This window comes from Mesoplodon bidens (genome assembly GCF_964165515.1).
Source record: "Mesoplodon bidens genome assembly, chromosome: 4".
In the NCBI taxonomy this organism is placed as follows: Eukaryota; Metazoa; Chordata; class Mammalia; order Artiodactyla; family Ziphiidae; genus Mesoplodon; species Mesoplodon bidens.
Window position 1 is genome coordinate 103836734 of NC_138160.1, and position 246013 is coordinate 104082746.

Here is a 246013-nt window from a genome sequence, read left to right on the forward strand (position 1 = left end):
CGCCAGGACCAGCGCCCTTTAGAGACCCTAGGTCTCACGCCTCCCAGCTCGCAAAGCCTGCCTCCTCCGCCGCCGACTGAGGGTTTCATTCCAGCGCGCGCCTCGCCCCGCCCCCGACTCCCCCTTCACCCCCACCTCCGCCAAGATTTATGTGAGAGATTGCGTGGAGGGCTAGTCGACTCAGGCACCCAGCAGTACTCCTGGTAAAACGGAGCACGGGAAAAGCGCAAACCCGCTACGGGGACTCGGTCCTCTCGCCTGGCCGCGCTCGCCCGCCCGGATGCGGACACCCGAGCGCGTGCCGAGATGCGTTCCGGTTTCCGCGTTTCCACTGCTTTCAGGACCAGGGCGGTGAGCCGGCACCTAGAAAAGACATATCATGGGCAGAAAGAGACAACAGGCGAACGGGAGACGTCACGCCAAAAAAAAAGTGGGGGGTGGGAGGGAGGAGGAGGTTTTTGTGCAGGAGAGGCGCACGAGCTGTGTGTGGATACAGCCGAGTTAGAACTTCCTTCTCCCCTCTCCCCTCCCCTCCGTTCTTCTGGCCTGCCTCCCGCCTCCCCCCACCCCCACCTCCATCGCTCTCTCGCGCGCGCTGTCTCTCTCTCTCTCACACACACACACACACACACACACTCACACACACTCTCTCTCACACACACACACACAGAGTCTTGTATTTTGTGCTGTCGTAAAACCCACGTGTCCAGCGGGGAGGCTGCCAGAGCGTGGAGCGGAGGAGCCGGGACGCGGCAGCGGCCGAGCGCAGCAGCCCGCCGCGGCTCCGGCGCCCGGGTCCGCCCGCACTCCCGCGTTCAGCGTAACTGTTCTCACGCCCTCCGCAGGCCTCCACATCCCTGGCTTGCGGCCCCGGAGGGTCCCGGGCGGGCGGATCTCTAGGGCTCTGCTCCCGCGCTGCCCAGGGGCATGTAGCGTAGCCGGGGCGCACACTCTCCCGCACGCTCACCGAGACACACGCACGCACGCACCCGCCGGCGGCTCCGAGTTTTCAGGTAAGCGTGGCTTGTCTGGGGCTGAGGGTCTTGGACCCGGGGAATAGGAGGCTGGAGGTCCTGCGCTGGGGGCGGGGGGCGAGACTGTCCCGCCTCCTGGCGCCGGAGGCCAGCGCGGCTCAGGCGCTGCGCCACTCCAGTTCGGGTCGGCTCCGGGCGGGGGCAGAGGGTGGGGGCTGCGTCCTGCCGCCGAGTTCTGCTGGGAAGCGCCCTCTCTCCGGGCTTCAACAGTGCCGGGTGGGCGCTGGGCGCCTCGGGCTGGGAGGCAAGGCAGGGTGCACACAGCTCCCCCCGCGCGGCGCTGCGGCTTCAGAGTAAACTTTGCGCCCCAGCCGAATTGGGAGGAGGGAGCCTCCGAACCGGGTTGCCGCCGGCGGAGGCAAAGACTCAAAACTCTCGCTCCAGGGTCTTGGCGGCGGTCCTCCCCGCCCCTCTCGCACCAGGCCCTGAGTCCGGCTCACGCGCACCCTCCTCTTTGCCCTCTGCCCCCAGCTTGAAGCGTCTGACATGCTGAAGCCCGGAGACCCCGGCGGCTCGGCATTCCTCAAAGTGGACCCAGCTTATCTGCAGCACTGGCAGCAACTCTTCCCGCACGGCGGCGGCGGCCCGCTCAAGGGCGGCGGTGCCGCGGGTCCCCTGGGCGCACCGCAGCCTCTCCAGCCGCCGCCCCTCCCGGAGCGCACTGAGCCCCAGCCGGACAGCCTGCGCCCGCGGCCCGCCTCGCTCTCCTCCGCCTCCTCCACTCCGGCTTCCTCCTCCACCTCGGCCTCCTCTGCCTCCTCCTGCGCCGCTGCCGCCGCGGCCGCCGCTGCCGCCGCGCTGGCCGGTCTCTCGGCCCTGCCCGTGGCGCAGCTACCAGTGTTCGCGCCTCTGGCCGCCGCCGCCGTCGCCGCGGAGCCGCTGCCCCCCAAGGACCTGTGCCTCGGCGCCGCCTCGGGCCCGGGGCCCTCCAAGTGCGGAGGCGGCGGCTGCGGCGGCGGCGGCGTCGGGGATGTCCGGGGCGCCCCGCGCTTCCGCTGCAGCGCGGAGGAGCTGGACTATTACCTGTACGGCCAGCAGCGCATGGAGATCATCCCGCTCAACCAGCACACCAGCGACCCCAACAACCGTACGTAGCAGCAGACCGCACGCTCTCTTTCGGGGCGCTGGCTCCGTCGAGCGCGGGCGCCGGTCCGGGAGGCAGGTCGGATGAGGGGGACACCGGCTTGTGGGCTTTCCAGGCCGCGGGCCCGCACCTCTCAGACCACTGTAGCCAAAGTTTTCTGGGTTAGAGAAGGAAGGAGAACGGTTGGGACGGCCGGGTGACACCTCTGGGTTACCTCTTCCCCCTCCTCCCATTCCCTGCGTCCCAGCTCCGAATCTTTTAAGACCCGAGTTGCTCGCGGACCGAGGAGTACAGATCACAGCCCTCCCGCGGGATACTGCGCCTCGCGCGGGGCGGGTACTAGCGGCGCGCGATGGGAGTGTCCGGGGACCGGCCCGGCCTGGCCTTAGAGGGGACAGGGCAGGGACTGTCAGCGGTCCTGGGGAGAGTGGATTCCAGAGCTAATTTCTCCTCCTCGCTATCTTACCTCTGGGGTTAACTGCGTCAGCTCATTTTCGGTCCGCGGGGCTGTCGGGGAACCGGCCGGGAGCTGCTTGCTGGCCCGGCCTCGCTGGAGTAGGAGTTTTGGATGACACTGGGTCAGTCTTTCCCTGCAGGCAGGCATTATTCTTAGGTTTACTATTTATTTTAGAGAAGAAGGAAAAGAAAAAGAATGCCAGTTGCTTAGTGAGAAACCATTTCCGACTTCAGGGCAGGGTCGTTCCCTGCGGATCCCGCATTCTCCGTGCACCCTGGACCCTGCAAACGTTTACAGTCCGTAGCCACGCTTGTCGGCTTACGTATTTTTTTTAATGAGGGTAACAGTAATTTAGTATAAGAAGCTTGCTCTTTTCCCGAAATAAATGACAAAATGCCTAAATTAACATCAATTTTCTTCTAGCTTCGTTCCTGTATTCACAATTTCAAACTCTTGATCCCAAGCGTAGTTCCATTTTCAGGTTTTGAACCAAAACTCTAAATGAAGATCAAGGATGTGTTATTTATTTTTTATATCAAATTCTTTTTGGTAATTTCAGGAGTTATGCTATGTTTACACTTAATGTGTTGAGATAAATGCTAAGTATACTCCCAGAGACCCCAGGAGAGAACATTAAAGCAGGTCAAGAGTTAGGTTGAAAGCAATACGGGATTTGAAACAGTGCTCAGCTTCTTTCTTCGTCTCATTCCTTCATCTAGCTTCTGCATGAGGAAAGTTAATTGTAAATGTATATGATCATTCTATTTTGAACAAGTCCCTTCTTGCAGAATGTCTACTAATCCGTGAGCTTCTTAATTCGTTGTAAAAGCAAAATAACTACAGGTTGTAGTTATTTAGAGGACTCCCAAATTTATTACTTTGATTAAAAACACTGAGCATGACCCTAGTGATTGAGGTGTATTAATCTTTTCATAATGGTTGGAGATAATTGTTCTAATGGAGGTAATTATTATTAATAAAAGAGTAGTTGTATTTACTTTTTTACTTTCTAGAGTCTGAGGGTAAAGTATTTGGTTTAAAATGAGGGTTTCAACTCAGATTTGCTCTGCAGTTAAGAAAATTCCTATATTTCAGAGTTCCAGAAAATTTTATAAAACTATGTTGTCTTAATGGATTTCAAAAAGTACTTATCTCCTACTGAATTTCTTGATTGTGTTGTTTTCAAAGCAGTTCTTTAAAAATGTAAAATAAAAAGATAAGAAATGCTTTCGTAAAAGGTATTTCTTACCCCTAAGTGAAATATAGTCCCTGTGGACTGAGAGTGCTTCATCAAACTTGCAGTCTTTCTTCTGAATTAAATTAGTGCTGGAAAAGACACCAGCAGTGCACCCCAAAGCCCTGGCTGTGCGCTGAGCTCCATGTGTTGTTTACAGTGCAATCTTGAGGTTCAATACATTTTCACCAGAGAAAAACCTAGACTAATCAGAGAAAGAATTGGGACAGATTCCTAATTAATATGTGGCTATTGAACTAGTTTATTGTCTAGGTACCCTTTTTCGTGGCTGGAGGAAATGAATTATGATTTATTCAAATTATTCCTATTGTGTTAATCTTCTGATATCTCCTTTTGCGTCGACTGGACTGCTTCAGTGTGCAAAGTGCAGGGGCAAGGACAGGAGAGAAAGGAAGTCAGATTGTCTCATTAGAGTTACACTTCACATTGCTGTCTAATTAAAGGGCAACTGAGAAAGAAAATAGAAGGCTGAGGTAGCTCTCTATGTAATGCTGGGAGACTATGTCTGCCATGCTTCCAGGAACTTCTCTGGGCAAGAGTAGGCACTCATTTGAAACCATGAGATGTGTTTTACAAAGATGAAGTGAGAAGAGATTGAGTTTAATCTAACTAGGGGATCAGAACAACTCAGAAATGCAAACAGTGCGAAACTGGTTTTTCCCTTGGCAGGGAAAGTTGATATATCACTTGAAAGATGGTGAATAACAGCTTCTCTCCATTCCCAGGTTGTATGTGGGTCGGGGGTGGGGTGAGAGGCGGGCAGAAGGGAAGCACCTATTAATTTATCAGGCACAGATCATCCTAGTTTTCCTTTTAGTCTATTGCCCTTTCCCTTAAAAAGAATTCTGTGAAGTGACCACTGAGCATTGCTTCGTTTTATTACTTTGTATTTTAAAACGTATTGAGTCGTATTCTCTTTTTCTTACAAGGCAAAGAAAGGGGCCTCTGTACTTCTCCTTTTAGAAGAGTAACTTTTTGCCTGGGATCAGCAACCTAGTAACACCTGTGAATCAGTATCACCTTCACCTTGAAACTTTATTGCCACCTATGGCAAATGCCATAGTGAAGGGTGTTGTAGCTCTCTTTCACACATAAAAAGATTTAAAACCAGCAGAAACTATACAAGCTGGCCCGGGTGAGCTCTTCCAGTATATATCTAACTCCGTGTATGAAGTTATTCTATGATTGAAGTACACTTTCCACTGAGGCTCTCAATTCTTGCTTAGTTGCCTCTTCTTTCATCTCTAAAGTCAGGTGGAGCTTGTGTAATGTAAATGGGGGATGGGGACCTTTCTTCCTCCTGTATTACTGCCCTCATTTGCTGCCGGTTTGCCTGAAGCCATTGATTCCGTCAGGCTCCGTTGCGGTGGCCTCTTCTCGGGTTCTGGGAGCTGGTGCGTTGTTTGAGACCCTGTCACTACGCTTGGAAGGTATTGAGCAGCGGCCAAGGGGAGCGCCGGACGTTTGTGTTTGTTCGGAGACAGCCGGCCGAGCCAGTTAGCTTTTCATCACCCCCACCTTTTTTTTTTTTTTTTTTTTTTGGTTAAGACATTCCTCCCTCGTACCTGGGAGAGAGCAGGGGACTAATCCCACCTGGGGTCTCTCTGCGGAGAATTGAGTCGGGGCAGTCCGCAACTTCCCCAGCTGGAGGTCTCTATCTCCTCCGTATTTCGGGGAGCCCTGCTGCGCAGGGAACAGCAACGGCGTGTGCGCAGGTGTTGGAGTTGGGCCCGAGGCTCCCCTGTTGGTAGCGCCATCCTTTCCAAGGGTTTGAGGAGAGATACTGGGGAGAGAAGGAAATCTGGGGTTTGTTTGGTTGAGAGGTCAGGGAAAGAGGGAAAAGGAGGGCCAGTGTTTACTGACCCTCCCTAATCTCTTCCCACCCAGTTGGAAAACGCAGGTCCTGTTTGGGAAGCTCCCGAGCCCAGTAACCCACCAGTGGGATTCTCCTGACGCCAAGGCACACTCGCTGCGCTACTCCCCGCTGTCAATGGCCAGCAAGCGACTTAGATTTCAGACCTGGTCTCCGGTGGGAGGGAGGCTCGGCGTCACTGTGTGGACTTTTGTGTTGTTCTCTTTTTCTTTTTCTCTTTGCTCTCTTTTTGTGTGCACACCCAGCCCCATCCCGTAACACACATAATTTAGCTATTTTACATCATTCGTTATCTAGCGCCCTGAAACTGAACATAGAGCCATATATTAGATTGAGGTTAGAAGAGGTGGTGACTGTTTATTTAAGGTGATAAAACGGTTCATCAGCAGTAATCTCCATCGATATGTGCCACCAGAAGATGAAGGATGAGGGGACAAGCCACAATTAATTGCCCTATAGTTTTGTAGGAGAGAGTGGAGCCAGCCCAGACCCGCTTCGATCTCCTCTCGCGCCTCCTATTCATCATCTCCACAATGTATATGGCGGCCTCGCAGGGGCAGGGGCCGGCGAGGTTTATCTCGGCGCAATATTCTCTCACCCTCACACACTGGCGCTGTCATTTAATTTATTAATACAGTCATCAGGAGACAAATAAAACCCACATTTCCTCCCTCTTTCTTTCCCTCCCCCTTTTGTCTCTCCCTCTTGGTCCCAGGGCCAAGCCGGCAGCCAGGCCGAGCAGGGAAAGCCTAGCGCGTAGGCAATTCGTAGGGAAGCCTTAAACTCGCCTAGAGAGAGGCTCCCAGAAGGTTCCTGGGAGCTGGGCCGCCCCGCGGGAGCGAGACCACAATCAGTTCCCCTAGCGGGCCTGCCTCGCCTCTGGATCTGCTCCTAGACCCGCTCCCGGGAGCCTAGAAGACCCCTTCCCGCTGGCAGGAAAGGGGCAAGGCCTTCAACATACAGCTTAAGTGCTGGGGGGCCTGGCGCCCACCCCGTGCACGGCCCACCGCCATCCCAGCCAGCCAGTGGCTTGGCGCGGGGAGGGCTAAGCAGGGAGTGCGGGCTGCAGGGGGACGTGGAACTCTGGTGCGAGAGACTCCCAGCCACAGCGCTCCGCCTGCCCTCGGCCCCGTCGGCCAGCGCCCTCGGCGACCCCAAGGCCCAGTGCCCCCGCCACGAAGCAAGCGGAGCTGCCAGCAGGCGGCACTCCCGGGGCCGCGTCGCCGTCACCGGGCGGCGATCGATGGGCGCCGGCCCCCACCCGGCTCGGCCTGTGGGACAGAGGGCCGCGACCTCGGCGGCGGTCGCAGAGAATTTATAGCCGGGCGGTTACCGCCGCCCAGGCGGGGAGACAGGCTTTTCAGCTGCTTCTCGCTTGTCTTTCCGGAGGATACGTGAGGGCAGGAGAAAGCGGCGGAGAGGCTCTGGGGAGCGAAGATCCAGGGCGGCAGGCGCGTCCCGAGGGTCCCCGCTCCGCCTGCGCCCGCGCGCTCCTGCCCACCTCTCCAGAAGGCGAAAGAGCCCTGAGACGTTTTATATTTCGCCTTTCCTAGAACGAGAAATGAGATACCAGAGAACTCCGGCTTGCTTTGCCTCTTTTACCTTAAAATAGATCCATTTTCAATTACACAAGTTGCACGTGCCCTTGTAAAAACATTCGAACAATACAGAAGGATAAGGAGGGAAGAGTGAAAGTCTGGTCTTCACTCCACTTGGCCTGGCCTCCTGAAGCCAGTGGGTGAACTAGTCTATAACTTAATGATACCTCCTTCTCTTACTCAGAGACCCATAAACAAGAGTATTAACAGATCTATTCAAGAGAGAGGAGAGAGCATGATCTCTTACATTCCCTAATGCTAAAATGGCATTTTGAAGTATCTTGCTTGGGGAATATAATATCTCTCACAGATACAGACAACATTTTATGAATAATAAGTATGAAGTTGTGAAAAAACTTACCCTGATTTTAAGAGAAAATAGGAACATTTATTTGTCTCTTCTTTAAGAATACAAATAGATGTACTATGTATTGTTTGGCCTGGAATGCTGTATCATGTATATAATACATATGTATTTTTTATGTGTAGTGTAGGCATCTAGCCCACTTTTTTCCTCAAATCTTTTCATGTAGGTGTTAGTGGCTTGCTGTCTAGAAAACACTCTGCTAGAATGTTTGTCCACTTGGGCCACATTTGTCAACCCCAGCTAATCAGTTACTTGTTTTAGTCATCCTCAGGCTCCTTTGGGACTCCAAGACATAAGTCAGAAGCCACATGTTTTCAGTGGCAGAAGTTTTGTGTATTAAGAAACAGTAACGTTAGGATATAACATGTATTTTGACATAGCCTTTCAGGTAGAGTATTTTGAAATAGCATGAAATGGTTTATAAATGAAGAAAACTTATACTGGATGAACTAATGATGGTGGGTTGGCCTTGCCTACCCTGCAGGTGTTCTTCTACATATTGGGAGAGCCTCAGCTTGTCACTCTGCAGAATGCTGCTATTAAATATTTCAACACTTCATGGAGACAAATGAAATTTAATAAGTTGAAGAAGTACTTTAGAGGACTTCTTAGAGAAAGGACTAGCCATACTCTATCATGCATAACAAATAACAGGAGTGTGCTTGTTGTCTGTGTGGGTGGTGGCCGGAGTTGGCACCTTTCCTCCTTATTTTATTGTTGATGTAGTGGGTGTGATGTTACAGGTTGTGGAGATCTTGTAAGTTGACAGAATCTCTGGTATGGACTGTTAGGGAGGAAATACCAAATGCTCTTTCTTCTCACCCTTTGTTTCACTGAGCCAACCAGAAAGGGAAAGTCTGTTAACTCCCTGGGGTGATTTATTTTTATTTTTATGGGCATATTGCCTTTGCTTATTGTCATTTGTTTTTAAGCTATTTTTGCTAAGGTGCTGAAAGCTCATTTCTGAAGTTAGGCACTAAAATTCAAAATTATGGACATTATCTTCTTACTTTTCAAATCATACTCTTACGTTAACCTCCCCAAACCCAAGAGTGTGGGAAAAAGAGAGAAATCTCTTTAGTTCAATCATCCTACAACAGTTTTGCAGCCCCAAAATAGTGACTTCAGTGAAATATTTCAATTATATTGATTGAGTTATGAGTTTGGATATAAAATTCTCCTAGTTTTCATTAACCTTAGATCTCTAGGTTTGGAGGCTTTGGAGTCAGGCAGACCTGATTGTGAATCCTTCTCAGCCACTTTCTAGTTTCTGGTCCTTGGTCAAGTTACATTGCTCATGAAGTCTCAGTTGCCTCATCTGCAAAATGGAAATTGTGATATTTAGATAATATGGTGGTTGTTTGGTTGAAGGTAGGTGTCTGGCACATAGTAGGCACTTGGTAATTGTGAGTTTTTATTGTCTTTCCTTCTATCCCCCCTTTATCTTAAGGTTTTTATTTTCACAATCAGAAGCTTGAGAGGGTGTGTGAAGTGTCTGCATTCTGGAGGAGTTGACTTACGGGTAAGGGTGAGACTACCTCCCTCCATCTAGCCCTAGGGTCAAAAGCAGAGCCTGGCACAGTTTTGACATTAGTTTGTGTTGCTGAAAGAGGGGTCCTTTGTGTGATGGAGGTCCAGGAGGCATGGCCACTTCACTACCTGCAGAAACAGGTTGCTACTTTTCACTTGAGAGGCCTGGGGACACCCTCAAGAAGCTGAGGTCAAAGGTCCCCTCATTCCCTGGGCTCTTTTGGGGGAAGTGGAGGAGTAGCTGCCGGAGGGGAAGGCGCCGTGGGCTGGAGCCCTTCTTCACTGAAATAGGATACTCACCTAGTCAACCTTCGGTTCGCGGTGAAGCGAATGGCAAAATGGTATTGCACACCATGCTGGGTTGCGATTAGGTGTTCCTCGAAGGTTCCTCAGTGACTCACTTTTCACAAGTTCTTTGGGCATTTCAATTGTTCAAGCACGGATAGGGCACACCCAGGGCGATCCACCAGGACTGGCTGTGACCAAGGCTGGGCGCAGGAGCCCAGAGGGCGACCCGCCGCCTAGCGCTGGTTCCTCCGCTGGCGCCCAGCTCTTGCCATCTCCGCCAGTCGGGGCTCGCCCGATATCAGGCCCAGTACCACAGGGCTCTGTTGCGCAGGGGCGCCGTGGCTCCCCAGGGAAGCTGGGCCAGGGAGGCTGGTTTCGCCGGCGGGCGCCGAGGCCGCCTCCCAGAGGCAGGTCCGCCAGGCCAGGGCGCAGACACGGCGGCTCCGCCAGGCCCATTAATAACCCGGAGGGCGCTGCGATCCGACAGCATGGTCGCCGCAGGCCTGCTTCCCGCGGCTGCTTGACCTGTTCCTGCCCAGTTTGAGTCGAAGGACACTGGGGGTCCACGGCCGGCCGCCCCAGAGGGTGGGGGTCCCCTCGCGCGCCGGCTGCTCTGAGGAACATAGGAAAGAGTAGGCTTTACTACAGCTCTCACTTAATTTATAACGCAAAATAATTGCATTTAGCCTCGGGCTCAACCGTCTGGGCAGGATTTGGGGCCCTCTCCATTGAACCTTTATCCTCATCATTAAAGACCCATTATCTTGATCGTTAAATTTGCTGTTGGTTTTTTGGGGGGCGGGCTTCAGGAAAGAGCTTGCACGCAAGCATAGGGCACCCCAAACCCGACAGAACAGCCCCGCCCTTTCCCTACCCGTCCCCACCTAGCTGGAGTGCCCGGAGCGGGCGCTGCCGGGGCGCTCGAGAGACCCTAGCGCCAGTGCGCCCTCTGTGGCCGGGGTCTAGAACTGGGGCTCCGCGGGGCCAAGGCCGGCTCCGCCCACTCGCGTGGACGTTCTCGCGAGAGGGAGCCGTGGGTCGAGGAGTGGGGAATGGCGTGCAGCGCTAGACCGGTCGGCCACCTACGCTGGTGATTTTGAAAGTCTCTTCTATAACTGTAAAGAAAGGAAAACCAGACATACCCTGGCGATCAAGGTAGAATGTCTCCCGAGATATCAGAATGGTCGAGAGACCGCCTTTTCTCTTGGTACAACGATAAATACACTTTGAAACGCCACTGAGAGAGAGAACCTGAGGGAACAGGGGAGAGGGTCAGAGGGAGCTAGAGGCAGAAGGGAAGAGGGAGAGAAAGGGGCAGAGGCCGGGGAGAAAAGCCGAGAGCCGTCGGTTCCTTGGAGACGACAACGCCGTCCGCACCCAACTCAGGAGGCTTTTGGAGGCGCCCGGGGCCTCGACCCTGTGCCAGGTGGATTTGGGTGCGACGAATTCCAAGGGAGCACGTCGGGTCACCTCTCCCCCTGCTCCCAGTGGCCTCGGCGCCCTCCGGCGTCACCTCCCTCGCAGGTGGCTCACCCGGGCGGGGATGCTGTTGGCGCGGGGTTTACCCGGGGTTAACCCTCTCCCTTTCCTCCCTCCCTCTCGCGTGTCTCCGGCAGGTTGCGACATGTGTGCGGACAACCGCAACGGCGAGTGCCCCATGCACGGGCCGCTGCACTCGCTGCGTCGGCTCGTGGGTACCAGCAGCGCCGCGGCCGCCGCGCCCCCTCCGGAGCTGCCCGAGTGGCTTCGGGACCTGCCACGGGAGGTGTGTCTGTGCACCAGCACCGTGCCCGGTCTGGCCTACGGCATCTGCGCGGCGCAGAGGATTCAGCAGGGCACCTGGATTGGGCCCTTCCAGGGCGTGCTCCTGCCCCCGGAGAAGGTGCAGGCCGGCACCGTGAGGAACACGCAGCATCTCTGGGAGGTAAGTCGGCCGCCACCGAGAACCTTGCCACCCAGCCGGAGCTTTGGCCGGCAAAGAGCCTCCCTTGTTCCCCAGAGGGTAGTGGAGGCTCGATTTCTCTGGTCACGCAGATGCCTGGTATTTTCAGCACCTGCAGTGAAGAGGTGCAGAGCCAGGCCCAGCACTACAGCAACCCAGCCAGGAAGACAGGGCTTACAGGTTTCTGAAGAGGGAATCACCATAACAAGCTTCCATTCCAGGTGTGATAGATTTGACTGTTGTCTCCCTTGATCTTGAGAAAAAGAGAAAACACCTGAGGAGGTAGAACAGAGGAGGCTGGGCATTGGGATGTGAGCTAGGTGAATTTTGTGTTCTATTTTAAGCTCTTCCAACATGTTGTTTTTGTTTTTGCCCACTGGGCAAGAAGGAACATAAGCATAAACAGCAGGAAGGAGAGTCAGGTTCATTTTCTCAGATGAAAACAATTTGGTAAACGCTGAATGTGAGAGACTGTAACATGTTTCACAACTTTCAAAGTGCCCAAAGTAAAGCAAAATCGTACTGTGAATCAGATACCACAAATTCTGCTTCTCTGACAAAGTATAGTTATTCAGTCTTCAACAAGGTACTGTAGGAAAACTCTGGGCAGTTTGGTATAACCCAATTGATAGTACTTCAATGGTACAATCTTACCTGATGCTATTACTTAAAAGTCAACAACGTATTTGAAAACTGTTAACCTGAGATTTGTCTCAAAGCTTCATGGTTGATTATTGAGGTCCATTCCGGAAGAGACAGACCCTTAATGTAGGTTTCTCCCACACCAATTTTAGATACTCCCACCATGGAGAGTTATTTATGAAAATAAGGTGCCAGAAGTCTTACTCTTAAGCAGTATGTACATCTGACTGAGGCCAGGCAATATAATGGAGTGGGATTTGCCAGAAGACAAACTTTTTTAAATGCCAGAGGCCAAGTTGGCATGGACCTTAAGGCTCCATTAATGGCTCATTTCTGCAACAGCTTGCCCCCCACTTTTGGCTCAGTAGCCTGCAAGATGATCATTTTTCACTGCAAGTTGCCTTATAGTCACTAACTAAACTCATACGATTCAATAATCCACTCAGATTTTGCTGAGCACCCACTCTGGCCAGCACTATGACTTGGTCTCCAGGACGCTTGTATGACTATTGGCAGTGGGTACTAAGGCCTGTGTCTGCAGAGCTGCCTTTGATTAAAGGGGAGGAACTAAATCTATGAGCTCATAGCCAAGCAGCCCAAGATGACCACATGGTGGCCACTGGGCTGTGTACCCTACAGTTATCCACTGGTGCACTGCACTGTGCCCAGGCTCCCAGGTTCCATTTCACACCTAAACTATTGTGAAATTATTACTGGAAAACAATTATACATTTTTAATCTTTCAGAATAGAATTCTTGAATGAGGAAAAAAAGAGGCATATTTATGTTGCCAAATAGTGCTTTCTTTCTTTTTTTTTAAACAAATTTTATATAGGGGAATGGGGCAGGAGAAAATGGTCAGTACATTGAGTCAAGTTAGACTTTAGAGCTTTTGGATAGGAAAAACTGACATGTGGGAAATAAAGCATCTGGTTTTGAAATATTTTCTAGTTGGTTTTTGTTTTTGACTAATTAGTTGTTACCCCCACTGTGGTTTCAAGTTTATAAAACAATTCCAGTCACTTTTCGTGTTCCAGTGGTATTGTTAGGAACTGTATACCATACAGTTAAAGATCTGCCAATACTTTTCTGAGGAAATCGTAAAGCAATTGCTTAGTGGTACAGATTTGTTCTATCTGAAAATGTTAAAACTGAGCACTATTACATTGCCCTCTGATGCCTTGGGTTTAGTGCCCGTCTGTTTTTAGAGTGCCGGGGACAAAGCCACAAATATGAAAAAAATCCCATAGCTTATTGTGGTTGTTGGTTTTTGTTTTCCTGAAAGGCTTTGAATGATTGGGATGTTGGCAGGAGACCACTATACAGATAGAATATGATGATATATATCAATACTGAAAACTATGGAGCCTTTTTTCTGCACCTTTACTTGTACTTGATGAAGTTAAAATTCTGTTGTAGCAAAGAGACTGGGGAATTTAATTAGTTTGTTGTTGTTGATGATACTTCGGTGGATATAAAGTGAGTTTTACCTGTTGTTTAGGGTATGTGAGTTGAGTGTGTTGTGGGGTGGTACATAGACTTGGTTCTGTGTTACAAAAAAAGACTTGCTGAGTTTATGCTTGAATGATCTACTTCTAAAAAGGACATAATCTATTTATTTTTATCATCTGTAAGAATAGTTACAATAACATGCATTTAGGGGATGTAAGGGATATTAAAACTGAGGCCATGTAATACGTATCAGACTCCTGGGAGATCATATAAATGCGACCGACCAGGGTTACGTAACTGAGTGCCAATGTCCATGTGTAAGATAAAATACTTATTTAATAGGTTTCAGAGTTTTACTAGTATAATTATTTTTAAGATATGAAGTGTACGTTTATTTTAATTTTTAAGCATTATAATTTATTATTTTTATAAAATGTGACTATTTGAATTGTTACATTTATAACAGAAAATTCTAAATGTGGGATTGTTCCTCAGATTTTAGTCTTTCCTTTCAAATCTAAATTTTATTGTGAAAAAGTTTTAATTATTATATTTTTTATATTAGAAAGAATCAGTAATTGGAATACACTGTAGGTCTATAAGAAACTTTTGGCAATAATTGTTTAATGATTCATGTAATAATTATCCATTTTGAAAACATACTTTTAAAGATATCTTCCAGACTACCAGATCGACATAAAGCAGATCTTGAAAAAATTAAAAGCAATCGATCATTACTATTTCATTTTAAAAGTCAACTGGAATCGTTTCTCTTTCTCACATGTTTTTCAAGTCACTTGCAGGTAAAGAAATGTCTTTATATTTAGAGTTCAATACTCAGGTCCTGATGGATCTTACCAAGGTTACTTATCTTTATTTCAGTACAATAAATGGATTGCTAATCCCGTCACTGTTTCCAAGTAGATGATGGATTTTTGTTTCAGTTTACAGTTCATTGTTTTTAGTAAGGTTGTACTTTATTATACACATGAAGGCTTATTACAGAAACAATCAGATTCACTTTAGTTACTCCTTTTGTTGAATCATTAAAAGCTCTTTTTTTTTGTAGAAAAATGACTTTTAAAATATTTAACATATATCATTTACGGAGAGCTTGTTTGATTGGTTTGTAAGTGTGCTATCATCTTTTAGTTAATATTTTCTTTATGTATAATCCTGGTTCATAAAAATACAATTTAAAGAAAGTTAAATATCATGCCACTATCTTCATTATGTTTTGACTCTTTTGGGTATTTGTAGTTTAAGGAGGTTAACAAGCTAAAAGCCAAATTATTAGTCCTTTTTTGGGCCAATTTCTTTTAGAATCAGAATTTTAATGTGTTTTACAAAAAATAATAAGTTCAGATACTTTAAAACAGAAATATTACAGGATGGATTAAACAATCACTTGCCTTGCTTATATACCTGTATTCCAGCAAGACTTGGATGCATGATATATTTCTAGCTATTTGGCCATAACAGGAAAGATCTTTCTGAATGTTTTGCAAAGAAAGCATAGTCTTTCTCAGCAATTAGGTCTTATTGATGCGAGTGAGATAATTTTGTCCTAATGTGTTTTCTAATAAAGAAGTGAAAGGGCACATTTGATTCCAACATTTATGAAAACATTATCTCAATTATTAATGTGCCCCTTTTCCCTTGAGATAAATTAATCTAGTCGTACATGGTTTCCCCTTTCTGCTTAACATCAGAATTTAATACGACTGGACCTGAGGAATGTACATGGTGTATACTTTAAATTCTACCTGAAGAAAATACGGAAATTTAAAATTAAGTTACAGTGTAAGATAGCCTAGAATTACTCAAGCCTTTCAACTCAAAGTCTGATTTGACAAGAAATTTTACCAACATTGACAAAATAAATTGCACTTATTTTCACCCCAGAAAAGTTTTTCTGTTAATTGAAATAATGCAGTAACTTGTTAGGATTACAGTCAAGGTACTAATTTTACAGAATTTCTCTTTGCCTGAGTAAAATTTGAGTGTCTCATTTTCAACTGCACTACGTAGAAAGCTTCATTATTTTTCTTCAGAAAATCAAGGGGTATAACATAATGTGGTCCTTTTTGTGGTTTGATTTTGTGCCATAATATTTTAGATTTAATAAGAGTTTTACTTTGAAGCAAATGGTCTATTTTTCATCATTACTATTTAGCTTAGGTCAAAAGACATTCATGAAAACCAATTTTAAAAATGTATTACATGCTGCTAAATGTTTATATTTCAAAGCCATCACAAGTAATTGGTACTAGAAGGAAATGAATTGATTTCATATTTTAAGTGTATTATGTATGTTTCCGTAAGCGACCCAACTCCATCTATAGTACTGTACCCATTTGTATATATTTAGATGTTGAAAAAAATCACTTGAAACTATTAATTTTAAATTCAATAAAAATCATTTTTAAATTCAATTAAAATCACTTAAAAATTGTTCCAGTGATAGTGCTGTAACTGTATACTCCATATTTTGCTTTATAGACCTGGGCTCATTTTGGCCTTATTCACCAAAACACCAGGGGACAGAATTATGTGGCTGTCACAGCTATATTGAAGTAAAAATTGTGTTTCTTAGCAATTTATCATTTAATATAGCAGAGTGCTTGTCATTTTAGTTTTTAATATATCAACTCCATGAAATCCAAATAATGTCTCCTTCAAAATAAACCATAGTCATGTTACTATTATGTTTTTAATTATGCAGAGTAACAGCTGGTGCATCTCTTTGGCTTTGCCTCATTTGATTTGAAGATATCTTTTATAGTGGTGCCCATTTGATCGAGTGTGAGCATTTTGTAGTTTTACATAAACTGTAAAACCATCTGCCGCCTCTTGAAATGGTTTCCAGAATTGTGTTAAAAATCAAAACTTAGTACTTAAAGTTGGCTTTGAAAAGGTCCATTTAAAGTCCTGGTCCTCTTGGTTTATGTACCAAATGCCACCCTTGGTTTTCTAAGTCCAAAAATGACTCTGCTTTAAAAAAAATTATAACAGCCATTTGGAAATTCTCATGTTAGTGAAGTTTAATCCAAATATGCATGTGGCACTAGAGTGTTTTAGTTGCAAATACTTTATAAAGAATGATGTGTTCTGTATCTGCAGAACTATTTTTCTCATTGGTCAGTTCAGTTTATCTATTGTTTACAGATTGCTTCTTTTGATAGCATTTTGTCCATGTGAAGAAAGTAATTCACAAGTATTTCTTGGTCTATAACTGCACATTTTCTTACATTGTATAATTTTTTTTTCCTTTTTCCACACTGCCTTAAAAATAGGGTATGGAAATTAAAATCAGAATTGCAGAGGTTACAGGACAGATGAAATCTGCTGTCTCCAATCACTGCGTGGCAGCAAGTGATCTGATGAAAATGTGATTTTGGTAACACTGGGTCAGAGAAACCTGCAGGGGAGCCTTTTAATTTCACTGTCAATTAAGGCAGTTTTAACTATTCAAGGAAATCTACCGCATTACCCAGAAACCACTTGTAGTTGTCGTATAATGTTATGAGTTTAAACGTTTTTGGTTGAATACGGAAAACTGCCTATTACTCAGCTGAGGAATCATGTCCACAGTACCAAAATCCTCATTTCTCAGAGGGTGGATGTGATACATTGGTGTTTGGCTTTTCTAAAAAGTGCTGTGCATGGGACCACTGTGAGACTGCCTTGCTCTCCTTTTTTCTTTTTCTTTTTTGGAATCATATGTAATCCACAATTTCATGAGTTGAGACATTCCTTGTGTATTTACACAAGAAATACAGACTCCGGTATAACTACTTAGCATAAAAGCTAGAGCAGCCAGAACAGCGTATACTTTTCCTTGTAAGCATTTGCCACCTCGCTCAGATAAGTTACAGAATTCCATTATCCAAATTGTTACACATGTGTGACAGAGGTTGACCTTTCGTCATGTCAATCCTTTTTGTGTAGGCCCCAGGCTCCAGCCTAATGGCTCAAACCCTGATTTACTCACTGTAATAAGGGCAGGAGGTCGAGCAATTGTCAGGCTGCCTGTTCGTACTCTTCTTGGAGCCTGGTTGAAGGCTGTTAACACAAAGCTTTTCAAAGTGAATTTACAACCAGCACCACTGACAGAGGCCAATCAGTGCACCATAAATGTCAGGTTAGTGAGATTGAGCAGTAAGTAAAGTACTGACAGCACACTATTGGCTGGAATCAATTGGCCAAGGTTTAACTGAGAAGAGCAATCTCTGTGTGGTGGGCTTAGGGAAAGAGCTAAGTGTGCAGTCTGGGTTTCCAGGTGGAGTCTGTAGATGTACCTGTGAGGGTTGGGATGTCACCCATTTGCTGCGGTGCATCCAGCATCGTCGTGTCGATATGCTTGACGATCTGGGGGTTCAGAGCGGCAGAGCCTGCTGATTCTGAGTTGGGTGGTAAAAAATGCCCCTAGCATTAGACAGGAGAGAGAGAGAAAAAAACTATTAAAATATGGGGCTGTCAGAACTGGGAGACACATCCAGTGTGTTACAGTTCAGTGAAAGGTAATTTGTTTAAGTTGCAAAACTGTAACAGGGCTTTCCACCAAGGCAGAGAGACAGATAAGCCCATTCTTTTGCTCTTCCTGGGGCTCAGCAGGGTGAAACTTTCATGGAAGTCACTAATGACTGATTATGGGTTGAGGGTCTGAATATCCATGAAATGTGGTTTCCCCACCAGACAAATGTTTTTATCATTTTTTGTAATGACAGCCTGGACAACAATTCATTTAACTCTGAAGGCATCAGCATTAAAATGGAGGAATCCATTAAAATGCTGTATGCAAGGATTTATAAATTAGGCAATTTCCTTGATTATTGCAGTCATTTACAAAATTGATTGTTCCAGTATGGTATAGACAGATTTCAGCAGCGATCATTGACAACAAGCACATTCTGATATCTGTAGCTACTGGTCACTAAACCAGGTCAGTATTCCTCACCCCCCTTCTGTTCTTGGTCTCAAGGTCAGGCAGACTGATTTCAAAGAAGCTTATAATTATGAAGTTTCATTTGTCTTCAGAGGAGACTCACCTAGGCTGTGAGGGTAGGTGTGGGTTGCTCTTAAAGGTTGTAGCATTCTATTTACAATAGCCAGGACATGGAAGCAACCTAAGTGTCCATCGACAGATGAATGGATAAAGAAGATGTGGCACATATATACAATGGAATATTACTCAGCCATAAAAAGAAACGAAATTGAGTTATTGGTAGTGAGGTGGATGGACCTAGAGACTGTCATACAGAGTGAAGTAAGTCAGAAAGAGAGAAACAAATACCGTATGCTAACACATATATATGGAATCTAAAAAAAAAAAATCATGAAGAACCTAGGGGCAAGACGGGAATAAAGACACAGACCTACTAGAGAATGGACTTGAGGACACGGGGAGGGAGAGGGGTAAGCGGGGACAAAGTGAGAGAGTGATAGTGTATACATGGACATATATACACTACCAAATGTAAAAGAGATAGCTAGTGGGAAGCAGCCGCATAGCACAGGGAGATCAGCTCGGTGCTTTGTGACCACCTAGAGGGGTGGGATAGGGAGGGTGGGAGGGAGGGAGATGCAAGAGGGAAGAGATATGGGGATATATGTATATGTATAACTGATTCACTTTATTATAAAGCAGAAACTAACACACCATTGTAAAGCAATTATACTCCAATAAAAATGTTAAGGAAAAAAAAAGGTTGGAGCATTGTTTTTATATTTTAATCATACTTTGTGGGAGGGTATTGATGATCCCGATATGCTTCAGATCAGTAGCACAGATTTTGAGATGTTTCCAACTTAAAAGGAAATAATTTTTGCAAATTGCATCTATAAATATTTGTTTGATTGAAGATCTAAAAGTCAATAATGTGTTTTATTTGTTGGTCCTTAGAGTTCTAATTACCCAATCAGAGAGTCACTGGATTTTAGGTCAATTAATTCTGGAAAGCCTAATAAAGACATTGTTGCAAGTGTGAAATGCTCAAAATGCTGCAGATTTTCCTATATAAGAATGCACACAAGTTCACTTGGTGTTTAATCATTAACCACAAACCACAAAGTTGTCTTTATTTCTGAAATATCAGAGATGGGCATGCCAGATGTGTCTGCAGAGCTCTATCCAATGAAAGCTGGCTGTGCAGTTTATGCTTAGTACAGAATAACTAACTTTAGACATTTGTTTTCAATCATCATTTTGTTTTTAATCATAATTTTCCCTTTTTGGAACTCTAACACAAACTGGGGCTTGTAAAACAATAACACTTTAGAAAATTGTTTAACACTGTTGGGAAGGCAAAAAATTTTCAGTTTGTCCTGATTTGAATATCTAATAATTTGATCTCAAGGTAGTTCTTTGTTTTAAATTGAAGATGTATGTTTTGGGAAGTCCTGTGGCTTGGGGGCACTTTGTACTTATTTGGCTACTGTTACTTAATACTCTAAGTCAGAAGTTCATTTTCATTTTTAATTAGTTGTAAAATTCACTGCTTAAAAATTGAGTAAAAAAGGCAGTGTTTCAGTTCAGTGTCTTGATGTGATCTCCATTTTTATTTAAATTTTTTTTTTACACAGTATTCTGGTTTCTGTTAAGACTTAAAAGCCGTGGGACTAGATCTGTCTCCGGGGAGCTCTGAACGAAGCACTCAGTTTTATAGGTGTTCTTGCCAATCCCCTTGTAAATTTATTTAATAAACCAACACCTACAGCATGCAATTGTGAAATAATGATATGGGATTAAGCCCATTTTATTAAAATGAACAGTGTTTTTCACTCTCTGTGATCATTTTAAATTAAGCCTGCCTCCGATAATGAAGTGTCTGTAGAAACATTCGGTGTAATCTAATTCAGTAGAAAGTTCTTAAGTTCTTTTTATAATTGGAATTAAATTAAATATGATCAAGTCATGTTTTCAGTATCTTGTAAAGCACCAGGGCCTCAAGTGTTGTTAGCACACGTGGGAATATTAATGTTTATCGCAAAAGCAACAGTACTAAATTCCTAGATATCCTTGCAAACTCCAAAATGGTAGATAACCTGTAAATAAATTCTAGGTTAGAATATAATGTTTTTAGAACCTGTTGTGTTTGTCCCACACTAATATTAAAATTTATTTTTGATATACAAAATGCACAAATAGTTCCTGGGAGAGAGAGTCCTGAAAAATATTGGTCTACTGAGGAAAACACTTAATTTCAATTTATTGCAATTAATTGCAATTTAAAATTTGACCTGGATAATCTACAAAGTAGAAAATCAAATTGCTAAACTTTAAAATGGTAGAAATGAACTTTTCTATTAAAAATAATTCTTATCATAAGAAATTTAAACTGTATGAAAGTATAAACCAGTGGTAACCATTATTGACAATTTTTATAATGGTCTTTTGAGAGATGACTATGTAATGTAATATACATTTGTTTGTATATGCATTGTATATACATTGAATCACAGTTTTGCTAAAAGATACTTGTGCTATCTCCTTGAATCTGCAAAACACATTTTAAAAGCAGCAACTAATGACACTGTTTTCATAGGATCTCCTGCAGATGTTTAAATTTGGCTCACCCATGAATAGATTTTGATTTTGTGTCTAGTCCCATCCTCCGCTCTCTGTATCTTCCCTGGTGGGAAATTTCATTAACAGTCTGCAGATCCTACTGATACTATAGAAGCATTTCTACTGATATTTTCATGTTTTATAGCACATCTTTAATAAGACCAGAGCCTTTCTGAGATCTGTAGGGAGATTTTAATAGTCCTCAGGGAGGAAGGAAAAAATTTTTGTGTTTCTTTTAATACATCAAGGTGTTAACAAAAAATAATCAAATCTCTTTGAAATGCTTTTCTAAGTAAGAAGACTCCTTGATTTATGTAGCTGTGTGTGAGACTTGAGGGAAACTACTTAATTTCTTTGTACCTCTCGTTTCTCCATATGTAAAAGAGAGCCATATTGTACTATTACACAAATTAGAGTGACAATATTTATGATGCTTGTTTAATAAAAGAGATTTTCCCTTTTTCAATTGGGGTTTTAATAATAATTTTTAAGTCTGTAGTGGACTTGCATATAGTAATAAAGAATCTCATTATTTGTCTGTGGAAACAAAAGATTGTACATGGTAGCCCATGATACACAGTTTGGATTTAATTACTTTCTATAAAATCAGGCTTAATATTTAAATGCAAATTTATTTAGCACTGCTTACAAGTAAGAAAGGATTATGTATTAAGGGGATACCATACAACATGGATGTACAAAAAATCATCGCTGGCTTTAATTTTTAAAAGAACATTTCTAATGGATGGCAACAGGGTAACTACAAATATTAGACACATAAAGAACATTTCCTAGAGGTACATGATTTCAGTAAGTGAAATGGTCATTCATAATCCTCACAACAGAGAACTGACTTGCAATATGAACATGCAAGGGGAAAAACTTAGTAAAATCACCAAGCAGCCCTAAATCTGAAGGTCTTTTGACCATGGACCTTGAATCAGGAGCAATTCAATAGGTAGCTTTGACCCTGGATATTGAATTCTGAATAGAAAAACATCTCAATGCCCAGCATATCGTGACTTGTCAATAAATATTAAATGACAACAAATCAACATAGTGGCACTTTTGCCACTGTCCATAAAAATGTGTGTGCAGCTATGTGTGTACCAGTGAATACCTACATAATAGTACATTATACAACTTAAGAATATGTGTCAGTGTTGATTCCAAGTGACAGAAAATTTTAAGTGAAAAAATAAACATAAATACCAAAACTTGTCATAGAGAACAAAAATTAAACTGAAATTAATATTTTTCTAATATATATTTATTGAATATTAACCATATCTCTTATGTTATCTGGAGTTTTTACTTTGATGATAATCTAATCAGGGGTGATAGTCAAAATATCTGACAACCAGTCCAGCTTAGACCCTGCCTCATAAACCTGGATGCCTACAGTTGTATCTGTGCTCCATGGGCTACATATCAGCTCCAAAGCTAGGATAGTTAGCAGAGCTTTAGCAAAGCCATTAAACAAATAGTCTGTAATGGGTATAAGTTTCAGTTTTACAAGATGAAGAAGTTCTGGAGATTGATTGTACAATATTGTGGATATTCTTATCAGTACTAAACTATATGGTAACTTTAATGTGTATTTTACCACAATAAGAAAAGAATAATAACTATATTTTCGGTGATTTTTCTTCTAGCTCAGTGATTCTTAAACTCTCACATCCTGGAGACAAGAATCTCCAGGTGCAGGGAGCCCAGGAAAATTCAATCTGGGGACCTGCCCCCAAAAGATTCTGATTCAGTGGTCCTGCATTGGGACCCAGGAATCAATTTTCTGAACCAGTGTCCCACGTGGTGCTGGAACTACAGTTTGGGGAACGAAATGCCAAGCTCCCCCTTTCTCGGCCTTACTCCTGAGGTTGTTAACTTCCCTTCGTGCTTCTTCCCTTGTCTTGGCTGCTCTTGAGCAAACCTGGCATATCTTCGGTTTCCCTTCTATATCTGGTCTCATCTGTTCCTATGTTAATTCTAGTCTCATCCCTTGCTTTCATTCCTGCTACACCTTGCTAATGTCTAGGCATTTCCAAACTCCTCCCTTACCACCCACACCCCAAGATGGGTAAATAGACAGATAAAAATAGATATAAATATTAAAGAACTACTAACAGCAAAATGGACTTGCCTGACTTTCATATTTTCTGTCTTTCTGAAGTCCTTCTGGCCAGGTATAAGGAAGCAGCCAAAAAGGCAGAAAGCTTTCCACTTCATGTCAGCTGCAGTGTGTAATTAGCCCCTTAGCAATCAAGGTGTGCTTCAGGAGGAGGTGGCCCTCTGGAAGGCATTTGGTGGCATTCACAGGGCCTGAGTTCCAGCCCTCACTGGGTGTGAGCTGTGTGACTGCAAGCAGATACCTTCACTCCCTCGGCTCTTACCAGCACTACATCTGACGGCACTGTCCTTTCCATGTCTCCTGCCAGCCCCTTCTGTGCAGCCCTATATTGTAGAGAGGCCATATACTCCTTGCATGATATTTGTGATTTGCGGTCTGTAAATTTTCCATATGCTAACTTTATCTGCAAATGTGCTGGTTGTTTTCTGTCTTCCTCTTCGGGTTCCCATTTCTGCCCGTTGAGGGGGCATGCAGCCTGTATTCTGATCACAGCATACCGTACCTGCTCTTACTGTTTCAGTTGTTCCCTGTGAGAGGTGGCTCTCAGACTCCGTTTCCCACACTGGGTCTGAGATCCTCTATCCTCACTTGTCTGTGGGACATCTCCATTTAGGTATCCTGACATTGTTTCAAATTGAGTTCACTAACGGTGGCCACCTCACACCTCCTCAAATAGGAATCCACATTCTCCTTTTTGGCCTATGAGCCTCGCATTTTTGGAGTTACTGTAATGGCTTTTTAAAATATTTGTATTTCTGGCAACTAACAGAGTATCTAGCACACAAAAAGCACTTAATAAACACTGTTGATCTCTTTTTTTTTAGAGTTGGAGTTGTTATATGAACAAATTTGGAAAAAAATTGGAGGATCACTCAAATAAAAGTTCATAGTGCATATAAATTATTTTGTAAAAAAAAATAAAGTCCAAATATGAATCCTAAACTGCATCCTTGCTTCTGTCCAGAAGTATCCATTACTGAAAGGCAAATATCCTCTGTTGCTAATAAAAAATAAAAGATTTCTTTTTATTCCTGAAATTTGAGACCTCATTTGACATTACTAAAGATGTCTAAAGAAATCTTATCTGTGACGCTTTTTATAAACAAGGTATTAAAAATTGCAGTGGGACATCTTAGACACAAGCTGCAGTTGGTGCTAAGATCCACTTTCAGAGCCTACTTCTGTAAAAAGTAAGGAGGTGGTGATCTGACACTGGAAACGCTGTTGATCTGACAGCAGTATTAACAACTGATACATTTAAGCTGAGACTTTGTGCCAGGCATTCTGCTGAGAGCTTTATAGGAATTATCATAGTTCACCCTCAACATAACCCAATAAGGTAAAGACTACCACAGTATTTTTCAAATGAAGCAAGTTTTCGGATGAAGGCAGAGAGAAGTTAAGTAACTTGCCCAAGGTTGTAGGTAGTAAAGGTAGGATTTCCACCGAGTTGTGTGAGCTGCAGAGTTTTTGCTCTGAACCCATCTGTTGCTGTGCTGCCTGCCCTTTGCACTCTCAGACCTGAACTCCCATCATATTACAGGGCTGCAGTCTCTGCCACAGACTTCTCTGTGCATCCAACCTGGTCTCTGGACCTGGCTGGGAACACTCCCTCCTTGGTGGGCACTGCTTTGGTTTCTCAGACACAGCCCAGCCAGCTTCACAGAGACCCCATAGCTCAGGCCCTTGAGATGAGTCCACCTTGTGTTCCAGGATCATGGGCTCCACATTTATCATCCCAGAAAATGTAAACTCCTCAGCATTCAGGGAAGCACATTTATGGAGAAAGTACTGTGCATGAGGTGTTGTGCATGTCACAGAGGTGGGCAAGACCAACTCTGCCCTCAAGTACTGTAGAATAGTAGGATTGCAAGTAATTCCAGTTGAAAACAGTGTCCAGAAAGTGCTTTTTGAGGTGCACAGAGGGGAGAGGTTCCTGCTGAGATCAGGGAAGGAGGAGAAATTTGACCTCGGGACATAGATAGTTAATACTCAGAGAGTCAGGGATTGGGAGGAAAGATGCTCCTAGGGGAAGCTCAGCTCCTTCATTCTAAGTGAACTGCTTCCTGTTCTTTGTCAACGTCTTGTTAATTTCCACTGCTGTGCTTTTGCCTAAGCTATTACTTCACCTAGCAGGTTTTTGCTTCTTATTCTGGTCAACCTATATCTTTTACTTTTTTAGAGTCATATCTTCCAAGAATTCATTGGGGGTTAACCCCAGGTCTCCACCGCCCTTTCCACATTCTCTTTCCTTCAACCCTGTCCTTGACAGGGTTAAAGTTTTTCTCTTTCGCCTGATATTGCTTGCAGCCTCGGTTTGGTAAGCTCATTTTGGGGACATACTTTGACTAAAAAATTGCTTGTTCTTTGTCTGTGATTCAGCTTTGACTGAGTGTCCTGTATTTTTATGTGTGAAATGTACAGTCCTATTAAGGTTACGTTGAGGAGAGACCTGATGAAAAAAGAAATGAACTGTCAGGGAGGCCAGTGTGCTGGTAGCCCAGTGAGTTCAGAGGAGCTTTGTGGGAGAGAACGTCAGAGGTATCTGGGATCAGGTAAATTAGACCATGAGAAAGACTGCATTTTATCCTGAGCGAAGTAGATCTTGAGAGAGGAGTAGCACAGGCCAACTTATGTTGTTGTTATTGTTTTAAAATAAATTTATTTATTTTTGGCTGCGTTGGGTCTTCATTGCTGTGTGCAGGCTTTCTTTAGTTACAGTGAGCGGGGGCTACTCTGTTGTGGTGCGCAGGCTTCTCATTGTGGCGGCTTCTCTTGTTGCGGAGCGTGGGCTCTAGGTGTGTGGGCTTTAGTAGTTGCAGCATGTGGGCTCAATAGTTGTGGCTCGTGGCTCTAGAGCACAGGCTCAGCAGTTGCAGTGCATGGCCTCAGCTGCTCCGCGGCATGTGGGATCTTCCCGGACCAGGGCTCGAACCCTGGTATTGGCAGGCGGATTCTTAACCACTGCACCACCAGGGAAGTCCCAACCTCTGTTTTAAAAGGATCACTCTGGGGTGCTGTGTGGAGAACAAGTCTGTTGCGGGACAAGGGTGGATGCTGGTAGGAGGAACTCAGAGGACAGGATGTGACTGGAGAAATAAATAGAAGTTGTGAGCATTTGGCTGTTATTTAAATCTATAGGACTACGTGAGGTCAGCTGGGCAGTGTGGGTAGGCAGAGCTTTGACTAGAGGAGAGCTACGATGTCTCTCGTTCTAGAAACCTCTGTGAATTGGATCTCCAGGTTGAATGTGGATGAAGGACCATGTAGTTTTAAACAAGGTATTAAACAAGTTAGGTATAGCTGTGGATGCCTCACCTCATTTCCCTCCTGCGCCAGTAATGGGGACTGTCCTTACTTTTGCCTCTGGTAGAATGGCAGTGAGGCAGTAATACAGCGACTTAGAATGATGCTGCTGCTCTGAAATGTGTTGGCATCTGTGAACCATGAAGCCATTATATGTCCTAGATGCGGTCTATATTAGGATCCTTCCCCAAGGAGAGGATGCTTAATCTGACTCACCTACATGTTCTGTGGAAAATCTCATGTATGTCCTCTATTCGTAGTGAGTCATCCCCGCGTCCTCTTGCAGTTTTCATCATGCTTCTTGTGAGGTCTTTATTTTATTTTATTTTTTTACGATTATAAGTGCTAAACATATTTATGAAAGGGAATTTGGAAAATGCAGAAAAATATTTTTAAAAGAAAAGAAAAATGAGCTGTAATTAATTTGGTGTCATTCTTTCTTATTGCAGTTAGTTTTTTTCATTTACTATACAGATGAAAGCATGCTGTTTGCCTTTTATCATAAAATCAATAAGCATTTTCCGCATTTTGAAAATTCTTTGAGTATATAGCCAGTGATGTTGATTGGCTATATACTCTTAATATGGTTGAATCCAATTGTTGAATACTTGTGTTGGCCCTCCCTCACTCCCTCCCTCCTCCCCTACCTCCTTTCCTCCCTTCCTTCCTTCCACCCTCTCTCCTTACTTTGAAAGTGTTACTAATCATTTGATATCCTGAGTGTATTGGATCATGCTTGCCAAAATACATGCAGGAAAAAACACACACAGAAAAACTCTGTTTATACTAACAAAAATAACATTAAGAACAACAGGAGACATTTGTCCTGCACTTTCTAATTTATTCGAGATTTCACAACCGGCTCACTGATTTTGTTGCTGCTGCAGCCTCTCAAATGCAGGGAGTGCTCTGTGCTGCCTGGTACGAGTGAGATGGGGAAGCTGGGTCCTGGGGGCTGCCCGCTCTGCTCTTCAGAAGGCCTGGCGGGTGGAGCTGGCTCTTTTGACCCGACTGCTCCAGGGGAGCTTTCCATCTGTCCAAATGTTAGCCTGGAACTAAACGCCTCCATACAGTGATGAAATCCCTAACAAATGTAGTGACAACACTGAACATAAGGGCTTCATTTTTTTCAAATTGCTTGCATTTACTGTTAATTCAGTTTGAATTATAAGTCACCTCCACGTGAATGACTCACGCACTCATTATTGTGAGATTTGTTTTTGAAAATGTACAAAACAGGAGAAGCTGGTTTGCAAACTCTGCATTGCCGAGATAGTACTGAACTGGTTTCCAACTGAGAAAATTGTTTTACGTCTTTGTACATCTTGTATTCCAGGCCTGGAGTTCTACAAGAAAACAGCAATATATTTTATTTTTTAATTTAATTTAATTTTTTTAACATCTTTATTGGAGTATAATTGCTTTACAATGTTGTGTTAGTTTCTGCTGTATAACAAAGTGAATCAGCTATATGTATACATATGTCCCCATATCCCGTCCAGAAATATCTTTTAAAAGCACACTTGGATCACTGTCCACAGTGGCTCTTGGAGGGGATAAATATGCAAATCAAACTTAACTGTGTAGCAAAATGAAAAAAAATTTTCTTCTATTTCAGGACATTTCGTTTCAGGCCAGTTGAAACCCTTTTCCAAGTCTGGACCTTCTGGGATCTAGAGGGGTGGATAGATTAGGCCTTATAGGTTGTGACGAAAGTGGGGAAATGGTTTCAAAAGCAAATCACTTTTACACTGTATAAAAGACTGGAGAGAAACAGTAAGGATATATTCAGAAAACAGCCATATAAATAGGTAATTGCTGAAATATTTGGATAATTTTGAGAATAAATGCAGGCTAACATTTTTGGACAGTGAAATCAGCTTTTCATAATAACTCTGCCTCCCAGCCAGTAATTTCCTTGTTCTCCCTAATTTACTTCACTTTTCTGTAGCTGACAAATTCCTGTACCTCAAGTTCTGTACCTCACATAAACCGACTTTCCAGCTACCAAGTTCTGTTGTGAGACTCTTGTGTTACCTCCTGCTTTTATGCACAAACTGGTTCCCGCCACCCTGCCAGGGAGCTCTGGAGCCCTGGAGCCCTGAAAGCTCTGGGCTTTCTGATGACTTTCCCCATGGGGCTTCCAAGGATGCCCAGTATCCCAACAGTTCATTTAATTTTGGACTGAGGTCCAGAGTAATTCTAGAGTTATGCAACTTTTAACAGTCTTAGGGCTCCTAATAAGGGGTGTGGGTACTGGGAGAGGGCAGTGAACACACCCAGCAGTCTCTGCTAGGGGGCTTATGGCTAAGTGATCACAGCCAAGATTGGACTGCCCTAGAAGGCAGTGGGTCATTTGAGGTACCTTGGGTTTTTGGCTTTTTTTTCCTGGCCAAGGAAGAGGAACGGTAGTGACTTCTGAAAACTGTTTAGTAGCCTGGCATGATGGAAATTTTCACGCTCTTAACTTTGGATCACAGCAAGTTTGTGTCTGGAAAGTTTAAAATGGCTGTTTTAGGAACACATTCTAAAGGACTAGGTAACCAGTAGGAAATAAGGTGGGTTTCATTTTGGTGTCTTATCACCTCTCCTGTTTGGCTAGAGTCACCGCTGAGTTTTGCTCAGATTTACCCCACTGGCATAAGATGTCTAATGATGGAAGTTCTATTTAAATCTTGCTGAAGTTACCAGAGCAGAGAGCATCACTCAAAGCAACTGTAGAGAGTGTCACATAGGAATGAATGTAAAATCCAAGTAGCATTTGCTTTGCATGCATGATGACTAGCACGCTGAAAACTGGAGCAGAAGTTGTGGAGATGTGTAAAGTGTTAACAGAGGCAGTCCCAGATCTGGAAGAGTTCACACTGTGACCGAGGAGAGCCGCTCAACCAGTCAGCCTGTATACTGGGGCTGCCCAAAAATGTTTGTTCATTTTCTTCCGTAAGATGGCTCTAGTAGCGCTTAGTTGCCTTTAACTTCATTTGAAATAATTTTGTTAGGTTGTGTTGTGACAGCTGTCATATCAGCGTGGAAGTAAAAAAAAACCATCAAAATCGGTGAATTTTTGTGCAGCCATTTTAATATTGAAGATGGAAGGAAAAATGCAACATTTTTGGCATATTATGCTTTACTATTTCAAGAAAGGTAATGCAACTGAAACGCAAAAATGATTTGTGCAGTATATGGAGAAAGTGTTGTGACTGATTGAACGTGTCAAAAGTGGTTTGCGGGGCTTCCCTGGTGGCACAGTGGTTGAGAGTCCGCCTGCCGATGCAGGGGACACGGGTTCGTGCCCCGGTCTGGGAAGATTCCACATGCCGCGGAGCGGCTGGGCCTGTGAGCCATGGCCGCTGAGCCTGCGCGTCCGGAGCCTGTGCTCCGCAACGGGAGACGCCACAACAGTGAGAGGCCTGCGTATCGCAAAAAAAATAAAAAGTGGTTTGCGAAGTTTTGTGCTGGAGACTTCTTGTTGGGCAATGCTCCACGGCTGGGTGGACCAGTTGTAGTTGATAGCGACCAAATCGAGACATTAATTGAGAACAATCAGCATTATACCACCTGGGAGATAGCCGACATACTCCAAATATCCAAATCAAGAGTTGAAAATCATTTGCACCAGCTTGGTTATGTTCATCACTCTGATGTTTGGGTTCTACACAAGTTAAGCAGAAAAGAAACCTTCTTGATCGTATTTCTGCATGTGATTCTCTACTTAAACGTAATGAAAATGTTCTGTTTTTAAAACAAATTGTGACGGGTGATGAAAAGCGGATACTGTACAATAATGTGGAACGGAAGCGATTGTGGAGCAAATGAAATGAACCACCACCAACCACACCAAAGGCCGGTCTTCATCCAAAGAAGGTGATGTTGTGTATATGGTGCAATTGGAAGGGAGTCCTCTATTATGAGCTCCTTCTGGAAAGCCGAATGATTAATTCCAACAAGTACTGTTCCCAGTTAGACCAACTGAAAGCAGCACTTGACGAAAAGCGTCCGGAATTAGTCAACAGAAAACACATAATCTTCCATTAGGATAACACAAGAGCACATGTTTCTTTGATGACCAGGCAGAAACAGTTATAGCTTGGCTATAACTGCTCCTCTCCACTCCTGCTACAGTGACCGGCAGCTTCTGCCCGTGATGCCTAGCCCTGCCCCCTCTTGGAATTAGAGGAATGCATCTGTTTGTGGGCTGGAGATTAGAGTTTCGGGTGGGGGACTACAAGGAAAGCTGTCTTTTTGGGTGGCCTCACAAGACATGCTTCAGACCCGAAGCTGATACTTCTAAACTTCCTTCTCTGATAATCTATAATTTTCTGTTTTTAGAACTACATTGTCAGCGATGTCAGAGACCCTTCTCAGATGATTCATCCATTTAAGACTAGCAGTAATATCTCTTGTTTGGAAATTAAGCAACAGAAATGACTTCAAGGGGGCAAGCTAAATAAAGACATTTAAAATTAATATATGTCTCTGCTTATACTACCAAGTTAAGTCAGGTCAGTTTTATTCCAGAGCTTTAAACAAGGTTGAAAAATTATATTTTAATTTATATTTTTAAATTTCTTTAATCTGAACATTTTAAGTTAAGAATTATTTTTACAGGTTTTTCCTTCATCGTGTCTTCTACGGTGCCCAGTATATATTAGCTATTTTGTAAAGAGTTATTGCTTAGTTTTTAACATCTTTCATTTTTTCAAGGTGTTTATTTATTCTCATTTTACCGTGTTCCAAATAGATTTAAAATGGCCCTTAGAGAGTCTGCATTTAGAGACTGATAAATATTTTAGGGATATGAAAATGGAAAATAGCAACCAATGTGCATAGCTTAAAAATATTCTAGGTAGGCTTCCCTGGTGGCGCAGTGGTTGAGAGTCCGCCTGCTGATGCAGGGGACACGGGTTCGTGCCCCGGTCCGGGAGGATCCCACATGCCGTGGAGTGGCTGGGCCCGTGAGCCATGGCTGCTGAGCCTGCACGTCCGGAGCCTGTGCAAAAAAAAAAAAAAAAAAAAAAAAAATTCTAGGTATTGTTTTGGTGCTAGAACATGTTATATCCAAATAGTGTTGTCTTGACATGGTTACCTGATTTACTCCCCCTCCAGGTGTTCTGTTGTTTATTTGCTTGTAGAATGTGTATGATGCTACCATCATCTGGAGGCAACAGAGCGACACATGCAGAGTTGGGCAGGCTGAAATCTGTCTGTGGGGTGTAGCTGACTGTAGCTGTGCAATGCTGTGTTTCTTTATTGTTTTTTTTTTGCTTATAAAATGAGTAATTGATGTTTATTATCAAAAATTTAAAAAAAACAGAAAAAAATTAAATTCTCATAGTCCACCACCTGGCAACAAACTCTAAATTTTATTTTATTTTATTTTACAAACTCTAAATTTTAAATGTATTTTTAAAGAAAGATATATATATATATATGTGTGTGTGTATTATGTTGAAAAAAATTTTACTTAAAATTATTGCCTAAGCGTGTTGGAGTATAATTAATATTCTTGTAATCACTTTATTTAATATATTGTCCAGCAAATGGGTGAGTCAGAATTAGCTTAACTGTTTTCTTATTGTTAGATATTTAACATCTGTGTTGTTTACAGGTTTTCATTATTTTTATGAACATATTTAGACATGTTACTTACCATGCTTTTGACCTCTGTATATTGGGAATTATTTCTCTCTTACAGGTTATTGATAATAATGAATAAGGTAATATATGACAAATAGTAGGTTCTTATTAAATATGGGCCCCCATTTTCTTTACCTTTGGCCTGAATAGGACTGTCTTAAGATCTTTGAGTTGATGTTTATAAACATTAACTGACTGATATTTTGAAAATGATAATTACAAAAATGTAAAATTCCTAACTTTATACAAGAGAGAAAAGTTGCTTTAGGTTCAGTTTTGCAAACTGAATATTTTTAAATCACTAGGGCAGTGGTTCCCAAGCCACTGGGAAGCTTTTTCCCTAACTTTCTATAGGAATTTAAAATCTACCCAAAGGAAGGGAGAGCTAGTACCAAGTCCTCTTGTACCCAGCATCTGTTTTGAATAATTTTTCTTTCCATTCTCTTCCTTCTGTTCTATCCTGCCATTTTTTTTGCTTTGTTTTAATTTTGTTTTGTATTTTTTGTTATTGTTTGAATATTTTAAAGTAAATCCCAGGCACCATAGTATCTTACCTACAGATACTTCCTCTAAAAGATACAGATTTTAAAAACCCACATAACCATAATGCCATTATCACACTCAGCAGTATTAACAATAATTTCTTAATATTATCTAATTTCCATATTCCCTCATTTCCTCCCAAGTATCGTTTTTACAGTTGGTTTGTTTGAATAATCAAAACAAGATCATCACATTGCACTTTGTTGAAATTTCTCTTAGGTCTCTTTTAATCTATAACTGTTGAATAGTTGTGGAGCTTTTTTTTTTTCTTTTCTTTTATGAGAGTTCTTGAGTCTTCCCCTCTAACCTATTGAATCAGGATCATCAGGGAGGTAGTCTGACGGTCTGCGTTTCGTAGAAGCTCTAGCAGTGATTCTGATGGAGAAACAGAGAATCTCTATCAATGAGCATACTTAAGACACCTTTGGAGTGAATTTTTTAGTAGAGGAGTAAACTTTTTGAAATACTAAAATAATCACCCCCTAATTCCCTGCTTTATTTATTTTATAAATGTGAACCCTTTATTTATTGGATTTTCCCAAAATGAGAATTACTTCTTGTATGGGTGATGATTGAGGTGATTTATGGTTTCTTTTCACAATAACTTCTTTTTCTCTTGATGATTGTTCCCCCTGATAGGTGTTTTTACTGTTTCCTGTTAAGAAATCAGTACTAAAATTTCTCAGTCTATTTGTATCATATATGTAGTTATCTATCTTTGTAAAAAATTTTTAAAATGAGGATATGTAGGGAAATAAGAAAAAAATAAAAATTATCTATACTCTCTGTTTAGAGGTAATCACTGATAGTATTTTCTCTGTATTTCATTCTAGTCTTTTCCTATGGCAGTCAACTTTTTAAAAAAATAAAGTTTTAAGTTCTATTATGAGCATTTTGGTAACTTTCTAACATGATATATTGTAAATGTTTTTTTTCAGCGACTAAACATTCTTTACTATAAATTTAATGGCTGCCTAGTATCCCAGCATATGGGTATGGTCTAATGTTGGGTATTTGTCTTGTTAATTTTTTTTCCCTGGTATGGATAATACTCTAATAGAATCAGTATAGATTTTTTTACATATGTATGATTGTTTTCCTGGTTTAACTTTTTATATTTCTAAGCTAAAATGTTTTTACACTTTAAAGGCTTTTAATCTTGCCTAATTTGCCTTCGGAAGGGTTGTATCAGTTTACATTCTTCTGAGTGGATGAGAAACTATTTATTTCCCTGACCCCATATCTACATTGTGCTCTTTTTCTATTATAAACCAGTTATTTGTCATTCCCTCTTTCATATTAGTGGTTTTAAATATAGGATCTCACTTACACTCAGTTATGCTTTCTGAAGCACATGATACCTGATGATTCAGTATTTGATCTTTTTGACTCTTGGAGTATTAGGAGACACACTTCGGAGGTCAGGGATTCCACCTGTGGTCAGTTCAAAGCCCTCAGCTCTCATTACAGGGATAAAGGATGGTAGAATCATGTAGCTGCTATTGAGTTTTTTTGTGTAGTTTGATCATTTTAAATATTGCATTGTGGCATAGATAATGAAATGTCCTAGTTCTAGAGGTAGCTGCATTTTGTGGATAAGCAAAATGAATCCAAAATAAATGAACTTTGTCAATTATCTTTAGTAGAGGCCAAATTTGCAGACAAAATATTTTACAGTTGGTTGTATAGTTTCCATTTTTATTGCCCTTCATTCTTTTTGACATTTATACTGATGCCATAATAGGCATATGTTTTCTCTCTCCTCCCATGCAAACTCTGATACCACTCTGATACAGTTTGAAACTTTAACCCTGGGTGACATAGACCCTTAATGTACCTGATTTCTTATCTAGCTTTTCTGGCTCCCCTTTAGTCCAGTCTCTTGTGTCAGATGGGAGCTCTAAGGGCTGTCATTACAGGGTGACTGAAAAAGGAACACCATGGAAAGACAGCTAAGGTTTGGATGGGGAAAGGGAGACCTGGGGTTTTTGAATATTTTTTAAAAACTGTTGAAAACCATGGTTTGGAGTAGATGACAGTCCTTAAACAAAGCTCATCAGAGTGGAATGAGCAAAGTCAGGGAAGACAGGATCCCTTGTAAGTTTCAACTTGGCCCAGGGTGGGCCAACCTTGGAGCCTGACCAGACAGGCTGAGCTGCTGTTACTTTTGTGTTGAAGTCAAGTTGGTTGTGCATCTCTGTTGTGTGCGGCAACTGTCCTGAGCAACCACACCAAAATACTTTGCGTTTGTGACTTTTTATGCAGCACAACAGGAAGAGTCAATCTGGTGATTTTCTGAATAATTATTTCAGTCTAGATGGCTAGCAGGATAACTGAGACTCCAATGGAAATGATTTTATCTTATATTGTCCAGTGTCGCCACTCACATTGGTACAATGAATGTTGCCAAATTTTAGCTTACTTTCGTGCTGTTTATACACACTTCATATGGTGCTTTGTTTTAAAAGACCTCAAAGTATTTTTATGGAAGTATTTACAGGAAGTTTGGTTCTCAAGGGCTAAGGCAAAAATATTATTACTTCATTGGTAAATGTATTTATCCACATCTGCTTTTTAAGACAATAGCCTAACATAGAGCTGGCATTAAATGGAATGATTCTGGTCTTTCAAAGATACAGTGTCTAATTCAGAAACTCTGCTGTTGTTGGCAATCACACTGCCTTGATTTAGGTGGGACAGGGATCAGGGAATAAAATGACTCCACCCAGGAGCAAAGTGGACAAGTTTGACAGCAGTGAAAACTAAGACATTGCCACATCCGGAATACTTATGGTTAAGACCAGGGACGTCTGGAAAGTTAGACAGCTCTGTCATTTATTAATTTATTAGCCTTTGCATCATGCTTTACTTTAGAAGACTGATCTGGGCCTCTGAAAGGATATGTCTTCTACCTCTGTATTTTTTCTCTTCATATAAAATAAAGATACTCTACTTACAGTTTTCTAAAAAAGTAAAATAAAGGAAAAAACCATCCATGCTTTTGCATCCAGATCTGTGAAAAAACTGCTTTCTCTGTAGTCACATATTGTGTACCCCAAAGATTTGATGCTAGAAACTCATCATTACAGATATTTCCCTGGAGACGTAGTGTGGGCAACTTATAAAACATTTTTTTTTGAAACCTTGTGTTGCGTTTTCCTGAAAACTCTCCCAGTACCCTGCTCAGTGCACATAAACACACACACACGGACTCTTCAGCTGTGGGTGCCTTTCGTGCTGCTAACCCAGCTAGGCTTGTAGTACATTTTAAGTCTGGTGACTCACAGTCTGTTTGGTTTTATTTTTGCCTCATTTAAATTGCGGTATCATAAATAACTCCATTTTTTAAAAATCATTTGAGTAGCAGACACCCCAAAGCATTAAAATTAAACAATGTTAATGGGGATTTACTTTGGCTGCTATTGTTTTAATATGACAAATGGCCATGCATCAAGCTGCGTAGCACAGTTTATTTATGCAGACATAATTGGGCCTTTGAAATGAAATATGCAGTGAGCCACTTGCCAGAAATTCAAAGTCGACTTGACGTGGTCCCTCCTCCAATCTTACTCCTTCTGTGTGCTTGATAAGTTTACAGCAAAATGTAAGCTAGATGAATACTCTTGGGTGGGGGACATTGTAATTAGGCTTAGGAAAGAAGCTACCTAATATTCAAAATGGAACACTTCCTCCTGCATTTCTTTGGCGTTTTTTGGTGACTTCTAGTGGGAGAGACTTGAAAGTTAGAAAAAAATATATTTTTGGTTTCAGATGTCTGAAAAAGAGGCAGTTTCCCAAAGTGTTCTCACTGAAGAGTCTTGTGGTCTGAAGGACACTGAGCCCTAACATGCAGGCTTTTGGAGAGAAACCATAGAATGTCCTTTCTCAGAGATCATGGGGAACAGTGTACACGCCATTTCCAAGTCCTTGTCAAGCCCATCTAGGGTCCTGTCCTTCTCTCTCTACGTTCATTCTGTTGTGCTTATGTGAATGGAGGGAGGGATAGAGATATAGTCGTTGATTTACGGCTGGACAGATGTTACTTTAAGGTTGTAATTACTTCCTTTTTAACAGTTAGGAAGTAGGGACTAAGTTGGCACAGCAGATAAGTTCTGGGAATGAGAAACCAACCTGCCAGGAATTCTCCCCAATTCATTTCAGCTTCTCACTCTTGTTCATGCGTAACTAGGCCCAATCCCTCATTAATCTGAGAGGGTATTGGGTCGTATCAATAAAGGCAAAGAGAAGGGAGCAGGAGTCCATGAGTTATGTCACATTCGTGACAATCACTATATCTCATGCTTGGAATGAAATGTCAAAGGACACCTCCTTTGTCCTTAGGTGACTGCTTTGAAGTCTGAAAGAGGGATTGTTTTTTTTTGTTAACATCTTTATTGGAGTATAATTGCTTTACAATTGTGTGTTTGTTTCTGCTTTATAACAAAGTGAATCAGCTATACATATACTATATTCTCATTTCTCCTCCTTCTTGCATCTCCCTCCCACCGTCCCTATCCCACCCCTCTAGGTGGTCAAAGCACCTGGTGATCTCCCTGTGCTGTGTAGCTGCTTCCCACTAGCTATCTATTTTACATTTGGTAGTGTGTATATGTCAGTGTTACTCTCTCACTTCGTCCCAGCTTACCCTTCCCCCCCGCCCCGTGTCCTCAAGTCCATTCTCTACCTCTGCGTCTTTATTCCTGTCCTGCCCCTACGTTCTTCAGAACCTTTTTTTTTTTAGATTCCATATATATGTGTTAGCATACGGTATTTGTTTTCTCTTTCTGACTTACTTCACTCTGTATGACAGACTCTAGGTCCAGCAGGGATTGTTGACTATAATTGATGATGATTTTCGTAGTGAAGTTTTGAATGTAGCTTCTCTATAGTGGATCTCTGTAGATCTGAGACCCCTGGCAGTGACCAGTGAACTAGTTCTGTTTGGGAAGAGCATTTTCTCTGGGCTTAGCTAATTAGTTATGGAAATGGTCTCATACCAGCCACCACCATACCCGGGTTCTGAAACATTCTCAGAACCGGTCCAGTTCTTTTTAAGGCATTACCGATTTCTTAGATTCTGTTTTAACAAAGTTTTGTTTGTTTAAGCAAGATATATTTCCTAGACAACAGGTCATATATATTCCTACATTTTCTTAGAATGTAGGAGATAAGATTAATTTTAAGGAGAATATTCCTTGCCAATGACAGGAATATCCAAAGGTTTTACACAAAAGAAACCTTCCAGATACTCACCTGATCCTAGTCTCCAAAGATTTTTTTATCATCATCATAATTATTAATAAGATTTTTTGTCTTATAATGTGATACAAAGTGGTTTCTTTTGTTGGTGTAAGGAAAGTTGATAAATGTTTATTGTTTTTGTTGTTTTGATACAAACGACTTAGCAGTAAATTTAACTGAAAAGCCAGACTCGCAAAACTTAGACAAAGACGGCACCCCACTCCCAACACTTACTTACTTTTACTCCTATTAATCAGAAGCACTGGGAAAATCTGACAGTTGAGGTGGAAGGGAAAAAAAATCAAGAGGTTGGGAAAAAGTTCTTATTTCTAATCCTTAGAATTTTAAGTTTGAGGGTAAAAGATGTGGTCTCTGTATGCAGCACCATTGAGAGAAGTAAATGGAGAAGTGACTACATATTTGGGATTGAAAAAGATGAAAACACTGTTAGTAATGAGTCTTAACCCTTTTCAAGGTTTGTTAACTTTTAAATCCATGCCTTGGAAAGATCTGTGGATGAAAATAAAGCAAAGGATTTTGATCCTAAAACAGAACTTTTAGAGGAATGATATTCTAAGGGATTTCTTGATAATATGTTAGTATTTTGAAGTCATTTAAGATTATATGGAATTCAGGACTTAGTGTATGGATTATTATTAACAAACAACATCTCCAAAATCTAAGCATAGTAAGAAACTCCTGAGGTGTTTATTAAGCTTTAGTTCTACCCTGAATATACTAATTCAAAGTGTCTGAAAAACACTTTGCATTGTAAACAAGCACAACACCACTTGAGGATGTTAAGTAAAGGTTGTTGTGTGATCTTCCCAAGCATCTTCCTTCCTTCCAGTGCTGTATGAAGAATGAGCCTTTATGTGAAAGGAGCTACGTGGGGTGATGTAACGAATAAGGCCTTGGTAATTATGCAGGTTGTTCAAACCCTGACTCCACTTCATGTGATTTGGGACAAGTCACTTTTAACTTTTCCTAGCCTCAGGTTTCTCATTTGTCAAATGAGGAATACCAGTCTCATCTAACTTTGATAAGAATTAAATACAACTAAGTTATATAAATGAAGCATGCTGCTTGTCACATAGTCAGTTCTCAGTAAATGTTTCCTTCCCTTCACTGCATTTTCAAAAAAAATCTAGAGTATGAAGTTCTGCTCCATTTAACATCTAAGCCAGAGAGAATCAGCAAATCTACTATGTCAGACCTAAGCAATTCCTGTTTATAAAAATAGCGTCTGAAAGGGCTAGCACCCTTTCTTCCTCCCTCCCTCCCTCCTTCCCTCTTTCCTTCCTCCCTCCCTTTCTCCCTCCCTCCTTCCTTTCTTCCCTTCCTTCCCTTCTCGTCCTTCTCGTCCCTTCTCTTTTTATCTTTTTCTCCACAGTGGTTAGCCCTGAAACACATCTTGAAGAATCAGGAAATCTTCAACCATGGGGAATAACTCATTTCTTAATACATGCAACAATGCATGTATATCTTTGGATTAGAATCAGGCACAGAAGATCTCTTTTGTAATGACTTTATTTAAATACTCTCATTTATTTAGGGATTTTTTTTACATGATAAAGTCCATGCATTCCATTAAAGTGTTTCCAGTATTAAGAGATTAAAAATTGCATTTGAGCCAAATGATAGTCAATAAGCAGTTATGAATTCTCTCAAGAGATGGTCTGAGAAGTTAATACAGCTGCAATTCCACTTGTATTCCTGACAGCACACAGTATTCCAGGCTACTACATTCTGTTCATTATGTTAAAAGTTATCGTTATTACTATTAACAGCATTTACCATGTGCCAGGCATTGTTCTGTGCACTTTGCACACGTTATCCATCTTAATCCTTGAATCATCCCTCTGAGGGTGGTTTAATTATGCCCATTTTATACATCAAGAACTGAGGTCTTGGGAAGCTATATCTATCATAACATCATGGTGCATTGTAGTCATAAAGTTTAATATCTGTATTTCTCAGTAGACTGAATAAAAGTAACTTGAAGTCAAAGGTCATGTCTGACTCAAGTGTCCAGCTGACTCTTGAACATCGCGGGGTGTTAGGGGTGCCAACCCTCTGCCCAGTTGAAAATCCACATATAACTTCCATTCGCTCCTCTGTATCTGTGGTTCCTCCTCATCGCGGTTCTGCACAGAGATTTCAACCAACCTCAGATCTGTGGTACTATAGTATTTACTATCGAACAAATTTGTGTATAATGGAGACCTGCTCAGTTCAAATCAATGTTGTTCAAGGGTCAACTGTATATTTTCAGTTTTGATAAATATTTGGTGGATGAACAATGATGATAAGAGTTATCATTTTGAGTACTTACTCTGTGCCCAGATGTTTTGCATCTAGAATGATCTAGGTTTGTGTCTCAACTTAGTCCTCTAATAGGAGTGTGTCCTTGGGTAGGTTGCTTAGCCTTTCTGTGCCTCAGGTGCATCAAAGGCAAACTGGGCATAATAATAGTATCTTTTCTGTAATGCAGCTTGCGGAGTGAATGAGTTAACATATAAAGCTTTTAGTGCCTGGAACAGAGCAAGCAGCCTGTAAATATTAACGGTCATTATTATTTCTAACCCGGGCATGTCTCATTCCAAAGTATGTGCTCTTTTTATAAAAACACCTGTATTTGTTTTTAAAAAACTAGTTGCATATCTTTAACTAAAAATCATGTATATGTAAGGTGACAGCTTGAGGATTTTGAGATATATATATATATATATATATAGTGAAATGATTACATAGTCAAGCTAATTAACAAATCATCTCGCATAGTTACTGTTTTTTGGTATGTGATCATTCACTTGAAATCTATATTTTAGCATATTTCTACTGTTCAGTATGGTGTTATTAAGTATAGTTATCATGACTGTACATTAGCTTTCTTGCTGTTACGCTTAGAAATGTTCATGTAGAGAGATCCAGACTTCTGTTGTCTATTACTCAAGCTAAATTCCTACATTGTGGTCTTTTCAGCACTGAGAAGCCCATCCATTAACACACAGGATACATAAATGTGGAGAAACACCTCAGGCCTTTCAAAATTAGAATTATTGCTGGCTCAACCTTCACATAAGCGGGATAAACACATTCCTCTGTCCAAGTAACAACGAGTTATGCGGGGTTTTTTGTTTCCTCTTCCTAACTTATCAAAGAGAAGTTTCCAAATCCTGGATGTTCTGTAAGTACTTTCTAATGGGTTTCCTTGTTTAGTTTTCCACAAGAGCAGGTATAACATCCCCATATCTCTGGTGGAGCACTCTTAAAGTGTGTTGACATTTCAGGAAGCTTTGAATGTTTCTAAATGCATCTGTGTTTTGGGCTGAGTGGTTGGCCCAGACCCAGAGAAATGTGCCTACACAAGATAGTTTCCAAGATGATTTCTAACATGGTAGAATTTTGGTTGTACACACATATGTATTATACAGGTTGATATCTCTTCCAGACCACTGCCTTTCTCTTATCGTCATTATTTTAGAGGTTTTAATTATTTATTAAACATTTACTCTCTCAGATGTGTTAGGTTTTGTTAATTTTATTCTATTTTTCCAGCATGTAGATATTTTATCTTTACAGTTGAACTTTGATAAACTCTTACATATTATCTTTGGCAAATATTATCTAGAAGGCTATTTTCTGACGAACAGGACATATTGTCCATCGAATTCTCCAAGCCCTGGAAACGTACAGTATCTCCTAGTGAAGGGCCTTGTAAGGAGAAAGGACACGTTGATATTGATAACACATTTTAAGTTTTGGAAAGAAGATACAGAGTCAGCGACACCTAGTGTGAGATGGCTATAAATATGGAAGTAAAAAGAAAAGAATGACTTGATTGCAGAAATAGTGTTAATTACCTTTGTTATAATCTCCTTTTCCATTTAAAACAAAGTATTCTTATTATCACAGGTTATGCATTTGACAAACTGAGGAGAGAGTAGGAATCTCATATAAATTCTTCCTGTTCAAACATGTATGTTCCTCCTATAACTGAGAGAAATAACCACCTTTGATAGTACTGGTAGTTTTCTCCTTTTGAAGTGGAATCAGAGTCAAAGCTTCCGTCATAGAAAAGAACAACAAAAAAAAGAAAGTTCTGGTAGCTTATTACACCTTCTTAAAAAGAAAAAAAAAAGACAAAAGAACAAAACACAACCAAAATATCTTTTTTCATTAAAAGTCATAATTAGCATTGCAGATACAAGCCAGAACTTCAGCGCTGTCACATAGGGTGAACCTTTTGATAAATTGAATCTTGATATTTACAGAATCTATTAAAACACAACCAATAGTATGTTTGTTTATATGTTGACAAGATGATATACACCCTGAAGGTCAAGGGTGATGTGAACTGTTATGGTGTTCTTGTCAAAGTAGCTAAGAAAGGGGGGCTATTTAAAGAGTTTTGATGGAATAATGGCTTCACCAGAAGTGTGACAGCAAATACAAGGATCATCCTGAAGAAGTTCAATTGATTTGAAACAAAAATCTGTGATTTTATCAATCAAAAAAATAAAAGGGAAAGTTTCTTTTCCTTCTGTAGCATGTTAAAAAATTGGCAGCTCAAATGGAAAAACAAATAGTGAAATTAAACAGAAAAGCATTGATTTAACTTCTTGGGTGGTTTATCAAATGCCACACCGAACTTTTCATTCTGTCTTGTCATTTATTAATTACCCTCTTTTAATCAAACCAGTTAAGGATCACTTTATAAACTTTTGGGTTACTTCTGTATAAATAGTTCCAGCAACTCAGAGTCACTTTGTCTTTTTACAAAGAGCTTTCTCTAATTGTCAGCCAAGTTGTAGTTCTTTTCCCCTTGTAAAAAAACTCAGAATGTATCTGAAAAATAAATGTGAGGTTTACATAATATTTTCCTAGCGTGATTTTACCACTGCATTTGGGTTCCTTGTTTTCTTTTTCTTAACAGTTGTAATGGCTTTAATTATTGGAAACTAACTCTAAAATGTAACACCAAAAAGAATGCGGATGCATTCAAAATCAGTAAGTTTTTAAAGAGATCTTATTTTGGTACTTCAAATGAGCATCTAGAAGAAATGTAGTAAAAATTGTACATGTTAATTTCAAAGTAATAGATTAAGCTAACTTTAATGAAGAGGGTTGGTACAGTCTGTTAACAAAATATGAATCGGTATAAGGAAATAGATTTAGATGTTCTATAACCTCCATCTATTTAGAAAGCTTTTTAATTTGTATGTCTTTTAAATTATTGTAGCACACAGAAAGCTAATTTACGGGCATATTTTAATTTATTTTTGGAAGGACCTGAACTAGTTCATGTGTTTGTCATAAAATGGAGTCATTAAATGAAATTAAGACAGAATAACTGTAAACAGACATATAAAAATTATTAACCTCACATTTCCACCAATCATTTTCAGTTAAGATTTCTGCTAAACAGTCTATGTGGTTTAGCTTGCAGGAATTAGTTCTTTGAGTACATTTCAATAGACTGGTTCATCTCCAGTTACTGCTCAGCATGCAGAGATGTGTAATAGAACGTTAGAGAAGATGTCAGTGTTTTAAGAAACTGATCACTTTGCAGTGCAGGAATGTTTAACCTGCAATGGTTGACACATTCAGCCTCTGCAGGATATGAGGACACCCAGATCATACCAAATAAATGCATAAAAAGAGGCAAAATATTCTTTAAGAAAAGCTTATGGATCCCTGTTCTCCTTAAGTAATTAGAAACTTTTGCTGAAAATCAATCTCCATGGCTGTCTTGATTTAAAAGATCATGGTCATCCCAGAATTAGCAATTATTGGATGGTTTACACACGCTGCAAACTATAGTGAGGTAAAATGTATGAGTGTGTTTTGAGAACACTAAAGTTCTACACAAATGCACCGTGATGTCAGATAAACTTCGATGAAACTATAAGCATTGAAAACGTTTTACTCATCCTAATGGAGGGAGGGTTAGAAGTCAGCAGTTCAGATAAAAGTGTTTGTGGAACATCTTTAAGGTAATGTAGGATTGTGAAACTCACCACACTGAAAAAGGTAAGGCCATTCCCCCAAACAAAACACAACAAACCAGAAAGCCATCCCTGGCTCCAAGAGTGAATGCAGGAGTTCCTCCACTGATGTGGCTCCACACTGTGTTCATGTCTGAAGGCTGTATTTCAGCTTTGTATTAAAGACCTGTGGATTAATAAAACTTGAGGGTGTGTCCTTGAAGGGTCGCTATAGATAAGATGTTGGTAATGCAACATTACCCCAAATCACCCTCATCTTCCTAGCCCAGAGCCCCAGGAACTATATCTAAGCCACTAAACTATTATTAAAGCTGATTAATCACCCCTGACTGCTTTGAAATAAGACAAATGATTTAAGAATTAAAGTTTCTGTAGCCTATTATCAAACTCATTAAGTCATCTCAAACTTCTGGATTTTGGATGAATTTCTGAATTCCTTAGAATCTATTCATGCACCATCACCCCCCAACACACACACACACACACACACACACACGCATATTTATCCATGTTACACAAATATTAAAATAACCAGACCAATCTATTTGGACAGCAGAGTACAACATAATTATTTAAGAATTTCATTAGTTTGTTTTGTTAACTGTCACATTGCCCTGGGATATTTTTTTCAATTTTTTATTACTTTTTCACTCTCACTAAGTGAAGGAACGTATTAAAATTATATTTGCAGATGGTCTAAGATCTTACAATAAAAATGAAACTTTCTTGTTAGGCCAAGTCTCGCTGTTCTGCTGACATTCATGGGTTTTCAGAGGTCTCTGTGACTTGAGAGCGACCAGGTTTCTTATGAGAACTTTTGGGGAAGAGTTAAATTATAAGGCTATATTTTAAGCCTCATCCTACTATGAAGTCAGACCTTTATCTCCTTTTGGAAATTGTTCCATTTAAGTTTCAGGGCTGTGATCATATGACTGCAACTCTGAATGTATTCTGTGGCATGTTGCACGGTGTAATGTGAACTATGTAGGCCTAAGACGAGCCACACTATTTCTATTTTATTTCTGCTCTAATTGTTTTAATGTGTTTATAGGGTACGTGTTGGCCAAGAATGGCAGTGAGATATATGACGTTATTTGCCCAATACAGTAGACTGTTTCACAGACTAAATACCCAAGAGGCCAAAGTGTTTCCAATCGTTATTATTTTCTGCTTTTTTGTAGAAAGAATTAACATGTAAAAAGAAAAAAATAACCTAATAGCAAATTATTTAATCAGCCAGTAAATCTAAGAGACTGCAAGTACATTTTAGGCCACAATTTTTCTTTTTAATATGAATCCTTTTGTGGGGGCGGGGCAGGGAGATGCTGGGTATGGATTATTTGGGTTTTTAATTTTTCAGTTGATTGTAGTGCTATTAAAAGGTTTAATGTTACTGATGGCATTTAAGCTAAATTTAGTCTAAAGAATATATGTTGCAGTGTATTTCTTTTCAGTTTCCTTTTCATTTTCCAGCTGTCATTCGCTTTCCATATTTTTGGTTCTCTCCCTGCCTCTCCTACTGCTCTCCTCACATCCTCAGAGTTGTGTCAGCACAGTGTACATGGGAACCTAAAAGTCCACACTGCCGGCAGGCTTCTGGGGCTCCAGTTCCCAGCTACATCACCTCCTACCTAACCCTATAATCTTGTGCAAGTTCCTTCTCTTCATGCCTCAGTTTCCTATCTGTGAAATAGGCTAAAGAATGGTTGTGAGGATTAAGTGAGATAATATATGGTGCATCCATGGCACCATCCCTGAGACAAGGTAAGCACTAGGTAGATGTTTGCTGTCATTTCCCAATATGCTCATTTCCAAGCCACTTGCAAATTTGTGTGCAAGGTAGGATGAGGATGAAGGAGCACTAAATTGGGAGTCAAGAAACCCGAGGTCTGGATCTAGTTCTGCTCTGGCTTTCTGTGTGCGATGACGGTGCAGATCATTCTAGGAGTCCTGAGATCATCACATTTTAGAATTTAGAAGAGACTTAAGGTTACCCTGACATTACTTATGGCTGAGCAAACCAGGAGATCCACAGAGCCTGTAATTACTCCCTGCGTGCCACATATAACTAGGGCAGAGCTGGACTTGGAAGCCAATGCAGCGTTCTTATTTCTTAAGTCAGTGTTTGCCAAAGTGTGTATGTTGTTGTAGTTAAAATAATTTTAGGTAGCATACAGAAAAATGTTTTCAATACTACCGTATTAGTGGTATTAAAGTAGTATTAAACTTACTACAGGATTAGTAGTATTAAAGTAGTAGCATTAGTAGTATACAGCAAACTCACAATTTTATAAAGTGTTGATTACGTCAAGGCTAATTTATGTGAACAAATTGAATTAAAGTCATTTAAAAAAGGACATTGGGGCCTCCCTGGTGGCGCAGTGGTTGGGAGTCTGCCTGCTGATGCGGGGGACACGGGTTCGAGCCTTGGTCCGGGAGGATCCCGCATGCCGTGGAGCGACTGAGCCCATGAGCCACAGCTGAAGCCCGCGCACCTACAGCCCATGCTTCGCCACCGGGGAGGCCACTGCAGTGGGAGGCCCGTGAACCTCAACGAGGAGCGGCCCCCGCTCGCCGCAACTAGGGAAAGCCCGTGCGCAGCAACGAGGACCCAATGCAGCCAAAAATAAATAAATAAATAAATTTAAAAAAAAAAAAAAAAAAAAAGGACATCAAGTAGGTAATGGTATAGATAGTGTAAAGATAAAGCAAAAATCATTCATGCCGACGCTGAGGTATGGGAAATCCTGCTATTCCAGGTTCACCCCTGTCCCTTCAGATACTGACAGAGGCCAGAACTATGTGACAGCCCGCACGGTTTTCTATGATTTAAGGTCTTTTTTTAATTCATGATTATATGCCCAAAGAGACTTCCTTGGCCCGAGGAGTTTTTCCTGTTCTAGTAACTTAAAAAATGGATAAATGGATATTGGTTAACCGTATGACATCCTGTTCTAGAATCCTAAGTGCAAAGGGAAGCAGTAGTTGTTGGCACTGGCACCGAGCTGAGGGAAGTGTGAGATGCACTTTAGAGGGAAAAGGCAGATATGAAAACCCACATGTCAGGAATGGTTCTGATAGTGGGTTATCTTATCACACGCAGATGCATATTTACCCATTCACGTTCCACAAAGATTGTGAAGCGCCCATATCATCCCTTCTCTGTAGCTGTATGTGCACACACAGGTAAACCCTCTTTCAAACAGTAGCTATATTTTTGAAATGTTATAAATACTTTGAATTTGTTTTATTTGGGTTATCCCTTAGGGTTCTGCAGAAGTCGAATATTCTAAGGAAAACTAGTAAAGCTTTTTGTCAAACAAAATCACCCCTTTACCGTATAAATTTGGATATTTATACATCACATTTTTTTCAAGCAAAGCAGACATAATTAGAATGTTCAAGATTTGAGCATATTAGGTAACAAATACTTGGTTTTGTTTCAGTTATTTGTCCTGTTTGTTGATTGTTTTTGAAGACATGGAGGGAAGCCCTTGGAAATGTCAGCCAGGTTCATGGAGAGGAGTGACAGGGCTCTCACCCACCCTTTTTTTTTTTTTAACTTTTTATTTGACATTGGAGTACAGTTGATTAACAATGTTGTGATAGTTCAGGTGATGTTATACATATATATGTATCTATTCTTTTTCAAATTCTTTTCCCATTTAGGTTGTTACAATATTGAGCAGAGTTCCCTGTGCTATACAGTAGGTCCTGGTTGGTTATCTATTTTAAATATAGCAGTGTGTCTACGTCAATCCCAAACTCCCTAACTATCCCTCTCCCCCTGGTAACCATAAGTGTGTTCTCTAAGTCTGTGAGTCTGTTCATGTTTTATAAATAAGTTCATTTATATAATTTTTTTTAAGATTCTGCATATAAGCCATATCATACGATATTTCTTTCTCTGTCTGACTTACTTTACTCGGTATGACAATTTCTAGCTCCATCCATGTTGTTTCACCCACCCTTGTTAAGCACCATTTCTCTATCTCTCCCTCCGGGAAAGTGCACTAGGTCATTTTTAAAATGAATGAAATTCTAATATTAAATTGGTTGTTCTTTGACAAATAAGAAAAAGGAGAAATTGCTTATTATCCCTCTAACTAGGGAGCTAGCCTGGCTCAAATCAGCTTTAAAGTATAACTTGGAATCTTGGTAGATTCTGAAAGCCAGTTCTTTTTTAGGTGGTTTGTGAACTAATCTCCTCATGTGCATGATTCAGAAGCACAGCTGGTCATTTACAGATAATATTTAGTGAAAGTTAGGTCTTGCTGTTGTGTTAAAATTAGCACCCATTTTTTTGGTAATTTCTTTTGTGTGTAGTTTGGGATAGTGCGCTTGAGAGAGAGGAGGATACAGGACAGTGTGGGCCACAGGGTCTTTGCCATTCTTGAAGGGATCTTTGGAGAGTCATTTCCGTACTGGTATATGCTGAGCCCATTCTTGAGGTCAGTCTTCCCTTGGTGTGTGCAGGCTGTGCTGGACCCTGGTGCCTTATTTCTATAAAGTCACTGCACCTACTGTTTTGATTCCATTGACTGATCCAACCAATGCTTAAAATATGGGAATTTGGGGACTTTGGGTTTATTACAGAGGCGGAGTTGAATTGAAAGAGGGCAGAACTTCTTGCTCATTGAGTTGAACTAAATAGGAGAGAGAGGAGTACGAAGCTTGGGCTGAGTGATGGGGGAGGATGATCAGGAACAGGGAAGGATGGGTGGCAAAAAGGATGCTGCAGGGATGACCTCTATTTGATGCAAATATTTTTGTAATTTGTTTGTTAAAAGATGTTGACATAATTGTATAATTTATTTCAAACCGTAGTAAGCCCGGCATTTGATTTTTTTTAAAAAAAAGAGCTGTGTATTTGATAGTCACAGTTTGTATCAAACCATTCAAAAAATACGCTAAGCACAACTGCAAGGTCATAGATTTTCTAAGTGACATCATCATTTCAGATCATAATTATATCATAATTACCATGCTTATGAGTTACCATGCTAAGTTCTAAGATATAAGAACATCTTTAATCTGAAATTATCCGTGCTTGGCCAAATCAGCTTGCCTGTATTTTCTTTCACAAAACATTTGGTCTCAATTGTAGATTTCTTTCTTTAAAAAAAAAAAGGTCAGAAAAAGTTCAAAATGACATGATGAAATATGTATTTGTTTGGAAAAATGATCTGGTTATTGCCATGGCAGCTATATTAAATTTTTAGGGTTATGTGATATAGTTCTTATATTAATACCATCTTTGAAATTTATTTATATGATGTAACAGCTCCAATGGTCACATTACATCCTTGAAAGCAAAAATGTACAAACTAGTCAAGATTTATGCAGCTTCTTAGCAGGACAAAATTATTCAACTTAAAGGAAAATGTATATTTGTTGGATTTTAATTATGCCATTTAGAATTTGACATGTATTTAATTTATGACAAAAGAAATGTAAAGACAGTTATAGGAAAAAAAGTCGATTAAATAATGACTTGGTAAGACTATATAATTTAACGTATCTTGGTAAGACTATATTATTTTGCTTTCTAATGAAAGCAGAGGTCTGAGAAATAGGTGTTATGAATGAGAGAATCTTTGTATTCAGTCTTCCCTCTGGTGTGTGAAATTGTTATACATATTTACTCTTGCTGCTGGTTTCTAAATGGTTTACTGATCAAGAGAAGGTAAGTTGTTAATTCTTAAATAAATTATAGGTATTATTGTTTTTAACTATTTTTATTGACCTGTATTTCATCAGCCATGTCCTCCCATTTAAATTGAACCTCAGGTTCTAAGGTAAAAAATTTTTTTTAATGAAGTCAGTTATTTTTTAGGGTTAAATTATGGTAGTTGTTGCAAGGGTGATAGTAGAAACTAAATATTTCTATTGAGATAGAGAAAAATACAATTTTTTAAAAAATTAATTTTTATTGGAGTATAGTTGTTTTACAATGTTGTGTTAGTTTCTACCATACAACAAAGTGAATCAGCTATACGTACAAATATATCCCCTCTCTTTTGGATTTCCTTCCCATTTAGTTCACCACAGAGAAATATAAATTCTATGAAGCTTCTTGTGATTATACTTCCTTGGTTTTATAACCCAGTTTTGAGTAATTATATCCCAAGCTCAGAATTGTTCTGTAAAATAAATATATCAAGTTCTGATTCTTTTGAGGACATACAAGTAGTATTATTTTCCCCCTCTAAACTATTATTTTAACCTAAAAAGAAATACGATGTGTTACAATGAAATGAGATAAAACTGAAATGACGTGGAAATTTATTTTCAAGTTGGAATGTGCCTCAGTTAATATTTTAAACACTGAGTACCATGGCATTTATGTTTTTAATTAAAAATAATTGTATAGAGTTTTTTTCAGAATTTGTTATTATTTGGCTCTCTTAGTATTTAAGATAATGGGGCCACTGAACTACAGAAAAAATTTTTAATTTTTCTAGTAATTCTTTTTTGTAGCTGTGTGTCTGCCACTATTCTCAGCCTTTGTTATGTGCCTTATTTTTCTCAATCCTAGCACAGCCTATTATTCTCTTTTTACACATGAAAAAATGAACTTGGAAATATTAAGCAATTTGCTCAAAGTCACCCACAACTCAAATTCACACAGCTGAGATTTGATTCCTATTCTGCCCAATTCCATTGAACACACAACACCCAAGGGATGAAAATTCTCTGTCATTTTCTTCTGTACTTAGTTTTTCAGAAATATTGAAGTAAAGAGAAATTTGTTTTGGAAAGGAAAACTCAAACCCACCAGTAAAAAGCAAGGATAATTGGTGCTATTTATTGAGCACTTACTATGTATCAGGCACTTATATGGATCATCTCATTCAGCCTAACAAAACCCTTTTGAAGTTGCACTATCATCTTCCTCATCTTACAAATGAGATAAGTGTTTTGCCCAAAATGACACAGCTCCTAATTGCTGAATCCAAGATTCAGACTCAGGCTGTCTGATTCTATTCCATGACTGTGTCTACTTTTCACTGAAATCTGAATGTATCCATTACATATTTGCATAATTGAATTCACTTTCAATTACATGGAATTTAAAAATATATAACTGTTGAAGAGTTTATTTTTGACTTAGGTATACTCTACAGCTTGGAAGGTGTGAATTATAATTAAATTGGCACAGATCTAATGAAAAAGTATGTGACTTAAGGTTGTTATTCTACCCCCCCTTACTGGACATCAAAATATTTTTATATGTACTTGAAATGGTTGTTATAGCCTTTATCCTTCTGAGTTCCAGCAACCAAGTACTTATATTTAAGACATATTTACATAGTTATCAACTCACAGGATCATGGAAGTTGAGCTGGAGGATCCCGAAAGTCATCTAATTTAACATCCATACTTCACATTGGAGGACTTGAAAAGTCAGGTTAAGTGACTTTCTACATCACAGAGTTACTACTGGCCAAGTCAGAATTAGAACCCAAGATTCCTATTTTGTAGCTCATCTACCAATGAATTAATTAGGAAATATAAAGGCATAACGCTGAAGAAGGTAAATAATGCCTTAATTTAGAAAAACTTTACAATTTACAAAGCAAGTGGTTCTATTGGGTGGGCTGATATAGTGTGACTATATACTTTCTTTTTAGTAGGAAAAAATGGTGGCATCAAAGGGTTTGATCAAAGCTGAAAGGGAATGCTTTGGAGTATTAATAACCATTGACTCACTAAATCCAGAATGCTTAATGTCCACCGAGCTGAAACACTGAGCCATCCAGTGTAATCTGGCCCACTCACATGATCTCTAAGCTGAAGATATGTCTTATGAAATAAACCAACCAAAGGTTTACTATTCCAGTTTACTTTTCTAATGGTCATGAAAATGTGGTCAGAGTTTTAGGCAAAACCAGTACAACAAAACACAATTGTAATCAAATACAAAATGATCCAGTAAAGGGATCACGGAAAGCTCAGGGTCCCTAGCTTCAGAGAAGAGGAAATGAGAATGAGATCAGATAATTCAGAGGCCCAAAGAAGCTTATCAGTCCTTAAAGAGAACCTCACCAAAAGTACATAAAACACTTCAAGGATTCTAGCTCATCCACAGATGGTTTCATTTCCATTTCTTCATTCAGTACTTTCTCCTATCTGAATGTGTAGAATCTGGCAGTAGTTTCGTGTGTGTGTGTGTGTGTGTGTGTGTGTGTGTGTGTGTAAACACACCCCCTTTGAGAATCCACTAACTCTACAGAACTTCTTCCCAGAAGATTACCTATATGCACAGATGTCATTTTCTTGAGATTCAAGGTATTTGTAGCCTTACCTGAAACCTCGCTATGGACCCCGGTGTGAGAGATTTCTTTCCATTCTTTCCTTTCAGCCCACAGATGCTTCCTGTGGAAAGAAAGGAATCCTAAGTCTTGTCTAAAAGTTAGGAAGCATGCATGTTCTAACAATGTGATAACTAGGTGTTGGTTTTCTTTGGGTGTTGACATTAGTCACACCTCCGCTAGCCAGAGATTTGCAAACCTTGTGCCTCAGACGTTCAGGTTTACTACTTTTTTTTTATTATTATTAGTTTCTGCTTTATAACAAAGTGAATCAGTCATACATATACTTTTCTTGGTTGGATTTCTAAGGAATCATGCCTTGAGGACTTGACTGTGGATCCAGGAACACAGGACTGTCTCTCTGTGGGAAAATATCATGTCGGCTACACACTGGCCAGCCCTCTGGCCTGACTGTGTAAAAGGAGCTTTATTAACAAGCCCTAACCAGGGCTGTTTAGAGACCTGGGCAGCTTCCATTTTTTGAGGTCCTTGATATATGGAGAAATGAAAAACTGCCGAAACAGGGTTACAAAAACAGTGGTATACTTTAAATGTTTATCTTTAACAACTTAATGCTTTTAATACCAGAAACATATAATTGTGCTATTCATAAGTTAATTACAGGATTTATAAAAATGTTAATTTATGGTTTACTTCAGGCAGTGTGGTCTGGTCAAAGGACCCAAGTTCAGAGTTTGCAAAGGCTGCCTTCTTTTAATCCTGTCTGTCTGTCTCCTGATTGTATGTATAACCTCATTTGGAAATGACTTCAAAGGTCTAAATTTGAGGCTCTTTATGTAAGTGAGGCTGAGTGGCACTGCCGGCACACCCTGGAGAGGATCTGCAGAAAACGCTTCTGCAGGAGGAGCTGGGGTTGCCCAGAGTCCCTGACCTTCTCCTCCAGGCCTCCCACTCTTCCGAAGCTACCTGTGCCCTTGACCTGGAGCTGTAGCAGCACAGTCAGCGGTCTCACCCTGCATCTCTACTGAGGACCAAAATGGACCATCTATCTGTGCAATAGAAGGGTCCCAGGGATGGTCATTTTGTCCTCCCCAGGATGACTTCAACCCTTATTATGGTACTTCAAATTCCTTTCAAAAGGCAGACCCCCTTTCAAGCCTCACTTGAAGATAAAGCTCTAAATGCAAATATTCTTTCCAGGAGCAGCATGTTGACCTACACTCAAAACTGGGTGTAAGTCTCAGTTACTGGGAGCCTGATGAGGGCAAGCACTGGGCCCAGAAGAGAGGGCTGGAAGGATGATGGAAGGTAGAAAATGAGCCACCTAAAGAGAAGACTAGGGATAGTAACAGTGACCCACAGCAGGGGGCAAATTTGGCGGGGCAGTGGTGGGGGGGCATGAGAGGGGACAACTGCAGAGAGGCAGGTATGTGCCAGGCTCTGGCCTTGCCGTTGACTGAAGTCTCCATCCAGCTGCTTTGCAGTGACCTCTGCTCTGCAGAGACAACTGAACATTTTTAAAGGAACTTAAATATTCGTACCAAAAAAAAAAAAAAAAAAACAGATAAGTCTGTAAAGTGATGGATGTGTTAAGTAACTAGAAGGGGAGGAAATCCTTTTACAGTGTATATCAAATTACCACCATGTACACTTTAAATGTCTTACAATTTTATTTGTCAGTTATACTTCAGTAAAACTGAAATTTAAAAAAGAAACAAAGAACTAGGGGAAAAATAATAAAAGTACTGTTAATTTTAATTAGTAAGGAAAAGTACACTTTTTCGGCAATGTTGCATTCCTTAAAATTTTCCCAGTTCGATATTCAATTCTGCCTTAGATGTGTTGGCCTGCCCAAAGGGCAGAGAGACATGGTCCAGCCTTTAGTGCTTGGGTACCTAGAAAGCACCTTATCCTATCACCTGTATCCTTCTGACTCTCCATTCATTCATCTGTGTACTCAGCCACCCTCCCACCCACCCACCCACCCATCCATCCATCCATCCATCCACCCTCCCACCCACCCACCCACCCACCCACCCATCCACCCATCCACCCTTCCATCCACCCACCCACCCATCCACCCTCCCATCCACCCACCCACCCTCCCATCCTCCTACCCATCCACCCACCCACCCATCCATCCACCCTCCCACCCTCCCAACCACCCACCCACCCATCCACCCTCCCAACCACCCATCCACCCATCCACCCTCCCATCCACCCATCCACCCTCCCATCCACCCTCCCACCCTCCCATCCACCCTCCCATCCACCCATCCACCCTCGGATCCACCCCCCATCCACCCACCTCCCATCCACCCACCCACCCTCCCATCCACCCACCCACCCTTCCACCCTCTCATCCACCCATCCACCCTCCCATCCACCCTCCGACCCAACCCCATCCACCCATCCACCCACCCTTCTATCCACCCGCCCGCCCACCCTCCCATCCATCCACCTATCCACCCTCCCATCCACCCACCCATCCACCCACCCCCGCATCCACCCACCCATCCACCCATCCACCCTCCCATCCACCCTCCCATCCATCCATCCACACATCCACCCATCCATCCTCCCATCCACCCATCCACCCTCCCATCCTCCCATCCACTCATCCACCCATCCACCCTCCCATCCACCCATCCACCCATCCATCCATCCTCCCATCCTCCCATCCTCCCATCCACCCATCCACTCATCCACCCTCCCATCCACCCATTCACCCATCCACTCATCCACCCACTAAACCAACTAACCAACAGATATTTATTGAACACCAAGCACTATAGTATGCTGAGCTCTCTGTTAACCGTTAGGGAAACTATAGCAAACAAGACATTTTATCTTTGCCCTCATTGAGGTTATAGTCTGGCAGATTTTAATTAAATGTTTGTTTAATGCTGCCTTCACAGTCTACAATTTGTTTAAATAGCTAGCTTTAACTCTTTAAATCCTGATGTTCTTTTTACAGAATTGTAATGGATTACCCTTCCTACACCTAGGAACCCCATTCTAGACAAATGTTCAAAGATTGGATGGGAAAATCTACAGATGGTCATGCCAGAATAAATGTCTTCTGATTTGTTTAAGTGTGTATCTCTCCTGTTGAACTGTAAATTGCTTGAGGGTAGGGACCAGGTCTTAAGTTTTGCATGCCCTGCACTAAGCACAGTGGCTGGCACATAGTAGCTGCTTTCTAAATGTTTGTTGAAAGAATGCTGTCTGGGAAGTCAGAAGTCTCCATTCAGGGCTCACCATTACTGCCATGACCTTCTGTCCTTGCTGCCTCATCTCCTGGATCTTGATGGGGAGGAGACCTATGGCAAACCAATGTGTTCATTCAGTCCTCTGCACAACTGTGCAAACCTTCCTTCAAGAAGAATGGTTCTGAGAAGCCAAATTTCATCCCTCTCCCATGTTTCTTGCTCCAGGACAAACTTGGAATTTCACTTGGTTTTGCCTGTAAGCAGTTATCTTGGGAGGACAGCAAGCTCAGGGGGCTCTCCCTTGAGACCACCTGGTTTAGGCCTGCTTTAGCCTCCACACTCTCACTTTCTTGAGCACCCTGAATCTAGGATTTATTTTGTTTCTTCCATTCTCCTGTGATCCAGGGCATGATGGTGTAAATTGGGAATTGAGGGCATGCTTGGTACTGTCCCAACTTGACGTAAGGAATGTCTCCTAAATTATTTAAGGTCTGAAAATATGTTTTCTACGCTCGACAGATGGTCACTTTCCCCTTAATAAAGCGTGTCTGACAATCACACTTTATTGGTGTGGTTAGGAAAAGAATGTTGTAGACTTGAGAAAACATAATAATTTAGAGAGTGACACACTGCAGTGAAGAAATAAAGCTGAAAAGAAGTAAACCATAGGAAACCATGATTTCATTGGAACAAACGTTCTGTGTCTTCAGAAAGTTCTTACTAAAAAAAGGAGGGTGACCTCTAGGGCATGGTGTGTGTGTGTCTACACGTACATGGAAGTAGCCTCGCTCTGATTTTTTAGGGACATTCTCTTTGCAAACATTCCCCACTTAGTACCTTGTAAGTTTTTTAATATTATCACTAACATAGCAGTTTGCACCTAGGCTTTGGTCCAAGCTGCTTCTTGGAAATCATAGCTATCATGCTGAAGTATAAAATCACTTATCATTTTCATCAAGGTCTAAAGGTCTGTATAGTATCATACCCCATGGAATTTATAAACAAGTAATTTCCACTACAGTAAGGGTTAAATAGTACCCCATGAGATACAGTGCATGAACCATATGGAGAATTCAAGTGCTTACCACAATGCACTCACTTTTGTGTTCTTTTGTGGCTTTCAAGTGTAGAACTGTTTGGTACACTGTCATAGATAATGTGCAAATCCCAGCAGTTCACACTGGTAATATTTCTAGGATTATTTTAACAAAATAATGGTCCCCTTTCCTATTTGGTAGAAAACTAAGGCTTTGTTTTTCCAACTGTAGGAGTATGTTCATTCAAATTTCCCTGTGGTTTAATTTTCCAAAATTGATGCTTTCTCACAAGGAGCACGTTGTTTATTTTTTTCAAAACCCACCTCTCACTGATTTGAGAAAGGATGGAGAGTAGCTGTGCGTGTTCACTAGTCAGAGTCTGAGATCAGTCATAAGGCAGGATTCTCTGATGCTCAGTGCTGAGATCTGGTTCCATGGATCCCTTTGCACCTCAGCAAAAGTGAAAATGAGAAGATCAAGAAGGGCCAGAATGGGAGGGTAGCTGGAAGCTGTGGTGTTTTGCTCGTTCATCTCAGTAGATAGAGAAAAACGTGGTAATACTGTGAGTTGTCCTTTGTTTATAATACATACAGTTCGTGGCAGCAGTCTTTATAAGCCCCAGTGGCATTTAACAAATATGAGAAGATACAGGCTTCCTTGATTACTTAGATCTGAATGTTTATTCAAGCTTTCGTGAGAGTTTTTCTTCATTTACACAGAGCTCTCTCCACTGAACAAATGTCCATTTTTAAGTGTGGACCCAGTACATATGAAACAAGTTTTTCACAGGATTCAAATTCATTTCATTTGGTCAGGACTTCTTGCTGGTTACTTTAATTAAAACTGGATTTTTTAAAAAAAGAGTAAAAGCAATCTTTAAATGGGTGGCTTACATCAAAGATTTTACAGTTTGTGAAAAACATTAGTGCTGACACAAAAAAAAGAAAAAAAGGAAAGAAATGAAAGATAAATTGCTGCATGAAAATATTTCCAAGGCTGTTCTTAGCAATATAGGATTAGCGGTATTTTCCTTTTCAGTGTAGATGTTGTATGGATACTGGAGACAGTTGTGCACTGTGGGTATTACTGCTGTGACAGAGGAGAGGGGAAAAGATAGGTTTGCAGCCGAGCCTGCGGATGGCACCAAGCCAGTGCCCTGAAAAATGGCAAACGTGTCACAGCTAACAGCTGGATGCAGAAATATTTCTCTTTAATTTGGATGGATAAAACTTTTTTCACAGCAGGGCGCTCTCAAAAGAGGACAACATCAAAGAGGGTGGGTCTCCCCAGTCAGACATCAGTGGGCTCCAGGATGGAGCAAAATGAATGAACTGTCAGGACTTTTCCAGCATATATGCTTCTGCCAAGTGAAAAGTTAAAGGTTCAGTGGCTTGTTCGGATCACAGACAAAGTCTTGATAATGCAAGCCTGATCCCCAAAGTCTTCCCTCTGATCAACAGACAGAGGATATCTGAGGAAGAATCTGGATTGATGGATGGCAGGCTTTGTATGGATGACCACCGCCATCCTCGGAGATAAAGGGATTCACTAAATGCTCAGAGGCTCTCGGGAGCTCCCGATCTCCATGCTGGAATCCTCAGTCACCCACTCTCCTCTTCCAGCCTGCAGCCTAACAGCTGCTACCCCACAGTGTGACCAAAACACCCATCTCATCTCTTCCCACGCCTGGCTCTCTGAGGCAGGCTTCACGGATACCACCACCGGTGTTTTACGGTTTATTGACACTTTTCAACTGGTTTTCTGATTACCATATTTCAGTCTTGACTCATGTGTTAGTATTATCTGCAAAGTCAACATAAACCTCTAAAGATTTTCTAATATTTCTGGAACTTGATGAATGTGAATTGACAAAGTACAGTATATAGCTTTATATCAGCATTACTGAAAATACGGTAACGGTGTATATAACCATTACTCATTTCTTGACCTTTGAAGCCTCAACTCAAAACCTTGGCATTCCAGATATTCCAAAATACTCCAAACCAAAATAAGAGGGAAGAGTTTTCTTATGAAAAAAAACAACAAAATAAGTTAATTCTAATGGAGAAATTTTTGAAATGAAAAAACATGTATTATATATTTGAGAAAAAAGTGGAAAACCTGAACACAAATAAATCTGGCCACACTAACGAGTATTTGCTTCAATGAAGAAACTTTCATTTTAGAATATGCATCTTCATCCACAGACTTATGCTTTGGCCATTTTTTTTGGTGGTCCTGGTCATTATGACACATTGCCAGTGGAAGGAGAGTGGGTTTTACAGAGTGGGGGAGTGGTGGCTTTGTCCATTGCTTGGCTGCTTTGTGTAAATTTGACTAACAGGTTAAGTAATTCTCACTAAATTGACGGTTGCTCTGAAAATAGGAATTTGATAATGACATTATTAATCATTATGGACATTTTCATGGCCCTCATTCCTTCCTTTGAAGAGTTTCAGGTGCTTCTAATGAAAAAGCTCGGCTAGTTCTCCCTCATAAGACAAATGGGATGTCATAAAAACAACAGTCACATGGTGGGCCATGATTCAGGAGGGTTTCATCCTTATCACACTCACAGACCCACTATATGACTGTGGACAAGTCATTTCACCTTTCTCAGCCCGAAGTTTCTGATCTGTAAAATGGAATAAATGTTCCAGCCTACCTTCTAGGTCAGTTGTAAGGATCAATTAAGCTTGGGAAAGTATTTTATAAACTAAAATCCCGCTCAAATGTGTATGACCTGGTTATTAGCTGCTGTTTTTTCTTTGTGTTAAGGTGGAGGCAGATGCTTCACTCATTTTTTTTTTTGGTGGAGCCACACAGCTTGCAGGATCTTAGTTCCCTGACCAGGGATCAGACCCGTACCCTTGGCAGTGAAAGCACAGAGTCCTAACCACTGGACCACCAGGGAATTCCTGCTTGACTCATTTCTAAAGTATTGTTTTGTGGTCTGTCTTCTCAAGGTTTGACTTAGCTTGAGTTGAAAGTTTACAAGTAAAGCTTTTAGGAGACCGCAGTGGTGTGGTTCTTGCTGTCTTCCTCTCTAGATTGGGAAGCAGTGCCCAGAAGCCATGGCTGACAGTGCTCCCTGTTGATCTGATGCTCAAGGCTGCCATCCACAAATGTCCCCTGCTCCTCATCCAGGTACATTTGCCTGCACAGACAGCTCACCTACCTTGACCATGTTCAGTGCTCATGTAGACATGAGGCACTGTGAGTTGGAGCCTCCTCTAGCCAGAAATGTCAGTGTCTTCAGAGGTCAAGCAGTCCTACATGGTAGAGGATGTTCAGTAAGAGGGCTGAAGCCACAATTAATTAAAATACTTGTAACAACCTGTTAGTTACAGAGATACTCCAGCAATGCTCTTAAAGGTGTGGTGGGTGCCTGTGTCTTTCGGATTACATGTTTGTAACACTGTGTTAACTTTAAGAAATGGAAAATGTAGAACTGAAGAAATGCTTCCTTACTGTTTTCTAGATAGTATTCACATTCATCCAGCATTTTTTATATTTTGTTTTATCTTTGGATAGACTCATTGGGGGGGCAAAAACATAAACTAGAACGACTGGTTTATTTCTACACCCCCTTTATGTTATTCCCAATTTTTCCTTCTCTCACTTTGAACAAAAGTTGATTTCCCGGTATGTACAAAGCTTTGTGTAAGGTACCGATGGTTAAAATCTTAAAATATTTAAAATGCATTCCTACCCTCAATGAGCTTGTAATGTTCCAGTCTTGTAATCTTAGCAGTAATGAGTTTGCAAATGCCACATGAATTATCTTGTGGTCAGTGTCCACGAGCAGGTTAGTAGATGAAGTCCAGGCTGACATTTCCCATCTAATTATAGTGATGGCCTAAGGATAGCTAATGCTTTCTGGACTCTTACCATGTGCCCAGCGCTGATTTAAGTCCTTTACATATACTAGCTCATTTGATTTTCATATCAGCCCTTTGACTGGGACTGTCATTAACACCCTTTTTTTCAAAGAAGGTCTCAGCTTCCTCAAGAGGTTAAGTAACTGCCCAAAGTCACTTGGCCATCCGAGGTGAAGCTATGATTGTAACTCACACACATTGGAGCTGACACCCACACGCGTGCTCTTAACCTCTGCCCTCTACCCTCTCCAGTTCCTCCTGACTGGGGTGGCTCCTGTTGCACGTTTTCATTGGTAATACTTTAGAAATTCTCCTCTAACAACCATACTATTAAAAGTAAAATCTTTTATTGAGCAACAAAGGTAGTGTGTTTTTTAACTTTTCAGTCCAAACAGTCAAGAATTATTCTTTTGTGTAAATAGTTGTATAACAAAATATTGCGCCTCTATCTTCTGATACAAAGGAATCTCACAGTAAAACATTTTTATCCATCTTGCCAAACAGTATAGTTTCAATTCAGTTTCTCAAATTACTAATACACTTGATTATTGAAGCCCTTGTTTTCTGAATTTTACAGAAAGACGGGGTTGTCTAAAAGTAGTGTGTAGAGAATAGGTGGAGGAGATCTGAGAAACCCTCTTTGTATCCGTTCTTCCCTGGATCTTCCATGTGCTGTGAAGGGACTTAAAACAGTGCTGGGTTCTCAGGTCTAAACTGGAAAACTCCCCAAGACCTCTTCTTGACCCTTTTCTATGTTTAATTGTTTATTACATTTTAATCATCATATGAAAATCACCTTTGCATTTCATAGAATTGAAAGAAGGTTCAAAAAGTATGTAATATTTTCTTTAAAAAGCCCTGGTTGTTAGTGCTTAGAATGAAGTTTTAATTGCATTTAGTGGCGATTTCTTCTCAAACTTTGAATAAAATCTGAGATCTTTAAGAAGCTATAGAATTATTGTGAGAATTTAATTCAGTTCACTTCAGCATGTTTTGAGTTCCGCCAATATGTTAGGCCTTGTATTAGATGTTTGGACATAAAATATGCACCCTCACCTCAAATTTTGGGGGAAAACTGAAGGAGACTGGTGTTTCAGCACATGACCAAATGCTGCTGCTTGGGCCTAGGCACGGGGACATGCCACAGTGTGGAATCGTAGGAGAGGGAGCCTGAGATGTCTCCCTACTCTCTGAAAATTGGCTAATACTTCCAAATAAAACCTTTGGACATTTTCTGTTTCCTTTTGTCCATGCCAAAATTCAGAGACCCCAGTTCTTGGAGGAGCAGATTAATGTTTAAGTTATAATTCAAGTTCCTTTTGTTTAAGGTCCGTGGCTCTCTTTAGAGTATCTGTAGGATTAAATGAGGTGTGAGGAGGCCTCATTCTGCCATTGACTAGAGTCTCAGTTTGTCTAAGTCACTAACTTTTGAAGACCCCTTTTCGTTACGTATATAGTTGTCCCTTGGTATCTGTAGGGGATCAGTTCCAGGACCCACCACGGATACCCCATTCTGTGGATGCTCAAGTCCTCTATATCAGGAGTCCCCAACCCCTGGGCCACGGACCGGCACTGGTCTGTGGCCTGTTAGGAACCGGGCCGCACAGCAGGAGGTGAGGGGTGGGTGAGCGAGCGAAGCTTCATCCGTATTTACAGCCGCTCCCCATCGCTCGCATTACCGCCTGAGCTCCGCCTCCTGTCAGATCAGTGTTGGCATTAGATTCTCACAGGAGCGCAAACCCTACTGTGAACTGCGCATGCGAGGGATCTAGGTTGCACGCTCCTTATGAGAATCTAATGCCTGATGATCTGAGGTAGAGCTGAGACTGGGCGCTGGGGAGCAGCTGCAAATACAGATTATCATTAGCAGAGAGGTTTGACTGCACGGAGACCGTAATAAATCAATTGCTTGCAGACTCATATCAAAACTCTATCAGTGAGTGGCAAGTGAAAACAAGCTCAGGTCTCCCACTGATTCTGCATTATGGTGAGCTGTATAATTATTTCATTATATATTACAATGTAATAATAATAGAAATAAAGTGTACAATAAATGTAATGCACTCGAATCATCCCGAAACCATTCCCACCCCCTACCCCGGTCCGTGGAAAAATTGTCTTCTAGGAAACTGGTCCCGGTGCCAGAAAGGTTGGGGACCACTGCCCTGTATAAGCCAGCATGGTGCATTCAGCCTTTTGCCCTCGTGTCTGTGCGCCCTCCGCGAATGGCTGAATATGCGGATGTGGAACTTGTGCGAGAACCAAGGGCTGACTGCAAACTGATCAGGTTAGAGCAGGGCATCTCTGAGATTTCTTCCAAATCTCATTTCCCTGGCCTCTAAACTTAGCCGAGGTACTCAGCTGTCTAGCAGAGTTGTTGACTGAAGCCTATCTAGTGGAGGAAGTGCTCTGCCTGTGATTTTTCAAACAGGGTGCCCGCTCCACTGTGGGCCCTTGTGTTCTTATAGTAGACCACAGCAACTTTTATCTGTTTTTATAGTGTAATTACATTTATGACTTCTTTGAATTAAAACGGACCCCTTGCTTAAAAAGATTATTGAAAGCCTCTTCTGGTAAAAATAAAAGAAATGAACTCTCTTCTCTGTACTCCCACTCCCTGGAAAACTACAGCACAGATGCTTGGATCTTGGTCAGATGATGGTTTCCGGGCAGCACCCAAGTCATCAATGTTTGCAGTGTTTCCAGGCTATCAGTTCAAACAGGTTTTCTGGAAAGTGCCCCCCAGTGGTAGCAGACTGATTTTCACGGGGTAGCAGTAATTCCTTTACAGCTGGAATTACCAACTTAAGTGCTTTATGAGGCCAAGCAGCTAAGTAAATGAGTGAAGTAAGGAACACTTAAGGATAGGGAGTAGTAGGGAGTATGGGGAAGGAGAAAAGCCTATGGCTAATCTAAAGAGGCCACTTTGAAGGGGCCTCAGTTTCCGTGGATTAGTGCCAGAGATTGGGGACCCATCTTCTGATTTTTTTCTCTCAAGAAAAATTAGAAATTAGATAAAATTTCCAAAATTTTAAAACACCGGAGAGAAAACAAAATTGGTCAATTACGTGAATTCAGCCGGAGGGCCACCAGTTTGCAAATCTTGCTTTAGAGAAACAGATTGCTCAGAGCTACCAATATACACAAATTCTTATCCTTCAGAAGATGGTTTTCTTGCTATTATGTTAAAATGGGCCCGTCAGTCACTGGCTTACATTATTTCTATGGTTATTATTATTGTTAATGTTAGTTGGCAGCATTCATAAATGACAAAGCTGTGGACAAGCCACTCATGACCAGTGTTTTTAGGACACAACACTGGTGCTGTTTTTACTCATGTTGTTCTCATTTAAATTAGATTCTTATTCTAGGAAAATAAGATCGTAGGAGAGAATGCAGTTTCCTGATCTTCAGGATTGCATGAAATGCCTTTCACATGGTGGTTTTCAGTTAATCTATGCATGGTTTATAATGAGCGACAATTTGTGTGATCATTATCTCAACCACATGTGTGGCATTTCAGTAAATATTATTGGGTTGAAAACTATAAAAATTTCCTTAAAAAGGTAAGAATGAGCTCTCCCCCTTACTTATCTTTCTACTCCCACTGATACAGGATAAAAGAAAAAGTACAGACCAAAACCAGTGGTTTTAAAATAGCAACAAAACAATCAGGAAGGAAATCAGTGGCTGATAATGTAGTGATACATATTACCAAGAGTTTCCCAGGAAGATAACACAGATACAGTTTTTAACCTTGGGTAAGATAGTAGGCTTCTCTATTTTAACAACACATGCAAAAATTGAAGTACAGAGAAATAAATGGCTAGGCTTTCTTTTCATTTATTTTTCTCTCTTTGATTTAAAAAAAAATCAGAAAAGTCCAAAGTATAATATAAAATGCCATATACAAGCCACCAAAAAAGTGAGTGTTAACACTTTTCCATATTTGCTTCAGAATCTTTTTTTTTTTAAAGAAAAATGAAGCATTTCAGATACATGTGAGTTCCCTTTGTTTTCCTTCCATCCCCTTCTTTCCAAAGCCATGACTCTGATGAAGTTATCATGAATCCTTCCTGTGTGTGTGTTCAGAATTGTACTCTATGTATAGATACATATAAATAGGCATATTGCTATATGTATATTACAATATACACTATTATAAAAGATACTCTTGGGTGTTATTTTGTATATTTTGAAATGTTGACAAATGATATCATACACTTTAATCTGCAACCTGATTTTCTCAATCAACATTATGTTTTTGATGTTTATATCAACTAGATCTTAATGCACACAGATCTAGTTCATTCATTTTAAGTGTTTTATACTTTTTTGTTGAATAAATAAACCACAATGAATTTATTCTTCTGATGATGGATATTTCTCTTATTTCTAATTATTTACTGTTATAAGCTGTGCTACAGTGAATGCCCTTGAACTCATCTCCTTAGGCACATGTATCAGAGTTTCACTGGAGTAATTTCCTAGAAGTGAAATTGCTGAGTCACAGGAAATATGCATTGTCAACTTTATTTCAGTATTGCCAAAATGTTCTCCAGTGTGACTGTGCCATTTTATATTCCCTCTCAGCAATGCTAGGACTAGCTTTGTAAAACAAATATACTTTCTACAGCTTTGAGGGGTTTCCATTACAAAATTTAACCCTTTTCCTACCAAGTGTCCTGTGTATTTCTTTACATGTGTTTCCCCTACCTCCAGAGGGTCATTTGTTCAGCTTCTTTAGAAAAAACAGAGCAAGTATTAAAACTTTGGTGGTTCATATTCTTTCAGGATAAAGTGCACAGTTTCCAGCAAAACTATGCTTGATTCAAGGGTTCTTTCAAGGAATTTTTTTCCTAATCTAAATTTAACTCTTACCTTCATTCTCTCTATTTGAATGAATACAATTTCTGACCTTTTCGACATTTTCATCAGTCCTGAGGAGATTGTCTAAACACTTTATGCATGATTTTTGATATTTTTCTGCTTATTTTAAATCTTTTGAAAGGTAATGAAAACAAAATAACTCTTGGTCTTGGCATTAATACATCTCCTTAGATTCCTTAAATTTTTTAGACCTATTAGGTATCTAGCTTAAAATTACATTTTAGCGTCACACAAATGTAGATGTTAATGCGGCTTCCAAGAACAACTCCTGACCTTGAAATTGTTGCAGCTGCTCTAGACCAAAATCTGCTGAAACATTTCTCCACTCGTGGTTCCTTCTCTCCTAGAAGGAATAATGTCAGTCCGTCTGGATACAGGGACAGTGTCCTTGTATAGTTCAGATACATGCAGAATTTTATCACCCTCTTTAAAAAAATTTTTTTTAACTAAGCTCTTAAATGGAAGCAAACTTGAGCTAATGATGGAGAGTAATAATAATGCTCAAATTAGGACCCAGAGCTTTTCTGAGAAGTCGTCTTTAGTTCCTCTTTAACGTGCACATGTGGGTATCTTGGTTTTCCCAATTTTATTCTACTTCTATTAGGAAAATGAACAGAAATAGTCATCACCGCCTTCTGGCCCATTGTTTCTCTTTCAAGAAACACAGTTTGTTAACTCCTAACAGCAGAAGCCAGAAAGGGCTCCAGGATGGTCTTGAGGAACTGCAAAGGCACGTGTTTTCGACCCACCTCCCTAAGTAACTTAGGTTGGAGGTGCTGCCCGTATTAGCGTGATGGGCCCCCTTGAGGAAATTTCACATGCTGTGAATATATGTTGTTATGATTTGACATTTTATGACATTTATGAAGCTTTTATTTTGGGGGAGGGGTTGAAAAGCATATCAGATTCGTGTTTTGAAAGATCACTCTGGCTATACTTTAGAGACTAGGTTGGAAGGGCCTGAAGAAGGTGCAGGAAGATCAGTTAAGGGACTTTTATAGTCCTTCAGGCAAGAGAGGAAACTGGTTTGGGCAGGATGGTGATGGTGGAGAGGGAGAGATGTTTAGGAGGCAGATTCAGCTGGATCTGGTGATAGCTGGGCTCTGGGGGGTTGAGGGAAAGAACAGTGTCAAGGTTGAATGAGATTCCTCAACTCTGGATGCACACTTGTGCGATCCAACTAGGTACATGGGATTTTCATCAGTTTCATGTGAAATCATGTGATATCGGTATCAGGCTGAAGCCAGGGAGGCTCAACCTCGTGCTCCATGCTCATTGTGTGATATTTGGGGGAAGCCTGACAAATAGCCATCTACTTTCCTCAAGGCGAGAGGAGTTTCACTAGGTAGGCAAAAACTGTAGGATTCCTGTAATCACAATATACTTAGTTTAAGGAGACTATTGTTGAAACAGTGTGGGAGGAAACACTTTCTTTTTTTTTTTATTAATTCTTTTATTTTTGGCTGCGTTGGGTCTTCGTTGCTGCACGTGGGCTTTCTCTAGTTGCGGCGAGAGGGAGCTACTCTTCGTTGTGGTGTGCAGCCTTTTCATTGTGGTGGCTTCTCTTGTTGTGGAGCACAGGCTCTAGGCACACGAGCTTCAGTAGTTGTGGCACGTAGGCTCAGTAGTTGTGGCTCACAGCCTCTAGAGCGCAGGCTCAGTAGTTGTGGCACACGGGCTTAGTTGCTCCGTGGCATGTGGGATCTTCCTGGACCAGGGCCCGAACCCACATCCCCTGCACTGGAAGACGGATTCTTAACCACTGTGCCACCAGGGAAGTCCAAAAACACTTTTTTTTTTTTAACATCTTTATTGGAGTACAATTGTTTACAATGGTGTGTTAGTTTCTGCTTTATAACAAAGTGAATCAGCTATACATATACATGAATGGATAAAGAAGGAAACACTTTCTTATATTCATTTTCAAGACTGACTGGCTAGTGTCTGGTGTTCAAATGAGCTAACCCTCAAGGCAACACCCACGACTACATATAAACGTTAGAGAGTTTTACTTGCTGTTGAGGACATTAGCTACAAGCACAAAGGAGAACTGCGCTTCTCCAAATGTGTCATTATTTTCACTAGCAGCTGTCATGGGTGGTTTGTTCATGGGGGAAGGACAGGGCAGGGGGCTGGATCATCAACATTTTGGGCTCCATTATAGATAAACAGTGGCATTCAAAGAACTGATGGCTGTGTTCAGTGTCGCACAGGTTGTCAACAGCAGACTCAGGGTTGAGACTTTGAGCCTTTGAACCAGTTTCCTAAAACGAAAACAAAGACAACAACAACAAAATAAGTACAGTGTAATAACCTAACCTAAATATGCAATCTGTAATTAGGTTGCTCGAAGAGCAGATGTATCCACTGCATGAAATGTTTCCATTCTCTGCCATCATCCCCGAACTAGGAATTTAAAGTCATTAATCTTAAATATAATATAATCCAGGAATCTCTTCATTCTTCTCAGGCTACATTGATTATCAGCTGTGATCACTCTGGCCTGCTACCCAGTTATAACTTCTCCAACAATTGTATTGATTAGATTGGTGTCTCTCTTCTGTTTCTGGGGGTTAGTGGAAAGATTGGGGGTGAAGACAAATGAGTTCAAGAAAAGCCAAAAAAAGAAAAAAATCAGCTATTTAAAAATGACTGGTGATGATAAAAAGAACTGTCATCACTAAGCCCTTTGGCCTCCAGAATAGAAATACTGAGCTAAATTAATATGAATGACCCTACTAATTTTAGGGCTGAAATGTAACCAGTGAGGCTCTCTGTGAAACTTATCTCTGTGTCTATTTGGAAAGGAAAAGTGGAAAGGCTGATTAGCAAAGGTAAAAAATATTTTCTCAGGATGCTCTGGGGAACAGAATCTTACTGCTGATTTTATTTGAAAAGGTCCAGTTTTGCCATGGTCTTTCTGAGAACTGTACCCCTTGCTTCCTGGCTGCCCCTAGGGCTGAGGATGACCTTTGAGAATTGCTGTACATATATAACCCCGGATCTCCCACTCCTCTAGATACCACAGCCTTCAAGGTACCCAGGGCTGACCTGGTTTCTGGAAATGAGAGCCAATTGTCTCTGCTGTCAGCACTGACTCCACATGTCCTAGGCTGGCTAGTTGTTTCACAGAAGACTTTTTGTCCCACACTTATTGCCTGGTTTGAAGCAGATTTCATTTCCTTGAATGTGGTCTTGAAAGAAAATCTGCTTGAGGTGGCCTAAGGCAATAATTATTAGGCCAACCTTAGTTAAGACATTAAAAATCCATAGGAAACAGTTATTATTATTTTTTCTTTCCCTTTGTGAGGGTCTCTCTTTTTTCATGACTCCTCTCCTAATAGTTTCAGGTCCTGACAGCTGAAGTCCTACATCTTCTGCGAGGTGAGAGTCCGTTTATTTCATCTGAATCAGAGTCTGCTTTATCAGTGTGATACAGCTCCATAACGCTCCAACCTCTGCTAGGTGTCACGCAGCTTGTTAAGCAGACGGTCCCTGCCTCCCGAATGCCTTCGAGCAGTTATGTGTTTGAGAGGAGGGCCTCTCATGTTGATGTTCCAGCCATGTCAGCGTGGCCTCGCCTCTCAGCTTGCTTTGTTTACCCAGCAGCTCATTACTTAAGAGTAGCCTGTCAAAAGAGGTTAAATATTCTTTGGGAAACATGGTCACTCACATCCTTGAGATGCCACAAATATATTTAATAAAGGGAAGATTGGCTTGATAAGAAAAACGTGATTAACTTGTATCACCAGAAAATGTTTTTCTTCTGTTATTCCAGTTGAGTTTCCACAAGCATTCATAAGCACTAGCAAACCTACGGGCAATAAATTGCTGCAGCCGACACATAAAGACACCAAGGGAAGCAGGGAAAATGATTGCTGATGATTCGTTCTAACTACTTGACCTTCTGACCTCTTCTCTAGATATATGACCAAGATGGGACACTACAGCACTTTATTGATGGTGGGGAACCTAGTAAGTCGAGCTGGATGAGGTATATCCGATGTGCAAGGCACTGCGGAGAACAGAATCTAACAGTAGTTCAGTACAGGTAAAGTATACCTTGATTTACCACTTACAAAGCCAAAGCCCTTTGCCTTGCATATATAAATTCAGGCTTGCTGCTAGTTTTGAAAAAATCCTGCAGAGTCCTGAAGAACTGTGCAAGGACTGGCAGGAATTTTTTTGCTAGGTTTGTGATATCTCCTTAGTTCTTGTAACAGTAATTTCTTGAGAATTCAGGAAGAAAGATGCTAGGAGAAGGCTTTTTTCACTCACTGCATGTGATAAAGTTACTTCCACATCATTACCTGAACTTTCATAACGGCCTGAGTGAGCCCAGCGAACTCACTGACTCGGAGTGATTTCCGCCCCAGCAGACGTGTCCACACGTAAACAGGAGTTTATAGAGATTCAGTCCCGGGTCGTTTGCCTTCAGTCCCCTTCAGTGTGGCTGTCTCCTAGAGAGAACAGTTTGATTTGTACAAAGGCATGGGAAATCAAGAACTCTCAACCCTCCCAAAGCTGCTTTTCTAAAACCATTATGCTCGGCAGCCTTGGCGGAGTCAGAGCAACCTCTTCTGATCCCTTGAAAGGTGCCAAAGCATTTGGCTTTGGTCCTGCGACAATTCAGAGTACCTTTCAGGGGATGAGGTAGTTCCGGAGCATAGAGAAGGCCCTGGTCTCCTGAGATGTTTGGGCAAAGCCCAAAGGGTAACAAAGATGAGGTGAGCCACCCCCATTGCCCAGAGTCTCATCGGGAGGCCTGGGGTGGGGTGGGGGCATAGAAGCAGGGTGGATTCCCAGAGCCTAAGCCACACCTGCCCAGTGTACCTGTTGGTCATGCATTTCCATTTAATGCTAAAAGCTGGAGTGGAGACAAAAAGGCAAAGACAGATCCCATAGGAAAAAAGCCCTGCCACTAAGCCTTCTTTTCTCAGAATCCCTCGAAAACATGCGCCCTGTAAATATATGACCTCAGTTATAAACAGCCGTGTTTCCTTTCGGATCAGAAGCAACTGTTTAGCTTTACCAGGCACCACAGACACATCAAAGCAGAAGAGCCCTTGCTCGGCAACTTGGAGTCCTGCCTATGACGATTTATTTTCTTTCTCATTTTTTTTTAAATGAAGACTTAAAAAAAAAAAAAAAGCTTTATTCCCCTTATAGGTTAAAGGCTGCACAAATCTGGCTTGCTCTCCAAAGGCCTCCAAATTCAAAAGGAACATATTTGGGCAGCATGTGACTCACTGCCTTGGTTTCCTAGGCAGTTATCTTTCATTACATAAGGGTTTAAACGAACTTGTGCACAACGGGATCTGGTTACAGTCTGTATATGGGCTTCACCCACCTTCCCTGCAGCTGCATCTCTGTCATGAAGTTTTTGTAAAACTTGGAGCTAGCTAGAAAATTAGTAAAGGTTGTGCTTCTCCATTCGGCAAGAGATAGATTGGCTGGTTCTGTCATGGGCACCCAGGGAGCTCTTGAGACAAATTCTGACTTTGGGAAAATAAGAAACCCCTACGAGGAAGGTGGGTATGAGCAAGTCATTACCTTTCTGTCAATATTAAGTGGATTTTATTGCTCCCTTTCCTGATGGCACTTACACATCAAGTTCTCTCTGCCAATCTGTTTTCGATTACTTCAGATCTTTATAAAATGAACTACAAAAACACAATTTAAAAACTGGCATCCATCACCAGTGACCACGTCCAAGAGTAAGAAAATAGAAAAGTTGGACCCCGAAGAGCCAGCCTAATTTTTATTGTACATGAATGTCCTCTTCACAAAAAGTCAGCTGGTTTAGATTCATTCTGTTATGATTTGTAATATCTAAATGGAATTTTCTTCAAAGCACCCTTGATTGATTGACCCTTAGCTGAACGTTTTGTTTTTATTTTGAGGCTGACAATAATGTTTGTTGGCGTGTGTTCTGCTTCAGCTGCGTTGGGACGCCATGAAGCTATCTTTATGAGTCATCCAACCACAATACTAAATACATGTCAGCAAAGGAAATATTATCTGAAAAGGGAAAAATCCCTTTGATGTGCTTCAACATGCAGAGATTTCTGCGAGTTTTGGAAGCTCTGCCCGCTTGTAAGGAACGGTGTACGCTTACACATTTTTTTCCCCCTTTCGGCCTACTCTGTGCCTCAAAAGACCACCCATTGCTCGAAAACAGTTCTGCTCTTTCAGCGGCAAAGTGTGTCATTTGGTTTTAGCACATTCATTTGCCGGGCGCTGTGTTTATATTAAGGGAAGCCAAACGGAGAGATGAAATGTTACAAGGGTGAAGTACAAAGTCGACTCAATTTTTCTCAAGTTAGGAGATGCCAGTGATTTATAGCCCGGCTCCAATTTTGATTTTTTTATGTAGCAGTGGAAAGAATTAATAAAATGCACAGCTCTTGGAGGTGCGGAGGGAGGAAGGGGAGTGAGGTCCGGACAGCTGGCTGGAGTTTTTGTCAGATATTCATAGAATGTTGGGAAAAAACACTCTGCTTAGCTAGCAGTGCCCTCGTGAGACAGAATGGCAGCAAGTAAGGAAAATAACAAGATAAATGAAATTTTTGCAGCTGCAAGTAAAATATTGAGAATCTGCACTTTTTTTTATTGATCTTTATGATCCTATTGCCAAGAGCCACTTTGTGGTGACAAAATATGTTGACAAGTGCATATCTCACTGCCATGAAAAATGTGGTGAAGGCTTCGCATTATGTCTGCAGTGTTATACAAGGAACAAATTGCCCTGCTATGGCCAATTCCTTTCAGAAAGGCTAAATTTAAGGTCCACCAACCCTAAACACTTTTATCTTGGACTTGAGGCTAATATTTGTAGCAATTCTTCATTGAGAAAACCGGTCGCAGGCTCCTCTTTCTTCTAATCTGTAGATTTTTCTTTGCAGTGCCACAGCTGTTATAAAAAATGGTTATTTCTTGGTACCTTCACTCCCTCATTTCAGAGTGTAATCTTTCAGCCAGAGTAAAGTGCTCCTCTTGTATTTACTGAATTTCCATCCATTTCACTTAAGAGGGTTTTTCTCTTCTCCTGTATCAAACTTTAGAAAAAAGGCGATGGGGAAGATTTTTATTTCTCTCAGTCCTTATATCACAAAGCTGCTTAATTTTAGTACACATTTGAGAACTCCCAATGCCAAGTTGTAAGAATATACACAATGCTTTCCCTTCAAATAAGAAATCAATAGTATTAATTTATATGTGAGGTTGAGGCACCAGAGTCTGCAATTTGCCAATAGAGAGACTCTTCTCATTAGTATGAGATGGAATTTTTTTTTTTTTTAATGAACTCTTCCTTTCTGCTGTCTCCCGGGCCAAATATCTTGTCTCTTCAGCCAAGAGGTTCTGTGGAGGGACACTGTGGAAATAAACTGTGAGCTATTTATCGTACCAGGTTACAGGCTCTAATTGGTTGTTGGGAACGATAAGGTGGGTGCAGATTTTATTACAAACAGAAACTGTTTAGGTGGAAAGCTGGGCAGAACTTTTTCGGGGCAATAAAAGTGTGGATGGGGCACATGAGTCCTACCGATTACTAAGCTGGGTTTTCTTTTGTTTTGAATAGGTCGAATATATTCTACCGAGCCTGTATAGATATTCCCAGGGGTACCGAGCTTCTGGTGTGGTACAATGACAGCTATACGTCTTTCTTTGGGATCCCTTTACAATGCATTGCCCAGGATGAAAACTGTAAGAATTTATTTTAGCTCTGAATTCACATTTCCAAATACCTATTTCAAAGCTAACTTTTTAAGAGTGTTGTTTGAAACTCCTGAAATGCAGTTCACTCTGCTGTGTAACACAAATGTGCACAAGTCTGTTCCATCATTTTCTTTTCCTTGTATGTCCTTTGCTTTTTCACAGGGAGTCTTGACTTGCACAGGCCAATTTTTCTTCGCCTGCTTATGATTTTAAAACCTTTGTCCTGGTTTTAAATCATTGCCAGCAGAAATGTTAAGGCAGTTGGTATTTACTGAGCACCTACTATGTGTCTGTTTACAAGAGCAGCATAAGATACAATTTCTCTGAAGGGATGCACAGTCTTGCTGGAGTCGCATTATTTGCAATAATGAAATAATGAGAAAATACTGTTGTTTAATCAGGAGTAACACCCCTCCAGTCGATTGGCTTTGTTTCCTCTTAAGTAGTCATTGGAATGAGAAATGGTAGGAAAAATCATAGACGTATGATTGAGGAATTTGTCTCTCTCTAAAGAACTTAGTCTAAAGTGAACCATGTAATTTTCTTCTATCTTTCTTACCATGGCAATCATTATGTTTAAAAAATAATCTAATGTCTAGGCAGATGCAAACTTTTGCAGCAATTTTCACCTAAACTTTATATATTTGTTTTTATCAATTCTTTGGGAAAATGTTATAAAGTGATTTCCAGTATTTGGAACAGAATTAAGTGATTCTGATGTGCTTCAGTGAGAAACACTGGTTTTAATGACACTGTTTTTTCTTGTCATCAAATTGACTAATCTGTGAACTGATAATTTGGGATTATACAGTAGAAAAAGAAGCAGAGAGAACAGATCTATTTAAGAAACTTCATTTTGGAAAAAAAATGTGTTATTTTAATTTTTCCTTCTCTACTTACTTTCTCTCACACACATATAAACTCCAAAAAAAAGTTTATAATACTACTGATTGAAATGCTGATCAGGTATTTCTTTTCCATGTTATCTTTATTTTCTTTGTAAAAAATAGAATCCTCAAAAAGCGTATGACTCTCAACTTTCCTTTTCTACTTTACCCTAACCTCAAACCAATCTCAAATCAAAAAATGAATCTTTGGACTTGTAAGTACAGTCTTCTTACTTCCCAAGTTTCCATTGGAAAGTTTCTTTTCTGCAGTCATACTCCTGTTTGAGGGAGTGTCTGTTTCATAGGAGAAAATCTCAGTGTTGGACATGAGTGTGTGGCTGGTATTACAGGCAGAAATGGCCATGGCAGCCAGTGTGCTTTGTCTTCCCACAATGGCTTCATTCCCAGCTCCCCTAAAACTAGATGTAGATACACACACGGAAAAGCACCAGTATCAACTCCCTTGATCTGCTGACATGGGCCTGTCCATACATTAGAACCTTGGTGGAACTTCGCCTTCTAAAGGATGGAATCTGATCCAAAAAGATTCCAGAAATCTTATAAGGCCTTCTGTTTCCTCCTTTAGTACAGCCTGCTCCAGACTCTGAAAATATTGCGGTATGTGTGTCAAGGAATGTCTGGGAGTAAACATATCAAAGTCTAGAGTTGTAAAGTACATAGCACACAGTCCAAAAATAAATTCATTCATTCATTCATTCATTCATTGATATTAGTTGAATACTTACTAAGGACCAGCATCATTGCTGGGTGCTACAAATACAGCAGTGAACAAAACAGACAAGAATTCCTGTCCTCCTAGAGCATAGAGTCTAGTAGAGGGAGACAGATTATCAACCTGTATATGAGTAAATAAATAGTTTGTCAGGTGATGATAAGTGTCATAGAGTTAACAAAGCAGAGAAGGGGTGAGGAGTGCCAGGAGTTGGGAGTTGCAATTTTAGAGATGATCGGGGTGGGCCCTACTAGAAAGGTGGCCTTTGGGCAAAGACTTAAGGAGATGAAGGAACAAGCCATGTGTTCTTTGGGAGCAGAGTGTTGCAGGCAGCTGGACTCCAAGTGTAAAGACCCAAGATGGAAATGCTACTGGCCTGTCAGAAGAGCATCACAAAGATTGACATAGGTGTGTCAGTTGGAGTGTATTGGTTGAAGTGGGGAGGAGTTACCTTAGATTTGGGGGCAGGAATCTTGTAGGGCCCAGGAGGTCACTGTCAGGACCCTGCCTTTTACTCTGTGTGCATTGGACAAAGGGGGTATTGCAGAGTTTTGGGCAGAAGAGTGATATGATCTGACTGAAGTTGTAACAGGATTACTCTGGCTACTGAGTGGGGACCTGACAGTGAGGGTGAGGATGGAGCAGGACCCAGTTAGAGGCTCTTGCTGGAATCCAGTGGGGGGAGGTAATGGTGGTTTGGACCAGCGTAAAAGTGGTGGAGGTGGTGAGAAGTGGTTGGATTCTTGATATATTTTGAAAGTAAAGTCAACAGCATTTGCTGACACATTGGATGCTGAGTGAGAGAAAGGAGTCAAAGATAACTCCAGGGCTTTGGTCTGAGGAGCTGGATGGATAGAATGGCCATTTACTGAGTTATGAGTCAGACATGGGAACTGTGGAATGACTGCTCAGGGAATGTGTTTCTTCCCCTTGATGTGGATCTGTGGGGTGGAAGTCTCACATCTACGACATTGCTTCCACCTCGTGATGCTGTTACATGGACGAGAGGCATTTAGGGGCTGAGCTGGAGGATTGGGGGTTGTATGTGCCATTCACAGCCACCTGACGATGGTGTCTAAGAGTGTACCAGCTGGTCTCCAGTTTCAGTGTGATAGTGCCATCAAAAATGTACTTTCTGGCAACACCAAGTGCTTTGCTTCTGAGGCCTTCTTTCTCCCATTGTCCAACCTGTGTGAAGCATTCTTGAGGTTGCTGATTAGAGTATTGAATAAACTCTCCCGGGGCACATGTTATGTATCATTTAGCACCTGAAATCCTTGGAAGAAAATTCACAAAGCTAACACACCTCGAAGTATTGTGGATTCATTAGGTAAACTATGCAGCTCTTTTAGGTTGAGTTCAGAGCTCTAAGTAAGGGTGGAGGGAAGTTTAAAGGGAATTAAGTCATTGACTAAAATGCTCAGCAGTGACCATCTCTCTCCCCCCTAAGGGTATTACAGGAATTTTATTTCAGTCCTTGTCTCAAAGTCATATATCTATCATGTGATTGGCCACCCAGGAAACCAGCAGAAAGCTTCATCAGATGGTGTGGGGGTAGATATATGACTTTGACTCTAACTCGAAGATGGATTGTCATTCCATATGATTCACGGAGAGACCTAGGGATGCTTTATAATGAGGGATCCTTATTCTGTACTGAGAAAATACTCTGTGTGATTTAAAAGCACAAATGTGTGAAAGGGCATGGACAGATAATTTAACAGATAGCCTTCTGCAACCCTGAGTAATTGAAATCATCTCAATGGGATTAGCAGTTTGAAGACAATTTTTATCCTACCCAGTTAGCCACAAAATAAATCAGGTACCCTAAAAAGAAGCTTCTTGAGATCAAAGACTTGTTTGACAAAATGCTTCCACAGAGCCTCCTTCTAGTGCTATGCACACAGTAAACAATTAATACATGCTCACTGGATACATATGGAGAATTTTGTTGCCATTACTAGAAGGGGTACATAGTTCAGCTAGATTTTTTTCTTGGTTAATGAAATTGATACATGGTCCAAGACATTCAAGGAAAATATGATTTTACTTAGTGAATAATACTTATTAAGCGCTTTCATTTATAAAAATATCATTTTCTTCTCATGGTTCTTTCAACGGCGAAAGTACACATTTCCTATTGAGCATGTGGGCGGGTTCAGGCTTCAGTCACTGGCCCCTCTGGCAGCGGCCACGAAGCAGTGGGACACACTCACTGCCTGGAGGAGCCATTGAAAGCAGCCTTGCCTCAAAGAGAAGGCAGCGTTTCACACAGGCACTTGGGTTCTGGAAGCAATTCCTATGTTATTTTCTTAAAAAAAAAACAAAAACAACCCATAGTTATAAGTGTAATAGAGCTCCAAAGAGAGCGCAGCTCTGTCCACTATGGGCCTTTCAGAAGAGCCTGAAGGAACGCCTGTGTCGACAGATTGTATCCGCAAGAAGGAATGAGGTTCCCCAAAGCTTCCAGTGGGGGATTAGCTCCTGCAGAGTGTAAAGACCATAGTGTATTCATATTCATTTCAGAGGAAATTGAAAAAAGAAACCTGGGAATAAATGTTAAACACGTCTTCCTGCTGCTTTTTCTGTCTTGGCATGTGAAGCTGAGGTAGCAGAATGTGACACTTGATGGCAGCGCAGAGGTTCGCTGCACTGGAGTAAACTCTGCCCGCAAGAGGCCTGCCTTTTTTCTTTGATTTTAATGAGAAGAAAATAAAAATTGGCACCTCTGCATGGCGCCCTGACCCCACCATCCCACCAACAATAAGGAACTAGGCCCTGGATAGAAAGGCCCCGCTCAAGCCTTCTATGTATGAACATTGAGGCGATTACAGTATAGTTCAGTCCAATGAGAACATCTGTGTGCAAGGCCCTGTGGGAAGCATTATGATGGGGTACAAAACCTCAGACCCTGTCCTCAAGGAACTCCATGTAGGAGAAGGCACGTAGCAAAAGCTACAACACCAAATCTAACGCAGGTGCCATGTGAGACGGCCGTAGCTGCGAGCCTGGGCTAGGCGGGTGTTAGGCTCAGTCTTACTGCAGTTGGGAGGGGCCCGGATCTAGGCTTCTTGTGCACAGTGAGCAGCTGGGACTGGATCCTCACGTAAATCCAAGAACCAGAAGTCACTGTTTTGTCCCTTAACTGGACTAGAAAAGTGCTACCCTCAAGCCAATAGGCCATTGGTGAAAAAAACAGTATGTCATGCTCCAAAAAACCAGCCCCAGCTATGGGAGGATACAGGGTTGGATTTTGCATTACCTGCCAGTTGTGGAAACCCTGGGCCAAGAAGTAATATAAAACTTGGCTCAGAACTGGAGGAACCTGTAGGGTCCTAGAACAAACAGAGGAGAAGTCACCCCAGAGGGATGTCTTGATATCTGCACAGGACTCTTAACAGAAAGCAACAGCCACTGAAAACACCTTCACAGAAGGAAGTGGCAAAAGACACAAGGAAACCCATTGTCATGAGAGATTTGACCTCTTGGGCTCCTTGATCCCAGCCATGCTTTAGGATTGAGGCCCTCATTCCCCCATTTCTGGGGGTGTAGAGGGCTGAAAGGTGCTCCCAGATTTATACTGCCAACCCAGACCTCTCACCGGAGCCCCAGGATCTTGTCCACCTGTCGAATCCCCACCTGCACTTGCCTGTCTCACAGGCGTCTCAAACTAAACGTGGTAAAGTGAAACCACCCTACTCTGTCCTGCAAGCTGCCTCTCCCCCAGTTCAGTACCTCTCACTCCCATTCATCCAATTGTTCTTTCTAGAAACCTTGACACCTTGTTCTTTCTCACCCCTTCTATCCAGTCATTCATAAATCCCTGTTGATTGTGTATTCTTAAATGAGTTTCTTTTCATTTCTGCTGCCACCTCCCGATCAGCCTCACCATCAGCTTTGGCCTGGACCCCTGCGGTAGCCACCTGCATGTCACATTTTCCCTTTTAGTATCACAGCAGCCAAAGTGAAAATTCACTGATTTGTTTCAGCTTATTCACTTGTTTTGTTAATAGGTAGTTTGGTTCCAAAGATCAAAATACAGAAAGTAATATGGGCATAGTAATTCTTCTTCCAAAAGGCAATCAGTTGAAACATTCTTAGGTGTCCTTCCAGATGTATTTTTTGCCCGTTCTCTCACTTGAGCATATTCTCCCTCTCTTTCTCTGGCTCTCACTCTACCCCTCCCCTTGTATGCAAATAGCAGCATACTATATATTCTTTGTTCGGCACCTCGCTTTCTCATTTAATGATACAGAGTGATGATGCATTTAAAGCATAAATCTAATAACCTTATACCCTAGCTTAAAACCCTTTATTGGCTAGCCATTACTCTTAAAATCAATCCCTCGTTCTTTCATATGGTAGCCCATGGGCTACATATAGTTTCCAGAAATGTTTTGTATGGCTCACATAGTGTTTTGCAAAATTCGAATTCAAACATCTTTACGCTGGCCATGCCCTATTTAGTTTGCTGAAGACCCCACCATCCTCTGTTGTATTAACCTGCTTCCCAGCACTTATTTCTGCTATGTGCCCTGCCGCCACGGGCGTTGGGAATTGTGCTGCCTTCTTCTCCAGCCTCAGCTACAGCCCATCTCTGCCTCGTTCTCTGGCCACATGAGTCTGCTTTCCATTCCTTCCATGCCCTGAGCTCCTCACCTCAGCGTGCCATGCAGACTCAGTGGCACAGCTGCCACCGTGTCATCTCCTCTCATCCCCTTTTTCCTCCCTTTGCACCTGTCTGATGCTGTGTACCCTTCAGGACTCATGTTCAAGGTCACTGCCTCAGGGAAGCCATCATTCCCACCCGAAGTTTAGCCATCCCTGTTAGACATTTTCTTGACCTCCTTTCTTCTCTGTCATAGCACTTATTACACTTGTAGCAACTGTATATCGTCAATTCTAAAATTCATATGTTTTTCACATTTTAATCTTTCTGAACCTGGTAAGTGTGTTATAATGATCAGTGACTTACAATTAACGGTGTGGCTTGCAATTAATGGAATTTTAGATTTGATGAAACTGAGTAAATATTTACCTGTAAGGACATTTGTATAATATCTGTGTCTGTCACTACAGTTTACGTGGCCTGAGAGCTGGGGCTGTGGCTCTCTTGTTCCCCTGTATCCTCAGTGCCAGCAATGTCAGGCTTGTCACTGATGCTCTGTATGCATTTGTGGACTGAATGAATGGATGAGGGTGTAAAGTAGGACTTTGTTGTATAGATCCTGCATTGCATTCTCTCAGGGGTTTAATTTTGCAGGATTTGATGAGTTCATGTTCTTTCCTGACTAAATCCTTTAGGGCTTTGAAAGTTTGCCCTCTTTCCCTTAACCTTTGTCTTATAGACTGAAGAGATTTTACTTGCTCACTATGTCTTCATGTAGAAACCCCTTCATCCTTTTGGGGAATTGCCTTAGTCGTTTCTGGGCCTTTTGCAGTGGTCTGGACTGTCATGGCTTGGGATAACATAGTGTTTTCCGATTCATTTCTTGTCCTCTTATAATTCCCTGTGTTTTGTTAATACTTTTGTTTGTTGGGCCAGTCAGACTGGTATTAGGAAGAATGATCCTCTGTGTCCTTTTAAGTCCTGCTTAAAAAAGTGTGCTTTGTATCTAGACCTCTACAGTCCTGTGGAAGTACACAGGAGCTCTGCAAGACAGCTTCGAGAGCAAATATGGTTGCTTTCATGAAACTTATCCATTCTTAGCCTTACTTTTTTTTTTTTCGCTCTAAATTATATGCTCATTTCATTCAGCAGGATTGAATTTATTCACAAGTACAAGAAAAGATCATGCCAAAAGCAGAATATAGAGTGCAGGTGTCGCTGCTATATCTTGAAAACATAGTATGTTTGTTTTGAAGTGTCCCATAGGAGGAAATAAGACAGAGGATAACCATCCCAACTCTTATTACCTAAATGCTATTATTATCATTAACTCAGATCCCGTTTATCCCAAATCATTATACAAACTGGTATATACGTTTCTTTATTACTATTTTGACATTGATTATTAAACTTAGAAAAATCCATTGACCCACACATTCTTTTGTTTAATAGAAAGGTGGTGTGACCATAACAGTTTTTGAAAATGAATTTATTGGGTTACTTTCCAGGAGCTTAAGTGAGAAGTCAGCATTTATAATCTATACTTAGAGTATTATTTGTATGGTTTCCCCCAGAGGCATCATATTCCTCTTTCCAGCAGTGAGCTTCTGGCTGGTTTTCCTGCTCTCTTGCATGTTGATGACATCTTCATTCCACAGTCTCCCCACCCCGCCTTCCTTCCTGCTAGTCTGGCCTTACCAATCCGCAAGAGCTTAGTGTTGCCTGAAGACTTGTGGGTTTCCCTGTGCTTTGTCTCTTCCAGATTAGTTATAAACAGGCTAAATAAGATGAATTTTACCCTAATCTCTGACAATGCTGCTGTTTTTTTTTTTTTGATTAAGAAAGAGCCAAAACATAAAACGTTTCTTCTTTTCTCTCAATATGTATTTTAAAAGTCACAGTCTGTGTACAATCAAAGATTTTTTGAGAGTCTGAAATGTGTGCACACATTTCATATTGGTTATACACTTTGCCCCAGAAGTTGAAATTATACATAAATTTTATATGTGAAATATATACATAAATATGTCTATACATGTGTATATAGGTGCATATATAACATATGTTTATGCATGGGTATATATATATACACACACACAGAACTCTGTACTAGCTGTAAAATGTCCTTTTTATTTTTGCAACACAGCTATTGAGCAGACACAGAATAGGAGTGTGGTCAGAAAAAAGTGCCTTGGAAATCAGAAAGCTAAAGCTTCCAGCTTAGCTGTATCCTTAACCGAATGTATGACCATGGGCAAATTATTAGACCTGCTTGGTCTTTAGCATTTTTTTTCCTTCTTTCTTTTTTTGGTAATAAGAGAGGGTAGGATTAGATCAGTGGTTCTCATCTCTGATTGTATATTAGAAGTACTTGGGGAATTTTTAAAAATGCAGATGCCCAGGCCCTACCAAGAGATTCTGGTATTTAAAAAAAAATCTCCCCTGTGAGTCTAATATGCATTCAGGGTAAAGAACTGCCAACTAGACAAACTCTAGGCTCTCCCCTGGTCTGTGAGTCTCTTGTTTTATTTCTCCTTCCTAAGATAGGATGGGCGAGGCCAACAGAACCCTGTAGGATGAGCTATCCCTTTTGTTGGGTTCACCAAATACATGTGATTATATAGAACACTCAGAGTTGAAGAGTCCTTAGTAGCAGCCCATTAACCTCCACACGTGGTGTCTACCTGTCCACTCAAGCGTGGAGCCTCCTGGTGGTCACGGTCCCCTACCACTCTCTTTTTATAGTTGAGGACACCTGAGTCTTCATGCTTCATAGGACTCTCAGAGATGGTCCATGTCAGGGAAGAATGAGAGCTCCCAGTTCATGTATTTCCTCCACGTGGCCTTGAACTAGTGGCCAACAGCCATATTTTACTTCCCATCACTAACCTTTTTGCCAGTCATCCTTTTTAAACTTTTTGGTCTCTAATTTCCCTCTCTTGACCACCCTGTAACCTTTAATCTCTATGATCTCTGAAATACCAAGAAATACATTTTATTGACAGAGTGGTTACTTAAAAAAATAATAACAGTTTTTAAGCATATTAGATTCTAATTACCTCTGAACCTGTGGGTTGACCAGTGAATACATGATATATATTATTAACACAATGACAACTTAAAAAAAAGAAAGAAAAATTTCAAGTATATTAGGGTTCCCTCTTCAAAAATGTTTCTTTTAATTCTTTCCCCACTCCCACTGCCACCACCCGTACTTGAATCCATCTCCCTTCATTCCAAGCTCTTCTTCTAGAATAAGAATGATGGCTGTTGTTGATGGTAGGCCCTGTGATGAGTACTTTCAGTATCTCATTTAAACCTCATAAAAGGGGGTTTAAAGATAAGGAAGCCAGGGCTCCTAGAGCTCAACATCTACCGAGTGGCAACCATAGCATTTACTAGCTGCTGTCTATGCATTATCGCACCCAATCCTTCCAGTAACCACTTTACATTTTACCAAGGACTAAATTGTGGATTCAGATGTTCTGTATTTTCACACAGTCACAAAGGTATTACAGTCAGCCTTCTGTATCCAAGGGTCTGCATCCGCAGATTCAACCAACCACAGATGGAAAATATTTGGGAAAAAATTTCCAGAAAGTGCCACAAAGCAAAACTTGAATTTGCTGCATGCTGGCGACTATTTACATAGCATTTACGTGGTATTAGATATTGTAACTAATCTAGAGGTGATTTAAAGTATCCGGCAGGATTTGAGTAGATTATGTGCAAATACTGTGCCATTTTATATACGGGACTTGAGCCTCTACAGATTTTGGTATCTGCGAGGGTTCTGGAACCAACCCACGTTGGATACCAAGGGACAGTTGTGAATAGTGGAGTTTAAATTTAGGCCATCTCAACCTCTAAGCCATAATGCTATTACGGTTAGGATGATTACTTCCATTGTCCTCATCTGTAAAATGAAGCAGAAGCACAGGGAGATTGCGTAACTTGCCTAAGGTCACCAAGCTGATAAAAGGCAGAGTCAGGATTTGAACATAGATCTTTCTGATTCCAAAGCCCGAGTGTCAAGTCCAAGATTGCGTACTCTTTCGCCTCCCCCTGTTACCTTACACACCGCACCCTGTCTGTGCATCGTGCCTCACTCAGGCCCTTCCTGAACACTGATTCTTTTCTTGCTGTTCCTGTGGTCAGAAACAGTCAGTGTCTATTTCTTAGGCCTGAAGTCTTCTGTTTATTTATTTGGACATTAAAGGCCCTCTGAGATCTGCCCCCCGAAAGCCCACGCTGTGCTCGGTCAGCTCAATTCCCGTGCCATCCCACCAGCGTGCCAGACTTCTGTCTCCAGGCGTCTTTCATAGGGTTGCCTTCATCTCTTCAGCCAGTTTTTCTTGAAAACCTGTTTTGTGCTGGCAGGGTTGGATGGAAGGCCTGAAATCCTGAAGGCTTGAATCTACCTTCTCTGCTCAAGGCCACCCTCTCAGGGGAGCTCCACCTTTATCTCCCTGTCTCTTGCTGTACCTCCCATCTGAGAACCCCCAAATCTAGGCTGCAGTGTGGAGCCTCGTTATGGAGTCTTTTTATCTCAAGTCATAAGTGAGCTCTGTGAGGGCAAAGACCATGTATGAAAAATCTCGAGCAGAAAATAGGTGCTTAATAAATATAGGCATTGAATGAGTTCATTTGTGGTAATTGTGCTTGCCCCCTTAAATCAAATTGTCTGCTCTATGTCCATTCTGAGTCCAGAAAAACCAATTTTTAAACTGTTGACTTATAGGAATTTTTTAGAAGTGTGTGTTATCATGCTTATTTGAAGGGCTAATAAAACTGATCTTTTCAACCCCTTGCTGTTCTCCCAGTAAATGTCCCCTCGACGGTCATGGAAGCCATGTGCAGACAGGACCCCCTGCAGCCCTTCAACAAGAGCAGCAAACTCTCCCCTGCCGTCCAGCAGCGCTCCGTCGTCTTCCCACAGACTCCGTGTGGCAGGAACTTCTCCCTCCTGGATAAGTCTGGGCCCATGGAATCAGGATTTAATCAAATCAACGTGAAAAACCAGCGAGTCCTTGCAAGCCCAACCTCCACCAGCCAGCTCCACTCGGAGTTCAGTGACTGGCATCTTTGGAAGTGCGGGCAGTGCTTTAAGACTTTCACACAGAGGATCCTGTTACAGATGCACGTGTGCACACAGAACCCCGACAGGTAACCCCACCTCTCGTTGCTCACCGGCTGTGTTTGCTTCTGAGACTCACTGCTTGCCTTCCTGTCGCCTCCTCCAGTCACACCTCGGGGAGAACTCTGTGATCAGAGCTCTGCATTCTGGAAGGTCAGAGAGTAATGCTGGGCCCCTCTTTGGCTTTATTGTGTAGAAGGGCTGCATGAACAGTGGCTGCAGAAAGGAATCTGCTGTCGCTTTCCAAACAGCTCTGCCCAGGTCTAACGGGAGGCAAAATAGAAGGCACATTGATAAATATCATAGATGGAAAAATGAGGTCAGGATAATTAGAATCCTCTCTGTCTTCCAAAGATAATATAGCTGGCTGCTCTGCTGCTGTCCAGTCGTCTCAGGGTTCACCTCCAGTGTGCCGTGGGTATGAACTTAATTAAGTACTAAGAGGTAATGAATTGGAATTTTTTGCTTAGTACTATTTTTCTTCAGAGCATGCAAACCCATAAATCCTGCAAAGCTGTCAAAAGGAAATACCTACTCTGCTAGTGATGTGGAGGAAAACAGATGCCACTTATTCAATAAACTAATATCCACACAGAAGAAAAATGTTGACTAGATACCTCAGAGTCAAAGTTGCTTTGAAAGTTTGTCAATAAAGAATTTTATGGCCATGAACTGAGGATGGAATTTAGCTGAACAAGTGAATTAAAATTTCAGGTACTCTGACGAGTGGCACAGTAGATATAATGGAACTATTATTTATGAGTCAAAACTGGTTTATTCGACAGTCTTGATAGCTGGGAGTGCAAAAGACAAAAATCAAATTAATTCAATAAGAAAGGACAGTGTTTTATCTCCCCTTCACATCCTATGAAAAGTTGATTAAACCCCAAATATCTAAGAATATTTTGAATATAAAAGCAGAAAGTAAATTTTGGAAGAAGGATAGGAGACTCGAAAGCAGGACTCCGGAATTATTTTCTTAATTTGGCCACTGATTAACCTTAACCCACTCAGCTCTCCTTGCCTTATGCTATACACCCAACTCTCCCCTCCCAGCTCTGCAGGATACGACAGTGTACTCGAACCCAAGCAGGCAGGGAGGACAGAAGTGGGGTGGAGAGGGGGTGAATCTTTTCAGAAAAAATAATGATCCATTTTAGGGTACATGTGCACATTTACATGTGTATATATTTTTATTTGTGCCATTCTAGAAACCACTTGCTTGGCATCAAGCATTGCTGTGACTGATTGATGTTGAAGCATTTGTATTACAGATGTTAAGGCGGTTGTGTCTTTATAATCTTTTACCTTCAATAGGAGAGCCCCCTGGTGAAAATATCCACAGACGTCTGCATATCTTAGTACTACGGGCTTTAGAGGGGACACAGAAGTTTTGAAAATGTTTTCCTTACTCCAACAGGGTTTTTTTTTTTTAAGTCTGCCTTCCTTGCAAGTATACAGATAGCCTCAAGATATATCTATTCAGAGTTTGCAAAGCATTTTATTTTTTTAAATATAAAAATGCATTAAAGTCTTGTTATTATAAACTTGCTTTTTGAATTGAATGAGTTTAGGTGTATGGGTCTGTTATTTGCACAGGTTCATTGTGGTCATCGTAACTGAACATACAAGGTAAGATGAAATGATAGTTGAAAGTTTCTGGATACAGGAACTGAAAGCTTAGCTTTGGGTATGATACAGTTTCATGCTGAATGTCATATAAAACAGTGAAAATATGTCTTGGTAAATGGAAAGTTAGCAAAACAGACTGTTTTGTCTGACCCCCAGTTACACTTTGAAAACCGTATGTGGATTAGTCCCTTCATAGGGATAAGTCCCTATGAAGTCTGTTCTGTCAAATAATAATGTCAGAATTTGTAAAGCATCTATGTAATCTGTCAGAAAAGTACCCTACAAAATTAGAAAACTTACAGGTACAAAATAGACTTCCACGAGAGACTGTTAGGTCATCGCTGATTCCAAGCTAATCTAGAGTTACTGGCAAAAATCCAAGTGGCTTGAGACTCCCATCCAGTGCGAGACCCTGATGGGCTTATTTGGTGCAGATGCCCAGGTGTCGTTTGGCCAGGTTCCCAGATGAGGTGAAGTAATGTGCTTGATATTCAGGTAGATCACCAGGGTGGAATCAAATTATTAAAGCAGTGGGTTCCTACTTCTCTCTTCCCTGTGCTTTGTTGGTGAAGACTTGAGAGGTGATATGATTCACCGTCATTCATGAATAAGTTAAAACTAAGAATTAGGAGTTCAAAGAATTAGTCCCTTTATAGGCAAAGTAAGAAAGTACAATGTTTCTTACTAGTAATGGGGAGATGCTTGAATTACTCCATTACATCTGAGTTGATTATTGGAGATAAGGGAAATAGAGATGCCCAGTCTCTTTGACCCACTAGTTTCATTGAGATACATAATTTCATTGAGTTACATAATTTGCTTTTAGCATATAGGTTCTGTATGGTGTTCTAGAACCTAGCATGCTCTCCTGGTACCGGCAAGTTTTGAAGTAGAAGATACTTTCCCTAATTCTTAACCACACAGGTGAATTGCTAAAGAGGAGAAATATGCAGAACTAAAATGGAACATCAATTTGTGCACGGTTGTGAAATTTGGAGTCTTTCCTCTTATTATCCATGTGGAGACTTACAACTGCTGAATACACATATTTTCTTTAGTGATTGACTCCATAAATTAGGTGACTTTTAGTCTTTGGCAGTTTGTGCCCATTCAGCCATATACAGTGAAAAAGCTTAGAACCTGCCAGTCAGAAACCATTTCCCTTTTATTTGAAAAACTCAAACGTTTTATTTTGATAGGAAAATCTTGCTAGAACTAGAGGCAAGAAAGGGAGACACAGAAGACAAAGTCAGAAAGTAAACAGGTTAGAGTTTCAAACACGTCCAAATTTGAAACAGGCCCCCAAATCTTAGGTCCAAAAGATTTTTCACTCAGCACACTGAACATTTGGCCATGAAACCCAAGACATTTGAACCTTCATGAAAGAGACTGTGTGTGTCTTTATTTGTGAGCTTTTTCTTGTGAGGGACCATCAGTAAGTCTATGCCTTGATATAAAGGAAGGAGATCCGAGGATACTCAGGGTTGTCAGCATTACCATTTTTCACTACCGTGTTATTTACATTGAACGCAGAAAAAAATTCCGTTTGACCTTTCAAAGTAGGAATTAGCATTAAAGATAAAAATACACCCGTATGAGGGCCCAGGAGCCACAGAATTGTTATTTCTTGATTTTATTCTGTTAATATTAAACATACAAAACCAAAAGTCTCTTCTTTTTTCTCAAGCTACTGACTTTTTCTTTCCTGAGTGAATTCAAAGGGAAGAAGCTGTTGGAATCTAGATCAACCTAGATCTAGACTAAGGACTAGGGACTTAGGGACCTCATAAACATTTGAGTTTTGGCATAAGCTTATTACCTGGGCCAGGGCAGCTTGACTGACTTGTGCCTGAAACAGGAATTAGAAATCCCTTTTCTCTTCTGTTTTTCTGCTACAGAAACTCTTCAACAGTCCCATTTGGGGGCGGGGGCAGTCCAGAAAGGGGTAAGCAATGCCTTCAATCCTAGTGGATTATTTTCTGATGAATATGTTCTCTTTTATTTTCTGCAGAATATCTTTTTAGTGCTTATCTTTATTTTGCATCCTTTTCCTTTCCTTTCTGATTGTGCTACCTGGGGATAGTTTGCCTTTAGCCTCCTGGGCATACTGTCAGCCGTTTCACATTTATGTTTTGAGTATCCTTGTTTATAATTGGGTGTGGTGGTACCAGAGGGGAAGATAACTCTAGAAGGAGCTGTTTGGTGGGAGGAGCCTGGAGATAATCCATCACCATAATAGTTTCTTTGGAATGTGTCAGTGTTCTGGAGTTCCGTTGTTTCCCCCTCCCCCAAGTGTGAAGGTTACCTTCTTTCCATGTTCTCCCAGTGTTTCGGCTGCATACTTGAGCCACTTTGCTGAAATCTTTTTCTCCTTACATAGAGCTTAGTTCTTTTCTCACTCCACACAGCTAGCAGTGGACCTAAGTAGCGCCCTGTATGAAGTCTCAGGAGATGTGCACTTGGGCTTGACTGATGGGGAGCAAGGAGACATTCCTTGCTTGTTGTTCAGTTGTGGGCCCAACTGAACAACTTTTGTCCTGGAGGCTTTCATGCCATGAAAGAAAAATCAAAGAAGGATTAATAATATTTTTAACCGAACCACACTTAATTTTGTTCAATGTTTCTTCCTTTTCCTATGTGTACAACAAACCAATTACAGACTCAAAGTAAATGAATTGCACATTTTACTGGAGTCATCTTTAGCAGAGGAGCCACCAGTTACAGAGAATGCCAGGGGACATACAAAATTGTCTTGCTGCTTTCTTTTTGCTTAAAAATCTACCGGCATTGATATACACTAACTAAATCGACCCAGGCTTTGTCTGTTTTTTAGATATTTCGTTGTTGAGGACAGAGCACATTCTAGTTTTTCGTGAAGCTTGATATTTCTGTGTTGGAACAAGCCACACGAGGCTATTTAAATTTAAATTAATCAAAGTTAAGTAAAATAATACTTCAGTTTCTCAGTCACCCTAGCCGCATTTCCAGTGCTCAGTAGCTGCTTGTGGCTAGTGGTTCCCATATTGGATAGTGTAGATATAGAACACTTCCGTCATTGACAGAACTGCTAGATGTCTCAAGTAGTGTTAAAAAAAAAAAAAAACCCGCCAAAAGCTTTTACTGGTTATGAAATGTTATCTCTTTGTGAAGAATGCTCATTGCATTTGTTTTGAGAATAATAAAATGCTGTATGTGTATGATGACTTGGAAAGAATCAAAGTGCTTTAGAAGGGAGAGTCCCATTTAGCTGCTGAATGACATGAGATCCTACAAAGAGTGAAGCTGAACACAGCACTTGACTATGCCAGTCCTCCTGGCCTGCTTCTGGTATGACACATCAAAGGGAGCAGAACTTGAGATTTGAAATTGATTGTATCCAAAAGTTTAATAAATTAAGGCTTACTTTTTAATTTTTTTTGGCTGATGATGATATTTTCTTTTCTTTTTTCACTTTTTTATCCCTTTAGTATCTGTAGAACTTTTCAAACCCCACCCTTTATTCTATGAGTCTTTTTTTTAAATATCCAGTTTTTAAAGGTTACACTCCATTTACTGTTATTACAAAGCATTGGCTCTATTCCCCATGTTGTACAATGCATCCTGGAGCCTGTCTCACACCCAGTAGTTCATACCTGCCACTCCCCCACCACAGTATTGCCCCTTTGACCAGACCTTGAAAAGTTAATGGGAATGTTAGTCATCACAATAAAAAGCTGAGTAATGGCAACTGATTCTGTGCCCCCAAAGCCCTTTAGCTGTAACCTGAGAGGTGAGGAGTCAGGGTGTGCTACTAAAAACATCCATACGGAGTCTTAAATCCTGTGGTCAGTTGTCCCAAAAGAAGTTGTGATGTCTGAGATTCTATGGTGATGATGATGTTTTCTAAGTAAGCCTTGCTCTTGCGCTTGAAGATTTCATTCTGTCTTGAATGTATTCCTATGCCCTTAGATGAACTCTAGGATACAATTAATGTTAAAGTTACTTTTTGATCATTTCCTTTTATTCATTTTTAGGCAATATTGAAAACCTAGGAAAAGAAGTATCTTGTCTGTATTTTCTGAGGCCTAACTTTCCATATATTTCTAGGCTGAGAGAGAGAATCTGTTAACACAGTGGCAAATAGAGTACACATTTTAGTTCTAAATTCTACATGAAATCAGTTTCTGCCACGGTGAATATGACCATATGCTCTAAAATCTTACTCTTTAAGGTACCAGAATTAAAGGGATATCACTTTGTTTTTTGAGATCAACTAAAGTTGGGTCCTGTATTTTGGTACTAGATTTTCTTCTTGCTCTGAATTCTCAACTGTTTACCAAGTAAGTTTAAATGGTCTGTATTCTAGTTAGCATGACTAGACACACAAAACCGTGGAAAGCTCTCCCTGCAGGTCACTGGCTGGTACACACGATGGAGGATGGAGGTCACATTGTCCATGCTGTCTACTGTGAGGCCATGTCTTGGACAGATCCTTAGGTGGCACATGCTTGTTGATTATCTGAAAGCAGGAGCAGAACATGATGGGGTGCGAGAGGGCATCTAGTTCAGTCCATCCTGCTTACCAGAGAGATGAGGAGGTGGAGAGTCAGGGACGTTGGGCGACTTGTCAAGTCCCACAGCTGATTGGGGTCGGAGGCTGAAGCAGGACTCACCTTTCACATCTCGCCCGTTCGAGGCTGTTCCATTCTGTCAGCTGAATTCTGCAGAGTTTTAAAAGCTGTGCCGTAGGTCACGGAATACCTAGCAAATACCGCTCAGGCTGGTACTGGCCAAGGTGATGTTTTATAATCTGATTTGCCTTTCATTGGTGTTACCTTGATATAAGAATTCAGCATAAGCCTCTCTGTGGTCATCTCTTCTGTGTGTAAATCTTTGCCACCTTGACTATTAGCATAAAAAGGATGGAATGACTTCTGACTATAGGAAATAAATCACCCCAACTTTTGACAGCAGAGTCAGAAAAAAAAAGATTAATTGGTTTTATTTAGTGGCTAATTGTTTATTGTGATAGCTATTAAAAATAGATAACCAGAGGCTAATAAATGTTAATGGTCCTTCACTATTAGAAAAATCAATTGTCAGTGGATATAGCATATATTAATATATTATTTTGTTTATAATCTTCAATACATTTTAAAAATTCACCCCTGAGAGAATGATTTCTTGAGGACCCCTTTAAGGTTAATGGTTACTACAAAGAATAAATTTGACAAAAGTATATTTTCATCTACGTATGATTTTAATGGCTTCAAAGCTTTATTTCATGATTGTAGTAAAATGCATGTGCAATTTGTCAAGTTTGATAAACCCCTTACCAAGGACTCTTATATATTTCTTTGAAACTTGTTTGAGAGCAGTTAGATAGATTTCTAAATGTAAGTAATTAAAATTGTATAGTATTGAGTTATTGACCAATCCCAGACTATTAATCAAGCTAAAAAATTCTACAATCAGTGCTCAGTGCGCTGAAGCCTGGTAAAATAATCGTATTTGTGTTCAGTGAGGCAAGTAGCCACAATTAAGCACTTCACTTGACAAATGAGAGGGTACACTTTATTTTGCATGTAATTGAATTGTTGTACATGCTCGGTCACCATTGTTTCCTAGCCCTTCATTTTGTTTTCTGGTCATTGGAGCTTATGCATTTGCTAAAGGTAGAGCAATTAAGTCTGCTTTTGCCATTGGCTTTCTAAATGCAGCCAGAAATGTCTGAGCCACAAACCAAGGCTTCCTGAGCTCTGTTGATATTGCTCATGACAGATTATTAATTTTCTCAAGAAAAATTTTGATAAACAAATTAGAGCCCTGTCAAGGAATGATATGAAATAGCCTCAAATAGGGAAAACTCCCCAGGTTTTATATCACTCACCAGATTCTGCTTAAGTAAGCAGAAGAACTTCTGTAGAGAAGACAGAATTTTAATTTATTTTATGAAAACCAAAAATTGATTTCCTTCTCATGAGCTGAAAAGAATGCGCTCTGATAATCTTGCTAATTATCAGGTATTTGTCACAACTTCCTTCCATTTGTTTTTGCATCCCAGTCCTCCTCCTGCAAACATAGTGACATCCTGTCATTTCTGTGCTGCTATAAGTCATTGCTTGCTACCAGATTAAACTGGGGAGCCGAAGTTCACAAAAAAAGACCCAGTGGATAAATATGAGTTTAGGTTGGGGCGGGGAGAGAGTAAGTAGAAGTCAGGATTTCTTTTACAAAGAAACAAATCTGGGTGCACGCCCGTGTTGGTCTGTGCACTATCAGACAACCCCAAGTTGGGGATGTGCTATAGACAGACCCCAGGACAGTCTAGTATCTATTAAAACACGCATGCAGCTTGCTGACTTGCCTGCATCTTTACCTGGGACTTAGAATAAGGTCCAGTCACCCTAGAGTAACCTTGGCATCAAGAGCTTATTTCCTTTGAGGACAGTTTATCCTCACTTTTCTGAACTGACAGAGATCATAACATCTGCTTTCCCTGAGAGGATTATTGTAAAGATTAAACTAGATAATTGATGTTAAAGCACTTTGAAAAGTTAAAGTGCCCCAGAATTATGAGAGACAATTACATATCTTCTCTTGTACTCTTGTGCTTCATCAATACTCTCAAAGCTCCAATATTTGCCTGGGGGTGGGGCTCAAAACAAGAAATAGGAGTTCTTGAAATGGTATGGCTAATACTGGAAAGGAATATTCTTTGGGAAATGAACGGGTCTCATCAGCTCTGTTAATTTTGTTCGTGTGGCAGCAAGTATAGTCATGAGAACCTAGCGGCCCCAGCGCTATGCTTTGTTACAGAAACTGAGAGAACGTCACCAGAACGTTTTGGCCCTTGCCTCATGATGCTAACGTCTGCTGACTGACATAGAACGTAATGACCAGGCAGTGTCTTCATGTGTTTCAGACCATACCAGTGCGGCCACTGCTCCCAGTCCTTTTCCCAGCCTTCAGAACTGAGGAACCACGTGGTCACTCACTCCAGTGACCGGCCTTTCAAATGTGGCTACTGTGGTCGTGCCTTTGCTGGGGCCACCACGCTCAACAACCACATCCGAACCCACACTGGAGAAAAGCCCTTCAAGTAAGTAGCGGCTCGCACTGTATCCCTTCTTTCTCTGAGCCTTTCCTGAGAGCCGGCAGACAAGGTGGCCCAGCACTGCCTGGCTCAGCCAACTGGTGGAGAAAGCTGTTTAGAAAGTCAGCGTCCAGGCTGCAAATGGCCCCACTTGTTTAGTGGTCGATACTGGGAAAATGAAGTCAGGAAATTTATACACTGATCCTGGGTTGAGCTATGCAACCTTGGACGTGAGATGTTCTTCGTGGTCTGTTTTCTCACCAGTAAAATCAGGAAGTAGGAATAAGTAATTTTAAGACTCTTTCTGGTTTCTGAGGGTCTGTGCTTCTAGAATTTGAGCTAGGAGGCATGCAGAATGCCATCTCTGGCCATCAGCATGCAAGTCCCCTGACCATCAGCAAGGTGGCCACAATCGAGGACAGCTGAATGAATCGTCTCTTGGGAAATCTGAACCCTTTAGGATTCTGATGAACAATTTCCTCTTTTATATTTGTTAAGGGGGTTTGAATCTATTATAGCAGCCAATTGGTAGCTTTTCAGCGTGCCCTTTGGATCTCAGACTTAACATGTTAATGCAAAAAAAGAAAAACCAAACCAAACATAGGGCATGTCTGAGTCCTTGAGGATTCAGGGAATGTGGAAAGAGAACGGAATTCTAAGGGCTTTGGCAAGGTAAGGGCACCTGAGTGAGAGACTATGTTTCTAGATATAGCACAGTCATGAAAACGGTGGACATCTGAATCTTGCAAGATGGTCTATTCATTCACTCGCTCACTCATTCATTCATTCATGTATATATGTGTTCATTCATTCAGCAAATATTTATTGAACACCTTCTTTTGTACTAGGCACAAGAGATATAAAGGTGAATGAAACTCAGCCCCCTAGTCTTTGAAGACCTCATAGTTTATGGGGAAGCCCAATTAATAAGCAAGTGTTACCACCTAGGGTGAAGGGTGCAAAAGTGAAAAACAGTAAGGCATGTATATACAGTGTTTCAGGGTAGCACGAAAGTGGAGTAATCAATGCTATATGGAGAAGATATGTTTAAGATGTGTTTTGAATGATGAGTTTCCAGACATACAAAGGAAAGGAGGCTTTCTGGTAACCCATGTGGGACATGGAAAGGCTTGGGAGGGTGAGCCAGCTTGTGTGAGTGGTTGGTCATCTCAGAGCAGATTTTACTGTCTGTGTGATAGACTCTTTTTTGTTCAACCCTCTTATATCTCTCTTTCCTCATTTGCCATGATGACTTTCCTTGATTAAGGAGGAACATGAAAAGGGCATGGTTGAACAGCCTATTTACCTTCTGTAGGACAAGATCAAGCAAGAAAGGAAATGATTCAGGCAGTAGGAGGTGAATCCCCTTTCTTGGTCTCAGCCAAGGAGTCTTCCCAGAGTCTCATTACCCATGCTTTTCCCTCTGGACCTGCTGGCGTAGCATGCAGTTGCCATGGTGCTCGGCCTGAGGCCGGGCTCAGCTTGGGGTGGCAGAGTCCTGCTGGTCTGGGTCCTGCCTGCCTTGGTGTCTGCCAGGAGAGGGAGAGGCTCATAAAAGGCTGTCATCTTTACCCACCTCCCCATGAATTAGTTACCTTTATTCATTATTCTTAACTGTTTTCCATTGTGGTTTAATTTATGATATTAATTAATAATGAAAAGTTTTAATTTTTGTCTGTACACAGGTGGGGCTTATTTACTGCATAAAGGCATCTGGCTGAGGGCACTGGATGGGGTCTAAAAATCCACCCTACACTATGCCAGCCAAGCTGTGCCCTCTGGGGCTGCCATAGCCCCAAGGGGCCCTTTTTTAAAATTTACCCTTAAGGGCCTGGTAGGTTAGCACAGTCCTTGAGTTCCCTATGGCAGGTGTCTGTGTCTGCACAGTGGGCTTTGTCATTTCCCCCAGGCCCTCGGGGGTTCACAGATTCTGGTTTCACCACTGTTCTAGATGTAGAAGTTGACAATGACACATTCCCCATGCCTTTGAGCAAGAGAGCTCTTCAAAAGCAGAGATGCAGGAGGACTGACAATCCTCCTGGCCCCTTATATTAGAGAGGGTAGCCAGATGGATACAGTGCCAGGAATCAGATTGATTTTTATCTTGTTGCTGTGTAAATAGATTTTAGTAATTAATTGAAGAGGTTTCAGGGTCAGAATGGGAAATAGATTTCTATTAATGTTAAGGTGTTACTTAAGTATAACCTCGTTGACTCCAGTCAGTTTTTTTTCCTTAACATACTGTTTTCGTCCTGTTTCCAATAGAGGTGCCATTTTAACTTAATTTTAATTCATCAGATTAATATTTGAAGGGCTTTAGTACTTGTATGTTTTTCCTTTCTCGAAGTATTTTTGGGGACCATAACCTGATTTCATCTGGAAAAACAAACAAGGAAACACCAGAGTTGGTTGGATTAGATTCACTGTGCCTGTTTGAGTTCCTCCTGCTTCTTATATTAAGAAAACCATATGCTGTAGAGTTTGTTTTTTTTTTAATTTATCAAATGTTAAACATATTGCCGGGGGAGAACTGAGTGTACGCTTATTTTATAAGTGCAAGATTTAAACGTCTTCTAGGAAATGGAAAGCTAAATCCTTCAGTGTATACAACCAGATCATTCAGGATTGAACTACCCCAAGGGAATTTTGGGAATCTTCCAACCATAGCTCATGGAGATCCATCCCATGGACATTTGTAAATATTATGAGGATATCCTTTTACAAGCCTATAAAACAAACATTCAAAAAAAGTTTGTTGCAGATTAGTCAATAAAATGGATTTTGCCACAGTGGTTAATTTTACTACTTCAACTAATGGGTATTGGCTGAAACAGTGTTGCAAAGAAAGAGAATCTTGTAAAGATACGCAACCCATGCCCCAAATGGCTCAGTCCCCAAATTGTCCTACCCACCCAGGGCCTGGGAGGCCTTCACAAGATTCTTAGGGGCCAGGCCACAACAGGGGAAAGCCTTTTCTAGCTTCTAAAATCTTCTGCTGAAAAATGATTTTTCAAGGCAGATCAAGATTATTGCCATACAAGAAGCCTTGGAGAAGATTTGGCAGTAAGAGATGAGAGTTTCACTCCAGGCTTTGTCTCACAATCTGATTGGCTGAAATGCCACTGAAAGACTCCATCCCCCATGCTCTAGGTAGATCATGGGCTTGTCAGCAGCTAACCTAGGCTGTGGATGCAGAATTTTTAAGGTGAAGGAGATCATAGGAAAAGCACATATCAAAGGATCATATTGAAGTTTGTACTTTCCGTTTGTACTGTGAGACTGGAAGTCGTGGAGAACAAGGAACAAAATCAAGACATTTCATCTCACAGCAATTGCCAAGCACTTTATCGAAAAGAGGAAAGAAGGAAGGAGGGAAGGAAGGAAGTTGTCAGTCTCAAACTTACTCTTTACAGTGAGAACCCCTTCTCCTTCTCTGTTACTAAACATAATCTCTCAAGATCTCAGAGAGACCGCTCTGCCCAGGATCCATGTGAGCTGCTTGATGCCTGGCTTTTGCGCCTGGGAAGACCAGGACTTTCCATAGGAGAGTTTCTTTTCTTCCTCTTCATTAGAAGCAGGGGAAAACCCACTAAGTTTAAGTGAAGACAGTTTGGCTTAGTATAAAAAATAATCAAAGGATATTCCAAAGAGCATCTGATATTTTAGCAAGATCTAGTCAAAATCAAAGCAGACCAAAAAAACACATCAGTAGAATGCATTAAGCACATCATATGTATGAAGCAATTTGGTTTAATTCAGGAAATATTTGGTGACAGGCCATAGAGGACCAGAAAGAAAGCTTCCTGTAGGTTTTCTGTGAACAGAACTTGACATCGTTTTGGACATCTGTCAGTTTCAGATGACAATTGTTAAGCTCCCTCTGTACCTATAAGCCAGTCAACTATCACATTAAGTAAAGAATGATCGCAATCTAAAAGGAACTCAAGTCTAATTAAGATGCCCACACTGGCAGAAAGTTGGGGAATTTCTCTTTGCTGAAATATTTGGATGGCTTTCCACTTCACTGTTCCTGCAGTGTTTCCTTAAAGGCTGTGACGTCAGCACTGAGAGGAAGACCCTGTGTGCCAGAGCAGTTTTAGTCTCCTGGATCATTACCCGCATCTTTCTTTCTTTCTTTCTTATTCTGCTAAACCGCATGAAATCCAGGCTTGGAGGTGCCCATGGCCAGTCACTTGGCTGAGATTGTAGTTCAGGGTTAATTCAGTGCCAACACAGCTGAAGTCCAACTCTGACCTGCCAGAACCTAAGCATTTGCATTGAGTCTGTCCTTCTGATGTGTTCCATTAAGCCATGAAAATGATTTGTGAAGGGATTTTTGTTCTAAAATTAAAGATGATGAACATAAAACTGAGGCTCTCCCCTTATTTAAAACTATTTTTATGTCAAGTTCTCTTTACATCCTTAATTATACAAATTACATTCTTATAATTACCAACACACATAGGTATTATTTCTAGTAGCCCACTTTCCTCAAGAAGGGGAAATTCCTAGAAAAAGGATCTAAGTTAAGGTAATTTTCTACACATCTGCATGTGTTTTTACTCACACTTGGTGAGCAGATGGCCCTAGAGATGATTTTTCAGTAATGATCTCAGGAGAGCCCTATAGACTTAGTAAATTTCCTGACTATGACAACAAATGGTTCCATGAGTGTAAATATCTGTGAGGCAGTTAGGCAAACACAGGAGAAAAATGTTAACTCCCCTCTTACTGTCTGTGCCCAATATGGGTGTTTAATATTACATATAGACATACACATTTGCTGTATGTGAAGCACTACACCTCCCACTTCTGAATTCTTTATATTCTGATACACAAGATCAAAGGTGCAAAAACATGACCTAGGTAACTAGTCATAACTTATAATTTTTGAAACTATTCTGCTCTCTTTGAAATTGATTCTAGAGCTTCAAAATTTTTAAAAAGGAATATAATAATTCGAAAGTTTGTCAGGCAGTGAAAGGTAGTATATTTTGACACACTAATCTAAGTAACTAATCAGTTTTCTAATAAACAATCAGCAATTCACTAGCATGTCATCAGCACTTCAGGAGCTCTGGAGAGGGGATGAGCTGCCCATGGATGTTAATGAATACACCAAAAATCATTAGCTGATCAATACTTCTGAGTTATTTTCATTGAGCTGATAGGTCTGATACATTAAAGCTGACATTATACATTTGTCAAGATCACAGTGCAGTTTTTAACAGTGGAACAGGCTGCTAAAAATATCCCCCAAAAGACAATCGAAGAAACACAACTTCCTCATGCTGACACATTCAGCTGGTGCAGGAGCCCTGAAAAATCCAAGCGTGATAGTCAAGCTCCAGCCTCCCAACGATAAAACATATGCAAGACTCCCTAGTAGGGATAGATGTGTTTTATTTTTTTTTTAGGTAATTATTTCCCTGGCAAGGCACTTTGTATAATTTACTCAAAAGGAAAAAGACAGGGCTGCCTATCGGGTAGGGGGGGCATGTGGCAAGTGATTGGGCATGTGCGGATTTTCTTCTGATGGCTTTACCACAGCCCTACTAGTGCAGGGACCTGAGACCAAAGGTTGCATTATTTAAAAGAAGAACAACTGTCTGCAGCTCTCCTGAATATCTCTTCCTTTTAAGGTTTCAGGAGAGGGCATTAGGGGGAGCGCTGAGGGGGCTGCTGTGCCCCAATGGGTGCTCGGCCAGTGCTCCAGGCAGCCCAGACAAGTGGAATAGTGACAGGGAAGCCACTGTCTGTGCCCAGCTTGCTGCAGCAGTGTGCGTGTGTGTGTGTGTGTGTTTTGAAGATTGTGTAGCTAGTCGGTGTGTGTTGCAGGGAAGATGGCTTAGGCCCAGGGTCTCTAGGTTAGCATTTTTTTTAAGTTAAGGAGAAGAGGAGATATTCCTGAAGTGCGATGCCAGTTTTCTCCTTATCAGACACACCAACCCTTACTTACGGCCCACGTGTACATTCTTCCTGCTGTACCTTGTAGAGGTGAATTTGAAGCACACAAACATTGGTTGATTTTGGGTTTTTCTGAGTCCCCTATCCCAGTGCAAACATTTTTTAACCCTGACTTTGGTAGAGCTGTGATACTCTAGCTTTTGCCCAAAAGCGATCACCCACACCCACCCATCACAGTCACTGAAAACTAATGCACTGCTTCTTCCAGTTTCCGAATTCAAAGATGATGGCTCTCTGGCTGCTGTGCTGAGGGGAGTAGAATTCCAGATTTTAAATTAGCAGCAGGTGAAATTCTATTTGTCATCAATTTCTCTTTGGGGTTACCGAGCAGAAAACTACAGACAAGCTGCTGCTTTGATGGCTCACTCCTAAAAATCTCTTTTTGTTCTTTATCTATTTGAAATGACAGTGTCAGAGCTGCAGCAGGACAGGGCTCTCTGGAGAAATCACCTTCCCTCTGCCTATTGACAGATCCCTCTGTTCTGCATCAGCCGGGCTTTGTCCCATCACAGGCATCCAGGCCGTGGAAGGAGCCACCAATTAAACCTCTTGAGCCGGTAAAATCTGAAGCCACTTTGGAGTGTCTGTTCTGATTAGGCAGGATGAGAGGAAGTCCATCAACCTGCAGGCCCTGCTCCCTGGTCTCAATTTTCTCTCTTGCCTCCACCAGGTGCGAGAGGTGTGAGAGGAGCTTCACGCAGGCCACCCAGCTGAGCCGACACCAGCGGATGCCCAATGAGTGCAAGCCAATAACCGAGAGCCCAGAATCAATTGAAGTGGATTAACTGATTGACTGGTTGGAATTAAACTTCAAGGAAAGTCATGATTAAATGTCACGGACACTTAAGCAAAACCAAAGATTTCCTCTGAGCAACTTTCAATCAGTCCCTAAAACCAAAAGCAGTAATAAAATAAGTAAGATGTTAAGAGATATTGATCCTGGCGTGGAAGTCAGACCAGGAGAAAGATTATTTATTTATGACTAGGGATGAGACTCATTTCAGTGGACAACTAACCTGGGATGGCTCACATTTCCAGTCCCACCGTGTATTTGCTTTGTTTCTAAAAAGCTTTTTTAAACTGTTATTTAATACCAAAGGGAGGAATCGGATGGGTTCTTCTGCCCACAGTTGTGACTAAGAATGCACAGGGACTTGTTTCTCGTTGCACCTTTTTTAGTAGCATGATTCAAGGGGACCCATTGTACAGCGCTCTTCCTGCTGTTTCAGTTTGGCCTGGCCTGCCTCAGGCTGCCCAGCAGGGACCACAGATTCGGGAGCCAGAGCCTTCGCTGAGTCCAGGCCATCTTCAGCCCCACGGGTGCTCCATTTCTGTGTTTTCCACACTTATTATTTCTCATGCACTTTTCTCACGGCTCCTTCCATCCAGCAGCCTGGTCTTGATGCAGAAGAGCCTGGAAGTGGAAGAAGATTGTTCAAAATTCAAAATTCAAGGGGAAAAAAATGGGGACTTAACGGTGTCTTGTCAAGATTTCAAAAACATTTAAAATGTACGGAGGTTCATAATACAGTATATTGTTCTGAAGCAGCTAGTGAGAAAATTTTGTTTTCAATAACATTTTAGCTTAAAAAAGAAAACACGAAAATAAAGTTCTTCAGTATGAGGCTGAATATAAGGTATTAGGCTTCCAGTAATTTTTTGTTGTGTCTATGAAAGTGTTGAATATGTGAGCAAAAACAGTGCCAAGCCCCACTGTCAAGACCATTCTAGGCACTTTCATCTTCCTTCCTCGTACCTCTAGGGGAAGCCTGGGAGGCCCTCCTGAGTGTGGGGCATTTCTGCAAAAATACGTGAAAATAGCCCAGACAAGGAAACCTTGAGAGGAGGAGCCACGGAGAGGGTTGTGGTTAGAAAAGACCGCCCTGAACAGCTAATTTTTTCAAGAGGAGTTCCCTTCTCATCCCCTCTGGCCCTTGATAATATTCTTCTTTCAACACTGATCCACTGAAAGAGAAAGGAGTATGTACACAGTTTCACTGATCTTTGATTGAGTGCCAGGAAAATGGGTGTCACTTCAGCCACCCTTTGGGCAATTTAGCAATGGTGCTCAATCAAATTGTGTTGCATTCCACACAATAATCCCACATCAGGAAGAACTGACGGCTCTTGCATATTAGCCGTTAACTCCCAGCAGCATCACGAAGACCGAGTCTACCTTGATGGCTGGTGTAAATCTGAACAGTTTAGAGTACTTACCAGCAGCCATCTCTTGTTTGTAGATTTCTTGGTCACCTGATAGCAGGACACAGCCCGTTAAGGAACTCCTTGTCTTTTTAGCCTTGCCATTGTCTTCTCTTAGCAAAAATGTGAGACACATAACTGAACTGGCCACTGAAAGACGAGGATAGCTGTGGTTTGGTTTAATCTACCATCATGTATTTTGTCCTCAGAAATCTTCCTCTTCTTTTCATTTCACTTCCTCGTCCCTTAGCACTCATCTGCCACATTTAAAATGGAGTGAAACGGGGCCTCACTAATTGTGTTTGTAACTTATTTATATATGTCTCAAAATAATGTCTCACAGAGGAATTTGGCGAATTCTGACCTCCGTTGCCCAATCTGAAGTCATTCAGATTTTCCCCCATTTCTTGCTGTCTCCTTGTCATGGAAGTAGTAAGCAATCTGTGCTGCTATGTAACTGTTTCTGATGGAAAATATTTTCTTTGGTAGATTGGAATGTGTTGTGCTTTTATAGTTTCTTGCCCTAAGTGATAGAGACGTTTGACAAAAGTGTGAGCCATTGGGAAGGGTGGAGAGAATATGTAGCCATATTAACCCAAAATCGGCAAGAAAGTGACAGACTGGCTATACAGATGAGCAAGCTGCTCCATTTATTCAAGTTGAAACATTTGGTTGTACTTTTTCAAAATGATAAGGGACTCATCTGTATGTTTCTAATACTGTTTTCAGTGAGAAAAACCAGTTCTGCCTTTTGCCTCATTTCACAGTTTTACACAGTGCATCCCACCCTGTGCTCATGAGCTCCCATGCGAGTATGAGAAGCCTTCACTCCAACCTTGATACCCCGCCTGGGCAGAGTCTCCATAACAATAGTCTCTACCACTCTAGTGGCTTTGCCAGCTGATCCCAAAGTCCCACTTAATATGGCGGTAGCCCCTATACTGAAAGATTCTTCTAGCCTTCTGCTCATTTAAGTCTCTTTTTCTCCTTTATTAGTAAGGGCAACTTTCAGCCTGTCTTTTCTACCAAATTTGGTCTGAAAATATTTGCTACTGAACAAATAGAAAATTGGGGACATTCAAAATTTTCACATTGCTGAGCCATTGCTGACTTCTAGCAGACTGGCCTTGGCCATCAGTCTACTGGTAAGATAGGCCTATACCTGCCAATTGACTTGGAGCCCTGAAGCGGGTACCGCCATCGCTTGGGTCCCAAATGCTCTTAATTGAAGCTGGGAGTCGGGGGCAGTTCTCCTTAAAACCTCCCAACAATTGCTTTAGCCTTTTCTATTTAAAATTGACAGATATTTCCTATGGACACTGCAAATGGGTGGTAAACACTGCAGTCATCAAGATCTGTCAGTTTTCTTTATTAGCAACTTCCTAATTAATCATGGTATAAAAAGAAAAAAAGAAAAACTCTTGAGTCATTGAGGAGAGGGGAGGATATCTAAGATGAGAAAGGGAGACTGTAGGAGCTGAATCAGTGTTTGGCTTTTGGAGCAATCCTTTTTTGCCCCTTTCTATCAATGAGGACTGAATTTTTTTTTTTTTTTCCAGAATGAGACATGCCATCCTAGCACATGCCAGTTTGTCTAGCTAAGAGCCTAAGCTAATGGGGGTGATTCCAGGTGGGTATGCAGACATCACATTTCTAGAAAAATCTCAGTAACTTTAGGTAAAGCTGAATATTTTCCCCAGGAAATGTGCGTAAATTTTTTTAAGATAAGCTTTGCGTTTTGGTTGTCTTTGTCTTTAAAAATGACTTTTTTTGGAAGAGATAATGCTTTTATAGAGTTGTGTGGATATTTAAAACTATAAAACTCAATCTTGTGTAATTTATATAATTTGATTCAATTAGTAAATATTTATTGAACGTCCATTCAAGTATAGCATTATGGGGGAAAACTGTGTATAATAGAGAAGGTTTATGGTACACTAGTGTCCTCACAGGGTTTACAATTTATTGGATTGTACTTTGGGAAAAGTTCATTCTAGTCGAGATAAACAAAGATTTACTAACATTTACCAACTCATCAAATTTTTCTCGTCAATTGATTGCTTCATTGTTTCATTCATTTATTCATCAAGTATTTATTGAACTCTTATTTTGTATAAAGACCCCATTTTAGGTGTTCACTGTAAGGAGTTTTACTTAATTGAATATTGGTGAGAAAATAATATTCTCCTCCTAAGCATCTGGCTAATAGCATGGGCCTTTTAGGCCTTTAGACCGTTGTCTCAGTGAAGTTACAGAGATTGCTACTACTGGGAGAATCAGAGAGATGTAAACTCAGCTGGGGACCAGAAGGTAGCAAATTTCAAAACAAATTAAGATACACAACTTGGATGTCTTTGGCTGATCAGCCCCACTGTTGGTTCTTAGCAACAACCTCAAGATACCAGGATTAGGGTCTGGGTCTTAAGATTTTTATGACCCTATTCCAGTGATAAGGTAACAAATGGGGACAGGGCCGGAGTTACTCAGGGCAGGAGCTCTGCAGACCCGGTGTGGGTCTGAGTGGTCTTGTGAGTGTCAAGCCTTGGCAGTGCAGCCCTTGTCCCCAGCGTGTGGGCTGTGGTGCTCTGAGAGGTTTCAGAGAGCACCATCAGGGTGGATATTCACTGCTGGTTGAAAGGTAGCAGTTGTTTGGTTAAGTTTGTTTTTGAACCTCACTGTCAAGCTCTTTATGCAGTAAAGCTGGAGGATCTTCCTCTTCAGTGGCGCCGCCTCCAAGGCCCCAGGTACCTGGCACATCATTGCAGAACTAATTGCTAATAATTGGCTCTGAGTTGTGCATTTAAGAAACTGATGTTTCATTGCTTTTCATAGTAGAAGTAGCATCATTACTGTTATTTGTTTTGCACCGATTTTAAAAATCAAATGCAAGTGGCTGTTGAGTCGTTTAAAATGGGAAACGTGGCACATCTCACAAAGAAGGGCATTTCCAGAACAGCATGGGGTCATGGGTCCTCGGAGCAGGCCTAGGAGCCTGAGTTGAGAAGCAAATCCATCATTCTCATATTAAGGCTACATATATCTACAGAAACCAGGCCAGGAACAACAAATAAACTAAATAAACACATTTTCAAAAAAGTTGGTTTCAATTTCCCTTCCTTGACGTGAATTTAATTTTATTTCCCGTAGCCTTTACCAATTCCTGACACCAAATCCTGAAAGATACTAAGAGATATGCTTCTTTAAGTGATAACAGTAGGTTTCAGAAATGTCACTCCTTTGTCAAGTTCCTTTCAAGGTGAAGAGGTTTGGGGACATTTTATGAAGTGACAAGATGTTTAGGTCCTTATCCACCCAAGAGTTTGAGGCTTTCCCCATCACTAGCACTTATCTGAACTACCACAAAATAACAACAGAGTCCCAGGAAAAGCCACATATTTCAAGCCTTCTCAAGATTAAATTCTACAAACCCAACAATCACCTGTCACATACAACTGGCCAAAGAGAGCCAAACTGAAAAGAATATTGCTTTATCTATGGAAGCCTTGCCACAGATGTTTAGCCTGTAATCCACAGTTGTGTTTAACAGTTAAAATATTTATTTGATTTATTCTTTTAAGTAATGTATGTCAGATGTTTCATCAAATCAATATGAAAAATGATAAAAAAACAAAAATATGCTATAAAACAGGGCAAAGACATAAAACCATTGAATTGTCTGCCCTGTATACTGAGATGCTACCATTGTACTTAGGATTACAAAAGAATCTGCTGAGTATATTTTAATGGAAAAATAAAATCTAAGCTTATTCCCTCAGATGTCGATGGGAATAATAATAATACTGAGAGCAATTTATATTGTGCAATCACTGTCAGGCACTGTTCTAACTGTTCAACATGGATTATCTAATTTAATCCTTGTAACATAGATACTATCATTATCCTTTTCTCCTACATACTTAATCTTATCTTAGCAACTTTACATTTTCACCCTCCAAAACCACACAACAGTAATTTTTTAAAAGGGAAAATATCTCTTTATTCAAACTCTTTTTAAGCATATGAGCTTTTTAAAGTAAACACAAGTATAGTTTATTTATCAAATGAATTTGTGGAAACAATACTAAAATACTCTCAAAATATGCATTATTATAGTTGCTGATTTTGTATCTCTAAATCTGTGCCTCTGGACAGCAGAATTTCAAATATCCCACGGCTGGCAGGTATTGTTTTATTTTTCTAAACATGCAACTAAAATTCCACAGTAAAAGAAAAAAAATCCTCTCAAGTGTGTGATACACATTAGGACAAATGGCAACAGGCAGGAAGGCAGGTTATGTTGGACACTGGCCAAAAAAGAACTAGGCTTGAACGCTATTGACAAGTGAAAACACATCCTGAACGGGGCTAAGTGAAATCTAGTTTTCTTTCTTTGTTCCGACTGAATGCCAAGTGAGTTATTTTCAGGCATCAGTGGAGTAATTATGCAGTTGTGTCCATTAAGAATATGAGCTTCTGTGGTTAGGCTGTTGATTTAAAGCACTGAGGTAGAAAGACTGGAGTCATTACAGGTTTGGTTTGTCAAAGGCACAGATAATGTAGTTCTGTGCATGAGGTACTCAAGGAACCAGTTCAAGTTCTTAGAAACCATCTAGATGAGACTATTTGTGAGAGGTATTCAAGAAGAAAGTTAACAGAACTTCTTCATGAACTGACTTAATTACAGCGCAGTTCTTTACCATGGTCCTGAAATTACAATCTATGTTACTTTTTTCCAAATATGGATTCTAACAGGCGCAGTGGTTGTCAAAACGATGAACGTGTTTTCCCCGTCAGTCAAACACGGTGCGCTCCAGTTGGTATTTCCTGTTTCCTGCCTTGCAAAACATCCCTGTTGCTGCTTTTCTCCCAAAAGCTTGGCACATCACTCCTGACTGAAAACAATCTTGATATAGACTTCAACAACTTGGAGATATTTTTCTATAGCATGACTCATTCATGTTTTTAAAAGCGCCTATCACCACAGATGATAGGTGATCACCGCATGTTGGAGAGAACGGCCATTTTAGACCAAGTGTCCGGCAGCTTACTGTCCCTGTTGATCCCCATTCAAGCGTTGTCTAACGCTAAAAATCAACCCTGGTAGACTCACTTTCTCTGAACAATTTAGTACACATACTCAAAGCTTCTCCCAACTTGGAGAGAATAAAATAGCAAAAAACAGGCAAAATTTCTCTCCTGGGAAGTTCTAAGTACTCTGTGAAAGAGGTTTCCCCTGGTCCGAATGCAAATGCCAAGTTGGTGACTCAGATATCGAGGAAAACTTTGGCTTAGATCAGCAAAATTAGTTTGGAAACCTGATGTCCCCTTAATTTATTTTGTTATATCAAGGGGAGGGCATCCAGCTTTGTAATATGCTAATAGAAATGTGATGTTTAGATGCTATCAAGGCACAGTATAAATTTCCCTCATATGCTAATTTAAAATTTACTGTAAATGTTCCCCATTGAAATAGAAATATGTCTCTCTTCAACTTCCCCACAAAGAAAATAGCTAGAGTTAGGGCTCAGTTTCTTTTCTTGATTTTTGAGGTTCGGAAAGTTTAAATAAGTCAGTCAAGAGAATGAGGAGAAGCTCACCATGGGTAGTGAGGATCCCTTGCTATAAAGACCACTGATGTGACAAGAACAAGTATTCTGCAGTTAGAATGGTAAACAACTTGCTTATGTTTTTTTAGCTTATTAAACTCACATCTTAAAAAAAACACAAAGAACCAATGCGATGATGCATGCAGCTGTACTCTTATGATAGAATCTACCAGGATTCGATTGTGTTTAAGTGAAAAACAGGCCCACATTTAGAGATAATTGGCCAAGAAGTGTAAATATATTTGATTAATAAAACATCCCTATGATGACTTGATCTGCCCTTGGTTTCTTTCTAGTCCCACATTGGTCCTCTTCCCAAGTGCAAACTGTTCAATTCTAGCATGCAGCTTAGGGACCTAGTAGGCAGTCAACAAACTCTTTGGGGGAAAGTATTAGCTAGAAAATGGAATGAGAAAACTTGTAGAACTTGCTAGCAGAAAGATTGTTAAAATTCATGCCTGTGGTTTATTAGATATATTCAAGATTGCTCTTTTCCTCACTCATGTGCTCTCATGCCCATTTGCTAAACCAAGTTGGGACCCCTCTCAACGAAACTCATACACAGAGGCCCAGCCACAATTCTGTGGCAGGATGGATTTGATATTTGATCTCTGGCCTTCATAAAACTTCAAGAAGTTTACTTGCTCTGTGAGTAACCTGGATCTGTGACTCTTCTTAATGTCCAAGGCCGTGGGGCTCTCAGTCAGAAGGCTAAAGTCAGCTGTTTTTCTCTTATTCTGTTAGGAAATAAAATTCCACTTGTATCTGAGAAAGAAATATATGAACTTCAAGGATTAGCAAGGACACTGAGGCTGGAGTGGATGGAAAGAGGCAGAGATTGTAGGAGGTGAGGTTGGAGAGGTAAAGTGGGGTGGACCATTTAGAGCCTGGAGTGGATGGAAAGAGGCAGAGATTGTAGGAGGTGAGGTTGGAGAGGTAAAGTGGGGTGGACCATTTAGAGCCTGGGTGGCCATTGTGAGAACTTGGCTGTTTCCTTTGAGTGAGGTGGGGAAAAACTGGCTCTGATCAGAGATGGGGCATGGGCTGATTGAAAAGGATCATTCTGGCTGATTTGTTGAGAATAGACTGTAGGAGAATGTGGGCTGAAGATGGGAGATGGTTAGGAGGGTATCTCAATACAGATGGAGATGATAATGTCTTCTGCTAGGGTGGAAGTGGTCAAGGTGGCCCGAAGTGGTTAACTTCTGGGCATAGTTTGAAGATTGTCAGGATTTGCTAATGGGTCAGATGCAGGCTGTTAGATAAAGAGAGGAGTCGAGGATGACTCCAAGGTATTTTGGTCTAAGCAACTGGAAGATGCACTGTTTCTGTTTGGGAGTCTACACTCCATTTTTCGGTTGCTTGTCCTTTCCATAAGCACCAGGATGATTCCAGTATAATAAATGTGAAAACGATCCTGCCAACAGGCAGCTGCTTGACAAGGTTGTTGACTCTCCTGAGTGGCCAAGCTCAGCAGCGAACCCCAACCTGGAAACAAGGAGTTTTCAGGTTGCTTCTTCTGTCATACCAAATGGATTTCCCATTGTCCAGGAACAACATGCAAAAATTTCTCAAGTAAAAGATTACATCAGAAGTGAGGATCTACTTTCAAAATAGTAGTACTCAGCAGCCACCAGGCACCTGCGTTTCATTCTGGAGATTCTTTAAGGAAAGGGTGCTCTGGGAATACACATGAGACTGTTTTCCTGTGTAGCTTGTTTCTCTGGTCAGGCTCCATGCTTGGTGGAGGGAAGGCAGGGCCAGCCAGAAGGGTGTTTGTGGTTTTCAGCCTCCTGGTTGGTACACTTCTAAGCAGGTTTAATGAGGCTTCTAGTCCTTAGACAACTCGTGTTTGTCATTCATCCATTCATTCATACATCCACTTAACAAATATTTTTTTAAAATTTATGTGCTAAGATTCCATTTTGCTTAATACAAAAATCACTAGGACATGGTGGGTGATGAAATTTGGAAGAGAGAGAAAGACATGTAATCAAGTAAAATATAGAGGTTGTAGGAGACTGTACAAGAAGCAGTGGGGACAGATTTGAGAGAATGGTCAGTTCTCCCTGCAGGCAGAGTTCAGGCAAGTCCACAGAGTTGCCTTCTGAGATGTGAGTTGAAATGAACAGAGACAAGTGTTTGTATTCCCTACTAAATAGCTACCACAGTGAACTGTCCATGTGGGTTCTTTTGGAAGAATTTGCCACCTACGTTGAAGGCCACCCAGTGTGCCCTTCACTAGGACATTTGTATTATATTTGAGTCAAAGTTTTTTTTGTTTTATTGAAATTTTATCATTGCTGTCATCCCCATGTGGATAATAAGTTTGCACATGGAAACTAAAGAACTTACCAAAGGTCAATAACCAACTCATGGTTCATAGCATTGAGTCAACCTGTGGATATTCTTACCTTTTGGGGGTGATGGACTTCTTTGAGAATGTGACTGCTCCACAGAAAAATTTACAAACACACCCAACTTTACGTTGATCTTCAGTGCGGGATCCTGGAACTCAACTTAAGAACCCCTGATTCAAGAGTCATGTACCACAATGTTAATTGCAGCTCTATTTACAATAGCCAGGACATGGAAGCAACCTAAGTGTCCATCAACAGATGAATGGATAAAGAAGATGTGGCACATATATACAATGGAATATTACTCAGCCATAAAAAGAAATGAAATTGAGTTATTTGTAGTGAGGTGGATGGACCTAGAGCCTGTCATACAGAGTGAAGTAAGTCAGAAAGAGAAAAACAAATACCGTATGCTAACACATATATATGGAATCTAAAAAAAAAAAACAAACCCATGGTTCTGAAGAACCTATGGGCAGGACAGGAATAAAGACACAGACATAGAGAATGGACTTGACACAGGGAGGGGGAAGGATAAGCTGGGATAAAGTGAGAGAGAGGCATGGACATATATACACTACCAAATGTAAAATAGATAGCTAGTGGGAAGCAGCTGCATAGCACAGGGAGATCAGCTCGATGCTTTGTGACCACCTAGAGGGGTGGGATAGGGAGGGTGGGAGGGAGATGCAAGAGGGAGGGGATATGAGGATATATGTATACGTATAGCTGATTCACTTTGTTATACAGCAGAAACTAACACACCATTGTAAAGCAATTGTACTCCAATAAAGATGTTAAAAAAAAAAAATAAAAGAACCCTGACTCTAAGGTCTTGCATTTCGAATGGTGCCCTTCAGTTGTCAGAGCTTCAAAAGTTTGAATGGAAATAATAGGTAATAGTAGATATAGTAGCTAACCAAGAGATGTGCATTTCTTCATTCTCTACATGAAGTTTCTAAGTAATGAGGAAGAACAAGCAAGGTGGATTGGCTCCCTCTTCTAGCAAGAGTGACAAGAGGCCTGGGTGCCTGCTTCTGAGACCAAGAACTTCTCTCCCTGTTTATGATGCAGTATGAGGCCCACAGAGACCCAGAAAGGAAGCCAGGTCAAATCAACAAGTCACAGAGGTCATTTTCTTATTCATTTAAAGGGGAACTCACAGCCAGGCAGAGATTTTTCCCACCTGTTATGCCAGATTATTCCCCTTTCTGATCCCCAAATTGAAAGCAAATCTGAGTGTACAGAAATTATGCACGACATGCATACAATTGTGAGGGAATACTAATTATTTAGAATCCCAGTCACAACCAAAATCAATTCTTTAGTACCTATCAGAGCAGGTAAAATTGAACTTTTAGTCCCAAACTCACCATATAATAAAATGGGGAGTGATCTTACAGGGCATTTCTGTCAATTTTCCTTGCTTTCAGGTAACTAGTACACTCACATACATACACACACATTTTATAAGAGATAACAATCCATTTTATCTTTAACATCCTTAACAAGACTTTCAAGCTTCCATTTGTATTCTCTTCTGAGTTTTACCATCCTCTTTCCTATTTGTAGCAGGTTGAATGGTAGCCCCCACAACCACACACACACAAAGATATGTCTACCCAGAACATATCTTTCTGGGTAGACATATCCACCCAGATATGCAAGAATATTTTGCATATCTGGGTAGCTATGTCTTATTTTGCAAAACGGTCATTGCAGATATAATTAAGCTAAGGATCTTGAGATGATCCTGGATTATCCAGGTGGGTCCTAAATCCAGTGATGTGTCTTTATAAGAGACAAAAGAAGAGAAGACACACAGAGGAGAAGGCCATGTGAAGATGGAGACAGAGATTGGAGTGCTACAGCCACAAGCCAAGGAATGCCTGGAGCCACCAGAAATGGAAAGAGGAAAAGACTTTCCCCTAGAGCCATTGGAGGGAACATGGCCCTGCTGACACCATGATTTCAGACCCCTAGAGACTCCAGATTTGCGAGAGAATAAACTTCTGTTGTTTTAAGCCTCCAAGTTTGTGGTAATTTGTTATAGCAGCTATAGGAAACTAATGCACCATTGTAGTTCATAACCCAACATCTTGCAACTAGTGAGTGGCAGTCAAATTCACTTTTGGGAAATTTTCTCCATTAAGGTAATTTCATTTGTGCTTTTCCTCATTGGTCAGTGAGGCTTACCGTGTCACTTTTGCAATGCAGAATGACAACATTCTCTAATGATAAGTATTCTCGAATCTAACTCCAAGTGCCTGCATCTATACAGAATCTATTCTGCTGATTCTCAGGGTTGGCAAGCTCTTTTTTATAATTTGCTGACCATTGTTTGTTTTTCAAACTTTTATTGTCTACAGAACATATAATGGCAAAGAGCATATATGTAGTCCACCAATTTTAGGTGTAAAGAGTTGTCATAAGTTTTTAAATAATAAAACATTTAAAAATAAATCATAATCTTTTTCATGTAAACAGTAGGAATGATAGCGTCCGTTATCTTTCCCCAAATTGTCTTCCTGAAAGGTAATCTGGTCTGGTTCCATGAGGGACAGCTTGAGCCATAGGTCTGTTTCCATGGCTTGGCAGTTTCTTTTCTTTTTCTTTATTTCTTTTAATTTAGAAACACTTAATTCCCAATTATATTATTGGCAATGGCAGCAGGTATTTGATGGTTCATTCAGAGTCATCAACATTCAGGTTAGCCACAAGCCCAGGAATTAAGGAGAATTGTATCACTGAAAATTACTTTCAGCTGTGTGTCAGAGTCTACCCTGAAGAACATACACTGTTTCAAAGCTGGAAATTTGAAATTTCAACCTGAGAGTTAAAGGCAAATGGTTTCCTAATCCACTGTGGTTGTATATGGCTGTAGAAAGTATTTCTTCCAGTTCTGTTGTAGTATTTGTTTATGGTTTTAAAAAGTGTCCAAAATCACTGATTTCTTTCCAACAAATAATAAAAATAATCAAGTATCAAAAAGCCCTTAGCAGTTAGACATTTGTATTCCAGTTTGGTCTTATAAGAAAGTACAATTTTAACTTAAAATCATGATATCTTAAGGCTGATTGTAGAATCAGCGTGCTCTCAAACTGTAGAGCACATTGTGAGCAGTTCATAGACACAGCCCACCAATTTTAGGTAAAATTTTAAAATACATCAACTGAAAAATAAATCTTGAGGAGAGAACATTTTGAATCATTGAAATGGTCTTTCCCTTTGCTTCTGTGGATTCATTCCCTTTGCCAAGTTGAGCTTGTAGTTTTGGTTACCAAAGAGGTGGAGTCTATTTCCCTACACCTCAAATAGGGGCTGGCTTTTAGCTTCTTGGTCAGTAGTGTGTGTAGAAGTGACTGTGGCTAGGTCTGAGCCTAGCCCTCAAGAGGTTTTGTGTGTCTCTGCTTGCGCTCTTGTATTTCTTCGTTACCAAGAGAACATGTCTGGTGTTGTCTGCTGGAGGATGCCAGGCCCTTGGAACTAAGCCTCGTTGCCCCAGTAGCCCCAAGCTGAGAGCCAGCCAACCCCTGAATGTGTGTGAGCCCCACCAAATTCAATTGCACTGCCAAGCGAATTCCCAAATGATTCTGACTACATGAGCAATACCGTTGCATGCCACAAAGATCTGGTGATTCTTAGTTATATGGAATAACTGTGGCAATAGATAATCAATACAGTAACCAACACAGCTCAGTGTAAAGAATCTGAGAGCTTGTGTTCCTGCTGCTTTTTCATACAGCACATCAAAAAGACAATCAGTGGCTGTGAGTCCATTATATTTACAATTTTCATTATTTCCTTCAACATCTAATTAAGATTTGGAGGCAGATTTTTGGCCACGCACTGTTCTTTGTGAATAAAGCTGGCTATGGATTGACACTTATTTAATAATTGACAATTATTTTACTCTTTTATTCTTAGTACATACATATTAAGTACCCCATCAGTACTCAAACTGACTCACCTTTTGTATTATAGCTCACAAAATGATTATTAAGGTAACCCCAAAGGTCTCTTCTTCTGTAGTATTAGCTTTCAGTGTTAATTAGAGCAAGAGTCATCACACGTTTCTCCTTCATATTCACGTATGCTGAATGTGTACACTGTACATCAGTGGTTTTGTCCAACTCCAGGGTGGAATGTCTGTTAGCACATGTTTTATTTACTTGTTTGACAAACATTTATATAGCAGGTACTCTGTGCCAGGCACTGCCCTAAGTGCTTTACATTATTGATTTACTTCAACCTCCTAGCAGCAGTACTATTGTTGTCCTATTTTATACGCAAGGACATTGAGGCTTGGGGCAGGGGGTAAGGAACTTGTCCAAGGTCACACTGTTAACAAGTAGCAGAGTAGCTATGAGGATTGAGGTATTCTGGCTCTGGAGTCCATGTTCTTAATCACTACACATGATGGAAATTGCTCCTCTTTATGTCATTGTCATGAAGTGGCACCCACAGTGCCATCTGAAAAGGGAGCTTCTCCAATAGCTTGTTCTGCTTTCTTGCCAACCATGATATCAATCAGTAAATATTTAGCTGGCTTTTCAAGCTTATGAGAAATAGTGTGGCTTGTTTTGCTGTAGAGAATGTCACTTTAAATGATGCCTCTGCACTTTTGGTTTTTTGTATGCCTTAGCAGCATAATTTGTAAATTTCTTGCTGAAAAGTATTATTTTGAGCTTGTTCTAGAAAAACTGTTGGTTTATCAGGAAGGTTGTTGTGCTGTGTTTAAAAATAAGGGGAAGACTCGAGTTGCTTTATGACACTACAGGACAAAGTTTTTTTAACAGAAAACATACTAGAGACCAGGGGTAAATGGAGAGGGGATCTTATAAAATCTATTTTTCAGATATCATATACTAGGATTCACTCATCCTAGCCTATATAGATGCATATTTTATATATTTGCATTTGAGTTCTGGTGATCATTTACATTTATGACATCATCCTGAGATGTATATTTTTAGTACTATTTTTATTACTTCTTTTGCATTTCAGTGTATCACTTTGGAATTCGTGTGTGTGTGTGTGAATTGGGAATAAAATGATCGATAATTGAGAGGCAGCAGAGGGTCAAAGTTTATTAACTCAAGCTACATTGCCTGGGGTCATGTTTCAAATCCAACACTTAAAAATTATGTGACCATGAGCTAGGTACTTAATGTCTCTGTGACTCAGTTCTCTCATCCATAAAATGGGGATATATCTTCCATCTAGCAAATAAAAATGTATGGATAACAAGAATGAAGAATACAAATTTAACTGTTGTTGATAATAACATGCAAATATAATGAAGAACTGTAGCCTGTTAATTGAAAGTTAGCCATGAAAAACTGACTCCATGTAATCCTAATAGTGCATGTATAACTTAAGAATATAATGGTTACTGAGAACAGAATGGGATTTTTATAAAAACCCTACTCAACCATACATTACAAATGTGTTACATGTGTGTAAATAAACCTGCCTCCTCACCGTTCCCACTGAAACCACTAAAACTACCAAGGGACACATTCAGACTACCATTGCTGCATAACTAGTTACCCCAAAATTTAGTGACTTAAAACAGCCTTTTTATTTTGCTCACAATTTTGTGGTTAAGGAATTCAGGAAGGGCTCAGCTGGGTGATTCTTGTTTAGAAACTCTCAAGCCAGCAGTTGGATGGGGCTGGATCATCTGTGAAAAGCTCTACTGGGCTGCAATCCAAGATGGCTCTCTGGTGTGGCTGGCAGTTGATGCTGGCTGTCAGCTGGGAGCTCAGCTGGGGTGGTTGACAAGAGTGCCTGGACATGGCCTCCCTCGCATGGCAGTCTTAGGGGGAGTTTAACGCGTTACATGGTGGCTGGCTTCCCCCAGAGTGAACATCCCAAGAGGACCAGCCTTGGAAGTCACATAGTGTCACTTCTATCATGTTCCATTGGGTGAAGCTGTTACAAACCTGCCCAGACTCAAAAGAGGAGACATTGACCCCCACTTCTCTGCTCAAGGAATGCCAAAGAACTTGAGGGCCATGATTTTTTTTTTATAAATAAATAGATTAATTAATTAATTTATCTTTGGCTGTGCTGGGTCTTCATTGCTGCGTGTGGGCTTTCTCTAGTTGTGTCGAGCGTGGGCTACTCTTTGTTGCAGTGTGCAGGCTTCTCATTGCAGTGACTTCTCTTGTTGCAGAGTATGGGGTCTAGGCACTTGGGCTTCAGTAGTTGTGGCACACGGACTCGGTAGTTGTGGCTCGTGGGCTCTAGAGCGCAGGCTCAGTAGTTGTGGCACACGGGCTTAGTCACTCTGCGGCATGTGAGATCTTCCCGGACCAGGGCTCGAACCCACGTCCCCTGCACTGGCAGGCAGATTCTTAACCACTGCGCCAGTAGGGAAGTTCCGGGCCATGATTTTAAACTGCTAAAGACCACTTAATAGAATTCTAGTAGCTGTCAAAGCTCTGCAGAACCATTCGTCTGCAGTGTGTATATCTAGATTTCAATAGCAGTTTATTTTTTCTTAAAGGTCTAATGTTTTAATCTTTGAGCCATTCACAGAGATTTATTCTGGGACTTTCATAACAGAAATAGCCCAGGACCAGGACAAAGAGAACTTGGAAATCAGCTAAAACTTTGAAAGAGTGAGGAGAATCCTGTGAAGTTCCTTGGAAGTCATTCATAGCAGTGCTCATCTCTCTCAGAGCTTGGAGATCTCACTATTCTGCAACCAACAGGCATTTAAATTGCTCTCTTTATGGGCCAAGTCACACTGACTCAGCAGTGTCTAAAAGTCACTTTTCCTGAGGCTTGGGACGTGACTCACTATTTCCTGGCCCTGCTGCTTCTCCAAACAAATTTTGGACATGACTCTGGAAAAAAAAATCCCTTCTTCACACTACGCTCCATTTGTCCCCCTTCACGCACTGCCCACTCCTCCATGGGCATCTCCTATGTGAGGAGTTTCCCTGGCTCTGAGCCTTAAAAAAGCCTCTTGACTAGGCCCTCCTCTTTAAGAGCAGGAAGGGACCTGATCCACTGAGTCCCAAATATGAGGGCAGCACCCACGTAAAACAGACCTCAAAGTAACTGCTCTAGGAGAAATTATTCTTAGGTGAATCCTTATGGAAATAGGCCAAAAGCCACAGCTGGATGAATTCTGTTTTCAGGTTTAGAAATAGTTTGCTTTCTAAAAGTTGACATTGTCCATGGGACAAATATATTTAGTATCTCCCATTGCTACTCACTGGGGGCAACTTTGATACATTTACTTTAGGCCAAATAACAAAAGGCCACAGTCCCTCTGATGAGGCAAATACACTGGATTCAGTGTGGAGGTTCCTTGAGTCTCACAAGGTGAGGTTTGAAGAATCACTGATAGGTTTGCCTCATTTTCTTTTAAAAGACCATTTCCCACAGTTAAGAGCTTCCTGCCAGCACCCTGGTCTTTCCTCTCCTTTCCAGCCTTTTTTCAGTTTAAGATGGCTTTCCTAGACTGGGTTGTTTTCATGTGCTTCCTGAGCGTTAGCCTGGTGGGTTACCCTTCTGTCAGCTGTGCCTACATGAGCCAGGCAACCAAGAGAGAAGACCTGGGTCCTGGCCTCCTGCCCTCCCCCTGCTTAAGGAGTTAGGGTCCATCCCCAGCTCATTCTTTGGGTACCCAGCCTACCGCAACTTTCATTCTGCAGGATTTCCTTCCAACCCTTTCCCTTTGAGCCAAGTTTTGGAAGTGCTCAAACTCCACAGGCCACAGCTTTGGATATGAATTTGAGTCTTACTGATTTTATGATCTTCTGGCCAATCACAGAGCCTCTTTCATTAAAAACAAAGGAGATAAGAGGCTAAGGTTTTCTTGCACATCAACAAGCTCTTCAAAGCAACATTTCAAGAAGTGCTGGTGACTCAGACCAAATGGAGTCCATTTCCCTGAAAAAGACAAGAATATCTAAAGAAGCAGGAAGTGAAGCTTGGGACGATCAGTGTTTTTTGGATTTTCCAAACTCCAGCCTCTTTCCAAATACCATCCAGCTGCATCCTGCCTTCTCTCCTCACCTGTCTACTTGAATTGACCCTGCTCTTCAGCCTTTCAAAGGAAACTGACTTAACCCATAAGGAGAAAAACCTCAGACTTCAAACCTTGGGTAGGATTCTCAGATTCCTTTCATTACCAAAATGCTTTTAGTTCAAAGTAAATGTTTTATTTTTTAAATTGTGGTAAAAAAATACATAACATAGTATTCTACCATTTTAACCTTTTTTTTTTTTTTTTTTTTTTTGCGGTATGTGGGCCTCTCACTGTTGCGGCCTCTCCCGTTGCGGAGCACAGGCTCCAGACGTGCAGGCTCAGCGACCACGGCTCACAGGCCCAGCCGCTCCGCGGCATGCGAGATCTTCCCGGACCAGGGCACGAACCCGTGTCCCCTGCATCGGCAGGCGGACTCTCAACCACTGCGCCACCAGGGAAGCCCCATTTTAACCATTTTTAACTGTACAGTTCAGAGGCATTAGGTACATTCACATTGTTGTGCGTCCATCACTACCATCCATCTCGAGAACTTTTTTCATCTTCCCAGACTGGAACTCTATACCCACTAAACAATAACTCCCCATATTCCTCTCCCCCTGGATCCTGGCAAAGACTGTTCCACTTTCTATCTCTATGAATTTGACTGTTCTTGGTACCCACATGAATAGAATCATACAGTATTTGTCCTTTTGTGACTGGCTTATTTCACTTAGCTTAGTGTCTTCAAGTTTCATTCATGTTGTATCATGTCAGAAGTTCCTTCCTTTTTAAGACTAATAATATTCACTGTATGTACATACTATGTTCTCTTTATCCATTCATCCACCAGTGGACATTTGGGTTGCTTCCACCTTTTGGCTATTGTGAATAATGCTGATATGAACATGGGTGTACAAATATCTCTTCAAGATTCTGCTTTGAATTCTTTTGGGCATATTCCTAGAGTTGGAATTGCTGGATCATATGGCAGTTCTAGTTTGAAGTTTTTGAGAAACCGTCATACTGTTTTCCATAGTGGCTGTACCATTTTACACTCCTACCAACAATACACAAGCTTTCCGATTTTTCACATCCTCATCAACAGTTGTTATATTCTGTTTTTTGTTTGTTTGTTTGTTTAATAATGGCCATCTTAGTGGTGTGAAGTAGTACCTCATCGTTCTTATTTGCATTTATTTCCCTAATGATTAGTGATGTTGAGTATCTTTTCATGTGCTTATTGGCCATTTGTTATATCTTTGAAGAAATGTCTGTTCAAGTCTTTGCCCATTTTAAAATCCGGTTAGTTTTTGTTGTTGTTACTGAGTTGTAAGGTTTAGTATATTCTGGATATTAACCCTTTAGCCAGGGATTATATGATTTGCAAATATTTTTTCCCATTCCTTGAGTTGGCTTTTCACTCTGTTGATAGTGTGTTTTGATGCACAAAATTTTTAAATTTTCATTGAAGTCCAATTTATCTATTTTTTCCCTTTGTTGCCTGTGCCTTTGGTGTCATATCCAAGAAATGATTGCCAAATTTAATGTCATGAAGCTTTCCCTGTATTTTCTCCTAAGAGTTTTATAGTTTTAGCTCTTACATTTCGGTCTTTGATCCATTTTGAGTTAATTTTGATATAGGGTATAAGGTGAGGGTCCAACTTCACACTTTCACGTGGGGATATTCAGTTTTCTCAACACCATCTGTTGAAAAGACAGTCCTTTCCCCACTGAATGGTCTTGGTACTCTTGCTGAACATTATTTGACCATCTATGGGAGGGTTTATTTCTGGATTCTCAAAGTAATTCTTGAGTCATTGGATTCTGTTAACAATCACAGAATTGCTTCCAGGTCCTTCAGACCAGATGCTAGACACTGAGGCCCCCAGGATGTCCTAGAAAGTTGATTCACCTCATAATTAGTTCATTCATCCATGAGCCACTTTGGGGGGGGGCGTATCAGTTCTTTGTGTGTAAAAGATTTATAGTGCATTTTCCAAGTGAATGAGTTTAACACAGCCCTGAAAGTGCTAGCAGGCTGAGGTAGTAGGGAGTGCAATGAACAAGCCATTATATATGTGATGAGTGTAGAAAGTGGGAAACATGGGGTGCCTTTGTATTGTGTAGCAGCTTGGAGTTCGGGAAAGCTTCCTTGACCAAGTGAAGTTCAGTCTTAAAAGTGAAGGACAGTGGGAGATTGGGATTGACATATATATATATATACTAACATGTATAAAATAGATAACTAATAAGAACCTGCTGTATAAAAAATAAATAAATAAATAAATAGAATTTTTTACAAAGTGAAGGACAATAGGAGTTACTTCAGTGAAGAGTTGGAGAAAGATGTCTCAGGCAAGGGAACAGTACGTTATCGAGTCTTTTCTGGTCTTCTGAATATGCTTTGACAAGACCAAGAGCCACAGAGAATTAAAAAGATGTTTCCTTACGTGTCTCCTTCCCTAGACTTGAAGTTCCTTGAGGGAGGACTGTGTGATATTCACCTTTGTATCTTCAGTATGTATTGTTGAAGCACCTGCCCACAGTGGGAATTCAATACGTGCTTATGTCATCAGACCCATGAACACTGAGCGTGTATCTGTGGTTTCTGACAGCTTCTAAGCCAGATATCACCATCAAATGAAACATTTTCCTGTGTGGAGCCTCTGATTTTGTCCTCATAGCTACCTTGTGAGATAGGCGTTGTTATCTGGTTTAGAGAAGAAAACCAAGGCTCATAGAAAGTAATTTGTCCAAGGTCACATAGCTAGTGAGGAAAGAAATCAAGATGTGAACCCAGATATGACTTGTAATTACTTCATGCTGCTTCATTTTGCCCCGGTAATTAAGAATTGTGGGTAGGGAAACCACCTTTCATTGAGGGCCTAGATATCACGCGAGGAGCTTGACTGTCTTCTGATAATAGCTAACTTTCACTGAGTACTTACTACATACCAGCCTATTACTAAACACATTGCCTGTCTTTTCTTACTGAATTCTCACAACAGCCCTATAAGGTAGACACTATAATTTATCACCATTTTACAGATGAGAAAAATCTAGGCACAAATAGCCAGAATCTGACCTGGGCACACTGACTGGGAGACTGAGCATCACCCTTGAATCCTCCCCGTGTCACTGGGAAGCAGTTACTATTATCTTTATTATCAAGAGGAGGGAACTCAGCCAGAGGGATTGATATTTCTTGTCTTTGCTCTTGGTTTTAAATCATTTTTATTATTTGGAATGATCTCTTCTTTCTCCCTTGTCCATCCCTCATCTGCCTCCAAATAATCAGAAAACACACTTACGATGGGGTCGAATCGCTAAGAAATTCTTTCTCTCAGCAGAGGCTGAGTCACTTAAACCGCCAATCCTTCTCCAAGGTCTTAGTTGTTTGATGTTCTTTCTGCCTTTGGAGGGTTGATTAAGAGCCCAGCAAAAAGAGGAGCTTTAGAGCTTCTAAGTTCTGAAAGGGTCCAGTGACCCCAGGCACCCCAGCAGCTGGGTCAGACATGGTGACCATGATTTATAGACCAATAAACAAAGCCTTTCCAAACCATGTTTCTCCTCCTTTAAGGGAGCAAGCAATGAACGTTTTGAGTATAAAGCCTAGTTTTCGTAAAATATTTTTGTTTGTTATTGAGAAAAGCCTTAGTATTGGGGGTCGGGGTAGGGGATTAGTGGGAGCGAGAGTGAGGGATACGTGAAGAAATTAGACAAAACAGAGACTCCAAATCCTCACAGGCACAAACACCACACATTCTGACTTAGGTGGTTATATCCAAACGCTCTTCATTTTGTTCCCCTACAAACCATGTTTGCAGACAGTGACTGTTAGCTCATGTGTTCCCCTGAGTAGAAAATTACACATGTGGGAAATGAGTTTCTCCTCCCCTCTGCCTTCCTCCCTGCCCCCCACTCAATGCTATCCCCTTCCCACCCTCCCCTCCCCAACCAAGAAAAGAAAAAAACACAACCCACCACACTTTTTTGAGCTACATGATGCAATGTTATTTTTTTTTTTTTTTCTGAACAGTGAAGCAGCAGTTGTTTCTCTCTCAACTGATTTTTATTCCAAGACCTCACAAGGCGTGAGGAGAATAACTTCCTGAGTGAAGAAAGCATTCGAGTGCCTGCATCTAAAGATACACAAATCTGAGAACTTAATGGGAGGAGGGTGGAGACTAGAGGGAATGAAAACAGAAGTAAGTCATTCCTGCTGCAGGGAAATTAGAAACCAAGACCTTTGTTTTGTTTTGTTTTGTTTTGCTTCCTTTCTTCCTTTCTTTCTCTTTCTTTCTTTCACTATCCCCTCCGTCTATAAATAACCCTATGGACTTAAGTTCAGCTTTCTTCAGCTGGAAAAAAAAAATTCTAAGGCATGCTTTTCTTTTCTCTTTCTTTTAAAGATCCAGGTCACTGATCGTGGAAGTTGGGATATGGAAGATTCTTAGGAGATGTTGTTCCAATAAATTCTAGTCTGACTTATTGGGTTGTTAAATTATAAATTCTATTAAGGCGTATTTTCTTCCACTTTCAACTCCAGCAAGTTTTCCAAGTATAAAATCCTCAGATTACACACAAGTGAGCACTAAAGCGGAGACTGCGGGAGGAGGGTAGATAAGGGTTAGGCGTCACATCCAGAAAATTCCTATAGCCATGAACCTTAGGGGCGCACAATTAGCAGGCTTCCCGGGAAGGTTATACATCATGTCCAGCACTTTACATTAAAATGACTTTTTACTTGAGTCATTTGTTAGTCCATTACCAGTTCTCATATCAGATTGCATTTCATCTTGTATTAAATCAAGGTAATCTGGCATGTAAAAATAGCCTCCTTCATGTCCCTTCCAACTCTGGACAAGACTTGGAGATTCCGTGGCATTTTACCTCACCCTTCTCCATGAGACATGCAGAAAGAAGCACAGCCTTTTGCCGAAAGCATTCATTGTTGATTGAATCCCAGATTCTCCCACAAAGATGTGCAACGCGCAAATGAAGGCCGAACCGTGTGTGCTAAATGCTGATTTTTCTCTTTATGGTTTAACTCACTCTCCTCCACCTACAGTCCTAAAAGGACCTGAAATTGAGTGACTCCTGTTTCTAATCCTGCAATCATTACAGACCCAAAAGACAGAGGAGAGACCCAGAACTAATTACAAAGGAACAGAGGAAACCTGCATGAAAAAGCCACGTCCTTATATTTTGAGGCCAACTGGATCTTCCTTGTATGATGACTAGCTCCATTTCCAAGCAGCGTGTCCTTTTATGGGGACACAGGGGAGGGCTGGTTAATTACCAAGACATCACTGGTAGGAAAACTGAGAGTCCACATAATTCACTCTATTGCATGAAGGTACTGTTAGGTTTTTGTGCCACCCAGGACAGGACAGGAATGGCTACAGTGTTGGAGTGAAATCCTGCCCTCCGCAGGCCAGGACCACATGTGTCCCATCAATTACATTCCAAATGCTCTTCCCCAGTACCCCTGTGTTTCCAAACGCTTAATGCACCTATGAGTAAATGATTTCTTTCCGCTACTTCTTAAAGTGCCAGAGGCAAGAGAAATTTAAACAGACCTAAGATCAACATTGTGCGTTTACTTGGCCTCCCCATCTAGCAACACTGCCATAAATTTCCTCGGCTTCTTAGTTGGGAATTTAAAGGGCCTAGAGTCTTGGCAAGGTTTATATGACAATGTTTCTTCTGTATGGATTATAAACTTGCAAAGTCCCAAGCAGTGGTAGGGTATCATATTTGGTCAGTGGGTCAACCTGAGAAGCCAACAGAAAAACTGGGTGGGTAGAAACAGCTTGGTTAGCTCCATCACTGACAGGGTCAGAAGCTGGGTCTTGGGGGCCTTTTTTTTTTTTTTTTTTTTGTCTGTACGTGGGCCTCTCACTGTTGTGGCCTCTCCCGTTGTGGAGCACAGGCTCCGGATGCGCAGGCTCAGTGGCCATGGCTCACGGGCCCAGCCGCTCTGTGGCATGTGGGATCTTCGCGGACCGGGGCACGAACCTGTGTCCCCTGCATCGGCAGGCAGACTCTCAACCACTGTGCCACCAGGGAAGCCCTTGGGGGCCTTTTTTGCTGTTGTTTGAGGCTTTGCTATTCTAGAGGCCTGTCTTCTGTGGCCCTTGCAGAGCCAGGGGCCCTAAGCAATGCTCTAGCTGGCAGAGCCCCAGAAGAATGTTCCAGAGGGAAGTTATAAGCTCCAGCTTCGTGAAGCTCTCTCAGACAGCCATTCCTCAGAGCGCAGGAATTCACAGAGAGCAGGAATCAGTGCTGGTCTGTGCTGAGGGTTACCCTGGGAGGCCTGGGGTTCATCAGCCAGTCAAGTGTGCTTGATTCTATCAAAGGAGGCTTTGTGATAAGGAGATGCCCCTCCTTCTCTGCCCGACTACATTTTCCTCTTCAGAAAATGGGTCTTCAGAATGACCTGCTCTGGAGTTATATATGCCTCTTTGCCCAGGTGCGTGGTGGTTGGCATGCAACCTTCTCACACAGGGCTGGTGAGTGATCTTGTAAATGACTTGGCTCCAAGGGGACTGCAAATGTCCCTCACTAAAGCCGAAGAGCATTTCCTTGATGAGAACTGGTCTCCTCCAAATGAAGCTCTTCCCTCAAAACAAGCATCAAGTTTTTGCCTCTTACGGGGTCACTTAGTGAACAATAAGTCTCTTTGCATTGAACATGAGTCCTCATATGCAAAGAGCTATGTGTTAGGAGCTGAAGGCCAAAAGTGGTATAAAAATTGGCCAGCAATTGATGAGCTCCAGTAACCACGTGTCAGAGTGATGTATGCATGCATGGAAAACCTTTATCTTTTCCTGCTGCCAGGGAAAGTACAAAACTGTGGTACTTTATTCTGACTTTGGAAGGACATTTTGGTTTCACTCTTAGTTAGAAAAACTGTGAAGATTGTTCTCATATCTCGAAATGGGCTGACAAAGAAGTTTGCAACCAGCAAGACTGACCAGCGAGAAGAGGAGGGAAGGCTAAGAAATTCTTGGGTTGGAGAGCAGTAGGGGCTAACTTTGCATTTTACCAAGACTTATTAGAAGGAAACTAAAATATAAAGTTATGGAAGTGATGCAGAAAACCAACTGGAAGTCACTGGTATATAGTATTTAGACAGAATGAGGCATATCAGGGGAAAAATGACAGACATTGAAATAATGCATGGTCACACAGGTGTTTCTGGTTTGTTCTCTCATAATTCAAGGCCCAGACAATATTCAATTAAAACTAAGTCCAAAGGCTTCCACTGAAAATTGATTCAAGGATATACTCTTTACATCTATGCATCATCAACCTATGAAAGTCATCACCTGGGGGTATCATTTCCATCCAAGTGAAGTAGAAAAAATTACTAGTTGGAAGCACAGTTTAGATCAGTAATTTTTAAGCTTTTTTTTTTTAACAGTGGAACTTTAAAAAAATGAAAATTTAAACAAAATCCCAATATATAAAACAGTGGAGATGTTTTGGGTGGAGGAGGACCCACTGGCCTCTTCTTTGTCCCTTGAAACACTCATGGCTCCATAGAAAAGAGTGTGAAATTTTGCGTTTTAGGTAATTATTTTTAAAACCTAACCAGTGGGCAAGCATTGACCCAAGTATCCTCAACAAACCTGTTCCCCAGAGGCAATGGCTGGCAAAGCTTATAGCCCCAGTATTTCTGGAGCTGAAGCTTCTAGGCTTAGTTTTGCCATGAATGATGCTGTTAGGGACAGAATTAATGCTGCTTGCTGCCATTATTTTCCACTTGCCTCCCTTGGATATGAAAAACGTAGGGTATCCATCCTCTTGAGTCTTTCCTGGGCTGGCAATACCTGTTACAGTCACTATCTACTTCTGGAATTTGCTGGTGTTTAGAAGTAACCAGTCTGAAAGGCATCAGAAAAACAGATTTTATCACAACTTTGCCTATTGAAAAGGTCAATAATAATTTCCTATCATTGTACTTGCAGAAATATTCTCACCAAAAATTCATGTAGATCTCCAGAGACTGTTAACAAAAGCAAAAGAGGACACTGAAGATTGTTTTCTGATTTCCTGCCTGTACTATCCCTTCCTGAGGATTGCATGTCCATCTTCTTAATTTGGGATGTGATTAAAATGGATTGGTTTTCAAATCAGATATCTCTGCCCTACCTCAAGCCTTGGTTATGCATGTGATGCCTTACTCACCCTACCTTCTGTTCCACTTGTGAAGCCAGTGCTTCTGGAAGCCAAATTCCTGAGGATTTTGAAAATACATTGTCAGCCCTGGAATTGGGTTAGCTGGGAGTGAAATAAACAGGTTGGCAGAGGAGGTGCAAATCTTATCTAGAGGTCTGTAAATCTAGTAAGGATATTCACTTCCAAATCAATTTGGGATCAATTTGTTTCTCCAAACGTAGGTAAATATGGATAAGATGACTCTGCCTTAGAGAGTTGCATGATTCTTTTGTGTTTAAAATTTTGTCAACTTAGCAAGAATTGACTACTAAGCTATGTAAAGAAGTTCCATTTTATATGGAGATTTGGCTCCAAAGTCAGTATTATTTAAGGCAAGAAATGTGCGTAGTCCAGTCATCCCTGAAAACCCCTTATAATGCATGTAAAGTACAGAAATGTATATGTATAAAAGTTTCATTATATAGTAAAGCAAGATATAATAAATATTACTTGTGCAAGAAATACTTTTATAATATTTTTAATTGCACAAAAAGACAGACCAGCCTGAGTACGTGTGGGCGCGCTGTTGTAAGTTAACCTGGTGTGTGTATGGCCTTTCGCAGGCATCCATGTGTGTGGGCCACACAGGCACTGGGGCCATCGCTGAAGAATTCCTCTGAATTTACCAACCACCACTCCCTGACTTTGTTTATCCATCACCCAGTCCTGTTTTTTATGGTCCCATTTCTTTGCAGTATCTCATAGCTTCTTGGCATCTGATTTACTTTCCTTGAGATGAAGCATGAGAGGATTGACGTTTCTTATTTAGATTAGTTGTTAACTTTATAATACATTCTTCTGATATGAAAAACTAGTCTGATAGGGGGAGTCAGAAATCAGCCTTGTAAAAGAAAGAGGAATACATGTTTGGACCAAATCAATTTCAAGGGCTTTCCCCCTGCATGTTGGATGAAGGTCAGCTAGGGAGATGTAATGCTTTCCACACTTACCTGATTTAGATGTGATTAAAATCATAGTGTTGAAAAATAGTCAGACTACCAACCATTCTCCTAATATACCAGTTAAGAAGAATTATTTAAAATCTCAAGTAAGCTTTTGCTTCTTAGATCTTGAGGGCAGACCATTTGAATGACCTACATGCACGCAGCCGAAGGCTCTTGTTGCCTCTTGGAACTGATTTCCCCATGTTTCTCTTCCTCAGAAAGAAATAGTTGAGATACCTTATATTCATGCAGTGTTTTGTAGCCTAAGAGGCACATTCACATACTTTCTTATTTGACCTTCACCGTGACCCTGTGCAAGTCATTGTGAGATACAGCAGTGTTATCCCTACTTTACAGATGAGAAAACAGAGTCTGGGAAAGACCAGATGACTCACTGAAGCTTACAAGGCTAGTGAGTGGCAGGGCTGAGACTGGAACTCCAGTCTTCTGGTGACTTTCCACTCACCAGGGAAACTTTCATTCTTTCATGATTTACTAAGTCAAAGTTTACTTGGCCTCTCTGTTTTCTGCGCAGTACGTTGTTGCTGTTTGTGTAGGCGTTAAGGAGAATATTTGTTTCACACTACACTTGTGGAAGATAGAGTTCTCAGGCCACAAACTTATAAGAATTGTGGCTGTATTCCTTACATTTCATTTCTGCCTTCATCTGACAGCCAGAACACAATCTAGTCAATTCTAACATTTGATCCGTAATTTTAAGGGCAGATTCAGTCACTTAAGGGTTTCCTTTTTCTTTCCTTCTCCTATGAGGGATTATGGGTTCAGAAGGTCTTCCTTAGCAACGAATCATCTCAGTTGACTTGAGAGAGTCTTCCTTAGCGATAGGGTGTCTGGGGTGAGTTTAGGGGGGTGCAATGAGCTTGTGATGGTGAAAAGTGCTCGGGCTTCTTCATATCTATACAAAAGATCTGGCTTCTGCTAAGCCATGCCATGTACTTTGGGTCTTAGCTGGTCTTCATCTCTCCATGCTGGCATCTGCTACAGTGAATGATGCTTCATCAGAGCCCTGGTTGGAAGCCCCAGGCCGTATCTCTTTTGCAGGGGCTGCTTACCCTGGCCTCAGGACCTCCTGAGCACTGCCTTTCTCTTCCCTGTCTCCCCACTGCTGCACGCCATTAGCTTGCTTTCCAGGGGCACGATGACAAAGGAATTCTAAGGGGCTTGGCCACCTCTCAGTACCCACAATGGAAAACACGCCCGATTCTCTATATCTAATTACTCACCCCCCAACCTGGGCAAAGTGTCCACCCCATCTTATAGCCAATCACAAATCCTCTCAGCTCTGTTTTGCTCACCAGCTCTCAGGATCGCTATTTTGGGTGAGGGTGAGGGGTAGAACCCCACAGAGATTAATTAGGTCTCAACGCTTCCTCTGTCAGACTCAAGGATAAGCAGCTTTTGAATTTAAAAACTCGTGATTTGCCCCTTTGTTCACCTATCCCCTCTGAAATTGCCCTCCAGTGGAGGCCGTATGGCTAATGGCCCTAATGGGAGACGCTCACGGGGTCACAGTGCTAAAAAAATGCAAACAAAAAAAGCCTCACATGGTTAATATATCAAATTATTGTCCCACCACACTAAAAAGTATGTAGGGATTTGATACATGGCTATTAAATAGAAAACATATATGAACACGTAACTTTAGTTCTCCTCTCCAAAAGGCAAAGACAAATGGTCCATCAAAAGGTCTCTAAAATTACAGCTGAAACAGTCTTGCAAATCATATGTGCCCAAGGAACCATTAAAACATGCATCATTTTAAAGGGCAATGTAAAAGCAGAACCCTCAGAAGTGAATTTCACATTTGGTGAAACCTCAGTATTATAGGTCGAAAAGTGGGTAACTGCAAATGTTCAAGCTTCACTGGTAATCGTTTTTTGCAGTAGCAGTGTTTAACAATTGTTAGGAGCTTGTCAAACATTACAGTGGATTTTTAACATTCTCTTGCCCCACACTTAGAGGTAAAATTTATAATATAATATACATATCATTAAATAAAAAATGCAGAATGTCATCTTTGAGGCATACTGATTGATGCAAAATTGAATCAAATAAATGTAGTTTATGGCTATCTTCCAGCAAGTGCTTTCCATGCTAAAGAGTTCCATACAATAGATTTCCATTTTAAAAATCACATCAATTTTTACTTAGAACATTTCTGAAAACAAGTACAGCCACTTCCAATCAGCTGCCTGGTGATAATTTAAGATTCTCTTTCCATTAAGTTGTAAAAGTTTGACCAACACACAGCAGAATCTCACTCCTTTGGTGTCTCGATCTGGAAACCACTGTTTCCAGGGCTGCCAAGGATTGTGCCGTCAGTTGCTGTGGGACAAAAACAAACAAACAAACAAACAAAAAAAACACCCAGAACTTTTCCTGGAGTTGGGAGCCACATCATTTGGAAAAGAGAGATAGGTCTTGGGCCAAGCTCCCTTCCATGACTGCATGTTTGGAACAGAAAGCTTCTCTGTGCTGGAGAATTGATTGATTGCTTGATATTTATTGAGGACCCGTGGTGTGTTTAGTTCTCAATCTATATGAATACGTCAATAGTTTTCTTTCTCAACCAGAAACATGATGCCTCGAGACGCTGCGTCCAGTACTTTCCAAAACAACGCTACCTGGAGTCATTCCTATATCCTTTCAGGATGGATATAAACAAAAAAGTAAGTAAACATAGTTTTATCAGAAGTTTCTTGTCCTTCTTATACAGACCCCCAGTACTTCCCAGTAATGAGTCCAAACTCCAAGTAGAATTAGAATGGCCTTTCATTATCAGTAAAGTCTGTGGGAGCCAGTCGCTTTTGGACCTCCATGGTAACCAATGGTGTATTTCAGAGCAAAGATCATCTGGAATTAAGAGGAATCCTACCATTTCTATCACCGGCAGGAATAAAAGCCCCAGGTTTGGCAAACCAAGTGGATGGTCTATGCTTCCAAAATGACTGCCCAGGAGGATTGCTCTCCTCTGGCCTAGACGATTTCATTAATTGGTGTCTAACTCATATGTCTGAGTTATTTATTGTAAAACCCAATAGGGACCATGTGACTTTGAAGATCTGATCAGACCCAGGCTGTATGGGCCAGACACTGAGCAGATCAAGTCTCCCAGCATTAATCTGTCACAGTCCATTTTTCACTTGCTAAATCAGCTTTATGCAAATATTCATTCCCCTAGCGGAGCTCACCTATTCAGAAACTCCTCTTCCTCATCTCTAGCATCTGTGGATGTTTTGGAGCTATGGGCACATAATCTTAAGTCTTTAGACGCACACTTCGAATTTTAGAATGGGAAGAAATATTAGCCACCATCTTATTTAAGCCCCAATTTAACATATGGTGAAGTTGAGGTGAAATGACTTGTCCAAGATCACAGAGCCAAAGTGACACCAACAGGAAAAAATTGTTATTACATAGGTTCTGCATCAGCAGTGCTAGAAAGAACCCAGTGTTTTATCTAGCCCTTGGAAGACATCCTTCTATTCCCAGAAGCTTGCCACACACCCCCCAACCCACATTATTTAATAGGTTATAAAAGCAAAACATAATGTAAACGAACAAACCAGCAAGCAAAAGGTAATATATATTTTGGAAAATTCCCTCTCCTCTACTCAGAAATAACTATGGTTAGCATTTTGATGCATATACTTCCACTCTCTGTTTTTAACCTGGGCATAGAAGGCATATGACTTTTTACAAAACTTTGATCCCATTATAATTGGTGAAAGTGATAGAATTAGTCTATTCTTTTGAGACTTCTTTACTTCATTCAACAAACAGATTAAGACTTTGCTCTGGTTAGTTAGGGAACCACAGGGCTGTTTAGGCACAGCCCTGCCTCTTGCATGCATTAACATAGAGATCTTATTTGGGTCCTAATTCTTGCATGGGAAACTCAGGTCTCTAGATTTAGGAATAGTATCTATTCTGTCACAAATCTTGTTCTGTGGATATTTACTCTCTTGCTGCAAAGACTTCTGACACCAACTCCCCAGAGTTAGATTTCGCAGGTTGAGGGCACAGTTAGTCCTCCACAAGACTACCTTCACTTCAAACACCAGCCACAAACACAGGGCCCCTGGGCCACCTGCACTTCTGACCAACTGGTTACAAATTTGAGGGTTCCCGCTACCCCCTCAGGTTTGGTAATTTGCTAGGATGACTCACAGAACTGAGAAAGCTGCTTTACTTACGATTACAGTTTCATATGGTGAAAGGATACAAATCAGAATCAGAAAGAAAAGACACACAGGAGGAGGTCTGGGAGGTTTCCAAACACAAAGCTTCTGAGCTCTCAGTGAGCACTACCCTCCTGGCACATCGATGTAGGACAACCAGGGAAGTTCACCCCAGCTTCAATGTTCAGAGTTTTTATTGGGGTTTGGTTATGCAGGTATGAATGAGTGAGTCATTGCCCACACAGCTCAATTTCCAGTCCCCATCCTCATAGATGGTGCTGACATCACATGGCTCAAAGCCCCAACCCTTGAATCACATGGTTGGTCTTTCTGACATCACCAGCCCCATCCTGAGTCATCCCATTGACATAAACAGGGTTCTGATGGGGAAGGGGAGCACCATGAATAACAAAGATACCACTGTCACTCCAGAAAGTCTAAGGGATTAGAGGCTTCCTCCCAGGAACCAGGAACAAAAGTTAGCCAAATTCCTTATTATATTGGACCTACATGAGTACCATTTTTTTCCTATCACCATGCCCATACCTCCAAAGTAAACTTTTAACACTGGGTAAAGAAATGCATTTAACTGATGGCAAGTCTTTGGATTTCATGAGAAGCCGGAGATCTTGTACTTTGTGCCCATCAGCCTTATTCCCCGTATCTGGGCAGGGGGAGGGGGGGAGGGGGAGTCTTCTCATTCAGGGTTCTTGTTCAAGACCACCTCCAGTGTATTGACTGTGGCTAGTGGTTGGGTAGCCAAGTCCCCGGTTTTCTAGGTTGCCTGGAATGCTTAAAGACTCAGTGTTGGTCTCATCTAATATCTGTACTTCTCTCCCTCACGGGTGACCTTGATCAATTAATTTTCTAAATTGGTTATTAGGCAAGCCCTCACGTTGAATGTACGGTAGGGGGAGAACTCTTTGTAGTTTCATTCCTGAGCTGCTGCTATTTTTTTTCCTTTGCAGTTCAGGCAATTTGTCTCTCCCACCTTCCAAAATACTAAGAAGGAAAAAATGTATGTTTTACGAAAGGGAGGTACAGAGTAGATGCTGGAGTGGAGTGGGGTGTTGGGAGCACCAAGAAACACAAACCCCTGTCTCTGGAATCAGAGTCACCAGCTGGTCCTAGAGTTGTCCATTCTTTTTGTCTAGCACTCCCTCTAGTGACACCAGAATTCTCTGAGGTTACAGTTGGACATAGAAAATGACAAGCATCTTTAAAGAGGCATAAGGTGCTACAAGGTTACAGAGAGGAGTGATTGCTTCCATTTGGAACTAACATTTGACCTGGGACTTGAAGGATGACTACAGTTTGGAAATGTTGAAAGTGCAAAGAGAAAGGATCACATTAGCTAAGACCTGGAAGGAAAGAGAATCAGGCAAACAAAGAGTTACCCAATGTGACTGAAATTTTGAGTTCCTAGAGAAGAATTATGGAAGGTAAGTCCAAAAATTTTCCAAATGTCAAGGTCCATGGAAGGCTAGGCCAAGGACAATGGGGAGTCCATAATCTGTGTTCTATTCTGAGAAGTGTTTTCACTTCTGAGGATCATGGGCCAGACCCTGTTTATTCCCCATGCATTGAACAGGAACATATGCAAACTGTCCTGGGCAAATGGGTGTTTATCCAGTTATCTCAAAACTCTTTCAGAAAGAAACTACCATTTGATCATGGGCTGCTTTTGAATCCATGCTTTGAGTCTGGGCCTAGGCCTCCTTCATCTGTGTATGGGAAAAAGTTGTATAAAGAAAGGGCACTGATAACATTTGGCCATGCCCAAAGGCTGACTTGAACATGAAAAACAAGGTTTCACAGACTTAACCCAAAATACCTCTCGTGTCTGTGCAAAGAAAAAGTGGCCAACTTAATTCTGTTTTGATTTTCCCTGATGTGTGACTTGATCTGTGGGCTGGATTTGTAGAGCCATGGTCGTGCCAAACTCCATTTATGTTTAAGGCATACTCATGACCAAATATGGATCGCTCATGTTTTGTGTGGACCATGTGTCTTGGTCCAACTACCCAATCCAGGACAGAGCCCTGGCCAGGGCTTGAACAGACACAACATAGACCAGCATTATGCGATGCATAAACAATTTTGCCTGAAATGACAGCATGTGAATAGCTCAGCTGGTAGATTTGTCAGCAGGAAGTATGATGTAGCCTGTGAATGGCTGCTGCTAAAATCGCATTCTGATTGTTCCCTGCCAGCTTTAATCTCAGCCTCCAAAGCAAGGACAAGGAGGTTCTTAACTCCTCTTTGGAGCTTCTAAATTCCAGTGTCTTCTAGAGAGAGACTGGTAAAGACTAGTGTGATAGAAAAGAGCCTAAAAAACAAGGTATAGAAAAGAAATAAGGAAGGAGGGAAGGAAGCGGGGAAGAGAGGGAGGGAGAGAAGGGGGAAGGAAGAAAAGAGAAAAAGAGACTCAGAAAGAAGGAAATAGCATGGTAGCGGGGGTGGGGGTGGGCAGGAAGAGACTGGAGCAGAACAAGAAAGGACACAGGTAGGAGCAGGATGGAGGAAAACCCTTACAGACAAGGGCTGACACTTACGAGAGTCAAACAAGGCCTGGTGTATGTGGAATCCATCCCCTAGTGTCTGTTTCAGGGGAACTTTGGAGAGCTCATACATTCCATGGCATTGAGAAAGCCTGGCTAGCTGGATTGTCTTCTGACCCACTCCCTAGTATGGTTATGCTTAAATTATTCCAATCCAACGGAACATCTGCCAATGTTGATTTAAGAGGGTCAACACCCAACACCATGCTAAGTCTGGGTGTTTGTATTGGGTTTAAATGCAGGGCTTCTTGAACAGTAATCTGCGTATCTACTTCACGACACTGCTGGCCTGGGTATAGCTCAGCTCCACAACCTCCAAGGAAATTAGTCAGGGATAATCAAGATCTATGTAGTGTCAGGGTGAGTGTGTGTGTGTGTGTATTTAGATTATTTCTTTTTTCCCTAAGCCATCCCCCGCCCCACAAACTGTCTCATATATAGTAGCTGCCTGATAAATAATTGTTGTATGAGTGAAGCTTTTGTCTCAGAGAGAATTTTATATGTGCCCACTAAGGTCCACATTCATGTATTCATTTTAACAAACATTATTGGGCACTTACTTTGTGCCAGGCAGTGTTCAGGAGAAAAAAATCTCTGCTTTCACAGAATTCCACTCTAGCTAGCTTGGACCCAAGGTATCTACTTGGTGACTTCTTTCTGCTGCCATTATTTATTTATATAGACTCTTTTACTACATAGGGAACCTTCCAAATTATTCTATTTTGTGTTTAAAATCTCTTAAAGTTATTCCAAGTTCCACCATGCCATGGATCATTGTGAGGATTAAATGTGGTAGGATAAAGCACCTTACACAAAGTTTGTGCTTAGTAAATATTAGTTCTCTTCCCCTTTCAGGGGAAAAAGTCATTATAGTATATTACCTACCAGTTCAGATCACTCAGTGATTAGGGCTGATGATGGGCTCCACTTACTAACTGTGAAATCTTAACCTCTCTAAAACTTGCTTTTCTCATTTCTAAAGTGGGCAGGAGGAAAAGATTAAAGGAAGTAAGCACAGAAAGTCCTTAGTACAATGACTCATCATAGTATGAATCCTAAGATACTGTTCCTCCCACGGGGCTGATTCCATCCCAGTATGGGATAGTCCCAGATGGGATAGTCATCTGGATGATTGAAGAAAAATGTGGACAGGCTACAACACTGGGTTGAAATTATCAAGAAGAAATTAAACAGGATGGATTCTAAAATCTGCCCTTAGATTAAAAGTAATTATTTAAGTTCCACCTGGGGCAGGGGTTTAGCAGTGGTGAGAGGGTCTAGGAGTGTTGGTTGATTAAAGTCAGTGGTCCTAGGATGAGGCTTGGCCACTAACATAATGAGAGGGCTCCTGGGCTTCATTCATAGAAGATGATTCCACAAGAGAGAAGTAATTTAAGTCACATCCCCCTAAATTATTACGTAAATTATTGTGCTCAGTTCTGAAAAAAATGTGGACAAACTCAGAACATCCAGGGATTGTGAGCCAGGGGGTACAGGATCTAGAAGCCTGCTCTCCTGGGAAACAGTATAGCACATTGATTAAAAGTATGGGCTTTGGGGGCTTCCCTGGTGGCACAGTGGTTGAGAGTCCACCTGCCGATGCAGGGGACATGGGTTCATGCCCTGGTCCGGGAAGATCCCGCATGCCACGGAGCAGCTAGGCCCGTGAGCCATGGCCGCTGAGCCTGCGCGTCCGGAGCCTGTGCTCCGCAACGGGAGAGGCCACAACAGTGAGAGGCCTGCGTACGAGAAAAAAAATATATATATATGGGCTTTGGGACCAGACAGACTGACGTTCTAGCATTGGATGTCCTTCTTACTAAATGAGTCATCCTGAACACGTCATTTAACTTCTCTAATTTCTTCATCTATAAAATGGATATTAAGTGAGATAATGCATTGTATTTATTAAGGTAAGACCTACTGCTGGAACAGAAAAAACTCTGACTTCTCAGTGACCCAATGTAATTACAGTTTATTTCTTGCCCATATCACAGTCCAATGTGGTTATTCTCATCAGTTGGCCTTCCATGAGGTCATTCAGGGACCCAAGATCCTTCTGTCTCATAGTTGTACCTGCAGATGAGGTGAGAGACTATTTTCTTCTTAACCTCATCAGCAGGGAAGTGACAAATCATTTCCACTCACATTCCATTGTCAAGAATTCAATCCTGTGGCCATACCTAAGTGCAAGGGTTTCTGGGAAGTATACTAAATGCAAGTGCCCAAGAAGAAAGAAAATGAGTTTTGGTGAACACATAGCAGTCTCTGCCACAGTCCAGCATTCTGGTCACCAGTTACCCACTTCCTTCTTCCTCTACACTTACCTCTTTCCCAAAGGAGACAGCTCTGAATCCCATCCAGTTACTGCATCTGGCTCAGAGTCCAGGATCTCTGAAATATATAACCCTTTCTATCAGGTCTAGAAGAGGCTCCTCGTGGCCCTACTCTCTATGAGAAACCCTCTGTCCATTGCCCTCCACCTGAGGATCTGGCTCCACCCTCCGAAAATTTTTCCATTATCCTCTGTAAGTACACCTAAGTTGGATATTGAGGAGTGTCCCTTTCAGTCTGTTCAGCTTTCTGATGGTGTAAGTTCAGGGACCTGAAGGATGTTTATCATTTAAACAGTCAAAAGAGTTTTTGTTTTTGTGTTTCGGTTCAGGCTCAGGGCTTCTCTGGCAAGAGGATATTCTCAGAAACTCAGAAGGCTTCTGATCTATTTGCTTCTGTGAATTCCTTGTGCTAGTAACCATACACAGAGTTCTTTCTCAGATATTATTCTCCAACATTCATATTTCTTTGCTTTCTTCTCTCCATCTCTCTCAATTAAATGACAGCTTCTTTGAGGTCATTACATGTACAGTAATATAGCTTTAATCTGGTTTTTGCTCCAGGACTGAGTCACTTTGTTCAACTGAGAAGTCTCACTGGGCCATTATCCCCAAAGCATTCTTCAATTTCATCTCTTAACCTTTGGGGTGCAGAAGTGATTGATCTTTCCAACCTTATAAGATCCTTGATCCCTAGACTTTCTCTGTTCATTCCAATCTTGCTTGAAAATTGGCCAATTCTTTCCCAAGCTCATCTCTTTCTTATAATACCTTGCTAAAGGCAGCTAGTAGCCAACATGCACCAGCACTCTGACCCTTTCTACAATTTCTAGAACTTCTGGAACTAGCTGCTAAGCCACTGCCACACATTTTAGGTTTTTGTTATGGCATCTGACTTCCCCTACAGATCTCTGTATTAGTTAAGGTTACACTGGTTGCTGTAACAGACAAACTTCATATTCTCAATGGCTTAACCCAGGAAAATTTATTTTTTAATCACATCACAGTCTAATGCAAGCATCATGGTGGGGTGGCTGTCCACGAACAGGCACCCAGGCTCCCATGGTCTTTTTTGCCTCCACCCACCTCTTGGTCTTCAGAATCCTCTCCATTCAGCAGGCAGAAGGCAAAGACATCCTGCTACAGCAGGGAAGACATTCCTACCCCTTACCACATTCTCAACACACAATAAATATTAGTTGCTCTTTCTGTTACTACACGTCCCTTGAAAATGAAGGAAATGATGTATAGTTTTAGCCTGGAGTAAAGAAAACTTAGAGGAAACATGATAACAGCTTTCAAATGTCATGTAAAAGAGGAATTGGACTTAAGCGTAGCTCCAGAGGGCAAAACTGGGAGCAGCAAGCGAATGAGGCAGTTTTCCATGTAAGGTAAGGAGAACTTTCTTATAATTAGGCATGAATCCCAAATGTGGTCTTGCTTGAAAGATAGCAAGTGCTGGGGCACTGGGAGTGCAGAAGCAGAGACTGCTGTCAAAATCCTTCGAGAGAAGATTCCTGCTTTAGGGAACACTTCCAGCCAGAGGACTCCTGAGTCCTCTTTCAGCATTAATATTTCATTTTCTGTATTTGAGACAGTGGACAGAAAGGTTTTTTTTTTTTTTTTTTTTTTTTTTTTTGCGGTACGCGGGCCTCTCACTGTTGTGGCCTCTCCCGTTGCGGAGCACAGGCTCCGGACGTGCAGGCTTAGCGGCCATGGCTCACGGGCCTAGCCGCTCCGCGGCATGTGGGATCTTCCCAGACCGGGGCACGAACCCGTGTCCCCTGCATCGGCAGGCAGACTCTCAACCACTGCGCCACCAGGGGAGCCCCAACAGAAAGGATTTTGATTGGTGATATCTCCAGCAATGTGTTGACCTCTGAGATTATTTCTCCTTAGCTAATAACTGCATTTTCTGCCTTTGGGAGCATTTACTACATCTTTGTTCATACGCTATTGGTAAAATGTTACGTCCTCCCTATCTCATTGCTGCATCTGACCCAATAAAATCTCTAAGAGACCTTCTTCAGCCCCACTGCACAGTTAGTCACTGAAGGAAATGGACTCCTATATTATTCTACCACCCACCTAATCGTTCAGGCCTGAAACCTGGGAGTTATCCTTGACTCCCCCATCTCACTCACTGCCACCTCTGACCCATCACCAAGTACTTGCTCTTCCATTTCCTAAATATTTTGCAAATCTGTCCACTTCTTTTCATTCCCATATGTTTCTCTCCAGTACAGGCCGCTATTGTCTTTCACCTGCCTCTTTCCCATCCATTTTTCACACAGGAGCCAGACTGAGCCTTTTGCCTTTCGATATGCATAAATGGTATGAATCGTGGCCCACAACGTCAGCTGTGTAAGAAATACCACGGGACTTTATTTTTCATGGATCACCCTTCTCTTAGTCTTGAAGGCCAATCCTTCCAGGCTGATAGAAATGTTATCCTCAGGCATTCTTGAGATTTCTCTGGCTCCCTGGAATTGTGTCAGTCTTCCAGGTTCTTATATGATCAAGGTTTAGGGGCAGCCAACAGATGTCCTCTGGGATGACCATCGCCCACATCTCTGTTTCTTTTTTAGGAGCTCTCTGGTGTCTCACTGCTGCTGGTTGTCACCATACACCCACCATTCCAGAACCTACTAATCACTCTCTTCTTCCCTAAGTCCAAAGGAATCGATTTTTCTAACCTGCAAGGAAGCCCCTATCTCCATCCTCCTTCACCCTACAATGCCTTCCTACTTCCTTTGCAGATCTCCAAGTTCCCTAAGTGTTTAGGCTTTAAAAATTAAAGCAGAAATTCTTGCATGGTGTATCTTCTTACTACCCTGCAAGTAGGACACCTCCCCCAAATACTGAAAAGCACAGTCAGATATTTGTTTAAAAAGGAAAAAGATAAAGAAGAAAATGGTGGACAGAAAAAAAAAGCCTAAACTACTATTTCAAAATACTCTCAGGCCCCATGTACAAATCTGCTTGTGTTGCATCCCCACTTAATTGCTCCCTACCGCCCTTGGGATCAAGTTCAAATGTATCTCACAGTCTTGGGGGCTTTTGTATGATAGCATCCCTGCCCCCACCCCCTGCAACTTCTCTAATCCTCCTCTTCCTTTTTCTCAGACACCCTGGACAGTCCTCTCTGCCTGCAGTAAACCAGGTATGGAGTCTCCAAATACATGGGTCCTGGACTTGGAATGTTCTTTGCTTGCCCCTCTCCCCACCTGGCTCTCTGCTTAGCAAGCTCCAGGTCTGGGCTAAAATTCATGTTCCTCAGGGAGGCTGCCCTGCCCTGACAAGGTTTGATCCATTGTTCTGGGATCTCACAGCAGCACCTGTACGGCTCCTTCCCTGCCTGGGCTGTGTGCCTGTTCAGTGTCTGGAAGGCCCACAAGGGTGCTGATGGTGTCTGCCATATTGACTGCTCTATCCCCAGTGCTGAGCAAGGGGCCTGGCTACTTGAGAAGCACTTTCTCAGTGCTTCAGAGAAGGCCCTAGAATGTCATCTTACTACTAGGTAACTTGATGCACTGCAGAACTGGAGCGAGTATGTTTGTGATTTTCTGTTCTGGCTTATCTGTGCCCTCCTTTTCCCCCTATGGAGCTATGAGTAAGGATTTGAATTTAAACCAAGCTCATCTATGAAACATTTTACAGACACTTATATTCATCCTTACTAGAGATTTGCTTTTCATTCAGAATATTCTCATACTTTTTCTTGGACTTCCTCCTACAAATGTCTGCACAGCCTAGTTTCTGTGGGAGCAAAGGGGAGGAGGGGGAGGATAAGAGAGGGAGGGGAGGGAGACTGAATTTTTGTTCACAGAAGCAATGGACTCTAGAATAGCAGGGCTCTGGGAGCGAGGACATTGAAGCTCAATTATTTTTAGGGAATGTGTGTTTGTTTTTAACACATTGGGAGCTTGTTTCAGAGATCTCCACGCTATGCAAAAAAGAAAAAAAAAAGAGAAACAGGAAATGAAAAAGTCAGCAGAAAGAAGGTCAGACAAAGTTCCCAAAGCCTCCAACATCAATAATTTTTTTAAAAGGGGGAAAAAAAGCCAAATTTTTTTTAATGAAAAGAAAACCCTTTTTTATTAACTGATGATAGCTTTATGACAGTTGTGTGATCTGGTCTATAATTTCTAAGTCATTCTTGAACTTGGCCCTCTGGAATCTCTCTTCCAGTTGCTCAGGAACTAAATCTCGACAGCATGATTTCTATGCTGCAAACTGACATCCCGGCCTCCTGGCACAGTGATATTCACATGGCTAAGCAGATGTGAACTGTGTGCGTGGGGACATTCCCATACCCTGGTGTCACACCCTTCCAGGGACTATATAACATAATGGTGCAAAAACAATAGAAAATTAGTCTGGTCCCGCCACATAAATAATACTTTAATATTGCCGAAAGAAGTTGTCTCTCTTTTTTTCCTTCCAGTCTTTAATGAGTTCCCTTCTCTATACTAAGCACTGAATCAAGCCCTAGATATTTCCAAAACGGAGCTTTGAAATCCTGACTTTGAAAAAGAACAGTGCGATCATATCAAGATATGATTTTCCTAAAAACAGGGACATTTTGAAAAGGGAATCATCTGAAATTATGAAGTTATTTATTGCAAACTTGAGATCACTTCTCTTATGGCAGACAAGTGAGTGCTCCCTAGGGCAGGGGAAAAAGTTCTACTTAACTAAAATAATTGTAGACCTCAAACAGTCTTGTAAATAAAGATGAAAAATTGTACTTTCGCTTCTGAAAATTTATCCAGTGAAAATTAATCCTAACGATGGAGAAAGCTTCATGCACAAAGATGTCCAATGTAATTTTATTTAAAAGAGGAAAACAATCTAATGCCTTTAATTATTTGCTTAATGCAATATTATGCAGCCTTTTAAAATAAGGTGTACAAAGAATCAACAAATGCTTGGAAAGTCATGTTGTCATGTTAACTTATAATGTAAAAGTTTAAATACAGTGTGACCACAAACATTCAACTCAATAGCCATGAATAGAGAAAAGAACGGACATAATTTACCAACACTTGTGATTTGTTGCTCTTTGGGTGTTTGGATTATGGGTAGTTTTTCCTTTTACTTTCCTATATAAGTATGTAAAGTATGTAATGTTTACAGTGAAGGAAGAAAAACCTATATTTTTCCAACAAAGAATTATCTTAGCCTAAGCTTTTCTTCCACTCAAACAATGTATGTACTTGACTTTTTTTCTTTTAATTAATTTATTTATTTTAAAAAATTTTTTATCTTAAAAAATTTTTTTTTATTTTTGGCTGTGTTGGGTCTTCGTTGCTGCACGCGGGCTTTCTCTAGTTGTGGTGAGCGGGGGCTACTCTTCGTTGTGGTGCACAGGCTTCTCATTGCGGTGGCTTCTCTTGTTGCAGAGCACGGGCTCTAGGCGCGCGGGCTTCAGTAGTTGTGGTGCGCAGGCTCAGTAGTCGTGCCCCGTGGGCTCTAGAGCGCAGGCTCAGTCGTTGTGGCGCATGGGCTTAGTTGCTCCGTGGCATGTGGGATCTTCCTGGACCAGGGCTTGAACCGGTGTCACCTGCATTGGCAGGCGGATTCTTAACCACTGCACCACCAGGGAAGCCCCATACTTAACTCTTAAAGCAAATTGGATGAATGATTTTGACTACTCATCTGCCATATACTGTTATTTAGTTAGAGTTAGAGAGTACCACATTAATTATATAAAAGTGATGAAAGACCAACTTCTCTTCCTGCTGCCCTGGATGAAATAGTACATACCCATTTATTTTTCAGAAGAAGAAAAATCTTATTGGTAGTTTAAACCTAGAGTAATGGATCTGAATTGCACATTCACTGGTGGAGAATTTCCTGTCTGGGTTGCTTTATCTAGTGTCTAGTTTATAAATTGAAGAAACAAATTCAGCCAAAATAATTATAATAAAATCATAACAAAAAAAAGAAACAAACCCCCAAATGCTAGTTGCTATTAACCAGATGATCCCCAAGCAATTTCTGTACAACTACTCACTTAATGTCACAGATCTTTAGAACTGGTCCCATTTGTAGGTGGAAAGATGAAATCACAGTGTACAAGTTATCAGCTTCCAGAGGAATTTCATTTGTAATGACGCTATCCAGTTTTTTCTAAATAACATGCATGAATGTAATCCAAACACACACTGTTACTACATGATAGAAGTAGAACATATTTGGTTTTAATAAGTGACCACATTAAAAAAGAATTATGAGTCAGATTGATGAAGATATAGGGATACATGGGAAAACTGCAAGCTTCCAGCAAAATCAGAGAATCTCGAGTAATTCATCCACATGAAGAATGAATCCTTTCTCATGTCAGGAGAAGTTTGTGTAGGAGTCTCAGTTTGTGTAGCTGAAATGTTCTTTTTCAAACTTGGCTGGTTTTCTATATGAGGATGTGAAATGACTAAGGCATCATTTTCCTTCTTCTTTTGAAAAAAAGGGGTAATAATAGCTTTCTTTTGGTATCTATGATTGTATGCTTTCATTTACGATCACTAAAGGCAGAGGAAATTGTAGGATATAACTAAACAGGAATTGATGCAAAGCAGATACCTCCTCTCCTGAGAAGATGACCCTTGGTTAAGGACCATCTTTTTCCCTGCGAACTCTGGCATTGTGGAGTGGAAGGACAGGCAGTTGCCTCTTGAATGTGTGACCCCAAATCAATGAGAAGAGTAGAGTGGGTAGCCTGGGTAGGAGGATGCTCAAGAGAGGGAAGCATCCAGTATCAGGCTGGACACATCAATTTCTAAACCTCATCTTCTCAAGAAACTCTCTGAGTTAGAAACAACCGTTTCATTTTCAACTCTGCCTTATGACTTGCGTGTTTCCCAGACTAAAGGCAGCGGGCTGAACTATGTACTGTGGAGCTCCCTTTGCCTCCAAGGCTATAAGGCTGGCACTGGCTTCTCTCCCTGTCCGAGCCACTGCCAAACACCTGGCAGACAAAATGCTTTTGTTGACTCCCGGGATGGGAGAAAACGATCACGTGTGTCCAGCGGTGTATGAGAGTGCCTTGTCTTCAGTCCTCTGACTCTGACCTAGAATGGCAGGGATGGCTGGATGAGTTTGTATTTCTGAACGATCCCCAAAGTCTTCCTTCATCTGGCATTGCTGCAGTTTGGGTTGTGGCTGTTCTTCCACTTGTCATTCTTGTGCTCCTGGAGTGGAGTGTCTCTAGCTGAAACAGGGGGATGGGTGGTAGCAGCAGGAACAAGGGGAACAGGGGTGACTCCTAGCCCCATACGTCCCAATCCTGCTTCCAACCTATAGACCCAAGGATTTTTTAAAGTAAGTGAAATACGCCTTATGTGGGAGAGAATTATTTGACAGCCAGACCTTAAATCCATCATTTCCCCCAACTCTTCCAGGACCCATCCAAAGTTTGCAATGCCTGCCCCCCTGGTCTTTGCCCATCAGAATCTCATCTGATTTCAAGATGTAATTCAAGTTCCCTCCTCTCCAGAATCCTTCTCTGATGCCCACAAGTCAGAAGGGTCAGTTTTCTCTTCCGTGTGATTATCTGCATTTTCTGTATTGTGTATTAGGACATGTGTAGTGGGAGCTGTATCATACCTGCTGGCCTCTGCCATAATCCAGGATCACTGGGGGTGCCTCACACCTCTGCATCAGCAGCAGGCTGGACAGAGGAGAGAGCATGGCATTCACCTTGTAACCCACGTGGGACTTGGTGGGTCTTGTGGAAGGGAAGTGACCGGGCTTGTGGAGGTTCTGGTACAAGGGCTGATTTAGTACAGGCATTTGCAGTGAATTCTCCTAATAATGAAACTTTTAAGTGAGCTGAGGCTTAGCTGCCTCTAAGTGATAGCCTAGAGCCTGGGGAGCCAGATGGAGTGAACCGCTGGCTGGGAGAAAACCGGGCCCTGTGATGTGAATGAATGCTTTAGTGCTGTGCCTCACCAGTGCGCCTCCAGGCTCTGAGAAATTTCCTGTTTGATACTGTAAGCTCCCAAAGGGTGTGGACTGTGACAGCCCTACTTACTTGTGTAGCCCGGTGCCCCACGCATAGGACTGTTTAATAAATACTGTTTAATGCTGACCACTCTCATAGCATGAGGTGAGGGTGCTCTCTCTCCCTGTGTCCCAGGAAGCAGAGGGCTGGCGGTGGCCCACCAGATGCAGCATATGGACTGCTTGTGGTTAATGATGTTTGCTGAATGCTGGAGGAGTAGTGCGATCCTGGCCAGCTTTTGTGGGAAGTAACAGGAAAATAGAACTTATGTGCCTCTCCCTGAAACCTGCTTATGGTCTGATACAAAGCTTAGTCCCAGAATTTCCAGAAAATAAGGCCAGAGCTGAAGAAATATGTCGAGGCAGGAAGGATTTTAATAAAGATTGCAAAACTCCACCTGATTATTCACTCTGCGTCTTCAAGCCTTCTGTGATTGCTGACTCATTATGACGTAGGAAAAGTGACTTTTTCTGTGAACTCAATTCTTTCACCAAAAAAAAAAAAAAAAGAGCAGTTACAGGTGTTTTCATGTTTCTGCTTAAGGTAGCTCCATAAAAATCTTGTAAGTTATGTTTTAAAAATAAAACTCACAGGAATAAGAAGAAGGTTTGCGTCTTGTGCTGAAAAAGGCCATAGCGTCATATCCACCTGGGAACAGAGGGAAACAGGCTTTCTCTCTGTTGGCTCATCACAGATGAGTCCCCTTCAAAATGAAGCCAAACACAGGATTTTCTGTCTTCTTCCTTAATCTTCCATTTGTTCAAGTTGTTCAAGGTCCTTCATATTTTATGTGTGAATTTAGAATTCAGAATCTCTGGAAACATTTGTTAACTTGGCTGACAGGAACACAAGGACTTTCTAACACATCTACCCCATTTCCTGGTCAGAATATGCTCTGTTTTTCTTCCACAGATGCTCTCGTGACCCCTGTTTTCTGCCATTAAACCTCTCCGCTGAGCTCTGAAATTCTGTTATGTGCTATGCTGAGCATTTCATATTCATGAGCTCATTTTATCCTCACAGTAATCTTTCAGACAGGTGTAGTGGACATTCTTTGTGGCCTACCAGCATCTGAACTCCCTTTCTCTTGGAGGATTTCCCAGCCTGAGGTCTAAGTAGAGTCAGAGACTCCCTTCCTCCCTTTATGGAAGCTAAAAACCTACTTTCTCAGCCTCCTGTGTAACTGGGATGGGGACAAGTCACTGAGGCTCCATCAGTCAGATGGACCTGTTCTGGACCTCAGTCAGAGAACGAATGACACAAAGGGGCAGGGACCGCCTGGAGCATGTCCTGGTCAGGAGAGCCATAGCCAGGTTCCAACAGCAAAAGTTTCCAGCATCAGCAGCCAGTGAGCACTGCTGTCACAGTGGCATCTCCATGGGACCAGTGACATCTGTTGCTGAAACTAAGACTCTCGACAGAGACGTGGATACTATTATTAACCCTGCTTACAGATACTAATACTGAGGCTAGAGATGTTGAGTAACCTGCCTAAGGTCTACCAGCTAACAAGAGGTAGACCTTGGACTCAAACACAAGTGTGCTTGACTTCAGAGCCCATGCCCTTCACGTCCACCTCAGAGTACCCTGGGTGCTACATTGCATCACAGAACTCCTCATACCTCATAGTGTTGAAAGAGGGGGCAGGGATCTAGGACAGGTGCCCTCAACGCACTCTGAACCTTATAGTTTAGAGCACATGAACTCCCATTTTCTAGGCCCTTAATGAACTAGGTTGGCCAAAAAGTTCACTCGGGTTTGTCTGTTACCATCGTACGGGAAACCCCGAACGAACTTTTTGGCCAAGCCAATACTTGGTCTCTTTTTTTTTTTTTTAAGTTTATTTATTTATTTTTTTAATTAGTTTCTGCTTTATAACAAAGTGAATCAGTCATACATATACATCTGTTCCCACATCCCTTCCCTCATGCATCTCCCTCCCTCCCACCCTCCCCATCCCACCCCTCCAGGCGGTCACAAAGCACCGAGCTGATCTCCCTGTGCTCTGCGGCTGCTTCCCACTATCTATCTACCTTACGTTTGGTAGTGTATACACGTCCATGCCTCTCTTTCGCCTTGTCACAGCCCACCCTTCCCCCTCCCCATATCCTCAAGTCCATTCTCAAGTAGGTCTGCGTCTTCATTCCCGTTTTGCCCCTAGGTTCTTCATGACATTTTTTTTTTTAAATTCCGTATATATGTGTTAGCATACGGTATTTGTCTTTCTCTTTCTGACTAACTTCACTCTGTATGACAGACTCTAGGTCTATCCACCTCATTACAAATAGCTCAGTTTCGTTTCTTTTTATGGCTGAGTAATATTCCATTGTATATATGTGCCACATCTTCTTTATCCATTCATCCGATGATGGACACTTAGGTTGTTTCCAGCTCCGGGCTATTGTGAATAGAGCTGCAATGAACATTTTGGTACATGTCTCTTTTTGAATTATGGTTTTCTCAGGGTATATGCCCAGTAGTGGGATTGCTGGGTCATATGGTAGTTCTATTTGTAGTTTTTTAAGGAACCTCCATACCGTTCTCCATAGTGGCTGTACCAATTCACATTCCCACCAGCAGTGCAAGAGTGTTCCCTTTTCTCCACACCCTCTCCAGCATTTATTGTTTCTAGATTTCTTGATGATGGCCATTCTGACTGGTGTGAGATGATATCTCATTGTAGTTTTGATTTGCATTTCTCTAATGATTAATGATGTTGAGCATTCTTTCATGTGTTTGTTGGCAGTCTGTATATCTTCTTTGGAGAAATGCCTATTTAAGTCTTCTGCCCATTTTTGGATTGGGTTGTCTGTTTTTTTGCTATTGAGCTGCATGAGCTGTTTATAAATTTTGGAGATTAATCCTTTGTCAGTTGCTTCATTTGCAAATATTTTCTCCCATTCTGAGGGTTGTCTTTTGGTCTTCTTTATGGTTTCCTTTGCTGTGCAAAAGCTTTGAAGTTTTATTAGGTCCCATTTGTTTATCTTTGTTTTTATTTCCATTTCTCTAGGAGGTGGGTCCAAAAGGATCTTGCTGTGATTTATGTCATAGAGTGTTCTACCTATGTTTTCCTCTAAGAGTTTGATAGTTTCTGGCCTTACATTTAAGTCTTTAATCCATTTTGAGCTTATTTTTGTGTATGGTGCTAGGGAATGATCTAATCTCAAACTTTTACATGTCCCTGTCCAGTTTTCCCAGCACCACTTATTGAAGAGGCTGTCCTTTCTCCACTGTACATTCCTGGCTCCTTTATCAAAGATAAGTTGGCCATATGTGCGTGGGTTTATCTCTGGGCTTTCTATCCTGATCCACTGATCTATCTTTCTGTTTTTATGCCAGTACCAGACTGTCTTAATTACTGTAGCTTTGTAGTATAGTCTGAAGTCAGGGAGCCTGATTCCTCCAGCTCCGTTTTTCGTTCTCAAGATTGCTTTGGCTATTCGGGGTCTTTTGTTTTTCCAAACAAATTTTGAAATTTTTTGTTCTAGTTCTGTGAAAAATGCCATTGGTAGTTTGATAGGGATTGCATTGAATCTGTAGATTGCTTTGGGTAGTAGAGTCATTTTCACAATATTGATTCTTCCAATCCAGGAGCATGGTATATCTCTCCATCTATTTGTATCATCTTTAATTTCTTTCATCAGTGTCTTATAGTTTTCTGCATACAGGTCTTTTGTCTCCTTAGGTAGGTTTATTCCTAGATATTTTATTCTTTTTGTTGCGATGGTAAATGGGAGTGTTTTCTTGATTTCATTTTCAGATTTTTCATCATTAGTGTACAGGAATGCCAGAGATTTCTGTACATTAATTTTATATCCTGCTACTTTACCAAATTCATTGATTAGCTCTAGTAGTTTTTCGGTAGCATCTTTAGGATTCTCTATGTATAGTATCATGTCATCTGCAAACAGTGACAGCTTTACTTCTTCTTTTCCAATTTGGATTCCTTTTATTTCCTTTTCTTCTCTGATTGCTGTGGCTAAAACTTCCAAAACTATGTTGAATAAGAGTGGTGAGAGTGGGCAGCCTTGTCTTGTTCCTGATCTTAGTGGAAATGGTTTCAGTTTTTCACCATTGAGGACAATGTTGGCTGTGGGTTTGTCATATATGGCCTTTATTATGTTGAGGAAAGATCCCTCTATACCTACTTTCTGCAGGGTTTTTATCATAAATGGGTGTTGAATTTTGTCGAAAGCTTTCTCTGCATCTATTGAGATGATCATATGGTTTTTCTCCTTCAACTTGTTAATATGGTGTATTACATTGATTGATTTGCGTATATTGAAGAATCCTTGCATTCCTGGGATAAACCCCACTTGATCATGGTGTATGATCCTTTTAATGTGCTCTTGGATTCTGTTTGCTAGTATTTTGTTGAGGATTTTTGCATCTATGTTCATCAGTGATATTGGCCTGTAGTTTTCTTTCTTTGTGACATCCTTGCCTGGTTTTGGTATCAAGGTGATGTCGGCCTCGTAGAATGAGTTTGGGAGTGTTCCTCCCTCTGCTATATTTCGGAAGAGTTTGAGAAGGATAGGTGTTAGCTCTTCTCTAAATGTTTGATAGAATTCACCTGTGAAGCCATCTGGTCCTGGGCTTTTGTTTGATGGAAGATTTTTAATCACAGTTTCAATTTCAGTGCTTGTGATTGGTCTATTCATATTTTCTATTTCTTCCTGAGTCAGTCTTGGCAGGTTGTGCATTTCTAAGAATTTGTCTATTTCTTCCAGGTTGTCCATTTTATTGGAATAGAGTTGCTTATAGTAATCTCTCATAATCTTTTGTATTTCTGCAGTGTCAGTTGTTACTTCTCCTTTTTCATTTCTAATTCTATTGATTTGAGTCTTCTCCCTTTTTTTCTTGATGAGTCTGGCTAATGGTTTGTCAATTTTGTTTATCTTCTCAAAGAACCAGCTTTTAGTTTGGTTGATCTTTGCTATCGTTTCCTTCATTTCTTTTTCATTTATTTCTGATCTGATCTTTATGATTTCTTTCCTTCTGCTAGCTTTGGGGTATTTTTGTTCTTCTTTCTCTAATTGCTTTAGGTGCAGGGTCAGGTTGTTTACTCGAAATGCTTCCTGTTTCTTAAGGTGGGATTGTATTGCTATAAACTTCCCCCTTAGAACTGCTTTTGCTGCGTCCCATAGGTTTTGGGTCGTCGTGTCTCCATTGTCATTTGTTTCTAGGTATTTTTTAATTTCCTCTTTGATTTCTTCAGTGATCACTTCGTTATTGAGTAGTGTATTGTTTAGCCTCCATGTGTTTGTATTTTTTACAGATCTTTTCCTGTAATTGATGTCTAGTCTCATAGCATTGTGGTCGGAGAAGATACTTGATACAATTTCAATTTTCTTAAAATTACCGAGGCTTGATTTGTGACCCAAGATATGATCTATCCTGGAGAATGTTCCATGAGCACTTGAGAAAAATGTGTATTCTGTTGTTTTTGGATGGAATGTCCTATAAATATCAACTAAGTCCATCTCGTTTAATGTATCATTTAAAGCTTGTGTTTCCTTATTTATTTTCATTTTGGATGATCTGTCCATTGGTGAAAGTGGGGTGTTAAAGTCCCCTACTATGATTGTGTTACTGTCGATTTCCCCTTTTATGGCTGTTAGTATTTGCCTTATGTATTGAGGTGCTCCTATGTTGGGTGCATAAATATTTACAATTGTTATATCTTCTTCTTGGATCGATCCCTTTATCGTTATGTAGTGTCCTTCCTTGTCTCTTCTAATAGTCTTTATTTTAAAGTCTATTTTGTCTGATATAAGAATTGCTACTCCAGCTTTCTTTTGATTTCCATTTGCATGGAATATCTTTTTCCATCCCTTTACTTTCAATCTGTATGTGTCTCTAGGTCTGAAGTGTGTCTCTTGTAGACAGCATATATATGGGTCTTGTTTTTGTATCCATTCAGCCACTCTGTGTCTTTTGGTGGGAGCATTTAGTCCATTTACATTTAAGGTAATTATTGATATGTATGTTCCTATTCCCATTTCCTTAATTGCTTTGGGTTCGTTATTGTAGGTATATTCCTTCTGTTGTGTTTCTTGCCTAGAGAAGTTCCTTTAGCATTTGTTGTAAAGCTGGTTTGGTGGTGCTGAACTCTCTCAGCTTTTGCTTGTCTGTAAAGGTTTTAATTTCTCCATCAAATCTGAATGAGATCCTTGCTGGGTAGAGTAATCTAGGTTGCAGGTTTCTCTCCTTCATCACTTTAATTATGTCCTGCCACTCCCTTCTGGCTTGTAGGGTTTCTGCTGAGAGATCAGCTGTTAACCTGATGGGGATTCCCTTGTGTGTTATTTGTTGTTTTTGCCTTGCTGCTTTTAATATGATTTCTTTGTGTTTAATTTTTGACAGTTTGATTAATATGTGTCTTGGTGTATTTCTCCTTGGATTTATTCTGTATGGGACTCTCTGTGCCTCCTGGACTTGATTAACTATTTCCTTTCCCATATTGGGGAAGTTTTCAACTATAATCTCTTCAAATATTTTCTCAGTCCCTTTCTTTTTCTCTTCTTCTTCTGGAACCCCTATAATTCGAATGTTGGTGCGTTTAATGTTGTCCCAGAGGTCTCTGAGACTCTCCTCTGTTCTTTTCATTCTTTTTTCTTTATTTTGCTCTGCATCAGTTATTTCCACTATTTTATCTTCCACCTCACTTATCCGTTCTTCTGCCTCAGTTATTCTGCTATTGATCCCATCTAGAGTATTTTTCATTTCATTTATTGTGTTTTTAATCGATGCTTGATTCATCTTTAGTTCTTCTAGGTCCTTGTTAACTGTTTCTTGCATGTTGTCTATTCTATTTCCAAGATTATGGATCATGGAAATAGAATCTTGGATCAGCTTTACTATCATTATTCTGAATTCTTTTTCAGGTAGACTGCCTATTACCTCTTCATTTGTTAGGTCTGGTAGGTGTTTATCTTGCTCCTTCACCTGCTGTGTGTTTTTCTGCCTTCTCATTTTGCTTATGTTACTGTGTTTGGGGTCTCCTTTTTGCCGGCTGCAGATTCGTAGTTCCCGTTGTTTTTGGTGTCTGACCCCAGTGGCTAAGGTTGTTTCAGTAGGTTGTGTAGGCTTCCTGGTGGGGGGGACTAATTCCTGTGCTCTGTTGGTTGAGGCTCGATCTTGTCTTTCTGGTGGACAGGTCCACGTCTGGTGGTGTGTTTTGGGGTGCCTATGGCCTTATTATGTTTTTAGGTAGCCTCTCTGCTAATGGGTGGGGTTGTGTTCCTGCCTTGCTAGTTGCTTGGCATAGGGTGACCCGCACTGTAGCTTGCTGGTCGTTGACTGAAGCTGGGTGCTGGTGTTGGGATGGAGATCTCTGGGAGATTTTCGCTGCTTGATATTATGTGGAGCTGGGAGGTCTCTTGTGGACCCGTGTCCTGAAGTTGGCTCTCCCACTTCAGAGGCACAGCACTGGCTCCTGGCTGCAGCACCAAGAGCCTTTCATCCACCCGGCTCAGAGTAACAGGGAGAAAAAGTAGAAAGAAAGAATTAGTAGAAGAAAGAAAGAGAGAGGGAAAGAAAGGAAGAAGGGAAGAAAGGAAGGAAGGAAGGAAGGAAGGAAGGAAGAAAGAAAGGAGGGAGGGAGGGAGGAAGGATGGAAAGAAAGAAGGAAAGAAAGGAGGGAGGGAGGGAGGAAGGAAAGGAAGAAAGACAGGAGGGAGGGAGGAAGGAAAGAAAAAGAAAGTGGAAAGAAGAAGGGTGGGAGGGAGGAAAGAAAAAGAAAGAAGGAAAGGAGGAGCGGAGGGAGGGAGGGAGGAAGGAAAGAAAAAGAAAGTGGAAAGAAGAAGGGTGGGAGGGAGGAAAGAAAAAGAAAGAAGGAAAGGAGGAGCGGAGGGAGGGAGGGAGGAAGGGAGAGTAGGAAAAAAAGAAAGAGCAGGTAAAGTAAAATAGAATAAAGTATGAAATATAGTAGCGTTATTAAAATTAGAAAGTAATTATTGAAAAAAAAAAAAAAAAAAAACGGACCGATAGAACCCTGGGACATATGGTGGAAGCAAAGCTATACAGAGAGAATCTTACACAGAAGATTACACATACACATTCACAAAAAGAGAGCAGGGGGAAAAATCAAAAATCTTGCTCTCCAAGTCCACCTCCTCAATTTGGGATAATTCGTTGTAAAAAGAGGAAAAGGGCGAGAAGTCTGAAATCTTGCTCTCTAAGTCCACCTCCTTAATTTGGAATAATTCGTTGTAAAAAGAGGAAAAGGGGGGAAAGTCTTAAATCTTGTCCTCAAAGTCCACTTCCTCAATTTGGGATGATTCGCTGTCCATTCATGCACTCCACAGACGCAGGGCACATCAAATGGACCGTGGAGCTTTAATCCGCTGCCTCCGAGGCTGCACAGAGAGATTTCCCTGCCTCTGCTCTCACAGCTCCCGGGTCTCAGCCTTGGACCTGGCCCCGCCTCTGCGCGTAGGTCGCCGGAGGGCGTCCGTTCTTCGCTCAGACAGGACGGGTTTAAAGGAGCCGCTGATTCGGGGTCTCTGGCTCACTCAGGCAGAGGGGAGGGAGGGGCGCGCAGTGTGGGGCGGGCCTGCGGCGGCAGAGGCCGGCGTGACGTTGCAGCAGCCCGTGGCGCTCCGTGCGCCTTCCCGGGAAAGCCGTCCCCGGGTCTCGGGGACCCCGGCAGTGGCGGGGTGCACAGGCCCCCCGGAAGGCGGGGCGGACAGTGACCCGCGCTCGCACACAGGCCCCGCGGCGGCGGCGGCAGCGGCGGCGGCGGCGGGCCGCGGCGGCGGCGGCGGGCCGCGGCGGGCGGCGGTGGCGGCGGCGGCGGCGGCCCACGCCCGTCTCCGAGGTCCGTGCCTTACCCGCGGCTCGTGCCTGTCTCCGGTGCTTCCCCAAGCAGCCCTCTTAATGCCCTCTCCTCGCGCACCAGGAAACAAAAGGGAAAAAAGTCTCTTGCCTCTTCAGCAGCTCCAGACCCTTTCCCCGGACTCCCTCCGGGCTAGCCGTGGTGCACTAACCCCTTCAGGCTCTCTTCCTGCCGCCAGCCCCAGTCCTCTCCCTGCGCTCCGACTGAAAGCCGATACCCGAGCCTCAGCTCCCAGCCCCGCCCGCCACGGCGGCCGAGCAGACAAGCCTCTCGGGCTGGTGTGTGCCTGAGGGCACCGGTCCTCTGTGCCAGAATCTCTCCGCTTTGCCCTCCGCACCCCTGTTGCTGTGCTCTCCTCCGCTACTCCGAAGCTTTCCCCCTCCGCCACCTACAGTCTCCGCCCGCGAAGGGGCTTGTAGTGTGTAGAAACCTTCCCCCCTTCACGGCTCCCTCCCACCGGTGCAGGTCCCGTCCCTATCCTATTGTCTCTGTTTATTCTTTTTTTCTTTTGCCCTACCCAGGTATGTGGGGAGCTTCTTGCCTTTTGAGGGGTCTGAGGTCTTCTGTCAGCGTTCAGTAGGTGTTCTGTAGGAGTTGTTCCACGTGTAGATGAATTTCTGATGTATCTGTGGGGAGGAAGGTGATCTCCGCGTCTTACTCTTCCGCCATCTTCCTCCGGGGTCTACTTGGTCTCTTTTAAACTCCTATTAGTATTATTGCTGTTTCACAGCTGAGGAAACCAAAACTAAGTAACTGAGGTTGTTTCTTGCCCAAGGCCACATGCTCAATTCCAGGTGATTCCAAGACTGAGCACTTTCCTCTCTGCTGTCTGTTCACAAATCCTACATCTCTACTTGTCTATAAATTATGGCCTTTTTATCTATCTGCTTAATCTCATATCACTATGTGGGAAATAAGGGTGTGATCACTGAAGATTTTAGGCTAGAGATAGTTTCTTTTGTCTTGATTTAATATTCCTGACTGATAATTTAAGCCATTTGGTAAGATTGTCCCATTTTCCAGGTGGAAAGATTTTCTACTAATAAAAACTCATTTTCTGTGTATGGCATGAGACAAGATTCCAATTATATGTGTATTCCCAATGTGAAAAGCCAGTTGTCCAGCACCATTGAATGAATAGCCTATTATTTCCCCACTAACTTGAAATGCCACTTCTGTCATACACCGTTTCCATATAAGTTACACACCTGTCTCTGGATAGTTAAAGCAACACATTTTGTCCCCAGATTTTGATATCTATGTGTGCATTTTGTTCAGTTCTAAATATTTCATAATTTCCATTTGATTTTGCCCATGAATTATTTAGAAGTAAGTTTTGAAAGTTTCCCAATGTCTAGATTTGTAATTTGTTTAAATTTGTTATTGAAATTTCCAGACATCAGGATTTGTTATTATGTAAACGACACTTTGACTTTGATTTCTAAGTGTAATACACTGAGGTATGAGAGTATGGTCTGTATGACAAGGTACTGCTCTGTCCATTACAATAGTCATTAATGTCATGTGGCTGAGGAGCTCTTGAAATGTGGCTAGTCCAAATTCAGATGTGCTATATTTCTAAGACTTAGTATGAGAAAGAAATTATATTCGGATATAGTGGATAAAATAAAATATACTGTTAAAATTAATTTCACCTGCTTCTTTTTCACATTTTTTTAATGTGGCTATTAGAAGCTCTATAATTACCTGTATGACTCACTTTCTATTTCTATTGGATAGCACTGGTATAGATTATTTGGTATTTGTGACACTAGCTTTGTGGCTTAGTGTTTGGTCAATTTTTGTAAATATTCGGGTGTACTTGAAAGGAGCGCAGACTCTTTTGGTGGGTACAGAGCTCTCTACATGTTCATTAGATCAAGCCTATTAATTGAATTGTTCGTCTAGCCTACATCCTTATGAATTTTTTGCCTATCAGATTCTGAGAGGTGTGTTAAAACCCTCCTACTAGAAGTGTGCATTTATTAATTTTGTCCTGTAATTCTGTCCATTTTTGTTTCAGATATTTTTGAAGCTGTTTTGTTCGGTGCATTTGCTTTCTTTTTTTTTTTTTGAGTCTGAGGGTTGTTGTATCTTTTGGGTGATTTTTGCCCTCTACCTTTATATAGTATATTTGTGTTCTTTTAGAGGTTATTCAAAATGTTAACATGTGACCTCTGAAGTTAATCAACATTTCTCCCTTCTTCCCACACTTCTTGAGAACCTGGGCTGCTGTAACTCATATCACTACCAGGATCCCACCTTCCTCCATCCACTTTGTATGCCTTCTTGTTTTTCAGACTTTTAGAGTTAGTCTTTCTGTCGTTGTTTTTAATATAGTTAATGCATATATATGCATTGTTTAAACTTTTGCATCTTGCTTCTCAATTATTACTTCTGTATTCAGGTTTCTTCTTACCGAAGAAAAGGCCTTAGGGGTTTTCTCAGTAAGTATCTATGACTGTTAAACCCTTGATTATTGTCTGAAATATCATTATTTTACCTTCACTCTTTGAATGGTTTATTTAACTGGATGCAGTGTTTTAGGATGACTATTCTTCAAAAGTGAAAGTGAAACAATGACACAATAATGTCGCCCCAAAGATGTCTGAGTCCACATCCTAATACCTGGAACCTGTGAGTGTTACCTTCTATGGCATAAGGGACTTTGCAGATGTGATTAGGATCCTGAGATGAGGAGAATCTCCTGGGTATCCAGGTGGCCCCAGTGTAATAATCACAAGGGTCTTTATAAGAGGAAGATAAGCGAGTCAGTGTCAGAGATGGGGAAGGAGACGTGATGATAGACGCAGAGTGTGTGAGTGAGAGAATGGAAGGGAGGAAATGAAGGAGAGAGAGAGAGGGAGACGTTAAATATGCTACACTGCTGGCACTGAATACGGAGGAGGGGCCAAGAGCCAAGGAATGCCGGCAGCCTCCAGAAGCTGAAAAGCAAGAAAATGGATTCATTCCTAGAGCCTCCAGTAGGAGCCAGCCTGCCAAGACCTTGACTTTAGCCCCGTGAGATCTCTAGAACTGTAAGGTGATAAATCTGTGTTATTTTAAGACACTAAGTGTATGGTAATTTGTTATAGCTGCAACAGGAAACTAATATAACTACTACAGACTGTATAATAGTAAAAACGAGAATAGGCAGATTGAGTGCAATATAACTAGATCACAGAGGCTATAATTAGTGAGTTACTTATCACAAGGTTATTTTAATTTAAAGATATTATTCCATCACTTTCTGACCTTTTCTTTCTCCTTTCTGTCTTTGTTCAGTCTGTTCTGTTTGCACCTACAACAGTGTCTGGCATAAAGTAGGGGTTTCATAAATATTTGAGGAAAGTGTTGAATGCAGGAATGAATGGATAGCACTCTAATTGTTGTTCCTTGGTAGGTAATCTGTCTTTTCATTCTGGTTGTTTTTAAAACTTGCTATCTTTGGTGTTTTGCTGTATCTAGATGTGTGTAGGTACACAGTGATTCTCATTTATCTTGATGGACTGATTTGCTTCCTAACAGGAGGATGCATGTCTTTTCTCAATTTCAGAAAATTCTCCAGCTTTTCAGCCATATCAGCTATGGAAAAATGGGATACTTTTCTTGAGATTTAAAATAATCTTTAGAATAACTGCATTGTTTTATTTTATTTGGAAAAGTTTGTTCTTTTTCTAACTTAATAAGAAAATGGTTTATGTCACGATCCCTGAAGCCATAGTCACAACCACCTATCTACATAATATACAATTTAAAGTGAACAAACACAGTTCTCTACAACAGAATAATCTAATACATGTTGATCCCTAAAATAAGCATCCATAGTCTCAAGCACTCCTTGGAAATACTAAAAGAAATTCTGAATATCACAGGGAAGTTCTTTTCTTTAAACTGTGTTTGAGGAAACTCAGTTTTATAACCTTCTTCTTTATCTAAATTAAGACTAAGGGCTAACCTACTACTCTGCATTCTTAAAGTTCTATTAGGGCTGTCTTCTCATTCTGATGCTCTTCACTAACTGCTAATGAATCATGCATCCTCTAGTTTTGAACTATAATTGTAACACACGTTCTAGTAAAATTATTCAGGGCTTATGATAATTTAGTTCCATACCCTCGTTCTTCCTTTTTTCTGTTTCTAGAGTGTGTATGTATATTGGATTTTGCTTTTTATTCTCCATCCTTCTTAAACTCACCATCATATTTTCCATCTTTCTTTTATTTAATCTCTCTGTGATATTGTCTAGGTAATTTGCCCACACCTATCTCCTAATTCATTAATGGTTTCCATAGCTGTGGCTGATATGCTTTTAATGCAGCTATTAAGTTTTAACTTCAGTGCCTACATTTTTATTTTCAGAAGTTTTATTTGGTTTTGTTCAAAATCTTTTAGTTAATTTCATTGTATCCTATTATTTCACTATGGTTTCTATTCCTTCCTTCGTTTCTTTAACCATTTCAGAGTATACTTCTTTATAGTTCTTTTAACATTATCAAACTCTGATTATCCTATTAGTTATATAGGCTGAGTCTCATTTATTGTGCATTATTTCCTCATTAATTTATAATTTTTTAGGAGGGCTCATTATTGGTAGGGATTTTTAAGGGAGTCTGATGCACCCTAGATTATGGGAGTATTTTTATAAAGCAGTTTGCTTCTCTTGTGCTCAGTTGTTAACATTAAATTTTCATATTGATACTCCATGATACTCAGTGACATAAATTTAGACTCAACATTTGCAAGTGACCTAGGCTTCAAGTGTCTGTCTCTTAGTGAGAGACATTGGAGTTTTCTCCTCCCTTCCTCCCTTCCTCCCTTCCTTCCTTCCTTCCTTCCTTCCTTCCTTCCTTCCTTCCTCCCTCCCTCCCTCCCTCTCTCCCTCCCTCCCTCCCATTTTTTGTACCTGCTTCACTGAAGTCCTGAATCTAATGTCTGGGTCTAACTAAACTACAATACTAGTAGCAAATTGGGAAAGAAGAAATCATTGGGAAATTCCTCTCCATAGCCACTCAACACACCTAGTTTATACAGATTTAGTATTGTACAGTAAAATATTTCTCACTGAATGTCATTTTACCATGTATTTCAACATTATCTGTTCTCAGAAAATGAAAGAAAAAAGTGATTACTCAATAGAGCAGTGTCCCTATGACTCCTGCTTTTCATTTCAAGGAGCAACAGTTTAATAAAATAGTAATGCCAGAAAATAAGTCCATTAGGTTTCACTTTTGCTAGCTGCATGTAAATACCCTTACTCTAATTATAACAGAGAGGTCATTCCTAAGGAATTACTAACTTTCAAATAATATGAGATAATTATTCCCAAGAGAACCAGACAAATTTGTAAGACAAATACAGTTGAAATTTCAGACATCAATCTCTTTTAAACCATAGCCTGGGAACAAGGGAACTATGAAATATAATTTTACCCCAAGGTCCAACAAATGACTGCATGAAAATGATTTCCCGCCTGCCAAAAAAGAAAAGAAAAGAAAAAAAAACAACAACTTTATTTTGGTACATAGCCTAATACTTGTATAGGGTGTTGTTTTGTTTAAATAATAAAAAAAAATCCCTGAAGGAAAAAAATCATTTTATTCCAAACGAAGAGTTTTAGAAATAAATTTAGTGTGTATTTTAGGAACCATTTGCTCTGTGTTAGTCAGCTTAACGTTGAGTCCCTTCAGCATGTAACCAATAGAATATTGGACCAGCCTTCTCATTTAGAATAGCATTTGGGTTGCTGAGTGTCTCCCAACTTTTCACTAAAATACACATGAAGACATTGGAAGAGGTGAAATGTACACCATCGCCAATAAGTGGAACTCACGGTCAACCCACAGACCAAATTGGAGATGAATTTCCTTTAGATTCAACACCAATTATCCTAGATTTTAAAATGAATAGTCTACCTTCCTGAACAGTGCTTGTGGAAAGAGAAAAAATATCTCCCTTGGTACCAACCCCCAAATCTTGGAAGCAACCCATTTATAGCAGAGTTTCCCAAACTGGTGCGTCTAGGAACTTGATTCCTAAGGGGTTTTCCTCTTGGAAAAGAGCCTATGTTCAAAAGTTTGGGCATTTCTGCAAAATATATCTCTTTTTGGAAATTCAAAAAGTACGTCAGCGATAGTAAAGTTTGTGAGAGTTCTTGCAGAATAAAAACTTTGTAAATATTGTTTAACTTAGAATTTCTGAAATGCGTTTAACCACACAGCCCACTATTTTTTCCTGTGTAATAAAACCTGCTAACACCCTATAGCACCTGTATTTCAAGAAGCGTGCTTCGGAAATGCTCCCTATGTGCATAGCCATATAGATTCAGCTTTTAAAGAACCAGAATATTATTTCTCTTCCCTCTCCTCTCTTTTCATGTTGAGATCAAATTCTTTAAAAATAACTGAGTAAGTATCAGGTCTAGGGGGGCTTCCCATAGAGAAAAGCCTTAATAGTGTAGAATAAGATAAAAATAAAGCAGCATGTAATGAAAATGAAGAGCAGTAAATTATACAAGGATTGTAAAGGGTCATGTATTCAAATATTCAGCAAATATGATTTAAATGCAAATAATAAGAAACCAATTTTATTTAAGCAAGTTTTTTAATGTTCATATAGAAAAATGGACAAGAAAGTATAGCCAGAAAAATTCTGATAAAGAAGCGTAATGAGAGGAATTAGCTTAACCAGTTTGGCCTCTTTGTATAAAGACAACATGTAAAACAAGGTAGCTCTGGTACAAAAATAGACAAATTGCTCTCAGTGGAAGAAAACAGAAGATCCAGAAGTTCCCAGACTGAAATACACAAGAACATTCAGCATATGACAACAGTGGCCTCTCAAGTTAGTAGGAAGAAATCACACTAACCCCTTATACAGTGTTCACTATGTGCCAGACAGAGTCTAAGCATTTTACGTGTATGAATTATTTCATCCTTACAAACACTCTCTGAAGAAAGTAATATTATTATTATTATTATTATTTTAATTTTTGGCTGTGTTGGGTCTTCATTTCTGTGCGAGGGCTTTCTCTAGTTGTGGCAAGCGGGGTCCACTCTTCATCGCGGTGCGCGGACCTCTCACTGTCGCGGCCTCTCTTGCTGCAGAGCACAGGCTCCAGACGCGCAGGCTCAGTAGTTGTGGCTCACGGGCCCAGTTGCTCCATGGCATGTGGGATCCTCCCAGACCAGGGCTCGAACCCATGTCCCCTGCATTGGCAGGCAGATTCTCAACCACTGAGCCACCAGGGAAGCCCAAGAAAGTAATATTATTAACCTCAATTTATAGATGAGGAATTTGAGGCTAGTATGTGAGCAGAGTTTGAATTGAACCCCAGGCTACAGATCCTGTACTTTAGAAGTTTATACTCGGGCTTCCCTGGTGGCGCAGTGGTTGAGAGTCCGCCTGCCGATGCAGGGGACACGGGTTCGTGCCCCGGTCCGGGAGGATCCCACATGCCGTGGAGCGGCTGGGCCCGTGAGCCATGGCCGCTGAGCCTGCTCATCCGGAGCCTGTGCTCCGCAATGGGAGAGGCCACAACAGTGAGAGGCCTGCGTACTGCAAAAAAAAAAAAAAAAAAAAAAAAAAGAAAGTTCATCAGATAATTACTGTTAAGTAAAAACAGTACGATATAGCCTTAAATGTATGTATACACATATACATATAAATTACGACCTCAAACTATATGTATGTATTTACATAACAGTATATTTATATTTTGTGTATGTATATGAAAATAACTAGAAGGGAAAGTACCAACTGGTTAGCAGTTTGGGAATTATATGTGAGCCTAATTTTTTAAATTTATAATTTGGTGCAGTTTCCTAATTTCCTACAATGACATTGCTTTTATGATTGGAAAAAAATAGAACTATTAAGAAATATTATATAAATATAAGATAAACAATGCTCTGATATTAAAATAAATACACTTAGTATAAGGCTTTAACTGCAAAACTGATATTAGTTTTTAGGAAACTGTGAAACTTCAAAAAAATGTATTTGTTGGGGGTTCCCAGCCTTTGGTTCCTCTTGGCTGCCATTACTGGCCCTCTGGAGAAAGAGTTTGAGAAGCATTGGGGTAAGACTGGAAATAGTGGAGTTAGATATCTAGGGTGGTAAAAATTAATATTATGATCCCATCACTCTTTGTGGCTAGTGATATCTAATTCTTAAGGTAGCCAATGAGAGGATGATCATAGACACCATTTTTGGAATCCTGTTTCAGAAAACCCAGATTTTCCACTGCCAAGCAAATTGTACTGAAGGTTTATGGTGAGTTCTATAATTCTTGGTACCATTCAGGCCCAACACTAATAGAGCTGCAACGTAAAGAAATGGTTCGACAGGCCCTTGATCATTGTCCCTACTGTAGAGCAAACCACTGTTAGACCCCTGAGATGGATAAACATTCAGCTCTTTTTAAAAGATACAGAGGGAAAGAGAGGTTGAGCATATCGACCATGTTTTAAGTCTTGGTGATGTTGAAATGTTACCTCCACAGCCCCTCTGGCCACTGTAAGCCCAGTCAGCGGCCCCTGCTCTGCCTCCTTCAAGCCCCATCAGTCATAGCATTTGGGATGCTGTGTGGTTTACATTGGTTTTCTTGTCTGTCCCAGCTCTCAGATTGCAAACTTGAGGGCCACACCACATGCTCTCCATATCCCATCTCTCAGCACAGAGGAAGTACTTAGTAGTAAGTCCGTACTCCGAGAATGAATTGAGGAATTAATGCCTTTTAATTCTGCCTTAAAATGGACAGTAGGCAGTTCGGGAGTGGATCTCAAGGGATTGGACAGGGATGGAGATAAACTCAGAAGTCATAAAAGTGATACCACATACATCTAGAACCTTATAATGCAAAAACTGTTCATTTTCATATATATTGTCTCTACTGAACGTATTGGGTTGGCCCAAAAGTTTGTTCGGGTTTTTCTGTAACATCTCACAGAAAAACCCAAACGAACTTTTGAGGCAACCCAGTATGAGGTAGGCAAGTATCATCATAAGCATTTTCTTAGGTGAGAACCTTGAGGTTCAGAGAGGTGATAAGGCTTGTTCAATGACGTTCAGCTAGGAAGTAAAAAAAAATGTTAAGAATGGACAGTTATGGAGCCCTTTGTGTATGTTAGACACTGCTCTTGGCAGGTTATTTATATCAACTCCTTTAATCCACTCACAACTCAACAAGGTCTTATCCCCATTTTAACTGCAGAGGAAAGGGAGGGGAAGAATGATTAAGTAACTTGCTCAAGGCCAGAAAACTGATAGGTGGAAATGGGCTCTCAGGGCCAGCAGGCTGCTCAAGGTCTCCTCTAGTTTACCTTGAAGCTTTACTACCTGTGGAGCTAGAATTTTAATCAGACTCTAAGTCCAGTGCTATTTCCACTAAAGGACATCATTTTTCTCATCTATGGGATAAATAAATTAGATGAATGCTAATAAATGTGAAATATATATAATGCATCATATGCATAGCTCATAGGTTTGGATAAACAGATTAGATTAATGCATATTAAACAGTAAGCAGAATACCTTTCACATAGTAAACACTGAAAAATATTGGCTCTTGTTTTTGGAGTATTTGTTGTTGAAGTAGATGAACTCTTCAGGAACTTGGTCAATTTGAGGAGAAAACTAAAATCTCTTTGGGGCCCTGATTTTTAAATTAGTCGTATTAATAAGCCCCCCTCTTATTGCTGGGTGGATAAAACAAGATAAGAATTTGGAAGTAATTTGAAAAGAAGAATCTTGTATGCAAAAATATTAATTACCTCTTATATGCAATCAAAATATTCATATTGTGACTTCAGCCCAATTCCTCTTTCTCACACTTCAATAAGAGCCAAATGATTGATGCTCTGCCCACTGTTGGGGGCTCTGCCCACTGTTGGGGACCCCACCCACTACTGACCCGCTCACTGGTTACTGATGAGCAGAAGGGAATGTACAAGCTGAGTCTTTCCTTTAGGACCTGCCCCAAATCAGGATTGATTCTTCTCTCTAGCTTCTCTATGCTTTGACTATTTTTGCACAAGAAAGAAATTTCAGGAGATCGAGATACAGATGGACTAGACAAAGGGTGTCAACAGCTTTATTCCCTATTAAATGCAATGTCCCCAAAATACTTAGTTACTACCCACATTGCTTTTGTTCCTCTGGCAGAAAGTGGTACATTTCCCCAGGGCCTGATTCCACTTTTGTGTGGAATGCAGATGAATGATGCCTGCAGCTGAATCTGTGCTGCAAAGTTCTCATCACAGCTCCAGCAACTGTTGGAAGGGAGACAGCCCTGACTACTTATTATAACCATTCTGGGGCATTAGAGGACTGAGGCTTTAGGATGAAATCGATCTAGTACCTCCCAGGACTCAACCACCTTAGACCTTTGGGCAAGTCCTCCCTTAAGAGGTATTATTAGACCTCAAACTAAAGTACATGTCTCTACACATAAACAGGGAAACAAACATCTGTCTCCGGCAAAACAGTTCTCAAAACAGCCTGTACTTTTATGCTGTTAGTTTTCCATCAGTGTAAACCTGCAGATATCACAGGTGAAGTGATGTGCTCCTGCCATATCTCACTGAGGAACAATTGCAGCAACATAATAGTCTCTGTTTCAATAAGGAATGTTGCGTTGCATATCTGGTACCAGGGGAACTTCCGGTCCCCTGGGAGGATTTTCCCGAAAATCCCCTATATCAGCCTTCCTTTTAAAATAACATTTCTCTGTGGGAATTGTAGGTTCAGTCCCATGTCAGTAAATGGTCCCCTAATAGCTCTCCATGGCAAAGTTATGACTTATCCCCAAAGAAAAATGCTGCCTTGTGAGCATGTTTTATCGAGGCTAAGAGTCAAGTCATAAAACATCAGCCCTCACATATGAGTGCCTGTTCGCTAAAACACTATTTATTTGTACATAAATATTTGTCTTTTCTTTGTAGGGGTGTATTTGCTTGCGTATTCAAGTAGACCATATGCGTAAATTAAAAATGTCTAAAGTGTTATAATGGGAATGTAGATTAAGAGCTGATTATTTTGGCTGCTAGTTTTCAAATATATGAAACAGCTCCTTGCTTTATCTAAAGAATACACGCAAATACAGTTCACGTATTGAAGTTCTCATATTGAAAAACCATGTAATGCTATAAGTATTAAATTAAAAGTTGACAGACCACACAGCTCTTCACTGTAAAATTAATTTTTATGCATATTTTTGGTTTTGTTCCTTATGGAAGAAGATGATTAGTTTCTGTTCATTTGATACCATAGAAACATTATGCTAAATTAAAACTATCATGTAAATATAAACATTAAGCAGTTTAAAATAATGCATGCTAAAATGATGAAAGGTCCATAAGAAGTCCTATATGTCCAACTGTCCATCTATATATCTATTTGCTACCTCATATGGTCTCTGAATCTCTGGGGATTTTTCCTAATGCATGTTATAAAATTGTCTTCTCTTTAAATTACTCATGCCTGCTTCCTGACTTCCATTAATAGAGCATATATATTTCCCAAGTAAAAATATATCTTCTAATTGCTTTCAGTGAAAATTTGAAGTTACTTCTCAAAGCGAGCACAAAGGCGGATTGGGTATTTTCACTTATTTCATTTTTTCCCCAAAGTGTCTGTAGGGTGAATCTATTTTTCTCAGAAACTCCTAGTATTGCTAAGGCGCCAAGGTAGATTATGAAAATGATATGCATAAAAAGCAGACAGAAATCATCTATACTGTGCTTTCATAAGGAAAGATATAAGCACTCTTGTCAAGAGGGTATTTGAATATATGTATTCATTCATTATGCTCCTTTCTGTCAGGTGTTGATGACAGGCTCATTACACTTAAGTTTGAGCTTAAACTTAGAATATAGTATTAGAAAAGAAGGTGCTGAAAGCAATTTTAAAACTTCCTTTTGTCTCTGCTAAAACTAATTAAATGGAACAGAAGAAGAAAAGAAATGCTGTCACCTTCGTGTCAAATCAGCTTACGGTAGGCCCTGACACAAAAGGGAAACCAGAAAGGAAGTACAGTTTGGCCCTTGAGAGTGAAATAAATTTGGTGTTGGTTTATTCTGCACCCTTAGCAAGGATGCTGACAGAAATTGCATGAGATTCTAATGACTAAATGTGAGCTGCATTTAGCTCTCTATGGGAAAACCATGGGAAATCCACTTACACAAAAAGATCAGTAAATTAAAAGTAAATTTCAGAAGATTTGGATTTGACATTTTGGGCCTGAAAAATGAAGTGAGACCTCTATGTTAAGAAACTATGTTACTGCTACTGTTTATTTCCAACTGCTTTGGAAACTAAAAAATGATAATTTGCTTAGTGAACAGTAAGAACCTCTCACAGTTAGAACCCTGGAAATAGAAATCATCTGAAAATAAATGGGAGAGGCAAAACTCTAGGGGCTGACACAGATGGGTGGTTGCCAGGGGCTGAGGTCGGGGAAGGGGTCGACTATAAAAGGTGATGGAACCGTTTTTGTATCCTGGCTGTGGTGGGCAGACTCTGCATTTGTCAAAATTCATTGACCTGTGCATCCAAAGGAGTGAGCGTCAGTGCATGTAAATTAGCTAAAAATTCACTATAAAAAATCACCATAACCAAAAGTAGTTTTAAGTTAATTTTAAGTTGCAAAATTTCATTACTACGTCTTTTTAAATCTCTGGACATGGTTTCTGATTCCAGGCAAGTGGAGACAAGAAAGACAAGTCAGAGGGAAACTACTCTGTGCCTTCAGGGTTGTTTACCCTGAGTTCTCAGCAGAGCCTTTTAAAAATTATTTTGAAAAGAGTTAAAATACTATTGAAATAGTAGGGAAAACAAATATAACAAACACCAGAATGGTCACTACCCAGAATTAGCAAATGTTAACATTTTGTTGTTTCTGCATCAGATTTTTATGTGTCGGTAGACTAGAACTTCATAGGTCAAGGTGCAGCCTGCTTTATTCTCCTCTCCTGGCATGCTCTACTACCTCCAAAAGTGATTTTGAGAAAGAATAGGGCAAAAATTGTGGGGAAAATGATGGATGCTCTCTTCAGTAAATGGAATGATTTAGTCACATTCACCACATAATCACTGGGTACATACCTCCACAGTTGGTGCCCTTAGGAAGGCAGGATTAATACACACATGTTAACATATAAAAGACACATAAACACATGGCAACTAGCTGGTTATGCAGAGCTAAATGCAAACCTGGGAAAGAGCACATTTAGTTTAATGACTAGGGTGGATGAGATTAGTGAACCTGGGTACCCATTACCAATATCCAATTTTTCCAACTTTCTCATCCACTTCCCCCAAGAACTCTTGGGATAAAGTCAGTCCAGATTAGAGGGAAAGAACAAGATACAACAGATCTGCACTTAACAGGATTAATAAAGTTTTTAGCTTTCAAGAGTATCAAACCAAAGAGCCCACAAGAGAAAACAAATTTGGGGCTAATGCTGAATTTGCCACGTTCATCTAAAAGAAAATAACTGTAGATGGCTTTTCAAATTGTAAAAACTGCCTGAACTGTCCAAATGTCCCCACTCCCTTTCTACCGTATGTCTGTCTCTGACAAGAAAATTGCTAGTCTTAATCCGAAATAAAGCAATTACCAAATAGAGATGTGTCATATTTATAGTCTGCCCTTGGTGACAGGAACAACTTGCTTAGAGCATTGAGAAGGTCACCCAAAATTGCTTTCTTAAATGTTTAGTGGAATTACCAGAGCCCCAGAGTAGCATATTAGCCTAACTTGTTTAATATGAATCTATTTATATAAGCACTGGGTGATGTGACTCCAAGAGGCTGATGTCATCTTGCCATGAGCTACATGAACTGCTAAATTCTTCCAAGGCCATTAAGAACAAGAATTGTTTCTTCAAGCCCAGATTCTTTTAAGTGGCATTTGAGACACTGTACAACCAGACTCCAACTTTGAGCTCCTAACTAGTTTTCACTACCCTGGAAAGAAGCCTTTTGGTCCAGCCACCTTTGCGTGCATGAAATGCATTATCAGCATTATCAGTGTGGTCTTCCCTCTCCACACTCCTGCTCTGGGTGACTTCAGCGAGTCTCATGGCTTTAAATGCCATCTATATGTCTGTAACTCGCCAAATTATATCTATACCTATACCTCCTCCTATACCTATACCTCCTGACCTCCCAAAGCATTTTTATCCTCTTGCCTACTTGACACCTCTGCTCTGATGTCTGATGCCTCATTACTTAAAGTGTGATTCTCAGATCAACACCATTGCATTATCTGGGAGCTTATTAGAATTGTGGGATTTAGGGCACCATCTTAGATTGACTGAATCAGAATCTGCATTATAACAAGGTCCCCAGTTTCCTATGCACATTAAAGTTTGAGGAGCACTGGTCTATATCACGATTGAGGATTCTGCATATTCTACTCTGATGATGTTATTTATTTTGGGCAACCATTCTGTCAGATTATAAACTGTGCATGGTTTGAGACCAAGACTCATTTTGCTTAATACTTCTAGCACCTAGCAGAAGAGACCCTAAAGGTAGATACACGATTTGTTCAATTACACTAAAATGCAAATTTGCAAGTTTGCATGGAAGCCTGTTGCATTTGTGTGTGGGGTGGAGGAAAGGTGACTGACCCCTGTTACTAGCCATTCACTGGCAGAGGCATCATTGCTCATCACTGTGGATTCATAAGCTTGCAAGTGGCACTTCGTGACTGGTTCTAGGAGGGGCTGTATTTTGCTTTAGAATGTCAATAAAGTAATGCTTTTGCAGGAAGTTACCACTAAATGATGCTACAACAACCTCACCCTTTCTCGGGCTTATTCAAAATTTGAATTTGTCCAAGGAGCCAATTAGAGTGGCTGCCCCATTTGTCCTGCTCTAACCGGGACATCTGTACAATAATTGGGGCATGGCTGAGGCTTTTCCTTAAAATATGTGTTTACCAACATTGGCCTGGGCTTATGCAGGATCACACTGGGTCTGTGCTTTTCAGCAGAACAGACAAACATTCACATTTCACCCTGAGCTATGGCATTTCCTATTCAATTTCCCAGTTTTGTTCCTGTATCTGATTCTCGTTTAAAAGGATTTCACAGGACCCACAGGATTTGTGAGAATCAATGGGCAGTAAATGTAGCTCTCAGACAACCTCAGAATGGCCCTCTTTTACATCAGGAATTGAAACTAGGAACTGGAAGTAGTAACAGTGGGACTGCTAAGGTCCAGCAACCTCAGAAGGTGGGGCTGCTAGCCTGGTGCACTGGGGCAGAGTTACATTACTTAGTGATCACTCACTATGGAGAGGAAGGCTGGCTTTGAAACAGAACTTCTATGTAAATGAATACTATCATTAGGTTATTTTTTTTCAAGTATGTTTTAGGTGTCAATGCTTATTGTCTATACAAATAGGGCCTCCAGCTAAAACATTATTCCTTATTTTTCAATTGCTCTTGTATCTATATTGCCACGTTTTACTTTGGAGCAGTTTCCCGAATGGGTCTGATCAGAAGAACCACCTGGGGAATTTGTTAAAAACTTACTTTCCTGGGCTTCCCTGGTGGCGCAAGTGGTTGAGAGTCCGCCTGCCGATGCGGGGGACACGGGTTCGTGCCCCGGTCCGGGAAGATCCCACATGCCATGGAGCGGCTGGGCCCGTGAGCCATGGCCGCTGAGCCTGCGTGTCCGGAGCCTGTGCTCCGCAACGGGAGAGGCCACAACAGTGAGAGGCCCACGTACCGAAAAAACAAACAAACAAACAAACAAAAACTTACTCTCCTGAGACCCACCCCAGACCTAATTAAGGTGTCCCTGGCAACTGCCAGGGGATGAGCATTTCAAATCAACTCTCCAGTTGATTCTTAATTGAATTACCTTCTATTAAGTGTTGATCTCTATATTTTTTCTGAGGCAAATTAGTAAAGCTCCTCTGTTTGTGTTCATTCATCTATTGAAGAATTTTTCTGAGGAATTTTGGATCCTGGGCCCTCTGCTAAGCCCTAGGGAGACAAGGATGCATAAGAGCCCACCCCTGCCGTCAAGGAGATTAAATCACAGGAAGACAAGACACACAATAAGATGTACAGAACATAATGTCCTGCAGACCATCTAGGAACTAGACACAAATCAAACCCTACAGTTTCACCTCTTTGAGAGAAATAATAATCCTACACATTTTAAAATAGAGCCAAAACAGAATTTTCAGGAAATTAGCATGTCTCCCATTCCACGTTAAAATGAGATTCTTTATGTTTTTAAGACAGAGCCAGGAGCAGCTTGTAGCTTGTCCAGCACCTGGCACAAAATTAGCACTGAATAGATATTGATTAAACAAATTAACGAAAAGAAATGTCCACAAAATTATATACTAAAAGCAAAACAAAAGGATTCTTCCAAACTAACCATAAGTGAAGAGGACTGGCAGAGCCTCAGAATGCTTGTTGCAAGAGTTCACACAGGTGTTTCAGACACCTCACTCTCCCTTTAGGTTCCATTGCTGGCTGTCTAATCCCTTGGTTGCCATGGAATAAAATATTATGTTCTTCCCATGAGTCACTTTGTTCTGTCCCCATCAGCATGGCAGAGGAAAGTTGCCCTCACTCAGGACTTCAGCGTTTTTTTGTTGTTATTGTTTCTTGCTATTCCTTTTTTCTTCCAAATGCAAACTATTTAATATGAATGTTATTTTTTCCAAGCAGGCCATAATGTCTAATGTCTAATGTTGGGCTTTCTACCAGGGGAATATCTTACTAAATAGAGCTTAGTGCCATATATTTTTTAGGCCTAGATTTAATTTTCCAGGAAAGAGTTTCTCATCTGCTCTGAAGGGACTTCAGGTTGAAAGCCTTCATGACAAAAATAAATACATAAATAATAAAATAAATCTAACACTAGTTTCTCCATCTACATTCCCATATAAAGAACCCCAACTGAACCAGAAATGAACACCAGAATATTTGTGTCCTGTCATATTCTCCCTGTTTTTTGAAATAACTGTGTTCTAAGTGTCATAATTATAGCTGGAAAACAATGAAAGAAAACACTTGCAACTCCATGCCAGCTTTCTAGAAGTTGAGATGTAGGTAGAGCTATTCTAAAATTAAGGGTTTCTTCCCATGTCTGAGGGAATCTGGCTCCATTACTCATGAGCTTTGGGAACCAGTAACTTGTAAGCAGGAATATTCATCTAACAATTGTGCCCTGGCTCTCTAGGAAATCATGGTAAGTTGCTGTGGGCAGAGTCACCGAGCTCCAGTGATCAGTGTCTGTGTGGCAGCCACACTGCACTCAGGTGAATCAACCATCTTGTGTCTGATGTCTCAGGGTTTCTCTGATGTAGCTGGACCTTCCAACAGGAAGACTATCATCCTGCCAAAAAAGTATTTTCCCAGGCTGTGTGGTCACCATATGTATTCCCATCTCTTTTGAAGAGCAAAGAAAACCAAAATAATAATTTTAAAATCTTCAGAGGATAAAATGATATTGATGATGATAGCAGCTGGCATTAGGTAATGTGGCCCAGAACTCTGCTAACATTCATTATATCACAAAATCTCACAGACAGGATATTGCACCAAAGAGGGTGATTCTGTACTTTATACAAAGCTCTAGAACAGGCAAAACTAACCTATGGTGGTTGGAATTAGATCAGTAGTTACTTAGGAAGGAAGTGAGGCGAGACTGCAGTGGGGCTGAGGGATCTTTTCTGCGGGGAGGAAAATGTTCTATGTCTTGGTTGGAATGGGTTGTTACATGGGTGTGTTCATTGGGAGACCTAAGCACCCATGGCTTAATGGTGAACTTTCTGCTGGGTATGTTGAGCACCAGGTGTGTCTATCTATTCTATAACAATCCACCCCTGCTCCCAGAAAAATCATTTAGAACACATGAGAATGATAAGTGGCTGCAGTTTTGTATTTGAAGGAGATACTCAAAGGAAACAGTTTTATTTAAAACAAAACAAAAAGAAACTACCATGCATGGAATTGACCAGTCATCTCTAGTCCTTTTCCTGGGTGTTTCCTCCTACCATTTCATTTCATTATTCATCCTCTTTTCATGCCCTGATAATGCTTTTTGTTTACCTGGGGCAACTGGTTTTTAATTGATTTTTTAATAAAGGTATTTCTTGCTCTCTTTCACTCTGATTAAGAACCATAGCATGATCTCATCAGGCTGGACAAGTATTGACGGGCTGGGGTATCAGGGGGCTAATAAAGAGTGTTATCCAGTATTTTTTAGTGACACATAAAAACTCCCTCATGAAAGATACAGGAGGCAGAGCATAATATAAATGTCAGGCTAGAAACAGTGGTATTAGAGTGTAGATGGCCAGACATCAGTGATTTCATTAATGCACTGAGACAGGTCTCTCCCAGGGATACGTGGTGGTGAGTGGGCACTGGAGGGTCAGCAGGAAAGCAAAAGTGAAGCCATCACACAACAAAGAGCAAGCCCTAGAGCTCTCTAGGTTTTTCTAGGTAAGCTGCAACAATTTAATAAAATGCTTCAGATGAATGGAAAAAGGATAACTTAATTCAACTCTTCATTTACCTATCTCTGCCTTCTCTTTGGCCCAAAACACTATTTACAATATTTCAGAAGAAACAAAGTGTTGAAAGCCACAAGTGCTTTTGGATTTATCTTCTTTTGCTCATTAAATCTTTAAATTCAATGTGATCCACTCCACTTCTTAGATTACTGAGGGGAAGAAAGATGGAGGTTCTGTGAACGAAATTATTTGGGACTTTCCCAGCTACTGCTCCTGGCTCCCATTTCAATTAACAAGTATTCTGTGCAGAGAAACAAAAACTGCCCAGTATTAGCACAGAGAGCCCAAGCCTTGCCATGAAATGACAGTCTGGCTTTGGAGAGTCCAGGAAGCACCATTTTGCCAAAGGGCAGGAGAGATTTTGAAGCTTTTTCCTGACTGAAAATGTGGTATTCCTGTGATGCATGCCCAGTGCTGACCTAGGGCCATGGAAGATAGAAAACATCTAAGACCATCTGTCCACTTCCAGGGAGAGGCTGGCTGAAGAACACAAACTGTGCAGGAAAGGAGACTCACATACACACACACGCTCACATATAGACACACTCACACATAGACACACTCACACACACACGCACACACATGCACACACACACACTCCTGCACATTCACACACCTTTAGATTTCACAGAAGCAGAGAAATGTAACAGCCTTTCCAAAGAGTACATTTTGAAGGTTATGTTGACAGTCTGATATGTTAAAAATCAACTGAGAAAAACCACTTTAAAGACAACAGAACATAATTTTCTTTTTACGTTTGTCTCTACTTTCTCATTATCCATTGAATTCATTATTTTCAGGGAATTCTCTGTTAAGCAGTTAGAGACAAGCACTGGTGGAATCTGAATTATTATCATTAACATAACTTCATTTGTGCCCACAGGTTTTTAGGTCCTGGAGAAATTCATGGTGTGTGTGTGTGTGTGTGTGTGTTCCTTGTGTTCCTGCAAAATTGGAATCATGCTGTGAGTCATATTAAGAAGCGTCATTCTTACTCTGTGTACTATCAGTTGCCATGTCATGAGCATCTACTTACAATATCATCTCATTCATTCGTTCACTTAACAAATAATTATTATCATGTGAACTCTTCCCATGCTTCAATTTCCCACTGACACTTCACTCATTCAGTCTTGGTTTTGCTTTATTCTGTGATCAGAAACCCAGAAACTGTTGTATGAATAACTTCCAAGTGGAAGGGTACAGAATAAGAATGACTCAGGGTCCCAGATGATGAGTGATCTATAAATATAATAAAGCCATTGACAAAAATTTGGTTTATGTTCTCCCTCTCCTCTGACCTGAACATTAAAAAAAATAGTTTTCACAGAGTAATATTGTACATGTTTGCCGAATAAATTTAGAAAGCACAAATAGGCAAATAAGAAATAAAATAGAAAATATAAACCATGGATAGTACCATCATCTCCCCCCAGAGATAAAGTGGTGCTAACATTCTTTTGTGCACCTCCTTCCCATCCCTTCTCTGTACAGTTACAGTGGGTTTTGTATGGAATTTTGCAAAAATGAGATCAAGGCAGATGAATAGTTTGGGAACCTGCTTATTTATCTATGTCCTTAGCATTATTTTCTTTGACGTCATTTGAGTACAGATAGTAGCTGAGGAATTACCTTTCTTCTACTCTGTGTAAGTGATCACAAGCCTTTGGCTGTCTGTGGTTTATGTCTTTTCTGGGCGTGGTTTCCTATGTCAGAAGACAGTAGTAGTAATAGCTCATATTTATTGAGCATTTATTATGACCTGACCACTTTAATAGAGTATCCCTTGTAACCTTCAAAACAACTGTATGAGGCCCATTTTACAGATGAGGAAGCTGAGGCACAAACAGGTTCAGAGCAGACAGTAAATATATGATAGAGCCAAGATTGGAATTTAGACAGTCTGACCCCATGATCATAAGCACTAACCCCAGTGGCTGAAAAATCTGTTCAGATCTGTTAGATCTGAACAGAATTCAGGGTCTTCTAAGCTAATCATAAAGCTGGTAGACAGCTTGGCCATCACCTGGTACAACCCTCCTGATTCTGGTTGAGGGACTTCAGGTGGCCAGGCTCTCAAGTCACCTTCTGTTGTTCTTGCTACTCTACCCTGCTGCCTGCCTGCCATCCCACTTTATTTTTCCTTTTCAAAACTCTGTGATTTGAGTGTTTGGGGACATGAAAGATTAATAACCTCAGTCTGGACTGGGCTGACTGTGGGCAGGCCTTGTGAGAGCTTTTCCCACACTTTGGTGCCAACAGGTCTCGGGCCTGGACTGCACACTCCTGTTATTCTTTCTAGCTGTGGGCCTCTCTGGAGCCAATCAGACCCACCGTGACAAACTGATCCAAGATTTTGAGAGAGAGAGAGACCCAGGGGACCCTGCTACCCAACTCGTCACGGAGCCAGCTCTGGACGTCTTTACCTTCATTCTAAAACTAGTGTCAGACCAGACAGGCTGGAACCTTACCAAGCTGACACTTTAATCTATGTAACTAAATCCATCAGTGAAATACTAATGCTGTCTACATTATTTTTCCTTTCCTTGTCAGTTATTCGCAGCCAGAAAAAGTTCGTCTTGAGGAATTCACTTCCCCCAGGACCTTTATTCAAGTGCCACAGAGTTCACTGAGAAAAATGTGAGGGGGCTTATCTCTGGGTCCAGAAGCAGGTCCTGCTGGTGATCTCAGTGACTGTGGACATGTGGCTTCTCCGCTCTGGACCCATTCTTCCTCAGTTAACCAACTGGCTTGGCTTAAGTGGATTCTGAATCTCCTCCAACTTAAAAGTGTCTATGGTCATTGTCAGCCTCCATCAAACAAACTCTAAGCTTGCCTCAGTTTTCATGAGTTTGTGTATTTATTCAATTATTTAAGAATATTTTTAAAGTACTTAGCCTGTGCTCAGTCCTTGGGGTAGAGTGGTTGACAAACAGTCATGTAATCAATTCATTTCTGTTGTGATAGTGCCACCAATGAAAAATACAGGGAGATATGAGTACGTAGTAGGGCCTGATCTCAGCTGGGAGGCCAGCCATGGCCACTGGATTGGCATCAGCCAGATGACAAAAGAAGGAATGAGCTTTGCAGACAGGAGAGCATCAGGTTTGGCTGATCCTGGCCCGGGCTGATGTAGAGCCATTCAAAGATATGAAAGAGCCCCAGTGGGATTGGAGTGTAATCAGTAAAGGGAGTGTGGTTTCCCATTGTCCTTAGAATAACACCCCAGCTCCTTCCCTGATCATGGTGATGAGGCCCTGCCTAAATCCCCAGCCTCATCTCATGCTATGCTGTGACTCACTCTTCTCCAACCACACTGCCTTTCTCTTTCTCTCTCATGTCACTTATTTTAGCCTTAAGACTTGGCAGGTGCTAACCCACTCTTCCTTCTCATCTCACAATGCCCAATACCTCCTCATACTTGTGGAATCAACTTTAACTATTATCTCTTCCCAGAGGCCTTTCCTGATCATCCCATCTCAGGGAGGTCAGCTCTTGCCTGTTCTCAGACTCTGTTCATTACTATCCTAACACTTGTCATGGTCATGCTTATTTGTTTACTTGTTTATTCCCCTAGGGCAGGTCCCATATCCATTTTGGTCTCCTCATTTAATATTTGGGGTATGAAGGAGGCTAGAGTGTAGTCAGATTATAAAAAGCCTTACAGAGCTGACTAAGGCACTTGGGCATATGAAGCATCTCAAGGAGAAAGTGACCATCCCTCCATGTCACACGTGTAGGAGTGCTTTGTGGAGACCAGCTGGGAAAGAGACGTGAGAAGATGTGGGGAGACCGGGTAGAGGTGACTGCAGTCGTCTATTTAAGAGATGAGACGGGATGCGGCAGTAAAGAGAAGCATGGTGGCTGGACTCGAGAGGTATTTATTTATTCATTTTTAATTAATTAATTAATTAATTATTTTTGGCTGCGTTGGGTCTTCATTGCTGCACGTGGGCTTTCTCTAGTTGCAGAGAGCAGGGGCTAGTCTTTGCTGCGGTGCATGGGCTTCTCATTGCGGTGGCTTCTCTTGCTGCAGATCAGGGGCTCTAGTTGTGCGGACTTCAGTAGTTGTGGCACACGGGCTCAGTAGTTGTGGCTCATGGGCTCTAGGGCTCAGGCTCAGTAGTTGTGATGCATGGGCTTAGTTGCTCCGTGCCATATGAGATCTTCCTGGACCAGGGATTGAACCCGTGTCCCCTGCATTGGCAGGCAGATTCTTAACCACTGCACCACCAGGGAAGTCCCCTCAAGGGGTATTTAAAAGTCCCTAAAACTTGTTGATATTTTGGATATGGGAATAAAGGAAAAGGAAGCATCAAGGGGACCCCAGGTTTGGGGCACAAATAGATCCTTTTATCAGGATGGAAGGCTCTAGAGGAGGAGAAGTGAGCTCATGGAAGGAAGATGAAGGATCAGACTTGGGATATTTTTTGGTTTTGGTGCCTATAAGACACCCCAGTAGAAGATCTGTTAAGGGGGCTAGGGCATACATGGATCTGGAGCTCAGAAGAGAGCTATGGGCTGGAAGACAAATGTATCAGGGGGTCAGAGTGGTTTGGAAATGGCAGTGTCATGAGAGGCAAAGGTAGACCTGATGGGTAGGATATGAGGGAATAAAAACCCTCCCCCCTCCTGGTCCCTGATGTGATTTTTTTTTTTTTTTTTTTTTTTTTTTTTTTTTTTTTTTTGCGGTATGCGGGCCTCTCATTGTTGCGGCCTCTCCCGTTGCGGAGCACAGGCTCCGGACGCGCAGGCTCAGCGGCCATGGCTCACGGGCCTAGCCGCTCCACGGCATGTGGGATCTTCCCGGACCAGGGCACGAACCCGTGTCCCCTACATCGGCAGGCAGACTCTCAACCACTGCGCCACCAGGGAAGCCCCTGATGTGATTTTTTAAACTGAGATAAATGTAATATGTAGACCATAACATTCCCTTTAAAGTGTGCAATTCTGTGGCTTTTACTCTATTCCCAAAGTTGTGCATGTATCACCACTAATTCCAGAGTGTTTCTCTCGCCCCAAAAGAAACCCTGTACCCATGAGCAGTCGGCTCCCCATTCCTCTCTCCCTTAACCCCTGGCAATCACTAATCTGCTTTCTGTCTCTGTGGATTTGCCTATTCTGAATATTTCCTGTAAACTGTGTCCTATAATATGTGATCTGCATATAATATGTGGTCTGGCTTCTTTCACTTGATATACTGTTTTCAAGGTACATCCATGTTATAGCATACATCAATGCTTCGTTCCTTTCTGCGGCTGCATAACGTTCCATTTATGAGCACACATTTTGTTATCCATTCATCAGGTGATGAGCATTTGGATTGTTTCCACTTTTTTGGCTATTGTGAGTAACACTGTTATAAACAACAACAACAACAAAACAAGAAACCAACCTCCCCTTGAGAGCCCAATGGGGAAGTCTGGCAAGACAGCCAAGTTTGATGATGGCACAGAAGTGGGTGGGTTTGAGGATGTAGGAGAGCTTTAGGTCAGGGTGGGACAGCTCTAGATGGCACATGTAAGGATTTGAGGGGATGGGGGAAAGAGTAGGCCCTGAGTTAAGGGCCAGAGAGAACGAGAGGAATGGTTCTGTAGGAGAAAAATGTGGGCTGTGGTTTATGGGGCAAAACTGAGAAGTCACTGAGGACCCATGGATTTGAGCCAAGGAGAAATCACATTGTTTTTCGGAATTGTCGAGATAAAAAGGTTGTTCTCAGCATGTTCAGTCGAGACTTCTCAGTGAGGCTGGATGGCCAGGGAATAAGCCTCTGAGAACCTTTTTCTCTTAATTGTAGGTTTCTGGGTTAGCTACCGGCTTCTTCTCACTCTGCTCCTCACAGACCCACTGGGGCATATGTGGATTTTTGGTTTTTAGTTGAAGTCAACTAAATTTGTATGCTTACATTATTTTGTTCCAATCATTTTAAAATGGGAAAAGCTATGCAGGCAGATGGCAGAGAATTTATGTAGCAGAGAACAAAAAAATCCCCTATAACGCCATCACCAGATCACAAACTATCTTCATCTGAGAGCATTCTGTTCCTTTTGTCATGTGAATTTGTACTATGTTGCAAATTCAGTTTTGTCTCCTGTTTATCACTCAGCATTCTGAACATTTCCCATGATCATCTAATATTTCATAACTGTCACTTTGAGTTTTTGTATTGTAAGAGTAAATACCTGCTTATCTGAAGTTATCAGGGTATAAAATTATAGAAAGCAAAAGGTGACTACCAGCTGACTCGCCCCCAAACCATATCTCATTCCCCAGAAAGCCAAGGCCTGTTGCCCACTGTGCCTCTTTCCACACACTTTCTGAGCATTTGCAGATACAGATGAACATATATATGTATATACTCTTTTACTACACAAAAGAAGTCTTCCAAAATACTTACCCTTACTTACTACATCACAGACATTATCTCATGCTACTGAACACAGAGCTGTCTCATTTTCATTTATAGCTGCATAGTATTCCATTGTATAGACATGCCATAATTTATCCAACTATACTCCAGTCATAGTTATTCATATAAAAATGCTGCAGTAATCATCCATGCATATACACCTGATGCACCCAGGAAAGTGTCTCCTTAGAGTAACTAGCCGTGGAACCCTTGAGTAAGGGAATGTGCCTTGTAAAATTTGAGAGATACTGTCAAATTGTGCTCCATAAGGACTATACCAGTTTTCACTTTAACTAACAGTTCGTCTTTCTTCAAACCCTGTCCTCAGTCTTTAGTACTTTGCCACCAGATAAGTAAGACCCAGAATCTCATTGTAATAGGCATTTCTTCAACTTTGAGTGCACTTGACATTGTTTCATATAGTTAGCCATTAATATTTCATTTTTTGTCGATTGCTTGCCCTCCTTGTTCCTTATTTTATTGAAATACTGGTTTTTCGCTGTTATTATCGTTGTTGATTTGTAAGAGTTTGCTGTATATTAAGGAAACTGACTTTTTGTGTATACATCACAAAAATTTTGTCCATATTTGTCTCTATTCTGATTTTGTTTCTCCCCTTCTACCAGGATTTAAAATATTCATGTAAAGAAATAGTATAAGGTTTTCATTTATGGTATTCTCCCTTAATGATTGTAGAATTTTCTAGCAATTAAATGCATTATAATTTAACTATTTTACCACTAAGTGTGGATCTGTTGCTTCCAACTTTTAGGTAATATAAATACTACTGTGATGAACCACTTTGTACCTATAATCTTTTCCTTATTTTAGGCAAGAATATGGGTTTTTAAGCGAGAGTACTAGACCATGGCTCTTCATAATACGTTGTCAAAATAATTTTCCAAAAAGCAAACCCACGAGCAATTTGTGAGAATACCAAGAAACCTGTCTGTGTTTCTAAAAGACTGACACCTGAATGCCTGACATTCATTTGTAATATAAAATTTATACAAATGGTCATTGGATTTACTTTTTAAGAGGGGGAGGAGCAAAAAGTGCAGGAGGGAAAAAAAAGTGGATGGTAGGGTTAAAGAAGTATATTAAGGTTTATTTTTTAAAAACGGGAGCTAGGGGGCTTCCCTGGTGGTGCAGTGGTTGAGAGTCGCCTGCCGATGCAGGGGACGTGGGTTCGTGCCCCGATCCGGGAAGATCCCACATGCCGCGGAGCGGCTGGGCCTGTGAGCCATGGCCACTGAACCTGAGTGTCCGGAGCCTGTGCTCCGCAACGGGAGAGGCCACAGCAGTGAGAGGCCCGCGTACCGGAAAAAAAAACAAAAAAACAACAACAAAAAGGGGGAGCTAAACAGATACAACCCACCCCTCCAATACATCAGTGGCCTGGCACCTGAGGTTCTTTGGGAACAGCTTGGCTTCTCTTGGAATGCAAACACTTTGCAACCTTGGAGTGATCTTTGCACTTCGTAAAGCACATAATCCTCTAAAAGGGGGTTCTTAGAGTTTGAGGTCTATTGTGTTTGTCAATTAAGTGAAACATCTCAGCTGATTTGGGTTGTGGTCAGTGACTGTGTGATTCTGTTGGAGAAGAGAAGGGAGCTGATCTGGCTCACCTGACGTTACTTGTGTGTTAGCCAACAAGCTGCACGTGATATACTGTCTCTTATACAAGCTAACATTTCTTTTACTTATAAAGCCTTTTTATTGTGGAAATGTCCATAGGCACCTATTTTGGGCTGAATTGTATTCCTCCCCAAATTCATATGTTGAAGTCCTAACTTTCAATACCTCAGAGTATGACTGTATTTTGGAGATGGCGCCTTTAAGGAGGTGATTAAGGTTAAATCAGGTCATTGGGGGTGGGCTCTAATTCAATTACGACTGGTGTGCTTATAAGAAAGGAGGAGCCTCCCAGAAAAAAGACCGTGTGAAGAGAGAGAGAGAAGAGGGTCATCTACAAGCCAAGGAGAGAGACCTCGGAAGGAAACCGACCCTGCAGACACCTTGGACTTCTACCTCCAGAACCGTAAGAAAATTAATTTCTGTTGTTTAAGCCTCTAAGTTGCTTAAGCCACCCACGGTACTTTGTTATGGTAGCCCTAGTAAAGTAATACAGTATCCCCAAATGGAAAGAATTGTATAATGAATTCTAGGTACCCACCATCCAGCTTCAACAACTAACAATCATTTCTCTTGTGTTTCATTTATCTCCTCCAGTGATTTTTCCTGGACTCTTGTAAAATAATTCCCAGACATCATATCCTTCGACTGATAAATATTTTAGTATGCATCTCTGTTTAAGGGCCTTTTTTTTTTTTTAAGAAAAAAACATATTCACCAGGCCATTATTTCTCCTAATGAAACTAACAATAATTTCCTATTATTTGTTAGCCCGGTCATCTTCAAATTTTCCCAGTTGTCTCAAAGAAGGTGTTGTTTTGTTTACAGACAGTCTGAATCAAAACTGAAATTCAATTAGTGTATTTGGTTGTTATTTCTCTTAAGTCTCTTTTATTCTAGAACATAACTCGGTCTCTACCCTTTTCTGTGGTATAGATTTATGGAAAAAGCTGAATTACTTGTTTTGTAGACCACCTCATGTTCTGATTTGGCTCAGTACTTCTCTGTGGTGTGAACTCAATCCTTTCTCCCTGTTTCTTCTAATTTGGTAATTAGATTTAGAGACTTGATCAGATTCAGGTTCTATATTTGAGGCAAGATTATTTCAGTGGGGGTATAATTCTGAATTTTAAAACGCTGAAGTAACAGTTTATTTTCTATTTGAGATACTCTGAACAACACATAAAATTGGCTTGGGTAGCTAGCAGAGATGGTGATTTTGTATATGAAGCAGCAAGCAAGGACAGGAAAATAAAATGAGAGAAATAAATGAAGCATAGTAAAAGGGCATCATTTTCACTAAGAATCTGTCGTGGAATGAAACTTCCCGGCTTCAGGGACAACTACTGTACACTTCGGAGGTCATAATGAGTGAGATTTTTTTTTTTTGCTTATTTATTTTAAAATCATGTTGGTGTGGCAGCTTCATAGCTATAAATGTGAAGCCTCCAAACATAAGTGTGCTGTGTCCTTCACTTTCCAGGGCTTCCTCTTCCCCTTGGAAGCGGGGATTTGCTTCTCTGTGGCATTCGTGCTTTACCCCCGTGCTTCCAGAGGTCTGCCCTTCCCTGGGAACAGGGCTTAGTGAAGCACTGATTACAGCAGCAGAAGGCTGGAAATGACCTCCATGTCCATCAAAAGGGGACTTGTTAAATACATAAGGAACACTAAACAACCTTTAAAAATATTGGGTTGGCCCAAAATGTTCGTTCGGGTTTTTCTGTAAGATGTTACAGAAAAACCCGAACGAACTTTTGGGCCAACCCAATACTTCTGTAAAGCTATTAGGTGCTAATAAGACACCATCTCCAAAACACACCGTGCAGTAGGAAAGCAAGATTTTAAAACTGCATAGGAAGTAGGCTACCAATGTTTATTATATGCATGGAATATTATTGTAAGAACACATAAGGAACTAGGAAGTTGGAGGACCAAGGTGCTAGTGTAGAAGATTTGTTTTTTATTGTAGACTCTTTGTGTCTTTTGAATTTTTAGCTATGTGTAGAAATTTTTCAAAAAATTAATGAATTCCTTGCAAATCGGGATGGACTGAGAAGTTGTCAGTGACGCTACAGAGTTGAGCCAGTAGGTTTCAGTTCTCATCTGTGTTTATCAAGCCCAGGAGATGACAGACAGCAGTGGGGTTTTCATATGAAACATTTTCAGCTTGCATTTGACCACTTTGAAGAGGGAAACCAAACAAACTTTTGGAACAGTTTTCAAGTATCAAACGTGTTCTGTGTTTCAAAGGGTTTTAACTCACAAATAGTCCTTTCTCTGCACTGACATTCCTCACTTTGAGAAACTAAAACAAGTAGCTTGTACCCAAAAAAAGAAGTATAAATTATGATTACTTCTGATCAAACACGTAATGTCAAGTCTGCAAGAAAGAAAAAGAAACTTCCAAAACAGTCTGTGTTAGTGTTTCCATAAAACATGCCATGTACTATACATTGGCACCAGGGCACCAGCTAAGGAAGTCTATTAATAGAACTAAGAAAACAATAATAGGGGCCCCCTGGGCCTGGTTATTTTTTAAAGATATGAGAATGAGCACTTGATTTTATAATTTTAGAGCTGTTAAAACACCTGCCAGTGGGACTTCTTATTTGCGTGGATTTTTTTTCCCCATTACACTGTGTGTGGAAAGACATTTTCAAACAAAGCATAAAAGCCATTCAAGAAAACTCCAAGTCCCAAATATGAAGCTTGATAAAGTGTCCAGAAAACCTATGTTGACAAATTTGAAAATAGTCCCTGAGTGCTATTTATTAACCCTCAAGCACCCTTGAAGCTTAACTATGGAGGTAATCCCTATAAAAAGGGTTGCAGTGAGCACAAATCACACAGAGCAGAAAACCAAAAACAGGTAGACTTCAAAATAGTTATCACAGATTTAACTTATCGGGGCCCGGAACATCATCCATCATAGTGATGAGGGCATGTTGCCACTGGAGGGGATGCTTCCTGCTTCTAGGCTTCCAGAATCTCTGACTTTAGGTACCAAACCCAGGATTACCCTGGAAGGACTGACCTCCCCCTTGTTGGGCCCTTTATTCTAACAACTGAGCCCATCCTATACCCAGGCCACATATGGGAACATCTTGGGGGTGGGACCTATGAACCTGTCTGCAATTCTTTTCTCTATTAGCTGATCAAATTCCTCATTCATTCTTTTGGGTTCAGTAATGGACACTGGATATACCAAAATGTTATGACATTAAGTGCAACATGGTGGTTAAGGGCTCCCGTGGTACAGTCAGACAGACAAGGGTGTGAATCTCAGTACCCCCACCTGTTAGCTGTTAAAACCCACCTCAGATGCTAGAGTGACGGTTGAAAACTATAAGACCAACACCTGACTCCAAAGATGCCTCACTCCAAAAGAAGGCCTTCCCTCCAGGGCTCCCAAATCCAATCTGGAGGACAGGCATGTGTAGTAATAACTACATAAATGATCAGAACATCAGAGAAATGTGACCTAGGTCCTAAGAAAACCAAATGGGAAAGCAGGTGGCTCATTTGGGGAGAGGGGGGCAGGGGAGGGCTTCCGGAAGGGGAAGCATTCTGAGCATAGAGTAAGGGAAATGCATTACAGGCAAAGATAAAACAGCTTGTGGAAAGTTGTGAAATGCTTGCACCCCTAGCTTACAATGTGACAAGGACTCATTTATGATGTTGCATTAGGTTGCTATGTTTGAGGGACTTGTGCAGCCCCAGAGGGCTGTGTTATATATGATGTTTCTTTTCCCCAGGGCTTGCCACCCTGCAGTTGTAGCAGGGCAGAGTTCTCAGCCCTCTTCCTATATTCGGGACACTTCGTGATCTTTTCTTCTTTGCTCATCTCCTGCTTCATCACTTCCAAAGATGAGGGACTATTAATCTGGACGAATTGCAGGGCATTTATTAGGCCATAGAGACTAGTGGGCAGGACCATTGTATATAAAATAATTATGTACCTCTTTCCTGATTCTCAGGGATCTGTGTCCCAACCCCAGTCCCAGATGTTCCAAAGTATCAAGTGCTTTCCACTGACCACACTGTGATTGCAAGGTCCCTCCTCTTGAAGGCCCCTGTGAGGCCCAGCTTCTACCCAGGAGAGGCAGTGCATAGAGGAACTCAGTAAATGATGGCTAGATTGAATAATGCTCTGGCTAAGAGGAACTCCATCCTCTTAAACATGCTTGGACTTGGCATAATACGAGAAGCTGGCACTGGTTTTGTCATATTTATGATTTAGACAGATAATGAGTTTTCTTGGAAGGCGTTACTGGCATCCAGTGTGGATTGCACATAAATTAGATGTCATAGTTGTGACCTTTGTGGAATGACTTGACATGATTGACCTGTATCAATTAGCAAATGCTGTCCAGCAATCCTCTGCCCAGGTTTGAAGACCACATCCTAGTCTGTTCTGAGGCACCAGGGAACTCAGAACACCTGGATTTTAAATGATACTGACGTTTCCAAGTTCAGGGAATGGAGAAGATAACTGTCATCAGAGGTGGGTCCGAAGGTTATCAGGGTACCTGAAGTAGAATCATCCTTTTGCTAGTGCAGATTTCTACATGTGTAGAATGGGCCTGGGGGACAGGCTCTCAGCTCCCCTGGCAGCGTCCTCCTCCAAGCATGCCACAGCTCTGTGGAGTGACTTCAGGGCTCATCCTGCAAGCTCATCCCAAACCCTTTAGCCCTCCCAACAGCTCCAAGGAAACACATAGTAATGTCTGAATTTTATAACGAAGGAAGTTAAAGAGCAGTGAAGAAAATAGATGTAAAAGACACAGAACAACTCAAAAGTGGATCTGGCAAAGAGAAAGCAAATTCTAGGGCTCCCAGACGCATATCTTGTGATACTGACCTCAGTCTCTCCCTTAGTTTCCTTCCCGATATCCCTGTGGCTCACCACCTCCACTCAGCACTCTGCTTAAATATCAGAAACACCTGCCCTGACCTGTTTTTAAGAACTTCTCTCCTAAACCGGCATTCTCTTTCCTTACCAGGCTTTGGGGTTTTTTTGTTTTTTGTTTTTGTTTGTTTTGTTTTTTTTAACATCTTTATTGGAGTATAATTGCTTTACAATGGTGTGTTAGTTTCTGCTTTATAACAAAGTGAATCAGCTATACATATACATATATCCCTGTATCTCCTCCCTCTTGCATCTCCCTCCCACGCTCCCTATCCCACCCCTCTAGGTGGTCACAAAGCACCGAGCTGATCTCCCTGTGCTATGTGGCTGCTTCCCACTAGCTAACTATTTTACATTTGGTAGTGTATATATGTCGTCCATGCCTCTCTCTCACTTTGTCACAACTTACCCTTCCCCCTCCCTGTATCCTCAAGTCCATTCTCTACTAGGTCTGCGTCTTTATTCCCGTCCTGACCCTAGGTTCTTCATGACCATTTTGTTTGTTTGTTTTTTAAATTCCATATATATGTGTTAGCATACGGTATTTGCTTTTCTCTTTCTGGCTTACTTCACTCTGTATGACAGACTCTAGGTCCATCCACTTCACTACAAATAACTCAATTTGGTTTCTTTTTATGGCTGAGTAATATTCCATTGTATATATGTGCCACATCTCCTTTATCCATTCATCTGTTGATGGACACTTAGTTTGCTTCCATGTCCTGCCTAATGTAAATAGAGCTGCAATGACCACTGTGGTACATGAATTTTTGAATTATGGTTTTCTCAGGGTATATGCCCAGTAGTGGGATTACTGGGTCATATGGCAGTTCTATTTTTAGTTTATTAAGGAACCTCCATACTGTTCTCCATAGTGGTTGTATCAATTTACATTCCCACCAACAGTGCAAGAGGGTTCCCTTTTCTCCACACCCTCTCCAGCATTTGTTTGTAGATTTTTTGATGATGGCCATTCTGACCGGTGTGAGATGATATCTCATTGTAGTTTTGATTTGCATTTCTCTAATGATTAATGATGTTGAGCATTCTTTCATGTATTTGTTGGCCATCTGTATATCTTCTTTGGAGAAATGTCTATTTAGGTCTTCTACCCATTTTTCGATTGGGTTGTTTGTTTTTTTTGATATTGAGCTGCATAAGCGGCTTGTAAATTTTGGAGATTAATCCTTTGTCAGTTGCTTCATTTGAAAATATTTTCTCCCATTCTGAGGGTTGTCTTTTGGTCTTGTTTATGGTTTCCTTTGCTGTGCAAAAGGTTTTGAGTTTCATTAGGTCCCATTTGTTTATTTTTGTTTATTTCCATTTCTCTAGGAGGTGGGTCAAAAGATCTTGCTGTGATTTATGTCATACAGTGTTCTGCCTGTATTTTCCTCTAAGAGTTTGATAGTGTCTGTCCTTACATTTAGGTCTTTAATCCATTTTGAGTTTATTTTTGTGTATGGTGTTAGGGAGTGTTCTAATTTCATTCTTTTACATGTAGCTGTCCCGTTTTTGGAGCACCACTTATTAAAGATGCTGTCTTTTCTCCCCTGTATATTCTTGCCTCCTTTATCAAAGATAAGGTGAGCATATGTGCGTGGGTTTATCTCTGGGCTTTCTATCCTGTTCCACTGATCTATATTTCTGCAAATGCCATAGCATAACATTATAATAGACTCACCTTGTTGATTTGGAAGAGCTGGATTTGATGGATTTGAGACTGATGAAATAGTACTTTCTCTTGAAATTCTTATTAATATTCTAACAAACTGCAGAACTGGATCTTTTTTGAAGTTGCATTGTATTTTCAGATCTATTTCCTTCCCAAGAATGAGTTCTCTTAACTACTGATAAACTGTTCTCCTTGTATGGAAAATTCCTCATAGTTTCTTTATATTTCTTTGCAATGTGTGAGCACCGAGAACGTCACTGCACATGCGCATCTACACAATCCAACAAACTCCCTACCATCCACCACCTTCTCTACTGGGTTATTATAGGGTTGAAAGTTCATCACAGTCCCCCGCCCCACCCTTCACAAACAAACTAGTGAGGAAAAAAGAAAATCTGCCACATCAACTGTTAGCAGGATACCATGAGCAGCTGAATGCAGTTCTAAGACACTACTGCTGATCAGACTTAGAGTTCATCCGTGTTGGGAGTGTTTTGCCTCTTAAATCAGGCTTTGTATGTGATCATGGGTGTGCCACCATCATGACAACCAACAGCATACTAAAGCTCACACTGGCCTAGCTGGTCCCATGGTGTTCTAAATAAGAGAAAAGAATGCACACCTTAAAAGACAATGTGGGGCTTCCCTGGTAGCGCAGTGGTTGAGAGTCCGCCTGCCGATGCAGGGGACACGGGTTCGTGCCCCGGTCCGGGAAGATCCCACATGCCGCGGAGCAGCTAGGCCCGTGAGCCATGGCCGCTGAGCCTGCGCGTCCGGAGCCTGTGCTCCGCAGCGGGAGAGGCCACAGCAGTGAAAGGCCCACATACCGCAAAAAAAAAAAAAAAAAAAAGACCGTGCAAACTTAGGAAGTAAGATTTACTCTCGTATGTCGTGGTTTTGAGGCAATGTAGAAACAGAATTGTATTTACCCTTCACATTAGAAACATTTTGAGTATAATTTTAGTTTTTGATGTTTATAATTTTGCTCCCTCTCTCCAGGAAATGGGGTAATCAGGGTTACAGAGCAGGGTAACTTTATTCTTGTCAATCCCTAGCCTCCACCACCTTCTAGGAAAACCACAATGGAGATTTTTAAATGCCACGTTCAGAGAGACATGTGGAAGGTCTCTCCCTTGAAAGCCAACTCTTACTCATTAGTTGCCAGACAGTACCTAAACGCTCCATATGTGTTTAATCTTGGCAACAGTTTTCTGAGGCTGGTGCCTTGATCATCACCTCATTTTACAGATGAGGAGACTGAGGGATAAAGAAGTCTTTACCCAAGCTATTCAGCTGAGAAGTGGCCAAGTCAGAATTCACACACAGTCAGCCTGAAGGCAGAGCCCACTCAAGATCTAAATCCCTGAACACATCTTCTTTATAAATAGCTAACAGAGGGAAGTGTGCTCTAGGGCAACTAGATCCTCCCCCCCCACCCCACCCCCACTCATACTGTTATTCTTCGTATTTCCTTTCGTTGGAAGTAAACTTAAGGATAATATCAACTTGGATTAAAAGTCACATCCTTTTTACTGTCATCTTAGATTGTTGTGTAACCCGATAACAAAGAACAGCTAGAAAAGCAAAACAAAACCAAAAAAATCAAAGTATGTGTCACTGTTGCATTACCCTCTCAGACGCTTTGGTTCTGCTTAAGAGCTTATCATTTTCCACACAAGCCCATTTGGGAAGGAGGCAATATGTCTTTTGGCTCTTGAATGTTGCTCACCTCCGAACCTCATTATGGCAAGTCATTTTCTGAAGCTGGGCTGTAGCTCTAGACAAATGATTGTATTAAGTTTTAACTAAACATAAAACATTTATGTTATGCTGTTTCTTGAAATGATTTATTGTCATTTTCTTCTTTTAGTCCTGCTCTCTGGACATAAAAGACACAAGCTTTTGCTGTTTATACAAACCAAATCCTCTGTTTGCTCTGATTATGCATTCATGGGTCTTTAATACAGCACAGGCTTTAGATTTGGGATTATTCCCTATGGGAGTGGTGGAATTAAATACATTTAGCCAGCAGAGATAAGAAAGGGCACCAGAGTTTAATTGCCATTAAAATAGATATGGTGAGTCACAAAAATAGAAGGCAGGAAAACAGTCTGTGTTCCCCTTTTCTGCTATGGTAGATGAAGCTCTACGATCGTGTGACTTGTAGCTTCTCAAAGTCTCAAGTTAATGGCCTGGAAAAAGAAGAAAAAGGTGAAAATTGTACTGGGAGGACAAGTCTGGTCCTGAGTTCCTAAGATGCCTTGTGCCTAAGAAGACGTTACTGTTTAGAGAGGGAACTGCAGCACTGCCTGCTGTGGAAAGGATTCTACTCTTTCTGGACTGGGCACAGTTGGCGATTAGTGGAATCAATTATGTTACCCCAAATTCTCCTGCCTCTCAGAAGGCATTTTAGAAATGTTGAGAGAGAAACCACCTTCTTCTGTGGTCCTCACCAGCGACTGGACAGAGATGAGATTTTCATCGGTGATTCCAATTGGCAGCTCTTTATATTTCACTCCTTCAGAATTGGCTGCTCTGCCAGCATTTTCTTTTTCGTTCTACTCGTGGATATTGTAAATGAATCTTGTCACACTCCCCCAGCAGCTGACACTTGGAGTCAGCCGCAGCCATGGGGTTGGGCAACTTGTCCAGTTAACTCATATGGAACAGATAGGATGGAAATGTTTTTTTAAATATCACTCCATGAGTCATACATATTTGCACTTCAATTTAGAAACCTTTAACTTTTCTGCTTTATAAGTTTAAAATCAGGCCCCAAGTGCTCCCTTCAGCAGTGCATGTACTAAAATTGGAGAAACCAGTTTGTGCGGGGGGAGGGGGGATTAATAAATAAGGTCGTGCCATTTTGAAAAGAATCAAGAGAAACGCCTCAAAATAATACAAGTTTACGGCTTCCCTGGTGGCACAGTGGTTAAGAATACACCTGCTAGTGCAGGGGGCGTGGAGTTCGAGCCCTGGTCTGGGAAGATCCCACATGCCGCGGAGCAACTAAGCCTGTGCGCCACAACTACTGAGCCTGTGCTCTAGAGCCCGCAAGCCACAACTACTGAGCCCGGGCGCCTAGAGTCCATGCTCTGCAACAAGAGAAGCCACCACAATGAGAAGCCTGCGCACCGCAACAAAGAGTAGCACTGCTCGCCACAACTAGAGAGAGCCTACATGCAGCAACAAAGACCCAGTGCAGCCAAAAATAAATAAATTTATTTTTTAAAAAAAGGAATACAGGGCTTCCCTGGTGGCGCAGTGGTTGGGAGTCCGCCTGCCGATGCAGGGGACATGGGTTCGTCCCCGGTCCGGGAAGATCCCACATGTCGTGGAGCGGCTGGGCCCGTGAGCCTGTGCGTCCGGAGCCTGTGCTCTGCAACGGGAGAGGCCACAACAGTGAGAGGCCCGTGTACAGCAAAAAAAAAAAAAAAAAAAAAAGGAATACAAGTTTATCAGAATGGAGGACCTTGAATTAAAAATATATTGGCTGATTCAATTTATTTGGAATTCTAGAAATGGCAAAACTAACCTATAGTGACAGAAAGCAGATCAGAGATTGCCTCAGGCCAGGGGTGCAGGAAAGAGGGACCATCATCGGGAAGGAGGAGGGGAGCTTTGGAGGTGTTGGAAATGTCCTACATCTTCATCGTAGTTAGTTGTACAATTTAAACTCCTAAAACCATACACTTAATGAGTGCAGTGCATTGTATGTAAATTATACCTCAATAAAGTTGATTTAAAAACTATATACTGGCATAAGTTACTGAGATGCCATGGGAAACCTTCTTAAATCATCTTTCATTTTAATAAAAAAAAATAGTTGACCTAACTCCAAGCAAAAATAATGTATATCCATCAGCTTTAAGTGCTGTAGTTGACAGGCTCAGCTGTTACTGCCAACTGCTATCTGAGAAGAAGTTTTAGGTTGGCTCTGCCCGCAGAGGGCAGGCAGCCTGCTCTCCCCGGCAAGCGGCTCAGAGTTTTCCTTGCAAGCGGCTGAGATTTCCTTGCCGCACACCGTGTTGTGTTTCATTCTTGGGAAGGGATCGCAAGACAGGCACATGAATTGCAAGATGTACTTTTATCTGCCACATGAACATGGAAATAAGTATCTTATCAACTTCGTACCCAGCACATCCTTCTTTTTCATTTTCCAAGTTGCAGTTCTGGAATATTATCTATGATTTCATTCATCGAGGCCAGTTAGACGTGGGAGGAAGAAGGTGCTGAACTAGTCTGCGACATGGAGGAGAGGCCGCGGTAGGTGGGGGCGGGAGGGGGACAGGCCTGTGGAGCTGACGCAGCCTGATGCTCAGCTGCGCCCTGCCGGGCATCCCAGGACCAGCCTGCACTGGCCTGACTGGCCCGGGCCCTCCCCCCTCTCCTACCCTCCCTTCTGCCTTCCCCCAGCGTGAGATACTTTCCCCACCGCAGGGGCTCACAGCCCTTGATAGAGGCGGAGAGTTTGGGTTTTGTGATTTAACAGCTGATAGTGAGCATTCCCTCCAGAGGAGAAGCAGCCAGAGCCATTTCTCTCTCTCTCTCTTTCTCTGTGGTCCCTCAGGCTCTTGAAGTATTTACACTAAACTCCAGGCCAGCAAAGAGAATTTACAGCCTTATCACGGAATTAAAGGCGCTGTCGGCTGGCGGGGGTGGGGTGTGTGTGTGTGTGTGGAATGTGTGTCTCTCTTCTTCCTTTTCTAAGGGAGACTTTTGGCTTCATGTAGGGGGCTGATTATTCTCTCTCTCCTCTTCTGCCTGAAGTTCCTCTCTGAAGTTTTTCTGTCATGTTTATTGGGATAATGAGGATTTATTTTTTTACTTCTATTCCAATATTAATGTTAGGAAATGATTTCTATAGGAAAGTATCTTAAAAACCACAAACTGGGTTTAATCAGTGTAAAGATTGCTACAGGTCAATATTTCTCTTTTTAAAAACATTGGCTATCAAGCTGATAAAAAGAATACTTAAAATATAGGTAAGGTATAAAGAATAATGATACAGTGAATATGTAGTATAAGGACATAGCTGTTTCCTTTTAAGATCTTTGACCTCTCTAATCCAGTGTCCCAGTCTCCTCCCCTGTGAATTTTTCAATTAGTAGTCCCTTATGATTTTAATATGTAATTTTACTATGTGTTTCCTTCTGTAAAAAAATATTTTTAAGATTTCTGCATGTTTTTGAACGTTATATACATAGAATCATACATATTCTTTGTGGCTTGCCTTCAGATAACACTGTGTTCCTAAGAGTTAGCCATTTTGCTGCATGCAGTATGGTATAATTCACTTATATTCACTCCTGTTTTTATCCATTCTATTGTTGGTGGACACTTGGATTATTTCCAGTTTCTTCTATTACAAATAGTGCTACTGTAAACATTTTATAGATTTTTCCTGGTCTTCACTCTAGGATTTCTCTAGGCCTAGGGTGTATAACTGGGAGTGGAATTACTGGGTGTGTGCATCTTTATGTACTGATAATGCCAAATGGGTCTCTGTACTGAATGCATGGATTTACTCTCTCACTAGCATATGTATATATAGAAATTATGCATCCCTTCACCAATATTTAATAGTATCAGATTTTTTCAATTTATTTTTTTTGCCAATTTAGTGGTAACAGAATGGATACTTACTGTGGTTTGTACTTGGATTACTCCACTTAGTAATGAGTTTGCACATCTTTTCATTGGCTGTCTGGATTTTCTCTTCTGTGAGGAGGCTGTTTTCTTTTCCATTGTGTATTTCTGCTTGTTAGTTATATATTTCGCAAATATCTTCTCTTGATTTGTGGCTTGTCCTTTCATTATCTTAATGGTAAATTTCAATGAACTGAGGTTGTTAGTTTTAATGAAGTTTAATTTATCACTTTGACTATATAGTTCATGGGGTTTTTGTGTCTTATTTAAGAAAGCCAAACCTAATCCTAGGTTATAAAGATAGTCTCTTATATTGTCTTCTACGAGTTTTATGATTTTACCCTGCACATTTAAGTTTTTAATGCACCTGGAATTGATTTTCGTATGTGACATAAGGTATAGACACAATTTCAATTTTACTGTATGGATATCCAATTATTCCAACATCATTTACTGAAAAGTCCCTGATATGCAATGGCTGTTGTCATAAACTAAGTGTGTAAGTATATGTTTCTTCTCGGCTGTCTCTTCTGTTCCTTTGATCAATTTGTCTATCCTTAACTTGATACCATACTGAATCAGTTATACTTTCATTGTAAATGGTGATATCTATAAAATTAAATTCCCCCTTGACCCCTTGAAAATATTAAAATCACTTGTCAATTTCATATGAAAATAAACTTTGGGAGATTTTTATTGGAATCATCTTGAATTTAATATCAATTTGAGGAATACTGACACCTTAACGATGTTGAACTTTTCAATCCATGAACATGGTATATGATTTGATTTCTCTAATTTAAAAAAAATTTTTAAAGCTCTAAAAAAGCTTTATAATTTTATTCATAGAAGTTTTACACAACTTTTCTTAAATTCCTGTAATCTCTATACTTTTGATATATTAATGACATATTTTTAAAAATTGTATTTATTCAGTGCTGGGGTATAAAAATGCAGTTGATTTTTGTATATTGATTTTGTATTCAGCAGCTTATAATTCTTTATCTGTATATTATTTTTTTCTACACAGTGGTTTTATAAGTGGAATATTGCTTTGGTTCTTTCCAATGCTTATACTTTTTATTTATTTTACTTGCCTAAAATTCACTGGAGAAAGGTTGAATTTTTAATAGCAGGCAACCTTGTCTTACTTCTGACTTTAAAGGGAATGCTCTGAACATTTCACCATTAAATGTGATGTTTACTGTAGATACCCCTTTATCAGTATTCAGTAACTATAGTTCTATTCCTTCTTTGATAAGAGGTTTTTATTATTAATGTAAATTCAGTTTTGTCAAACACTTTTTCCTTATTGAAATAAGCACATGATTTTTCTCTATTACTCTGATGAATATCTGTAGTTGATTTTCTAATGTTAAATTAACCTCGGATTCTAGGAAAAAACTCAACTTGATCATGATATATAGCATATTTTACATTGTCAGGTTTGACCTGCTCATAGTTTTCATAGGATTTTTTCATCTAATGTTCAAGTTTTATTTCTTACAAGAAAATAATTTCACTGGTCATTATCCAGTCTTAATGATATTGAACCTTAGAAGAATTATTAAAACTGTATTACACTTTGTGATCTTGAAACATATGCATACAAATAAAAATCTTTGATGAGCATCCTGGAAGCATCATATAATGTTGTTGTTTCACCCCCCAAATATATTCTGCATCTTTTGACTTTTAAACCTTGAAATCATTATTTGAGCAACTTTTCAAACATCAAGAGAAAAAAATTAAATTTTTTAGACTACATGAAGGTGATATATGTAGATACAGTATTTTCACAGGTTCCTAAGTACTTTTAACCATAAGGAAGTTTCCAGATTTTGTATCCACATATATGGTAGTCAATTTATTTCTGTGCTTCTCAATAACAGTACTTATTAGATTGCCATGCTTGCCTGGCTTTTTCTCACAATTAAACCATAAGGTTTTTGGGTTTTTTTTAGTCATTAAAATTTTTTCTTTATTGAAGTATAGTTGATTTACAATGTTGTGTTAGTTTCTGGTGTACAGCAAAGTAATTCAGCTACATTCAAGGTCCTATATATGTAGGACCTTGTTGTTTATCTATTTGATATATAGTAGTTTGTATCTGCTAATCCCAAACTCTTAATTTACCCCTCCTCTCCCTTTCCCTTTGGCAACCATAAGTTTGTTTTCTATGTCTGTGAGTCTATTTCTGTTTTGTAAATAAGTTCACTTGTATCATTTTTAATTTTCATTTATTTATTTTTTGAAATGGATGCTATTTCTCTTTTTTTAACATCTTTATTGGAGTAAAATTGCTTTACAGTGGTATGTTAGTTTCTGCTGTATAACAAAGTGAATCAACAATAGTTAAACATATATCCCCATATCTCTTCCCTCTTGCATCTCCCTCCCTCCCACCCTCCCCATCCCACCCCTCTAGGTGGACACAAAGCACAGAGCTGATCTCCCTGTGCTATGTGGCTGCTTCCCACTAGCTATCTATTTTACATTTGGTAGTGTATATATGTCCATGCAACTTTCTCACTTCATCCCAGCTTAACCTTCCCCTTCCCCATGTCCTCAAGTCCATTCTCTATGTCTGCGTCGTTATTCCGGTCCTGCCCCTAGGTTCTTCAGAACCGTTCCTTTTTTTTTTTTTTTTTTAGATTCCACATATATGTGTTAGCCTATGGTATTTGTTTTTCGCTTTCGGACTTACTTCACTCTGTATGACAGTCTCTAGGTCCATCCACCTCACTACAAATAACTCAATTTTGTTTCTTTTTATGGCTGAGTAATATTCCATTGTATATATGTGCCACATCTTCTTTATCCATTCATCTGTCGATGGACGCTTAGGTTGCTTCCATGTCCTGGCTACTGTAAATAGAGCTGCAATGAACATTGTGGTACATGACTCTTTTTGAATTATGGTTTTCTCAAGGTATATGCCCAGTAGTGGGATTGCTGGGTCGTACGGTAGTTCTATTTTTAGTTTTTTAAGGAACCTCCATACTGTTCTCCATAGTGCCTGTATCAATTTACATTTTCACCAGCAGGGCAAGAGGGTTCCCTTTTCTCCACACCCTCTCCAGCATTTATTGTTTGTAGATTTTTTGATGATGGCCATTCTGACTGGTGTGAGGTGATACCTCATTGGAGTTTTGATTTGCATTTCTCTGATGATTAGTGATGTTGAGCATCCTTTCATGTGTTTGTTGGCAATCTGTATACCTTCTTTGGAAAAATTTCTATTTAGGTCTTCTTCCCATCTGTGGATTGGGCTGTTTGATTTTTGATATTGAGCTGCATGAGCTGCCTGTATATTTTGGAGATTAATCCTTTGTCAGTTGCTTCATTTGCAAATATTTTCTCCCATTCTGAGGGTTGTCTTTTTGTCTTGTTTGTGGTTTCCTTTGCTGTGGAAAAGCTTTTAAATTTCATTAGGTTCCATTTGTTTATTTTTGTTTTTATTTCCATTTCTCTAGGAGGTGGATCAAAAAGGATCTTGCTGTGATTTATGTCCTAGAGTGTTCTGCCTATGTTTTCCTCTAAGAGTTTGATAGTGTCTGGTCCTTACATTGAGGTCTTTAATCCATTTTGAGTTTATTTTTGTATATGGTGTTAGGGAGTGTTCTAATTTCATTCTTTTACATGTAGCTGTCCAGTTTTCCCAGCACCACTTATTGAGGAGGCTGTTGTTTCTCCATTGTATATTCTTGCCTCCTTTATCAAAGATAAGATGACCATAAGTGTGTGGGTTTATCTCCGGGCTTTCTATCTTGTTCCATTGATCTATATTCCTGTTTTTGTGCCAGTACCATACTGTCTTGATTACGGTAGCTTTGTAGTATAATCTGAAGCCAGGGAGCCTGGTTCCTCCAGCTCCATTTTTCTTTCTCAAGATTGCTTTGGCTATTCGGAGTCTTTTGTGTTTCCATACACATTGTGAAATTTTTTGTTCTAGTTCTATGTAAAATGCCACTGGTAGTTTGATAGGGATTGCATTGAATCTTTAGATTGCTTTGGGTAGTATAGTCATTTTCACAATATTAATTCTTCCAGTCAAAGAACATGGTATCTCTCTCCATCTGTTTGTATCATCTTTAATTTCTTTCATCAGTGTCTTATAGTTTTCAGCATACAGGTCTTTTGTCTCCTTAGGTAGGTTTATTCCTAGGTATTTTATTCTTTTTGTTGCAATGGTAAGTGGGAGTGTTTCCTTTATTTCTCTTTCAGTTTTTTCAACATTAGTGTATAGGAATGCAAGAGATTTCTGTGCATTAATTTTGTATCCTGCTACTTTACAAGATTCATTGATTAGCTCTAGTAGTTTTCTAGTAACACCTTTAGGATTCTCTATGTATAGTATCATGTCATCTACAAACAGTGACAGTTTTACCTCTTCTTTTCCAATTTGGATTCCTTTTATTTCTTTTTCTTCTCTGACTGCTGTGGCTAAAACTTCCAAAACTATGTTGAATAATAGTGGTAAGAGTGGACAACCTTGTCTTGCTCCTAATCTTAGTGGAAATGTTTTCAGTTTTTCACCACTGAGAATGATGTTGGCTGTGGGTTTGTCATATATGGCCTCTATTATATTGAGATGAGTTTCCTCTGTGCCTACTTACTGGAGAGCTTTTATCATAAATGGGTGTTGAATTTTGTTGAAAGCTTTTTCTGCATCTATTGAGATGATCATATGGTTTTTTATCCTTCAATTCGTTAATATGGTGTATCACATTGATTGATTTGCATATATTGATGAATACTTGCATTCCTGGAATAAACCCCACATGATCATGATGTATGATCCTTTTAATGTGCTGTTGGATTCTGTTTGCTAGTATTTTGTTGAGGATTTTTGCATCTATGTTAACATTTTACATGTTAACCAAATGGTAGACTTGGTGGATGAGGGGAGAGTTAAATATGAATAATTTTGGATTTTTCTCTTTTCCTGATCTGTGACTGAAAGTCCTTTACCATCTGTCACCAGCATATAGAGCTTGTCTATTCCTCTTTTGGTGCTTAGCATGAGGGCCTTGGTTTGATACTATGCTCTAACCTCCATGTTGTAATTTCCCAACCAGCATCTCCAATAGAGAGCTATTCATTCATTATTCATTCATCCAAAATGCTATCAGAATTCTTTATACTCTGGTAGATGTTCATTAATTATTATTTTAGACAGTAGAAATAAATAACTAGGCAGTACCCAACTGAATGAAAGTTCATGGTGTATACAAAGAGTTTCCAGTGATTTAGCTGTAATTTAGGGGATGTTATTTTTTTAAGGTTTGGTCTTATGCCCTCTGCTTTTTAACATTTACATGATTGATGTAACATGGATAATAGAATGGAAATCATGATCCCAGGATTTTAAGATGAGGACATGTTTAGAATTGAGATCTATTAATTTAAGTATTCATTATTATATCCCACAAATCTTTATGAAGCACTTAGTCTAAGCCAAACCCTGTGTTTGTACTTCAAGACAAAGCATGATCCTTATGGAGCTTCCATGATCATGGTGGCCACAGATGGAGTAAGACCACTCTCCACAATGGCAGGTGACATTCACCGAGGGCCAGTATGTGCCTGGCACAGTTTGAAGTGGTTTATATGTACTGATTCATCTAATTCTCACCACAGCTCTTTGTGGTAGGCATTGCAAAATCTTCATTTTATAGATTCAGAATCTCAGGCACAGAGGGATTCATTACATTGCCCAACATTATGCAGCTAGTGAGTGTTAGCCAGGATCAGAATCCAGGCAGTCTGCCTCCTGAGATACACTGACTTTCAATAATCAAATAATCTTGTAGACCAAATGATAACTTGTAGAAAATTATAACTGTTCCAAGAGCTGTGGAGGAGACATTCGTGGTATTCTTAAGCCTATTTTAAGAGGAAATTACCCAGGGGAGCCTTCCTGGTGTCAAGACAGTTAAGATGGCACCTGAAGGCAGAGTGGGCATTAACTAGGTAAAAAGGGGCTAGTGGAGTATTGTGTACAAAGGAAATGCCTATTGATGGCAAGGAGCAAGGGGGGATTCAAGAAAGTTGCTACCAAAAAATAAATAGGTAGAGCAGAAGGTGGGTGTTGATGATATAGATTCCAGTTTGCAAAGCATTTTCACTTTTGCTCCTGTGTTTAATGCTCACAACCAACTTGGGTAGTTTACAGACTTAATTTAACCAAGGCAATGGACCAGAAGTAGTAAGTCTGGGACCTGAACCCAGATCTCCTGATTTCAGTTCCCACAACTATTCCACCAAACCAGAGTAGCTCAACAGTGCAAAAGAGGACCAAAGCAACATGTGGAGGGCACTGTGAGTATGGTATTTCTGGTTAGGGTCCACATGACTCAAAGGTGTGTATAGATCAGCAGTAATACTGGTAACACTGGTGCCTAAGGAAATGCATTTTATCTGGTTGTAAGAACGGAAGTACAATTCAAAATCAAGCCAAGACACAATTACTCTCAGATCTGATAGAATTCAAACATTACCTGTAACACCGATGTTGGGACAGGGCCCCATAACTTCAGGAGGGCATGAAGAACTAGAAAATAAAGATTCAGGAGGGAAAGTCAAAGAAATTGGGTTCTTTGAAGAAAACTATCAAAGGTTGCTTATCAAAAACATTCTGTGACAGACAATGACCAGCTTACTTTTTGTCATCTCTCAGGAGGTAGAAAGCAGGAAGGATTGATACCAGCCCGACAAACTATTCTCCATTTCCTGGCAAGAAAAAGAGACACCCTAGGACCAATACCTCAGACATCAAATCTGTAAATCATTTGTGCTTGGCTCTGGAATTCTAATGTGATTCTCTTTCCTATTCCAGGTTTACCTATTTGTTTCACCTAGACCATTCTTAGGGTTGTTTTGAAATCTTCCAAGCATGTGTCATAATTGTGCTAAGGAAAAGCTAGTCAAGGATTAAAATGAGACAAAAAGACACCACCCAATAAAATAAAGCTGCAGATAATACATATGGGAGATAATCCACAGAAGGATAATTGAAAATAGTCAAATACTTGTTACAATAGCTGTCTAGCATCCATCCCTAGCAGCTGCCCACTTAATGCGGTTAAGCAGAATGCCTATAGTAAAAAAAAAAAAAAAAAGCCTGCTGAGGATATGGGGGAAGATAAGGCATGATCACTAGACCTAGAGCTCCCCTGCTATATTATAAATTCCTCGAGGGCAGACACTCTGTTACAATCACCTTTATGCAAACCATAGCACCCAGTTATAGGGTGCTAGCACATAAAAGAGGATCAATAAATGTTTGCAACTTATAATTGTTATACCTTTCCTTCTCATCTCTCTCCATAATTGTCATTATTCAATCACTGTAAAAAAAAAAAAAAAAAGTGTCTGTCTCCTGCTCCTTTCTTCTTGTCTTCAACACATGCTTAATGCCTGACAGTAGATCCAGAGGCACCATTTAACCTTGCCAAGTGGCAATCAGAAGTAAGTCAGATAGAAATATTTCATGACTCTCAGAGATGTTAAACCCTGGCATAAGTTGATGAGAAAGATTGTAAAATCATTTCTCCAGGGAGTCTTTGAAAATGTAGAATACCTAGTGTGATTCAGGGGTAAAGATATACCTAGAAATCTAATTTAACATTCTACAAACATATACATGCATACACACACTAGTTTTCCTTATAAAAGTTATCCATGTTCAGTGCAGAAAATTTGTACAATCTAGGGAAGTATAAAGAAGATAATAATCACACCATCTAAAAAAAGAGCGACAGTTAGTATTTTGGTGTATTTTTATTTTTTTAATGTATCTGTCCACATACAGTCATTCATTCATTTATTCAACGAATTCTCATTAGGACTCTACCAACATTCTATGTAGAAAAAGACAATAAACAAACATCATAATAAAAGGAAAATTATGTGGTATGGTAGAAGGTGTTAAGTGTATGAAAAAAAGTATTGCAGGTTGAGTAATGGGGTCAGAGATGCTGGGACAGAGTGGAGGAGGTTGTGATTTTTTTAAAATAGGGTAGACAAATAGTTTTATTTTGTCAATGGAATCCTTATTTTTTCTTTAGGTATAATTGACAAATAACATATTTGAAGTATGCAATGTAATGATTCTATATTTCTATGTATTACAAAATGACCTCCACGAGAAATTAACATCTGTCATCATACATAATTACAAAAATTTTGTCTTGTGATGAGAACTTTTAAGATTTACTTTCTTAGCAACTTTCAGATATGCAATCAGTATTATTAGCATAGTCACCATGCTAAACATTACATCCCCATGACTTATTTGTTTTATAACTGTAAATTTGTAACAATTTGTACCTTATGACCCCCTTCACCCATGTCAGCCAGCCCTTACCTGCCCCCCCACCACCTCTGGCAACCACCAATATGTTCTCTGTATCTGTGAGTTCAGTGTTGTTTGGTTTTTCTTTTTTAGGATCCACATGTGAGATCATATGGTATTTGTCTTTCTCTATCTAACTTATTTCTCTTAGCATGATGCCCTCAAGTCTATCTATGTTGTCCCAAATAGCAAGATTTCATTCTTTTTATGGCTGAATAATATATAGATAGATAGATAGATAGATAGAGATATAGATCTCACAATTTCTTTATCCATTCATCTCAGTGGACACTTAGGTTGTTTCCATATATTGGCTATTGTAAATAATGCTGCACTGAACATGGCAAGGCATATATCTTTTCAAGTGAGTGTTGTTGTTTTCTTCAAGTAAATACTTGAAAATAGAATTACTGGAGCATATGATAGTTCTATTTTTTAATTTTTTGAGAAAGCTCCATACTTTTTTCCATAGTGGTTACACCAATTTACATTTCCACCAACAGTGCACGAGAGTTCCAGTTTTTCTACATCCTCGCCAACACTTATTTTTTGTCTTCTTGATAATAGCCATTCTAATAGGTGTGAAATGGTACCTCACTGTGGTTTTGGTTTGCATTTCCCCAATGATTAGCAATACTGAGCATCTTTTCATGTACCTATTGGCCCTCTCTGTCTTCTTTGGGAAAAAAATGTCTATTAGGATCCATTGCCCGTTTTTCAGTTGGATTGGGGGTTTTTTGCTCTAGATTTTGCTTTTGAGTTCGATGAGTACTTTATATATCTTAGATATTATCCCCTTATCAGATATATGATTTGAAAATTTCTTATCCCATTCTGTAGGTTGTATTTACACATTTTTGATGGTTTCCTTTGCCATGCAGAAGCTCTTTATAGTGTCACCCCACCTGTTTGTTTTTACTTTTGTTGCCTTTGTTTTTGGTACCAGATCCAAAAAACTCAGTGCCAAGACCAATTTTAGGCACTTACCACATATGTTTTCCTCTAGATGTTTTATGGTTTCAGGTCTTACATTCAAGTCTTTTATTCATTTTGAGTTAATTTTTGTGTATGGTGTAAAAATATGGTCCTGTTCCTTTTTTTTTTTTTTTTTTGCATGTGACTGTCCAATTTTCCCAACACCATTTGTTGAAGAAACTGTCTCTTCCCCATTGTATATTCTTGACAACTTTGTCATAAATTAATTGACCATATATTCATGAGTTTATTTCTGGGTTTTTCTATTCTGTTCCATTGATCTATGTTTTTAGGCCAATGCCATACTATTTTCATTACCAGAGCTTTGTAATATAGTTTGAAATCAGAGAGCATGATGCCTCCAAGTTTGTTGATCTTTTTCAAAATTGCTATGGCTATTTGAGGTCTTCTGTGTTTGCATACAAATTTTAGGGATGTTTGTTCTATTTCTGGGGAAAATGCCGTGGGTATTTTGATTGGGATTGCACTGAATCTGTAGATAGCCTTGGATAGTATGGACATTTTTACAATATTTATTCTTCCAATACATGAACATGGCATATTTTTCCATTTATTTGTGTCTTCCTTGATTTCTTTCATCACTGTCTTATAGTTTTCAGTGTAAAAGTCTTTCACCTCCTTGGTTAAATTTATCAGTAGATATTTTATTCATTTTAATGTATTGTAAATGGAATTGTTTTCTTAATTTGTCTTTCTGATAGTTCATTATTAGTGTATAGAAATGCAACATATTTCTGTATATTGATTTTCTTCTGCAACTTTACTGAATTTGTTGATTAGTGCTAACAGTTTTTTGGTTTTTCTATCATGTTATCTGCAAAGAATGGCATTTTAATTTTTACTTTCTGATTTGGAGGCCTTTTATTTTTCTTCACTAATTGCTTTGGCTAGGACTTCCAATACTATGTTGAATGAAAATGGTGAAGGTAGGTATCCTTGTCTCATTTCTGATCTTAGAGAAAAAGATTTCAGCTTTTGCAATTAAGTATGATGTTAGCTTGTCATGGATGGCCTTTATTAGGCTGAGGTAATTTCCCTCTATATCCACTTTGTTGAGAGTTTTTAATCATAAATGGCTATTGAATTTTGTCAAATGCTTTTGCTGCATCTATTAAGAAGTTCATTTGATTTTCATCCTTCATTTTGTTAATGTGTATCACACCGATTGATTTGCAGTTGTCAAACCATCCTTGCACCCACTTGACAGTGCTGTATGATCCTTCTAGTGTATTGTTGAATTCAGTTTGCTAATACTTCATTGAAGATTTTTGCATCTGTTTGTCAGGGATGTTGACCTACAATTTTCTTTTCTTGTGGCATCCTTGTTTGGATATGGTGTCAGGATAATGCTGGCCTCATAAAAGGAGTTTGGATGTGTTATCTTTTTTTGGAAGAGTTTGAGGATTGATATTAATTCTTTTTCGAATGTTTGGTAGCATTCACCAGTGAAGCCATCTGGTCCTGGACTTTCACTTATTGGGCGTTTTTGATTACTGATTCAATCTCCTGACTAGTTCGGGTTTTCTTTTTCTTCATGATTCACTCTTTGTAGGTTGTATGTTTCTAGAAATTTATCCATTTCTCCTAGAGTGTCAGATTTGTTGGTGTATAATTGTTCTTATTAGTCTCTTATGATCCTTTGTATTTCTGTGGTATCTGTTTTGAAGGCTCCTCTTTCATTTCTTATTTTGAGTTCTCTCTCTTTTTTTTTTCTTGGTGAATCTAGCTAAGGTTTTTCAACTTTGTTTATCTTTTCAAAGAGCCAGTTCTTAGTTTCATTTATCCTTTCTAATGTCTTTTTAGTCTCTATTTCCACTCTGATCTTTGTTATTTCCTTCCTTCTACCAGATTTGGGCTTTGTTTTTTCTTCTTTATATAGTTCCTTGAGATATAAAGGTAGGTTGTTGAATTGAGACTTTTCTTGTTTCCTGATATAGTCATTTATCACTATGACATTCTCTTTTAGAACTGCTTATGCTGCATCACATAAATTTTGGTATGTTACATTTTCATTTTCATTTGTCTCAAGGTATTTTTTTAGTTCTCTTGATTTTTTCTTTTTGACCCATTTGTTGTTCAGCAGTATGTTGTTTAATATCCACATATTTATTAATTTTCCTGTTTTCTTCTTGTATTTGATTTCTAGTTTTATACTATTGTGGTTGGAAAAGATGCTCAATATGATTTCAGTTTTCTTAAATTTATTAAGACTTATTTTGTGGCCTAACATATGATATATCCTAGAGAATGTTCCATGTGCACTTGAGAAGAATGTATTCTGTTACTGTGGGATGAAATGTTCTATATATATCTGTTAAGTCTATCTGATCTCACATGTCATTTAAGGCCAGTGTTTTCTTACTGATTTTCAATCTGTATAATATCTATTCATGTAAGCGGGGTGTTAAAGTCCCTTGCTATTATTGTATTGTTGTCTATGTCTCCCTTTAGGTCTGTTAATATTTATATATTTAGGTGCTCCTATGTTTGGTGCATAAATATTACAAATGTTATATCCTCTTGTTGGATTGACCACTTTATGTGCTGACCTTTTTTGTCATTTATTACTGTCTTTGTTTTAAAGTCAATTTTGTCTGACATGAGTATTGCTACTCCAGCTTTCTTTTGGTTTCCATTTACATGGAATTTTTTTCCCCAGCCTTTCACTTTCAAGCTGTGTGTCCCCTTATATCTGAAGTGTGCATCTGTAGGCAGCATATAGGTGGGTTGGGATTGTGGTTTTAAATGTAATGGCTAGAGGAGACCTTATTGAAAAGGTGATATTTGAACAAAGGTATTAATTAGGATCATTTTGAACAGCCTACTATGCAATTTGCTTTGATCATTATTCTTTAAAACATGCTTATTTAATGGATGCACATCATTTTATCTTATAAATCTTATAAATAATTTTTTAACCCCATGGTTGGACATTTACATCAACTCCACTTAATTTTTTCTGTGTTATACATTCTTAAATGAATCTGTGGCTTCTCTGTTCAGTTATTGCAATTAACAGCATAAAGGTAAGATTTAGCTTAGAAAAGAGGAGACAGCATCAAGGTAATAATGTTAACTTCTTGTGAGATATGTTGCAATAGTTTTCATTTACTTCTAATCTGATTATGATGTGTTTTTAAAATACCATTTATTGTGATTTCAGTTAAAATATACATATTTATATTTAAATTTTGTAAAATATACAAAAGCAAAAGAAAATTCAAAATACCCATAATCACATCTTCCAAAGTTAATCATATTTGCTCAAAATATACACTTATTTAGTTTGTATTATATTAAACATACTGTTTTATAATTTTCACTTAATTAAATGTGAACATTTTCTAAGTATTTTATTTATAACTGTATTTTAAGTGTACTATTTTAAAGTATTCTTTTATAATCTAATTTTAATAAGTGTACACTATTCACTTTTTACCCATTCCATAAACTATCCCCATTTTATAAACTGAATTATACAATTTATCACTATTGTAAAATATTTTCACATATATCCTTGCCCACAACTCTGATTATTTCCTTCTGTAATTAAAAGCATAAATCTGTCATTTATATAGCACATATTTTTACTAGTTTGTTGCTTTCCTTTTAGTTTATGTTGTTTTTTTGACTGAAAGAAATTAAATCTATCAATCCTTTCCTTAAGGGATTCTTCATTTGCCTTTTAGGTTTTGAAAATCCTTTAGCACCCTGAGTTTTTTTGTTTTTTTAAAAAAAACTCTTTTCCCTGGTGGGATTTATTTTGGCCCGTGGTATGACATTTAGTGAACCAACTTTATTTCTTTTGGAATAGTTACAGCTTGGTTAACCTTCAATAGGCCTTTCTTTTCTTTATTTTGTTATTCTGTCAGTCAGGACTCTTATCTAAATACTTCTTCAAACCATATGTAAGAGCAAAGGTGGTGCTTCTACTGACATTCCAAGGATTCACATATTTGTGAATTGGGATTGAAGAGGGCAAGAATTGTTTCAAGGAGAACAAATACATACACAGACTTTTGAAATTTTAATAAGACATGTTAAGAAATAATGCATAATTCCAGAAAAAGTCTTTAATAATTGTAACTCTGAACTTCAAAACACCTTTGTATAAATCCTCAGGAGTAGATTCACAAATTGGAAAGTTGGTGTTCCCATTAGAACTTCTATAGTGTACTAGTACTCTCTCATTGCTCTGAGGATAGGAGGAATATAATAATAAGAGCTGTCATTTAATGGGAACTTACGACATGCAAGGCATTGTGCCAAGTACTTCACATGTGGTATTTATTTAATCTTCAAAATACTTTAGAAGGGAGGTACTATCAAGATCTCTCATTTACAGATGAGGAAACAAAGGCTGAGTGGGATAGTAGAAAGCTTCCACGGTCATGCAGCTAGTTGACTGTGTAATGGGGACTCCTCAACTATTTCTCAACAAAATTTAGTCAATGCAATAGTAAAAATAAGAATATGAAGGAAAGTCCTAATTAGATACATCATATGCTGTCTCCAACTTCCCTTCTCCACAATGTGCTTGGAAAGCTTCCACTAGTTTAAGTCACACCTAACTAATAACAACTACATCTGATAATTATTTATATTTTTTAAAGCACATTCAACCAAGAGAGTTGAGGCTTACAACATATGGTCCAGGTCATACCATTTGGACAGCTTAGAAAGCAGAGGTGCTAAGAGGTTAGGTAGTAGAGCTGGGATTTAAAACCATGACTCCTATCTCTGCCATCAGTTCTTCCACTGACCTCCACACTGTAAGTTTGGGAGGTTTCTCTTGGGGAATTTTTTTTAATCCAAATTTCAAAATATTATGACTTATTGTTGTTGCCGCTGTTATTACCTAACCATCTCTGACCTTTTAAGCAATGAATATGTTGTATTTTAAATTCTCACGACTGTAATGATCTAGGCCATCTGATACTTTATTACACATATTGAATAAGAAACATTGTAGGTATTCTTTTATCTAGTCCATCCTTTAGTGAATCAGTGATATAGTTTAGACTTTTCTGTTGGATATGTCTCTTGAGAAGACATAAAATAAAATTACTTTATATGCTGTTAATAAATATATCATTACATATATGATGCTTTAACACTTCATGATAACTACATTTTTTTTGGCAGTGCACACATTTACACAAAAATCATTTTTCTTTAGGTAGAAAAATTTCAATAACTGCATTAAAAGCAGTAACTTTTGAGCATTTCACAGAAAAGAAGAGTAATTTTAAAGGAAACAATATAAAGGCATTATTAAGTTTTTGATCTTTCGTGGCCTGTTCAAATGCTATCTCTTCTGTGACCTTCCTCCTCTGAAGTATTTCTATCCTTTGAGCACCATTATAGTATTTTTAACATTCCATTATAGTGCTAATCCCAAATTATACCTTGTAAAAGTGATTTGTGCACATGACAATTTAGATTAAAACCCCCATGTTTTAGTCTTCTCTCTCTCCCCATATCTAGCCAGTTGCCCGGTACAAAATGTTAAACTGAATAAGAGGTAATCAAAGTTTAAATAGTGAAAAAATACATAAGCCTTAATTTAAGGCTTTTGTCAGATACGTAGTTAATATGTGAGGCATGCCAAATCAGAATGCAAGTCTACCTTGGTTCTAAAATAGAAAGGACAATTTAAGTATTTTTAAATATAACCTGGAACAGAAAACTAAATCTGTTATGGTAGAAACAGGATGTGTGTTATAAGTTAAGATTATATGAAATTTCTGTAAATGAATTAATATATACTCCCAGTAATATTTTAAGATTTTAAAATCTTGATACTAAGGTCAGTAACTTTTTTCACAAAAATCCGTTGCACAGAAGAGAAGTAAAAGTGTAAAGTTTAGGAATTCTGTTGAAGTTAAATTATCAGGTTAAAAAATAGGGTGTTATTATTTTAAGGTATTTTATGTAAGCCTCATGGTAACCACACGGGAAAATATGTAGTGATTATGCAGAAGAACATTGTAAAGGGGTCAAAACACAATAAAAGACAGCAGGGTAAGAAACAAGGAACAGTGGATCTACAAGACAACCAAAAGACAAATAACAAAGTGGCAACTGTAAGTCCTCACCTATCCATAATTACTTTAAACATAAATGGAGTATGGATCAAATTCTCTAATCAAAAGACTTAGGATGGCTGAAAGGATAAAAACAAGATCCAATGATATGCTGCCTACACGAGACTCAATTTAACCATAAAGACACACGTGGACTGAGAGTGAAGGGATGGGAAAAGTCGTTTCAAGCAAATGGTAACCAAAAACAAGCGAACAAATGGGTGTCTATACTTATATCAGACAAAATAGACTTTAAACTAAAAATGGTAAAAATAGACAAAGAAGGTCATTACATAACGATTAAAGGGTCAATCCATCTGGAGGATAAAGCAGTTGTAAATATTTGTGTGTCCAACATTGGAGGACCTAAAGAAAGTAAAAGCTAACAGAGCTAAAAGGAGAAATAAACAGTAATACAGTAATGGTTGGGGACTTCAATTCCCCATTCTGAACAATGGATAGATCATTCAGACAGAGAAGCAATAAGGAAATAGGAGATTTGAGCAATACTATAGACTAAATAATCCTAATAGACATATACAGAACATCCTATCCAACAACAGCACAATACACGTTCTGAAGTGGAATATTTTCTAGGATAGACCAAATGTTAGGCCACAAAACAATTCTTAGCAAATTCAGGAAGATTGAAATCATACAAAGTGTCTTCTCAGACCACAATGGCATGAAACTGGAAAGTAATAACAAAAGGAAAATTGACAAACACATGAAAATAAAACAATACTCAGTAAACAATGGTCAGGGGCACTGAATAGACAATTTTTCAAAGAAGATGTAAGAAAGGCCAATTGGGTACATGATAAGATGCTCAACAAAATAGTTATTAGGAAAATGCAAATTAAGGCTACAATAAGATATTACCCCATAGCTGTTAGAATGACCATCAAAAAGACAAGAGCTAACAAATGCTGACATGGATGTGGAGAAATAGGAACTCTTGTGCACACTGGTGGGATTGTAAATTGGCACAGCCACTATGGAAAGCAGTATGGAGGATCCTTAAAATATTGAAAGTAGAATTACCATATGATTCAGCAATTCCATCTCTGGGAATATATCCAAAGGAAATGAAAACACCAGTTTGAAAAGATATCTGCAATCCATATTCACAGCATTTACAATAGCCAAGATATGGAAACAACCTAGTGTCCACTGATGGATGAATGGATGAAGAAGTTGTGAGATACACACACACACACAATTGATATTATTTATCCATAAAAATGAGGAAATGCTACCATTTATAACAACATGGTTAGACCTAGAAGGCATTATGCTAAGTGAAATAAATCAGAGAAAAAAAATAGTGTATGATATCACTTACATGTGGAATCTTAAAAAATATCAAGCTCATAGAAAAAGAGATCAGACTGGGACTTCCCCAGTGGTCCAGTGGTTAAAATTCCACACTCCCAGTGCAGGGGGCCTGGGTTCAATCCCTGGTCAGGGAACTAGATCCTGCATGCTGCAACTAAAGATCCTGCATGCCACAAGTAAGACCTGGCACAGCCAAACAAACAAACAAACAAATAAATAAATAAATACAATTTTAAAAAAGATCAGACTGCTTGTGGTTACCAGAGGTGGAGGGTGGAGGAAGGGGAATTGAATGAAGGTGGTCCAAAGGTGCAAATTTCCAGTTATAGGAGAAATAAGTGCTAAGGATGTAATGTACAATATGATGGCTATAGTTAACACTGCTGTATGATATATAGGAAAATTTTTAAGAGTAAGTCCCAATTCCTTTTTTCTTCATTTTATTTTATCTATATGAAATGATAGATGTTAGCTGAACCTATTGTGGTAATTATTTCACAATATATGTAAATCAAACCATCATGCTGTACACCTTAAATTTATACAGTGATGTTTATCAATTACTTCTCAATAAAACTGGGGGAAAAATCCAGTGCAATAGCAACACAATGCTATATGTTAATATTTAGTAACTTTAAAATGGACTGGTGTACAGACATAATGCTGATTAAAGGATGAAGATAATATTTATGCTTTTCCTATAAGGTAGTTTTAATAAAATGTTCCAACTCAAAATATGTGTGATCTCAAAATTATGTCTTCAGTTCTTAGAATAAAGTCCTTTCTGGAAAATTATATGACTAAATAGCATTTTAGAACCTGTAAATACCTTAAAGATCATATAATCTAAACCACTTATTTAATTATGCTATTTATTAATAAATATCACTGAAAAGAAATATTCAGTTATTACTAAATGTTATGCAATGAAGTTAAGGTTCTTTCCTATCCCAGGGGCAAGGACTAATAACAGTTTCCTGGGTAATCTTCTTAAATTTTTCTGTACAAAAGCATACATTTAGTTTATTTAACAGCACCAATGCAAGCCAGCTATAAAAGTGTGATGGCTTGCAGTAAATCTTGGAGATAATTTTCTCTTAATATAAAGATCTATCTCATTTTTTAATATGAAATATTTAAACAATGGTTACAGATAAATATCTAAAAACACTCTTAAAGACACTGCCTAAATTTAACAAATATTCACATTTTATTATTTTTTAATCTTTGCCTTTTAAGAAACAGTTGAAGGGCTTCCCTGGTGGCGCAGTGGTTGAGAGTCCGCCTGCCGATGCGGGGGACACGGGTTCGTGCCCCGGTCTGGGAAGATCCCACATGCCACGGAGCGGCTAGGCCCGTGAGCCATGGCCGCTGAGCGTGCGCGTCCGGAGCCTGTGCTCCACAACGGGAGAGGCCACAACAGTGAGAGGCCCACGTACCACAAAAAAAAAAAAAAAAAGAAAAAAAAGAAACAGTTGAAGACCCTTTTGTATCTCTCTTAATCTTTTTTACCCTCCACTACTTCCTTTTCCTTTTTGACCATTTTCCTAAATGTTTCCGTTGCTGTTCACAGTCCTGTCCTGTTTTTTTTAACTTTATTACATATGTGTGTTCCATAAACAACTTATAGCCTCATTATATATGTAACTGAATGTTCCATAATGGAATTGTAACTGGTTTAGTGAGCAGTCTCTAATCAGTAAGATGTAAGGATAAATCCATGTCATTTTTCTTCATTCCTTTTACTCTATTAAATCTCTCCTGTGCTTAACTACATCCTGGGCAGATGTCAGAACTTTCCAGTTATTTCAGGTTATTAAAATTCTGTTTAAAATTCTAATTTCATCCTATTTAAGTCTTAACTTTTATGTTTTATGGTACTTTATTAAGATATAATTTATATACAGTAAGGTCCAAAAATATTGATTACATAAAGAAAATTGAGAATTTCACCATGCAATGGATTATACAGTATTGTGTAAAAATTATATAAATACATATCTACACTTGTATCCACCTATGTGACCACCTCTCAGATCAAGAAATAGAACATTCCTCACTCCCAGAAGTGAGGCAATATCCCTTCCTCCCCTCTTCCAAAAACAAAATGTAACACTATTCTGACTTCTAACAGCACTGATTAGTTTTGCCTATTCTTGTGTTTCATGTAAATGGAATCATACCATATAATGTCTGGCTTTTTTCACATAATGATTTTGAAATCCATCCATGTTGTTACATACATCAGCAGTTCATTCTTTTTTGTTTTGGTATTTTTGAGTACTATTGTGTTGTGTGAATATTCATAATTTGTCCACTCTCTTGTTGATGGGTTTGTGTTATTTCAAATTTTGAGCTATTATTAAGAAAGCTGCCATGAACAACTTGTACAAGTCTTTTGGACATCTGCATTCAATTTTCTTGAGTAGATGCCTACAAGTAAAACTGCTGAATCACAGGATTGTATATGTTTAACTTTGTTAAAAACTGCCAAACACTTTGAAAGTAGTTGTCACATTTTACACTCTTAGCCAGTGATATATGAGGACTCTAGTTACCACATGTATGTCAACACTTTGTGAAGTCAATCTTTTTTATTTTAGCCTTTCTGGTAGGTGGGTAGTTGTATCTTTTTGTGGTCATTTTTCTATATTTTTAAATGGGAAAATCAAAAACATGGTTAACAGTTACTGTTGCTTGTACCTGCACAGAATATCTCTAGAAGGATTAGAAGAATCTGAACATTCTGGTTTTCCTTTGGTGAGGATTGGTGAGCCCCTGTTTTTCTGGGTCACTGGTGTGGGAGGTAGGTGTCCCCTTGTAACCTTTAGTTACTTTTGAATATTGAACCATGTACATGTTTTACCTATTGAAAAAATGAAATTATTTTAAAAATCACTCAATTAGTGGATAATGAAGCTGTACTCTACTCCCTGCTCAGACCAGGCTTGTGAGTTGGGGGATTCTGAGTGGGGAGAAGGCACTTTCCGCCCTTTCACTCCAGTTTCTCTAACAACTAACTCCAGTTGTTAGTCACCCAGTAACACTTTAGAGCATGGCCAGATTAGTTTCTGGGAACCTCCACCTCCTTCCTCTTCCTGCCTCTAGCTCTTCTCATTGGCTGGATGAGGCGAGCGGGAAAGGGACAGATTTATCTTTCTTTATTTGTGTCCTTCTCTTTTGAGGTTGTTGAAGTTTCTATATTATGGCTGCCCTTGGTTGCATTCTTTGTGGCAGGTCCAAAGTCACCTCTCTCCTGGGTCACATGTGAAGTTTTTATGGGATGGAAGGTGAGGAACTTGGGGAGCCTCCCCTCTGTACCATTCTCTGATGTGGAAAATCCAGTTCCAGCTTGACTTCTTTCTACCCTCCTAAACTCTAATACCTGGGGTGGGGACTAGGGGAGCAACCTGTAACCTCTCATTCATGGGCCTATCTGTGGGTTCCAGCAAGGTTAACTCAGGCCCGTCTCCCTTTCATAGCACTCCCTGACCCATAGGATCTGATGTCAGGAGGTGAGAGGACCTCCATCCTTGTCTTTTTTGGAGAAAGAATTCCACAAAAAGACAATGTAGAGCAGGCACAAAGTTTATTGGAAGCACAGTATGTGCAAAGAGAACAAAGGAGCAACTTACTTAGAGCAGAAGGAAGGCAGAAATACACACCCAGGGAAGAGTGTGGGCATCCTCCCTAATGAGGAGCATGCCACAGAGGTGATTTACATCACTTACATGGAGCATTTCTTCTGGGTCTTTGTTTTCCTCTGGCCAATTATCTCGCCTCTTTTCCCACATCTGACCTGTCTTAGGGCCCTTCCCAATATGCGTGCATGTCTTTTTGCCAAAACGGATTCCAGCATGGAGGCCTATGGGATATTGATAGCACCTATTATGGGGTGGTGCTCCCGCCCTTTTTGACCCCCGAGGAGCCTTCTTGTGCATGTGTAGTTAGGGAGGTCTCCTTGACCTCAGGGGAGTGATAGATGTGGTCATCTTATCTCTCTACTCCAGCAGAGCTCAGCTTCTGCCATTAACTTTGTCCTTGAAGTGTCAGGGAAAACAAGCTCCAATTTACTCCACTTGACAAACTCCAGCTGCTCCACCCAGAGGCCCATCTACCTCCTACGTCAGATCCTCACACATCTGATGGAGATGCAAGTTACTCCTCTTTGTTCTCATCCTACCCTCTCTCATCGGGTCTCTCCTTCCCGCTTAGGAAGCTGCATTCAGTAAATCTAAATGTGACTTAGCAGATGGTCAATAGAGGAATGAGATGACAGTCTCTCCTCTTGTGGGCACTATCAAACTTGATGGGTAATTGCCTTAGAACCCTTCACACTGGGACCACCAGTTAGAGAGGGAAGGGGAGCCGAGAGGAGAGAGAGGGAGAGGAAGGGGAGAGACAAAGCCCCAGTGCCCTCCTCTAGGTTGATCGCTCAGAGTTCCAACGATTTCTTCTTCCTCATTTCCTCAATCTTCTTACATATAATGCCTGAGTTAGGTATTATAGGGCCAGTTCTGCTAATTCTTACTAATGTCTGTGTGTATATAACCATGTGTGGAGTGTTCCTGAGTGTGCGTTGGGGGTGGCGTCTCAGTGTGGGATGCCTTTCTAGTCCAGGTCCTGTGATCTTGTTAATAGGCAAGCTCAGAATCAGGAAATCCAAGTGGGGTCTGAAATCCTTCGTTAAAACCTTCTTTATTGTAAAATACCCATAATGTGAAATTTACCATCTTAATCATTTTTAAGGGTATGGTCAAGTGGCATGAAATACATTCATATTGTTGAGTGACCATCATCACCATCCATCTCCAGAACTCTTTTTCACCTTGTGAAACTGAAACTTCATACTCATTAAACAGTAACTCCCTGTTCCCACTTCCACTGGGCCCTGGCAACTAGCAATCTACTTTCTTTCTCTGTGAATTTAACTACTCTAACTACCTCATATAAGTGGAGTTATACAATATTTGTCCTTTTGTGACTGGCTTATTTAACTTAGCATAATGTCCTCAAGGTTCATCCATGTTGTGACATATGTCAGAATTTCTTTTTCCAGCTGAAATTAGTATTTGAATTCGTAGACTTAGTAAAGTAGATTGTCCTCAAAGTGGGTGAGTATTATCCAAATCCATTGAGGGTCTGAATACAACAAAAGGCAGAAGAAGGAGGATTTTGTTCCTTTTTTCCTGCCTCACTGTTTGAACTGAGACATCCCATGTCATCTTTTCCTGCCTTTGAACTGAGAATTTACATCATTGGCTCCTCTGGTTCTCAGGCCTTTGGACTTACTGAATTACACCACTGACTTTCATGTGTCTCTAGCTTGCAGACAGTAGATCTTGAGACTTCATAACTTCTATAACTACTTGAGCCAATTCCTCATAATAAATATCCTATTGTTCTGTTTCTCCGAACAACCCTATTTGTTCTTTATCTCTGAAGAACCCTAATACAATATGATCATTCCTTTTTTTCATTTTTTTGAGCAAATGCCGTACTGTTTTCCATAGTGACTATACCATTTTACATTCCTTCAACGGAGCACAAGTTTCTCAATTTCTTTACATCTCTACCAACAACTGTTATTTTCTGGGGCTGTTTGTTTGTAGTGGTCATTCTAGTGGGTGTGAGGTGATATCTCATTGTGGTTTTGATGTGAATGTTTAGTGATGGTGACCATCTTTTCATGTGCTTATTGGTAGTTTATATATCTTCTTTGGAGAAATGTCTATTCAAGTTCTTAGCCATTTTTTAATTGGGTTACTTGATTTTGTCATTGCTGTTGTAGTATTTTATACATCTGATATTTTCACTCTGTTGATTGTGTCCTTTGCACAAAAATTTTTAGTTTTGATTTATTCCAGTTTATCTTTTTTTTCTTTTGTTGCCTTTGCTTTTGGTGTCATATCCAAGAAATCATTGCCAAATCCAATGTTGCAAAGATTTTCTCTATGTTTCTTGTAAGAGTTTTATGGTTTTAGTTCTTAAATTTAGGCCTTTGATCCCATTTTGAGTTAACTGATGTATATGATGTAAGGTATGGGTCCAACTTCATTCTTTTACATGTAAATATCCAGTTTTCCCAGCCCCATTTGTCGAAAAGTTTACCCTTTCTCCATGGATGGTTTTGGTATCGTTGGTGAAAATCACTGGACCATATATGTGAGGATTTACTTCTGAGCTCTTTATTCCATTCCATTGGTCTATCAGTCTGTCATTATGCCAATACCACAGTATTTTGATTACGGTATATGTGTAGTAAATTTTGAAATCAAAGTTAAGACTTCAAACTTTGTTCTTTTTCTCAAGATTCTTTTGGTTATTCAAGGTCCCTTAAGATTCCATATGAATTTTAGGGTGGATTTTTCTATTTCTAGGGAAAATAAAAAAGGTCACTGGGATTTTGATAGAGACTTTATTGTAGAGTGCTTTTAGTGGTATTTATGGCTTAGTACTATTAAGTCTTGTAATCGATGAACATAAGATGTCTTTCCACTTATTGGTGTCATCTTTAATTTCTTTCAGCAACATTTTGTAGTTTTCAGTGTACAAGTCTTTTGGTTCCTTGGCTAAGTTTATTCCTAAGTATTCTTTTTACTGTTGCTGTAAATGGAATTGTTTACTTAATTTCCTTTTTGTTTATTGGTGTATAGAAACACAATAGATTTTGCCTGTATGTTTTGTATCCTACAGCTTTGTTGAATTCATTTATTAGTTCTAACAGGTATTTTTTTGTGGATTTTTAGACTTTTCTACATATAAGATCATACTGTCTGCTAACAAAGATAATTTTACTTCTCGTTTCCAATTTGGATGCCTTTTATTTCTTTTTCTTGCCTCATTACCCTGGCCAGGACTTCCAGTACTATGTTGAATGAAGTGATAAAAATAGGCATCATTGTCTTGTTCCTGATCTTAGAGGAAAAGCTTTCATTCTTTTATCATTGAGTATGCTGTTAACTCTGGGTTTTTCATGTAGGGGCTTCCTTATGTTGAGGTATTTTCCTTCTGTTTGTAGTTTGTTGAGTGTTTTTTTAATCAGGAAAGGGTGTTGAATTCTATCAAATAATTTTTCTACATCAATTGAGATGATCATGTGATCTTTTTCCCCCTTCATTCTTTTAAAGTGGTGTATTATATTGTTGTTGTTTTGGGTATGCTGAACCATCATTGCATTTAGGGATAAATCCCACTTGGTCACAGTTTATAATCTTTGTGGTGCATTGTTGAATTCTATTCACTAGTATTTTATTGAGGATTTTTGCATCATTGTTCATCAAGGATATTGGTTTGTAGTGTTCTTGCAGTGTCATTGTCTAGTTTTGTTAATCTTGTTAATGCTGCCTCACAGAATGAGTTTAGAAGTTTTCTATCCACTTCAATTTATTAGAAGAGTTTGTAGATGATTTTTCTTAATTCTTCTATAAGTCTTTGGAAGTCCTCTGGCCCTGGGCTTTTCTTTATTGGGAGATTTTTCATTACTGATTCAATCTCTTTACTAGTTATACGTCTATTCATATTACTTTTTGTTCATGATGCAGTCTTGGTAGGCTCTGTGTTTCTAGGAATTTGCTTTTGTCACCTAGGTTGTCCAATTTTATTTGCATATAGTTTATGGTGCTCTCTTATAGTTCTTTTTATTTATGTAAAACAAGTAGTAATATCCTCTCTTTCATTTCTGATTTTAGTTATTTGAGTCTTCTCTCTTTTTCTTAGTCATTCTATCTGAAGTTTTGCCAATTTTTTGAACATTTTAAAGAATTAACTCTTGAGTTCTTGATTTTTTTTTTCTATTTTTTTCCCTTTGTTTATCTGCCCTAACCTTTGCATCCTTTTTTTTTTTTTTTTTTTTCTGTTAGCTTTGGGTCTTGTTTATTCTTTTTTTAGTTACTTAAGGTATAAAGTTAGGCTGTTGATTTGAGATCTTTCTTCATTTTATTTTATTTTTATTTTATTTATTATTTTTTGTGTGTGTGGTACACGGACCTCTCACTGCTGTAGCCTCTCCCATTGCGGAGCACAGGCTCCAGATGCGCAGGCTCAGCGGCCATGGCTCATGGGCCCAGCTGCTCCGCGGCACATGGGATCTTCCCAGACCGGGGCACGAACCCGTGTCCCCCGCATCGGCAGGCGGACTCTCAACCCCTGTGCCACCAGGGAAGACCCTTTCTTCATTTTAATGTGTTTATAACTATAAATTTTTCTCTTAGCACACTTTTACTGCATCTCATTAGTTTTTGTATGCTGTGTTTTGATTTTCATTTGTCTTATGATCTTTTGTAATTTGTGAATTCTTCTTTGACCTACTTGTTGTTTAAGGGTGTGTTATTTAATTTCCACATATATATGAATTTCCCAGTTTCCCTTCTGCTTGTGATTTCTTTTTCATTTTATTGTATCTTTGAAAAGATACTTTGAATAATCTCAATATTGGTTAATTTGATTTCTGGCCTAACATGTGGCCTATCATAGAAGAATGTTTCATGTGTGTTTGAGAATATATGTTCTGTTGTTGTTTGATGAAGTGTTCAGTATATGTCTGTTAGGTCAAATTGGCCTGCAGTGTTGTTCAAGTCATCTATTTACTTAAAGATCTTCTGTTTCAGTGTTCTATCTATTATTAAATGTGGAGTATTGAAGTCTCCTACTATTATTGTGTTGCTATTGTTGTGTTAATATTTTCTCCCTTAGATTCTGAAAGTTTGCTTCATGTTTTTAGAAGCTCTAGCGTTCCATGTAAAAATATTTATAATTGTTAGACCTTCTTGATGAATCAATTCTTTTATGGTTATATAAATTCTATCTTTGTCTCTCATAACAGTTTTTGACCTAAACTATATTGTCTGATTTTATTATAGCCATTCTTACTCTATTTTGGCTACTCTTTGCATGGAGTATCTTTTTCTATCCTTTCACTTTCAATCTGTGTGTCCTTAGATCTAAATTGAGTCTCCTGTAGACAGCACATAGTTGGTCCTTTTTCTTTAATCCATTTTGCCAATCTATGTCTTTTGATTGGGGAGTTAATCTACTTATATTTAAAGTAACTACTGAATTATTTTAAAGACTTATTATTATCATTTTGTTACTTGTTTTGTTTGTCTTATAGGTTTTTTTGTTTGTTATTTCTTTCCATACTGCCTTTTGTGTTTTGTTGATTTTTGGTACTGCATCTTAATACCCTTCTCATTTTCTTTCTGTGTACATACTACAGATATTTTCTTTGCAGTTATACTGGGGATTATAAAGTTACAATAATATATTTGAAACAAATAATAACTTAAGTTCAGTTGCATACAAAAACTCTATTCCTTTGTTTGTCAACTATATCCCATTAAAGAGAGAGGGAAAAGGCTCTACTGCTTTAGAGCTACCCCCACCCAGCTTTGTGCTATTGATCACAAATTACATCTTTATATGTCATTACCCATTAACATAGATATAATTTTTATGTTTTTATCTTTTAAATTCTGTTTAAAAATACTGGTTTTATCTTTGTTCATGTATTTACTTTTACTGGAGAACTTTATATTTTCATGTCTTCAAGTTATTGTCTGTTATCCTTTCATTTCAATTTGAAGAACTCCCTTTAGCATATCCTGTAGTGCAGATCTAATGGTGATGAACTCGCTAGCTTTGGTTTATTTCAGAATGTCATAATTTCTCCTTGATTTTTGGAGGATAGTTTTACTGCATATAGAATTCTTGGTAGACTCTACTTTTTTGGGGGCATTTTAAATTTATCATCCTAATGCCTTCTAGCTGCAAGGTTTCTGTCAAGAAATCTGCTTATGCTCTTACAGAGGATCTCTTATATGTGAAGAGTCACTTTTCTCTTGTTACTTTCAAGATTTTTTTCTTTGTTGTTGATTTGCAACAGTTTGACTATAATAGGTTTTTCCTACTTAGAGGTCTTTTATCTTCTTTTATTTGTAACTCCATGTATTTCCTCAAGTTTGGAAGTTCTCAGCTATTAATTTCTCAAATTAAATCTTTGTCCCATTCTGTCTTTCTTTTATTCGTCTACTCCTATAATGTGCATATTGAGCTGTTTGATGGTATCCCACAAGCCCTGTTTATTTTCCTACCTTTTTTTTTCCTCCCCAGAATTGATCATTTCAAATGACCTATCTTAAAATTTGCTGATTCTTTCCTTTGCATGTTTGGGTAAGTTTATTAAACCCTTCTGTATTTTTCAATTCAGTTATTGTATATTTCAGGCCAGAATTTTTTTTGTTTCCTTTTGATAATTTCTCTCTTTGTTGATATTTTTATTATGTTGATTATTTTCTGATTTCCTTTAGTCCCTTGTTCATGTTCTTCTTTAGCTTTTTAAGCATATTTAATATAATTTTGAGGATTTTTTGCAGTTATTCAATATTTTTCTCCTTTTTCCTCAGTTTTATAGATATATAATTGACATAAAGTGCTGTTTAATGTATACAGCATAATGATTTGACTTATGTATATTGTAAAATGATTATCACATAAGTTTAGTTATCAGCTATCATCTCATACATACAAAAAGAAAAGAGAAAAAAATGTTTTTTTTCCTTGTAATGAGAACTCTTAGGATATACTCCCTTAACAATGTTCATATATACCACACAGTGTTACCTATAGTAATAATGTACATTATGTCCCTGGTACTTAATTATCTTATAACTGGAAGTTTGTACCTTTTGACTACCTTGCTCCAATTTCCCCTCCCCCAAATCCTGCCTCTGGAAACCATAAACATTATCTCTTTTTCTATGATTTGGTGGGTTTTTTGTTTCTGTTTTTTAGATTTCTCATAAAGTGAGATCATGGAGTACTTGTTTTTCTCTTTCTGACTTATCACACATACCATAATGCCTTCGAGGTCCATTCAGGTTGCCAAAAAGACACTAGTTTCTTCTTTTTTATGGCTGAATAATATCCAGTATGTATATATAGCACAGTTTCTTTATGCATGTCAAGGAGCTTTTATCCCATGATTTTTTCTAGGAGTTTAATGGTTTTCCATCTTATATTTAAGTCTTTAATCCATTTCAAGTTAATTTGGGAGAATGGTGTAAGATAAGTGTCCAGTTTCATTCTTTTAATTGTGAATATCCAATTTCCCCAACACATTTACTGAAGAGATTGTCGTTTCTCCAGAGAGTATGCTTGGATCCATTGTCACATCTCATTTGACTGTGTCTGATGGCTTTATTTCTGGGCTCTTGATTCTGTTCCATTGGTCTATGTGTTTTTTGATGTCCATACCATAATGTTTTGATTAATAAAACATTATAATATAGCTTGAAATCAAGATGTGAGATGGCTACCACTTTGTTCTTCTCAAGATTGCTTTGGCTATTTGGGGTTTTTGTGGTTCCATATAAATTTTAGGAGTGTTTTTTCTACTTCTGTAAAAACTGCCAATGGAATCTTTTTTTTTAATGTATTTATTGCAGTATAATTGCTTTACAATGTTGTGTTAGTTTCTGCTGTATAACAAAGTGAATCAGATATATGTATACATATATCCCCATATCCCCTCCCTCTTTTTCTCCCTCCCATACCCTCCCTGTCCCACCCCTCCAGGCGGTCACAAAGCACTGAGCTGATCTCCCTGTGAGATGCAGTTGCTACCCACTAGGAATCTATTTTATATTTGGTAGTGTATATATGTCAGTGCTACTCTCTCACTTCATTCCAGCTTAGCCTTCCCCCCTCCACCCCATCCTCAAGTCCATTCTCTATGTCTGCGTCTTTATTCCTGTCCTGCCCCTAGGTTCGTCAGAACCCTTTTTTTAACATTCCATATATATGTGTTAGCATACGGTATTTTTTTTTTCTGTTTCTGACTTACTTCACTCTGTATTGACAGACTCTAGGTCCATCCACTTCACTACAGATAACTCACTTTCATTTCTTTTTATGGCTGAGTAATATTCCATTGTATATATGTGCCACATCTTCTTTATCCATTCATCTGTCGATGGACACTTAGGTTGCTCCCATGTCCTGGCTATTGTAAATAGTGCTGCAATGAACATTGTGGTACATGACTCTTTTTGAATTATGGTTTTCTCAGGGTATATGCCCACTAGTGGGATTGCTGGGTCATATGGTAGTTCTATTTTTAGTTTTTTAAGGAACCTCCATACTGTTCTCCATAGTGCCTGTATCAATTTACATTCCCACCAACAGTGCAAGAGGGTTCCCTTTTCTCCACACCCTCTCCAGCATTTATTCTTTGTGGATTTTTTGATGATGGCCATTCTGACTGGTGTGAGGTGATACCTCATTGTAGTTTTGATTTGCATTTCTCTAGCGATTAGTAATGTTGAGCATCCTTTCATATGTTTGTTGGCAATCTGTATATCTTCTTTGGAAAAATGTCTATGTTGGTCTTCTGCCCATTTTTGGATTGGGTTGTTTGTTTTATGACACTGAGTTTCATGAGCTACTTATATATTTTGGAGATTAATCCTTTGTCAGTTGCTTCATTTGCAAATATTTTCTCCCATTCTGAGGGTTGTCTTTTCATCTTGTTTTTGGTTTCCTTTGCTGTGCAAAAGATTTTAAGTTTCATTAGGACCCATTTGTTTATTTTTGTTTTTATTTTCATTTCTCTAGGAGGTGGGTCAAAAGATCTTGCTGTGATTTATGTCATACAGTGTTCTGCCTATGTTTTCCTCTAAGAGTTTGATAGTGTCTGGCCTTACGTTTAGGTCTTTAATCCATTTTGAGTTTATTTTGGTGTATGGTGTTAGGGAGTGTCCTAATTTCATTCTTTTACATGTAGCTATCCAGTTTTCCCAGCACCACTTATTGAAGAGGCTGTCTTTTCTCCATTCTATATTCTTGCTTACTTTATCAAAGATAAGGTGGCCATATGTGCGTGGGTTTATCTCTGGACTATATGTCCTGTTCCATTGATCTATATTTCTGTTTTTGTGCCAGTACCATGCTGTCTTGATTACTGTAGCTTTGTAGTGTAGTTCGAAGTCAGGGAGCCTGATTCCTCCAGCTCCGTTTTGCTTTCTCAAGATTGTTTTGGCTATTCAGGTTATTTTGTGTTTACATACACATTGTGAAATTTTTTGTTCTAGTTCTGAGAAAAATGCCAGTGGTAGTTTGATAGGGATTGCATTGAATCTGTAGATGGCTTAGGGTAGTATAGTCATTTTCACAATGTTGATTCTTCCAATTCAAGACCATGGTATATCTCTCCATCTGTTTGTATCATCTTTAATTTCTTTCATCAGTGTCTTATAGTTGTCTGCATACAGGTCTTTTGTCTCCTCAGGTAGGTTTATTCCCAGGTATTTTATACTTTTAGTTGCAGTGATAAATGGGAGTGTTTCCTTAATTTCTCTTTCAGATTTTTCATCGTTAGTGTATGGGAATGCAAGAGATTTCTGTGCAGTAATTTTGTATCCTGCTACTTTACCACATTCGTTGATTAGCTCTAGTAGTTTTCTAGTAGCATCTTTAGGATTCTCTATGTATAGTATCATGTCATCTGCAAACAGTGACAGTTTTACTTCTTCTTTTCCAATTTGGATTCCTTTTATTTATTTTTTTCTTCTCTGATTGCTGTGGCTAAAACTTCCCAAACTGTGTTGAATACTAGTGATGAGAGTGGGCAGCCTTCTCCTATTCCTGATCTTAGTGGAAATGGTTTCAGTTTTTCAACATTGAGAATGATGTTGGCTTTTGGGTTTGTCATATATGGCCTTTATTATGTTGAGGTAGGTTCCCTCTATGCCTACTTTCTGGAGAGTTTTTATCATAGGTGGGTGTTGAATTTTATCAAAAGATTTTTCTGCATCTATTGAGATGATCATATGGTTTTTCTCCTTCAATTTGTTAATATGGTGTATCACATTGATTGATTTGAGTATATTGAAGAATCCTTGCATCCCTGGGATAAACCCCACTTGATCATGGCGTATGATCCTTTTAATGTGCTGTTGGATTCTGTTTGCTAGTATTTTGTTGAGGATTTTTGCATCTATGTTCATCAGTGATATTGGCCTGTAGTTTTCTTTTTTTGTACATCTTTGTCTGGTTTTGGTATCAGGGTGATGGTGACCTCGTAGAATGAGTTTGGGAGTGTTCCTCCTTCTGTATATTTTGGAAGAGTTTAGGAAGGATAGGTGTTAGCTCTTCTCTAAATGTTTGATAAAATTCACCTGTGATGCCATCTGGTCCTGGACTTTTGTTTGCTGGAAGATTTTTAATCACAGTTACAATTTCAGTGCTTGTGATTGGTCTGTTTATATTTTCTATTTCTTCCTGGTTCAGTCTTGGAAGGTTGTGCTTTTCTAAGAATTTGTCCATTTCTTCCAGGTTGTCCATTTTATTGCCTTATCATATAGTTGCTTGTAGTAATCTGTCATGATCCTCTGTATTTCTGCAGTGTCGTTTGTTACTCTCCTTTTTCATTTCTAATTCTGTTGATTTGAGTCTTCTCTCTTTTTTTCTTGATGACTCTGGCTAATGGTTTATCAATTTTGTTTATCTTGTCAAAGAACCAGCTTTTAGTTTTATTGATCTTTGCTATCATTTCCTTCATTTCTTTTCATTTATTTCTGATCTGATCTTTATGACTCCTTTCCTTCTGCTAACTTTGGGGGTTTTTTGCTGTTCTTCTTCTTCTTTCTCTCGTTCCTTTAGGGGTAAGGCTAATTTGAGATTTTTCTTGTTTCTTGAGGTAGGATTGTATTGCTATGAACTTCCCTCTTAGAACTGTCTTTGCTGCATCCCATAGGCTTTGGGTCATCGTGTTTTCATTGTCAGTTGTTTCTAGGTATTTTTTTTATTTCCCCTCTGATTTTTTGGTGATCTCTTGGTTATTTAGTAGCATATTGTTTAGTCTCCATGTGTTTGTATTTTTTACAGTTTTTTTTTCCTGTAATTGATATCTAGTCTCATAGTACTGTGGTCGGAAAAGATACTTGATATGATTTCAGTGTTCTTAAATTTACCAAGGCATGATATGTGACCCAAGACATGATCTATCCTGGAGAATGTTCCATGAGTGCTTGAGAAGAAAGTGTATTCTGTTGTTTTTGGATGGAATGTCCTATAAATATCAATTAAGTCCATCTTGTTTAATGTGTCCTTTAAAGCTTGTGTTTCCTTATTTATTTTCATTTTGGATGATCTGTTTATTGGTGAGAGTGGGCTGTTAAAGTCCCCTACTATGATTGTGTTACTGTCGATTTCCCCTTTTATGGCTGTTAGCATTTGTCTTATGTATTGAGGTGCTCCTATGTTGGGTGCATAAATATCTACAATTGTTATATCTTCTTCTTGGATTGACCCCTTGATCATTATGTAGTGTCCTTTTTTGTCTCTTGTAATAGTCTTGATTTTAAAGTCTATTTTTTCTGATATGACAATTGCTGCTACAGCTTCCTTTTGATTTCCATTTTCATGGAATATCTTTTTCCATCCCCTCACTGTCAGTCTGTATGTGTCCCTAGGTCTGAAGTGGGTCTCTTGTAGACAGCATATATACAGATCTTGTTTTTGTATCCATTCATCCAGTCTATGTCTTTTGGTTGGAGCATTTAATCCATTTACATTTAAGGTAATTATCAGTATGTCTGTTCCTGTTACCATTTTCTTAATTGTTTTGGTTTTGCTTTTGTAAGTCTTTTCCTTCTCTTGTGTTTCCTGCCTAGAGAAGTTCCTTTAGCATTTGTTGTAAAGCTGGTTTGGTGGTGCTGAATTCTCTTTGCTTTTGCTTGTCTGTAAAGATTTTAATTTCTATATCGAATCTGAATGAGACCCTTGCTGGTTAAAGTAATCTTGCTTGTAGGTTTTTCCATTTCATCACTTTAAATATGTCCTGCCACTCCCTTCTGGCTTGCAGAGTTTCTGCTGGAAGTTCAGCTGCTAACCTTATGGGGATTCCCTTGTATGTTATTTGTTGTTTTTCCCTTGCTGCTTTTAATATTTTTTCTTTGTATTTAATTTTTGATAGTTTGATTAATATGTGTCTTGGCGTGTTTCCCCTTGGATTTATCCCGTATGGGATTCTCTGTGCTTTATGGACTTGATTAACTATTTCCTCTCCCATGTAAGGGAAGTTTTCAACTATAATCTCTTCAAATATTTTCTCAGATCCTTTCTTTTTCTCTTCTTCTTCTGGGACCCCTATAATTTGAATGTTGGTGCATTTAGTGTTACCCCAGAGGCCTCTGAGACTGTCCTCAATTCTTTTCATTCTTTCTTTTTATTCTGCTCTGCAGTAGTTATTTCCACTCTTTTATCTTCCAGGTCACTTATTCGTTTTTCTGTCTCAGTTATTCTGCTATTCATTGCATCTAGAGAATTTTTAATTTCATTTTTTGTGTAGTTCATCATTGTTTGTTTGCTCTTTAGTTCTTCTAGGTCCTTGTTGAATGTTTCTTATATTTTCTCCATTCTATTTCCAAGATTTTGGATCATCTTTTCTATCATTATTCTGAATTCTTTTTCAGGTAAACTGCCTATTTCATCTTCATTTATTTAGTTTGCTGGGTTTTTACCTTGCTCCTTCATCTGGTGCATATTTCTCTGTCTTCCCGTTTTGCTTAACTTACTTTTTTGGGGGTCTCATTTTCACAGGCTGCAGGTTCATAGTTCCTGTTGTTTTTGTTGTCTGCCCCCAGTATGTGAGGTTGCTTGAGTGGCTTGTGTAGGCTTCCTGTTAGAGGGGACTGGTGCCTATGTTCTGGTGGGTGGGTCTGGATCTTTTCTTTCTGGTGGGCAGTGCCATGTTTGGTGGTATGTTTTGGGGTGTCTGTGAACTTAGTATGACTTTATGCAGCCTCTCTGCTAATGGGTGGGGTTGTCTTCCTGTCTTGCTAGTAGTTTGGCGTTGGGTGTCCAGAACTAGAGCTTGCTGGTCATTGAGTGGAGCTCAGTCTTAGTGTTGAAACAGAGATCTCTGTGGAAGCTCTTGCCAATTGATATTATGTGGGGCTGGGAGGTCTGTTCTGAACTTGGCTCTCCCACTTCAGAGGCTCAGGCCTGACACCCAGCCAGAGCACCAAGACCCTGTCAGCCACACAGCTCAGAAGAAAAGGGTGAAAAGATTTTAAAAAACGAAAGAAAGAAAAAAATAATAAAGTTATTAAAATAAAAAAATTTTTAATTATTTTTATAAAGTAATTAATAAAAAAGAAGAGAGCAACAAAACCAATAAAGAAATCCACCAATGATAACAATCACTAAAACTAGACTAAGATAAACATAAAAATCAGAAACGAATCAGTCACAGACAGCAAACCCCAAGTCTACCATTGCTCCCAAAGTCCACTGCCTCAGTTTTGCTACAATACGTTGTATATTCAGGTATTCCACAGATGCTGGGTACATCAAGTTGATTGTGGGGATTTAATCCACTGCTCCTGAGGCTGCACAGAGAAATTTTCCTTTCTCCTCTTTGTTCACACAGCTCCTGGGGTTCAGCTTTGGTTTTGGCCCCCCTCTGTGTGTAGGTCACCCTCAGGCATCTGTTCCTGCCCAGACAGGATGGGGTTAAAGCAGTGGCTGATTAAGGGGCTCTTGCTCATTCAGGCCAGGGGGAGGGCGGGGTATGGTAGTTATAATTGGAATGTGGGGTGAGCTTGCGATGGCGGAGGCCGGAGTGACGTTGCAACAGCCTGAGGTGCACTGTGTGTTCTCCCGGGGAAGTTGTCCCTGATCATGGGACCCTGGCAGTGGCGGGCTGCACAGGCTCCCAGGGGTTTGGGGAGTGTGACCTGTGCTTGCCCATAGGATTTTTGGTGGCCGCAGCAGCAGTGTTAGCATTTCATGCCCGTCTCTGTGGTCCGAGCTGATAATTGCAGCTTGTCCCTGTCTCTGGAGCTCATTTAGGTGGTTCTCTACCTTCTGTGGGCAGACAGGGAAGGAATCCCCTCTTCTCACGCACCCTGAAACAATGGTCTCTTGCCTTTCAAGCAGGTCCAGACTTCTTCCTGGACTCCCTCCCAGCTACCTGTGGCACACTAGACCCCTTCAGGCTGTGTTCACACAGCCAACCCCAGTCCTCTCCCTGGGATCTGACCTCTGAAGCCTGAGCCTCAGCTCCTAGTCCCTGCCTGCCCTGGTGGGTGAGCAGACAAGCCTCTCAGGTTGCTGAGTGCTGGTTGGCACCTATCCTCTGTGTGGAAATCTCTCCGCTTTGCCCTCTGCACCCCTGTTGCTGCACTCTCCTCCATGGATCCAAAGCTTCCCCCCACCACCCACCCCCCGTCTCTGCCAGTGAAGGGGTTTCTTAGGGTGTGGAAACTTTTCCTCCTTCACAGCTCCCTCCCAGAGGTGCAGGTCCCATCCCTATTCTTTCCTCTCTGTTTTTTCTTTTTACTTTTGCCCTATGCATGTACGTGGGGATTTTCTTGCCTTTTGGGATGTCTGAGGTCTTCTGCTAGTGTTCAGTAAATGTTCTGTAGGAGTTGTTCCACGTGTAGATATGTTTTTGGTGTATTTGTGGGGAGGAAGTTGATCTCCACGTTTTACTCCTCCACCATCTTGAAGGTTCCTCACCAATGGAATCTTGATAGAGATTGCATTGGCTTTTGGTAATATTGACATTTTAACAATATTGATTCTTCCAATCTGTGAGTTTGGATTATCTTTCCATTTATTTCCATTTATTTGTGTCTTCTTCCATTTCTTTCAGCAATGTCTTGTAGTTTTCAGTATAGAGATCTTTCACCTCTTTAGTTAAATTTATTCCTAAGAATATTATTGTTTTTAATGTTAGTGGAAATGGGATCAATTTCCTTTTTAAAAATTTATTTTATTGAAGTATAGTTGATTTACAATGTTGTGTTAGTTTCTGGTGTATAGCAAAGTGATTCAGTTATACATATGTAAAATAGTTTGCATCTATTATTCCCAAATTCCCTGTCCATCCCTCCTCCATCCCCCCTCCCACTTGGCAACCACAAGTCTGTTCTCTATGTCTGTGAGTCTGTTTCTCTTTCATAGATGGGATCAATTTCTTTATTTCTACTCAGATAATTAGTTTCTAGTGTATAGAAACAGTACTGATTCTTTATATTAACTTTGTGTCCTGAAACTTTACTCAATTCATTGTTTAGATCTTACAGGATTTTGTGTGTGTGTGTGTGTGTGTGAAGTCTTGAGGATTTTCTATATATAAAATGATGTCATCAGTAAATAGAGCAAATTTTACTTCTTATTTTCCAATTCTGATACCTCTTATTTCTTTTCATTGCCTAATTGCTCAGGTTAGAACTTCCAGTACAGTTTTCCATAGGAGTGATGAGAGTTGAGACTTTGTCTTGTCTTTATCTTAGAGGAAAAGCATTCAGTCTTTCATCACTGAATATGATATTATCTGTGAACTTGTCATACATGGCCTGTACATTGTACAGGCCATGTTGAGGTACATTCTTTCTATACCTAATTTGTTAAGATTTTCTATCATGAATGGGTGTTGAATTTTTAAATGCTTTTTCTGTGTTTTGATATGATCATGATTTTTTTCTTTCTATTATGTGATATATCACATTTATTGATATGCATATATTTAACCATTCTACATCTTAAGGAAAAATCCCACTTGATCATGATGAATGATCCTTTTAATGTGCTGCTGAATTCAATTTACTAGTATTTTATTGAGAATTTTTGCATCTATATTCATTAAGAATTTTGGCCTGTAGTTTTCTTTAATGTCCTTTTCTGATTTTGTTATTAGAGTAATGCTGTCCTTTGGGAGTGTTCCTCCTCTTCACTTTTCAGAAGATTTGGAAGTATTGGCAATCTTCTTTAAATATTTGGTAAAATTCCCTGTAAAGCCAACTGCCCCTGGGTTTTTCTTTGTTGGGAGATTTTTGATTACTGATTCAATCTCCTTACTAGTAATTGGTCTGTTCAGATTTTCTGTTTCTTCCAATTCAGTCTTGGTAGGTTGTATGTTTCTAAGAGTTCTTCCATTTCTTCTAGGTTGTCCAGTTTGTTGGCATATATTGTTCATAGTAGCCTGTTAGGATTCTTTGTATTTCTGGTATGTCAGTTGGTAAAAATCTTCCTTTTTATTTATAATTTTGTTGATTTGAGTGCTCTTTTTCTTCCCTTGGTTAGTTTAGCTAGACTTGTCAATTTTGTTTATCGTTTCAAAGAACCAACTCTTGGTTTGGTTAATCTTTTCTATTGTTTTCCTGTTTTCTATTTTATTTATTCTGTTCTAATCTTTATTATTTCCATCCTTCAACTAACTTTGGGGTCAGTTGATTCTTACTGTAGTCCTTGAGGTGTAGAGTTAAGTTATTTATTTAAGAATTGTTTTTCTGGTGCTTCCCTGGTGGCACAGTGGTTGAGAGTCCGCCTGCCGATGCAGGGGACACGGGTTCATGCCCCGGTCCGGGAAGATCCCACATGCCACAGAGTGGCTGGGCCCATGAGCCATGGCTGCTGAGCCTGTGCATCCGGAGCCTGTGCTCCTCAATGGAAGAGGCCACAGCAGTGAGAGGCCAGCATACCACAGGAAAAAAAAAAAAAAAGAATTGTTTTTCTTTAATTTTTATTGGAGTATAGTTGATTTACAATGTGTTTCAGGTGTACAGTAAAGTGATTCAGTTTATATATATATATATATAAAATCAGTTATATATAAATCTGAAAAAGAATATATAATTTTTCATATTATTTAATATTTATATTTTAACAATATAATATATATTATATATGTTCTTTTTCAGATTCTTTTCCATTATAGGTTATCATAAGATATTGAGTATAGTTCCCTGTGCCATACAGTAGGTCATTGTTGTTTACCTATTTTATATATAATAGTATGTATATGTTAATCCCAACCTCCCAATTTAACCCCCACTACTATCCCCTTTGGTAACCATACGTTTGTTTTCTATGTCTGATGAGTCTATTTCTGTTTTGTAAATAAGTTCATTTGTATCATTTTTTTAGATTCCACAAATAAGTGATATCATATGATATTCCTGTTTCTTTTTTTAAATCTTTTCATTATTTTTTTAATTTCTTTTTCTTTCTTTTTTGTTTGGCTGCATCAGGTCTTAGTTGCAGCATGCGGGATCTTTTCCTTGTGGCACGTGGGCTCTTTGTTGCAGCGTGTGGGCTTCTCTCTAGTTGTGGCATGCAGGTTTTCTCTCTCTAGTTGTGGCACATGGGCCCAGTTGCCCTGCGGCATGTGGGATCTTAGTTCCCTGACCAGGGATCGAACCAGTGTCCTCTGAATTGCAAGGTGGATTCTTTACCACTGGACCACCAGGGAAGTCCCCATGATATTCCTATTTCTTAATGTACACATTTATTATTATGAGCTTTCCTCTTAGAATTGCTTTTGCTGTATCCCATAAGTTTGGATATGTTGTATTTCCATTTTCATTTTTCTCAAGAAACTTTTTAATTTCTTTAATTTTTTTCTTTGATCCTTTGGTTGTTCAGGTGGGTATTGTTTAAATTCTAAGAATTCATGAGCTTTCCAGTTTTCCTCCTGTTACTGATTTCTAGTTTCATATCATTGTGGTCAGAGAAGATATGTATATGTTATGCTCTCGAGCTTTCTAAGACTTCTTTTGTGGTCTAACATTTGGTCTATCCTAGAGAGTGTTCCATGTGTGCTTAAGAAGGATGTGTAGTTCTCTGGTTGTCAGATTGAATGTTCTATATGTGTTAGGTTCATTTGGTCTGTAGTGTTGTTCAAATCCCCTGTTTCTTTATTGATTCTCTTCTTGGAAGATATATCCATTGTTGAGAGTGGGGTATTAAAGTTTCCAGCTATTATATTGCTGTTTATTTCTCCTTTTAGCTCTGTTAGTTTTTGCTTTATGTATTTAGGTGCTCAATATAGTTGATCACCTAAATATAATTATTTAAAAATTTTTGTTTGGTAAAACTGAAATCTGTGTTTCTGTAGGGTTGCTTTCTAGAGATTTATTTTGTTACTTTGAATAGGCCATGTTTCTTTTTTTCTTTGTATGACTTGAGATCTTTTGTTGAAATTTGGGCACAGGAGGAATGAGCCACCTCTCCAAGTCTTTGCAGACTGGCTCTGAGCAAAGGAAGAATTTCACTAATTCAACTGGCCTGAAGGTTTAATTCTTTTCAGACCTTTTCAGGGCATGTGTCTTCCCTGAACCTGTGTGTGTGTTTTCCCCTAGCTCCCCAGTATACATGCCTGCTTTTAAATCTGTTGATTTCCCTGAGTTTTACCCCTGCTTTTTCTCAGGTCTTCAAGGCTTTATTGTATTCTTCAGCCTATAGTATCTTGCCCCCAGGCACCCATGGGTCCGCAGTCCCCTGTAGTTTTTATGTGTCATTTTGCCTGCCACTGCTCTCAGCAGCCTCCAACCTGATAATCAAATTATGCCACTGTTCCTGTCTGAGATTCAAGTCAGGAGAAAAAGAAACTAGTCCCTCAGGGTTTTTCAGATAAGCCAAAATGTTGCAAGCAACTTCTACTCTTTCCCTTCTGTCCTGAGGAGAGGACCAGGGATTTGGCAGCTTTCTCCTGACTGCCTTACTCTGCACTATTCCACATCAGGGATGGGGAGGGGTAAATGTGAGCAAAATATGACACAAAATTTCCTATCATTTTGTGTGATTTTTTGTGTGACTTTTTTAAATTGTTATTCACTTGGTTGCTGCATAACTTCGATTTCTAGAGCTCACCAAAATTATTCTAGTCAGTCCGTTGTTTACTTGATGTTTCCATGGGGGAATGAGGGCCTGGAGCCTCCTGGTCCACCATTTTGCTTGTGTCACTATAACATTAATTTTAATAAGTGTACTTTTCATCACTTTTATATTCTAGAGGTCTTGTAATTTGTATTGATTTGTATTTTTCTCTTTGATGCAAATGTAAAGAGAGTGTTTAAGTAATTTTTAAGTAGAAGAGCCTCTTTATAATCTAGTTTTTGTATTAATTCTTATTTTTTTCTTTTTAACTGGGGTATAATTGTTTTACAATATTTTTTTAATTAATTAATTTATTTATTTATTTATTTTTGGCTGTGTTGGGTCTTCTTTTCTGTGCGAGGGCTTTCTCTAGTTGTGGCAAGCGGGGGCCACTCTTCATCGCAGTGCGCGGGCTTCTCACTGTTGCGGCCTCTCTTGCTGTGGAGCACAGGCTCCGGACGCACAGGCTCAGCGGCCATGGCTTACAGGCCCAGCCGCTCTGTGGCATGTAGGATCCCCCCAGACCAGGGCTCAAACCCGTGTCCCCTGCATTAGCAGGCAGACTCTCAACCACTGCGCCACCAGGGAAGCCCTGTTTTACAATATTGTGTTAGTTTCTAACAAACAGCGAAGTGAAGTAGAGTTCCCTGTGCTATACAGCAGGTTCTCATTAGTTATCTATTTTATACCTATGAGTGTATATATGTCAATCCCAATCTCCCAATTCATCCCTCCCCCACTTCCCCCCTTGGTGTCCATATGTTTCTTCTCTATGTCTGTGTCTCTATTTCTGCCTTACAAACACGTTCATCTGTACCATTTTTCTAGATTCCATATATATGCATGAATATATGATATTTTTCTGTTTCTGCCTTACTTCACTCTGTATGACAGTCTCTAGGTCCATCCACATCTCTACAAATGACCCAGTTTCATTCCTTTTTATGGCTGAATAATATTCCATTGTATATATGTACAACAGCTTCTTTATCCATTTGTCTGTCAGTGGGCACTTAGGTTGCTTCCATGACCTGGCTATTGTAAATAGCTGCAATGAACATTGGGGTGCATTTGTCTTTTTGAATTATGGTTTTCTCTGGGTATATGCCCAGTAGTGGGATTGCTGGGTTTAATTTTTAGTTTTATCAAGACTGTGCTTTCTACATTTTTAGGTCATAAAATATTCTATGGCCTAACATACTCAATTTTTGCATATTTCATGTGAACTTGTAAAGGTTTATATACTGTTTTCTGGGTACAAAATGCATAATATAAATTATATCTATCTAATTAATAATATTGAGGTCTCCTTTTTTTCACCCCTTAATGTAGTGAAGGAAGGAGACTTTAAGTACAGAGAAGCAAAGATAACAACACTCAGAATCCTAATGATGTTAATCTCGAGGCCATTCCCATTTCATTACTGCTGTATTTTTTGGCAATTATATCCTCTTTAGTGCCCAGGCAATTTCAAGCTGGGTGACCTGTCCTTTAACATCCCACTGACATCAAAGTCCCCTACTATTATTGTATTATTGTCAGTTTCTTCCTTTGTGTCTGTTAATATTTACTTTGTATATTTAGGTGCTCCTATATAAGTTGCATATATATTAAGAAGTTTTATATTCTCCTCTTGTACTGATCTCTTTATCATTATATAATGTCCTTCTTTGTCTTTTTTATAGACTATTTTAAAGTCTATTTTGTCTGATATGAATTTGCCACACCAGCTGTCTTGTCATTTTTATTTTCATGAAATATCTTTCTCTTTGCTCTCACTTTCATTCTGTGTGTGTCTTTAGCTCTGAAGTGAGTTTCTTGTAAGAACCATATGGATGCATCTTGTTTTTTTTTTTCAAAGCCAATCAGCCCCTTATGTCTTTTGATTGTAGTATTTAGTCTATTGACATTTAAAGTGATTATTGATAGGTATGTACTTATCGCAATTTTGTTACTTGTTTTCTGGTTGTTTTTGTAGTTCTTCTCTGTTATTTTCTTCTTTCAGTTTCTTCCCTTCTGGTTTGATTATTTTCTTTAGTTGTATGCTTATGTTTCTTTCTGTCTAGTTTTTGTGTACCTTTGCATGTTTTTGATTTATGGTTACCATGGGGTTCCTATATGTTGACTTATAACTATATCTACTTGTTTTAAACGGGTAATCATTTAAGTTCAAACACATTTTAAAAGATCTGCATTTTTTACTCTCCTCCCCCACATTTTCCATTTTTGATGTATTATACTTCATGTTTATCCCTTAACTGTTTATTGTAGTTATAGTTGATTTTACAGTTTTTTATCTTTTAATCTTTATACTAGCTTATTTAAGTGGTTGATCCACAACCTTTACTGTTAATTTGCCTTTACTAGTGGGATTTTTCTTTTCCTATAAATTTTTATTTATTGTAACCCCTTTTTTTTTTCCACTTAGAGAAGATCCTTCAACATTCCTTTTAGGGTCAGTTTAGTATTGATGAACTGTTTTTGCTTATCCAAGTTCTTCATCTCTCCTTCAAGTCTGAAGGAGAATCTTGCTGGGTAGAGTGTCCTAGGTTTTTTTCCCTTTCAGCACTTTAAATATATCATGTCACTCCATTCTGGCCTACAAAGTTTCTGCAGAAAAATCAGCTAATAAACTTATGGGAGTTCCCCTGTATGTGATTCTGTTTTTTTCTTGCTCCCTTTAGATTTCTCTCTTTATCTTTTACTTTTTTTTTTTTTTTTTTTGCGGTACGTGGGCCTCTCTCTGTTGTGGCCTCTCCCGTTTTGGAGCACAGGCTCCAGACGCGCAGGCTCAGCGGCCATAGCTCACAGGCCCAGCCGCTCCATGGCATGTGGTATCTTCCCGGACCGGGGCACAAACCCGCGTCCCCTGCATCGGCAGGCGGACTCTCAACCACTGCGCCACCAGGGAAGCCCTATCTTTTACTTTGACATTTTAATTATGATATGTTTTGGTGTGGGTCTTTTGGGGTTTATCTTGTTTGGGACACTGTCTGCTTCCTATACCTGAATATCTGCTTCCTTCTTCAGGTTTGGGAGGTCTTCAGACATAATTTCATCAAATAGGTTTTTGACCCCTTTCTTTCTTCTCTTTTTAGGACCCCTATAATGCAAATGTTAGTATGCTCGATGTTTTTCCACAGGTCCCTTAAACTGTTCTAATTTTTTTAAAAATTTATATGCTCTTTGCTGTTCTGATTGAATGATTTCCAGTATTCTATTATCTTCCAGAATACTTATGTGTTCTTCTGTATTATCTAGTGTGTTTTTCATTTCAGTTATTGTATTCTTCAGCTCTGATTGGTTCTCTTTAAAATTTTCTAGTTATTTGTTAAAATTCTATGTTCATCTATTATTTTCCCTAGTTAGCATTCTTATTGCTAATGCTTTGAACTGTGTGTCTGGTAAATTATTTATCTGTTTCATTAGTTGTTTATTTCAGAGGTTTTTTTTCTTTCTTTCTTTTTTTGAGTAGTGTATTTATTATAATAATGTAATTTTTTACCTAAATGAAAACATGTTCATTATAAAAATGCAAAAACATACACGTATATAAAGGAGAAGAGTGACATTTGCTCTTTTTGCGTTCCTTTTCCATAATACCCCTTTCCTCATCCAGAGATAAACACTGTTAATGATTTTGTATACCACATCCTTCCCAAACCATTTCTATGCATTTACCAAAATATGTGTTTGTGTGCCTTTATATTTATATATATTAGACATATATACACATGTATATGGTTTACACATTATAGTTTCATATTACACATATTGCTCTGTAAGCTGATTTCCCTTTAAATATATCATAGATATATATTAATGGCCAATTGCCTTCTCATGATGTTTTACCAGTTTACATTACCTCCAAGAGGTGTGCTTTGTTGTTTTTTTTTAATTTTTATTTTATATTGGAGTATAGTTGATTTACAATGTTGTGTTAGTTTCAGGTGTACAGCTAAGTGATTTAGTTATACATATACATATATGTATTCTTTTTAAGATTCTTTTCCAAAATAGGTTATTACAGAGTATTGAGTAGAGTCCCCTGTGCTATACAGTAGGTCCTTCTTGATTATCTATTTTATATATAGTAGTATGTATATGTTAATCCCAAACTCCTAATTTATACCCCTGCCCCACATTTCTGCTTTGGCAATAATAAGTTTGTTTTTGAAGTCCATGAGTCTGTTTATCTTTTGTAAATAACTTCATTTGTATCATTTTTTTAGATTCCACATAAGTGATATCATACATTATTTGTCTTTCTCTTTCTGACTTACTTTACTTAGTATGATAATCGCTAGGTTCATCCATGTTGTTGCAAATGGCATTATTTCATTCTTTTCTATGGCTGAGTAATATTCTATTGTATATATGTACCACGTCTTCTTTATCCATTCCTCTGTCGCTGGACATTTAGGTTGATTCCATGTCTTGGCTGTTGTAAATAGTGCTGCAATAAACATTAGGGTGCATATATGTTTTCAAAGTATGGTTTTCTCTGGGTATATGCTCAGGAGTGGGATTGCTGTATCATATGGTAGCTCTATTTTTATTTTTTTAAAGAATCTCCATACTGTTTTCTCTAGTGGCTGCACCAATTTACATTCCCACCAACAGTGTAGGAGGGTTCCCTTTTCTCCATACCCTCTCCAGAATTTATTGTTTGTAGACGTTTTGATGCCGTCCATTCTGACCAGTGTGCGGTGATACCTCAGTGTAGTTCTGATTTGCATTTCTCTAATAGCTATGTTAAGCATCTTTTCATGTGTTTCTTGACCATCTATGTGTTTTCTTTGGAGAAATGTCTATTTAGATCTTCTGCCCCTTTTTTGATTGGGTTTTTTTTTTTTCATATAGAGCTGCATGAACTGTTTGTATATTTCAGAGATTAATCCCTTGTCGCATCATTTGTTGGTCGCATCATTTACAAATATTTTCTCTCATTCTGTGGGTTTTTTGTTTTGGTTTGGTTTCCTTTTGTTTTATTTATGGTTTCTTTTGCTATACAGAACCTTTTAAGTTTAGTTAGGTCCCATTTGTTTATTTTTGGTTTTATTTTCATTACTCTAGGAGGTGGATCCAAAAAGATATTGCTGCGATTTATGTCAAACAGTGTTCTGCCTGTATTTTCCTCTAAGAGTTTTACAGTATCTGGTCTTACATTTAGGTCTTTCGTCCATTTTGAGTTTATTTTTGTGTATGGTATTAGAAAGTGTTCTAATTTCATTCTTTTACATGTAGCTATCCAGTTTTCCCAGCACCACTTACTGAAGAGACTGTCTTTTCTCCATTGTATATTCTTGCCTCTCTTGCTGTACATTAACTGAGCATAGGTGTGTGGGTTTATTTCTGGGCTCTCTATCCTGTTCCACTGATCTATAAGTCTGTCTTTGTGCCAATATCATACTGTTTTGCTTACTGTAGCTTTGTAGTATAGTCTGAAGTGAAAGAGCCTGATTCCTTCAGTTCCATTTTTCTTACTAAAGATTGTTTTGACTATTCGGGGTCTTTTGTGTTTCCATACAAATTTTAAGATTTTTGTTCTAGATCTGCAAAAAAAAAAAATTGCCATTGGTAATTTGATAGGGATTGCATTTAATCTGTAGATTGCCTTGGGTGGTACAGTCATTTTGACAATATTGATTCTTGCATTCCAAGAATATGGTATATCTTTCCATCTGTTTGTGTCATCTTTGATTTCTTTCATCAGCATCTTATACTTTTCAGAGTACAGGTATTTTGCCTACTTAGGTAGGTTTATTCCTAGGTATTTTATTCTTTTTGATGTGATAGTAAATGGGGTTGTTTCTTGAATTTCTCTTTCTGATGTTTCATTGTTAGTGTATAGAAATGCAACAGATTTCTTTGTATTAATTTTATATCCTTCAACTTTACCAAATTCATAAATGAGCTCTAGAAGTTTTCTGGTAGCATCTTTAGGATTTTCTATGTATAGAATCATGTCATCTGCAAACAGTGACAGTTTTACTTCTTTTCCAATTTTGACTTGTTTTATTTCTTTTTCTTTCTGAATTGCTATGGCTAGGGCTTCCAGAACTATGTTGAATAAAAGTAATGAGAATGGACATACTTATCTTGTTCCTGATCTGAGAGGATATGCTTTCAGCTTTTCACCATTGAGTATGATGTTAGCTCTGGGTTTGTCATATATTGCCTTTATCATGTTGAGGTATGTTCCCTCTCTGCCCACTTTCTGGAGAGTTTTTATCATAAATGGATGTTGAATTTTGTCAAAAGCTTTCTCTGCATCTATTGAGATGATAATATGGGGTTTTTTTCCTTTTTTTAAATTGAAGTGTAGTTGATTTACAATGTTGTGTTAATTTCTGCTGTACAGCAAAGTGACTTCGTTATACATATATATGCATTCTTTTTAATATTCTTTTCCATTACAGTTTATCACAGGAGATTGGATATAATTCCCTGTGTGAGACAGTGGGACCTTGTTTTTTATCCATTCTAAATATGCCAGTTTGCATCTGCTAATCCCCAAATCCCAATCCATCTTTATCCCACTCTCCTCCCCCTTGGCAACCACCAGTCCATTCTATTAGTCTGTCATTCTGTTTCTAATTTATACCCCAGATAGGTTCATTTTGGTCATATTTTAGATTCCACATATAATTGATATCATATGGTATTTGTCTTTCTCTTTCTGACTTACTTTACATAGTATGATAATCTCTAGGTTCATCCATGTTGCTGCAAATGGCATTATTTCATTCTTTTTTATGACTGAGTAATATTCCATTGTATATATGTACCACATCTTCTTTATCCATTCATCTGTCGATGGACATTTAGGTTGTTTCCATGTCTTGGCTATTATGAATTGTGCTTTTGTGAACATAGGGGTGCATGTATCTTTTCAAAGTGTGGTTTTCTCCAGATATATGCCCAGGAGTGGGATTGCTGGATCATATGGTAGCTCTATTTTTAATTTTCTGAGGAACCTTCATACTGTTTTCCATAGTGGCTGCACCAATTTACATTCCCACCAACAGTGTAGGAGGGTTCCCTTTTCTCCATACCCTCTCCAGAATTTATTGTTTGTAGACATTTTAATGATGGCCATCTGGCTAGTGTGAGATGATACCTCATTGTAATTCTGATTTGCATTTCTCTAATAATTAGCTATGTTAAGCATCTTTTCATGTGCTTCTTGGCCATCTGTGTGTTTTCATTGGAGAAATGTCTATTTAGATCTTCTGCCTCTTTTGTGATGGGGTTTTGTTTTTTTTAATAGAGCTGCATGAGCTGTTTGTATATTTTGGAGATTAATCCTTTGTTGGTCACATCATTTAAAAATATCTTCTTTTATTCTGTGGGTTGTCTTTTCATTTTGTTTATGGTTTCCTTGCTGCACAAAAGCTTGTAAGTCTGCTTATATCCCATTTGTTTATTTTTGTTTTTATTGCTTTTGCCTTGGGAGACTGACCTAAGAAAACATTGGTACAATTTATGTCAGAGAATGTTTTGCCCATGTTCTCTTCTAGGAGTTTTATGATGTTATGTCTTATATTTAAGTCTTTAAGCCATTTTGAGTTTATTTCTGTGTATGGTAAGAAGGTGTGTTCTTTGTGACTGCCTGGAGCGGTGGGAGGGAGGGAGACGCAAGAGGGAAGGGATATGGGAACAGATGTATATGTATGACTGATTCACTTTGTTATAAAGCAGAAACTAATAAAAAAAATTTAAAAACTAAAAAAATAATAAATAAAAAAAAGAAGGTGTGTTCTAACTTCATTGAGTTACATGTGGCTGTCCAAATTTCCCAGCGCCACTTGCTGAAAATACTGTCTTTTTCCATTGTATATTCTTGCCTCTTTTGCCAAAGATTAATTTACTGTAGATGTGCGGGTTTATTTCTGGGCTCTCTATTCTGTTCTGTTGCTCCATATGTCTGTTTTTGTGCCAGTACCTTGCTGCTTTGATTACTGTAGCTTTGTAGTATTGTCTGAAGTTTGGGATGGTTATGCTCCTGGTTTGTTCTTTTACTTCAGGATTGATTTGGTAATTCTGGGTCTTTTATGGTTCCATATGAATTTTACGATAATTTGGTCTAGTTCTATGAAAAATGTCATGGGTAATTTGTTAGGGATCACGTTAAATATGTAGATTGCTTTGGGTAGTATGGCCGTTTTAACAATATTCTTCCAATCCAAGAGCATGGGATATCTTTCCATTTCTTTGAATCATCTTCAGTTTTCTTTATTAATGTTTTATTGTTCTCAACATATAAGTCTTTCACCTCCTTGGTGAGGTTTATTCCTATTTATTTTATTTTGGGGGTTGTGATTTTAAAAGTTATTTTTTTAGCATTCTCTTTCTGATGTTTCATTGTTGGTGTAAAGAAATGTAACTAATTTCTGTATGTTAATATTGTATCCTGCTACCTTGCTGAATTCGTTTATCAGTTCTAGTATTTTTTGTGTGAAGTCTTTAGGGTTTTCTATATATAGTATCATATCATCTGCGTATAATAACGGTTTTACCTCTTTCCTTCCAATTTGGATATGTTTTATTTCTTTTTCTTGTGTCATTGCTGTGGCCAGGACTTCCAATACTATGTTGAATAGAAGAGATGAGAGTGAGCATCCTTGTCTTGTTCCAGATTTTAGCAGAAAGGCTTTCAATGTTTCACCATTGAGTATTATATTGGCTGTGGGTTTGTCATAAATAGCTTTTACTATTTTGAGATATGTTCCCTCTATACCGACTTTGATAAGAGCTTTTATCATGATTGGATGTTGAATTTAGTCAGATGCTTTTTCTGCATATTGAGATGATCATGTGTTTTTTGTCTTTTCTTTTTTTGATGTAGTGTATCATGTTGATTGATTTGTGTATGTTGAACCATCCTTGTGAACTTAGGAAGAATTCCACTTGGTTGTGGTGTATGATCTTTTTTATGGGTTGTTGGATACGGTTTGCTAATATTTTGTTGAGAACTTTTGCATCTATGTTCCTCAAAGATATTGGCCTGCAATTTTCTTTTTTGGTGGTGTCTGTCTGGTTTTCGTATTAGGGAGATGGTGGCTTCATAGAATGTCTTTGGGAGTGTTCCCTCCTCTTCAGTTTTTTGGACAAGTTTGAGAAGGATTGGTATGACTTCTTCCTTGTATGTTTGGTAGCATTTGCCTGTGAAGCCATCTGGTCCTGGACTTTTGTTTGTAGGGATTTTTTAAATTACAGATTCTATTTCACTTCTAGTGATCAGTCTGTTCAAATTATCTAATTCCTTTGTCATTCAATTTTGGTGCACTGTATGTTTCTAGAAACTTGTCCATTTCTTATAGATTGTTGAATTTGTTTTAATATAATTGTTCATAGTATTCCCTTAAGGTTTTTTATATCTGTTGTTATGTCTCCTTTTCCAGTTCTCATTTTGTTTATTTGGGTTCTCTCTCTTTTTTCTTCTTGGGGAGCCAGGCCAGAGATTTGTCAATCTTGTTTATCCTTTCAAAGAGCCAGATCTTGGTTTTATTGAATTTTTCTATTTTTAAAAATTTCTATTTTATTTATTTCCTCTCTGATCTTTATTATTTCCTTCCTTCTGCTGACTTTAGGTTTTGTTTCTTCTTCTTTTTCTAATTCTTTTAAGTGGTGGGTTTGGTTGTTTATTTGGGATTTTTCTTATTTTTTTGAGGACAGCATGTATTATTATGAACTTCCCTCTAAGAACTGCTTTTCTGTATCCCATAGATTTTGTGTGGTGTGTTTTCATTGTCATTTGTCTCTGAGTATTTTTTAATTTCCTCTTTGATTTCATCATTGACCCATTGGTTTTTTAGTAGCATGTTTTTTAGTCTCTGTGTAGTCGTTTTTCTTATTTCTTTTTCTGTCATTAATTTCTAGTTTCATGCTGTTGTGATCGGAAAAGATGCTTGAGATAATTTCTATACTCTTAAATTTGCTGAGGATTGTTTTGTGCCCTAGTATGTGTTCAATCCTAGAGAATGTTCCACGTGCACCAAAAAGAATGTGTATTCTGTTTTTTTTGGATGTAATTTCCTAAAAATATCAATTAAATCTAACTGTTCTAGTGTATCATTTAGTATCTCTGTTGCCTTATTGATTCTCTGTCTGGAAGATCTGTCTATTGATGTGGGTAGGGTGTTAAATTCTCCTAGTATTATTGTATTCCTATCAATTTCTCCCTTTATGTCTGTTAAAAATATGAAATGCTTTATGAATTTCCATGTCATCCTTGCACAGGGGCCATGCTAATATTCTCTGTATCATTCTAATTTTAGTATATGTGCTGCCAAAGTGAGCATGATCATATGGTTTTATTTTTCAATTTGTAAACATGGAGTATCACACTGATTGATTTGCAGTTACTGAAAAATCCTTGCATCCCTTCGATAGATTCCACTTTACATGGTGCATGATCCTTTTAATGCACTGTTGGACTCGGTTTGCAAGTATTTTGTTGAGGACTTTTATGTCTATGTTCATCAGTGATACTGGTCTTTAATTCTCTCTCTTTTTTTTTTTGCAGTATCTTTGTCTGGTATTGGTGTCAGAATGATGGCCTCATAGAATGAGTTAAGGAGTGTTTCTTCCTCTGCAGTTTTTTGAAATAGTTTCAGAAGAATCAGTGTTAACTCTTCTCTAAATGTTTGATAGAATTCGCCTGTGAAGCCATCAGGTCCTGTACTTTTGTTCATTGGGAGTTTCAATTTCAGTGCTTGTGATTGGTCTGTTTATACTTTCTATTTCTTCCTGGTTCAGATTTGGGAGATTGTACTTTTCTAGGAATTTGTCCATTTCTTCTAGATTGTCCATTTTATTGGCATATAGTTTCTTGTAGTGGTGTCTTATAATCCTTTGTAATTCTGTGGTGTCAGTTGTAACTTCTCCTTTTTCATTTCTAACTTTATTGATTTGAGCCCTCTCCGTTTATCTTGATGAGTCTGGCTAAAGGTTTATCAATTTTGTTTATTTTTTTCAAAGAACCAGCCTTTAGTTTATTGATGTTTTCTATTGTTTTCTTCATCTCTATTTCTTTTATTTCTGCTGTGATTTTTATGATTTCTTTCAGCTAACTCTGGGTTTTATTTGTTCTTTCTCTAGTTGCTTAGGTGTAAGGTTGGGTTGCTTATTTTTGATTTTTCTTATTTCCTGAGGTAAGATTGTATTGCTACAAAGTTCTCTCTTAGAACTGCTTTTGCCACATTTCGTATGTTTTGGATCATCCTGTTTTCATTTTCATCTGTCTCTAGGTATTTTTTATTTCCTGTTTGATTTCTTCAGTGATCCAGTAGTTATTTACTAATATATTGTTTAGCCTCCACATGTTTGTGTTTACAGTTTTTTTCTTGTAGTTGATTTCTAATCTCATAGTGTTGTGGTCAGGTAAGGTGCTAGATATGATATCAATTTTCTTAAATTTACTGAGGCTTGCATTGTGGCCCAGCATGTGATCTATCCTGAAGAATGTTCTATGTGCGCTTGAGAAGGTGTATTCTGCTGTTTTTGGATGGAATGCTGTATAAATATCAATTAAGTCCATCTGGTCTAATGTGTCATTTAAGGCCTGTGTTTCCTTATTGATTTTCTGTCTGGATGATCTGTCCCTTGATGTAAATGGGGTATTAAAGCCCCTCACTATTATTGTGTTACTGTCAGTTTCTCCTTTTATGGCTGTTAGCATTTGCCTTATATGTTGAGGTGCTCCTATGTTGGGTGCATATATATTTACAATAGCTATATCTTCTTCTTGGATGCATTGCTTGATCATTATGTAGTGTCCTTCTTTGTCTCTTGTAACAGTCTTTTTTTTTAAGGTCAATTTTGTCTGATATCAGTATTGTTATTCCAGCTTTCTTTTGATTTTCATTTGCATGAAATACCTTTTTCCATACCCTCACTTTCATTCTGTATGTGTCCCTAGATCTGAAGTGTGTCTCTTTTAGACAGCACATATACGGGTGTTTTTGTATGCATTCAGCCAGTGTATGTTTTTGGTTTAATCTGTTTACATTTCAGGTAATTATTGATATGTTCTTATTGCCATTTTATTCACTGTTTTGGACTTGTTTTCATAGGTCTTTTTTCTTCCCTTCCTTTTTTGTTCTCTTCTGTTGTAATTTGATGACTATCTTTAGTGTTGTGTTTGTATTGCATTTTCTTTTTTGTGTGTACATCTATTGTAGACTTTTCCTTGTGGTTACCATGAGTGTTTGATGTAGCAGTCTATATATATACATAACTGTTCTAAGTTGCTGGTCTCTTAATTTCAAATGCACATCCAATATCCTGCATTTGTACTCTCCTCTTCTCACAATTGCTGGTTTTGATATCATATTTGTGTGTAGATGATCTATTATATTTATGTTTGCCTTTACTGGTGAACCTTCCCATTTGTAGTTTTCTTGTTTCTAGTGGTGACCTTTCCTTTCCTTCTAGAGAAGTTCCTTTAGCATTTGTTGCAAAGCTGGTCTAGTGGTGCTGAATTCTCTTAGCTTTTGCTTGTCTGTAAATCTTTTGATTTCTTTGTCAAATATGAATGAGAGCCTTGCTGGGTAGAGTATTCTTGGTTGTAGGCTTTTCCCGTTTATCACTTGAAATATATCATGCCGCTCCCTTCTGACCCACAGAGTTTCTGCTGAGAAATCAGCTGATTATTTTATGGGAATTTCCTTGTATGTTGTTTGTTGCTTTTCCCTTGTTGCTTTAATATTGTCTCTTTGTCTTTAATTTTTGTCAGTTTGATTAATATGTTCCTCAATGTGTTCCTCCTTGGGTTTATCCTGCCTGGGACTCTCTGTGCTTCCTGAACTTGGGTGACTGTTTCCTTTCCAATGTTAGGGAAGTTTTCAGCTATTATCTCTTCACGTATTTTCTCAGGCCCTTTCTCTCTCTCTTTGCCTTCTGGGACCCCCATAATGCGAATGTTGGTGAATTTGATGTTGTCCCAGATGTCTCTTAAAGTGTCCTAATTTTTTTTTTTTTTTTTTTTTTTTTTTGTGGTACGTGGGCCTCTCACTGTTGTGGCCTCTCCCGTTGTGGAGCACAGGCTCTGGATGCGCAGGCTCAGTGGCCATGGCTCACGGGCCCAGCTGCTCTGCGGCATGTGGGATCTTCCTGGACCGGGGCACGAACCCGTGTCCCCTGCATCGGCAGGCAGACTCTCAACCACTGCGCCACCAGGGAAGCCCCCTAGTATCCTAATTTCTTTTCATTCTTTTTTCTTTATTCTGTTCCATGGCAGTGATTTCCACAATTCTTTCTTCCAGCTCACTTATCTGTTCTTTTGCCTCATTTATTCTCCTATTGATTCCTTCTGGTGTATTTTTCATTTCAGTTATTGTATTGTTCAACTCTGTTTTTTTTTTTATATCATCTAGCTCTTTGTTAAGCATTTCTTATGTCTTCTTGGTCTGTGCCTCCATTCTTTTTCTGAGATCTTGGATCATCTTACTATAATTTCTCTGAATTATTTTTTTAGGTAGATTGCCTATCTCTGTTTCACTTGTTCTTCTGGGGTTTTATCTTGTTCCTTCATCTGGAACATATACCTCTGCCATCTCATTTTGTCTAACTTTCTGTGTTTGCAGTCCCATAGGCTGCAGGAATTTAGTTGCTGCTGCTTCTGGTGTCTGCCCCCATCTTGTTGTTGCTTCTTCTTTGTCTTTGGAAGTAGAATATCATTTTCAGTAGGTTCGAGTCTCTTTTGTCAATGGTTCAGCAGTTAGTTGTGATTTTGGTGTTTTCATGAGAGCAGGTGAGCTCAGGTCCTTCTACTCTGCCTTCTTGTCCTCAGACTGTACAAAGCTTTTGTTTTCCTTTGTGCTCTGTCTAGTTTCACTTGTTTATAATGTGTTGTGGGCAGAGGCCTTTTACCTGGTGATTCAGGTAGAGATCCTGGTGAGAAATGGATGCACTGACACTTCAGCTCAGGATGTGTGCAGAGGTTTTTTTCTTATTCTTGCATTTGAAACAAATTCCTGTCTTCTCATTTTCCATAAGTTTCTCTATTTCTATGAAATTAGATGTAACAGTTACCCATCCTGGTCTTGAAGGGGTGTCCTTATGTGGGTGTGTCCATCTACAGTCTGTGTGTGTCTAGTGGCTTTTGATGGGAGAACACAAGTCATGTCTTCCCCCAGGGTATGCTGACAGCTATCACTGAGGTGGGCCACAGAGATGGCAGAGCTAGAGCCAGAGCCAGGTGTGAGCTGGGCCTTCTCCTATGTTCAGTGCCTGACACCACCGTATTGAGGGTGGGTTCAGGTCTCAAGGTGCTAAAGAAGAGGCCCTGAGGTTTGGATCCAAGCTGGTTCTGTTCTAAATGTGTGCTCCTCACTGCACCCAGCATTGACACCTTAGCTCCAGATGGAAGCAGAGTTGGAGCAAGAGGGGCCAGATCAGGCACCCAGTGCAGGCCAGGGCCTGTACTGGGGTGGTCCCATATACCATTCAGAGTTCCAGACCACTCCTGATCTGCTGCCTCCAAGAGTGCCAGGAAGAGCCACTCCAAACCCATTCAGATGTAGTGCCAGGTATAAGCCAGCTCTGTCCTCCACAACTGCACATTCCCCCTGGCAGCAGCAACCTTCATCCTAGTGGGATGCTGCCCCACAGAGCACGAGGGGCCAGAGTGGGCACTCAGTGTGGGCCAGGGTGCATGGTGGGGTGTCATGGGAAACTGGCCAGAGTCCCAGGCAATCTCAAACTGCTTACTCAGCCATGTTTTCGGAACAAGGATGCATGTGCTTGCACTTCACAAGTGGAGTCCAAGTTTCTCACAGCCCCCCTACCAGTCTTACTGGTTCTCAAACCAGCCAAGGGGACTCATCTTCCTGGTATTGGACTCAAGGTCTGGCATGTCCCATATGTGGTTTTAACCACTCACTTCCCAGGAAGTATCTCCAGGACTGTGTAATACCCCCCTTCTGTGTCCCCTCCCAGGGGTGCAGGTCCTGACATGATCACTTCTCTTTCCTTCCTACCTGACTTTGTGTGGATCTTTCTTTATTGCCTTGGTTTCTTTATTGCCTTTATAGTCTTTCTGCCAGTCTACAGTTTGTTTTCAGTGAGAATTGCTCCACATGTAGATTTTTTTTTTTTTTTTGATGTGTTCATGGAGGGGAGACAAGCTTAGCATCCTCCTACTCCACCATCTTGATCTCTCTAGTCATTATTTCTTTACATAAGCTTTCTGCCCCCTTTCTCTCTTTTGGTACTCTCGTAGTACATATATTGTTTCACTTAATGGTACCCCATAATTCACGTAGGATTTCTTCACTGTTTTTCATTCTTTTTTCTTTATTCTCCTCTGACTGGATAATAACAAATGACCTGTTCTCAAGTTCACAGATTCTTTCTTCTGTATAATTAAAGCCTGCTGTTGATGTTCTTCTTGCATTTTTTTAATTCCATTATAATCTTCAGCTCCAGAATATGTTTTTTTTTTTTTGGTTTTT

At 40.0% G+C, this 246013-nt stretch overlaps 1 protein-coding gene across 1 annotated transcript; it reads left to right on the plus strand.

Annotated features, from left to right (window-relative positions):
- Positions 1–1520: 1520 nt before the first annotated feature.
- On the plus strand, positions 1521–100672 carry PRDM6 (PR/SET domain 6; the record flags this gene model as incomplete). The annotated part of the gene is made up of 7 exons (XM_081232936.1): positions 1521–2121; positions 11103–11410; positions 69178–69305; positions 72837–72961; positions 84026–84368; positions 92876–93052; positions 99684–100672. 7 exons carry the CDS (start codon positions 1521–1523, stop codon positions 99796–99798), a joined length of 1797 nt encoding a protein of 598 aa, XP_081089062.1. The 3' UTR covers positions 99799–100672.
- Between the last annotated feature and the right edge of the window lie 145341 nt (positions 100673–246013).